The 260,209-nt window shown below is 33.8% G+C and overlaps 4 protein-coding genes, 1 long non-coding RNA gene and 1 pseudogene across 9 annotated transcripts; 1 reads left to right on the top strand and 5 right to left on the bottom strand.

The window, feature by feature from the left end:
• Positions 1 to 10,771: 10,771 nt before the first annotated feature.
• Positions 10,772 to 34,520, bottom strand: LOC143234072 (uncharacterized). 3 transcript variants are annotated; one of them, XM_076471119.1, is made up of 3 exons: positions 34,338 to 34,520; positions 19,109 to 19,338; positions 10,772 to 13,204 (listed from the first exon to the last, which is right to left on the bottom strand). In XM_076471119.1, exons 2-3 carry the CDS (start codon positions 19,172 to 19,174, stop codon positions 11,084 to 11,086), a joined length of 2,187 nt encoding a protein of 728 aa, XP_076327234.1. In that variant the 5' UTR covers positions 19,175 to 19,338; positions 34,338 to 34,520; the 3' UTR covers positions 10,772 to 11,083. The 3 variants fall into 3 exon arrangements, with proteins under 3 accessions (XP_076327234.1, XP_076327235.1, XP_076327233.1); XM_076471120.1 differs by lacking the exon at positions 34,338 to 34,520 and adding an exon at positions 13,570 to 13,646 and having other exon boundaries at positions 19,109 to 19,635; XM_076471118.1 differs by lacking the exon at positions 34,338 to 34,520 and having other exon boundaries at positions 19,109 to 19,635.
• Positions 34,521 to 63,886: 29,366 nt separating this feature from the next.
• LOC143235557 (uncharacterized) lies at positions 63,887 to 64,675 on the bottom strand. Its single transcript, XM_076473802.1, has one exon. It carries the CDS (start codon positions 64,478 to 64,480, stop codon positions 63,887 to 63,889), a length of 594 nt encoding a protein of 197 aa, XP_076329917.1. The 5' UTR covers positions 64,481 to 64,675.
• Positions 64,676 to 75,317: 10,642 nt separating this feature from the next.
• LOC143235556 (uncharacterized) lies at positions 75,318 to 78,542 on the top strand. Of its 2 annotated transcripts, none has more exons than XR_013019286.1 (3): positions 75,318 to 75,652; positions 77,768 to 77,999; positions 78,275 to 78,542. It is a non-coding gene; the product is annotated as an uncharacterized LOC143235556 (long non-coding RNA). The 2 variants fall into 2 exon arrangements; XR_013019285.1 differs by lacking the exon at positions 75,318 to 75,652 and adding an exon at positions 76,738 to 76,836.
• An 11,023-nt stretch (positions 78,543 to 89,565) lies between these two features.
• LOC143234070 (putative G-protein coupled receptor CG31760) lies at positions 89,566 to 202,166 on the bottom strand (annotated as a pseudogene). The gene is made up of 14 exons (XR_013018506.1): positions 201,885 to 202,166; positions 135,957 to 136,131; positions 134,272 to 134,482; positions 115,335 to 115,722; positions 110,161 to 110,311; positions 104,166 to 104,308; positions 103,442 to 103,543; positions 100,598 to 100,751; positions 97,784 to 97,893; positions 92,843 to 93,057; positions 91,927 to 92,065; positions 91,704 to 91,809; positions 91,346 to 91,488; positions 89,566 to 90,139 (listed from the first exon to the last, which is right to left on the bottom strand). The product of XR_013018506.1 is annotated as a putative G-protein coupled receptor CG31760 (transcript).
• A 17,449-nt stretch (positions 202,167 to 219,615) lies between these two features.
• LOC143235699 (general transcription factor II-I repeat domain-containing protein 2-like) lies at positions 219,616 to 220,395 on the bottom strand. The gene has a single exon (XM_076473913.1). The coding sequence runs from the start codon at positions 220,393 to 220,395 to the stop codon at positions 219,616 to 219,618; it is 780 nt and encodes a 259-aa protein (XP_076330028.1).
• A 59-nt stretch (positions 220,396 to 220,454) lies between these two features.
• Positions 220,455 to 221,564, bottom strand: LOC143235698 (general transcription factor II-I repeat domain-containing protein 2A-like). Its single transcript, XM_076473912.1, has one exon. The coding sequence runs from the start codon at positions 221,562 to 221,564 to the stop codon at positions 220,455 to 220,457; it is 1,110 nt and encodes a 369-aa protein (XP_076330027.1).
• Positions 221,565 to 260,209: the final 38,645 nt, after the last annotated feature.

The following is a 260,209-nucleotide window of genomic DNA, read 5'->3' as shown; positions in this document are numbered from 1 at the left end:
CACTTAATAAACTTCAACTTATCTTTAGGTATTACACATGAATTCCATTTTACAATCCAGGTGGATTGTTTGATAAAACAAGACATCTTTCTTATACAGGAGAAATGTGGTTTATTCAGAGCTCAAATTTCAGAAAACAATTTCAAAAAAAAGCAATAGAGAATAAAAAAAATGTGGTTGTTTAAGTAAACAGCACTACAGAATTTCCTAACTACCTTAACTCTGAACAGTGACAGAAACAAAACAAAGGTGATGCTGCAATGCTTCTACTTCATAACAAATATGTCTGGTAGGTTAAAATCTAAAGCATATCAGACCATACAAGACATAGTCAACAAGTGCATAAACCAAACCTGTGAACACCACCACCACACAAACTATAATAACACATTTATGAAAAAAGAGAAAGTGTTTTGAAGCAACAGAAATGTCCCTCTTCACTATATAACAACCATTGTGAATTCACATTTAAGTCATTCATTCTTACAAAAAAAAGCTTTAACTTTGAATTAAATATACAAAACCAACAAAAAAAAAGACAGAAACACCATCTTTAGCACCCAAAAAATGAAAGGTACTTCCTGTAAGGGTAATCATATGCTTGAATGTAGAAGTTTGAAGGATCATGGGCAATCTGGAAATTTCTTAAACACAGGTTAAAACAAGTGAGAGCACCAGACACCGAGAAAAATTATTTAGCAAGGTATCAATAATCGATCAACTAGTCAGAAGAGTAGTGACACAGAAGTTTCAACAACATAAATAATTGCAGGAATCTCAGCAAATTTTCAAGCATTAGTAGAAACATAAATGGAAGAAGTAATTGTTACAAGCACATTTGTAAGAAGGCAAAATGAAATCATGGACAAAATAAAATGATGTGAAAAATGCAATAATTAAGATAGTCACCACAATATCCATTACCCACTGAAAAAACACAAAACAAACTACATAGTAGGGGTTCCAACAGTGAAACTATGATAAAAAAAGAGTGCATTACACAGGTCTCATTCTCAACATATATAAGTACTTTTGGATGAATATATCTTGTAATGGAAGAGATCTTCATTAAACAAAATTAGGTAGACAAGTGACTTGTGTATTTAAAATGAGCCTTCATGTATAAATGATGATTCTTTTTTTACACACACGAGGGTGGTTAGAGATATCTTGGTCTTCAAATGTAGATCCTCGTCAGACCAAAATCTGCAAACATAGTTGAACATGCAACAATTTTGTACCAACAAACTGGTTGGTAATTTTGTTTTTGTTCTTGATCAAACTTTAGGATGGAAAAGTAAAGAATAGTTTTATATTCTTATGACCAATCCTAAATTGACTAACATGCAAAAGAAATGGAGATTACAAAACTATAAATATTTTTTGTCTGCTATTGCTATCAACAAACACTTTCCAGTAATTTTTAGATGTTTTAATAAATATTTACTTTAATGATATTAATGAACCTCAAAAGTATATTTTCTATGTAGTTATAAAATAGTGTCATGCACATTACCTTTCTGTGAAAAAAAATTAAATTTTAAAAACTTTAAAATCATTTAAGGTGTCTAAAATAGCAGATCAAAAACCTTATTTGAGACCTAACCAATGTGAAGTGGATAACATTAATTTGAAATCCTGAATAGACTATAACAGAAAAGAATGTGGTAAAAGTTAATGAAATTTTTAAATAACTAAAAACAATATATTTCATTTAAATTTGCATCTGCATATTGAACACAAGTTAAAACTTTTAGAAACATGTTGAAAAATTGATATCTACACTTACAGAAATAAATTAATACAATAAGGCCATTTGAGAAGGCATATACCATCAGATTATTCATATTAACACTTATTCTTAATGATAAAATGCATATTATGAAAAGGGTTGGTCACATTGTAAATAAGTTCAAGGTTTATAAACCAAAATATTTTAAAGTTTCCAGGTAAAGGTGTGATTATTTTATGAACATTATTATTCATGGTTTAATTTTTGTCAAACTTATAATTAAACTTGTGTTTTGAAGTGGTTCACCAAACTACAAAACAAATTAATCAAGGAACACAATTTACTTCCATACATTATGTGGTATTTGGCAAACGTGTAAAGTCAGATTTTATCAACTTAAACACTCTTAACCAACATCTTGCAGAACTCCCTATATTCTGTTAAACTTGATAATGTTTTATTGGATCATCATATTTTACTTATGCAACACATGATTATAAACTAAACACTTTTAAAATCATTATATTCATTACTGTTTTTGAACCTGCAGAAATTTAATACAATATGCAAACATTCTTGATGTTGTGTTGATGTCTCTGGTACAGGATATACATGCTTTGTCATACAGCTAGTATTAATATTAAAAGGCCTTGTAAGAGGAAAATAATGTCATTTGTTCTATATCTCGTTCAGAAAAACAAAGAACTTTATTAAACAGCTTACATTGCATAAAACCTTTTTACTATTTAATTCAGTAAAATTAAAGAAATACCAGTAGAGACTTTTTTTTCTGAGTTATACAAAAGAACTTTAATTGCAGAAATTGAAAAGTCCACTAATCTTAGGCCTCACATAATTAAGCCTTTAATAAATAAAGCCTACATCAGATAAAGAGATAAATTAAAATGCACATTAATTTGTGTACAGTTTTTGCTTTAGTTTAGTTATGGCTTAGCTTTACCATACTTAATAATACCAGTTAATAAACTTATAATGTTATTCTATGACTTAACATTAGACCTATTCCAAAAGCTTTGATAAACTTTTAATATATTGTTGTACAAAATGTCTACTAAAGTGTATTTACATTTGGCTTTTGTTTACATTCACTGAAATGAAGCATCCATTTATGTGAATTTAGGTAGTTAGGCGAGCATATATTTTCAGGACATACAAAACTGAGTACTGTTATAACAGATTTTACTTTATTCAACATAAAGTGGCAACTACCATATTATTAAAATGTAAGGCTGCAACAAAACATTTTAATGGAGTTTCATTTCAATAAATAATTAAATAAAAAAAGTACAATCTCTTTTCTTACCTACAGGTGGACTGCATATTCTTGCATCCTTTAAAGTGAATGTATGTGCCATGTTTCTGATATGGTCAAGTCCACTTTATGGAATTAAACTACACAAGTAACTGATTCATTAATCTACAAATGCATAAATTATGATTTTCCTATTTGAAAATGTATTTTCCATTGGTATTCACCCATCTCACATGAATAGCTATTCCCATTTAGTGCTACCCTCTATATGCAAAAATTATTTTGCATGCCACAAGCTTTGAGCTCCCATGTACCCTACATTCAACAAGGTTCAACTGTGTCTCGCATATAAATCATCCTATGATACCCTCCACCAATAGTGTGACACATACTTCAGACACGTGACTTCCTCTATTCAAATCTACTGAACTATCACTAATTGAGTTCTGACAGAAAATGGAAGCAACAGATTTCACCGGTGAGGAAGAGTGAAAAGTACAGGAAAATTATAATTTCTAACATAAATAGTTAGAATCCCACATTGAATAGGCAGAGGGATAGGTGCAAGGAAGATAAAAAAGAAAGCATCTGAAGAACATCTTAAAAGATAACATCCTCACATTAGAGGATTACACATAGAAGACCTTATCATTTCTGTATCAGGTGTATTCTTCATCCAGTGTCGAAAGACATAATGTAAACATGGATGGAAAATGAGAGGAACACATCCAAAATGGCAGGAACAGTGGGTTAATAGGGATCTATACCACACAATATCTAAATGGATAGAGCACAATGGACCTTACATGGCAAGTCAACTGAATCCAAAATCCAGTTGCTGGGAACATACATCCATGCAAGGGTAGGTTGAGGATCATACCACTGACAAGTTAACTACAATCAAAAACCCAGCCACTGGGAGTTGACATCCATATAAGAGTAGGAAAGAAGATCATACCAGCAGTAAGTCAAGTGCAATCCAAAATGTAGCCAACTGATGGATGTGGGGAAGAGGGTCATATCAACTTCATGTTTAGCAGAGCAGAGGGAAATCTTGTACTCACCAATCTGTGAATGGGACACATGAAAGCAATATGATAAACTATTTGACAGATCTGGGAACCTAACGTACAGATGATGATATAAGTAAATACTCCCACTCAAAACCAAACTGAAAAGAACCCCCAGCACAAAAACATCCTTGATATATGAGCATCATTGAGGAATAGCGTAAGAAAAAGAATTGTATTAATCTGCAAGTACCACTGCCATAACCCACAACATAGGTGAAGTGAACAAGAAGATAACTGAATGAGGGAACAGAGACATTTGTAATACATGTGTGAGATCTTATGTTCAGTTCAGTACTGAATCCAAAACACAGCCACTGGAAATCACATCTAAGTGGGAGTGAGATGAGGGACCCCATTGAAAAGGGTAAAGCACAATTTTGATGATTTTACTCCAAAACAAAAACATCTCCTTGAATAAACCCCTACAGAGATGGAGCATCAGATTGGAGAACGTTTTGTCATAAACACTAGCAAAACATCACTGCCCAAGTCTTGGCTCAAAACTGTTTTTACTCTACATTGCTATCACATTCAAGATGATGCTTCCATTATGCACTACCAAAGTTGTAAGGACTAACATAATCTACTAGATAAAAAAGGAGGGAAAGAATGCACTGGAGAATCCAGGAGAATATCAATACTGGAGACAGTGCAATGGGTGACCGAAAGAACCCTATTTTAAAAATCACATCATACCTAATTTATTCAATCTAAGGAATAGTAGGAATGGGTAGCTATTCCTCTCTGCTTTATCCATGAAATCCACAGGTGAGTACAGTTTAGAAAGGTGGGTATATCAATGAGGCATGCCAATATCGTGATCTTGTGGAACACTTCTCATCTCAACATGAACATTGAGTGACCATGAAAATTACAAATATGAAGTCAAATATGGCTTGACAGTACAAATTTGACTACATGAAGCATATCTGGCTAAGTTCCACTCACTGCAGAGCAGAATCCATACAGAAAAAAAGGAAATGGCAGTAAACAAGCAGAGGTATTCAAAATATAACTTCCTCAGTCACAGTCTCACTGAAATATGAATAATGGCACTAAGTGGCAAATGATAATCCAACAACGAAAAATCAATGAGAGATGAGTGGATGTGATGTGGTCTACAAACACAATTAAAGAATTTCTTCCAAGGAATGACAGAGAAAAGTATCAGGGAAAAGATATTTTGTGATGAGAAGACATTTGAAACAAATTATGGGAAGAAGGAGACAAAGAAGAAAAGCCAAACCCAACTGGTGAGGATGGAAGGAGAAAGGTCATGAATGGAGGAAATCTCCCATAGAATGAAGAGACAGAAATGGGCACCATGGAAGAAAACCATGTGAATAATATAAAAATGAAAAGGATATATGGGACACAGTAGCTTATTCTAATCAAACTGAGGATATAGGTAGGAATGGAGAATAGGGATATTCATAAGGAGGAGTTACCCTCATGAGCCAAGAATGCTTTGAGAATGAAAGACTGATCTGGATAGAGAAGAACATGTGTGGTATTATAAAGGGTACATGAAATGTCAGTTGCAAGAAAATTCACTTAACAATGTCCACAGGCCAAGAGGATAATGAAATAAGTCTTAAGGGCTTAATGAAAAACTTAACAGAAGGACAGAGGTTCAAATGGATGAAAAGTAAGGCAGTGAAGAATCACACTAATATCTCAATCAAGAAGAACTGTGAACCAAGGAGGAGGATGAATCCAGAAGGAATGCAACAATAGGGATAGAGTAGGAGGTAAAACTTTATAGTACCAGAAAATACAAAAAGTGTGTGACAAGGCAGTCTGATAATCCACAATCGAGGAAGCTATAGATCTCTGATCAAACAGCCAACTAAGGTAATCCATAAAAAAAGGAACAGTGGTTTGAGCATGTGAAAACCCTGACCCAAATATCAATGGCAGAAAACATTCCACTTATGCTAATAAACAGAGGAAGAGCAAATAGAAAGAGCTAAAATGAAGCAACTTGTGGAACAATACAGATCTCTTCACCAAGGACTGGATAAAAACCACACATGGAAACGGAGGATATGAATGGCTAAATTAAATGCTGGTGACCAAGACTGACATAAAAGGGATGGAATAAAAGGAAGAGGTAATGATGGGGCACATTGAGGTTGGAGAAACCACAGTTGTGCTGGCCAGTAAGGAACAATCAGAAGGACCTGACACTGGTAAGAAGACAGATGGAAAATAAAGATATTTGTTGGTTAAGTGCAAGTGGATGATAAAATGGAGACCAAAACAAAGGTACTTTGGTATTCAAATAATGTATAGCCATGGGAAAACAAGAGGATTGAGGACCACTATAGTGGATAAACCTTGTTCTGATGGGAAAAATAATCCATGACAAGACTGAATGCACATGGAGCCTGGCAGGCAAGGAGAAGAATACTGAGTATATGGACCCAACAATAGAGATTCAAGGTTTAACCACAAAGGGAACAAATATGAATGCCACCTTGGTGAGTGACATAAGCCACAACTATAAATTGTCAGAAAGGATCATAACCAGACAACTTCTTACAAGATGAAAAAAAATTATCCAAAGCATTAAGTGCTGCCGGATGTTTTAGAATGTTGATAAGATTTCTTGACTGGAGACAGCACACCTGAAGTTTCCTGCTAATTGAATCACATCCCCAGTCCTGGAGGGAAGCATCAGTGAAGATATGCAAATCAGAACATAGGGGAAGGAAGTGGAACAATTGCCAATATATGATCCCTGTCCAACCACCAATTAAGATTGTTAACAAGGGAAGTAAAAAAGAAAACAGGAGGTTTTACTGGATCCTACACAAGGTTCTACAGGTTGTGTAGAGCTGGCAGAAAATACCTCAGATGTGCCTGACTCTTGGGGATAAGGGTTCCCATAGAAGACCAAATGTGCAAAAGCTGTAGCAGAAAGAATAGTTAGGGCAAGAATAACTGAAAGCTCCATGAAATGAAGTTTAATAGGAGAATAAGTGTTGTAAAAAATCACCAAAGTGGGCAAGATATTGGGTAGGTATAATGAATGACTTCTCCAACTTGATTAACAAATCCACTTGAGCCCCCTCTAAGAGCAGCAGATGAATGTGATGGGCAGGTTCCTGTAACAAAGAAGGAAGGGGTAAATAGATAAATGAAACAGACCTGAGAAATCATATCTAAAACAGCAGTATTAGGCCTAGCTGACCCTACAGCAGGGGCAAAGTAAGACAAAACAAAATCAGGTAGAGGAAAAAAGGCTGTCAAATTTTTTATTGACCCAAACAGGTTTGGCATGTTCAGGAGAAATATGTGCAATATCAGGAGAAGCAAGTTGACTCATGTAACATTCATTGTCAAGGTGAATGAAACCCAATAACTCCATAGCAAAGTTCATCACATTTGAAGCTTGTGTAAACATGTTGGTATACTATATTACTTCCAGTGTTAAAATAAAGAAATGAAATTAGAAAAAATTAAATTTGCAAACTGTTTTAAACATTTACAAGAACAATTCCACTTTGATGAATGGCAAAAAATGCACTAATGTTAAAGAAAAAACAGGATCGAAGAGCACAATAAAAAATGTCTTGTCACAAACAATGCCAAATGAGAAGTGATAGTTTGGTAAAATCGAATAGGAATCACATGTTTCAGGAGGGTGTTGCTACATGATGATTTACTTGTGAGTTGCAACTGATCCATGTTGAACATAGGATACGTGGAAGCTCATAGATTGCAACATGTAAAATTATTCTTGCATATAGAGGGCAGCAAACAAAAAAACTATGGCAGGTATATAGTTTTGAGGAAAGATATTCCACTTTCCCAAATATGGTGTTCAGGGATATAGATTATCCCCCTTCATTCTGCTAACAAATAAATATTTAAAAAAGCTAAAAAGTTTTATATATATAAAAACAGCTCACAGGTGAACCTGATGATGACTGAAGAAGGTCGAAACGTTGTTCGCTCCTCTATGTAAAAAAATTTTCTTAACCCAAACGAACCATTTTTACATATATATTTTTCTCCACAAGTGGGTTTTCTCGATATCACAGCTAAAAAGTTTTATTTTTCAGGTGCTGTAAAAAGTTCTGTTACTATCTATTGTGAGATTTGATGAGATTAAGTAAATGTCTGGAGGACTTCAAGGCAAGAGAAGACTCAGGCTTTCACTGATGACTTCCAAGATATTGATGGAGTTAAAAAGAAAAGAAGCAAGATGGCAGGAACTTGTCAAAACATTAACTCAAATGACTGATGGACCTTTGTCAGGGCCACTTGGTGGCAGTGACAAAGGAATCTAATGCCTAGGCTGGGATGAACCAAATGAGCCAGAGAATTAGTTGTGGGGTGAAACAGGAAATCCCTGAGAAAACCCACTTTCACAGAACAGGCACAGAATATTACCTGTTCTGTGCCCATGCTTGTCAAGGAAATGAACACAGTTATAAACATGTTTAAGGTCACTTCAGTGTGTTTCTGATTGTTTTAATGTTAAGCAATTTGTAAGGGGCACTTGCCATTGCTTTTCAGGTGGCCATGAGGGGGTTTCATTGTTCTACTTGTTTGTTGCAATATTCTTATGAAAGAGAGATTAGCCTATCATTAAGTGTTTAAATGTTGCATGATTTGTATATATAGGCAATCGGAGTGCATTTGGGGAGTCTTAGAGTTAATCTTAGAACTTTCTTTTGTTGTATCTGTATCATGTTTTTTATGCTTTTTGAGCAGTTAAAGGTGATTTGGCATCTCTATGACAAGTTGAATAAATGCCTTGTATATTTTGATTAATGTTTCAGGACTACATACTTTATTCATACCTGCAATTATTTTTAAGTGGGCAACTCGCTTACAGATTTGTTTATGCGTTTGAAATGTGCAGACAATGTTAGAAGTGTACCAAAGGTATTGCCTAGAAATTTGGCCACTGTGATTATTTGTACTTCATTCTCTCTGAGTTGGATTTTCACTTTTTTAACATTCTTAAACTGATTGTTTAAGATGTGGCAGAAAATAACTGCTGTTGTTTTACAAGGGTTGAGGATAACTCTCCACTTGTTGCACCACTCGAAAATGGCATCTAGGGAATTTTGTATTCTTTCTGCAGTGATTAGAGGATTTCTTGAAGTGCTCCAGAGAGCAGTACTGAACAGGAATGGCTATTTATATGAGATGAGGTAATCTTACATACCAGAAAATAGATTTTTCAAGACTTATTAAAGATGTTTATAAAAGTAATTAAATTTCTTGTAACATAAAAATATTGCTGCATAAAAAAGTGTAGTAATCACTACCATCATGCACATATTAATTTAATTAAGGCAGTATGTAAAAAACAACAACTAAACTACTTACAGCATATCTTAAATTAATTAATTGATAACTCATAATGCATTTTCAAAATCATTCTATTAAACACACTAATAAAACTAGTCTGTTTAAAAACAAAACAGGACAATAAGAATCTTAAAAAACAAGAATATAAATTGTTTACTTTTTTCACAAGCATTTCTCATTAACAAATTATTACCAGGTATTGTTCCACACTACAGAACAATTCTATATTTTATGCAAGAAGTAATTATTCTTTTAGGTGTACAATAAATAGCCACCAGATGGATTTCCCTTACTTTTATACCAGAGCAACCAAAAAACTAAGGTCAATTCAACACATACACGATATGTGTAATTCCAGAAAGAAAAAGTCTGATAAACAGTCTTTCTGACCTTTGTGTTAGTCATTCACTATTTTATTTTTTTTCATGTACAGTCACTATGGATTACTTTGTCAAGTTTTTGCTTGTTCAGAAAATATTTTGATTGTTCATAGTTCCAAGTTAAATGCAAGAACAAAACTTTAAAATGTTTACAAGGTTTCTCGCTGTTTTTCAATTTTTATTGCTATAGCAGTCCTGCAGTTCAATCTAAAATGGTGGATGGTTGGTCCCAAACTTTTCAGCCCCACCATCATAAGCACACACCAGTCTTCAGAAAAAAAAGGTAATGTTTGTTTTGTTTTTGAAGTTTGTGCAAAGCTACACAAGGGTATCTGTGCTAAAACCATCTGACATAAAAGGTAATGAACTTGTGTATCAGATCTGATATTCAGTATTTTACTTGTATATTTCTCAATGGGATACTCATGCTATGGCTCATATTTTTGACTAAATGACATTTTATACACTGTTATTTATCAGTTATTTTTCTGAAAATATTTAATCTTTAAAAATACCCTTGATGTTAAATTTCTTTGAAATAGACATAACAAATGTATGTGCATTCAAACTCATCACTATGGCAGGATAACTTGGAAAATCATATCAATATATATTAATAACAATTACCAACAACAAAATGTTTTTTGACTGATAGCACTTAAAGTTCAAGTAAGTGCACCATCAATGATGTCAAAATTAATTTATCACTAAAATTACCAATGGTACCAAACTAAAATGAAAGAAATTGTTCAAAATTACCCAGGTTAATAATATCTAATTTTTTAATGAAATTTAACATGATTTAAATGTTACATACTTTTACATGTTAATAATCTTTTTTTCTAATAATTATGGAACTTTCTTAAAAATGATTTCAATTCTGATTATCTTTAAGCGTATTCATACGCTTAATTTTTTTTAATTTTTTTACAAATTTTTTTTGTAATTTTAGATTTATGTAATTAAAGAAAAACATTGGTTCTTGTAATTTAGGATGAACAATAAATGAAAATAATTTTCATACATAAAACTTTGACTAAGTTCATTTACAATGAAATGTGAGCCAAACAAAAACATAAATACAAAACAATCTCCCAAGATATTTGCTTAGCAAGTGAATTTAAAATTAGTCATGCAAATATATGAAAACATTTGTATTATTCTTTAAAGCAAATATATATTAAGTCATTATCAACAACAGTAATCAATAACAGAATACAAAAACACATCACACTGGAAATCTGTTAATGGTGCTCGAATTATTTTTGCATATCAAAAGATAGAGGCATTAATATCACAGGTGTTCATTTGATTCAGATGCTGAAAGATGATCTAAAAAGATATGAAGATGATTATGCAAATGTTTAGGTTTATTTTCACCAGTTGCCTGAATGACAAACTGTTTTCTAAATTCCACGTCTAGTTTGGAGTCAGTTGCTGTATTTAATTTTTGTTCATATAGGAAGTTGGCAGCACTTTGAGGGAAAGGCAGATTTCTCCTGTAAACCTGAGGTGATTTCACAGGTTTTAACGGTACAGACAAATCTAAGGAATCGACAAACTCCTGTTGCCTCAGTTGGCCTCTCTGAAACATTTTATTGTGTAGGGGATCAAACTCACTACATATACTATTTATCTGCTTTGAATGGATGTTTTTGTTTGAATTATCCACAATATTATAAATAGAAGAAAGATTCTGATTACAAAGTGTATTCTCACACTGAAATGTTGGAGAAGTTTCACTTTTGGATATAAAAAATTTATTTTCTCTTATTGCTGAAACTTGATGCATTTCAAGAGGTTTATGCTGAGTAGGGGATGAATAGGATAAAGTATTTAAACCTGAAAATGAGTGAGAACTGTAAGTATGAGATATAGTTTTAGAAGAGGATGTCTTACAATGAAGTGAAGTTTGATTTTCCATATTTAATGACTGGCTAATAATATTGTGCTGTTTTATATTTTCACATAAAGATTCAGGAAAGTTTCCACCATACAAAAAGTTAAATGCAGTGTCCTTAATGGTTTGCTTGCCTTCTATATTGCCATAAGTCAAGGAAGGGTTTGTAGTTTCTAATGGTAGGAATGGAGGTAGACTCTTTGTGTCAGAATCACCCCTCTCAGAATGTATTTTTAAACTTGGTCTTTGACAATGCTGATATTGATAAGAAATCTGTTTTGAGGAGTTGCAATTCCATTTAAGTTTATGGTTTTCCTGAGTTAAAGCAACAACAGCCTTCTGGAGCATTAACATTTTGGCATTTGTGGATTTTACTTCTAAGATGTTTGATTTCACCATAACTTGGAGTTCTTCCTTTTCACCTTGAAGCTGCTTAATTTGATCACTTAACTTCCTTGCTCTCTCAACACTTGTGAGATCCTGTAATTTTTCCAACTGCTGAACTTTGTTCTGTAAAACTTCATTTTCCATTACATAGCTTATTAGCTGCCTCTGAAGTTCCAAAACATTTGTTTCCTTACGAACAGAGGACACTTTAGAACTAACTATCTCAGCAGAAAAAGAAACTCCTTTTCCTGATTGACTATTTTTAGGTAGGGAACCAAATTCTATCACTCCATTTCTTTGTAACAGATCATCTTCCCTATCATGATTTTTAACATACTGAACATACAACTCATGAATATGAAATTCCAACTGATCTTTTTCAGTTAGTGCCATTTCAAGTCTTTCTTTGAGTTGGCACCTTTCACTTTCTAATTCATGACAAGCAGCCTCCAAGTATGTAATCTTGTCACAAAAAATACTTCTTTCCTTTTCAACTGGTTGCAGCTTGACTTCTGTATTGTTCCTTGTCTGGTGTTTGGATACAAATTGTTCATGAGAGTTTGCATAATATTCTCCATCTTGTGCAGCACATGGTTCATCTTTATTATCTACTTCTTTCCTCAATAAAAGCCCTTTCAGGTTAATAATATCGAGAAGAACTGACAGTTCATCTACAGCTCCAAACGTACAAAGTTCTCTTTGATCCCCTTCTTCTTTGTCAGGTAAGTTAACATTAAAGGTATCACTAACAAGAGTTAAACTGTTACTTTGGCCTTGATATCGACAATCTGAATCTAAACCACTGTCTTGTTTATTATCATTCTCCATAGTCAATCTTCTATTTGACTCACCACTTAAATAGTTAATGTTACTTGTGGGTTTATGCTCTGAAGAAGAACAATGAGATGACTCCAGTTTTAGATCATTGCTTTTAAGATATCCAGAGACTGAGCAAGCTAGTTCAGATAATGGAACTTGGTTAATAAATTCATCATTATAATACCCTGTCCTATTAGTTTGAAATCTCCTACAATTGCAATCACGTACTGACTGTTGCTGGATATCCTGAAATACTGGAGTGACATTATTTTGAAACACCTCAGCAGCTGTCATTCGTTCTCGGAGTTCCTAAAATATTATACAAGAAAGATCTTAAATCATGAAATTTTATTCTGCTTACACAAAATGTTTAAAGAACTCTTAATGCTCAATAAATTTATACATAGGTTTATACATAGGTTTATACATAGGTAAGAAGACAACAAACTAATGGGCATCCCCCGATTGTCTGAATATGAATATGCTGCTTAACAGACTTATGTTCATTATCAATTTTTTATGTTTTTTTTAAGAGACTATATGCAGAGATAATACATTGTCTGAGAATAATGAACATACTTTTAATAAAACATGTTCTAAAGGTACTTTCATTATGCTTAGTCTCAATACATAACACTGCATATAAGCCATTCAGTTCCCTTACCTAGGCTTACCTGGTCAATTATCTTTGTAATCAGTGCAAGTGGGTAACATAGGATAGCATTTCGTGACAAGAATCAGATATTGTAATCTACAAGATTGTAAAACATATGTGATTACAGATAGTCTTAAATTTAAAATCACCTAATTTTTTTTAAAGTGTATCACTATAATTATTTTTTTTAATTGGTTCAAACCAAATATCACAATTTTTAGGTAAGATGTGGTAAATATCAGCTGAGCTCACATAATACAGTGCAAAAGTCTTTCAATGGCACAAAAGAATAAACTAGTTCTAATCTGTCACAAAAAGGTAGCAAGATAAACTGATCCAACAAAACTATTCATCACTCAATTACCATATTCTCTTGATAATTATTATCCACAAGAATGAAATGTAAAAAAAAAATCCCAAACGTACAGTACTCAAATCAATAAATAACCAATTACTAAAACTTTTCAGAAGGTGGGATTCCTTTTTGTATTTAACCCACACTTGTTTATTTTTAGTTGCAAATATTATACTAATAAAACAATCCAGAATGTTAACTGCTTCATTTGCACCCTGGTGGCTCACCTGTGAGTCTCGAGACTTTTGATGATAAAAATTGGATTTCAATACCTATTATGGGCACAGCACAAATAAGCCATTGTATATCTTTATGCACTGGGTCTAACTTGACTTGGTTGTAAGGACGTTTGACTCATAATCTGTGGATTATGGGATTGAACATATAACCATTCAGCAGTGTGGTGTTATAATTCATTGATAAAACAACAGTTCAAGAGTTAACAGTAGGTAATGTTAACTAGATGTTTTCCCTTGAGTAACCTGACACAAAATTCAGCAAACAAACAATGCTTCAAAATTATAAACTGTATACCTAATCTAACTTAGAAAATGCAAATATTAGCATACTTATAGCTATGTTGAATTCAGTAGTGATTAGTATTATGAATAACAGTAAGTTATTAAACACTTTTTAACTTGAAGAAAAAAAAAAGACAAGACTAGGGAATATTTTGTTCATTTGGGGCATAATAGGAAATAATTTAAAAGACACTATTGCCTCCATGTCAAGTAAAGTCAATAAGCATTGCAGAAATAAGTGTCACATGCTAAAGTATGGATAACACAGATAAAGATAGTAGGCATTTTTTAATACTTCACTAGAAATGCACTAGTTTTTTTAAACCTTAACTTATAGGATATAGGTTTATATGATCACAAACAATTTTATGTAGCTTTGTAAAAATTCTAATTTTTTTTTTTGCAACCTTATACATTATGGAAACTTTAAATATAATAATGTTCCTTTTTACAAATCACAGAAAAATTAGTTCTTAATAAAATAAAATTACATACGATAATTGAAGCACCCTAAAAGTTAAAGATTTAATAATACCTGATCAATTTACTTTTGAACTTTTGTATATGTTTTTACAAATGTTAATTTACTGGATGCACTGTGATGTGACATACTTACAAATGTATACATTTTTCACAAGAAAAGCTTATTACCCTGTACTGGTGTATAAAACCAAAGGATAAAATTGACATACTTATGTTTAACTACAGCATCCACTTTTCCACACTACTTGTACACATACAAGAATTTCCCAGTTTGCCCCTGAAGAAGAAAGATCCACCTTTGGAAAGCACTTGGGTTATAGGGTTTTTATTCATTTCTATTAAGACTTCTTAAACCTACGTTTTTCTAAAATCATAAATGTACACATACAAGTATAATGATGTCAAAATAATTCTAATTTTCAACATGTTATTTATGTATTTTAAATTTTTGGTTTTGCTTTCAATTGTTTTTCTTACTGGTTAAAAATAATTTTTAAGTTTACATTAATTAATTATAAATATAGTATTATGAACTACTGCAATAAATTAAAAAAAGATTTAATAATTAAATTGTCCTTCTGCCTTAGAAACAGCAGAGCTAAAATTATAAAAAAACAGGTATGTTTTAAGAATACATTATATTCACCATATACTGTTAATGAATCAATTTCATCAATTCCTAGAGAACTTTCAAACTCAAAACACCAAGTTAAACTCTCACTGAAATAATTTACAAAGGAAAAAATAAACACACCAACAAAACCAGTCTCCCTTAACACTGATACATTCCCTACATCTGTGAAGTGTATTGTATTTCTGATTAGTCACAAAACAATGTGAAAGATCCTGTGACATTCCTTGGTCACTTCAGAGTCAAAGCTTTCTCACACTCCATAGAAAGTTAGAGTAAATAAAAGCCAAGGAGGTCTCTGGGATGTTGTATAGTATTTAATACAAGACTAATTGTTTGCCAACTCAACATCTGTGGTTTATTGTTTATGACACAATAAAATTCATAACGAACCTAGCAATAGAACACAGGGCATTATTCTGTATAAAACGTCATCTTTTTACACCATGAAAGATAATATAACTGATTTAAATACTACATCAATATATATCTTTAAACACTAAATCCACCCTTGGAAGTATAATAAGGTATGTTTAGCCATTAACACTAATGCTTCCGCATACTGTAACACTATCATTTCTCAGATTTTCCAGATGCAAACCCACCAGTGAAGGTCTTAGATGCCCTCAAGATTTCTATTAATTATGATATTCTAAAGAAAAGTCCAAAAAAGATACAGAGTAAATTAGAGGTCAAAAGTGTGCCTTCTAAACACTACCACAGAATCATGAAGTTTGTTGTTTAAACTGATTGTACAGGAAATGAGAGATGCAATAGTCTTTTCAAACCTTCCCACAGGATACACCAAAATGAACTCATACTTGGCACTGTGTTTGGCCAGTTTTTAACATTTTAACAGTTCTGATTATTATTTTGTTCTTCCAAAACATCCACCCATCATCATCATCAGGTAGGATTACCACATAATTATATAGAAGTAATAAGTAATAGTAAAGCAATCATAAACTTAACAAATCCACAGAAGAACAAATATAAAATTGGAATAAATAACCATCTTTCTAATGTAGGTAGAACATGCACAATGTAACAAAACAACTGTATTCTTACAAAAGGATGAGTTAAATGCACACAGTTAATGAGATGTTTATTTCTGAAAAATTATTCAGATGTAATTTTACACATCACATTACACGCTTGTCCATTTAATTTTTAATGGGTATAGTATAGTGTAGTATACAATTTAGTTTTATAAAACCCATCACCACATTCAATCAAAAACAAACATCAAATTCAAATGCAGTTGTAAACAATAAAAAAACAAACTTTCATGAATAATACAATGTTAAATGACAAATACTTTCCATGTCTATCTCTGACAGATGCATAACTTAAACCTGTTCTTATAAACTTTGCACGTCATTAACAGATACAAAGTTATCATTCAAATATTACATCAGCTCAAACCTTAAATTACTAATTTGTTAAAATATATTTTAGAAGAAAAATAAATTTCATTTCTTAAGAGTTCACATAAACTTTATTTACTACAGCACATTTCAACTAATAGTTATAAATCTTGTTGAATATATGTCTTCATAAATATTCTGTTAAAAGAAATATGCACTGAAGTCAATCCATACAGTAAATACACAAGTATTCTAGCAATTTATCCAATTTTATTACAATAAAACAATATTTTATGAGTTTCCTCTTTTTTTCCACTAAAGCTACTGACTATTAGTTCTGTATAGTTTTTAGAAACTTTCTAATTAATGTTTCTCACCAAACATTCAATTTCCTCAATTCTTTCTTTACAAAACTGTTTGAAGAGAAGTACTGATACATGTATAATATTTTTACAGCTAGTAATATGAACAATCTTCAGAGAGAACACCTATGTCATTAAGGAAAGAAAATAAATCCAACAATGTGAGCACTTTCATTAAAATGTTTTTTCCTTCAATCTAACCACTGGAAGTGCTCAAGGTGTTATGTTTTTTTCCTTTCTAATATTACATTTTTCTGTTCATCCTTGTGTTTATGAATATCATGATTGATCAAGTATGTGATACTATTTCTAACTGGAAAGTTACATGGTGACAATTCTTGATAATGGCATAATAAAACCTAATCATTAAATCTATGCTCAGGTAAAGCAGTGTTGTGAATTAAAGATCTATAGTACGCTTTTTATTTAACTGTTGTATGTATAGGTGCTTCAAGCATAAGTACAAGTCAGAAATTAAATGTAGTAAATAATATACATGTTTACACTACAGAATATGTTTTATATTTTTTAAATTTACAATGAAATAGTTATAAATTTTCAATATTAATAAACCAATCTTAAAAAAGGAGACATTTGATGAAGTGTAAAGCATCCTTTTCTGTTAAGAACAATAAATTACTGGCACTTATTACCTGCAAAAGTTATTCTTTGTAGTTCTCTAGTCTACTTCTACAAAATAAGATTATAAAATAATTAGGTACATATAATTCAGCAACAGACTGAAAACATGTATAAAACATGTACACATCCAATTCATTTACTGCATAAGCTAGAAATATGTATATTATAATTTATCAAAAATGTTAAGAAATAGGATTTATCACCCAAAACTGTATTCATGTGCTTGGTGAGAAAAAAAAAGATTTAAACATTAGTGTAAACCTAGTATTTTAATGAAGAACAAAATATATTCATATTTTTTAGTTTTTAGAACATCATCTATTTAAGAAATGTTTTAAAATCACCATGGGGAACTTAATGTGATAAACTCATAATTCTAGCAACTTGTTTTGAATCAAAAACAATAACACACCAAAAATTACTTGCAATGCCAAATTCTCCATATCTGCATGTACATAAAAGTTAAAGAACATTTTATCAAGATACCAACAATTCAAGAAAGCAGTGTTAGTTATAAATATATTTTACAAATTTCAACATGTTTATTGAAGGAAATTATTAATCTTTTGATTCATTTGTACCAACTCAAAATTTAACACATTAACTAACTGATGTTTATCTGTAGAACCACAAACAGATAGATAAACAAAGAGTAGGGAATATTTCAATATTTTAGAACAGTTCATTCCTTTCCCTCAACATGTACAATACTTGAACCAGTTTGTACAACCACCAGAGTTAATACAAGTTTCAGTTTCAAATACCAGTTTGCAATGTAAAAACTTTTGTTAAAATTAGTACAGTTCAAAATAAACAGTACATATTATTTTGCTGAGCTTCAGTTACTACAATAAGTGATTGCTAAGCTGACCTAGTTAAATTATACCAAACTGGCCAAAAACATATGTAATTGACCTCCCCTCTCATGTATGATTATATAACACTGTAAACAATGTTTAAGAAATAATTTGTTTAGTTAATATAAACAGCAAAAATTGCATTTAATATTTTGCTAATTTCTTGGCACAAACTTTACTATTTGAAAAACAGAATACTGTTTTGTTTAAGAATGATATATTGTGTTGCTGAACACAAAATGTAACCTTTGCACAGGACAAAATATAAGAAAAAGATTATATCTAAAATTACAAATTACTATACCATGATGTATGTGCTCAAGAATGCATTTTCACTCACTTTAATGGCAACTAGAGACTTTGCCTGTTCCTTTATAAGAAAATAAATAGGTGCTGAAATAGCCATCTCTGACAGACATCTGCTGGAAGATGAACTAACTGAACACCACACTTCCCTGTTAGGAAACAAAGTGTGTGTTCCTGGACAATCTCAGACATACAGTTTCTTCTGATAGAACTAACATCAGTAGTATCTTCATGGCTTGGTCTCAGAATCACCTCTCTATGGCACTACAAGTGTAACAAAAATACAAGTGTGAATAAATTACCTTGTTCCCTTTTTTCGTCGGTATATTATTTTGTGGTACACTTTCATAATTTGTGTATTTCTTAAAATGCACTATAAACTCCGTCAGAACAATGCAGACCAGATGAGCATTATTTGTATTCTGCATTACAGGAGGCACCAAGTTTAAGATAATACTCTGGTGGCAGACCATCTACTGTCACATTTATCTTTCGTTATACTAATAGGATCTACTCGACCCTTACGTATATACACGTCATCAGTTCAAGGAAGCAATCATCATATTGCTCCCTCTCTCTGCGCAGCTAATACAAACGCTGCACTGCTTACCGTCTTTATGCACACACCAAATTGCAAATAGCGTCACGCCTTCTGCAAAGGACTTACACGAAACGAAATATATGATCGGCTGTAAACACGCCTGACAATGTACAAAAACCTGATCATTGTCTTACTGCACTTACCACGAAATCGCTGTTGCATTGAAAGTATCTCCTGAGCCTTTAAAATCGGTTGTTCGAAATGGAAAGCAAATTGCCATAACATATTACGAATCTATCGTGTTTGAGACATTCTGGTCCAAACACGTGAAAATATATTTCGACTCCCAGTTTTAGATTATGATAAGGTCATTATAAAAATTAGTACAAAAGTCTAATTTAAACACGTTACTGTGATACCTGAATGACGACTTCGTTCTACATGCAGTCATAAGTTTATAAAAACAACAACACATTTCACGATGATTTGATAATAAATATTTACTTAGATATGGTTAATTTTTGTTTCTGGTTCAGTCATAGAAATCCCAAAGTATTTTGTCTAGAAAAGCGACACGTTTGAAAAAAATGTATATAATGTATATTATTATATTTAAAACTTCCAAATATATAAAAGTCTTATTATTATCACATGATATTAAAATTATTCATTAATACAATAAAATTGCTTGCCTCGCATACCCAATGTTATACCAAATAACCGAATAATGAGGAGATGATTTTAAGGTACGGTACAAATAAATAAAAACTGTATAAAATACCGTGTAACAAAAATAATGCACATTTTAATTCGTCTTTTTTTTTTTGGTTGATTTACGATTATGAAATAAAGAAACAACATTAAAATACTTATCAGCTAAGTTGCAGAACTGAAGGAAACAAAAACACGTGTACATTTTACAAATATTTATTATGATCAGTTTCGCCAGTAAAGGCCTTCAGTAAATGAAATATTTGTGAAGCGCACAATTTTCTTTGTTTTCCTTAATTTTCTAATTTTGTAGTTGCACCAAGTACAACGGTTTCAAGTATAAGTTATATCATCTAAATCTTAATTAACTGGTTTGATAAGAGAAGGAAACTATGGCCTAAAATCTAGAAAGTACTTTAAGATCAGACTGAAAACACCAGGAAATAATTTTATATTATTTTGTTACGTATTATAATTTATAACAGACGAGTCTCCTATTTATTACGTCTTACGAATCCAAATAGCTAAAAATTTGAATTCAAATTTATAAATTATTTGAATGTCAGTTTGTATGAAATTTATATTTGCCAGCAAGACTGATACTTACAATTTTCTTCTTTAACATAAATATATTTTCATATGCAAACAACAATACACTTTATAACAGTTACTACAGTCACTTATCACATTAACGATTTAAAAACAAATGTTTTACAAATAATACTGAGTGTTCTCCCTGATCTGGAACTGAATCTTTCAACGATTGTTCACGAAAAGCACATTAATTCTATGTTGATAAAAGATACAGTGATGTTGACGGGAAGCTAGCTAGCAAGCTGCCTCACAGAGTACACTTATGTTTTTTACCGACGAAAATATCTAATGTACTTGTAAAAATACTAACGTCCGAAGGGAATTCACTGTACTTGAATAGTTGGTGATCAAAATCTATAAATGTTTCTGGTCATATATGTGTGATTTTCCGATTAATAAGCGTTTATTACTATTATAGCTTCCGAGGTTTATCGTATACCAACTGTGGCATATCAAGAAAATTCTATTATATCCCCGTATGTTACGATAACTATCTTTTACACTCATTAGGCGAGATTCTCGAAAGTTCAGTTGGCAACAATACCGGTAAACACAAGTATTTTACTCCTAATTAAAGAACTTCTAGTAACATGTGATATTAGCTTAAGCAAATCGGGTAAATAATGACGCTTGACACAGCTGTAACGACTACATGCGGTTGATGACAAGAAACTGTTAATCTAATATCCATAGCGTCACTTTAAATAAAGTTATTAACATTGTTTTAGAGAGGTAAACTACTACCATATATTTTAAAGAATCTAATTGGTTGTTGGTTACTATCGAGTGTCACTTTCTTACTTACTGTGGTTTGTTCGTGTGTCTTGATTAACAAAGACACAATATCTAATAAAAAACACATCAGGTTTGAGAAAAAAAAATGCGGCCAAAAAAGGATTGACTGTGCGACTTAAAGAAATGAAATAAAAATTGGCGGCCAATGTTGTAGCTACACTTAAAATAATTGTACAGCAAATATTAATACAATTTGATAAGTCGCGTATTTTGTTTTACCAACCATCATGCCCGAACTCGAATAAAAAATGTAAAAGCTTAATAATAAATTGTTCTAATAAAAATATTAAATGAACATGTTAAGCCCAGAATAGTTGTGACAGCTAAAGCAAACCTGATCGTAATATATTACATTACCATTCATTATGCGAATTACCTTGATAAAACTCTTAGCAAGCAAACTTTTCTCATAGCTAAAAATGTTAAAAAAGACAACGTTCTTCAAATAATGCAATAAAAATATTCTTTAAACACAAAAACACACGTAACGCTAATTAAGCAAAATATGTGGGTCACAAACAAAAATGCAGATGGTTACATACATCTAGAAGTTTCCAAAAATATATTTAAAAGTGCACATGAAATGTTTCCTCGCCAGGTAAGTAAAAACACTTCTCAACCTCAAAGCCTTTGCAGTAAATCGTTCAAGAGTAAAAACAATGTCACCTGTATATTCCAGGATAAATGTTTGGAACGCTATGGAAAATAACGTAAAAAAACAAAAAAACACGGACTCAAAGATGAAGTACTTTAGCGTGAGGAGACAGAAATGCATGTTACAAAACATTTTATATGCTTTATAAAAAAAATCCCAAAGTGACAGTTTTAAACTAGCATTGATTCTTTTCATTTTTTGTTCACATTTTCAGAATTACTAATTAATAAGAAACCATCTGATGTAACTTCAGAAGGAATGACTTTTTATAGTTTATTTGTTACAGTGTATAGGATCTAGGAAATTAGGTTAGGCACTAATAAACATGTTTTACAATGTTTAATGCAAATTTGTCGCTAATAAGTGTTGTGTTGGTGTTGCCTACTCTTATCAGAAAAGAAATACAAACGTTTCGGGTGGAGTAAAATTATCCATATAGAACCTATAGTCCATAATATATACATATGCACATTTTTGTAATCATATATTTGATGGTTCAGGTGAGAAAAGTCCAGTACTTTAAGTTTTATCTCCAGTTAACGTTTGTATAACTTACGTTATTTGAATTTTACAAATCATACGCGTTTTAATGACACAAAGACGTCAGAAAAGTCAAGTTGAATTTTCATTCTAATGTCCATATCATTCCTTTACGCGTTATAAATTTTTACTATAAACACATCTTGCCAGCAACATACTGTTTCAATTAAACTGGATTTATGATTGCTTTATATATGAATTACACGACATACGAACTTCTTTCTAACCACATACAGAATATCGCTACCGTAACATCAGGGCTTGACATATAAATATTAGAAACCCTTAGGAATAACTACTGTATGCATGATAAATTATTAGCGCTGATACAATACAATAGTAGTCGATACGATGAATATCTGTATATTGATGCCGTGATAAGTATCTAGACACAGAAGTTTTACTGACGGTTTGTTACAAGTTTGACAGTCTTGTCTGTAATATATTAAATATATCACTAACAATGTCCTGCTACAATGTGAAGTAATTCTAGAAAGAAAGAAGGACATTTTTTATTTATTTTTTATTTTTTTTATGCTTACGAGGCTGGTAAAACAAACAAATAACTCTAGAGTATTACGCCAGGAAAACTCTAGAGGGAAAAATTAATAATTAAATTTAAAATGAGCTCAGATAATAAAAAAACACAGGTAACGGCTTCACAATATGTATCGTAACGGTGTATCTCTCCACCCCTAAAAAATGATGCATCCTCAATACTACATTGTTGTCTAATATTCCAACAACTGTTATCTTAAAAGTATGATGTGATAATTAATAGTGAATATAAAAGTTTAGAATGTGAAACTTTTTAAGGTGTTCAAATATTAGAGGAAGTTACACAAACAAGGTGGTATTTCATCTTATAATGACGCTACAAATATGCATAGGAATACAGATATAATCGCTAGTTCTGTGTGTACAGGGTGGCCCGTAAGTCCCTACCCATCCATATGTTGTGTCTTAAAGTTATAATACTAATGATGAGTTGAAGGCAGCTGTTACCGCGGCATTTGCTATGTTGAGGAAAATGTCTCACAGAACATGGCGTCGCATAATATTGTGCAGCGAGAACGAGGGACAGCACACAGATACACTGGATACATAAGATATATGGATGGGTATGAACTTACGTGCCACCCTGTATATCAGCGTATGTAAACAGTATAAAAACGACTTTTCAACAGTTTTTTCGTACAAGTGAAATTACTTTAATTAAATAAATTTCAATAAAATAGGCTTTTTAAACTATCTTATATGGGATCTAAACGACCATGATTCTTTCATTGTATCAGGTAATTGTCAGGTTAGGTCTCAGCAGTCCAGTCTTCAAAACATGCATATATAACCAGCATAAACGTTGCAAAAGAGACGGATCAGTATTCTAACAACAAAAACAAAATACACATTCTGACAGCACACATAATTTCAAAGTAAAATTCAATTTGAACTGAGATATAAAGAAATGGTGAACCTGTACACTCCGATATCAATGTCTTAAAAACAAATCTGTTAGAGAAATCTAACATACGTGAAAACCTATCAAATGAATAGAATAATTGTGAATAACAATAACTACAGAACCAGTTACACGTGAAAGTAGAACGTGTATGTAATAAGGCAGTTAATTAAAAATAAAGGACCACAAAACCGGAAAATTACGTCAGCAACTAAGGTTCAAGTTGTTAGGATGCAAATGAAATAGTTTCGTTTGTTTTGAATTTCGCGCAAAGTTACACGAGGGCTATCTGCGCTAGCCGTCCCTAATTTAACAGTAAGACTAGAGGGAAGGCAGCTAGTCATCACCACCCACCGCCAACTCTTGGGCTACTCTTTTACCAACGAATAGTGGGATTGGCTCTAACATAATAACACCCCCACGGCTGAAAGGACGAGCATTTTTGATGCGACGGGGATTCGAACCCGCGATCCTCAGATTACGAATCAAGTGCCTTAACCGCCTGGCCATTGCACAAGTCAAAGATAAATCTGGATAAATAAAGACAGAAACACGAGAAACACTGCTGAACCTATACATGAAGTTACTGATATCTGAGCTACGTGCAGAACGTAACTGCTTGTAAAACCAATAATAACTGACATTAAAGAAAAGCTGATCGATAAAAGTCTGACCAAACAGATGTTGTCACCATTACTAGCTAAGCATATCATACCCACAAAAGCCTAGTTTGCGATAATTTGATCTTTCCATCTCATTAACAGTCGATAATGTCTAAAACAATCACCGAAAATCAACAAACCAATGAGAAAAAACGGGCAGCCTACACTGGCAAACAATAAATAAGAGACATATCTAAGGTGACATTTATACGTGAGGAAGAACTAAACTCTTAAAAATAAAAGAAATAAAACAAATTATGAAAGATTCTATGACCAATGTTGTGTGTGTGGTCCTTGATACTAAGTACAACAAAGGTATCCTTGCTCTAACAAACTGTTTTGAGCACAACACCTGGGATGCAAATGATACGGTGTTACTTTTCTGTATTTAATTAATTCATCGTTGACAACACCTTCCCCACCTTAGCTGAAACGCTATTTAAATCCCTCTTTGGAAACACGTCTAGGTGAATGGGTGTACCGTATTTTAATTGGCAGAGCATGATAGTTAGTAGTAATATGTGTGATAAACTTTATGCGTCGTAAAACTTTTAATGATACTTCCATGACGTATCTTTTTTACTTTCTCAATACAAGTATCCACAAATAACATTTATCAAACAAAAGAAAAAAGTTAACTCAGCGTATGGAAACAGCCATAAAACTATTTCAATTAGCGAGTACTTATTAGATTACTGAATGGTTAAAACTACACGTATTAAATTTTTCTTCACATGAGTAGAGTGAGTTTTTAAGACTGCTGCACCTTCACATCATTATGATTCAATGGAAAATTTTGAATTGATAGGACTAGAGCAGTAATTATCAAACTTTAATACACTGCAACTGTCTTCTAATAACAGAAATATTAAATGAGCACACTATGTTAGAGTAGAACTGTTATTATTAATAAAGTAAAGATGCATTACACAAAACTAATATTCTGGCAATCAAAAGTAATGTCGTTTTAACATAACACAAGAATTTGTAACCAGACTCTTGAAGACCTCTGAACTAAAGATGAGGCTGCTGGTTCACAGTCCTGACCGTCAGTTTTGGAATCCTATAATCGAATAGCGCGATCTACTTTTAATGCTATAACACGTCTACGGCTCCAGAGTGAGAAACGAGATTTTGCAGTTCGAACCATGAACCCTTAGTTAATCACATACAGCCATTTAATGAAAACGTTTTGTGGTTTGAATGTGTATTACAATAAACTAAATAAACTGCATTTCATTACCTTCTCTATTACCCAAAAATGTATTAGAAAAAAAAAACACTTCAATAATACATTCTGAATAAAATTATTATTAGATACGCAAACACACATGCACAGATATGTAAATACATATCTTCAATACATAGTAAAATCTACAAAATATTGAACTGGAATTCTGGAACGACTACTTTTTCACTATATTCAGCAGAATATGAAATATTTCAACAATGAATTAGAACAGCGCGCTTTCTATGAAAATCCAGTATTTGAAACTTCCGGTATCTTTTTTTTTTTTTTTCCTTGTTCGTCTATTGCGCCGAGTAATTATTCAATAACTAGTTTCAGGAAGTGTGTTGTCCGAAGTGCTTTTGTTGTAGTCTAGCTGTAAGGCATGGCGAGTCAAGCGGCACAATGATGAAGAAGATATTCAACAAGTGCGGGAAATTGTGCACAACACAAAGTTAAACCACAGAATCATCCTGTGTACTGTAAGACAAGTGTGGTAAATCATATCGCATACGCCAAAATAAACAACTTAATATGAATATTTTATTAAAAGACTTAAAACCACGTTTTCTACTGTTTGTCTATGTAAATACATATGTACATACCTAATAAAACACAATATATTAACCAATTCAACTCTTACCCTTTTGTGGTAATGTGCTTCGGAAAAGTCTAATCTCATGTTTAGCAATGAATTTCAAAGTAGTAGTGAGATAAACAGAAACTTTGGGAAAAAGAAATTGTTATACACAATAATTTTTGAAAAAAAATATATTGAAAAGACTGAAAGTTGAGCAAACTGTTTGCCGTTCAATCCTATATACGAGTGCATCTAACACTAACAAAGATTACAGAGTGTGTTATAAACTTAGGTGTTAAACCAGTGATTAAAGACGATGTAATTCACTATTTCTAACGACAGTCAAAAGCTGAGTCATTGTGAGATATTAACACAGTTTGCATATTTGTATTTGGACAGTAAAGCGAAGACGGAACTCATTTTATATTCAAAACTACGACGCTTCCGATAATCATTGTGTGGAAATTTAAGCATAAGTATATGTTTCGGATATTCACGCAAAGCTACTCAAGGGCTATCTGCGCTACCCATTAATAATTTTGAACTGATGAAGAGGAAAGCTTAGACAACCACACCCAGTCAACACTTATGTTAGTCTTTCAGACTGAATATTAAGATCTGACCATCAATTAATTATGTATCAACGGCCACAAAATGTGTAGAACGAATATTTAACGGCGATAACGAGATGCAAACATTGAACCTGCAGATCCGCAGTCCAACACAATAATCATTGGGCTATATTCGGACCTATTAGACATAAAAAAGTACGTCATTATTATTTCGATATATTTGTTATTTTCTTGCTTTGATTATTACTTATAGAACGATCTGATGTACCCGTACGTTAGGGGAAGATGCTATAATAAATAACAAAGAAATCATAGATTTCACACAATTTATTTATAACGCATTATCGTAGTATTTATTATTACTTCACCAAAGTAATTGTATAACCTTAAAGAATCAGTGTGTGTGTGTAAGGTTTATAAGAACTCAACACACACAAACAAAGAAAACACTGTGCGATGGATGGGATAACTTTGTATGAAGAGGTAGCGAACAACATGGTGGCTGTAGGTTGCTTTCTCTTACCCTCTTCTAATACCCAGCTATTAATGTCCTTCTATAGTTTTCACGTGACAATTAACTGACAGTCATTGGCCAGAGAACCATCTTACGGGCCGAAGTTAAAATGTCATAGATAAGTCGGTATTACTCAAGAAACGGCTATGCATATCAGCCTTATGGTGGCTGTTAAGAGTAGAAAATTCAGCTGATTTTATGTAGTACCACAATAGTAGCAGCAGTTTTCTTTATTGTATCCCTCAATATAATGCGCTAGTGTACTCTGCGAAATATACACGAATTTGTGTATATCTCCCCCACACTGTATGTACGGAGTTTATAGAATATTTAATATTATTTTTAATGTAAGGATATAAGAACTGCCAATACAGTTGTGATAAACTTTATTGTCTTTATTATTTCTGTGATAACATTTCGACAATCTTTGACTTTACAGAGCATTTTTTGGTTAGCCTTAGGTAGGTGTGTGGATGACCAGCAAGAAAACAAAGTAGTTCATTACCCTCAGCAGGGCACATAGAGTGACCTTGTAAAATTAGGTTTGCATCTGGTCACAAATGTGGCCGTGCATAAGAAACAAACGAATTTAAACCATCTCCAAAATACTGTAGATAACATATATTTATTTGCGAACATTTGGGGAAAATATATATATATAAAACTCGTTCGTTAATTCTTAAAACACCATGTGTTCACTTCTTGTATCTCACTGTTCTTGTACTTAAACAAACATGTTTGAAAATACAATTCATACAAACCAAATAATATCGTGTCCAATGAATATAAAGATTTATTACGAGACAGTAATTCAATACGATTGTTACTTATGTGAGTGTATATTATTTCAAGCTTCACCGTTTTGAAGATTAACATTTTCAACAAACAACTAAACATTTAATATTTATTGACACTAGTAGCTTTGTATGTTATAGTCACATAGATTTCTAAACATTTACAAAAATTCTGTATAATATTTACCTCTATTTTTCAAGCTTTGTATAAATTTTTATAATAAGCGTTTTGATATCCCTACTATATATTCATATTTTCTGCTCAGTTGTATTTCACAATTTCAGTTAATAATTTGAAAATGTTAGTTTTTATAACATAAATTAATTTTCAGCACATTTTTACTTAATTTGATAATTGAATTTACAATTATAATTAATTTATCCTTGAAAATATTTTTTCGAATCTCAACTACAACTGCTGCATTTAATTCCAAGCAGAAATCCATATTCTGTTATTTTTAGTAAATGCCAGTAAAGATAAGGAAACTATGTGCGAGTTTGTGATTTTATGAAATAATCACTTTATGCTAGGTTTTTATTGATAGCAATAACATGTGATTCACAGATGGTTTAAGAAAATTAATGTATGTAATTTGTTACACGTTACATGAGAGAAAGAACTTAATTATAACACACGCTCGCTTCCATTGATAATTAATAGCATGGTAAATCCAAGATAAAAACAGGCAAATCATTAAAAATAATAGGTTATTTATTTTTAAACCATGATTATGGTCTTATATTAAACCGAATTTAACTTCGATAATGCAGTTCCTTAAAATGATGAAGTCATTGACCGAATCTAAAAAACTTCGAAACTGTTAATACTGTTACTATTATAATTTATCTCTAACGTGTCTCTGATTTATTTTGTTACGTATTACGAATTCAAAGTGGAAGTTTGAATTTAGAAGTCCAAAGTTTTCATTTTGCCTTGGTCGATCAGAGTCGAGTCTCATTTACATTTCTTTCTCGGCTTCCATACAAGTTTGCTCTTTCGCTTTTTCGGCTTTGATATGAACTTGCTCTTTCTTGGCTTCGATACGGATTTGTTTAAGCTTGATTTTATTGAGTTTTAGCTGGATTTTCAACTTATCTTTATCACTCAACTTTACTTGTTTGAAATAAAGCACAAAGATACACAATGGTTTATCTGTGTTCTGCCCACCATGGGTGCTGAAACCTGGTTATTAGTGGTGTAAATCGGCAGACATACAGCTGTGTCCCTAGGATCACACCCAAATTTGATTGGCTAGTGGAAGCATTAAAGTATTCCCCTAATGTTTTCTCTGACAACAACTTATCATCAACTAGTATTACAATAACACACTTTTTAGTTAATTTTCTTTCACTGATTGTTTTTATCCTCTAATTATAAAATTTTGACAATTTCGAGCAATTCACTTTTATCTTTCTAGTTGTCTGAGGGAGGGTGAGTCACGTAAAGCTCGACAATCAGACATGATAATTAGTACCAATAAAATGAATTAATATTTGAATGTAGAACGAATTTTGTCTCTGATTCACATCCTGGACGAGCCCCCAGTTTATTATGTCACGTACTATAATTTATTATGGTATGTATTAGGATTTCAAATAGCTTAAAAATTTAATTTAATTTTTAAAAGTTAATTGAATGTTAATATGTATCAAATTTATATTTACCAACAAGATTAATACATACAATAACAATTTATAATAACAGTTATTCCAAATAAATTTATTTATTAAAGTTTTACAAACTTGTAAACAATACTGAGTCTTCTATCTGGTCTGTAACTGAGTATCTTATCGACGGTTCACGATCAGCGAATTAGTTTTGAGTTTATATCAGCACAGTTCGCTTAAAGATAACTAGCTAGTTCTTTTCTTGGTTGGCTTCAAACCGTTTACAAGCTAACTTTTCACTGGTGAAGATATGTAATGTCCTTGGATAAAAGTTAATTAACAAACAAAAAGACAGACAGATATGTAACACGAAATAAATTTGATACCATTCTAAAAAAATCGCTCAGAATGGATTACACTACGAATTACTGCTACAGGTAGTTTGTTTGTTTGTTTGTTTTTTAATTTCGCACAAAGCTACTAGTGGGCTATCTGTGCTAGCCGTCCCTAATTTAGGAGTGTAAGACTAGAGGGAAGGCAGCTAGTCATCACCACCCACCACCAACTCTTGGGCTACTCTTTTACCAACGAATAGTGGGATTGACCGTCACATTATAAAGCCCCCACGGCTGAAATTTCGAGCATGTTTGGCGCGACGGGGATGCGAACCCACGACCCTCAGATTACGAGTCGCACGCCTTAACACGCTTGGCCATGCCGGGCCTTATAATAAAATACCGATGAGGCCTTTTTGTCAATACCAGGGCTCACTAAGCCAGCTGGAATACGCTACAGTTAGTTTGAACTGCTAAACAAAAGCAAAAAACAGTGACTGAAGACTGAAGCTACTTCAAAGTGTACCTTATTTTCTCTTTTAGCCACCGCATCCACGAAAACTGCTTACTATTAAAGCTGGTTTACTTATTAAATACTTCATTACTTTTGTCTACAATATGTATAGAACAGATCCCTAAATTCTCTTGTCTCGCTTACCACAGTCTCTTCACTGGTAAGAAGCTGGTGCAATCCCTGCGTTAGTATACATGTAGTTTCTAGTCTGTAAGATTTCAACACATTCCTTTATAAGTGCCAGGGTATCAATTTATTAATGTGATATTTTATTTTATCCTTATCCCAACTGGAGGTGATTTTAAATGTAAAACATGCGAACTCAGCATTCGTTATACAATAAGACCCTGTAAGTTAAGAACAGGGAGGGTTGAGTAATTAGAATATTAAAAATGATTCAGAGTTCTTTTCTCTTAACCATTCTACCACGGTACATATATATACATATATACAGGGTGTCCCAAAAATATACACACACTTTGAATAATTATAACTTAAACTTTCTTTTTTACAGGTGCAACTGATTTGAAGTAATGGCATAAGCTTTGTTTGTTTGTTTTGGAATTTCGCACAAAGCTACTCGAGGGCTATCTGTGCTAGCGGTCCCTAATTTAGCAGTGTAAGACTAGAAGGCAGCTAGTCATCACCACCCACTCTTTACCAACTAATAGTGGGATTGACCGTCACATTATAAAGCCCCACGGCTGAAATTGCGAGCATGTTTGGCGCGACGGGGATGCGAACCCGACCCTCAGATTACGCAGCTTAACGCTAGAGAAAATGACTAAGCTTTGAGAAAATGAAACTTATCTTAAAGTGCTACTGGAAGTGCAAAAACGGTTTAGAAAGGAGTTTCAAACAGATCCACCAACGCGACTCACCATTACTCACATCAGTGATAAGTCTGAAACAAATGGAACTGTTCAAGACGTCCATAAAGAGCGTTCTGGAAGGTCGCAGTCGTCCACCAGTCCCACACGAGAAACAGAGCTGTTGGATAGTCTCCACTGATCTCCAAGAAAACCTGTTCGGTAAACAGCCCGTGAGACAGAAATCCTAAAATTGAGCGTCCATCGCACGTTCAAGTGCGTTCATTGGAAACATTTTATTTCTGGCATTAGTCCACGCCCTCAATGAAGATGATCCTGACCGGAGAGTTGAATTTCGTGAGTGGTACCTGGCAAAATATGCAGAGGATGCACAGTTTCCAAACAAGATTGTCTGGAGCGATGAGACCACATTTATGTTAAATGCCTCAGTTAATCGTCACAATTGCACCTACTGGGCACCTCAGAATCCGCATATTATGGTTGAACACCACGTAAACTTACCAGGTGTTACAGTGTGCTGTGGATTATCAGGGTTTGGCGTAATTTGACCATTCTTTTACGAAAACACGGTCACTGGTCTTGTTTATCTGAACTTGCTGCAAGAATCTGTCGTGCCACGCACTCGAGAGCAATTTGGAGATGAGTTATATTTCCAGCACGATGGAGCACTTTCCACTACCATCGTAATGTGAGGGCCTATCTTAACGAAAATTTGTCGAACAGATGGATTAGGCGAAGAGGTAGCACTGAATCTCCCCCACGTTCACCAGACCTCATACCTCTGAACTTTTTTTTCATGGGGATACGTCAAAGACAAGGTTTATAGCACAAAACCTGCAATAATCAATAAGCTTAAAGCAGTAACTGAAAGATAATGCACCCAAATACCAAATGAAATTATTCGTGAAGCTTGCAATTCCATCTATCCGCGTTATCAGCAGTGCCTGGATCAGAACGGTCATCAGTTCGAACACTTGCAATAATTCAAAAGATTCTTCACTTGTCTTCTTAAACTTGGATTATAAAAACTAGATATATCTTAATAAACATTATAAATATAATCAAAGTGTGTATACATTTTTTGGGACACCCTGTGTATATGAAAGAAAGAACGAAAACAAGTAAGACTGGATACTGTGGTTGTCCAGTGTTATAGTTTCTGACATAGGATAGGGAAAATGTTTATCTCTGGTCATTGTTTGAGAGACCTAGGAGAATCAGGAACTGGACCTCTTCCTCCCTTCTTTGTTGTTTGATTGTCTAGTTGTGTTCGATGAAGCATGCATAATCCAGTAGCTAGGAAAATCTATTTTTACAACAAGCGTACGTGTGCTACGATTGTCCGTAGGTTGTTTGCAAACGCGAACAACACTTTTCAGGTGACGTTAATTAGTGTAAAGGAGTTTTTTTGTTTTATTTTTGTTGTTAAATATTTCGATTTTTAACGTTCATTATGAACAAACAGTCTCGTTCTCGCAAACAGTTCCACAATTGCCGATAAAATATACAGTAATAATTTTATTTTTTAGAGAAATACCTCTTTAAAATTAAAAAAAAAACTTAATATATTTAGCTACCGGTTGCCTGGTAGTAACTAGGTGGCTCCAGGTGTAAAAAGTTTACTTTTAGTGAGAAATACTCAGGTCTATGTGTTAGCCTGCATTTTTTGTTTTCGATATTTTCGTTCAATTGTATAAAACGAATATTTTATAAAAGAATAAAATACTACAAATTTAAGAATTGCAGAAATGGATAAGCTTTACTGTTATTAAGAAGGAATTAATTATATGTTATAACATCAGATTTATTTTTTTAGAAATATAAATATACTGATGTTTTATTTACATTAGTTGATATCTCTACAGCATCACAAAGGTAGTCCAGAACTTCTGCGTGTGCGCGATTAATATATACTTTTAAGTTCAACAAAGATAAAAAACCTTGAATTTTAAGCCTATAACATAGATGTCCATTAACAGCTTTTTCTTATTTATAAATAGGAAAAACGTTCTTTATATACATAAAAGTGTATTAACTGCACCAAAAACTTGTTTTATTTATTCTTGTATCACTATGAAACTGATATATCCTTAAAATCCATTTCTTTTAAGTACGCGTATTAAAGAAAATTAATATACACTTTGTATGACATTTAAGGTAAAAGTTAGAGAATAATCCAAAACGTGTCATCTCCCAGAGCTCCTGCAGATGACATATACTCTATTTACACTACAGGTACATCAACACTCCTGTCAAGCTTGTACTAGAACGATATATATATATATATTTTAAGCTCGCGTTACAGCTAAAAAGGTATATAATGCTTGTTACCCTTCTACATCTTCCCATTTCCTCGTTATACACTCCAGTTGAAATGTTCAATCTTGTTCAGTGTGCCGTGTCCACGAACTGTTCGGTGCCTGACTTTGTTAAACAGTGCATACCAAATACACTTCACTGTTTTGTAAGTTCGTCAACAACAACAGTTTTGTTGCTTGGTCACGGGAAATACCTGTGCCTGTTACCAGGCCAACCTTTACAACATCCACGAAGAAAATAAAATATGAACGTTACAGAACAGCACTGACAGTCTTAGTTGCTTTTCTAACTTATCAAGATTTAAGTTCACGCTTAGATGAAGACTAAATTTGGTAATGTTTCATAATTCACGATCATACACGACTTTTATAAAAAAAAAAAAACTTATTTCGGTTTCTCTCGAAAACAATTATAATTTATTGTTCCACACTAAAACTGTAAAATTAAGCATATGCAAGATATAAAATGGTTCCTTAATATGAAATAACGACTAAATAAATAGTTAATCATTAAAATAATTTTAAACAAACTGAAGTCCCACGTACACATAAAAACGGTTTACTTGTACACATAAGAGAAAAAAAAAAGGTTGATTAGGAAAATTCTCTTATGTATATAACATGACTTAAAAACATACACTTGCTAAACTTCTATAATGATTTCTAACACATCTAAAAATTTTCATGTTTTTGTTTTATATATATATACACACGTAACATACACAAAATTTCGTTAAAAACAACGATACCAGAGGAAGAACATGTATTGTGACCAGGGGCGTAGATTTTTTACACCCGTTGGGGAGGATGATTTTTGCAACCACTTATGTGGACTGTTCGATTTGCAAATTGGTAATCTCTGATTACGTGAACCTGAAAGCTGTAAACATACAGTCACAGAGTAATATTGTTGCCACGATACTTGCATGTATACTTAGGCCAACTGACTTACGAACTATCGCTCAGATCGAAAACCTTAGAAGCACGCCTATATTAAAGATGTACATTTCGGCAACTGAAAAAGCCTACATCTAGGCCTAATTATGTAATTCGATTGGTAAGAACAAAAGAACCACAAGAACAAACACACAATTTGTAGGCCTGTGCAATTCAATAGACCAAACTGTAGGGGGATGATTGTGTGCACCATACCCCCCACCTAAAATGAAGGGGGGATGTATACTCTCCATCCCCCCAGGATCTACGCCCCTGATTGTGACTACAGATAATTAAAGAAAATTCATAAACAGTGCATGTACATATAATAAAAATATTTCAATTAGAATCATTTGACTGTTTTTTATGATTTATATTTACGTATAGTTCAGCCACATATATTTCAGATACTTAATTATTAATAAGAGGTTATACACTCAAGGTGACCCACACTTCATGCATAGTATAGATCCAAACATGCTGACAGAAGAGTAGCCTGGATCTGAGGAAAAGTAAAATTAAGTTTGAAGTAAATCTGTTTTAATAACATTACATTCTTATCATGAGTTTACTAAAATATCCTTTTTAAGCTTATATTATAAATAATACGCAGTTATTTTATAATAAAAAGTGAATATCAGATTCTAAAGGCAATTCTGTAAATGTTTCCTTAGTGATTCAAATAAACCATGCAAAAAAACAACACGTTTTTTGTCTTGAATACAATTAAATTGTCACTAACTTTCACCGGTGGAATCAACAGATTACCCAATGTGCCTTTGCTATGAGAAAACACACACAAACTTTCACTACTTAAATTTTCACTATCGAACAGGAAAATATATAGAAATACAAAAGCTTAACTGATAATGATTTTAAAATGGTGTTATGGATGGATGAGTCCAAGTTTGGAATATTAAGACGTGGTTTGTACGTCATCATTAAGTATGAAGGAGTCATTGTGATGGTTTGAAGGTGTTTTTCTGTTGAAACGATGGGAGATATTTGGAAAATACTTTGGATAGTGGACCACAGCAAAAACACTATGAAATATTGAGTTATCGTGATATACTCAGTTGTTTGTGTATTATTGGTAAAGGATTATACTATGAAGAAAATAATGACCAAAAATACTCTTCCAACATATGCAGAAATTACTTAGGTAAGAAAGAAGCGACCAGAGTAATTCAAATGATACAAATGGGATTTGATAGATGAAAAACTTGACAATTCAAAAATTATTTACAAATAAACTTTATGGTAGTGTATTAGAGACATTTGGAGTAAAATCTGAAAGGAAACTTCGATTAAGTATGTTACAACAGTATCTGAAAGAGTGTTTATAGTTATAAAAGCAAAAGGGTGACACAGAATATTAACTGTAACTTGAACTCAAGCACGTTCATTGAGTTTCTGTTGTTGTAAAGATGAAGATTAGTAAATGTTCATGTTTCAAGTTAAATTAAGTACATTGCAATATTTTTTTTTCAGTTATTGAATCTATTTCTTATTTATTACAACTCTGTGATGATTCTAAGCTATATGAGTTAAAACAGAATTTTGGCCTTTTCCTATGATCAATTTTAGGACGATACTAATACTACACACATTGTCTACAATGTTGCGAACGACAGTAGTACAACAAAGTTGTGTGCTCAGATTCCATATCTTTACATAGTTTTTTAAAATCCTCGTCTTCTGAAGCAGAGTTTTTATAAAGTTCATCACTTTCAACACACTTTACAGGACTAGGTTCAGCAGAGAACTCAGGTACTTTGACACAAGGGCTTCCCTGTGGATTATGCATTGCATCAAGAGCTTTGCTTCGTATGAGTGCCTGCAATCCTCCATAACAACCGAACATAGAGCGACCACCATTGGTGATCTTCAGCCATGTGTTGGATGCTACGACTGATAGTATTGTTAGATAAAGGCACCTTTTAAAGCAGTCTTCCCGCAGATTCATCAATCATAATGTTCACTATATCGACTGCAGTCAGTAAAAATCAGTTTTTCTGCGACGGTGTGAGACTTTTTACATTTCGCGACTCTATGTGTCACCTTGTAGGATGCTAGCAAAGCATTACTTGGTATTGATGCTTATTCCAAAAATGTACCTTTTTGTTCTTTCAATTCTTTTAACTTTCTGGTAAAATAGTCTCTGGATTTACTAGCCATGTCAGGATGACTGGTCTCTAAGTGGTGTTTTAGTTTACTTGGAAACATGCAATCTGGAGCCAAAATATTTAGACATAATACACACTGTGGACACTCTTCATGTTTGATATTTACCAAAGTAAAACCAAAATCTTTATAACTATCGTCATATTTCCGATATTTCCGTTTCTTCATAGCTTTGCTACTGGTCTGTGGTTTGCCATTCACTCCCACACTTCTTATTACAAACTCTTTCTATTTTTATACACAAGGACTAAAACTCAACAAAATAATTCACTGAACTTCGCTACACCTCGCAGACACTTAAGCACAACATTCTTCAGTTATTTAGATTACTCATGGACCCGAAGAGAGAGTCAGCAGGATTTATATACAAAATCTAAAAATCAAGAAAGTTCGAGAAGTTACTGGCGTAGCCTAAAGTACAAGTAAACAACAATACATCTCAAACATTCGAGGACGTCTTCGAAAGGAATGTAGCGCGATCTCAATACTAAAACTGTGAATTACCTCGATCTAGTAGTTCGCGCGGTGTCCGATAGATGTCAATATCGCTGTGTTTCCCACGAAACTTTGAAATATCCTGCGGCGCCCTAGGGTCCGCGAAGTACTGTGGGATATTCTGGACCAAAAGCACTACAACAACAACAAATTCTTGCTAGTAGCCGTCATGAAAGCTAGGGATGGAGGAAGAGGTCTTGTGCACCTGACCCTCCTGGGTATTTAAGAAATTAAACATACCAAATACCCACAAAGAAGCGAGCGAGGGCCGCGACGCACAGTTTGGGAACCATTGCCATATTTGGTATTATTTCTCATTTGCTACAACGTGGTATGCTTTTAGGAACAAATATTTATTTTCAAATAAAAAGAAATATGTAACTGCTCATCTAAGTATAAGTAGCTTTAATTTCCTGTTTCATGTCGCTAATACGTGTACAGTCAACTTTGAGAAAGATAAAGTAAGAATCTGGTTTGTGCCTGCTTGGTCCTTTCGTCAAAAGTTGTTAGTCCAGGGTTAGTTATTGCATTTTGTGGATTAACGTTTGGGAGTTGCTTCCCTTAACGGTAGACATTGGTAAAATGCAGGTTATCTTGAAAGGAATTTCTGAAACAGATTTACATCTTTGAAATTCATACTTTGCAAAAGTGTACACACTAAATATTCTTCTTGACTTTTAAAACAATAAGAAAAATTATTGTCTTTTGTCATTGGACAAATACAGATGATATTGATAATGTTATGTAAAACACTTCATGTGTAATCAAAAGCTAGTGAAAGAAATTTTGCAGACATGTTTTAGAGGTGTATAATGTTCTAGATAAAGTAAAATATTATGAAGACCTCGAATAAGCCCATGTTTGTGAATATAATACATAAGAATCAAATTATCCAAACAAAAATATAACAGAAGTTGCTTACTTTTCTTTTGTCTACAAAACTACACTTTCACCTCTATTACTTAATGTCTGATATTGCATCCAGTATTACCATTCACAACCAATCACTGTTAGTGTGATGCTCTTAGATATAGTGTCAGATTCAGTAGAAATGACAGAACCACGATTTAGGACAAGAGGTTAAAAGTGATGAAGACTATAACTGGCAAAAAAAAAAAATTGATATGATATAGATTTGTACGTAGCTTACATATGAATGGTTTTGCAAAAACAACTGCTCAAAAAACTCTACAGAACTTAACTTCAATTAATCCCTTAATCTAGAACATGGTAAGAAATTTGTGTGTATATTAAATTGAAGACATGCCCAACAGTTTCTTCACTACTTTTTAACGAGCTTCTATATTTATAAAAGGGGTTAACAAACTAGCAAGCGTTGATCAAAGACTTTTACTACTGAATTTTCGATTGAACAATTTAATAATTCTGAAACAATCGTAGCAAGCGGTATCCGATTTTGATTTATTAAAATCATATATGATCAAGTACTTAGACTGATACCTTTTGTCACTCCAAATATATCTGAAAACTAATAAGATATTTCATTGGAACATTTGTTTTAGATTTCGTGCAAAGCTACACGAGGACTATCTGCGTTAGCCGTCCCTAATTTAGCATTGTAAGACTTGAGAGAGGACAGGTAGTCATCACCACCCACCGCCAACTCTTGGGCTACTCTTTTACCAACAAATAACGGGATTGAGCGTCACATTTTAACGCCCCCACGGCTGAAAGGGTGAGCATGTTTGGCGCAAAGAGGATGTGAACCCGCGACCCTCAGATTACGAGTCGCACGCCTTAACACGCTTGGCCATGCCGGGCCAAGAAAGATACTTAATATTTCATGTACCCACAGGTTTAATAAAGTAAAAGAAAGTTAATTTACTTGACAGGAGCTCGCATAAAGCTTTCAAGAGCTGAGAAAGGTAGGTGAAAGATTCATAATACAAAGGTATAACATATAGAAAAAAATATCAGATCTTGATAGCTTTTATTAAACTTAGGATTTTGTATTATATTCTCTTTTTCTGAAGAAGTGACAACATTTTCAAAATCTCAAATTACTCATTCCATCAGAAACGGTCTAACCCTTGTTTACGAGAGATGCAAGAAATGAGATCACCAGAAACAGTTGCACAGGGACAAGACAATCTTGAGAGCCATAGATCCCCTCAAGCAAAATAAAGAATCAGAAGAGGAAAGGCAGTTTCAACTGGAAAAAGAAAGCCAAGCAGCCAGCCATAAGAGGGATAAAGCTGAGAACGATGAATATCGGTTGAATAATTTGTGTCAAATATATTAACCGTGCTCATCACATGATTCTCCTTTTTCAAAAGGAAGATCGATCATTTGTTCAACAGATGCAACAGTTCTTGAAGTTAACAGCTGCAGCTAAAATACTAATAATAGTATTAGCGTAACCACAGGCTGTTTTTAATTATGATCTCACCATCTGGCATGCATCGCATCCATTTGTAAACATAAGGTCGAAGCTGTCTGGCAAAAAATGGAAAGGATAAACACCAGTAATGTGTTGCTCCAATGGAAAGGTAAGCTTATTACCACTTGAAGAGCACCCAGAGCCGTTGAAATATCTCAACGAACGAGTTTATGTGGTTATTTGAAGAAAACTGTATGTATGTTAAGATCTGAAGAAAGTACCACGTTTTCATTTCATTTTACTAAGAAGAAAGTCGAACAACCTTAGAAATACGGCAAAAACAGGAATTTTTTTACTTGAATGACACCTTACGCGTAAAATGCATAAACAGAGGAAGAGCAGCCAGCCAGAAACTCCCATCGTTTTATAATGAGATTGACTGCTACCTTTATAGCATGCTCACAGTGGAAAGTTTGGAGCGTTTTCAGTAGCACCATGTCTCGAATCTTGGACCGCCCATTTGGTAACATGGCACGCCAACCACTAAGCTGTGATTAGCCCAAGCTACACAATGGGTTATCTATGTTGTGTTCGTTGAGGGGATAAAACAACGAATTCAAGCGTCATAAAGTCTCCAGTTCAGTGAAGAGCCATCGAGAAACAAAAAATACTATCCGATCTATGCTGAAATATTTATTAGCACAATATAATGATACTATGAGTGGTCTATGAAAACATAAACGATGATATAACAAGCTAAGAAACGTTTTATTCCTTAGTGACGTACATACAAATTACCAATAAATTAAAAATTTCAAAACGAAATCAAAATAAAAAAATAAATAAGTAAAATTTGAAGACAAAATTGCGAAAATAAAACGAAATCAACACTAGTAAACTTATTTTTTAATGTTCAAACTGTAAAGTATAACGCTTATAATAAAGTAAACTATCTAAAGCGGAACGAAGATGCACTATATATCACTCAAGATAGGCTAGGTATGTTATGATCCACTGAAGGATACACCCATTTCTCTCTCTGCTGATCGTGGCACGTCATGGCCAGGTAGGTTAAGGCGTTCGATTCGTCATCTGAGAGTCGCGGGTTCGAATCCCCGTCGCACCAAACATGCTCGCCATTTCAGCCGTAGGGGCGTTATAATGTGACAGTTAGTCCCACTATTCGTTGGTAAAAGAGTAGCCCAACAGTTGGCGGTTGGTAGTGATGAGTAGCTGCCTTCCCTCTGGTCTTACACTGCTGAATTAGGGACGGCTATCGCAATTAGCCCTCGTATAGCTTTGCGCGAAATTCAAAATCAAACGTGGTCGTGGGATTGAAATCTATTCTCAACCAGTATTACGTGGAAGTAATATTACTATTAATTGGTAAAGAATAATTGAAAAGATTACGGCGGGTATTGTTGACTAACTTTCTTCTCTTTAAGCTATCATTTCAAAATTAGGTAAGACTATTGCAAATAATTCTGGAATAACTTTGTGCGAAATTCAACAAAAGAAACAAACAGAAACTGTGTAGTATGCATATATTTTAATGGGTATTGATACATGCTGATTTGGAATCAATGAAAAAAGTTTAAAATTTCAGTAGATATGTTCAGTATGGTTCAATAATTTGCTAGTTGTATAGCCTAGTCGATCAAAAACCTAAATACGCTAAATGAGATTTTAAACAGTAAGCGTAATAAAATGATCATTATGTTGTATTATAGGTTCACCGAAGTACGCATTAGTTGAAATGTGTTTAAACATACTAACAGAACTAGCATTTTCAACATGTAGAACATAAGGTACAAGCATAATTTTAAAAATAAAATATAAATCACCATCTTACTGACTCAGTGAAACAATCGTCAACACAAAGTGAATCACTTCTATTTTCTAGTAATATATAACAAAGATAAGTACGATTGCTGGAGTCAAAATAACCAGCAACTACGTGTTTACCCAACACATTTAATCTCTAATTTGTTTGCATATGTATGTATATTTTCATATGCATAAACGGCTCGTTTGGGTTGAGAAAATATTTTACATAAAAGAGCGAACTACGTTTCGACCTTCTTCAGTCATCGTCAGGTTCACAAAGAAAGAGGTAACTGACCGGAAGCTGACCACATGTTTGAAAGGGGTTGTGTAACTGAGTGTCGAAATGTAGAGGGCGGTATTAGATGTTTGAATATATAATTTTATTTATTTTATTATATTAATATAGGTATAAAGGCGTTCCTTTATATTGGTATATTTTGGGTTTAAGTTGTTGTATAAGTAAGGCTTCTTTAATTTTGCGTTTGTTTATGTTTGTTTCTTTATTTAGCATTTGAGTGTTTTCTATGGTTATGTTGTGTTTATTTGACTTGCAGTGTTCGAAAACGTGTGAAGGTGACTTTTTGTGTTCTTCGAATCTGGTTTCCATTTTTTAACTTGTTTCTCCAATACAGAAGTCCTGGTAGTATACCTGGTAGTATCTTTGACATTTTCTATAATAGAACTAATGTGAAAAAGAACTAAGTTTAACAATGAAGCTCTTTAAACATAGTTTTCATACCACTAATACTTCTAATATCTCATCGTTTAGGCTTACGATGCTAAAAGTCGAGTTTTGATTCCAGTGGTTGTTACTTTGTCCTGAATAAGAACCAAAACCCCTAATAATTTCAAGTCAAATAAATAAATAACATTGGTATAAAAAGTATGAACCGATATTACGTTAACTATGTCAATGAGTAAAATACATCAAGAACCAAAATATTTAGTTTTGTTTGTTGGTATTTTAATTAAAACAACAAAATACAAATTATGTACATTGGCATATCTTTTATAATAGTTATATTTTGTTTGTATTAGTAGAAAGTTTTTGCGCCATTAAAAGTAAATAATATACATTTTATTTACTAGTGTCAAAAATTTAAATTTGGTTTATCTTATACAAATATCGAGCCAATGGCTTGCACGATTCTATTTGGCATGGGTATAAATATATTTCTACCATTTCTTTAAATTAGTGGTTTTTGTATGCCAAAGGTAAAATACAGAAAATTTCCATACCCCAAACATTTTTGGTTTGTAGACCCAGCCAAACAGCGCCCTTTAAATACATATATGTGTATATATACATATATATGAAAACAGGTTTTTTCCTTTCTTCTACTGATTTCGTAATTTTAAAGGTCACTCTTCAGTAAATAGTTTTACTGAGAATCTATAACAGAAAACTTCACAAATATTGCTTTTCAACTAATCATTCGTTATATAAATAAAATACATACACTTTCCAATCGTGCAAACATAAAATGCATTTCATGTATAAATTAAATACATTACAAATATTCAAAAATAAATGAAACAAGTCAACATACTTTTTAAAAATTAAAATCTTATTCTAATTATACTTTTTATTGAAAGAAAAAATAAATAATTTTCTTGATAAATTTATGATGATATTAACAAAAAAAAAGAGAGAGAAAGAAGATGATTCTAAGTAATTCAAAAATTGGATATTTTTGTATCCTTGTTAAAATAAAAATTATTGTTCACAAAAAGATGAATATATTCATATCGGAAAGCCTCCGATATGAAAAAAAGACCTACAATAGCAGGAAATCAAAAATTGCTGAACATTTTAGTGACCTTCTAAAGATATTGTTAAAACCTTTTTATTTCATATTTCTAGTCTTATGTGAAAGAACTTTGAATTTGTAAATAAATTCCTGAGAAATATTAGAAAAAAAACAAATATTTGTTTCTTTAGACGTGATATTTCTCTATCGAATTATAGAACATGACTACGAACTTAAATCTGTGGAAATATTTATAGAAATTTAATTTGCGTAGGAAATAAATAATAAAAGTTTGTCATTTTTAAATGAGTTGATAGATGTTTCACCAGAAAAGGAAATTATACTTGATATTTTTAATAAACCCACAAACTCTTATGAATATGTAGGCGTTTTAGTAATCATTCCAAACATATAGAATTCAATGTTCTTGCAAAATATAAATTATATCGTTTGGTTATAGTTTACTAGAACTAAACATTTTTTTTTAGTTCGGCGTCACTATTCGGAGAAAGATATATCAAAAGGTTTTAAAAATCACTAAAAATAACGGTTTTGATTTAAAACATATAAATATACACATTTATTTGTAAACCTAAAGAGAATAGTATGCCTTTTCTTGTGACTTATTCACCAGATAGAAATATTGATATTTAATTTATTCATACACAATTAAAACAAATAATGGATAAAAATTTGATAGGTGTTTTCAAAAATAATAAAATTATTAAATAAAGAAGACAACCTAAATTTGTATTAATTATTGAATAAACGTAAAAAAAAAGAATTTTTTTTCCAAAATGATATCTTCAGTTAGAAAAGAAAAAAACTGTGCTTCATGAGCCTAGGTTATAAGAAGGTTATCAACACAATAAAGAAAAATAACAAAGAAATTTTATTTCTTGTTATCAGTTCATATGACTGCAATTCTACAAACGTCATATATTTCCAAAATGAGTAAATTGTGATAAATTATATATCGATATAACAGATAATTTAGCAATGAGGATGGTTTTACAAGAATATCATGTCATATGTTCCGATAAAGAGCTCACAATATAACAGTAAACATTTTAATGAATGTTCATTGAGAAAATCGTATTCTAATTATATTTTTCCTTATAATAATAAGAATAATAGAAAGGTAATTTATTTATTCTATAATTTCATACTTTTAATTTGAAAATAAAAATACATTGACCAATTTTATTTATTTTTGAGCATTTATAATGTACTTAATTCGTGCATAATCTGTATTATATATTCGTACATTTGGAAAATGTATGTAATCAATTTATATAATGTTATATAATGTATGTTTAGTTGAAATGCGGTATTTTTGTGTTTTTTGTTGTAGATTCTCAGTACAACTATCTCCTTGAGAGTGATCTTTGAAGTCACGAAACCAAGAACAGAAATAAGTAAAAGTGAGGGAAAAGTCTGATATTCCAGTGTTTTATTATTTGTACCCACAGAGGAATCTTTTTTTATGTTTTGAGTGTATGTGTATATATATATATATGTGTGTGTGTGAATTATTATGAATCATTTATAATACCGTTTACAATTTACCGCATTATTTACAGTAATTGATAATTATTCTGCTCACTGAGTGCCCTTGTATGTATTACACGTTGTAAAGCGTTTCAGGCTTTAAATAGTTCCATTCTTCGCTGAAATTGTTACAACAGAAAAGATATTTAGAATGAATTAAATTAAATAATAATGTATATATATATATATCCGATTCTCACATGTCCAGTGTCAGTTTCTGATGCTTAGAAATGATTGTTTAACTAAACTTAAAACCTACCTTATCTCTTGACATTCTGTCATGACAATTTAAACTTTCCTTTTATGGCAACGAAATCTCTCGTTGACCACACACGCGGTGCAACAAATACGATTGAGGCAAAACATACTCAAAAGGATTAAGACTCTTCAATACCTTAAAGGGAGATAAAGACCACATAAAGAGAGGAGATATAGAGATAAATAAGACACCAACTTGAAGATGTCACTTATCTATGTCACTGTCGTTCGTGTAATCTGACCTTGCTATAACTTCTAAATGGTTCGTGTGGTTTAAACGAAATATTGTCCTTTTTCTGGAAAGAAATGTGATTCTTAACTAGCGAGATGTAAATAAGCAGTAGAAATATGAGATTTGAATGCTTGCAACTCGAAACTTGGAAGGTTCATTGATGATAACAATATTTTGGTTTAGGTTTAAAGCTGTAAATATTTACATCGATAATTTCTATGTAGTGATTTAAACTTGAGTATTAATAGTGAGTTTGAGCTCAATGTAAAATGCACTGCACGTGTTTTAAGACTAATGTAAAATGTACTGCCTTAAACTTATTTGTTATAAGTAAATGTTTTTATTCTTCAACTCAAAACATTGCGTAAATTAGGATGTTACAGAAGACAATAGTTTCTTTTTAATAACACGTTTGTAGACGTCGAGCCCGAGTTCAAACTTTCACATTAGGATGCCTCAGAGGGAAGAGTCTTGTAAATAAAGTGTATTTAACTGTTTTATCAAAACTCAAACCTTCACATTAGAATGTCACAGCAGGCAGTTTTATATTAGTAAAATGTTTGTTTCTGTTAAGCAGAAACTTAATCTTCTCATTAGGATGTTACTACGAGCAGTCTTTTTTTAGTAATGATTTGGAGCTTTTATGCCAAATATATCGTTTTTAGTTATAAATATATATGCTGGGTTAAAAGCAGTTTAATACGGAGGGGTCGTTTCATTTATTGTGTTATTTGACAAACGCTCGTTTAGTTCAGAGAGAGACAATTATCTAGTATTTATTTTCTAAATTGTTTACATTCAATTTCGGTATTTTAAGTTGAGTTATCTAGCACACTTTTAATAAACGAGTAGTTTCAAAGTGGAATATCTAACAACCCGACTAACCACTACGTAACTGTAAAAAGTTTGAGAAACTTCTTTATATTGGTTATCGTCAACAGAAGGCATTGTGTTAACTACTAGGATAAACAACAGAACTAATCAGTAACAAAGAAATAATAATAATTAATAAAAATCAACACATTATTTTATTTCTGGTCTTTAGGTATCGAATCCGGAATTCATTGCTGTGTATGTTAGCTCTTTAATAAACAATTGTTATTTACACAATTTATTCTTATAGTTGTAATTGTTTCTCTTTCATACATCCTTTCTAATATCTTTCCAGTTTGCAGGTTAATGCCCGTAGCTACAGGGCATGACTGAAATATATAACCATTTCGGTAACAATACAGCTTGAGCAAGTGCAATTAGGTGCTTATTAAGAAAACAGTATATTTCTTACGCACCGTTTGTCACTGTATTTCATCACTAATAAACTCTATTAGTACACTTGATGGATTAGCGTTTAATTCTCTAATACATTCTTGAAGTCCATGACTTATTGTGCTTCAAGTAGGCAGCAGTTGATGGTTACTTCAAATCTATATCTTACCTGCTCCATATGCTTTGCTTGAAAATAATGTACGTAGTAGGTCATCAATAAGATGTCTCTGTTTGATAAGAGATGAACTAGCACTCCATCTAGTGTTTAAGAAACAGAATTAACTGTAAATAAAAGTAAACTTCTTCTCTCACTTCTGGTTGCCATGAGTGAAGCTGATATTATTGTCTTGTCGAACTACTTGGAAAACTGCAAGATTAAATCAGTCTTGATGCTCTAGTTGGCTAGGTAGTTACAAGTTGTTCTTTTTAAAGTCGTAGCTTCAAACCTTATTTCCACAAATGTACTTAAAGTATTAAGAATGTTTCTTATTCTGAAATGATGCCATATAGGCTCACAGTAGCTTTACCTTATTGAATCTCGTGGTAATAGGCCAGACACGTACCTGAAAGCACCATGCCGTGTGAAATATGTATATTATCAGTATCAGTTGCTAGACCTACATTAATTCCTTGACATTTGACTTTGAATTCAGTAAATTGCTTGACTTTCTTTAGGTTCATCTACACATTAGAGTCCGTCAACAACTGATTTTCATTTAAGATATTCAACAGCACCCAAAGTTAGACCATCTAGGGTTGGCATAAGGAGTTGTGTATCTTGGTCTCTCATTCGAGTGCTTCAGAATATTATCTCTATAAATTACCTCAAGTAAAAATATAAACTACAGTAGAACATTTGGCTTTAATGGATTGCTGTTTCTTTCTTCTGGAGTGATACGACGTTTCGGCTTTTTTTTTTTTTTAGACCTTCTTCAGTTCGGAAAAGCTGAAATATCGTCTTTTTCTAGAAACAACTAGAACCAGTCCATTAAACTCAAAACCTTAATAGGTATGCAATCCCTGAAACACCGAGTTCTCTATCACACAACCTTTGCATGATAGTAACTTATCCTTTTCCTCTGAATATCCGCTGCTGATGTCAATAGAGAAGACTGATTATCTTTTTACATTGTCAGTTGTACAAGTGTGAGGTGCACTCTAAATACGAAAAGAATACCGCATCACTTGAATATGTGAGCAAATTATCCCAGAAAGTAATTGAACATGTCTTTGAGCTGCTATATTACGCAGTACCTTACTACATAGTTATTATTCGTATTACAGCAATTGTGATTGTAAACTGAATGATCCTATTTCAAGGTCGAGGAAGTAATAAGCTGGAGGTTAAGAGTTAATACTGAGTCTTCTTATGGTTCTCTGGGTTCATAACATCTGCAGCTCATCTTGGTGTTTATGACCTCTTTGTTCTAGCACTTTCAATATGAAACCTTAAGATAAATAAATGGAGTGCTTGCTTAAGAGCAGCCTTGTACCCTAAATCCAATATTGATTCTATCTGATTCCCCATGTTTCTTCCACCTTACAGCTTTTGTCTTTATCCCAGTTATAATTCCTTCTACAGTCAAGATACATAATCTTTAATTACGAAATGAGTTCAAACAGACAAAATATGAAACAAATTATTATGATTAAAACTTCATCCTCTTAGACTCAAATGAATTATTTTAACAACACCAAATGTATTCACTCTGAGCTCTACTGTAGTAATACTTATGATGTTGTGTACTAACACATAGTCAGATGCCTGCAAAAACAAAAATAATGCCAGACCGAGCAGAATGTTTCTAAATGCTTGAAGTGTGTGAGTTTGTGAAATGAAATAAATCACAAAATACAAAACGCGTAACGCAAATACAGATATCAGTTGTGAACATTGTAAATCCAGTTTGAGTTTTAAGCAGTGCTAGAGACGGAACTTAGACTGAAAGACTGGATGGCTAGCATAAAAAAGTGACAGATACAGCACTTTGGGACACTTTTCTAAGGAACAGGAAAGGTAGGTAATAAACTATATTCACCACCAACTCTAAAGCTACTCTTTAAAAAATAATGGTAGAATTGGCCATCATATTATAACGCCGTAACAGCTGAAAAACCAACCATGTTAGGAGACGATTCTGAGTCTTTCTAGTTCACAATAATTGAAATAATTTTAATATTTCTTTGTTTTTATTCTTCGCAGTGAGAAATCGATAGATTTATACCATACTTTTCTTGCTTGAAATGCATTGTATTACATACGATGTTATAAGCTATAGTTTACATAAAAGTTTGAATTAAATATTATTTAGCACTGAGTAAAAGTCATCCGATCCTCAAACAGGGAAAACTATTTTTAATTGTGTCTTTAGCTAGTGTATTTTAACATACTACAGTAACATGCCGAGTCTTACTGCAATAAACCTTCAGTAATGCTACAGTAACATGCCGAGCCTTACTGCAATAAACCTTCAGTAATGCTACAGTAGCATGCCGAGCCTTACTGCAGTAAACCTTCATTAATGCTACAGTAATATGCCGAGCCTTACTGCAGTAAACCTTCAGTAATGCTACAGTAACATGCCGAGCCTTACTGCAATAAACCTTCAGTAATGCTACAGTAACATGCCGAGCCTTACTGCAGTAAACCTTCATTAATGCTACAGTAATATGCCGAGCCTTACTGCAGTAAACCTTCAGTAATGCTACAGTAACATGCTGAGCCTTACTGCAATAAACCTTCAGTAATGCTACAGTAGCATGCCGAGCCTTACTGCAGTAAACCTTCATTAATGCTACAGTAATATGCCGAGCCTTACTGCAGTAAACCTTCAGTAATGCTACAGTAACATGCTGAGCCTTACTGCAATAAACCTTCAGTGATGCTACATTAACATGCCGAGCCTTACTGCAATAAACCTTCAGTAATGCTACAGTAACATGCCGAGCCTTACTGCAATAAACCTTCAGTGATGCTACAGTAACATGCCGAGCCTTACTGCAATAAACCTTCAGTAATGCTACAGTAACATGCCGCAGTAAGCGGCAGTAAGTAGGATAAAAATGAAGTTATTGTAAAGTAAAAGGTAACTTATAAAAATTACTATGCAATAGACGTGTCTTAAAGCTAAAGTGAATTTAAAGTAAAAAAGGCAACAGTAAAATAATAAGAGTGAAGTAAATCTACAGTATAGTTGCAAAAATTTAACATGAAATAATGTGTTTTCTTATAGCAAAGACATGTGGGGCTATCTACTGAGCCCAACCGAAGGAAATCGAACGGCTGATTTTGGGTGTTGTAAATCCGTAGACATACCGCTGTACTAGCGGAAAAGTGAGGTGGAATAAAACTCCAAACTGTGTGAGTGGTAATATAACAGACTTAAATAATAATAAAGAACTTTTGAAGTGAAACAGTGTTAAACATTAATCTTTGAACTGCAGTTAAACTCAAATTACTCCAAATTAATAATACAGTAACACGATACTATATTGGAATGCAACTGCAGTACTTGTTTGTGAAGGGACATATACTATTTATCCGATACGTTCAGGCAAGTTAATTTTTTTTTGATATTACACTGATAATGACCTTTGACTCAATTAAGTAATTATTACAGGTAAGTAAAAAAGAGCTAAAATATGAAAATATGTATAGAGAAACATTTAATTATAGCACCTGGATTTCCCGTCTGTCTAGATTATATATGTAAATATTCAGAAGGTTGAATACGTTATAAGAAAATGATTGCGAGTCTGAAAGTCGGGGAATTACATGACAGCCACAGCTGATATAACCCCTTTTGTTACAGCATGTTTCAGCACCAGTTTTGTCATTGTTTAATTCACAGATAATAGGATGCCAACAAATATTGATAGCTTTAGGAAAATGTACGTAATAGCTCTAAAAAATATTCATAGACTGATATTAGCCGGGGTATCCAATTGCAATGACAAATAAAGGAATAATGATTACTTTGGGATACTATAATCATTCAGAGGAAAATCTGAAGCAACACTGGTAAGCAAAATGTAATGTCTTTTAATAGATGAGCATGTACAAACACAAATAACAGTGACAAAAGCTGTCTAAAAACTCCTAGCAAAATAATTATTTCTATCTAGCTTTTAAAGAAAAATACAAGTCACAATTCCATACAAAAAATGCTTCCATAACGTATTATTATTCAACTGTTGTACCTGAAGCAGCAGAAAGATGAAATGGGTCTACATGCAATTCCATATTAAAATATATCAAAGGATTTGTATGTGATTGGCCAGTTGAAAGAAGCACAAGGAAATCATTGTTCACGTACATTAGACCGATCATAGAAAGCATGCAGTAAAACTTGGAACGATGTGGAAGTGACACTCTTACAGTAGAGCCTTTTCCAATATAAATTACGCTGAAAAGGATATTCTGGGGTTGCATTGTTTTCAGGTAGAATACGAATAGACGTGGTGACATGGTGAGGCTCTGAAGTTATTTTAAAATAATGTACTTAAAAGGTGTGTGCAGGATGTACAAAAATATGTATATATAATTAACTCTTATACTATCACTTACATTAAATGTCAATAGAAGGTTAAATAAACCCTATAAAATATTGATGCACTTAATATAAAACAAACAGAACTACAATTAAACAATTATTTTCCATTTTCGGTACTAATTGTCAACAGTAAACCATAATGGATAATGTATGTGGTCATATCACCCAAACGTATTGGAGATATTCCATCTCTCAGGCAAAGTCCAGACGCTGATGTAAAACAAACCAGTCGCTATGGAAAATCACTTAATGATTGGGAGTTGATTACTTATAACCCACAGCCAGTTATGGGAAGGCAGCTGTCCTTGACACTCAGATATGACTTTAAAATAGAAATAAAACTACCCTAAAAATTCTACAAGGTAAAGCATGTGATATTAACTTTAATGTGATCGTGCAACTGCTTACTTGTGCACATAAACCATAGTATATTGTAGTGTTTTCATACAACATTTATAGAAATCGTTTTACGGCCAGTAACTTTGTTGATATACAATATCTTTGTTAAAAACCTTTCACATTACTACTAGAAGTAAAAACCTTTCACATAACTACTAGATGTAAAAAAAATTCACATGACTACTAAAGAAGATGAGAAGCCCACTTTTCAGGCCCCTCACCCACGGAGAAATTCATGTATTTGTATACAATAGAAAAAAATTAACATTTAATTAAACAAAACTCACAATTTGTGTAAGATAGAATTAGTTCTTATTAGATTCCACGAATATAAGTATTTAAATTTAAAACGTTTAATAATTTAGCTGTAAGATGTTGAATTATGTGAATAAAAATGATGTCATCTTACAAAACTTTTATCTTTCTCAGTCTGTTGAAACTATATTTTTCAAAGGACACAAATTTAACTATTCTGTTTTTATAGTTGTTTATGAAGGCAAATGGTTTAGAAGCCTCATATAATAAACAGGTCTTACTAGCGATAAAAAATAAATGTTAAATAGATGTTTGACCCTTAATTCATCACATAAAAGTAGCAGGTTGTGACGTAAAGATAAATAATGCAAAATAAAACAATTAAAAATAGATATTTAATATTACAGTTCATTTTTCGTTATATGTCAATGAACCAAAAAAGGACATTAAAAGTAATAGTCAGTGTATTAGTAGATCATAATTAGATGTTTTAATGAGTTAAGAGGTTAAATAAAGTATATATATATATATACACACATACACATATACACAACCAATAAGTCATGAAATAAATATTGTGAACTGATAACTTACTCAAATATACAAAAGTGCGGTTAAAGTAGATAACGTATTTCGTTTCCATGTCAACCCTTCGAGTTCAGGATAAAACATTCGCTAGATAAATCTCATCCATTACCGATAATTAGTTCTGAAACTTAATCCAACTGTAAGTTTTCAGTTAAAATACCTGTATGTATATCAAACAATAATAGTTAACTATGCAGCAAATTAGTAACTTCTGTTTAACAATCTGCAAATCTAATGTAACACCATATATAAACATTGAGGCTGCTATAAAATTCAGTGACCATTGAAATTTTGAAATAATTAATATTATTTTTATTCTATCTTTGTACATTTTGTTGATAACAGCACTGAGCAATAGTGAACGTGAGATATGGGCTTAAAGTTTTCAGAAACTTATCGATTTCACGACGGATATTTTCTGCGTGTACAGAGATTTAGGTGACTTTTAGAACAACCTGTGTGTATATGCATACAAATACGTACATCAAAAGTTCTAATACTATACGCTGCATTAATTGGAAATAAGCAATCAAACCAGCACTACATAATAATGATAAAGTTAACACAAGTCGAAGTAAAAAAAAAATTAAAGTGAGACTCAGAAAAACAGCAAAAAAAGTGTTCATTACCAGTTTTTGACATTACCATGAAGTTATAACGGAAAACAACTATTGTCATAACTTCCAAAAGCGTTGGAAGTATTCCGTTTATCAGGCGTAATGAAAACGTAGCTACAGATTCAGTTAGCAACCACGGAGAATCAATTAGGGGTTACAAGTTGGGTGTTTAATTAAAAACCCACAATGTCGCAAGTTCTACTTCCTTTCGTTGTCTATAGCCAGTTGTGGAAAGGAAGTCGACCCCCGTCTTTACACGTATAGATAAAGCAACCAATATTTCTGAAATTCTAAAGCTTGTAACTTCCACCTTTCTCTGTAAGTATTACGTGTTACAAAATGATGTCAAATCTGGCAATCATCCTAATACTTATATATAAAAATAACTTACTTGTAGCAATAAACCATCCTATTTTTACTTTTTATAAGACTCACAGCCCTTTAATTACAAATCATAAAATGGTGTGTCTGTAGCGTTAAGTGGAAATAAATATCCCCACCCTAACAGTTCTGTAATAATCAGTCAAACTTTTGTCTTTCTACCTTTCGTTTAAGAAAAAAAAAAGTTCAAAAATACAGAATAAACCGTATGAGTTGAGACAAGTTGGTCTTTTCGTCCCGATATACTGAACAGATACCCAAAAATATAGTTCATTATTTATTAGTTTCAGTTGATCTTACTTGATGATCTCTATGTACTCGAGAAAATAATTTCAGTAATAAAAATTGATTTTAAATATGTATTCATCATATTTACTACAAATAGTTATTAATGTTTGTGGAGAAATTAGTTCCCTTCTGAATACCCACTGTTTTTTGAATACATTTTATTCACAGGTAATATAACTGTAATATATACATAAATTAAGTGTCTTAATGTTCAGTGAATTTCAATTCAGAAATCATTATATCAGTTTTATAAATGAATGGATTAAATCGTTAAAAACTACAATTAAGTAATAAGTAGTAATAAAATTAGCAGTTTTTAAATAATTTAAATTAGATAAAAAATCCGAAATGTGAATATTAGTTTTAATTATCCGAATATGAATATTTTAATCTTCTAACGACAATAATTTTATTTTTTAAATAAAATTTCTAGAATGTTATTAAGTATAATAGATACTAATTTAGTAATGTCGTTCAAAGAATTTTTTAAATCGTTGTTTGTTTGTTTTTTAATTTCGCGCAAAGCTACGCAAGGACTCTCTGCGACAGCCGTCCCTAATTTAGCAGTGTAAGACTAGAGGAAAGTCAGCTAACTATCACCACCCACCGTCAACTCTTGGGCTACTCTTTTACTAACGAATAATAGGATTGACCGTCACATTGTAACGCCCCCACGCCTGAAAGGGTCAACATATTTGGTGCGACAGGGATTCGAACCCGCAATCCTCGGATTATGAGTCGAACGCCATAACCCACCTGGCCATGCCGAGCTTTGATTAATCTACACTTAATAGATGTTTCTTACAATTTCTAAATTTAATACATAAACGGTAAATTAAAAGAATTAAAATGTATATTTATATTGTATTTTTAATACTTTCTTCAACTAGTGATAACTGTATTTTCATTTAATGTACTTTTTGTTAAGGCTTGAATTGTATTGATTTCATTAAACAAAATTTGTGCATACATTATTTCACACATAAGCCAAAATAACACACCACGTTGGGATGTGAATGCGTTATAAATGTGATGAAAAAAATCCCATTTTTCAATAGGGCTAGCCAAACAGTTGACGGTGGATGCTGTTGAATATCTCACCTTCCGTCTAGTGAGACTAGTCTATGAGATCATAATTACAGATTGCTAGTACAGACAGCCATTGAGTAAATTTGTGTAAGTTTCCGAAAAAAACTAACCATTTTACATTTTTAGAAGTTGTAATAAAAATGATAGTGTGAGTTTTTGAACAATTAACATTCGCAGAATTAAATATTATTCTTTAAGACTTGATATATTGAATTTGTATAACTTGACGTTCGTTTGACGATTCTGAAAGAGCGAACCAATATACTACTATACGTTAAAAGAAAAATTCTTGAAACACTCTTTCATTCTTCAGAAAATGGCACTTTATTACTAAATACAGTTAAATACGGTGCTAGGGATAACCGATTTACTTTATGTATTTATTTTAATATCTGTGTTTGTTTCGGTTTGAAACATATTTAGAAATGCATGCAATTGATATAGCTCCTGCCTATTCTCCAATTTGTAGAAGATTCTCGAGCGTAAGGATCAACACTGTACTATGTGTGTACGTAAAATATTACGCATTGTCAGTATTATTCCTAACGGCCGGGGCCCGGCATGGCCAGGTGGATAAAACACTCGACTCGTAATCCGAGAGTCGCGGGTTCGAATCTCCGTCACACCAAACATGCTTGCCCTTACAGTAAATTGGGCCCGGCATGGCCTAGCGCGTTAAGGCGTGCGCTTCGTAATCTGAGGGTCGCGGGTTCGCGCACGAGTCGCGCCAAACATGCTCGCCCTCCCAGCCGTTGGGGCGTTATAATGTGACGGTCAATCCCACTATTTGTTGGTAAAAGAGTAGCCCAAGAGTTGGCGGTGGGTGGTGATGACTAGCTGCCTTCCCTCTAGTCTTACACTGCTAAATTAGGGACGGCTAACGCAGATAACCCTCGAGTAGCTTTGCGCGAAATTAAAAAAAACAAACAAAACAAACATTATTCCCAACTGAACCTTCGAGAATTTCGTTTTGAAGCTTATAACCTGAAACTTCGAGAGATAGTTTAATATTGTTGGATTACTACAGTTAGTATATTATATACCTCGGAAACTATAACTGTGATAAACTTTTATTACTCGGAAAACTATAGATATTTAACTACGTACGTTTATAGATTTTGAACACTACAAACCGTTTACCTTCAATGAATGAATTGTAGACGTTAATATTTCTACGAGGATATTCGATATCTCATTGAAGAAAATATATATTGTAAACAGTGTTCGAAGGGGAACAATATGAACTCATAATTAATTTGCTTATCGTAAACCATTGATAAAATAATCAGTTTCAGACCAAATAGAAGATTCAGTGTACTTTCTAGGTTTCTAAACCTTTAGTATGTAGATCATTATCTGCAGTAACTATAAGTAGTAATCGTTATTATAAAATGTATTGTTGTTTGTATATTAAAATATATTTGTAGCAAAAAAGTTGTGTGTGTCAATCTTCTTCACAATTGTCATATTGACATTCAATTAACTTCTAAATTAAAATTAAAATTTTCGACTATTTGAAATTGTTATATTAACATAAATCGGAAACTTGTCCGGGATAAATTATAATTCTAATGGGGTTTTAACTCGTGGTCGTCTACCTTATTTTTTATCTTGTACCATACTAAAATGAATGTATACTTTTATACTAGTCGTTTTAGTTATAAGTAACAATCAATAGATACGTTTGAATAAAAACTAATACACTTTTTTAAATTACTTATGCATATAATAAAGTATGTGTATATATACGAGATGTGATCAAAAAGTTCTAATACTTTACTTTTATTCCGGAGAATATCGTACACACATCAGTATTATAATTTATCCACTTCAAAGTAATCTACCCTTGTTGATACGCACTTGTTCCAATGTTTCTGCCATTTTTGGAAGCAATACTGGAAGTCTTCATTTCTTATGCGACTTAGTTCTGCTTTCAAATTATTATGAATGGTTGAAATGTCATCAAATCTTCCCTTCCGACTTAATTTTGATTTTTAGGAAGAGAAAAAAAAACACACACACACATTGACCAGATGGAGAGAATACGGGGTATGTGGTATCACATGAATGTTTTTTCTGCTAACAATTCTTGAACAGACACAGGAGTGTGTGAAGGCACGTTGTCATGGTGATGAAACTAGTGACCATTCTCCCACAGCTCACGGTGGTTTCTTATAACTCTCAAGCGAATTAAGACCTCTTCATAAAAGGCTAAGTTAACTGTCTGGCCATGAGGTTCTATTTCATGATGAACAATACCTCGAACATCAAAAAAACACAATGAACATTGTCTTCACATTTTAAAGAGACTGTCGTGCTTTTTTTTGGACGTGATGATGATAGAGACTTCCACTAGGATGACTGAAGTTTCGTTTCAGGGTCATAACCGTATACCCATGACTCATCACTAGTAATAATGACGTTGATGAAATTAGGATCAATTTCTAGCCTTCTTTTCAGATTCTCGAACACTTGTCGATCGTAAAACTTTTGGTCATCCGTTAACAGCCTTGGAACAAATGTTGCAGACAACTCGACTAATGCACAGTTTTTCAGTTAATATCACCTGATATGTCCAGTTTATCACTGATGTCGTAGATAATTAATCATTGATCAATTCGAATTTTTTTCTTTCTCCTTATCGACTGTTTCATCAGTGAACGATGTCAACGGTCGCCCAGAATGCTGGTCATCTTTTACCGATTCCCGGCCATCTTAGAAGCGTTTTATCCACTGATAAACGACGGCCTTACTTAAGCAGTCATCACCAAAGGCAGTTCTTAACATTTCGAGGATTTCTGTTCCACCTTTACCATTTATCATACAAACCTTAATGCAAACACGTTGCTCCCTCTTTTCTATCAATTTTTATAACGACAGGGGTGAGAGATGCATCTGTCTTTGACCCGGAATGGCCAGGTTGGTTGAGGCGTTCGACTCGTAATCCGAGGGTCGCGGGTTCGAATCCCCGTTGCACCAAACATGCTTGTCCTTTCAGCCGTGGGGGCGTTATAATGTTACGGTCAATCCCACTATTCGTTGGTAAAAGAGTAGCCCAAGAGTTGGCGGTTGGTCTTACACTGCAAAATTAGGGACGGCTAGCGCAGATAGCCCTCGTATAGTTTTGCGCGAAATTCAAAAACAAACAAACAACCATCAGTCTTTGAACACGTTTTTCGCAATACAGGTATAAGGTCTGGAGAAATGGGTTAGAACGTTTTGATCAGACTTCGTATAATTACCTTATTTCGGCTAAAAGTATTTCCCTACTTCGGTGTTCTGTGTGTTGTCGGTGTTTTTCTTAAAAATAACTACTTCTTTATCGAAGAAATATAAACATTGAAGCCCGTTGATGGTATTAGAAAATAGTTCTGTAGCTGCAAAATTATGTTACTTTATTTAAATAGCCCAAATGTTTCTGAGCACAAACTCTAAAGCATGCTGATATATCTGGTATAACACTTGAAGAATATCTATTCGTTAGTTTAGATGTTTTATCTGAGATGTTCAATTGGCTTTGGCATTTTTTTCTATATCGTTTCTCATCTATATGAATGAATGCTTCTCTGTTATATATAAATATAACAATATTTTTCTGCGTGGCGTGAATGGAGATAGGTTTTGATTACAGAAAACGAAGGCTAAGCCTAAAGGTAAGATGCTTTTCTTATTACAATTAAATCTTGATAATACTGAAAAACTTTTCTTTTTATTAAACATTCTTATAGATTTATAGATTTCTCTGTTCTCGTTAAAGTACTTTCGGGTCTCCGATATAGTTAAATTAGTCATTATGAACACAACACTAGTAATTATTATTATGAAATTGGACTGAATTTTATATTTGTTGAACTCTATTTAAACAACGCATTTGTATTAAAGACATAAAATATAAAATAGCATTATTTGGTTTAATGTTCATTTACCAGTTATATAAAAGTGCAGAATTTGTAATTCTAATGTACAAGGATAACTTAAACAAGTGTCAAATTTCAGTCAAAATGTATATAGATCTTACATAATTGTATATGTTATTACAATGGATCGACAGGTTTCTTGTAAACGATTGTAATATATCTAACTTGTTTGAAAAAAGTTGACAACACAGAGACTTAAGCTGTACGCAAGCATAGGCTTCAGTTTTGAAAAGGTTTCAGAAACGATTCTGAACAAACTTATATTGTTTGTCACCTTTAAGTGTTTGTGTGTGAATCAAGGTCCTCAAGAATAATAACCATTAAAGAAAATAAACTACTGAAATCTATTGTCACACAAACAATTTGTGCATCATTAGCATCACTCCACAAATGGAACAGAGGTTGCATCTGAACAGCCACATTCGTTCCATTGGGCATTTGTGATATATTCATCTTGTAATAAAATTTTAATATTTCGTTATATGATAATATAAAGGCAAATTATTATAATAAAAGGAGGAGGAGTCGTGTGACGAGTGCTATGAACTCAGAGTGATAAACGGTTTTATGTTTATTTTATATCAACCATTGATATTCATAAAACATAAAAGTGCGAAAAGTATCGACATTTGAAAAAATATTTAGAAAAGAACGCAAAATGCTTCACGCTAACAAAATATGTGACGTCTATGAAAAAGGCATCCAAAGCTATAGAAACGTGTTATTTTGCAATTAAACATGAATAAATGTTTGATTTTCTTTGTTGGTAAGCAGAAAGCTACAATAAATGGCCATATTGGTCTGCCTTCTATGTTTATCGAAACGCAAATTTCACTGCGTTTGTCCTCGGACTTACCGCTGAACCAACAGAGGGCATGAGTGTATGAAACAACAAACGTCACAACCGCTCAGATTTATCAACGTTATTGCTGAGAGTATCTCAGTGGTTGTAGGCGGAGTTGTGAGCGTTAATGAAAAACAGGATATCTTTCTATCAAGGCAACAAAACAAACAAAATAAGACTTCAGTTTTACATTTTCAACGATATTATAAAAGACGTTCTATATGTGGATTCAAAAATCGGTGATTGTTCGACAGATATCGTTAGATATAATAATAGAATATTCTGATAATTTCTGACGCATTATAATATTGTACAATAGTATAATATTTGCGTATGCAAAGTAAAATAGTGAGAAAAATATCTGATATTTAGGGATGTCTTTGCAGGGAGACATGAAGTTTGGTGCAAAGATTATAATAGTATGAGAATAATTGGAGATAACTGCTTCTTAAAAGCTATTCAAAAGACTGATATATAAAAGAAAACTGTTAAATTCAATAAAACTGTACTTCGATAACTTGAAACGTTTCTCACAGAATTCACACAAACAAAATACAATTACATTAACTGTGTAGTGTTACACTGTAGTGTCAAGATATTATACTGACATGGTAAAATATTGTTCAGTGACAGATGTTTTTTTAATAAAAGTTTTAATGTTATTCGTTTTAAAATATATTTAATGTGGACCACAGTTACTCATCACATGACACAAATATTCATTTAAATTATTAGCAAAGGACTTAATAAGCTTCAGGGCGCTTCTAAGGCTTAAGGTGAGTGTTTTCAATGCAAAATTTACTCAATTTGTGCATTTCTTCTGAAACAGTTATTGTATATTTTATTAACAGTACATAGTCATATAGACAGCGATATTTACGTGTGAGTTAACTTAATCTTTATTGAAAAGACGACATAAAACATGCAGTTTATTTTAACTTTATTACATGAAAATAATCAGTATTTTCCTAGTTAAGAGTGGCCTTTAACCCATTGTCAACCAAAAATCGAGATAGTTTGCCAGAGCTACTTCTCAGAGTTTATAAACTTAGTTTTCAGCTTCATTTTCGTAGTTTAAAACAATTAATTTTATAATTTTTTTTGTTAAGTTACTTTTCGAATGATTTACCCATAACTTAAATTATATTTACGTTGTATTTTTGTTTCAGATACACATATAGGATGAAATATCGCAACTAGAAAACCTGTGAAATAAAAATGATGCGTTACTTGGTTACCAATCAATAGGATAATTATCTGGAAAACACTTCAAGGTTACTGAGTTCTTGCACTACTGTTTTCTGTGTCTTCTCCACAATTAAGTCAAATTTCTTGAACACGATTCGCACGATCTCCCATATATATGTTCTCAATACAAGTGATAAGTTGTTTATTGTTATTTCTTCTTAAGCGTAAATCTACACAATGATACGCGCTACGTCCACCGCGAAGAATGAAATCCTAGATTTTAGTGTTATTAACTCACAATGCATTGTTAGATTCCATCTGGCGTTAAGTGAAACCGGTTCCTTACATGAAGGAGAACCATATAACAGTACACGTGCACGATGTACTTTTTATACCTAGCTACTCATGACTTTCCAACTTATTAACGTAACACAATCGATATTCAGTTTAAAAAGAAATAGACTATTTATACGTTCTCCATCCGAACAAGCCAAGATAGTTTGAAACTGTACGTTATAGGAAATAGTTATTCGGATATACTATATCTAAATGCATCTTATATAGGTCTTTTCAAACGAATGTATTTTCTACATTCATTGTGCTCCAACCTGTACATTGAAGTTATAACCGCATACAATATTCGTCTTTTTTGAATCTCCCAGTTTGTGAAGTTTCTCTTCCAATTTTTCTTCGTACGTATTTATACGATTCAAAAGACGAACTAGTCTTGTAATGTAAGAATTAAGCCTAAAACAAACTATGTTATCTGCACAACCAGCGGTATCAACTTAAAACTTATATACTAGTAATACTGTAGAACATACAAATCTTTCCAGTAAAAAATACTCAACACAACACTAATTATTTGCACCATACACTTTTAAATAAGGCCGGAAAAACGTATGTAATAATTAGTTAACGTAAAAAATTCACATACACGAGGTAATAAGCGATTTTTTTTCTAAATATTCACTTCTCACTTTTTAGTTATCTCAAAATTGGGTTATAGGACCTTATATTTTGTCCCGATTGTAAATAATAAAAGTATTACATCACTACAGTTTTTCTATACCTCAATGTGTGTTAGAAATGTACGGTTTGTCATTGTACATGTTTGGTTTTTTAATTTAACTTGGAGCATTACGTGACAAAGACAAGTTACTCGGAACACCGTTAGGTTTTTTCAGTCTAAACTGCCGCCAAAAAGAAAAGAAAGAAGTAATATTTTTCTTTTGATTAAATTGAAAAAGGTACGCACATTAGTATTATTATTAACTATGTAAACCTTTGGTATATCTTGATAGCGTGATGCAATAAACATTGTATTATTTAGTAACTGGTAAAACTAAGTGTTAGTGTAAGTTAAACTGTGTAAGAATTATCATATTTTGTCACTCCGTAAGGGAAACGTTTGTCGGTTTTTCAGTCCGAAAATCTGGTAAAACTATTTACTTGTTATTTGTGCAAAGATACGTATAGCAAAAACACAACTAATAATGGAATCAAACCTATGTATTTAGGTTTTCTCGTCCTCTATTTTTGTGTAATACAATAAAATACTTTTACATCTAATACTATTATAGATTTAAAATTTTATTAATAGACGACAGATATCAATAGTTCATATCAAAGAAGGAACCAATTTCAAAACTTCAAAATTTAAACTTTTGAAGAACTAAAATAATAAATTATTTCCAGCTATTATATAGACTTAATCTTATTTGAAACTGGAATGCTATACACTTATACGCAGTCAAATTTAAACTCTAGAAATGAGTATTTTTTGTTTATTTAGAGAATGTCTTTATATGTATGCATTATGTTTTATAAACGTGCTCGTTGGGATAATTACTGCTGTATGTACAAACACGGAGAAGAGAAATTAAAGTAGTTTTAAAAAATAAAGTAGTTGGGATAATTACTGTAGTATATACATATATATACATAGATGAGAGAATAAGATATGGTGTTTATTAACAGAATAAACGGGATATTTAACTGCCATATTTATATATATCTGTGTGAAAGTCATAACTAGATCCGTGCGTTTTTGATTTATTTACAATATTCTCTCAGTGGTCCATTAGCCGTATTATTGACACCAATAAAACGAAAGATTATTAAATAATCTAACTCACTATAGAATACGATATATACTGTTTTAAAAGTTTTACTTTATCTGATGAAATGGACCTCCTCAGATTTTTAAATTTTACTTTATCTAATAAAAAGATCGTGTAACTTACAGCTCTTAAGCTACAAAAGTACTGAATTAAATTCACTGATATAGTTTTCTGACTCAAATATTAATATTCTATAATCTGTATAAACGTTCAAATATAAATGCTCAAGTAGAGAAATATTAGTTCTCTTCAAACCAGTATAAGTTGTAATGAATCCCTAAGATAAACACATTTCAAAAGTTATTCTTTCTTTCCGATTTTGCCGATTTCGGATATTTAAGAAAGTGATAACTTAGCTGTTCTCGTGGTTTCGGTATTCCTGAAGTGTAGCTGGAAAGACCAATAATTCGATGAAAATAAAATATTTTCCAAATAATCGATGGAAAATTCGATTTATTTTTCTCGAACATTCTATACAATTATTTGTTGAGCAATTCACTTAAAGCGGTGATGTAACTTTGAGCCATTTGAAGAGTATCATATTTCGATAGTTTTTTGTCGTTTCCGATTGACGGTACAACTTCGCGAAGGCGGTCAAATGCGATATTAAGATTATGCATTCGGCGTCGTTCACGAGCATTGGCGGCTATCCGGCGCTTTCGAGTAACGGTGTGAGAAGCTGGTATACAACCTCTGTTCTTGTTTGGTTTTACGATGTCACGCACGACGGAATCACTGTCACTAGAAATTTTCATACAGTCGTTAGCGTTCAAATTGCTATTTATATGGGAAAAATAGTAAACACAGTCGGAAGAAAGTTTACCCGTAGGATTATCATTGATTTTTTCTTTTTGGTAATCTGTCGAAAAGAGGTCACTCGGAAAGTCGTGTGAGTCAAGACTCTTTGCTGATTTTTCGTCCCCACTGTGTTTCCATACGGGACTGTCCACTGGAGATGATCGACATTTTTCTGGACTTGACATTACGATGGAAAACAGAACAGGAGAAGAAAGCGCGTGACGGAATATCTTAACGTTAGGGGTTTCTACAGCTTTCTTAGGAAAACATTTCATGATCGCTGGTAATCCTAATTAATGGAAGAAGCTAAACCAGTTCATTAGTCACTGATGAGCAACAAAAATGATGAACGCTGTATCAGACACAAATTCTAAATTGCCAGAGAAACAACAAACTTACAGCTTTTTAGTTTTTTAAGGACTGCAGCCGGTCTGAATCAAATATTTCTTCGGCTAGAGATTCTGCTTTCGGACAATTGCTTATTACTGGCGTAGTGACGTCAGCACCTCACGAAGTCGTCCAATCCTACGTCTAGTCAGGTAGTGAAATATATCACAAGGAAAGAAGACTGCTGTTTCTTTCTGAAGGTTAGAAGTGGGAAATAGAAGAAGGCAATGGGTTTAATTTGCCAGCCACCTCTGCCACTGATTTATTCTATATTATGTACAGAAACATTTTGTTTCCTCTGTTTAAATATCATGACATAAATTTAAAAAAAAAAATCATTCAACTCTTTGTAAATGCTGATATATTCTTTACAGAGAACGAAAATTAAAACTTCTTGCTTTGTTTGTTTCTTTCTATTACATCGATTTTGAGGAATACATTATTGAAATGTAAATAAAATAAAAGCTTCGTTCATGGCGTGTGTATGTGTTCCACGTTAGTTTAGTGCGGAATTAACCCTAACGTATAGTAGCACAGAAACTTCTTATTAAGAAAAACAAAAATATGCTCTTGAAAACTGTGATAGTAAATAGTTTTCAAAGTCTTAGTAATTGTAGAATGTTCTGGATTTTTTCATTGTTGGATTTGACATTGTGAACATTTAGTCGTAATCAGTACCACACGAAAAACAGAAGCAGTCAGTAGAGTAAAAATAGAAATTTCTGTGTTAATATAATAAATAAGTTAAAGACACAAAGAATAGTGTTAAATGTGGGTAATTAACAGATGCCACTGTTCAAAATCAAATACATGTGTACATGAAATTACCGCTGAAGTTGTTTAACTGACTACTTCATACTTTTTGTGCGAAATTCCAAAACAAACAAACTTAATACTTTCATTACATTTAAAATAAATTGTTGGAGAAAACAACCTCGTGTTAATTTGTAGTAAATCTACTCTTTCGATAATTTTTGGATATTATTCTTCTGTTTACTGTGATAAAAATACAATAATATAAAAATTAAAACACTATATTATTATTAAAATGCAATATTGTTGTAATAGCCTCTCACGTGTAAAGCAAAGAAATATATTGTTATGTTCAGAACGTAGTACGAAATGAGAATAGTTTAATATCTAGTCACAGAGTCAAGCTGTCGCCTGTTTGTAGGCAGTAAATAAACTTGCCATCTTTGTTGAACTTCCCAGGTTAGTTAAGATATTGTGCGTTTATTAAAGACTGTCTTCTAAATAAAGAAAATTCATCTTCAACACATGTGCAACACTCCTAATTTACAGAACCACATACGTCAAATCAGAGACATGACCTGTGCATGTATTTCATTTAATGTTCTATCAGAAGTAGTTAGTAACGGAGTTGATGTTTAGTAGTTTAACTGCTCAGATATAACTACAATGGTAAAATGTATATAATTAAAAGAGTAACGTGTGTGTGCGTGTAAAGTTTCTAAACTACGTAAAAGGAAACTAGGACTAGAGAAATACGAACGACATCACTATATGCGCAAAGGAGAGATGCTATACGTTGCAAGGGAAAAGATATTTGGGAATACATCTGACTTATTCAGACCCTCATCTCAGACAGAAGTGTTTGTGTGAAGGGTTTTTTTGTGTGAATTGTTTTCATTTGTTTATAAACACTTAGAGTAACGATACATTCATCCTGTTAAGTTAGGAAATGGAAACAATATAATGTGTTTTAATAAATGGCCTCATTCACAAGTTTTGAATGCGTCGATAGTTCTGGTGTTGTTCTCCGTTAGAACAGCAGTAAGTCTTTGATTTACAAGGCTATAATTAGGGGTTTTCGATTTCCCACGGTGTACACAGTTGATAGCCCGATGTGGCTTTGCTATAAGAAAATACAAATATTTGGCGTTTCTTACTGAATAAATTAAATAAATCAGTTATTCATGATTTTATTAGACCACTGAGCTCACAGTAACTTTTGTACAAGAGGCATTTGGTGAGTATCAAGTGTTGTACAATACATGATGTTCTGTATGGCTATTAAAGTCATTCATAACTTATACTTCAACAGCGTAAGCAGATCATTTAAGAAGCACAAATTTTCCTCGTATTACAGTCATGGTCAAAATGTTTACATATTTTATCATAAGTAAGATCTTTATTACTAAGATGGAACGCAAATACACTTATTGGTATCAAACAGAGAAATTCATGGTATATTAAGTATTTACATATGTAATTTACGTAGTGAGAGAGGTTGTACTGGCATTATGAACGATTTATTAAAACAACAAGTAACTTTGTGAGACATCTGTAGAAATGAGTGAATTCATCATTTTACCTGTTACGACAAAATCCTACCAAAACATATATAATGACAAAATATAACATCACGTTATTATAAATATCACCTGTAGCCTTATATCAGCTGACATTAAACATGCGGTACTTGGTTGAGTGGATCCTTGTACTCCAATGACCTTCGTGAGGTGACTGGCATGCTGTTTATGGTGTTAATGATGTAATAAACCGTAATTCCATCCCAACTTGTCACTAGAAGGCAATGCAACTAATCTACAGTGGTTAGTAATTTCCGGTTCAGTTCTGCCTAACGGTTGCTAATGGAATTACATTCCAGTTAATTTGCTAGCCAAACCAATCGTGTAACATGTTCCTGGTACAGATAATCCTATACAATACATACATTGTCATTCTGGAACACAAAGTTATTGCTAAACCTTATCCTAGCATATGATAAAAATATAATATTCATGGCGCCTCTGTAAGTGTGGCTGCCTATGAATAGCTGCCTAAACATGTACTGCACAACCTCTTGTGTATTTCTTGCGTAAAGTACAGTCTCTCATCATTCCACACGTAAATAAAAAACATAAATCCTATCAACAGCTTTAAAAAATCGGAAAAAGGGACTCAGCAGAAAACATCATTTGTCAAAAAGTTCCTAACTGTAAGTTGAAATGTTTTTTTTGCGAAAGTAATGTGATGGCGACAGTGGATTCTGGTTAATATCGGTTTCTAGATAGCTCTCTTTGTTTGGCCAGTCTTCTATTCACTGTTCTGCTGGATTACCCTGGAATGAATGCATTCATGGTAGTTCTGTCGTAACTTCTGGCACGTGACAAGACATGACTCTACATCAAGTATAGAGAAATTTCTTGAACAAAGCATTGATATGTTTTGAAAAGGATTGTACAAAAAGGCCACCTTTTTATATACAACAGGTGTATATGTATGTGTGTACGTACGTTTCGATAAATAAATACTCAAAGCAATTTATACAGCACAGAATAACAGCTCATACATGTTTATCTGGAATGTGTAAAGGAATGAAATCAGAATGGCGGCTAAATTGATAGATACACTTGTAGTGTTTATAAGTATTTTATCGCAAATATTCATTCATGCGATGTTCAGGCCACATTTTTTATTCAACTTTTAGCACGATGATGCGTGAAATATTCCTTTAAGTCGCGCACTGAATCTTTTTTTGGACGAACCTTTTTTCACACCTAAGATGTATTAGATATTATCAATTCTTGTCAATACACATCAACAAATCACAGCAAGAGAAAAAGTGTCACTCAGAAATAACCCACATTACCTTCAAGTTGGCAACCTTATTTTTCTGAAGAGATCTTTACTTTAGAGAACCAAACAGATTCTTCAAAATATACGATGGTAGTTTTTTTCCTGTTTAAATTAGTGTTAATATATCAGCCGCATTTAATCCTAACGAAAAAAACAACAACTAAAAACGGTCAACTAATATTAATACTAAGCTGTAGTAAAAATGTTAGAGTGATACTTCACGTGACTTTTCTGTGACATCTGAGCGGTTTCTGGTTAATAGCTTTGCAAATGTGTTTTATATTTAAAAAAAATGAGACTTATAACTGTGTGTTAAAGAGATCTATCAGTGCGCACAATTTTAGAAAATCAACCCAGTTTAAATATGTTTCTATCAAATACATTTTACGAACTTTTCGTACGAAAAATTGTTTGGGTTTCGCGTAAAGCTACTCGAGGACTATCTGCCCTAGCCGTTCCTAATTTAGCAGTGTAAGACTAGATGGAAGGCAGCTATTCATCACCACCCACCGCCAACTATTGGGCTACTTTTTTACCAACGAATAGTGGGATTGACCGCAACATTATAACGTCTCCACGGCTGAAAGGGCGAACATGTTTGGTGCGACCAGATTCGAACCCGCGACCCTCGGAATAGGAGTCGAACAACTTAACCCACCTGGCCATGCCGGGCCTAAGTACGACGAAAAAAATTGGGATAAATTCAATCAAAAATCGTTGATCTATAACTCAGGTATTTCTGAAAGGCCTGTCTTGAAATTTTTCGTGTGAAATAAGAATTTAGTAGAACACATTCACTGAGCTAGTTTTATTTGTCACAATTTGTGATATTCCTGTTAATAATACACAGTGTGTTCTTCAGCAGGTTGTTTTTGCCACACTACACACTACCCGCGACCCTCAGACTACGAGACGAGTGTCTTAACTACCTGGCCATGCTAGGCCTAGAAACACTTCGAACTAAGATATATATAGTGAAAGAAGGAATATCGTTTATGACGTTTACGTTGAAATTCAGGTATCCATCTCAATACGGTTTACGATAATGTAGCACTTTGTTTCATATATATGTCAGGCGATAACGATTCTTAATCTTCTAAATTTGACCAAAAGCCGAATTTTCAACAGTTTCTTAAATAAAATTGATCATAGACATAAAGATACGCAAATAAAATTCATATTAAACTTCACATAAATTGAAATACAAGCATAGTTTATAGAATACCACTATATATTTACTGCAGTAGCTATTGCAAATAATTGAGTTTTAACGAAACTCACAACACAGAAAATTATACAAATCAAAGATTGTAAATAAAATATTCAACATTTGAGCTTGTTATCCATAGTAACAAAGATATACAGTAATATTATATCAAGTTACAATGCAGAACTGCTGAAGTCTGAATCGGTGTTCACATCGTAGTACACAACCTCAGTAGGTCAGATTTAATCGGTGTTCACATCGTAGTACACAACCTCAGAGAGTCAGATTTAATCGATGTTCACATCGTAGTGGACAACCTCAGTAGGTCAGATTTAATCGGTGTTCACATCGTAGTGCACCCCCAGAGGGTCAGATTTAATCACATCGTCAGAGGGTCACACAACCGGTGTTCAGAGTAGTCAGAATTAATCGATGTTCACATCGTAGTGGACAACCTCAGAGGGTCAGATTTAATCGGTGTTCACATCGTAGTGCACAACCTCAGTAGGTCAGATTTAATCGGTGTTCACATCGTAGTACACAACCTCAGAGAGTCAGATTTATTCGGTGTTCACATCGTAGTGCACAACTTCAGAAGGTCAGATTTAATCGGTGTTCACATCGTAGTACACAACCTCAGAGAGTCAGATTTATTCGGTGTTCACATCGTAGTGCACAACCTCAGATGGTCAGATTTAATCGGTGTTCACATCGTAGTGCACAACCTCAGAGGGACAGATTTAATCCAGACCTCCTCCTTTCTCCTTAAGAAATATTGACAGTAACTTATGATATTAACACACAATTAATAATATTATTTATTACTCTGTTCCTATTACCCTTTCCAAACCACGTCCACGAATTTTAGACTTATAGCCTTTAGTGATATTTATCATTTAACTTGTCTGGCTGAATAACTGTCTACAAACACTTTATTAGATTAATTTCTCATAAACATATTTTACAAAAATACCCTAACAATATGTTTATGATACATCAATATAAGCAAGATTGAAAAATCTGGTTAAGGGTGACTTGTTGAACATTATTAAAGTTGTCGGGTGAGAGTTCATGAATGTGTAAATTATGTATGAAACGATAAGTGTAAGATGATTCTTTGTTATTATGATTAGTTGAATAATGCTGTCTTGGTGGTACTGTTTAAGTTTCTTATTCTTTTCTGATTCACACCCTTTAAACTCCTGTTTGTACTAGGGTTAAAATAGGTGCTTAAACCTGAATTTTTTATGATATTTCTGACTTCACTATATAGAATTCAACAGTATCTTTAATGTTAAATGGACTTGTGTGAAGAAAAAATAACTCAAGTACTTTGCCATTTTGGCCAAATTTCTAGACACGATGTTTTCACTTCCGATCCACTTCCCCTGTCTTATAACAAAATTTTGTGTGTTTTCCGCATTTTAAGTAGAAAAAATGCGAAAAAATCCAGTCTCTTTGAATAACCATCTTAGCTCTGCCTCTAAATTTACGTGAGTAAGCCAAGATCTGTATCTAGACTTTAGAAAATCTAGAGTAGAAAATGTTAACTCGCACATCCATGTGGATCCACGTGGAAAATAATTTTGAAATTGCTGTTTTTAAATTTGGAAGAGTCATTTGTCAGAAGAGTGAGCCACATCTCTCTGACAGAACATTTTTGCTTACCTTTCATGTGTTCTACTCTTTGAAGGGAAAGCATCTTGTCTTTAAATCCACACATATCCAAAGACAAAAATGATGTAACTTCCTTGATGAGATTTATTAAGTCAGATTGAAATGACTCATGCAAAAATTCAAATATCAATTTCAAACTTTTAAATTCGGAGAAATGTAATTCAAATTTTTGGAATAGATTTTTGATTCAGTTTGCTTAGACATCATCTTTAGCATCAGAGAAATAATAGTCTTTTTTTATTTTCTAGAAACTATTCAACTTTGCAAAATGTGTCAAATCATTTTTTTTGTAATTATTCTGCAAGGAGGCTTAGCTTTAATTGAAATTTATGAATAGACTGTGGTTGCTCGCTTATTATTTTACCTCTTCCCTGAAGCTTTGTTTTCAAATTATTCAAGTGAGCCATCATGTCGTACAGAAAATACAAATTAACACTCTGTCATGACAAAGTTTCAATTTCAGGGAGCTTTTCAATATTACCTTTTTTAACAAGATACTCTCTTATTCGACGAAGTAAGGAAGTAAACCGTTCCAAAACATTTCCTCTACTTAACTATCTTACGTTTGCAAAACCAGTAAGATCATCAAAAGTACATTCATTGCTCTTCTTCAAAGATTCAACAAACTGTCAATGGATGAGAGAGCTTCCACTTGTAATATAATTCACAATTTTTGAAACAATGTTCATCAAGTTTTTCATTTCATCACTTTAAACATCTGAGCACATAAATTTTCCTGATGCAAAATGCAATGGAAAGATGGCAGCATGGACTTCGCATTATTTTCAATTAAATGCTGTTTCAAAAAAGAAACAAATCCTAATTTCACCTCCATTCATGGCGGGAGCACCATCTGTTGTGACAAAAACCAGTTTTTTTTTAAATAGATATTGAATTTTTTGATATTTCAAGAAACGTTTCAAAGATATTTTTTTCCACACGTTCGATCTTGTAATCCACAAAGGCCAAGTATTTCTTCCCTCACTTGAAGATCTGAAGTTACATATTGAACCCAAAATATCAACTGTGCAGTGTCACTAACGTCTGTTGACTCATCTGGTACTAAAGACAAATACAGTCTTTTAGTTGTTCAAGCAACTGATTTTCTATATTTTTCCCTAACTCTAGCATTCTGTGGACAATTGCTTTTCGACTTAATTGCAAATTATTTACCTTTTGAAGAATATCATCTTTTAATTTTGGATCATAATTCTCCAGCAGAGTTTCAATGATAGCAATCAATATTTCTTTTACAAGTTCAGCATCAGAAAATGATTTCTTTTTTGAGCTGGAATCCAAGCTATTTTATAGCTAGCTAACGTAATTAGTTCTATCGATGATAAAAATCCTTTTATGCCTCCCTTTGTTCATGAAGTTGTGCTTTCAGACAACTAATTTTATTCATACGATTTTTGCTATGAACTGAAAATTTTACATCAAATTCGTTGCGATTTTTTTTTTGAATTTCACACAAAGCTGCACGAGGGCTATCTGCGCCAGCCGTCCCTGATTTAGCAATGTAAGACTAGAGGGAAGGCAGCTAGTCATCACCACCCACCGCCAACTCTTGGGCTACTCTTTTACCAACGAATAGTGGTATTGACGATAACATTATAACGCCCCCACGATTATGAGTGCAGTTCCTTATCCACCTGGTCATGCCAGGCCGTGAAAATTGTTAAAGTGTTACTTAAGGTTGTATGCTCGTTGTTGTTACACAATATACACACTGGCTTATTATTTGCTTCACTCACTGCAAATTTCAACTCTCAACTTTCATTAAATTCTCCTTTCACGTTTTTCAGACACACGCCATTCTCTTTTCGGCAGTAATGCCAGAATCAATTAAATTGTCTTTATTTTCTGAGTGTTCACCATCATCTGGATTCTTTCGTTTTCGAATTATCCGCTTATCCATATAATGAGATTAAAACAAAATATATTTAAACACTTGATAATTGCACAATAAAATATGTTTGCAAGCGCATGTAAAACAACGCACACTTGATACCAAACATCTAAACCAGACTGACGTTACAAAATGGGCGGAGTCTGTTGCAGTGATGAAGTGCGTAACATTAGCGATAACGTGAGACAGTGCAGTTGTTGATTACCAAATTTGTGATACAAATAAATGATGGAAAATGTTGATTCCTAAACTCGATCTGGCCACAATTGTGCTATCCACTGGCTACGTGCGGCTAGTGGTCATGGAGTTGCCCAATCCTGTTCTAGTCTCATGTGTTTTGTATAAAAAACAGCAGCAGAAGAATATAAGTTGACATCTGAAGTTTGTGTAATATACACCTAGGAAACTATAACTGTGACTAACGTCTGTCAATTGGAAAACTACATAATTTGACCAGAAATGTTTATAGATTTTAAACATTACAAATCGTTCAAATCCAGTGAATAACTTCTCACGTTGGTATTTCTACGAGGACATTAGACGTAGTCATTGGTAAAAATTGAACTGGCATTGGCAAAACTCTACGACAGTTGCACTTGTGAACATAAATGAGTATCAAGGTGAACTGATAAGAAACTGTCAAGCCCACTAGACCCGTAATCTGAGGGTCGAGAATTCTAATCCACGTCCCACCAAACATGCTTGGCCTTTCAACCGTGGGGCGTTACATGTGCGGTGAATTCCACTATTCGTTGAAAAGAGAGTAGCCCAAGAGTTGGCGGTGGGTGGTGGTGACTAGCTGCCTTTCCCTTTATCTTACACTATTAAATTAGAGATGGCTAGTGCAGATAGCCTGGTGTATCATTGCGCGAAATTTAAAACAAACCGAACATTCTGTGTAAAGGCCTAATATTTTTTCTACATTTTGCATTTTATTCGCCTGAGGAATTCTTTTACCAGAATTATTATCGACCATTATTTATATTAGATAAAAATATCATATTATTGCACTTGGAACACGGAAAAATACATAATTGTGATAGTAATACTAATAATATAATATTACAGAACGCTATCAGTTTTGTGTTAATTCAGATTTTCTTCATTTCACTTGATTTTAAAGCCATTAACATTTTACGAAGTTTATTTTCTGTCGATAGAAAGTAATTTTGTGACTGGGTACAGTAATAATTACTACGGTGTGAACTGTTTTTCGAGCCACTTATTCGTTAGTCATCTGTGTTAGTCTTACGCAATTTGGAAAGTAATAAATAGACGGTTTGGTTGGTTTTTGGAATTTCGCACAAAGCTACTCGAGGGCTATCTGTGCTAGCCGTCTCTAATTTAGCAGTGTAAGACTAGAGGGAAGGCAGCTAGTCATCACCACCCACCGCCAACTCTTGGGCTACTCTTTTACCAACGAATAGTGGGATTGACCGTCACATTATAACGCCCCCACGACTTGGAGGGCGAGCATGTTTTAGCGCGACGCGGGCGCGAACCCGCGTCCCTCAGATTACGAAGCGCACGCCTTAACGCGCTAGGCCATGCCGGGCCAATAAATAGACAAGAGGAAATGTAACAAGTATGACGGATTAAGTGAAATATAATAAGTAACGAAATTCGAATCTTAATTGTTATATTGCGATTCAATGCTCGATAAAATACACTAATGAGGTGTAGAAAGGAGTGATGCCGGTTTAATAACATTCAAATTAGCTTTTAGTCTTACTAATTTTAGGATAGTACTTGAATTCAGTTTTCAAACTACTTTTATAAACTTAGTCATGGTTTTAATCATGTTAATAGATTGAAAATAATATTTCTACTCCTAATGATTTAATGTCGCACAAGTACTGTAATGGTGTTCTCAAAATGCTTTTTCTTTTAAATATTGCGACTGTGGTTGGGAGACATTTACTGATAAGCTTATATGATGTCTATGTATTGAGTGGCAGTTTTCAAGGGTTATTAGAATTGCAACAACCCACATTTTGTCATTGATAAATTATAATAATAATGTATAATGACCACGTGATTAACATGTTATTAGATAAGACATTAAAAACAAAAAAATAAAACACTGGCTGCAAATTCATGTTGACATTAAACTCCAATATTAATTTATTAAGTTGCTAGTTTGGAATGGAAATTTCTGTGGTTTTTCTTACAATTTTACTGTAAGTTTTTAGTATTAAATTTGTTTAATAACAAAATGATGTAAGAAGTTATTAGGGGCCCTGTTTTTTATCAGCAGCTAATTCGTGTTCTAATACAGGACATATATGAGTTAATGGCTTTTGTGATAAGAATGTTTGTTAGTTTGTTAACAAGGAAACTTAATGGTGGAGGGTAAAATTTGAAAAAAAAAAAAACTTGTAGTGAAATAATATGTTTAATATATACTTTTTTATTTATGTATATATTTAATATAATTGAACCCGGTAATGAACGACGGTATAAAAGATATAAAATGAATGTTTCAACTATAAGATACTGTTATTGCCTTTAGCAACAAGTGGTGTAACTGCAAAAGATGGACTTCCAATATTTATTTTCCTATAATCGTAATTTTAATTCTGGCTAATCAATATAACAAACTTAAAATAGTACAACCATCCTTTAATTGAAACAAATGATTTCTTCCTTTTCAGCAAATCTTAGGTTTGTATGGCTCTTTTGGTTTGAGCCCTACTACCCCACAGTTGCAGAGGTTTTCTTGTGCCAATGTTATATTAGATTAATGTTTTAAAATACACTAAGATTCTTTCTTTCAGAATAATTACTATTATGATAATGAACAAAGAATGATAAATATGAAAACAATTACCTTATGATTACCTCAGACTATAGGAAATCCAAAGAGTTGGGTTATAACTGGAAAGTTCATATTCAGGTGTTTATAAATCATTGTTTAAGTTACCAGTATGTTGGCATATACATTGAATAAAAAATACCGTTTTACACAAGTATGTGTTAATTATTTCATTGTGTTGTGAATGGCTTGACAATTTAATTAATATATGATAGTTAAGGGTACTACAGCTTTTATACTTGTCTTTTCGTGGTTTTGAAGAATGTTTCAGCATACCATAATTCCTAGTGCAGTGATTATTAAATTTCATTAAAATAAGGATTTGTCTCTAACTTTGAGCTGTATACAAATCACTAGTTAACCCCTACTTAGAATACTGTGTGCCACCTTATCTAAATCAGTATGTTGTTCTACTGGATGGTTTCAGAGAGTGAAAGGTAACCTTACTAAGACATTAAATTTTTATTTTCTCTAAACTGAAGAATTGCAAGAGGTAATTTTAATGAAGTCTATAAGATTATCTGAGGATGTATAGAATGATAGTCTCTGACTTCTTTTATTCTAAAGATGAGAGGTATAACATTTAAGATCTAGAGAGAAAAAAGACACTCAGGGCTCCAGTGAAGACAATTTTATTGGTTTGTAAGTTACCATCTTAAGTAGTGGAAGGTGACAGGCTTTGAAACTTTAAGAGAGAAATCAATGTTTTGGGGAACAATAATGATTGACATTTCTCAAAGGTGAAAGTGTAAGAACAGCCTTAGAGTTTCTTTACTGCATAGTTCAAGGACAGTCATAGAGATTCTTTACTGTGTGTATGTTGATTTATAAGTCTGTAGAAGAGGTTCAGATGTTACAAGTTTCTTTGTCATGATTAGTTTTATTACTCTTTATCCAATATAAATGTGTTCAAGTTATTTCTCCCTGTAATTTATTTAAGGGACTTAAAGGAAGAAACTACACCCATCCTTCTTAAGCTTTTCCTGTCCATCCTCACAACCAACTTTTTGTTAAATGAAGAACAGTATGAGAAGTATGTAACAGAATACAATAACCTTGAATGTAATACCAGTTTTCTTGTCTTTGCATTCAGTTTTTAAAAATTATAGTTGAACAGGTATTATTATCCACAGCATACGTCAGTGATTATGTTTTGTCTTTGTTCTAGAACAAAGTCATATTAGGCTATTTACTGTGTCCACCACAGAGAATCAGACCTAATATTTTAGCATTGCAAGTTTATAAACAAACTGCTGTTCCCACTGGGAGATTTATGTAATAATTACATTTCCTTAATAAACTTTAATTATCTGATACAAGTATCCACCGTGTTGGACTTTTTGTTGTTTACATAACTATTGATCGTGTATATTTAGTTTTCTTACTGTTGGTGCTGCCTTTCAGAGGTTTAGGTGGCCATCAGTTTTATCATTAACTTTCTTCACTGTCCACATGTATAAACTTCTCCCATCATTGTATTTCAAAGCTAACAATGAAGTACCTGTTATGCAACTTGTGACCCAACATTCTATTTAGATTTCTACTAAAGACGAAATGAAATTTAAAATTTTGTATTGTACAAGAAGCATTTGAACAGATAATTAGAAGACTGTAACAAAATCCATGCTGTTACTGGTGTTAGGACTTAATTCCAAGTGTCTAATAAAACTTCAAAAATATGGTAGCAGAGAACATTGTTCTAGAAATTAGTAACAGTGAATTGTACTAAGTTGTTCATTATTTTAAGATTAATTAGTAGATAGAATTTAATAACAAATGTATTAATCTGTTCCAGGTCTAACTGGAAAGTTTAATAAAAATATTAAATTTGTGATTACTTCCCAAATATAATTAAATTGTCTTTAATAACTGGTAAAGTAGGTAAATGTGAACATATCTTACTGTTATATGGACTTTCAACTAGAAGTAAACTCTCATTAATATTCTGTGTTATTGTCATATAGGTAAAACATACAAGCTGTACACTTGGAATAGTGTTTATGTTAGTAATGAAGAAAACGTTCTGGGCTTTGATGTCAGTAGTTTTTATATTCACATGTGGCTTATTTAAAAATTCAAAAAATTCTCCAGTGTTGTCAAAGAACATTGGAGATGGCACTTCAACACCAAACAAACAAACTTCCAGAGAATTGCCAGCATCCTGACCTCGACCCATTTCATCCACAAGTGATAAAGGTAAGCAGAGAATTGTAATTAACATAATTGGCAGTTAATTGACATATGCAAGATAGATGTTTATGTATGTTTCCACATGATGTAAGTGTACCAGTGTTTTTTGTATAACTGTGGTTTGTTCTATTTGTGTGTGAATAACAATTAGTACATACGTCTTCATATGATCTTTAATTAATCAGATTTAATTGTTATTGTTCATAATCTTTTTATAATTATTAGTTTTTAATATTAATTTATATAGAGACACAATGTTTACACTTCTGTTTATTTTTCAGGCACTTGAAAGAGACACCAAAACTGGAATGTAATAATGAAGAACATTGGCTGTTGTTGTCAAGTGGAAAAATTCTTGTAAACCAGAAAATAATTAAGAAACATGGGCATTTTAATTGTAAATTAAGATACCGTGAATGCAAGATTGACTTTGAAAACAAAAATGGAAAGGTTGTGGACTCTGTGTCTGATAATAGTGAGATAGTGCTTAGTTCAGATTTTTTTATGTTTCATGCTCAGCTAAAGGTGGAACAAAGTGGAAAAATGTGATAGCCGGAGGTGTCTCATTCTGAATTAGCTGTTCAGAGACTGAGAACAATAAACCTACACAAGATTTTATAGGTTTAAATGTCCTGATATTTGGGTTGGACTCAATGTCTCATAATCATTATATAAGAAAACTTCCAAAGACATACACTTACCTGACCAGTATTTTAAAAGGTGTAGTTTTGAAGGGACACAATATTGTAGGAGATGGAACATCACAAGCATTGATTCCAATCTTAACTGGATTCACAGAACAAGAGCTACCTGAAACTCTGGAAACGATTGCCAGAAGCTCAGCATGTAAATGTCTGTCCATTTATTTGGAAGAACTTTTCTGAACTTGGATATGTCACTGCTTTTGCAGAAGATGCACCAGAAACAGGTATTTTTACTTATAGACTTAAAGGGTTTAGCGAACAACCAACAGACCATTACATGAGGTCCTTCTTCTTGGAAGCAAGTAAAGTATCACTTGAACACAAGAAATACTGTCTTGGCCACACACCTCGCCATGTGGTAGTGTTCATTACTGTATTTGTTTTCCTTTTGATAGTAGTATTTCAGTGATTTGACAACAGATAGAGTATGATATAAAGAAATATCTGTTAAACTTAGTGGCTTTCATCAAACCAACTTCATATTTTTCTATTCCTGTGTGTCCTTACTACATAATATATTTATATGTGTATTTAATATCTTTGTCATAAGGATTGTTTTCATTATTAACTTGGTACATGGACTGAAGTTATCTGAATTTCATTAAAAAGTGAGTAAATACTGATGAAAGACTGCATATTAATCTTTATATGTAAAAAAGATCTTTAATTAAATAAACTTATCACATGGTTAATTTTTAGTTTTGATCTGTGTATGCATTGAGGTGAAGTTAATATTAATTAAAAATGACTATCTTTCTTCGTTTTTGGGGTACAAAATAATGAAACGTAATTAATTCAGCTTTATAAAAAATGATCTTCACAAAAATATGTGGAAAAATATTTAACAAAACAATATCCAATGTTGGAAATGAAGGTAAAGGAAGATAAAAGATAAATATTATGGAAATACTGTTTTATCATTTGAAAGTGAATGTAGTTTTGTTTACATAACTTATACTGTGACTGATTGTAATACAGTGAATAAGATGATGTCAAACCAGTGAAAAGTCTTAAAAGAGTACAATTCATGATATAGCTATTAGTGGAAGGGAATCAGTTTATGATTTGTTGAACTGAAATACTGCAGACCAGTATCTGGAAATACAAGCTCATGATTTTGAAATGTTTTTGTCTCCTTTCCAGAGGTTTCTCATCTTGTTGCTTATTCAACATTGATTTGTGTGTTGTCACTACTGTTACATGGGTTCTTCAGGTTTTACCAGAAGGATTTATCCTGCTATTTCTTCCCCTTGATTAGTATGTTGTCACTACTGTTACGTTGGTTCTACAGGTTTTACCAGAATGATTTATCCTGCTATTTCTTCCCCTTTTATAGTATGTTGTCACTACTGTTCCGTGATGCCGACCAGTGTCCTCATTCTGACATTTACATCGTCGCATCCACTTGCCACCATCAAGGCAGGTTATCTTAATTGCAAGGTATAGCCATACATTCCAACCCCTTTCGGATGTTTCCAGTGTCAGCTGTCCAGTCACTTGAAGACATCATGTCGTGGTTCCTTGACGTATGCCCATTGCAATGGCAAGGACCATGATGCCAATGAGTGTGAAACAGACCTTCTTTGCATCAATTGCAATGGCTCTCGCCCGTCCTACTTTCATTCTTGTCATAAATGGTTGGAAGAAAAAGAGGTGCAGTATTTGAAAACAATTCAAAACGTTACTTACCCTGAGGGTTGAAAGTTGCTGTCCATCACTTCATCTCGGATGCATGCTACTGCACTTCATTCCACTACTACAGTGGGAATGCAGATGGATCTCTCTCTGCCTCCAAAAGAATCATTCTCAAACCAAAAGAAAAGTTTTTTACTTGTATGGTTAAAAAAGTTGATAAATAAATGTCAACACCTATCTCTGTCTCTAACGTAAAGCAAACATTCCAGCTATGGTTCCAGGTACAGGCATTTCCTTGGGTACATCTTCTTCTTCCACCCCAAGATGCAAAACAATCATTCGTTCATGTCTTCATCATGGAATTCAGTCGACCAGGGCAGGATTCTTGGAGGTCGAAACACCTCACTCGAATAATGAAAGTGAAAAAAAAAAGATGTGGTCATAAACAGTAGAGCTCCCCACCCAATTCTCCTACGCATAAATAAAAATGGCTACAGTGATACTAATGAAACTGTCGAGGTTTACATTCTAATATGGATGACATCAAAGCACTGATTGCTTCCTACCATCCTGTATGTCTTTCCTTACAGAAACATTTCTGAAACCTGCCAATACAGTCACCTTTCGCCAGTTTTCTGCACAGAAATGACAGACTGTCTGATGGACGAGTGCATGGGAGGGGCACTGTTGGTTCATAACATGTGCCCACCCTATCTTTGCCACTCGACACACCCTTGGAGGCCATAGCCATCTGTGTTTCCTTATCATCACTGTTTGTTCTTTCAACCTGTTGCCTGGAGAGACATATGATCAATTAGATCCTGATTCTCTTATTGAACAGTTGTCTTCTCTCTTTAATCCTGGGTGACTTTAATGGACATTATCCTCTGGGGAAGTGCTGATATTGATGGGAGGGGTCGCTCTGTAGAGAGTATGCTCTCTGATCACAACCTTTCTCTTTTCAGTAGTGGTTCTTATATTTATTTTCATGCACCTAGTCATCCTTTACTGCTATTGATCTTTTAGTTTGTTCCCCTTCACTGTTCTCCCAGTTTTCATGGAAAGTTGACAATAACCTAAGAGGCAGTGACCATTTTCCTGTAATTTAAAGAGAAACTGGTTGTGGTCGATGCCACCAGACTTGCGTGCCCCTGTGGAGGCTGGATCATGCAAACTGACCCTCTTTCACTGCTCTTGCAGAACTTGATCCTGCCATTTTCTGTAAGCCATCACTAAATGACTGTGTGACAGCAGTAACTGACTGTATTATACAATCAGCTGCTCAATGTATTCCTAAAATCTCGACACGTTTTCCACGATATCCTCGTCCGTAGTGGAATACTGCCTGTCACATGGCACGGAAAGCTCAAAATGGGTCTTGGATACTTTTCGTAAATATTCCACACTCTGGTATCGCATCATTTTCTAACAGGCCCGTGCACATGCTCAGTGGGTAAGACGTCAAGCCAGAAGGAATCATGGATTAAGTTTACAACCAGCATATCGTCAACCACTAGTTCCAAAGTTATATGGGACAAGATTCAAAAGGTCAGTGGGCAATATAATTCTGTTCCCCTCTCGATCTTGCTGATACCCGAAGCATCTCTGATACTCTCGATGAAAGTTTTGTTGGGTATCTAGCACTTCTGCTTCTTCCACCTTCTTAGCCATCAAGATCCGAGCAGAGTGATTATCTCTTTCCTTTTGTTCTGATTGTCTCTGTGACTATAATCGTCCATTTACACTAGTGGAACTCAAAATGACCCTTCATTGGTTTGGCATTACATCAGTTGGACCTGATGATGTACACTATAAAATGCTGTACCATCCATGTTCTGCTTCTCTTGCTATTCTTCTGATTGTTTTAACCGTGTCTGACAGGAGAATGTTTTTCCTGATGCCTGGCGCCAGGCTTTTGTGCTACTTTTTTCTAAGCCTGGGAAGGATCCCAAGATTCTTTCAAAACAACTGTCCAATTGTTTTGACGAGCTTTCTCTGTAACACCTTAGAAAGGATGGTTAATGCTCGTCTTGTTTGGTTCCTTGAATCAAAAAACCTCCTCTTGCCCACCCAGTGCAGGTTCTGAAGACAGCGTTCTATTGTGGACTACTTGATTCGACTTGAAACGTCAATCAAAGAAGCCTTTCTCAAATAACAACATTTTGTGTCAATATTCTTTGACATTGAGAAGGCTTATGAGACAACATGGAGGTGTGGCATTTTGCGAGACCATATATATATATATATATATATATATGGGTTACGAAGCCATTTGCCCATTTTTATTAAATTTTTTTAATGGACAGGAGATTTCAATAAGTATGGGTTCGACATTTTCCCGTTATTTTCTACAGGAACTTGGAGTCTCTTAGGGCTGTGTTTTGAGTGTCACACTTTTCAGTATAAAGATTAATGCCATCACTTAACAACTCCCTCTTACTGTTGCAAACGGGCCCTATGTGGACGACTTTCACGTCTCATGTCAGTCGTCGAATATGAGGTATATTGAGCAGCAGCTACAGACTGCCCTCAATTGTTTACTGAAGTGGATCACAGCAGATGGCTTTAACTTCTCTCTCTCTCTAAAACCGTCTAAATGCACTTTTGCTGCCAACGGGATATTCATCCTGATCCTGAACTCTGTATCTGTGAAGTTTTGCTGCCTGTAGTCCCTGAGACAAAGTTCTTGGGGCTTATCTTTGACCGTAATCTGACCTTGATACAACACATCAAGCAGATAAGGGCCAAATGTACAAGAGCACTGAACATCCTCCGTGTCCTCTCCACCACCACTTCGGGAGCGGATCGACGTTCTATGCTGAAGATCTATCGTGCTTTTATTCGATTGAAACTTGACTATAGAACACTGGTCTATGGCTCTGCCAGACCATCGGCTTTAAAGATGCTAGGCCCTATTCATCATCAAGGACTTCGTCTCTTCACTAGGACTTTCCGCACTTACTCAGTTCAGAGCTTATACATAGAGTCTCATGAACCTTCATTGCACCTCTGCCGTTTGCAACTGTCTTTTAAATATGTGTTCACTGCTGAACTGTATGCCATTTCTCTTGCCCTGGATCACATAGAAGCTAAGCACGATTTATACTGACTTGCTTAGTTTTCTACTGGCCCTAGAATCGCTTCACATTGATTCACAACCTGTTCTCTCTGATATTCGAAACCGCCTGGCCCATCTCTCTTTAACATCTACTTCTATCCAGTTTCTCTGGATACTGGGCTGCATTGGTATTCGCGGGAACAAGCTCGCTGACATTGCAGCTAAGTCTATCTGCTCTGGCACTATCACCGCTGTGCCTGTCCCATACGTGGACTATGGTCCTGTATTCAAGGCTCGGCTCCGTGTCAGCTGAAACTCGACTTGGAGTGAGCAACGCAAATCAAGCTTTTCCAAATAAAACCCTATATTGGACTTTGTCCGTCTTCCATAAAGATCGGAAGAGGAAGTTGTTCTAACTAGACTACGCATTGGTCACAGTTTTTTAACTCATCGTTTTATTTTATCTGGAACTGATGCACCAGTGTGTAGTTTGTGTAACACTCAGATCACAATAAGCCACATTTTACTTTCTTGTCTTCGTTACGATTCACAACGACGGCACCATTTTCACCATATTCTGTCCCAAGGTTTGGTAGAGTGCACGATTGATGAGAAATTTCTTAAAAACATTAACTCTGTGCTCCTCTCTGACAACTCTGTTTTTTGAAGAATCAAGGATATGTCAGCAACCTGCTTAACGAAGTTAATAAGGCGAATAAAAGCGAGTCCAACGTCTTCACTTGAGATGAATGAATCAACAGATGTCGCAGGTTATGCAATGTTGCCTGGGCTTGTTTGCTGCATTCACGAAGCTAGTTTTGAAGAACACATGCTAATCTGCAAACCTTTGCCTACTCAAACAATAGGCAAAGAAATATTTAAACTGACCGATTTATTTATGGAAAAATATGAGATCCAATAGCAGCTTTGCTCAAGTATTTACACTGATGGCGCTGCAGCTATGACTGGAAAAAGTTCAGGCGCAGTGGCATGCATAAAAAAGAAAAACATGAACATTGAGGTATCCACTGCTGTCTTCGTCGCCATGCAATTGAATGAAACGAATGCCAGAAGACGTAAAAGAGGTATTGGGTGATGTCATAAAACTAGATGGCCTGGCATGGCCAAGCGCGTAAGGCGTGCGACTCGTAATTCGCGGGTTCGCGCCCGCGTCGCGCTAAACATGCTCGCCCTCCCAGCCGTGGGGGTGTATAATGTGACGGTAAATCCCACCATTCGTTGGTAAAAGAGTAGCCCAAGAGTTGGCGGTGGGTGGTGATGACTAGCTGCCTTCCCTCTAGTCTTACACTGCTAAATTAGGGACGGTTAGCACAGATAGCCCTCGGGTAGCTTTGTGCGAAATTCCAAAACAAAGAAACATAAAAGTAGTTAATTTTGTAAAATCAAGACCACTTAATGCGAGGATCTTCTGTTTACTCTATTAGGATATGGAAAGCTTGCATAAAAATATGCTGTTTCATACTGAAGTCCGATGGCTTTCGCGGGGATAAGTGTTTGCTCGGTTTAACGAACTGCGTGACGAAATAGGATACTTTTTATCTGAATGCCATTTTGAATTTGCACACAAATTAAAAGTCAAATGCTGGAAACAGAAAGTGGATTACCTTTCGGACGTATTTACCTATCTAAATGAAGTGAATGCTACAATGCAGGGTACCAGGGTAACGTACTTTGAAGGTCAGAGTAAAACGGAAGCGCTTCAACGTAAGATAAAACTTTGGGGTGAATATATACTTATGGAAGAACTTGATTGCTTTGAAAATTTCAGTGTTTTTTTTTTTTTTTTTTTACTTACGTATGAAATTTCCTTAATTGAAGATGCAAAAGATTCAGTCTTGCAGCACATATCTGATTTGTGCACAACTATTGAGGAGTACTTTCTTCCTCATTTAGAAACATTTCTGTGGTTTCAAAATTCCTTTGTTGACTCTGCAAATACCTACGATTTGCCTTTGAAAGAGAAAGAACAGCATATAAAAATTTCAACTGATTATACACTAAAAACAAAATTTCAGCAGGAAGAAATTACACAGTTTTAAATTCAAATAGCCATGGAATACTCTGAAATAAGAAACAGAGTATTAAGTATTTTACCTTACCCCTTGTTAATGTTGACATTCATGATTTTACACAGGTCTTAAAACATAAATGTCATCGAACAACGTATTTATAGTTATGTGTGTGATATACCATAATTAAATAACGGGTAATTTAAGATCGGTATTTTTGTGGTAAACTCAGATTTTTAAACATAAAGGAAAATGAGAAAGCGACAAGAAATGTCAGTTTGAATTATCTCTAAAGCTACACGAGGGCTATCTGAGATAACCTATTTCAGTAGTAAAAGCCTAGAGGGTTTGTTTGTTTCCAATTTCGCGCATAGCTACATAAGGGCTGTTTGTGCTAGCCATCCCTAATTTAGTAGTGTAAGACTAGAAAGAAGTCAGCTAGTCATCACCACTCACCGTCAACTCTTGGGCTACTATTTTACAAACGAATAGTAGGATTGACCATTACATTATAACGCCTTCATTGCTAAAAGGGCGAGCATGTTTGGTGTGAAGGGGATTCGAACCCGCGACCCTCAGAGTACGGGTCAATCTACTTCACCACCTGACCATGCCGGACAAGACTAGAGAAAAGGCAATTGTCATCACCTCTAGCTGCTAATTCTTTGGCTATTCGTTTACCAACGAACAACGAATTGTGGAATTCACCGTGACATTATAACACCCTCACGATCGACTGGGCGAGTATGGTTGGTGGGACGGGGATATGAATCCACGACCCTTAGATTGTGAAACTAGCACCCTATCCAAAACATTATAGAAATTATCACAGCTCTTTTATATGACGGCAAACAAATACGTAATTCGAAATGTATTTTAGTGTTGATTTTATATATATCGTGGAAAAATACGTTTAATAATAGCATTCAACCAAATCAGTCTTAGTCAGTTCATAGTAGTTTTATTGAATAACATACAATTTTACAAGTAGTAACATTTCATACTTGAACTGACAAGCGACATTACAACATTGATTTCATTTGCGTTCATTAACTGAATGAGAGTAATTTCTATAAGCAAGCTTGAACTCTTCAGATCACTGAAAGTTATTTTGAATAATATAATTATTAACAATATGACCAGAATATAAATTTAAATATATCTTGGGAAGACTTAAAGAATTCGATTAGTTTTTTAATTAATTCAATAGAAATATTAAATCACGCTTTGCTGGGTGAATTACTTAACTTTATAACTTACGCATTTATTTCATTTTTATGTACCTTTATGTTTTAAATTAAGCTTCTATGTTTATCGTGCATTTGGAAGAAAAAAAACGTAAGATATATTGAAAAAAATGTATCACCATATTTTTCTGTTAACTTGTTGTGTCACATTATAAATAGACTTTGTAATGATATTAATAAGGCAATGTAATACCTTACGGTTTTCTTTTCCTTTTATTCTAGTTTGTCTTTTTAGAACTATAAATCAATGTTGAAGTTATGAGATTAACACCTCTGATTTTTTTAAATGTAATAAAAAATCCTTTTCTTTAGTGTATTTATTCTACAATCCTAAAATGTGATTTCTAATATTTTCGTATACCTTTCAAAGTCGAAATTCATAGTTACAATAAATTTATTGTTCATATCTTAATTTAATAACTAATATAAAATAAACGATAAAAATATCTAAGCACGTGATCATTTACAATGTTCTGATTGGATTATTTATATTTTGCACCACACCACTTAAGCTTGAAATCAGTGGACTCCAGCTGATGTGATCTATTAATTAATATATGTTTCAACAAGTAATGTTATGTGAATTGTTAGACAAGTTTTTGTTATTGTTTTCCTGTGCGTGTGTGTTTTATGTTCACTAAAGATACTCCTAAATAAACAGTACAAAAATGACTTCGTAAAGTTTACAATATAACCCAAACTTTGCCCAAAGTGAGATATGTATTTTCGTATTATACATTGTTAATTAAAAAAAACAAACTTACATTCGTGAAATAAAAGAAAATTTACAGCATTAATTAAGTGAAAGATGAAATATCCGCTTTACAAGTTTTGTATCTTTGGTTCTGTTATGTTACCATTATGACCACACTACATAGTACCTTAAGATCATCGCTTTTAATCTATTCAAGCAAGTTTGATAGGTCACTGCAATGCTCATGTTGTATTTATTTGTGGTCAAATTGGTTTACTTCGTCAACTTTCACAACATGCGCATTGCAGTGACTTATCAAACTTGCTTGAATAGATTTAAAGCGATGATCCTAAGGTACTATGTGGTGTGGTCATAATGGTATCATAACATAGTCGTCTTATCAAGCTGAAAAGTGGCTTTTTAAATACCAGACGTACAAGCCCTTAGGACCTCACTATGGCTAAATCTTTGTGGTACGTAACAACAGCACTAAATAAAAAGAAAAGTTTATTTTTTGTGTTAAATGGACACTTCCAAACTGTGTTTATTTAGTTAGCGCTTATTTAATGACAAGTTTATATAAAGTAAAGAAAACGGAAACTGGATTTAAGGTCTTAAAATCCACAAAATTTAATTGTTTCTTTGCTAGTCAAGACAATCATATACTCTACTGAGCTCTTTTTGCATTATGCAATACAACCGTATTCAAAAGTCTCGATATTCATGTAACTATCAGCAACTCCTTTTTTAAAGTACGTCCGTGAGTTAGATTGTAACGTTTAACAACAATAGTCTCTGTATGAGCTGGCTAAGATGTCATCAATTGAAATACATAACAAGTTATTTTCTCAAACTGGAATTATCCCGAGAAAAATACACACTTAACTTACTGTGCATAAAACACCTGTTAGTTTGTATGGAATGAACATTTGATAATTCACTATGTAACACAAATTTTGTTCCTGGATAGTATGTGTTATTTCTTAATTGCTTATGCTATAAAAGTACAGAAAATGTCCATTATTCCCTTCAAACCTTGCTTTTGTAACCTGGATAATGAAATTTAGAAATAAACCTATTTTATATGTAAAAACGGGCACATTTGCACATTTTCATTTAAAAAAGGTTGGAATAAAACAACACAGGAATCAAGATTTACATGTATTTATACTAAAGTTATACAAACATGAACATAAATGTTTAAAAGTGAGTAGTTTTTTCGAGATTTGCGACTGTAATGTGAATCACTTTCATGTATCAGCCCCCCAAATATAGTCGCCCATCATCTCAAAGAAAAGCAAAGTTTAAAGAGAAAAATAGGTCTTTTCCATTTGCTTTCGGCATAAGCAATTAGGAAATAACACTTTCTGCCCTGGAACAAGAAAAAGTAAAAATTTTGTTACATAGGGACATTGAGTTGACAACATCGTACTAAGTTTAACATTACATACCTTTTGTGCCTTTAGTGTGTGTGGAAGATACCCAACCAGTGACTCTTGGAATTAAAGTGTAAGAAATAGATTGTAAAACAAATCCACTATTTACACATGTAAATACAACATAGACATTTACAGAGCTCTAAATTATAATATAAACTCGGTTTTTTCAAATATTTGTCAAATTTAAAATCCTTTGTTACACTATAAACGTTAAGTGGTTTATCTGAAACTTCAGTGCCACCAGCAGTAGTTATCTAAGTGATACAAGAACTTTGGGAGAAAATATCACGTACACGAATATATACATTTATATATATGTTACTTCACAAACAAGTTCTTTAATATTTAAAAAGAAATAACTCATTCACTACTTCTTATAAAACAAAAACAACCTCAACGACTGGTATAATTTTTAAGAACAATAATATTAAATCAACACGAATTTCATTCTTGTTTTTAACTTGTTTACTCAACGAATCGTTCTGTGTCGATTGAGCTGGTGTTCCAATTCACTGAACTTTATTTTGTTATTACCATCACAGGAACTGGCGACTTTACTCACGCCTAAAGTTATACACTGCCTCAACTTACGGCAAGAGGCGGCAGTAAGAAGCTTTTGTCTCTCCATTGGTTAAAAAGGTTTGTTAATTATAGCTTAAAATATTTCAAAATATTACTTTTGATTTAAGTTTTCAAAACATATCTACCGAAACATATTGAATTTCTCCACAGATCCTGTAGTTGTTTTAAAGATTGGTTTGTATATTGATAAAAGTAAATTAGTTTGGGAGAATGTACTGACAGTCTATCCCAAATAATTTACAACTGTCCATTCCTTCAATTTCATCTGTGTACGTGGCAACTACTAAGGCTTAATCGCTTATAGCGACAACAGGTCAAAGACACTTTCCAGTCACTTCGAACTTTAAACTTGATGGTCTGATCTGATGTGGATTTCCGTTTTATTTCAATATCACCTTATTATAAAGCTGCAGACTCAAAAACTCCTTTCCAAACTGAAACGGAGTATTAAACAGCCGAAACCAGATCTTTTTAGATTTACGAGATATACTTTCTTCAGCATGCTTATTTGCTTATTGATCAAGACGTTGCGAAGACTTTCAAACCCTTTCGCTGATTAGTTCTGCCGCTGGACAGATTCTAGTTCCCGGAGAATCCGTGCTATCAAACTTCATATACATTGACTTGACTACGGGACTTTGGGCTGTGTTAGACTGATTGAAAAACTCCCATGTTTTGGTTTCAGGTGGCGATTGTTCATTTCCATGTGTACAATCCGCATAAATTCAACCTGTGCTGCTAGTTTCTGGACTTCCTCCTTGGAAAACAATATTTATTTTAATGTATATTTCTTATCTATCTATGCCATAGTAACAGTATTTGGTAATTACGACATCATTAAAATCGGAATTTTGAATAATTACTTAATAGTTAATGAAAACATTAAAATCTATACATTTTTACAGCTACTCCACGGTAATGCAAAACCTAACTGAATAACAAATGTTTTCATATTTTTATTTAAGAAACAAAATGAGTTTCTCTCGTTAGTTTGCGCATGGTAAATATATATTTATACAAAGATCTAAAGATTGATTTATAATTCATATTTCCAAAAAATTTGCATGATACTTTATTTCAGATTTGAGATATTTTACGATAAAATACTGAAAATACTATTATGAATAATTATTAAAATATTCCGAACACTGAAATCGATTATATTTTTCCTTTACCATACACTCAAGTGTAATATCAAAAAAATAGAGAAAACCTATTTAAAATATATTTTTGATAAAGATGTTGTCATAATGTAAATAGTCTTATATTAGTGTATTTGTTGTTTCACATACATATTTCGAAACTTTGTGATTAAAATTATTATTAATAGAATGTGAAACAAAGAACTTATTTTTATGTGCTAAAATTACATAAAATCTCACCAGATTTACTAAATTCATATTTATTCATGTGAAAACTACCACAGATTTCTCATGTATTATGTGGCTTAATTTTTTATATATATTTGTTTAGCTCGAGATTACGTGGTCAGTGTGCGTGTATGTTTTCTTATAGCAAAGCCACATCAGGCTGTCTGCTGGGTCCACCGAGGGAAATCGAAACCCTGATTTTAGCGCTGTAAATCCGTAGATTTACCGCTGCACCAACGGGGGACTACGTGGTCAGAATGACGCTCATATATAAAAAATACGTTTTTAATTAATTTAAAAACGTAAACAAATATGATTACCAAACAAATGCTATCAAAATGTTTATTTCACAGTTTGAAGTAAAGGTTTATATTGTGTGTTCTTTCGATGGCTCGGTGGTAGATTTTATGGGTTGTAACGCTTTAATTTGGGGTTCGATTCTCTACCTGGGTACAACGCAGATAGCCCATTCTATAGCTTTGTATTTAAACAAATAAACAAAAAAATTGTTTCTCGTTTGCTTCGATGTTTAACTTTAAATAATTACTCGTGTTTATTAATATTATTACTGGTCAATGGATTGTCTACTGTACCTTGAGCTCTTCGTTTTCTTGATACAAATCTGGCGTTTCTTCATGCACTAGTCCTACTCCATTCAGTGAGAAGGATGCTGTTACTCCACGAGCCGGGCACGATTGTCCCACATATCTCCTTGACCTTTAACTACCCGGTAAAACTAGATGGTTAAAATTTAAAATATAATTAACGTCTTTAGGTCAGGCAGTGTTTAGTATTTCTGAAGTCATAAGAGCGTTTTTTATGCAAAATTAACAAATGTTATTTCAACTTAAATACCATATCAGTTTTGTGATCTGTTCGTTTTCATTTTATGTTAATTAATATATCACGTATCACTTCAGTATAATATATCAAATCATAATATCATATTACCTTAGGGCCGAAGATAAAAATGATGGTGACTGTTGTACTCAGCTGAATTCTAATAAATCCGAAGAGATATTTTACATCTGGATCAGCATTTGGTAGAATCACTAAACTGGAGGGAATAAAAAAAAACAATTATTCAACGAACTTCATAAACAAGAAATGTCAACTACGTTGTGTTTGAAATATCTTTAAAATATGACGTAACATGAACTAACGGTTTACGTACTGTATCATAACCATGATAATATTGACGCAGGTAATACTGTAGATGGCCCAACTGATGTGTTTCGCCTCATTGAAGAAGGACTCAGCGTTTCGAACGGAGTAACAAACACGGATCCCCCAAAGCAGAAAAAGGAATTCTCCTTAAAAAAATAAAAAAAGAAGCATAATTTGAAATGTTACAGGAGAACAGAAGATAAAAAAACTTAGATATTCACTGCAATTCATAGCATTTTTATGTAACTGCCGCCACCAGTTACTTTCGTCTGTTTCAGTTTCTATTAATATAGATTTACAAAAGAATTTAGAAGATAACTCAGAAAAAATCATTCGTGTACACTTTAGAAACCATCATGACTATTTTGTCATTTCTATTTTGTTTCTAAATTTCGCGCACAGCCACACGAGGGCTATCTGCGCTAGCCGTCCCTAATTTAGCAGTGTAAGACTAAAGGGAAGGCAGCTAGTCATCACCACCCACCGTCAACACGTGGGTTACTATTTTACCAACGAATAGTGGGATTGATCGTTACATTATAACGCCTCCACAGATGAAAGGGCGAGTATGTTTGGTGTGACGGAGATTCGAACAGGCGACCCTCAGATTACGAGTCGAATGCCTTAACCACCTGGCCATGCCGGGCCTTTGTCATTTTAACAAAGCATAAATTTTACAACTTCAGCTTCTGGAAGAGATTTGAATACAAATAATTGCCTTTAATTACTGTGAAGAAAAAAAAATCGTGGTCGTTATGTGTTTAACTGAATTTATTAATTTACGTAGATCCCTGACAACATAAATATTTTTCTCTTATATTTATTTGTTACTTGTGGAATAGATTGAAGATATTTATTTTTCACAAGCCTTTAAAGAAATATTTTATATAAATGTTAACATATTTCCGTATCATCAAACCCACCTATGGCTAAACTGTGGTCCCACCAGTTATAGTCACACTGGCGAAATTTTAAGTTGAACCAGTCATGGATGTAAATGGCCTCAGAGGGTGAAGAGATAGTCCACGAACCCAGGTAGATTCCCATATTGAAAAGGATAGGGAATAGCCACTGAAGAAGTTGTCTATCTGTTAGTTTCAACTTGTGGGCGGACTTCACACGGTACGTTAAGGATACCCTATAGTAGAAGACATACATTGTTTTACAGAAGTACTAACATACACTGACTGGCCATATCATTATGATCCTCGCCTGACATCAGTATGATAAACTTTGACAGCAAAAAGTAGACAAACTTTGTCTTATTTTATTGTAACCCACTCGTCGAATAGTGTGGCCTGCAATTTGTTCAAAGATGCCAGCGAAAGATGGTAACGTCTAGTATCTTTTTAAATGTACTCATTCGTATTGAAATTCAATTACAATGTTGGTCTATGAAGGTAACTGAAGTCTATATCGTGCTCTTTCTAATTCTACAGAACACAAACTAAAATAGCATACCTATCCCTGTGTACTTTTAGTTAATGAAAACTGAAACGAAAACGTCCAAACCAAAAACTAAAACATTTTGTTATAAAAAAAGCTTGTAACTGAGACTGTCTATGGTTTGTATTTGGAAGGCGTTTTTCAATATTTTATCCACTGTTACTATTGCAAGAATAATAAATTGATTACACTGTAAGGTAGGTGTGTGTTTCGAAGGTGTAAATAGTAATAACTCAATGCAATTCGGGTGTAAAAGAATAAAAAATGAAGTTTGAAATTTCGTCTTGATTTTCGCGCAATGTTACACGAAGGCAACCTGTGCTAACTGACCATAAATTAGCAGCGTACGTCCAGAGGGTAGGCAGCTAGTTATGGCTCTTGAGCTACACTTTTATCAACGAATAGTGGAAATGATCGTGACATTATAACGCCCCCACGGCTGAAAGGCCGATGATAGTTTAGTGTGACAGGGATTCGAACGCGTACCCCTCAAAATGGGAGTTGAGCGCCCTAACAACATGGCCATGAAAAAAATGGTTCATATAAAATAATAGGATATTTGTTCGTTTCATATTTTGTGTTTACTGAGCCTAAAGTGAAATGTAAATTAAATCGGTCCTATGGAAAGTGTTACTTACACACACACAATACATTGTCAGAATGACTTGATGCTTCATTGCGTTTTACGCTCAGATAGCATGAGTTTACTGCTACAACATCTCAGAACGAGGCGACACCGAAATGGCGATAATCTTGGATATATTTTCACATGTTTGTGGCCAAATTCGAGAAAAGTTTGCTCTAAAATTTTTTATAACAAAAAAAAATCCAGAAAAGTGCCGAAACGACGTTCAAGTCGTTCTGCTACGAATCGCGTGTTGCCAGTCAAATAATTTTGCTCTAAGCATTTAAGAAACAATTATTTCCTGTTTACATCCAGGATAAGCAGTTTTTATTATGCGGTTTGTGTGGTATTGTTTAAGATAAATATATATGTAAAACTGGCTGGTTTGGATTGAAAAAACTTTTAGATAGAGGGGCAAACAACGTTTCGACCTTCTTCGGTCATTGTCAGGTTCACAAAGAAAGAAAGAGGTAACTGACCGATAGCTGACCACATGTTTGAAGGGGGTTGTGTAATTGAGTGTAGGAATGTAGAGGGCGTGCTTAAATGTTGGATTATGTTTGTTAATATAGGTATAAAAGTGTTCCTTTGTATTGATTTATTTTGGTTTCAGTTGTTGTTTAAGTAAGGCTAATGTTTTCATGACACAAGCTGAAACACAAGCAATTAACACAGCATTATATTCACCACTATACTGGTACAGATATGTAGATAACACGATTGCGGGATTCACATGTACATAACACACATTTAAATTTTCAATCATATTAACTCTATACATCCCAACATTAACTTCACATGTGAACAGGAAGAAAACAATCAAATATCATTTCTTAACCTCAAAATTACAAGAACCGATACACAAGTTAAAATAGGAATCCACCGAAATATTACTCATACCGAAATGGACTCAGCACGTGAAACAAAACAAAAACTCAACATACTAAAAAACCAAATAAACAGAGCCATAAAACTATGTTCACCAGATAAGATTAATGACGAATTAGACAAAATAAAACAATACTTCATCAACATCAACATGTTTCCTCCACAAACTGTAGAAAACAGTATACGCACACACCTAGACAAAAAGCAAAATCAACTAACAAAAGTAAATATATCTCACGAATTAAAAATTTACAAAACCATATACTGCTGCATACCATATATTCCCGACATCCGCAGAAAAAAAACAACCAACACTTAGAAAAACTAGTAACAAATTATGACATTCCAGTTAATACCAAATTTATTCAAAAACCAGGCACAAAACTAAGGTTTATACTATGTAAAAACTACACTGACAAACACCACGCCAACATTATTTATAAAATACAATGTTATAACTGTCACGACTTCTATATTGGAGAAACAAGTAGAAAAATGGAAATTAGATTAAAAGAACACAGAAAGTCACCTTCACACGTTTTCGAACACTGCAAATCAAATAACCACAACATATCCGTAGGAAGCACCCAAATACTAAATAATGAAAGAAACATAAACAAACGCAAAATTAAAGAAGCTTTAATTATACAACAACTCAAGCCTATAATAAACCAATACAAAGGAACACCTTCATACCTATATTAATAATCCAACATCTACGCACGCTCTCTACATTTCTACACTCAATTACACAACAACCTTCAAACATGTGGTCAGCTATCGGTCAGTTATCTCTTTCTTTCTTTGTGAACCTGATGATGACCGAAGAAGGTCGAAACATTGTTCGCTCCTCTACATAAAAATTTTCTCAACCCAAACCAGCCGTTTTTACATATATATTTTTCTCTACAAGAGGGTTTTCTCGTCATCACTGATTATTGTTTAAGATAGTCGAAATTTTACTATATTTGGAAAAGCCTGTCAACTGATATACCGTGTGCTGTCTATTTCACAATAGTATTTTAACTTCTACCAGTTAATAATAATTAAAAGGCATAATTTTCGAAATGCATAAATGTTTTCTTCGGATTCCAAATGTATTTTTTACTCTGATAATGGTCCCCACTGGCACATACCGCTAAAAAACTGCGTTTAAATACCCGTGATGGGCAGAGCATAGATAACCCATTATATAGCCTTGCGCTTAATTATAAACAAACTCTAAGAATGAATATTTTCGAATATTTGTAGAATATTTTCCTGTTTTGAAATGCGGAGATATTCTTGTTCTTATCAATTAAATGCCTTTGAAATTATAGAACTTAATCAATTTCCGGAAAACTACATTATGTTATGTAATTGCAAACAATTATTTCTTAGAAGCCCTAATAAATTGACCAGTCAGTGTACAGCCGAATAATGAATAGTTTAATAGTTTAAACAGTTTCAAACTAAGAAGTTAAAAATAAGTCATTAAGGTATATATTTATTCACAATTCTTGAATCAGTGTATTAGGATTACGTTTAAAGGACAATATTTTTTGAGCTTTTGGTGACAGTAGTTTTGAAAAAAAACATATACTGTACAACTTTATATTATATCTTCATAACCCCTAACGTATGGTATATCCAGTCCGTAAGTAAAGAGGTAAATGTGAAGTCTTATGGTTATTTTCATGTCTGTTATGTAAAGTCTTTATTAAGAAACTTATTATTATGGACTATTATCCAGGCCTGACTTGGTTTTATTGTCATGAAATGTTTTCATGTTCTACAGTAATTCCTGTACGCTAAATCCGAAATGATATACATTTTTCTCCATCACGTACATATTTTTCACAAAACGTCTTATGTACCTTTACATAAGAGAATGATTTTCATTTTGTTAAGCTTGAAATGTTGAAAACTTCTGGCTACATATTTCTCTAGGCCAATAACAACGTGAGAGTCTTGTCGTTCTAGAACCCACAAGAAGTATACCGTTACTTTATAATAGCTTAACAAGCCGTATGAGGTGTCATTTCTGGATAGTATTTGTTTCTGTGTGCACTTTGACATTGTTTTCTTTTCAGTACTGTCCATTCGTTTCAATGGGAACAAGAAGTTGTGAAAATGACCCAAACATATTTTGTTATATTTGTAGTAAATTTGTGTTGGGCTTCATAATAGGAAATTAACATCGAATAAACAGTTCAAAAGGAAAATGAGAAAAATTGAAAAAGTGTGGATTGCCTTTGAAGATGTTACTGACAGTTGTTTAGATAACAACAAGGACTCAAATCATGAACATATTGTCTATAACATGCATGATAACTTCAGAGTTCAATTGTAATATGAGCTTGAAAGCTAATTTCTTATATTCACATATTGTCTATTTCTCTGAAAATCTCGTCAGCAAAGACCATGGGGACGGTTTCATCAAGACATCAGGGAAGTGGAAATGAGATATTAGAAAAGGTGGAACATTAACATGATAGTTTATTATTGCTTGCTATTGAAAGAAGATGATTCAGACACAATACACAAAATGAAATACCACAACTAGTAGTTTTGAAATTGAAAGACTTAGATTTCACTCTTTAAAAAAAACAAACAAAACAGGATGCATATTTGATTGTCATCAGTGTTCTTCCCTTTTCTTCTCTTTGTATTTTTGTTTATTGTGGTAAACGAAATAATATTTTAAACTATGCAGTAGTTTTCGTTTTCTTCAGATTTGTAAAAAATATTTATGTGATAGAAAACAATGAATATTAATTTCAAAATCTGCGTAGCTGAATTATAGAGAATCCGTTATTGAAATCAAAACAGACCTGTGTGATTTCCAAACTTTCAATATACGACATCAACTTTGGACCTATAAAAGATGGATTCTCTTAACAAAAATATTTTGCTTTATTTTTACCTCCAAGTTTTCAATAACAAAGCACTATATGTAAGACAGAATCCCATATGACGTGTCCACTTGGTGGCTACACAACTGTAAACGTCAAGGACAGGAAATATGGCCGCCATCTAATAAGGATAACATCAAAAGTATTAAATCATAGAATGCCATAGAGTCCCACTTTAGTAATTAATGTATACTTTCTATTGAAGTAATTCGTAGGTCATTGTGAATGTGGAGTCTTTAACGAATAAAGTTTCATTAAGATTTAATTTAAAAAAAAAAGGCAGAACGTTTATAATTCTTGCCCTAACTTCATTTCGAAATTCTATTTCGTACATTGTCGAACATAAGAATAAAAAGTCATTACTTCTAGATGAAAGACAGCCATATTTGTTTGAAACAGAAAACATTGTTTTTTTCTTTATGTGAATTAATTTCACTTTTAAGATTTTCTTTCGGTTCCTTAAAACAACAACAACAACAAATATTATGCGACAGTAAACATACCTAGTGATATAACTAATTGAATATCTCCAGATAACTCGGATTAGCTCATTTTTAATAGCAACTGAACCTCTTTGTGAGATCATTTTTTTGTGTTTCCATTATGACTAGGTCATATTAATTAGTGTATCGGATTGAGACTTAGTAAATAAATTTATATTTTGAGTTGAATAGCCTAATTTGTCTTAATTACGTTGATTTCATGTTTAGTAAATTTTTAATGTAATTTTATTTTAGAATCTAATGTAGTAATGTTACATATTGGTTAAGAACGAAGAAGCTCTGGTACTATTGTCGTATTTCGTTTCACCATTATAAATGTGTTATCTAAACTCGTACCTTATTCACTGTCAAATACATCGAATTGTCTAATTAACATTTAAAATTATTTTAATTAAGTAACGTATTACAATTGTCTTTCGAAACGCTCTAGCTGTAAACAAGTGCAAAAAGAAAATTGAATTGAGTTAACCCCTTATGTCTGTCCCTCGGTGGCAGACGTTATAAAACAAATAAACAAAACCTTATGTCCAATAACTTTCTGTAGCAGCTATTAACGCCACTTGCATAATTCAATTAGTATTATTTATTTCGAGACTGCTTTCTCTTAGTACCAACACGAATTTTAAAGCAATGTCTTTAATGGTGCTATCAGGACCTAAAATATTAAACAAAACTGTACAAATTCCAGCGATTCCAAATCATTTTAAATCAAATATTTTTTATTAATGGATGCTAAAATTATGCTGGACATTTATAAACAAAACTGCACATTTAAAACGACTGGCTTAAAAACGATTTGTCTTGCAAGACAATAATTTCAGCAGGAGACATTGAGCACTACATGTGTTGTAATAAGGAACTCTTAGATACGACACAATATGCTCCAACATCACACATAAATCGCTTTTTCTATAAGTTAATAACGATTTTATTTTTTTTTTATTTTTTTTCAACGACACGAGATCAGTTATCTTGTTTGTTTGTTTGTTTTTTTGAATTTCGCACACAGCTACTGAGGGCAATCTGTGCTAGCCGTCCCTAATTTAGCAGTGTAAGACTAGAGGGAAGGCAGCTAGTCATCACCACCCACCGCCAACTCTTGGGCTACTCTTTTACCAAAAAATAGTGGGATTGATCGTCACAATATAATAACCCCACGGCTGAAAGGGCGAGCATCTTTAGCGCGACGGGGATTCGAACCCGTGACCCTCAGATTACGAGTCACACGCCTTAACACGCTTGTTCATGCCGGGCCATCAGTTATCTGAGTAACATGCGTGTCAATGTGCAGGTGCAGGATATTACAGAGATTAATAAACGTCACACAGAATAGATTTTCCTAACTGCAGCTTCAATTAGGAATAAGTTTTATATTCTGATTAATATAGAAAAAAGTTTAACGGTTATCGTCCGTTTTGTTTTTCATACATCCTGTGGTATAACCAGACTTTACTGAATGTGAATAAGGTGAAACTTTATTTCACAAGATTATAAAAATTGCTAATTTGAAAAGGGAGAATGGGGATCTTCAAGAAATACAGAAACAAGATAGGTAGTTTAAAGTGAAAATGCAGTCACCAAAAAGCAAGCAAACTGTGGTTCATAACTAGAATAGAGTGTGTGTGTTTTCTTATAGCAAAGCCACAATGGGCTATCTGCTGAACCCACCGAAGGGAATCGAACCCCTGATTTTAGCGTTGTAAATCCGTAGACTTCCCGCTGTACTAGCGGGGCAAATAGAGTAAAACATGTTAGAACATAACAACTTTAAACCTATCTTTTTATAATAGTATTATATATCAATGGTGTAGCTTTGGTTTAAAAGCAAGGGGCGTTTCTGTAGATAGAACATAAGGTTTATTCTACTTAAAATTAAAAAATGAAAATGTAGTCACCAAAAAGTAAGCAAACCGTAGTTCATAACTAAGATAGAACATATTAGAATATCACAACTTTAAACCTATCTTTTTTATAATAGTATTATATATCAGTGGTGTAGGTTCGGTTTAAAAGCAAGGGGGCGCTTGTGTAGACAGAACATGAGGTTTATTCTACTTAAAATAAAAAAAAATCACTATAATTACATCTAGTAGTTATACAAGTAAATTATTAAGAAATAAAAGTTTTTATTATTGCTGAATTGCGAGAAGTCATTTTTCAGATGTTGGAAAGCAAAAACGGATGTGTCTCCGCGTCCTACGGGAAAAAAAACATTCTTACATTATCCTGATAACAAAAGGATTATACAGTTATAAACTGCAATAACAAGTTCTTAGAAGTTTTTTATTTATTACTAAACTGTGACGTGAACTAAAGAAATACCTCAGTGTACATAATGGCGCAGCCCAATAGAGTGATACACAGGAACACAGGACTAGCCACTTTGATGACTTTCAGTTTTCTGTACCGATGGACATAGTAGGCTAAGGTGATAGTCAAAACAACACACAGCATGGATATCACAAGGAGAGATATTCTGGAAGTAGAAGAAGATAAACAACTTAGTTTAACATGTATTATTTACTAGTTAATAGATGTGTTGCAAATTGCTGTATAAAAAAACACTTTAATTTTAGAAATAAATTACTTTAAAACCAAAAGCTGATGAAGGTATTCTTCAAAACTGTTAAAACTTTGTGTATCAGTTACACAATGACGAGAAACCCACTTGAAATAAAAATGTATCTCATGATAAGCAGAGAACAACGTTTCGACCTTCCAAGGTCATCTTCAGGTAACAAAAACGTTGTTCTCTGCTTATCAGTAAAAGTATTAATACCCATACTAGACGTTCTGATATACATTTTGTAATATGAAGCACTGAGTATTCAGTTGAAGAAAAATAACAAGTTTTGCTCTTAACGTCGTTTATTTCTACTATAAGGAAGCCATATTTGGTTACATGTAGCGCATTTAGATCATGTTGTATATATCCATTAAGAGAAAATATTAATAAAACAACACGGTACGCGAATGAAACATATTACGAATCAATGGCAGGTATGTAAAAGTTAATACTAAACGCTTATCTAATCTCAAACAAAAATACCCATAATGACGTCAGAATTTTGGAGTTACATTTAAAGTCATTTGCTTGTTACGTTGTCTGTACTTCAATAATACTGATTTTAGTAACTCAGGGTTTGAGGATTTTTTATTTATCTCAAATTAGTTAATGAAGAAAACATTACAGGAGTACACCTGATTAATAAACACACCTCTAACGTATTAGATACAGAATGACAACTAATGGCAAAATATGCTTCAAATTATATGAATTCCTTAACACTCCTGTAGAAAACATGTAAACAAGAGGGAGTAATGAACGTAAAATAATTGTTCTTTATAAAAGTAAAATAAACTCTTGTCTTAAGCTTGACCAGTCCGTTAAAAAATGATATCTATATATTCATTTGGAATATTTTTTTCCAATACTCATAATATTTCGCAACAGATTATGAGTAATTCGTTCACACATTTAAAATTTTTTGTTCATACTTGTTTTTATTTATAACATCGTTTAAATGAACTAAAATCGCCAACAACTACTTAAACACTTTCAAGTTCGAAAAATAATTTCAGTTTCTACTGGCTCGTACTAATCAACTTTCATTTGAACTGTACGTTAGAATACTCAGTTGTAATTGTCTGATACTTGTCAGTTGTAAATAGTGACAGCATGACAGTAATAAGCGGTGTTTTAATTAAATCGTTAACACAGTGTTCACTGTTAACCTTTGAGATTTAGCTCATCTTTTAGAGAACACTTCTCAGTCTCAAGAAAAGAATAAGTAAAACACAACATTAAAAATAGCAACACAATTAAAAACACTTTGAGTTGGATCATTATCTGATCGCTGAAATGTTAATTATACATGTTTCGACGGTGCACCGTCATCCCGCCAGGCGTGGCCAGGTGGTTAAGGCAATCGACTAGTAATCCGAGGGTTGCAGATTCGAATCTCCGTCACGTTAAATTTGTTCACCCTTTCAGCTGTGGAGCATCATCATTGTAAAGATCATTTCTATTTTTCGTTGGTAAAAGAGTAGCCCAAGAGTTGGCGGTAGGTGGTGATGACTAGCTGCCTTCCCTCTAGTATTAAAGACGCCTAACACAGATAGCCCTCGTGTAGCTTTCCGCGAAATTCAATGAAACAAAGAAAGCAACGTCATCTTCAGGAGTAAGTTGCAAGACAAACCGTGTCGTATTTAAACGTTTTTTTTTCCCCCGTTAACTAGGTCACGTGACCTACATGCACATTTACAATCTCTGAGGTTTTATCGCGAAAATGTGGGTGGCCTTCTCTTAAAAGCTCACGCAGAAATTGTAAACCTGAACATAGTTCACAAGACCTATTTAACAACAGCAAAAAGAAGCACAAATAAGACACAATTACGTCTTGGAACTCGATCATGAAGATGACATCGAAACAGGAAGAGTCAACTTTTTAGTAGTCACATACCTACCGTACTTAAAATGATTTTAATTGCATACCCATTTTAACGCTGTCAATTATTTGTTTTTTTAACATCATACGCAAGTGCCAAAAAAGTCCACTGACTCACCTGATATGTGATAATATGTTTATCTTTAAAATAAGGACTAACAAGAGCGGTATAGTTTTGTTTGTTTCTGTTTTTAATTTCGCGTAAACCTTCATGAGGGTTGTCTGCGCCAGATGTCCCTAATTTAGCAATGTAAGACCACAGGGAAGACAACTGGTCATCGCCACCCACCTCCAACTCTTGGGCTACTCTTTTACTAACGAATAGTGGGATTGACCATCACATTATAACGCCTCCACAGCTAAAAGTAAGAGCATGTTTGGTGTGACAGGTATTCAAACCCGCGACCCTCAAATTACGAGTCCAGTGTTTTAACCACTTGGCCATCCCAGGCCAAGAAGAAAAGAATCAGATAAATACGATTTGTAAATTAGAAGTTATACAAGCACTAGGAAACTAAATAAAACCTGTCAAAAAATTATACACCTCTTGAAAGATAACCTACTTATCAAATTTGAAACAAGTGAGAAAATATTTTTATTAATATGTTGTTTGATTTCACAGGAAACTTGGCCAGTTCATTTACAATATACAAAGTAATATATTTTACATGTTCAGAGTATGTTTGTTTTTTTCTATGAAGATAATTAAAAGGCTCACCGGAAAGCCCAGTTGTAAGGAGACAAACAAGGTGAATCATCTACACAAGTTTCACATCCTGGTGGACATGGTTTACACACGTACAAGAGGTCATAGTTTGGGCTAAATGGTAGGACATAAAATATGAGTCAGGTTCCTTCTCACTGAATTATACATGTTTTGAGACTCGTAATTAATGCGAATACAGATAAATTTGACAACTTGGAAATATCGTGACTAATTAGTTAGAGCCAGTGAACTACACATTTACAAACAATCTAGTTTAAACTAAATAGTTTCTATAGCTGTTGGTTTTAACTCAGGCAACTAAGTAGAAACAACAACACTCATTAATAACAGCTATGTTTACTCAGTAAAAAGAAGGATCATTAATAACAGCTATGTTTACTCAGTAAAAAGAAGGATCATTAATAACAGCTATATTTACTCAGTAAAAGCAGCATTCGTTAATAATCTATTAAACATCTATTAATGGCTTACTATTAAATGAACTAAGTGGTGTTTTAAAAAGATGTATTAGTTTTCAAACTAGGATATTACATTAAGAACTACCTATTCATGTAAAACACGCATAAGAAATTTGATTTCTTATGAAATTTAGCAGACGTAGTCAATTTTTTTGTTTGATATAAAATAATGTTCTATTCGGACAAGTTGAACCAATAGATAAAGTGATTAAATTTTTCTTATAAATAAAACTATTAAATAGCAAAACAAAAACCACCTGCGGATAGCTTGTTTTTCTCTCCAAGCAGACTCGACCAACGTCCCATTGAATTCAGGCCTTCTTAAAGACGAATAGAAACCCTTTCTGCAGTGGCATTTGTAAGCACCACTGGTCCAGCCGTAATTGGGGGAAAAAATACACTGATAAAAGAAAAACAAAGGAATAAAAGAAATTTACTTGATTAGTAGATTCAAAATTTAAAAAAATAAAACATAGGAATTTAGATTGAAGCAAATCGATATTAAAATGTCGCTGGTGAAAATCAAACATCTGAAATATATTTATCTTCCTTTGCCTCGTAAGAAGAAGTTGTTTAGTTAGAGATTAAGCGTATCAGCTATCGAGGAAGGGTAATTTTAGATGTCATGAGTGTACAATTTTGATGAATGAGATAGGTGAGATAGACATGACGTGAGATAAAGTTTTCGGGAAGGTTGCTCGGATGAAAAGACAAACGTGCGATAGGGATAAACCGTTCAACAAACAGGTCTTATCCGAATGCTATGACTGGGATCTACAAATCCAAATCCTAGAAAATTTATGGGAGGGAAAGTAACCCGAAAAAAATCGACTTTCACAAAACGAGACCGTGTACTACTTAACTATCAGAACAATTTTATGCTTGGGATGAGGTCTTCTAACGTTAGTAACAAATTCACTACGCTGTACATTAAAACTCAAATTCATTTTTACGCCCTTGATCTGCATCTACAAATTGAGTTGTTTTATAGCATCTATGAGTTTTAATTCTCTTTGAATAAAGGGCTTGTACGATCAATAAAGAAAGAAATCTGAGTCGTACAGGATTAATTTAGCTTTGTTTTGTAATCTGATAAGAAGAAAATTTTACGCGTCAAAAACAGGAAATAAAATTGTCTTGTGCTGTTATCGTACTGAAGGCTTATAACGCTAAAAATCGAGTTTTAATACCCGCAGTGGGTAGAGCACGGATATCTCACTGTGCTGTTGCGGCGTGGCTTTGCTCTTAATAACAAACAAACAAACCGTTATTTTTTTATTTGATGATCAACTCATTTTCTTCTAATAGACTTAAGTGTAGCGAAACGCTAATTTAATCACCAGTAGCACAAGTTATAACTTTAAATTGTGAGGATAAGAAGTAAAACTTCAATTGGATAAAGAACAACACTTTTTACGCGGTAATACTATCATTTCCAGTGTTATAGCAGACTTACCTATAGAAAGAACTATAGTTGTAGTCTAAATTAGTAAAGTAAATATTAATTCAACTGTTTATAAAGTTGCAGAAAATTTATTGTAATCGATATTACTTATTGCGATGCTATCGTTCATTGGGATATTACAGAAACAACTGTAAATGCTATTGTTTACCAAGATATTATAGAAACAGACAGTTGTTACTATTTATGGAATTATTATAGAGTACATCCAAATGTGAATCAATGGTATTGTAATCGTGTCTCTAATATCTCTTATACAGGAATGGGGGTTCTCAAATAGCAATTTCTATGAAACATTTCTAGTCAGGCCAGATTAACACATGTACGCAAATGGAACCACAGTGTGGGGTCCTAGCTGAACTTAGGGCCCACGCGAATTCAGCCTTCTTTGCTCTTTAAGTCTTTTGTGAAATGACGTTCCAGCTCTTACCATCAGCTGAAAACTCACTGACCTCATAAATACTGCTGTTTTACAATAACATAACAGTGATTTGATTTATTTTAAATTATAATTACGACAGCCGTATTAAATAACTAGCTTGATAAATAGCTGTTCTAACGAGGATTAAAATATATCGTGGCGACCTCTACATTTAGCAGTATATCACTGAAAAATATAAAAGTGATATCACATTACAATATGACTGATAATAATTTATATCTGTTTCTTACGGTTTTTTTTATCTGTTGTATGCCATTAACCAATGAGTTTTGCCTCTTAATATCACAACTAATCAGGCTGGCGAGGTTACAACATGTAAAGCTTCGGTCACTCATGCAATATCAAAAATTAGAGCGTGTAACAATTAAGATGGCGGAGACTGACCAACTACTTGGTAGTATAGAGGGATGAGTACATTGTAATTAAAACAACTATGAAGTCTCATAACTTTGTTACAATCTATGAAGTCTCGTGCGATCACGATCTATGCGATGACTATGTATTCTAACAATAGCCTTGCAGTGTAGTTTCCACTGCAAAAGGCTCCGTCATAAAAATGTCATGGCGAAATTACATTAACCTTTCCTGACTACTCTCCATAATTCATCTGGTGTATGAGAATGACAGTTTCCCAACACCCGTTTCAACAGTCCGATCGCACAGAAGTCCACAAGCGGGAATATACGTATCATTTTCCAACTTTTGATATATTTGACGATTGAACAATATTTTGTGGAAGTAACTTGAGTGCACGTGGTTGTGTGTGTCCTTTTCCAAACGGAGACCTTTATTGATTTTGTTAGGTACTTTTTGCTTCATTTACAAATATCAATAGCTGCAAGAGATACCTCTTCTTGGAAATTCTAAATCCATGGTTTGAACATAACTTTATGTTTGTTTCTCTCTCTCGGATTTGGGTATTATACGTACCCTTGAAGGTCAGGTGCTCTTTGACCTTATGTTTGTTTGTTTGGTTGTTTTTTTTTCAATTTCACGCAAGGCTACACGAAGGCTCTCTCCGCTAACCGTTCCCAATTTAGTAGTGTAAGACTAGAGGGAAGGAAGTTAGTCTTCTCCACCCACCGCCAACTTTTGGGGTACTTTTTTACCAACGAATAGTGGGATTGCCCGTAACATTATAACGCCTCCACGGCTGAAAGGGTAAGCATGTTTGGTGTGACGGGGATTCGAACCCGCAACCCTTGGATTACGAGTCGAGTGCCTTAACCACCTGGCCATGCCAGGCACATAACTTTATGATATCAATGTATGAATATTTTGCGTGAGAGATGAATGTTACACGGCTTTCTGGAAAGCAATACATTTTCGTGTCATCACACTACTTACGATATGCGAACAGTGCCAAAATATATTTTAGTTGCACGTTACTCAACCAGTCTTCAAATCAGCTATGGTTGTTACGTGACTTGCTGATTTACATACTTTTAAAATCGTTTTATTTCAAGGTACTCAATCCTCTCTAGATGTGATATTACATCTTCATAAGTCTATTATTAACGAATCTACTCAGCAGTGGAATAAGCTGCATGTAATTTTTTCTGGTGAATGTTGACTCTTAGGTCGTGGAAAAGTCAGAATAGAGATTTGTATTGCAGTGTATTACCAGTTAGTGTCGACTATGAATATTTCTTACATCAGTATCTTAACCATGCCTAATAATAAGCAAGTAGTTGAAATACTGTTATACCCTTCCCTATACAAAAACATATGCATAAGGATAAGATTGATATATATGCAAAAACGGCTCGTTTGGGTTGAGAAAATATTTTACGTAAAAGAGCGAACAACGTTTCGACCTTCTTTGGTCATCGTCAGGTTCACAAAGAAAGAAAGTCAAATATTAGCCAATATTTTTATGACACAAGTTAAAACATATGCAATTAACACAGCATTACATCCGCCACTATACTGGTACAGATATGTAGATAACACGGTTGCGGGATTCAGATCTACAGAACACACACTTAATTTTTTTCAATCACATTAACTCCATACATCTCAACATTAACTTCACAAGTAAACAGGAAGAAAGCAATCAAATATCATTTCTTAACCTCAAAATTACATGAACCGATATACAATTTAAAACAGAAATCCACTGAAAAATCACTCATACTGGACTATACATTGTTTGGGACTCAGCACATGAAACAAAACAAAACTCAACATACTAAGAAACCAAATAAACACAGCCATATAACTATGCTCACCAGATAAAATTAACGATGAATTAGACAAAATAAAACAATACTTCATCAACATCAATACGTTTCCTCCACAAACCATAGAAAACATTATACACACACACCTAAACAGAAAGCAAAATCAACCAACAAAAGTAAATATATCTCACGAATCAAAAAATCACGAAACCATATACTGCTGCATACCATATATTCCCGACATCAGCAGACAAATAACCAACACTTGGAAAAAAACTAGTAACAAAATATGACATTCCAGTTAATACCAAATTTATTCAAAAACCAGGCACAAAACTGAGGTCTATACAATGTAAAAACTACACTGACAAACACCACACCAACATTATTTATAAAATACAATGTGATAACTGCCACGACTTCTATATTGGAGAAACAAGTAGAAAAATGGAAACCAGATTCAAAGAACATAAAAAGTCACCTTCACACGTTTTCGAACAATGCAAGTCAAATAAACACAACATGACCTTAGAAAACACTCAAATACTAAATAAAGAAACAAACATAAACAAACGCAAAATTAAAGAAGCCTTACTTATACAACAATTTAAACCCAAAATAAACCAATATGAAGGAACGCCTTTATACCTATATTAAATATAATAAAATAAAATTATATATTCAAACATCTAACACCGCCCTCTAAATTCCGACACTCAGTTACACAACCCCTTCCAAACATGTGGTCAGCTTCCGATCAGTTATCTCTTTCTTTCTTTGCGAACCTGACGATGACCGAAGGAGGTCGAAACGTTGTTCGCTCTTCTACGTAAAATATTTTCTCAACCCAAACGAGCCGTTTTTGCATATATATTTCTCTACAAGTGGGTTTTCTCGACATCACTGAAGGACAAGATTGGATTTAATATCAGTTTTACTGTAATGTAATAACCAACTATTACAAGCGCCAACTCAGGTATTATAAACCTGATGATCTTAGGAACTTACAACACAAAAATATGTGGTTCCATTCTCGGCGGTAGTCACAGTAGAAAGAATAATTTGGTGTTACCGGCCGAACAGACATACGCCGGTCTTTCGTATTATCTTTGGTGCCGAAGAGCAACTGCATTCCCAACTGTACAGCTTGTAATTCAAGTTGTCTTCACTTTGGTGCACTATTCTTGTTTATAATGTCTTTGTTTCTTTAAAGTCTTCTTCTATGTTAACTAATAGTTACACTATTTAACATTTCGCCTGAAATTTAAAACTATACGCTATTCTAGTAAATATATGTGCATTTTTGATGGTGCAACATTTAATCCTATTGAACAATTTGTTGGTGTTTTGTCAGTTGTAAATATACTTTTATATATGCTACTTAAGGGGTAGTATTTATAATATCATTATGTACTGTTCTATGTAGGCATATAATTCTAGTTGGAATAATTAAGATATGCTAAACTCGTGTGAATAAACAAGTTTCCTGCCCTCAGTGTCAGCTCTTTCTAACTCTTACTTAAAGTGACACAAAAAGATTTGAACGATGACCCATTATTTACGTCTATCACAGATTAGTCCCCAGATAACAGCTGGTACTCATCAAATACACAGGTAGACTAGAACAAGTGAGGTAAATTGTCTTGTTCAAGTGCACAACAGAGTGGTGCGGGCCACTCTCGAACTCACAACCATCCGACTAGGAGTCAAAAAGCGTGAAGCTACTATCCCACTCTGTCTTGTGAATAAACCAACATTGTATATAATACTAAATCAACATGCACAAAACTATATCCTTACTAGTTAATGTTAAATGTGTAGTTTAACAGTAGCATTCCTAAAAAGTAAGCTTTCAGATCCGTTATACTGGATTTACTGTTTGATAGTGGAGCTACCAAACGGATAAAAAAAAACATATGGTTAGAAAAAGCCCTCACATTGGTGATGCTCAATATGTAGTTTAACAAACGAGCTTCTAATTTAGCGTTATGCAGAACTAAGAATTTCAAATCCACCAAATTTAGTCTCAATGCGTTTTACTGAATTTCCCTTTAAAGTTAGTTATTTAAATAACCAATTAAACCAATTATTTTTCACGCAACTCCACTATTAATATAGTTATAATAATAAAATTACTCTATCAATAAAAAGCTTGTGCATCTTACTTTGCTAGTTTTGTTATGACATTTGTGAGATCCTAAAAATGTATTCATCTGCCAATAGGTGATGCTGGAGTTGTCAGGTTTCCAAGGGCTATCACACTGGTTTACATCCATATTGGTTACGTCAATATCAGCACTCAGCACTCCAATCCAACTGTGGGAAGATCAATATGAAAACCAAAATGAATATAATTTTATCATTAATTAAGGTTTTATAAATTAAACTCTTAAATGCTTCCATTTTAGATTTGTTACAACATAGCACAATGACAATAGAACGAATACGTTAATTACTAACGTGTTTAATCAACATTTCAGCTTTATATATGTATCTGTTTTTTGGTTAATAAACAATATTATATGAAAGCATGAATTACAAGCAAAGGATAACCAGAATTTGAAAGAGCATATTTATGACAAATCAAAAAGTAATCAAAAAATTCATCTTTATGCAAGTCAGTCATCTGATAGTCATTTATTTTATATGAAGTGCAAAGTATTTACTATTCAGCCTACCCGATTCTCCTTGTTGTTTATTTAAAGTGTAAATGGGCGAGTTACACTTCGTCTACTGTGGAGAAGCAAACTCAGATTTTAACGATACAAATCCACCAATTTACTGCTGACATAGCTCTTTTCTACGCTGTCACTTTAAAATGAACCACAAAATTAAAAAAAAAAAATGATTCAAAATGTTCACACTTAGCTCTCGAAGAAGACATCTGAATGATTCGTTCACTTACAGGACCATTGGAATAAATGAAGTCTAACAATCAAGCAAACAGTTGCTAAGTTGCGGTACAGTGTCCTAAACTTTACTAACCATAATATGGAACAGCTTCCGACCCTAGGGTATAAGTGCTTGGACATCTATATAAGGTAAACCATTATATACACCACTAGCAAATGACCCCTATCTGTGGTTTCCTGGGGGGACGATGGGAACTATATTGGCTTACAGCATTAAAATTAGTGGTTTGGTTCCTTGGACACTGCAGATAATCCAAAGTGGCTTTGCCCTTTAAAAAAAATCAACATAAAAAGAACAAAGAACTGCTATCCACCGATCATCTCCCGATTACAGAATACTTACCTCAAGAATTACTCAAATATCCGTAGCTTCAATTAATGTCTCAAAACATATAGACAATTAGAACTAGGCTTAACAATCCAAGCCTTAATGTAAAACACCTAATTAGGGTTTGTTTTGAATTTCGTGCGAAGCTACACGAGGGCTATCTGCGTTATCCGTCCCTAATTTAGCAGTGTAAGATCAGAATGAAAGCAGTCAGTCATCGCAACCCACCGCAAACTCTTGGGCTACTCTTTTACCAATGAATAGTGGGATTGACCGCCACATTATAACGCCCCACTGCTAAAAGGTCGAGCATGTTTGGCGTGACGGGAATTGAAACCCGTGACCCTCTGATTATGAGTCGAGTGCCTTAACTACCTGGCCATGCCGGGCCCCTAATTAAGGACACTCCACCCCCAAGTAAACAGAAACAGCTCGTCTGCAGTGGTTCCAAGAATATGCCAAGTGTACCAATAACACGTGTGAAAATATATGTTTCGAATTTGCCATTAAGGAAAATACTAGGTATATTCATAATTAGAAAGAATCTAAACCGGATCTAACTCTATTTTCTTAAAATAACGTGACACCAACTTTGTGATGGTGGACATATTTTGTGAGCAGAAATGATCAATGGTGAAAGCTGCAACATTAATGTTTTTCATATCCAGCAACCTTCTTGTTGTTATATAAAACTGTCCCACCTTCTTGTTGTTATATAAAACTGTCCCACCTTCTTGTTGTTATATAAAACTGTTATAAAACCAATGAAACATATACACCTAAAGTACTCAACATCAGATTAGTGGATCAAAATGCCTTTCCCATCTTGCTTAACTGGTAAACAGATTCCTTGAAGAAGAGGAAGGACAGACCTCAATCCTCTTAATCACGAATTGGGCACTCTCTTAGGATGCGTCACATTTTTTGAACTGACTCCATAAACTTATGATGCCCTATAAACAGTTATTTCAGAAGTGTTGTCGAGGATGCTTAGTAATCTGATTCCAAGCATGCAAGGTTGGTTACAGGATGTCTTTTATGCTTGCGGGACATCGTATTCAAGTGAAATATCATAAACTGTAAAGATGTAAAGCCACCTCCATTAAATGCTCGTTTACGAGTGTAAGTTGAAGAGTCAAGCATCCGGGAGTGGGTTCACTTATTATTTTTATATTCTGAATAAATGTATATTTAGATTTATAACATCAAAAAATAAAACCAAGGGGTTTACTGCTTCTAATATAAAACCCTTGTAAACCAATTTGCCAAATAAATGCAAAGTTTAATCACATAGATTAAAACTTCAAATTACGTGAAGAATTAGCACAGTAATAATAATTAAACAACAACAACAACAAAACAAGAACTGGAAAGATCCTCATAATTATTGTCAGAGAAAACAAAATTATGTATACACTAATTGTATCATAGACAGTTCCTCATCCAAACACGTACATGAAAAGGATTTCATTTTTACTTCTGTTATGTGGATTTTCTACGAGACAATCCTAGAATTTCACTTTTACAACATTGTACTAACTATCTATGCTTCTTCATTAGTTCTGTTTATTCACATTTGATAAATATATTTCAGATTGGTTTGCTAACAATGAGACGTTAAGGTGGCAATATATATGTCGTACCGCCCCCCAGTGGCATGGCAGTATGTCTGCGGACTTACAATGCTAGAAACCGGGTTTCAATATCCGTGATGGGCAGAGCACAGATAGCTCATTGTGTAGCTTTGTGCTCAATGTGTGTCGTGCCTAGCAATTAATCTGAACAAAATATTTAAAAACTATTAATATTTTTCCTGGATGTTAGTCAATCAAACATAATAATATCGACAGTCTTTCAGAACCAGTGCTTTGAAACTACTCTTGGGAAGTTTATGTACATTGTTTTCTTAAACCTTCTTAATACTTTTCTTCAATTTAAGGAGCAACACTTTAAAACTGTCCTTTAGAACTTTTTGTGTGCTGTTTATTGAATGTTTTTAATATTCCCTTTTTATTCTCAGGTGGTCATGATTTTAATATGTTTTAGAACTTTTCAACGTCGATTAGATTATTTTCTTAGGCCAATCCGTTGACACCACATAGTTTTCTAACAGTTACTTGCTTTCAGGCCTTGCATGGTCTAATTGTTAGAACGCTTGACTCGCAATCTGAGGGTAGAAATAAATCTCTGTAGTTAACAAGCAGCCTAAGACCATGGTTCCCAGATTGGAGATACCACCCCCTGTTTAAAAGCAAAAGTTAAACCAGCGAGAAAAAAAATGGGGAAATGAAACAGGAGTTAATATTACAAATGAGGAAAGGATTTTATTTCCTTTCTAGAGACCTCCGTTGATATTTCACTCAGCATTTTCATGATTTAAAAAAGAATTAACCCTGTCTTCTATTAGCGACGGACTTCTTCATTAGCCAATAGTATCTGCCATTTGTCTTTAAATTCTGCCTTACATTCTATCTTCAAAGTCTCCAAAAGAAAACATAAGTAGTGCAATGTATACAGTAGATAATATGTAATATTCAGCTACTCGGTGGCTCAGCGGAAGATTAATGGGATTATAATGCTAAAGACAATGTTTCAATACCTGCAGTTGGCAGAACAAAGAGAGTCCATTGTGTAACTTTGCACTTTAGTACAAATAAACAAACTTAATAGACAGAGATAACATAGAATTTGATTTACAAGATTTGTTTGTTTGTTTTTTAATTTTGCTCAAAGCTACTTGAGAGCTATCTGCGCTAGCCATCCCTAATTTAGCAGTGTAAGACTAGAGGGAAGGTATTTAGTTGTTACCACCCACAGCCAACTCTTGGACTTCTCTTTTACCAACGAATAATGGAAATAACCGTCACATTATAACGCCTCCACGGCTGAAATGGCGAGCATATTTGGTGTGATGGAGATTCGAACCCGCGACCCTCGAATTACGGGTCGAGTGCCTTAACCACCTGGCCATGCCGGGCCTTTTATTAAAGATCATCACTATTTTATGCAGTGTAATAATAATAACCGTCATCATCAGTAGTTCAGAGGTCTGGCATGACCAAATGGTTAGGACGCTTGACTCGCAATCTAAAGGTCGAGGGTTCGAATCTCCCGTCCTGCCAAACATGTTCGCCCTTTTAGCTGTGAGGGGAGCAATATAACGTGACAATCAATCCTACCATTCATTGGAAAAAGAGTAACACAAGAATTGGCGGTGGGTGATGATGGTTAGCTGTCCTTAACAGTCTTTTATTACTAAATTAGGGACGGCTATTCAAACCAAACCATAAATTCAAACTGAAACAAGATATGAAGAAACATACGTCAGGTGACTTATATATTATTCATGGCTTAGTAATTCCTCAAACATAACGTTTATTCGACATAAAACTACTATCATTATATACAGTTTAAAGGCTTTCTTCAGTGTTATCTACGTTCTCAAAGTTTGCAGTCTGCGGGATATAAACATATTAAACCCCCTCTTCAATTATTACTCACCCAAATTGTCATCACTCCAAGTTGTACACTGAAAACTGGCGTAACAGAGCAATATTATTCATATCACTCCCTGTTATCCTAATATAAATGCATATTTTTAAGACATTAAAAACCCCCAGAGACTGTGTTACAGCATATCACCAGACATATAAGTGTTTGAGTCATTAGAGTGTAAGAAAAACAGTTACTGAATCACTTGTGATATTTCGCGAGACAGATGCATGATCGGTAAAACATCCTTTTATTACAGTTACTTTAGCAAATAATTTAGTATTTCATCAATTTAACACAAGTTAGTGTTGAATTTAAGATTTGTTTCAAAAGCAAAGCAAAATTGTTGATAATTTGCAACTACTCCCCCTCTCCTGTGTGGGTATTTTGTATGCAGAGGGTGAAAGGGAGAATTTGTCAAGATAATATCTGGTAATATTGCTTAAGACGTTTTTGTTTGTTGTTAAGCGCAAAGTTTGCACATTGGGCTACATATGATGTTCTCATCTTAAGCTTACGACTGATGTACTAGGTGAGGAAGGGTTTATAGCTTCATCAAATAACATTTGTTAAGAGTTAAATTTATAATGAATTACCAAACACATACCGTTCGTTGACTTTATTCGCTCGAACTGTCTTTCGTTTTGCGTGTAATAGTGTTGTATACGACAGCAACCATTTTCTTTCGTCGCACATGTAATATGGTTTAGTCCAATGAGCAGCTTCGAAACCATTTTTCCTGGGAGACTTGCTATCTGTTTTAGATCTTTCCAGAAAGAGGGCGCTTTTATAGTCTATCCAAGGCCTGTTTTCATTCAGTGAATAATTACGACGCTCTTCCAACTTCGAATTAAATTCACTAGAGCTTGAAGTTCGTCTGATTTGAAAGTAATAAATTGGTTGCCATATTGTTCCATTTTCTGTCCACGCAATTCGAGAGGTAAAAATCATGTCGCTTGACTGAAAAATTTCCTTCACAAATGTCTTAAGCACTCCTAAACGAAAATGAAAAAAAAATATATATATATAAATGAAAAAGCAAAGTTCGATTCAATAAGTATTAACTATATTAACAAACTCTTTAAGTACAGTTAATTTATCAGTTATCAAGCTTTGAGTAATACATTCAAAATACTATCGCATCTCACACCGTAAATGTATAATGTATTAAGTGTATAATCTAGTCAAAGTGAAATTATTTACTGATTTATTGTTAGCTGCAAAAATTCGCAAATATAAAGATATCGTGATAAACTATAGAAACAGACACTTACACAAGATAACAATTTGAATTTTCAAACAGAAATGTCGTCTGAAAATATCTTTATTTCTATTATCCTATAGTCTAAAATTTATCTTTACGCTTTGTTTAGAGAAATAGCACCATTGTTTAAGGCGTGCATTCGACGACTTACATCTTGCTATCTGTTTTCTTAAGTTAATGGACAAATGTGAAGAGAGGCAGTTAATTTATCAGTAATGCGTTTTCGTAAAATGAACAACAGTAGCAACGAAAACATAACTCTGATTCACATACTTTTTATGTTTGGAAAATCCTTACGAAACAAAACTTTATATAAACAAAACAAGTGTATAAAATTAATGAAAATATATATTGTGGCCGGCAATCCATAAGAACCATGTGCAGCAACTTATAAGCAAGCAGTCACTTGATAGTGGCTTAATAGTAGCTTAATAAAACAACCTTCCAAATGCAGGTTTACACTACATGGCCAAAAATATGTGGACACCCCTTCTAATCAGTGGGATCGGCTATTTCAGCTACACCCATTGTTAACAGGTGCATAAAATCGAGCATACAGCCATTTAATTTCCATAGACAAACATTGGCAGTAGAATGGGTCATACTGAAGCGCTCAATGACTTTCAATGTGACACTGTCATAGGATGCCACCTTTCCAACAAGTCAGTTCGTCAAATTTCTGCTCTGCTAGAGCTGCTCCGTTTAACTGTAAGTGTTATTATTGTGTAGTGGAAAAGTCTAGGAGAAACAACAGCTCAGCCACGAAGCGGTAGGCCACATAAACTCATAGAATGGGACCGCCAAGTGCTGAAGCACGTAGCGCGTAAAAATCGTCTGTTCACTGTTGCAACACTCACTATAGAGTTCCAAACTGCCTACGGGAGCAACTTCAGCACAAGAACTGTTCGTTGGGAGCTTCATGAAATGGGTTTCCCTGGCTGTGCAGCCGCACACAAGCTTGAGATCACTATGCGCAATGCCAAGCAACGGCTGAAGTGGTGTAAAGCACACCGCCATTGGACTCTGGAGTGACGAATCACGCTTCACTATGTGGCAGTCTGACGGACAAATACGAGGTCTGTTAAAAAAATACGCGAACTTACGTCATAAAACAAAATGTACTTTATTTAGAAGTTACAGGTCTGAGACCCCTTCAAAGTACTCTCCTCCCCAACGCACAAACTTATCCCAACGGTGTTTCTACTTGTTGAAACAGTCCTGGTACGCTTCTTTTGTAATGTCCTCCAGCTCCTTCGTCGCATTTGTTTTAATCTTGGGAATCGTCTCAAATCTTTTTCCTTTCAAGGGTCTTTTGAGTTTGGGGAACAAGAAAAGTCGCAAGGAGCAAGGTCAGGTGAGTAGGGGTTGGGGAAGAACAGTGATCGAGTGTTTGGCCAAAAACTTACGAGTTCTGAGGGCTGAATTTCGCAGCAACGCGGTGCATCTTCAATTTTTCGGTCAAAATCTCATAACAAGATCCAACTGATATCCCACACTCTTCAGCAAGCTCCCTGACAGTCAGACGTCGATTTGTCCGCACCAGGGTGTTGATTTTGTCGACGTGTGGGTCGTCAGTTGACGTGGAAGGACGTCCAGGACGCTCATCATCTTCAATGGACTGTCGACCATCCTTAAAACGTTCATGCCACTTGAAACATGCCGTACGCTTCATAGCAACATCACCATAAGCCGTGTTAAGCATAGCAAAAGTTTCAGTCGCAGATTTTCTAAGTTTAACACAAAATTTCACAGCAAGTCGTTGCTCCTTCAGGTCATTCATTCTGAAATCCGCCAAACGAAAAAATCGCACTTCACTTAAAACCGCGTAGCTAATACACAAATGAAGATATCTGCAATCGGGAAATGGCGTCGTAATCAGCTGATCTGTGCGAACCTAGCGACACCAAGCGGATTCCCCTGGAACCAACTGGAGCCGCGCAATTTAAACAGTCCGCGTATTTTTTGAACAGCCCTCGTATAGGTTTGGTGGATGCCAGGAGAACACTACTCGTATGAATGCAAAGTGCCAACTGTAAAGTTTTGTGGAGGAGGAATAATGGTCTGAGGTTGTTTTTTCATGGTTTGGGCGAAGCTCTTTAGTTCCAGTGAAGGGGAATCTTAATGCTACAGCACGTAATAACATTCTAGAGAATTGTGTGCTTCCAACTTTATGGCAACAGTTTTGGGAAGGTCCTCTTTTGTTTCAGCATAACAATGCCTTCGTGCATAAAGCGAGGTCCATAAAGACAGGGTTTGACGAGGTTGTTGTGGAAGAACTTGATTTGCCTGCACAAAGCCCTTACCTCAACTCCATTGAATACCTTTTGGGATGAACTGGAACGCCGATTACGAGCCAGGCCTTCTCGCCCAACATCAGTGCCCGACCTCACTAATGCTCTTGTGACTGAATAGGAGCGAATCGCACAGCCATGTTCCAAAATCTAGTGAAACGTCTTCGCAGAAGAGTGCTGTTATAGAGGTAAAGGAGGTAGCAACTTTATATTAATGTCCATGGTTTTGGAAGGAGATCTTCAACAAGCACATATAAGTGTGATGGTCGGGTGTCCACATACATTTGGCCATGTAGTGTATCTCTGTAAAGAACAAAGTATTCAAATAACCAAGCTATAAGTGAAAGTATCCAAAGGGATTAGACTGTATTTCATGATTTCTAAATTCGGTTGGATGATGGAAGAGCGTCCAAAGTAACCGAGAAATATCTGAGTTATTTCAATAAGTCTATCCACAATGAAAAATGTGGCAAAGCAGTTTCAGTCACTTTGATGTATTACACTTTCTGCATGGTCAACACAACAAAAATCTACAGCATGGACAGTGTAGGAAGTATGGAAAATGTTTCATGTCAAAGGACCGCAGGACAGGTGACTTTTACTACCATTAAATGTCTTCTTCATCGCATAGACTATAATGGGCAGAGTAGCTGGACTCATGCCATTGGACTCACTGAAATAAGCTCACAGATACTATCATCTCTGTCTTTCTTTTGGGTACTATAGTTATTTCTGACGAGTTCAGAATTGTACAGATTTCAGATAGTAGACGCCCCTGGGTTTGATAACTATCCTATGAGAATCTTTCTTTAAATCGACAGTTAGTATATTTTTTCTATGGTGAGGGTTACGTTTGAGAAACTGAAGTGATCGTAATTGGTGGTATGCATACATGTACGAGTCTCACTTATACTCAGTACATCGCAGTTCTTGAGTATAGCCTTCTACCTGTTTACAGAAGTCACCAGCTCACCAGACAAGGCAGTGTTTTTTTCAAAATGGGGCTTCTGCTTATTCAGCGCCAGTAACAAATTAAGACTTGATGGTCAGTACATTACCATTCCCCAGTTACCGTACAAATTATTCCAATTTGTTTATTTTGAATTTCACGCCAAACTACACAAAGACAACCTGCGGTAACTGTACTGAATTTAGCACTCTAAGACGAAAGGAAAGGCAACTAGTCACCACCACCCACCACCAACCCTTTGGCTACGCTTTAACTAACGAATAGTGGGATTGTCACATTATAACTCTCTCACGGCTGAAAGAGCAAGCTTGTTTAGTGTGACAGGGATTCGAACCTGCGACCCTTAGATTACGAGTCGGGCTCCATATCCATTTGATTAGTCCTGGCCTCAATAACCTGATATGAATTTTATAAAGAATGTATGGTCGATCCTAGACTAAAAGTGTTATAAATGACAAACGTCTTTGGAGATTTTCGTTCAACTTCTACGCTAGCAGAGAGGTGCAATCATACAGGCCCTGGTTTAAGATCACAGTCTTAAGTTAGTTTGATTACAGCTTAAGCCTAATTCTTTAACATTATTTGCATACAATTACACATAAATATTTATGGTTTTCATGTATGTGTCGTGTATACAATAAAGCAGTCTAATAGTACAAGTTGATCTACCTGAAAACACTACTTAGTTTCCAATAACCGCCTCGGGTGGCAGATGGCTAGTTATTCCACCACACTTTTAAATAAAGAGAAACATACATGGATAATGTATGTTCAAAATATTATTGGGAATTATACGTTATTGTTCAACTACAACTGTGTTTTATTCGTTGATTTTATTTTATTATCATTTTGTCTTTGACATTTTGCTTAAAACGGTAACTGTATTAAACAATAATATTACACCCAAACATTAATCAAATATCATATATGTATCGGTTACGGAATATTCGCGTTTTCTTTTGCTTTCTCAAACGTGCCTTTGAAAAAGCTTCTCGTAGCATATCGTTGGAAACACCTGTGATATCAAAAACTTCTAGATGGCAGCAGCGTAGGGTTAGAATACCAGTTGATAACCTGGAGCAATAACAAACCATTACTGATAATTAACAGTTTTTGTTTTGGAATTTCGCACAAAGCTACTCGAGGGCTATCTGTGCTAGCCGTCCCTAATTTAGCAATGTAAGACTAGAGGGAAGGCAGCTAGTCATCATCACCCACCGCCAACTTTTGGCTACTCTTTTACCAACGAATAGTGGGATTGACCGTGACATTATACACCCCCACGGCTGGGAGGGCGAGCATGTTTAGCGCGACGCGGGCGCGAACCCGCGACCCTCGGATTACGAGTCGCACGCCTTACGCGCTTGGCCATGCCAGGCTTATAATTAACAGAAATTCTATGAAATTATTAATATAAGTCTAGAAATTTGTCACTTAAATTGAAACAAGAAACTCTAATGTCAGAATACATTGTTACAAGTTACTACGATTTTTTTTTAATTTTATCCGCGTTGATTATTTTCGACAATAGTCAACATACGAAAATAAAATGAAATTAATTGTTGATTCTTTTTATCCTTGCGGGAAATTTCAAAATTAAAAATAAAATGAAGGCAAAAATAATAGAGAGTAAATACAATAATCCAAAAATATATAACCGAAGTTGCTACGCGGATTAAAAAATTATCGATGTTGGGTAGTAATTTCAAATATAAGTCATTACTAATACAGATCAATATATTACGTTAATAAGGACTTTTTTATTTAAAAAAGGCGACATTTCATGAATTGTATCTCTCATTAGTAAACTTTTTCTGAGCTGTATCGCAAGGATTAAGCCGTGTGTATGTTGTGAAGTCCTGGGTTTTTGTAAATGTTAATTCATATCACCCAAATGACAACATTTAAACATAAACATACACAAAGAGTCTTATTTTAATATCAAGGTAACGAAACGTTAGCAATACAAAATAATCCTAATAAGTATTGCTTCAGCAGCCATCTAGCAAGTATTGCATGGACTGGAAAAATACATCATTGTTTCACATTAGGCCTACATTTGTGATAAAAATCATTAAATACAGTTGTTTTCTTTACTATATTTCTTTCTTAATTTGCCAATTACGGATTCACAAGCAGAAATTTTCGAGTCACCATTCTATCAAAAAGATGGATCTTAAATGCTCACTGAAACGCCTTTCATTTTGAAACAGTAATGGGCATGTTAAGATAAGACATATAAATCATATTCTGAACTTTACATTAGTGAATTTAGTTCCATCATATTGACCGCAAGTTGTTCTCAAGTCTCTTCATACTACACAACTTTTTAAAGTTTAAGACAATTGTTTATGCAAGAATTAAAAGAAAGCAAGTTTACTACAAAATATCACATTAAAGACTCTTCTATCACTAACAAGGACAAATTCAATTTTTTATTAAATCTTAAAACTGTTTTCAAGTGATAAGTCTTAACACCCTTTTGTCAACAGTGTTTTGTTTATTAGTTTATTATGTGAATAAGTTCTTATCCTACACAGTAAGTTATATTTAATTATATATTCACTGGGGTTAAAACTTGTGCTTCGTGTACAAAACTTCTTTCATTGTTGTTGTTTTTCTGGCAACATTGATCGCGATAGTGGTTCATAATGAGGATCGTGAGAAGTAGCATTAAAACCTGATAGAACTTTCAGGTGAAACAAGTACTACCTTAGACAGTAAATATTCAGCTCAAGCAACACTTTAACAACTTTACCATTAATTGTTAAACCTGTATAAAAATGCACAAAAAATTACGCATGCTAGACTTACAAGTTACAACTTACAAGCTTAAAACGGTTTGTAGTTAAGTTCTTTTTTTTATTATATATACACACTGCTGGCCAAATTCTTAAGGGCAATGAACATAAAGAAAAAATATGCATTTTGTGTTGTTAGACTCAACCACTTATTTGAGTAGAGCTTCGAAAGATGAAAATAAGAAAAGGGAAAATAAAAATAAAAAACATTTTGAGCATTTAATAGGGAAAATATGAACACTATGAAATTAGCCTAAATACTAATTAGTTAAAGGTTTAATACCATATTGAAACGAAGCGTTAATCGGTAAACACGTAACAAAATTTAATCATTTGTGTTCAAGCATTAGCGTTGTCAACATCTCCCACTGACATCTCCTGTATTACATTGTGTAAAAACATGGCAAAGGCTAAAAAGTTGACAGAGTTTGAATGTGACAGAATTGTCGAGCTGCAAAAGCAAGGTCTCTCTCAACGTGCCATCGCTGGTGAGATTGGGCGTAGTAAAACTGCTGTTGCAAATTTCTTAAAAGATCCTAAGGGATACGGAACGAGAATTTCAAGTGGTCGGTCCAAGACAATTTCGCCGGCGTTGAGCAGGAGGATTCGACAGGTTGTCCGGCAAGACACCAGCCGATCGTCGAACAAGATTAAAAACCGAACGGATGCAGAATGCAGCTCAAGAACAATGAGACGGCATCTACGAGAGAAAGGCATTAAAAACCGTAAACGTCTTCAAAGACCACGCCTCCTTTCACACCACGAAACAGCTCGGTTAAACTTTGCTGAAAAGCACCAAACATGGGACGCAGTAAAGTGGAAGAAGGTTTTGTTGTTTGATGAGAAAACAATTAACCTGGATGGCCCAGATGGCTTCCAACGTTACTGGCACGAAAAGGATATTCCACCGGAGACATTTTCTACACGACACAGTGAAGGAGGTTCCATCATGATCTGGGGTACTTTTTCCTTCCATGGAACAATGGAGCTTAAGGTTATACAGCAGCTGGCTACATTGGCATGTTGGAGAGAGCATTCTTATTGACTGAAGGCTCTCGCTTATGTGGAAATATTTGGATCTTTCAGCAGGACAACGCTGCAATCTACAATGCCCGCATGACAAAAAACGTTTTCGTGGCAAATAACATGATTCTTTTGGACCATCCAACTGACTTAACCCCATTGAAAATGTGTGGGGTGGATAGCAAGGGAAGTCTATAGAAATGGACGTCAATTCCAAATAGTGCATGATCTTCGTGAAGCCGTCTTCACCACTTGGAATAACATTCTAGCCAGTCTTCTGCAAACGCTTATATCGACCATGTCAAAGCGAATGTTTCAAGTTATTCACAATGATGGCCGTGTAACTCACTACTGAGATGTCTTGTTTGGCATTTCCTACCCTGTTTAGGACTTCTTTTTGGTATGATCTTAAACTTTTGACCACCTAGTATTTAGGTTAATTTCATAGTGTTCACATTTTCCCTATTAAATGCTAAAAAGGTTTTTTATTTTTATTTTTCCTTTTCTTATTTTCGTCTTTCGAAGCTCTACTCAAACAACGCAAAATGTATATTTTTTCTTTATGTTCATTGGCCTTAAGATTTTGGCCAGCAGTGTATTATTCTCTTGCTAGACTACAACACAAACGGCTTGGTACATTGCACTCCAGAGTTTTGTGGAATATTAACACCAACAATATCCCACCAAATGTTTAACAAGATTATCCTATTTCGGGGTGTGCCTTAGCTATTTTATTTGTACTGAGCCATTGTCTGTAGTACTTAACATTTTTATAAAATGTGACATTCGTAGGGGTACTGGGAAGTCGATTTACTTCTTCTATATTTTATATAAGCTAAATAAAAATCATAATTCTAGTGCAAAGAATGTTATCATTACCCTTTACAGTTAGCTTTTTTTTACAAGTATATGGTGTTCCTTTGAAAAAGCTTAAGTACATGATGAAACAGAAATTACAAGCCAATAAAATATAAATATTAGATGATTGTAACACGTAGATAGATACTCAATGCTTTGTACAATATGCTATCGGTGTCCTTAGTGACCCAATCTGTATATTATGTATAGTGTCAAGAAGTAATAAAAGAAAAATGAGTATGTGTAATATTGAATTTAATTACACACAATCGTAAAATTATTACTTCGATGACACTAAGGTTTATTTAAAGCGATGCTTTAGATGTATATGTTTTATTTGAAAAGGATGTTTTTGTTCTCGTACTTTCTGGTTTCGTGTTTATTTACATTGATCTTAATGTAGGCATATGTTTTCCTATTGTTCTGCATTATATATAGAGAGAATTTAGTTACATAGAATCAATAAATGCTCATGATATTCTTAAACACATCTCCAGCTGCAGTTTAACATTTTACATCTCAAACTAATGCGATCAAATGGTTAACAGCTATCGTAAATGATCATGCACCACTTCAAGTAAATACTAGCTATGTTTATTACTATATCAACGTATGAAGTGAACTATCGTATTAAGTAATCCTTGGCTCATTGTTGTGCATAAAACACCTGCAAACAAGATGAGAAACAAATTGGAAATTTAAACTTATAAATGTACATCGTAATAAAAAGTACGAAAATAAGGCTGAAAATACTGTAAACATTATTTACTCAAACTATCAATATCAATTTTGACTCTGCTAAATGTGATTCTAGGTAACACCATGGAGCCAAATAGGGATTTATTGTTCCTTACTTTTTAGATCCCTAGTTGCAAGATTAAATGCCAATTTTTTTATTTATCTTGTTTTATATTTGATTGTACAAGATTTATAAACTGTAAAGGTAGTTCCGTGTGATTAAAGCAATTAAAATGGCTAAGTAATCTGTCTAGACTACTTAAGTATGGGGTTAGAACGAATCTGATGGCCGTGCGGGGCGTCTCAATTACTGTGAGATTAATCCTATTTCATTGTTATACCCACTAAACACCTTTAGTACAAAAGACACTTTGAGCCGAATGGTATGATCAAAAATGATACACCGATCGACTTATCTAACAACGCTTTTAAAAACCTGGTTGTCGGGGTCAAGTTTTAAACCTCAAAGGAGTGACGGCACCGATACATTAAATGCATTTAAGCAAATGAAACATTTCACACACAGAAGCTTAACACAAAACAATTTTGTCTGAGAGGAAGCTTTGAGAAATGACAGATTCGTTCATTATTACCTTTTCAATGTATTATACTATCCACACCCACATTCATATCTTACGCATATGGTGACGTCATCCATACTTACCTGTTACTAATTGTTTTTAAAAAGCTTCTCATGCACGCATACTCGTTACTCTTTTAATTATACAGATAACAGTTACGTCCAGTTTTTCACTTGTTATCTTCGTGTTTAAAGTTTTTCTCCAACCAAACGCTTTATATTATACCATTAAACACTGGTAGAAACATTCTGCATTGATCATTTCAGTTTTGATTTTTTTTTATAATTCAAGATAAAGAAGTTACAATATTTAACTTAAATATTACATTTTCATGATTCACTTTTTTCTTATAGTTAACAAAAGTACAATCCTATAATCAGCTTGAAATTAATTTTTCCAGAAGTCGCAGATAAAGTGTTCTATATTTTGTTATCTTTATGTGATATAAGCAATGTTTTTAGGCTTAACAGTGTGACAGTGTTAGCAGACGAGGAAGGATCGTTCGGTTGTTTCATATTATAAAATTTCCAGTATGACCTATCATTGCGATGCTTTGTGTTTCTAACACAGTAAAACCTGTCTAAGGTGGAATCGCACGGGACTGAGTAAAATTTCCGGTTTAAACAGGTTTTCCGGCTTAGATATAATGAACATGCATTTCCTTAAATATATATAATTTTTGAGCGAAACGTTATACTTGCTTGAATCAAAGAAAGTAAGACGTTTGTGAATAAAGTTCTTATACTGTGTTTATTAGAAAATAATAATAATACACATTCAAAATATACATAAGTGCACAAAATTTTAATCAAATTTATTTGAAGAAAGTGTCCAATTTCAACTGTTTCTTTTTTTTAATGGGCTTTCTAATGCGGTTAAAAGATAACTCCAATTCTACGGCCTTTCGTGAAGTTCATTTTTCAGCTTTATTTTTACATACAATTTGATAGCGTTAATATAACTTAACACTTGCGATGAAGTAGAAATTTGTTTCCTCACTACCTTTTTCCATTTTGTTCGTCTTCTGAATCTCTCACACTGTTACCATCTTGCGGTTCTATTATAGATTTTAAATCATTTTCATCAGTTGCTATTAAAATATTCTTGTCAACGTTCACAAAACTTTCCGCGTTCATAGAATCGTCTGCATCAGTCTTCTAAATCAGTGTTTGGATTTCACTCGAATCGTCATAACAAAATTTTTTTTTGATAAAATGAGGTATTTAGTAGCTTTTTTTTTAAAATGAGGGTATTAAGTAAATTTTCCCTAAATTTTAAAATTAGGGAAGGTAGGAATTTATTTTTTGTGAGAATTATTTAAAGAGTAGAATTTTGTACTAAAAAGACAAATATATTTCTACAAATCATGAATCTAATTTAACTGCAAAAATAATGACGTCAGAAAAAAGAACAGAATATATTTAACCAATACTTACTGTAACAAAATGTCTGAAAATTTATTAATATTTAAAGAAATTAGTAATTAAAAATAATTTATTGATATTTAAAGAAATTATTAATTAAATAAGAAACTAATATTTAATCAAAAACATTTTTCCGCTTTACTTGCCGATAGATAAGGTAGGTGAAAGACAGTTTTCCGTCTGCGTTGCGCAGGTTCCGGCATATAGAAGGCCTTTTTAGGAGAAATCTTAAGATAATGCTACAAAATTTTGATATTTCCGGCTTGTACTGGTTTTCGACCTGTGCAGTTTCCGGCTTAGAGAGGTTTTACTGTAATATGAACTAATTTCCTCAATTGTATCTATTTTTTTAGTATTTCAAAGAAATAAGCATTAGTTGATTTGTTTTTGTTTGTTTTTATTTATAAAATACAAATTAAATATTTATTATTTGTTTGGTTTGTTTTGAATTTCGCGCAAAACTACTCGAGAGCTATTTATGTCAGCCGTCCCTTATTTAGCAATGTAAGACTGGAAGGAAGGCAACTAGTGATCACCACCCACTGCCAACTCTTGGGCTACTCTTTTACCAACGAATAGTGGGATTCACCCTCACCGCTCAAAGAGCAAGTATGTTTGGTGTGACGGGGATTAGAACCCACGACCCTCAGAGTACGAGTAGGCTCTCTGTACTATGCCCACCACAGGAATCGAAACTTGATTTTGGCGTAACAAGTCTTCAGATTTATGCAGCTACCGGGGTAGAAAGTTCTTATTGTCACGTGCTATTTTTCATACAGAAACGTATACATCTTGTTTTGGTTTTTTTTTATGTGTAGCTTTAGTTGAATCCACGAGGAAGTTTCCATGCGACAATCGGGATTTTGATTTAACAAAGAATGCGATTTCTGAGAGCACAATAAACAACATACCTTCAAAGTATTATCCATCCTCTTACATTCATAAAACGTTTTACAACGTCACACGAGCTTAAGTTAGCTTCACAAGCGTGTCGAATGCAAGAGAAAAGTAACTCACAGTGTTACGAAATTCCATTCTTATCATTGGGAAAAGTTGTTTTACTTCTTTAGGTGATCTACGTCGTTCATTAATAGTTTCTCAGCATGTCCGATATATGAACCACACTTTCAAGCCAGTGACATGAAAACATATCACATGGTCAGTAACCTAATTTTATCGCAAAAAATTTCCCTAAGAGCAAAAGACAATTCTATTCCTCTTTTATACTCAGATTGTCAGATTGCTCAGAGTGTGTATGTTCGCTAATGATTCAACTGAAAGTCTGAGTTTTTTTTTCACTCTGAAGACACGCTTTGTAGTTATAAATAACGCATACACCGAGGACTTGGGTGTTGTAAACCCAACTCACTTGGTCAGCTCTAGGAATAAACGAAAGGATAATGTAATGCGTACAGTTAAAATGCTGTCTGTATCCTTCTTACTATTTATAGCCAGTAAAAGTAATTTGACGACATCTGTTATCAGTTTTATTGTGTTTTTTTTTAATTTCGCACAAAGGTACTCGAGGGCTATCTGTGCTAGCCGTCCCTAATTTAGTAGTGTAAGACTAGAGGGAAGGCAGCTAGTCATCACCACCCACCGCTAAATCTTGGGCTACTCTTTTACCAACAAATAGTGGGATTGACCGTCACATTATAACGCCCCCACGGCTGAAAGGGCAAGCATGTTTGGCGCGACGGGGATGCGAACCCGCGACCCTCAGATTACGAATCGCACGCCTTAACCCGCTTGGCCATGCCGGGCCGTTATCAGTTTTAATGTGATGTGTTGTTACACAAATACTGAAGTGTCATATTTCTTTTGTCATGAAACTAATCGAATAATTTACATCTAACAATATGAACGGAAAATTAATATAAAAGAAATGTTATCATTTTACACCAATTTAAACCAACTTATTAAACCGAAGATCGTTTGGTTTTCAAAAGTCCACTGATAACCGTTTGGTCGAAAACTTCTTAAAAATTAACTTAATTTTTTTATTAACAAATATACGTAAGTAAATATCAAGTTTCATTCAAATGGTTTGATACCGAACCATTTATTTTAATAAACTTATATCAGTCTATCTTGGAAACATTTCTTTAAAACTTCATCTATTTAGCCGAAGATATTTATGGAAATCAGTGTATGAAGATTGCCAGTAAGTGCTCTTGGTAAACAGTTAACTTTTACCACTGCAATTTACTAACGGCTGTCCCCTAACGACTTAGCGGTAAACTTGAAGCCTTACACGCTATAAATCGGGTTTCGATACCAGTGGTTGGCAACGCCAAGGTAGCACATTGTAAAATTTTGTTCTTAGACACCAGCAAAAATAATGGGTTTAATAATTTGTTACCGGATGTGATTCGTAGAATGTTTGCGAAGAGTCTTCACAGTATTGACAGGGGTCTGAACATAAATCAATACTTGTATTCTGTGCAGTAAGGCAGCTGTTCTATCAAAACAAGGCCAAACTGAAAACTAAAACTAAACAATCTTTTGATTCATTTTCATTAAAAAACACACACACACATTTGTACCAAACAACTGGAAAGACTTACAGTAAAGACTCGTGTACCTGGCACATTGATTGTAATTTCATTTTAATACAGATGATATTGTGAAAACAAAATGACCTGTTTCGGTTTAGAATTGATAACAGCGTGTAATGCTATATTAGCATAGACGTTAGTTTATGGAAAGTTGAGCTCAGCACTTCACAATATACTTGGTCTCAAAATACGATGACGTAAAATGCTTGTAGAAATGGCGAAGCACATTGGAGAATATTCAATATTGAGTGTCTATATACTGAGAGAGATGCAGTGTTTCGATTATAAAAGGCTCATCGATGTCATTCAGTATTTTTCCTAGTGACATCTGAAAAGTCTTCGTTCACCTTGTGTATCACAAGGATAGCTACAGCCATTCTTTGTACGGCTAAAGAAAGGTTTCGGTACTGTTTTTCATTGGCTTTGAGGCTGAGACAGTCCATAGAATATTGGACTCAACACTCGTCTTAGGTATAAAAACAGTTTAAATAAACTGCTGCACTAAATCAGTAATAATAATGCCTCGGTTTTATATGTAAAATCGACTGGTATGAATAGAGAAAACTCTAAGTAGAGGAGCGAACTCGGTTAGTCCCAAGGCGTGCTAGTCCATTTACGTTGTCATATACATATCAAGGTTGCACTTTCGTTTGATATAGTTGGCTGTTGCACGCTACGAAGTAGACTGCGGAACAATAAGAAATTGGTGTTGTAGGAGATTTATACCTGAGAAATAGATAAAGAAAAGTAAAATGCTAGAAGCCTGCGATATATGAGGGTGAAACAGTCATATCAAGCTTACATTTTGCTAGTCTTGCAGCTTCAAATAACGGTAGGTGTTACAACGCGATTGGAATTACCTTAGATCAATTCCAACACGTGTCACGAGCATACAAGTTACAAATAACTGCACAATTCTAATGATAACAAATCCTTATGAACAGACATGTCTGTGAGAGCAACAAGAAATATATTCTACGGTGGATAGGCCATCTTGTTTCCATATGCAGTCAGGGAATCTGAAATACCCTTAAGAATAATTTTATAGCACAATATCTTGGGACGTATTAAGAGAAGAGCTTTCATATCAAACCGCAAGGTCACTTGATAAAAAGTTATTTAAGAAGAGTCAAGACGTAGCTGTCCTACCAATGATAAGATGTCTAAATATGACAAAAACAGCAATTACATTTTCCAGTTAAGAAAATTCAGCAACCCAGCACAACAAAAGTCTCTGGCAAAGACTGTGAGCTGATGGCAAGAATAATAATGAACACACTTTGGAAAGCATTATGTAGCCAAACACAGAACAGTTTAAGTAATTACTTAAAAAGTACGAGCCGTTTATAAAAGATCTAGATTTCTAAACTGAAACAGTAAGTTTCTTAATGAGGGGGCGACAGCGTCATTGAGGAAACAGTAATCAACATTGATAACCAAGATCAAAAGAATCGGTGATCCCGTGAATGGGATGTTTAAACTTGGAAAAAACATTAGGACAAGTCATACAAAACTAGCAGTTTCCTTACATACGTCATATGTGCGTATCTCATAATGAATACTGGTCAACACATGACGAAAAAAGAAAGACTATAATATTCCAGTCAAATGAGTTGCATGAAGGGTTTGTTAATAGAGTTTGAGTTTTGTAGAAAGCTGCTAGAGGGCTATCAGTGTCAACCATCCCTAATTTTGAAGTAACAAACTAGAGAGTTAGCAGCTAGTCAACACAATTCACCGTCAACTCGTGGACTACTTAATTGAATAGTTGGATATGATTATCATACTTATGATATCACCAGCAGTAAGGTTCGGAGCGACAGTTTGCGGCAGTAATTGGGCTCGAATTTCTCGAAATTGCGAAAGCACAGTCAGGCACGATAGTCATTGAGCCGTGTTGAGCAAGACAGACTGGCCTCACAGTGCGGCATATAACTGAATACGAGTTCTGCTTCATGGTCTGACCTTTTTGTCCGTTCACATTGCTTTCAGTCCGCTGTATTGAAATATAATAGCATAAATTTATCACCACACGAAATGGCGCGTAAATGTTGCAGTTGTTGAAAAATATAAAAGTTTTTTATATAATTATGAGCTATCTGCACATTGTCGATCGAGAAGAATGGAATCCCAGATTTTGACGTTATAAGTTCTAAATTTTAACCCTGGATCACCGACAAGCCAAAGTACTGATTCTGATTATTAAAATGTAGTATTCATACGCTCCACGTGCGGTTCACCACTTTCTCCCTAACTTCATAAATGTTATAATATAATTTAAGTGATAAATATTTTGCAGAATGTATTAATTAAAAATATTAAATGTAAAGTAACTCTGTTTCTGTGGGTTTGATTATTGTTTTTATACTTCTGTATCGTTAAAACTTTTTATGTCACTAAGAAATAATGACTAGATAAGTCAGGTTATGTGTTATCATTCCCTATCTAGTCAGATTATGTGTTATAATTCCCTACTTTTGTTTATTTATAAACTAAATCTACTTATATGCGCTATATACACATACAAACACACACACACACACACACACACATATATATATATATACACACATATATATATTAGTATCCTTTCCAATACAAGAAAGGAATCATTACGACTTCAAATGGAAGAGATTTGTGAAATAATTAGAGCGATAAGTTTCGTCATTCTTTTCTGTACGCTTGTCTGAAAAAGTCACTTACATTCTTACTTAGGAGATAATTCGTTAAAATAGTGAAATTTTAATTCACTATATATAGTGACTTAGGTGTCTTTGTAAGTACAAAAGGTCGTTGTTAATATTCAGACATTTTAAAGGTGGTTTCAAACAGGCAGTTTTTATGGCCGCCATTTTGTTTCACCACGATTTCTACTATTACGTTCTGCTATTACACATAATGACGTCTATTAAATTATATTTACATTCTCTTTTTGTTCAGATCCGTTGAAGTGAAGTGCGCGCGCATGTGTATTTTCAGGACAGACATAATTGAGTATTATTATTATAGATTGTAAACAACTAGTTAGAGTACCTTTCACCTGGACGGAAATTATGTAAATTCATGATTAATGAAAGGTTACATGAGGGGCATAAAAGGTTACTTCATTTATATGTAGTCATCCAGTGGTACAGCGGTATGTCTGCTGACTTACAACGCTTGATACCAGGATTCGATATCTCTGGTGGGCAGAGCGTAAACATCCCTTTGTGTAGCTTCGTGCTTAATTATAACTAACCAGCTCTTGTGTGTAATTGTAAAAAAAAAGTCCATAAGTAAAATGTAAAATGCGTACTGAAAATTTGTATGTACCCCTGAATGAGAATTAATGAGCTTCCATACCAATTTTGGTGAAGACCCATCCACACCCTGCAAGTTAGTTACATAGACATGCAAAAGACAGGACTCTAATATTTATATAAATTCGAGAAATTATCAGGTCATCCCTTAAGTAATGTCCGATTTTAGATTTAGAAAAAGAGAAAGGATTTCAAACGCTTTTAATGTTAATTAATCATTAATGTATGTCTCATTATTATTAATTACTTCTTGCCAATGATTCACAAGCTTCTGAATTCCAATTCTATAAAATTATTGGGGTTTGGAGGAAAAGAATGTGGAGAGGGTAGTTTTGACATCTTCATGTGTTTCAAGCTCTTATCCATCGAGATAGTTCTGCAAACTAGTCTAGCTCTTCAATCTTTGTAAATATGATCCTTGCTGTATGGGGTTGTGCATTATCTTGGTGTAACACAACACCTTTACGATTGATCAAAGCAGGCCTCTTTTCTTTCAGTGCAACATTCAAACACTTTAACTGTTAACAATAGAAGTCTGATGTAATCGTTACATTGAGTGGTAGCAACTCAAAGTGGATCACACCAACAATATTCCACCAAACGCTCAACAAAACTTTCCTGGTGTAGAGGTCCATTTTAGGATTTGCTTTAGCCAGGTTACTTCCACTGAGTCATTGTCTGCGGCACTTAATATTTTATAAAATATCCATTTTTTTTATCTCGAGTCACTAACGTGTTCGATAAAAGGTGAGTTACGTTTACGAGAGTGCAGAGAAGTGCAAATATTCACTCTTACTCTAAGGTTGGCTTCTATCAAATCATGGGGACCCACTTTCCAAGGTGTTGCAGACAGTGGTAGACTGTATAATGGGTTAAATTAAGTTTCTGTGATAGTTCTTCAACTGTTGCAGCACAATCTTCATCAAGTGCAGCCAGCAGCAAGTCATCATTAAACTAAACAAGACAACCTGAACGTGGTGCATCACTTAAGCTGTAGTCACCTGAACTTCTGAAACCACCTTAGACATTTTCTTTCATTGAGAGACTCTGCACCATAAACACCTTGAATGTTTCGTGTAGTTTCTGCTGCACTATTGCCTTTGTTAAACTCATAAAGCATTATATGCTTAATGTGCTCCTCAGACACATCCATCTTCATAAGGGTTTATTTGATTAATGATCCGAAAAAGTGAAGTTGGATTAGTTTCTTTTATTTGTCTGAACATTTTTATACACGTTCTGCTACACATTTTAGTCATTAAGGCCTTCTACAAAGAGAGAAATGATGATGCACTTTCTGTATTAAATTTTCGGACAGTACTTATGGGATGACCTGATATTTGCTGCCACGTTACTACCTGTTTTCTCATTACCTATATTGGTTGATCACAAACCGAAAATAATGTAATTGTGTATATTCGGCAGCAAAAAAGTGATAATAGAGTTAATTTATTCAAAGAAATAGTAAGAAAAGGAAGCTTATCATTTGATCTTACATTTAATTATTAATAAAACGTTTGTTCATTTTAATTTAATTAGAATATTATGAGGTGATTTCTAACGCAATTAAAATAACTCAGGTTTGCAATCATCGTTGAAAAATGTTTTGCCTTGCTATTAGAATAGGTTACTTGGAACTTTGCCCTTAGCATTTGCCTCAAATGTTATTTGTCAGAAGATCATGTACAAACACATACATATGTGCTTTAAGTATTGTAATATGTAATTATTTCCTACCTTCATTTTTATGTGGGAAATACCCTTCCAAAACCCTAGCAACTAAATCCACCTTCTGACGAACAATATCAAACAAATTTGTCGGCATCTCTAAAGGAAGAGAACGATATTTCTTGTTGTTTTCACAATAGTTTGAATTAGCTACTTCGTCGACCATCTGAAGCACTCTGTCCAAATTATTCATTGTTCCTTTTACTGCTTCTCTGTTATTCTAAACCAATGGAAAAAACGTTGTTTATAGTTATTTAAACTATATAACAGTGTATTTTAGAACGTTACACTCCGCAAAAGTCTACAAACAATATGGCAACAACTCATCAAATTATATGTACAAAATTTACTCTAATTAGCGTTTAAATAATTTTCTAATAAATCTTCGTATCAGCTCACCTGTTATTCGAACCACAAATTTATGACAGACATATTTATGAGAAAGTGCGATCTTACAGCATCATTAACCTGTCATCCACGGGTAGCAGTTTGAAATGTTTCAGACTGCTATAACAACTTCACTTAATTATAGTTCATTTAAGCTTCTTAACTTTAAATTACCGATGGGTAATTTTAAAAGACCTAAAATGATTCAGGTTCTTAATCATATACAAAGCAATATATAACCTGATTTGTTATACTTCAATTGTTGTACGCTTGTAAACACTAGGAAGAAAACAAATTTAGAGAGGAAAAGTAAGTCGAACTAAGCCTCACTGAAAACTCAAACCGAGCATGCGTAAAAATATATATGACTTATATGATACATATAAAAAATATATAAAATGACTTGTTTGTTTTATTAATTCTGTGGCTAAGCTACTCAATGGTTATCTGTGCGAATCGTCCCTAGTTTAAAAGTGATAGACTAGACGGAAAGCAATTAGAAAACATCAAGCAATGCCAACTCTTGGGATACTTTTTACCTACTAAACGTGGAAAATACTGCCACCCACTGAAAAGGTGAGCATTTTCCAGACCGTGATTCAAACCTGCAACAGGTTGTGAGTGGAGCTATCTAACTATCCGGCCCCAATTCCAGGAGGTTTTGATTGAGTGAAGTGTAATAACATTTATATATAAATATACAAAATTGCATTAGAGTAACCAAGTTTATAAATATTTATTATTAAAGTTTTTTTTAATGTCATCAGTCCTGGTATTCCGTTAAAAGTAGCTACTGCTGCAGATGTCCAGTCCGCAGTTGAAAGTTTGGGAGAGATGTGCATGAACCATGGTGACCTGTGATCTGGCTTTTCAGCACATTATGTGTAAACAAATAAAATCTATATATGTGATACAAACACATTTAAAACTGTCCACGTAGCAAATTATTGCCTAATTTATTGTTATGTTTAAGTTTGTTTGTATTATGCACAAAGCTACACGATGGACTATTTGTGCTATGCTCACCACTGGTATAGAAACGCGGGTTCTAGCGTTTTAAGTCTGCAGACATACCACTGTGCCACTAGGAAGACTTATGTTCAAGTAATAATAATAGTCACTAAATATTTAATCAATAACCAACATGAATTTTTATGTGAAGTTAGATTTGAACTATGTGTGTATGAACTTTAAGAATGGAATTATCAAACTTTAGCAGTTTAATAATAATTTAACTTCAAACTATTCAATGATCGTACTAATAAGTGCGATAAATTAAGTTACTGCAAAGAAAAAGCAAATCTTACCGGAAATGTATCGTTTCTCTTGCGTATTGGCTTATGTTTACACTGTAAACAGCCTTCAGCCACAAGCGGCGCCACTGCTGTCCACAATACTGCCATAGCAACGACTGCTAGAGGTGCCGAAACCAGCCGAGTACAGAACTCTTGTTTCATCCTTTGGAATGTTTTCATTATTCCACTACATTCGGAAATGTACCATTTACAAAAAAAAGCAAATTAAATAAATTGGAAAGACGCTATTGATTTAATTAAATGTTCTTTATTTATTATAAAATCAATAATCTAATTTAAAGACAGAATAACGCAAGGCGTGAGCTGTGTATCTTCAACATTTTTTTTACCTTAATCATCTTATATAAATTTTAATTTACCTTTGAAATTGTTAATAACCTTTTATTGATGATATTTAAATCTCCAGATTATTCGGTTCAACAACATAGCACAGATAAGGGAGAAGTTGATACAGTATGGGTGCTATAATATTCGGCTTGTTTGGTCTGGTTTCTAATCTAACAGTAATAGATTAGAGGGAAGGCAGCTAGGCGACTCTACATACCGCTATCCTAAGAATAATGGGATTGACTGTAACATGGTAACGCATCCTTGTCTGAAAAGCAATCATGTTAGGTGAAGGATAATCGAATCTGCAGCCGGCATATTGCAAGTAGAACGTTCTAATTACATGTACTTGGCTAAGTCAAATTTTGGAAAATACAACAGCAATCAAGAGCCTAACATGTTTTGGTAGTTAGGACAGTCAACTCGTAAAGCGAGGGTCACGAGATCGAATCCCTGTTGCCGTACATGCTTGTCCTATATGATTACTGGTTGGGCCAGCCACTCTAATGTAAAAAAAAAAAAAAAGACATTCTTGGATTACAAAAATTCCGGCTGACTTCATACTAATTGGGAGAGTTCTGAGATAGTTTGACTAGGTAATAAAATGTTTTCGTCAAATCATTTCACACTGTTAGTTGGTATTAAGGTCGTAAGGAAAAAAAGAGAAAAATATAAAACCAATTAACTCATATTCACTTATATTATAGTTCGCTGTATATTAATTCATCAATCATATAACAATGCATTATATAATCAAACGTTTTAACAAATACAGTTTCTCCGATTTGTTTGTTTTTAATAATTACTTTATTTGCATTTTCATAGACTTTTATATCAGTTTGGAATCTGAATCTGGAAGTGGGGGATGCACAGGGTGTAATCTGAACAGATAGGATATCTAAGGCGCCCTCTAGCGTATTTGTTTTGCATTGGTCTTCATATCTTCTTGTTTCCCTGTGGGACAGCAGCAAGTCTTTGAATTTACAATTATAAAGGCAAGGGTTCTTTCCTCTTAGTGGACACAGCAGATAGTCTGATGTCATTTTGCTATAAGAAAATACACACATGTCTTTAAATTTAAACAATTTGAATATCAATTTATGTATTATATTTTTACTTTTTAACGTTGCTTCAATGAGGTTGTACAATGTACTCTGTAACATGTGTCTGAAACTGAGAATTTATGTGTTATTTAGCTAAGATACATGTTCGATTGGTGGGGGCTTTGAGATGACGACAATAAAGTATAAGTGGTTATTGTTTCTAGTATACAGAGCAAATAAGCCGCAAATGTATCAGATTTATTAACCTTTGTAGCAATCAGTTCATAACTAATACAATGGTGTTTTTATACTGGATATTTAATGAAAGTCCCCCCCACATTTCAATATTAAGAAAAGAAAAATAAAACAAATGTATGACAGGAACTAGTAACAAAAAACAAGATCAGTGGAGGTACAGGACAGACAGATACCATATGCTTATTGAATTAAAATAAGTGCATTGAGAAGATAAAAGAAGAGAAGGAAACTGATTTGTATCTATCTGTGTGCGATCATTAGGGCTATCTGCGCTTACTGTCCCTAATTTAGTAGTGATACACCGCTAACTCTTGAGTACTTTTTCTTTTGCCACCAACGCATTAGAAGTTGGTATTAGATTATTTAGTATTTAACGTTGTAACTTTAAATATTTATAGAGTGCTAACTTTTCCTTATGATGATGAATATATATCAAGAAGTTTTTATTTCATAAGTCTATGTGTGAAGGTTATGTGAAACTGAATGTAAAACAGCAGAATAAAATATTTAAAAATATAGTGATTCAATTTAATAAAATTGCTACTTTAAGCTTGAACGAGTAGAACCTAATATGATGGAAAGTTAGAGTGTGGGTGTTTTCTTATGGCAAAACCACATCGGGCTATTTATTGAGCTCACCGAGGGAAATCGAACGCTTGATTTTAGCGTTGTAAATCCGAAGTAATACCGCTGTACTAGCGGGGTGGGACAAGGAAAGTTAGAGAAGTAGGACGCACGAAGAAAATATGTTCACAGGTATAACTTTTTTTTCTCAGTTTGGCACTTTGGTTATGAGGAAGTTCAATAAACTTGGAATTTTCAGCCTGAACAACACTTTATAGGGACTTTGGCTAAAGATAAGTGCTCAGAGTCTTATATAAATTTTCTATTCTGCCCATGCGTGAAACTATTATTATTATTAAAGAGACGCATGATCTAGCTCATAAATCAAATGACTTTCCAACTCAGTTCTGTGATTTGTTTTTAAAAAATATAACTGACTATTCCAATAATTTCCAACCTTGATATTGATGCTCGTTGCAGTAATAGTTGTATTTGTAACCTTTTTGTTAACTATTTATCCGTAGCTAACCCCTGATTTACTGTCATGTAATTTCGTCAGCAATACCAAACTATATTCTATGATAACTACTAAGGGAACTGAAGGAGAGATCACATTTCTCCTAACTTGTTCCGTTTGGATTAAAATCGGAGGTAATTAAAATAATATTTTAGATTTGATTTTATTCCTTCAACCGTGTAGACTGTATAATGTGACGGTCAATCCCACTATTCGTTGGTAAAAGAGTAGCGTAAGAGTTGGTGGTGGGTGGTGATGACTAGCCGCCTTCCCTCTAGTCTTACACTTCTAAATTAGGGACGGCTAGCGCAGATAGCTCTCGAGTAGCTTTGCGCGACATTCAGAACACACAATAAATAAGACGACACCAATGTTTCCATGTGACCAGTAACAATATAAATATATGACATCTAGACGTAAATTGTTATTAAAATTAATAATTTTATTTTCAATAATTCCTAATAACTATCTGACATTTAATTCGCTCTTTGATTTCACACGTTTAAATAATTTCATTCTGTTCTAACTATATTTTAATGTTTTCTTGTTTTAAATTTCAAGTTGCTGTACGTTTGACCAATATCATTTAAACCACAAATACATAAAATATTCCACATTTATCCTTTAGACAATTTTATCATTCAATCCATTAAAAATATTAATCAACTTTAAATGAGGTGTATATATACATTATTTGAAAACATTATCTATTTGTGTTGACCATGATATAACACATAGCAAACAAGTTTTATTCTTTTTTCTAGTTTGATTGTTTGTCTGTAGCTTGGTAAACTCTAAAATTCCTGGCTCGAAAGGAGCAACAGCTAAATCAACTCTTTCATTTAATTTAACAGTAGAGGATAAATGTTCTGGGCGATTAGAAACAAACATTTCCAAGAGTATCGACTGACTGTTGCACTTTTATACGATTAATAATTTCTCCCCAAGAAAAGCTATACTACGAAAGGCTTTTAGCACTACAGTACAATTCTTTCTTTTCTTTTTATTTCCCCCACCAGAAACCATGGAGCTAGTGGCTAAACACTTGACTCGCAGTGCCTTATAAATCAATGGAATCACAAAATAATTCACTTATTGACATGTTCTATTAATGAAAAAACAAAGTTTTTTACTTTTTCTATGTAAAGAGAAGGATGTTGTTATGTAGTTTTATTGACTAACTTTCTAATCATCAGTTCCTTCAAATACATATATATAGCACTAATAAAGGTCTGCTGTTTGTAAGTAATGCATGAGAAATATTAGTTCTTTGCTTGACAATATACACTGCTGGAATCTAAATAATATATATATTATATTTAATATCCTCCTTAGATAAATTTTAAAAACGAGTTATTAATACATATAATCATACAGTAGTTTGCAGTTTCGGTTTTATTTGTAAAGAACTACATCCACAACTCTTAATTAACGAAATTAATACAGCTAAAATATTTTTATAAGGTACACTAAATAAAAACACGGCTATTATTAAGCTAAAAAAAAGCCAAGAAAGTATGGGATATAAACATAGTTTCTACGTGTTCTAATTTACCTTTTCTGTTCGAAATTGCATAAAACACCTATTAACTTTGTTGTTTTCTTAATTCCGTGCAAGGCTACAAGAGGGCTATCTGCGCTAGCCGTCCCTAATTTAAAAGTATAAGACTATATGAAAGGCAGCCAGTCATCACCACCTTGTTCTACTCTTTTACCAACGAATAGTTGGATTGACCGTCACGTCATAACGCCCCCACAGCTGTAAGAGCGAGCATGTTTGGTGTGACGAGGATTCGATGCCGCGACCCTCAGATTACGAGTCGAGCTCCTTAGCTATCTCGCCATGCCGAGCCCCTGTTAACTTTGGATTCGTTACAAACTACTCATTTATAGTTCCTAAATACCAAATAACATTAATAAAATTCTAGTTCTTTTATTTACGAAAATGAAATTATTGCCACAAAATAACTTGGATCACTATTTTAGAACTATTAAAAGCAATATCCCGTTTTGGAATGTTTAACAAATTTGTATTGGTTTAAATCACCCTCTTCTTTTCTCACACATAATTTTCTACGTTACATGATAAAGATATAAAATATTCCATTCTCGTTCTTTATTATTTAGTCGGTCAGTGTTTAAACGTAGACATAGTTATTTTTAAATACAAATTCACTGAGAATTAGTGCAAAAATATACTTAATATTTGTACCTCAGTACAATTTGAGAAGTTTCTTTGTTTCTCCTCTAATTTCATCTAGACTTTTGCATTCGAACCTAATAATTATGGTTTAATAAACTAGGGGTGATTATTTTTTGTTTTAAAATGCAGAGAATTTATAGATCCAATCTCCCGCTGGTGCAGCAGTAAGTCTACGGTTTACAACGATAAAATCAAGGGTTCAATTTCCCTTGGTCGACTCATCAGATAATCCGATGTGGCTTTGCCATAAGAAAAAACAAAAACACACACACATAGCTCCAGGGACAAATAAATAAAGATCAATCACTATAGGTGAACAATCGGGATACTGATAGGATTTCTCCAGTTTCCTCATTCATTACATGGGCTATACATACTGTATATGCATTTTTAATCATTACTGGCATATACTGAATAAAAACAGTATTTATATTACTAACGACTAAAACAGTTATACAATTGAATTTCGTTTTCAAATCCATTCAATTATTTCTCACGCATTGTTCAGATATAACTAATGAGTGACATGTTTTAACTCACATGTTACTGTTTGGTTTTAGATTCTAAAAAAAAAACCACTAAAATAGAGCATAAGACTTTATTTAAATAATCAAGCCACGTGAGCATGGATAATTTCATTCTTCTATGATTTCGACCATTGTATTTTTATTGACATATTTCGGAAAATCAATATTCATAAACCTCTCAATATGTATCGCACGGGTACACCTGGTTGTTATATAAAAATTACACTGTGTTGATGTACGGGTACATCTGATTGTTATATGATAACTACATTGAGTTGATGCACATCTGATTGTTATATGATAATTACATTGAGTTGATGCACATCTGATTGTTATATGATAATTACATTGAGTTGATGCACAGATACGTCTGCTAGTTATATAATAATTACATTGTGTTGGTGCACGGGTACATCTGCTTGTTATATGATAATTACATTATGTTGATGCACAGGTACATCTGATTGTAATATGATAATTACATTGTGTTGATGCACGGGTACATCTGATTGTTATATGATAATTACATTGTGTTGATGCACGGGTACATCTGATTGTTATATGATAATTTCATTGAGTCGATGCACGGGTACATCTGATTGTTATATGATAATTACATTGTGTTGGTGCACGGGTACATCTGATTGTTATATGATAATTACATTGAGTTGATGCACGGGTATGTCTGCTAGTTATATAATAATTATACTGTGTTTAGTGAACAAGTATTTATCCGATTGGAGCTAATTTCTCTTCAATCACGGTAAACTTATATCTGCACTTTTATAAATATATATTTTGAAACAAATAATAAATCCTAATTTATACAATTATACTTTTCGACATACTGATGATTTAATTCCTAACAATAAATCAAACTTTGATCCTACTATAATATATTCAAAATAACTTATATTATAAAGAAGTAACAATTCTATTCGTTATTTTGATTTAGATATTACTTTCGTTGAAAGCTTAAGTGCAACTGATCACTGATTTGTTTTTTGTGAAATAAAATATTTTAGTTTTTCTATTTTCGGTCTACATAGTCTGAGTATTGTAGTCCTGTATATCCTATTAATATATTTACCTCATAATGAAAGGTAAATGACTATTTGAAATATCGGTATTTCTTTTATATATAATGTTTAATTAATAGCAAATAAAATAAAAATTATGGTTATAAAGATTGAGAAATACAAAATTACACCTTTTATAATATTTATTTAAGCGTATCAAAAACTAATTTTATAAAGACAAAATTATTACATTTTTAAGATCATAAAGAAGGTATTAATTATGCAAAGGCTGCCAAAGTTATTTCTCCGAAAGGGGACTTGAAGGCCGCCTGGAAAGGTCACCTGTTTTAAACATTCCCACCACTAACAGTCGTATATTGATGGTCAATCAGTTAGGAGACACTAAAATTACGTCACATAAAGGACGCTTAACGTTGCGATTTATACTGTCATGACGTCAGTAAAACGTGCACATGCCACGGATAACGAGGAGAATTACTCACTCTGTAGGCTACAACACAAAGTGAAATATAAACTTTAAAAGTAAGAAATGAGAGTATTTGTTAATCTTAATTTTGATTTTATTTGCTCTCGAAAAAGAACACTTCATGGAACCCTGCGCAAGGATATCTAGTAAATAACTAACTTTAAACCATTATTTTGTGGCTTGTTCAGTATATCGGGCCTGAGAGATAAACCTTAAGGTATCTGGATTTATCAAGTATCTCAGCTTATCCGTTATGTTCGTTTTGGGAGATTAAATGTATAATTAATTATTACCGAACTATTAAAGTAAGGGTTTATAGTTCCAACTACCATCACCTTGTAATAGCTATTTGTATAGGTTAAGAGTCGTACAAATATAGAAATGTAGGGTGATTTATTTCTACTATATTGTTATTTTAACAGCTCTTTTCATGTCAAAATATTAAGTATGACTGCCTTCCCACAACTGACTGTAGAAAACAACCTTTTGTTGGAGTTGAAACGTTGTGGTTCACAGCACTCAACTCGTAACCTCTAATATTTCTAGTTTGACATATGAGTTTGGATTATATCTGATAGGAATGTCTCCGACGATTATGAGTGATACGATCACTGACATTTTCTGTTATGAGTTAATAAATAACGACAAGGACTGGCAGTGAACAATTTCTTTTTTTTTTTTTTTCCCTAAGTTAGAATTTTATAACACATATATCGGCTTTGGTGACTACTGTGGAAAATAGGAACAGTAGAATGAAAAAGTCCTACCATCTAGAGTAGTGAGAAAAATTATCTTATCTCCTGAAGGTGGCAATGCACAACTTATAATGATAGTAAACGTTCAAATTAATAAGGTGATAGATATAAAAACTGTTGCAAAACAAGCCTAAATCACTATCACAAAACAAAGAGACTACAATGCAACTGTAGATCAACTTTAAAATTCTGAGTTCGATTCCCACGATGTACACAATAAAAGTAGCCCATTGTGTAACTTTCCACAAATAATAACAACAAGCGAAGACGACCGAAAAACAAAACTTTATACCAATACTAAAAATAAACGAGCTTATAACACCAAAATGTTATTTTATTGAATTATTTGTTTGTTTGTTTTTGAATTTCGCACAAAGCTACTGAGGGATACGACTCGGAAATTTCAACATATAACGCCTGACTCCAACTGTGCATTGACCGTTCACAGTCACTTGTAGGCATGAAAGCTATTCTTTAATAGTACAAAATAATAAAAGTGCCTAGTTCTGCTTTTTTGAAATCAAAATGTTAAAAGTGCCTCCTCTTCACACACTTATAATCACAATGAAAAGACTTAACTTTCACCATTGTAAGTAGATGAGAGATAACTCATGCACCGAGATAGTTTTATATCCTACCTCCACCTGTATGTATAGGAACTAAGAAAAAGAGTTTTATGAAATTTTCCTTGTTTGCGTATTTTAACGCGAATTAACACAACTGTAAAGTACTACTTATATTTCGATATATAATTTATATATGTTCGATGTTTTATGGTTTAGATTGTTTGTTTTGTCCAAAGATACACGAGAGATATTTGTGCTAGCCGTCTCTAATTTAGCAGTGTAAGACTAGAGGGAAGGCAGCTAGTCATCACCACCCACCGTCAAACCTTGGGCTATTCTTTTATCAACGGATAGTGGAATTGATCGTAACCTTATAAGGCCCCCACGGCTGAAAGAGCAAGCATGTTTGATGTAATGGGGATTCGAACCTGCCACCTTAACATCACGAGTCAAGCTCCTTAACCACCTAAAAATATCAGGCCTATGCTTTAGTTGTTATGTCTTCAGCCAAGACTACCAGTAAACCAGCAATACATTCTTATAAGGAAGAACCGGTGAATTTTGAAGAATAGCAGCGACAATTTTCACAGCAAAAACTTTTCTTTTTTCACTAAATTTAATAAGAAAATCAACATAAACATCAAAATAAATATAAATTATTTTCAAAAAATGTCACTCATATTTTATCCTTTCTTTTTATGTCAAAAAAAATACTGAAACTTGTGAAATATCTATAAATAATATTCATGGTCTGGGGTTTTACGATACGGATTTTTCGTACTATAAAATTAAACAACACGACGTTAAAACAGATGATCCCTCCAAGCGGTCTTTGTTCGGCCCCATTTCCAAGAAATAAGTTGAAACCAGACTGGACGGAAACAAATCTTTCCACAATTTTTCTGTCTAGTGAGTAACAGAATAAGGCGTAGTAAATATAGTTAAAATATTGTAATAACTGTACGTAGGTATTCGTACATTGCCTAAATGAACACAGACATTTAACGTACTGACTATATTTAATGCGAATTGATCAAAATACATTCGAATTATTTTTCCGATAAGAAGTAATCACACATACATAATTTATTTGACAAATCACGAACAAAAGTAAATGCTGAAAAACGTCCATCGAGTATAACGTTTTGCAAGAAATAGACACTGACGCTGCATTGCAGTATTTCCATAGCAACCCTACTCTCTGTTTGATTAAAAGACTTAGCACGAGTAAACACGCTCAGACGTTCGGTGACCCTCTGTTTTTTTGGACAGTTATCTTATGCTGTCAATTTTTCATTCACACAGAACATTACCCAGACTTCCATGTACGTGTACCTCATTTTTATAATGTGAGAAAAGTTCATTATTTGGTCACACCTTTCGCAAATAGACTCTATAAACACACGCAAAAAATAAAAACAGAACCAAAACAAAATACAATTTATTGCATTTGAGAAAACAGAGTATGTGTATATCTTTACGTCTTGTTTGCTATATGTATATATATATACACACACATATGTATATACACACACACATATGTATATATATTATAACCATAAAACACTCAAGCAATAGACCAAACACATTAACATGAATTTGTTTTTTAAATACGCTTCACAAGTAAAAAAAATATATCTAATTGAAGTTAAATGAATAAACTTTATGGCTTGAATATTTTATGGTTATAATATAATTAACCAGAGGTTGGGATTTGCTGTTGTTTATGTTTATTAATTTAACTTCATTTAGATATAAATTATTTAATTTCACTAGCATAATTTCACCAAGAATAAAATCGTATACACGTAGTCTAATATTTAATTTGTTACGAAAAATAAATAGGTTGTATAGCTGGTTACGTAAATTTTATACACGGATAAGTCACTTAAATTATGTTGGTTATTAAACACACAAGCTAGTGTGGATAAATAATTACGTTCTGCATTACTAATGTAAAGAAACGGCCACATCTGAAAGTATTACATATTTTCTCGGGTTACTGAAAAATAACTTATAAATCAAGACGCTTCCTCATCAAAAGTATTCAAAATAATATCATAATTCTAAACATGGATAAGTGTAGTAACGTAATACTTAATTTGGATACTTCATGTTTTAAGATTCAAGTTTATTTAGATAGGAGTGAAACATTTCAGAGAATACGACACTTCTGTGAGGCTTACGTTGACATTATCTTGTATAAAGTTTATTTAAGAGTTGATTTACGTATATGTTTATACGTTTATTTTCGAGTATTTTGATAGCCATCCGCTAGGACTGGGCTGATAGGTATCATGTTGCCTTCTTGATGACGAGAAATCTACTTGAAATAAAAATATATGTCAGATCGGCTGGTATGGATATTAACACTTTTATTGACAAGGAGGTCGAAGCGTTGTTCTCTACTTATAAATAAAAGTATTAATACCCATACCAGCCGTTCTGAGATACATTATCATGTCACATTGTTTCATAATGTAAACTTTCAATTAGCTATTATGTTTCTCGCTCTGAGCTGATAGGTGTCTGTTGCATCGTTTGATGATGCAAACATTCAGAAATGCATGATGCTTCTTGCACGTGTCTAGACTTATAGCTTAACCCGAAAAGGAAAAGCTATGTTAACCAACCGTTTAAGGTTGGGAAATGACCTTATGGTTTTGGCGATCGGACATAAGTTGCTATATTATTTAGAAGCTTACATGAGCTCCTGAACCTAATGTTTAATTTGTTACCAATTTTTTTGTTATTTTGAGATACTGATAAGTTTATTTCCTATGTTTCAGCTGTTTTGTATATATGGTCGTTTGTAAAGGTTTAATGGCACTACAGCGTGTTTTTTTTTTCTTTTATAAATGTCAATACAAACGAAACATTTAAAAGACGATGTTTGTTTATTCTTAAGTTCAAAGCTACACAAATGTGGTGTACTGATTGCAAGTATCGAAACCCAATTTGTAGTAATATAAGCTATCATACTCAACGCTAAGCCGCTGATGAGTAAAAGTTATCATTCTTTTAGCGTAAAAATACACAATTAGCTATCTGCGTCCTTTACACCGTTATATATATATAAAACAAATTAATATTACCAGTCTGGGGAATATCCATATTCCCCAATGACTCTGTTCAATGCGAAAGAAATACCACGACTAACAAAATCACTAAAATAGTGTCGTCATGAAAGTAATATATGGAACTACTATTTAAGCTGCTTTATGTGATGAACGAAAGCCAACTAAAAAACTTCTCTCAGTCAATAAAGATGAAGTTTACTATCAGAGATCAAAACACATAGGCGACAGAAATTTAATCAAATAAGTTCTCTTCTAATAATTGTAGTTAAAGTTGGACAAAAGGTCACATAAACCATAGTAATGGAGGTCCCAAAATATACTGAACGTCTATTTGATGCCATAAACCTTCTAAAGATAAAAAATACATACAACAAAGCGCCCCCTCTTAAAAATAGTTTCCGTGATTGGCATCTCACCGTGCAGCAAGATGGTCCATAGTGGATTGTTGTCTGCAGAAACTACAATAATTATTGGAGAAATGGTAGTTGGTGTATAATTATAAATTATTTCAGAATAATTTCATTACTTACAGAAATACAATAGACTTGAACCGAATCCTGTTATGTTTCCTACCGCCAAATCTGGATAAAATAAATCCAAGAAAGACTGAAAAATAGCACATAATCAGGCTTAACCAATGAACTGCTAGATCAATATAGAGAAGATCCACTAAAGCAAATACTTGGTGTTACGTATTATACTTTATCTCGGACGAAAGATTTGTTTCTGAATTTCGCACAAAGCTAATTTAGCAGTGTAAGACAAGAGGGAAGGTAGCTAGTCATTATCAACCACCGCCAACTCTTGGGCTACTCTTTTACCACCGAATAGCGGGATTGACCGTCACATTAGAACACCCTCAAGGCTGACAGGGCGAGCATGTTTGGCGCGACGGGGATGCGAACCCGCGACCCTCAGATTACGAGTCGCACGCCTTAACACGCTGGGCCATCTCGGACGAGCTTCCAGTTTATTATGTTACGTATTATGATTGCAAATAACCTGAAACTGGGTTTATTCTTGTAATTTAAATTTAGAAGTTAATAATTAAATGTAGAGATGTATCAACTTTATTTTATAAAGTTTATCAATAAGATTGACATGCAAAGTTTTCTTTTTTAATACAAATATATTTTAATGTACAAATGATAATACAATTTATAGAAATGTTTATTAAAAATAATGATATATAGACAAAAGTTTTACCATCTTACAAACAATATTGAGTCTTCTATCCGATACGGAACTTCCTTGATATCTTATCGAGAGTTCACGACGAACAACTTAACCATCAATTGGTATAGGTACAAGTCACTTAACGGGAAGTTAACCAGCTCTTTGCTGATCACACGTGAATTTTTCTTCGCTGAAGTTATACAATGTCTTCTTAAAAATACTAAACTCCTGTGTTAATCCACTGATTGTTTTTGTTTGTTTTTGAATTTCACGCAAAGCTACACGAGGGCTATCTGCGCTAGCCGTCCGTAATTTTGCAGTGTAAGACTAGAGGGAAGGCAGCTAGTTATCACCACCCACCGCCAACTAATCCACTGAAGTTAAACGGTTTGTAATGTTTGAAATATATAAACGTCACTGGTTAAATATCTGTAGTTTCCCGATTGATAAGCGTTAATTACAGTTATTGTATACCAGCTGTAGCAAACCAACAAGATATACTTTATTTTGCTGCGTCGGTTTACAAACGTTAAGTGAGCGAGATTCTAGAAATCTCATTTGGCCAAACAATACTGATAATCACTTGCAACTACATAAACACAGAGTACGTTGTTAATTCTTACGCTCAAAAATGGTCTACAACTTTAGCGAATAGACGGGAATTTCGTAAAACAGATTTAACAGTATAAGTTACCTGATTTCGAAATATATATTTAACCGAAACGAACATCGATATTGAAATAAATATATGATAGTTAATTCATTATGTTGATTATAGCGTATCTTAAATCTAATAACGAAAAAAGAGGGTAGAATTCTGAACACCAGATAAAGGTGTTTTAGTAGTGAAAAAGTCATTATCTAAAGGTTTGGCACTACGTTGTAAATCAATCGATAGTTCTCCAGTATTGAAGAGAGAAAGACTATGATGTAACACTTTATCCACTAACTTAGACAGAGAAAACTGTGTGACTTTATCAAGATGGTTAGATAAGATAGCTTGTTTTGTTTGTTTGTTTTTGTATTTGTAATAATAAGAATGATAATAATTATGATACTGTACTTCACTGTGGAGACAAGAAAAATATTCTTGAACTTGATATTACAGCTCCCAATATGATGTTTAGAAAAAATATCCAAATGTTAAGGTACTACCATAGTTAGCCCAGCCTTCTATGTTTCTATCTCGTTTGTTTGTTGTTGTTCTCTTATTTTGCGCAAAGCTATACGAAGACAACCTGCGCTAACCGTCCCTAATTTAGCAGCGTAAGACTAGAAGAAAGGCAGCTAGTCATCACCACCCATAGCCAACTTTTGGGCTATTCTTTTACCAACGAATAGTGGGATTGGTCAGTACATTATAACACATCTATGGCTGTAAGGGCAAGCATGTTTAGTGTGACGTGGATTTGAACTTGCAACCCCCAAATTACGAGTCGAGTGCCCTAACCACTTCGTCATGGAGATAACAACTGTTGAGTAAGATCACCACTGTCTTTAGGATCTCTTGCTGACAAGTAGCCCCCACTAGTACAGTAGTAAGTATACGAATTTACAGTTCGATTCCCTTCGGTGGGTTCAGCAGATAGCCTGATGTGGCTTTGCTATAAGAAAAACACAAACACACACGCTGACAAGTAAATAGAACATAATGCGATAGTAATATCAATGGACACACAAATGAAAATGACTTAAAAGGTCGCAGTAAGAGGTTCAGTCGTGGAGGGAATGTATTAGTCAATCAACAGTTATTCCTCTATGGACTCATCTGTTACCCAACCTGTTCTTTCTGAGTAATAAAAACTGCTGATTGATAAGAGCACAAGTAGTCTTCAGAAATCTCCTATAAGTAGAGAGGATTATAAGAATCAATTCATGCCTTGAATACCATCTAAGTGCAAAAATCTTAAGAGTTCTACTGTAGTGATGTAGCACTAGTCAACTGCACTCATTGGAAACTAGCGACCAACTCTAATCGAATATAATGCACCCACAGCTTTCAAGTGCGGAACGCGATTTTATGGGAACAAAACGAGATAGCTGGAACTGCGGATTCACAGTCCGGCACGTTAACACTCGATCACACTTAGGTACACAGAAACAACTATTAATTTTGGGCCATTTCAGTTTATGTATATAGCTTAGAAAATCTATAACGTTTGGTAACGTAATTCGATTATACATATGACTTATTTCTATGAGCATATTATATTAGACATATTAAAATTGCATACGTTTAGGGTCGAGGACGACTAACCAAGATAAAACAAGTCTTAAAGAGCTGTTACTTACCCTGGCATGAAATGTAAAAAATAAAATAATTGTTTAAGTATGGAACGAGATGTTCTGAATTATCTCCATTTGTCTTTTACATAAGTGACGGCAAAAAATATATCTCGTTAAGTAAAATGTACATATATCAGGCTACATGGCTTTATCTTGTACTCTATTTATACTTGTACAAAAAAAATTCTCACCAGTGACTCAACCTAAAGTGTGAATCTGGGTTTAAGTACCAGTGGCTAGCACGACGCGGGCAGTCCATTGTGCAGCTTTGTGTTTAACAACAAAGCTACAAATCGTAAAGAACATTCCATATTTTAAATACGTTACATGTTTTGTAAAAACCGAAACTGTATCTTTATATACCTTGGAAATCAATAAGAATGGGATGCATATAACTATATATTATTTATGATTTATTTTATATTCTACTGGTGGCATTGCTGGTGTAGGGTGTGCCTGATGTTAATCGGTTAATACGTTACTGTGGTCATTCATACATTCATGGAAGTGTTAAAAATCTCTCACTTTTTACACTACTTCTATATGCTTACACGATTAGATGAAGGTTTATATACACTTATGCAAAGCAGAATTTGGTTGATCATTAATTTTATGGACAGTTTCTTCTTTTATCATTATTTCAAAAATTGCAGCCGTTGCTTGATATATATGGTTTCTTAAGTCTTAGAAATTCAAAACAGTTACAGATGTGAGAACAATCATTACAGTGTTTTCAGTAATCAGAATCAGAATAATTTATATTAAAAGTTGGGTTGGACTTCGAAAGACAAGGCAACGGAACAGAGATAGCATCTGTAATGAGACCATTTAACCATGACGAATATTTCTTATTAGGACAGTAAAGGACTGTTAATATGAGTGTTACGAATTTCACTTTATATTATGTAAACAGGTTGAGAAATAATTAGGTTCGTTCCGTGATCATCAGAGCTTTGACGAAACTCATATAACTTGACCATGTTAAAAGAAAATAAAACGACCTTCTGTCTAATTACTTTCGATGTTTGACCCGTGTTATTCTTTAAGCACAAGAGAGACACGAGGCAACGAATAAAAGTTTAACATAAAATTGGAAATGAATAAACAAATATCGCGATGTGTATTTGACCTCGTTAAGCATAAGTAGTACTAGTTAGCATATTTGGCCATATTTAGCAGAAAAGGAGTAATGAGCGATTTTGTCTCCTCGAAAATTGACTTTGGTTATTTTTCCTTTTAATTTCCTGATTTATTTAACCGAGAAAGTAGAACAACAAAAGTAATAACATCAAAACGTTTTTCTTCTTGTGATTTCATTATTCATGTAGGAATATCACTGCCCTTTACGTAACATATAAGCGTAAAAACTAATAACTTACTTCTTTAGTATCCATCTTGACCCTCATGACAAACTAGGTTTGGTTTGAATTTCGCATAAAGCTACTCGAGGACTATCTGCGCTAGCCGTCCGTAATTTAGCAGTGTAAGACTAGAAGAAAGGCAGCCAGTCATCACTACCCACTGCAAACTCTTGGGCAACGAATAGTGAAATTGACCATCACATTATAACGCCCCCACGGCTGAAAGGGCAAGCATGTTTGGTGCGACTGGAATTCGAACCTGCGACCCTCAGATAACGAGTCGAGTGCCTTAACCACCGGGCCATGGCGGGCCAAACTAACACGCCACCATCGTCAACTTTGCATTATGTCTCTTTTAAAGTTTCTAATATATAAATGGTTAAATATAGAAGATTGAGTTTCTTATTATGTGACGGACTTACTATTATATATTTATTTTAATATCGATATCTGTCACAGTTAAATATATATTAAAAAATGCACGTAATCTATACTTACATCATCCTGAACTCTTGATAAGATAATAAAGTTCCGGATCAGATAGAAGACTCAATATTGTTTGTAGAACTATTGTTTATAAATCTTTATTTATAATAACTCTTTGTAAGAACCGTAATTATAAATTGTATTATTGGGTGTATAGTAATATATATATATATTGAGAAAGAAAACTGTATGTATTAATCTTATTGGTAAATATAATTAATTTGATACACGTTGCCGTTTAATTAACTTCTAAATTTAAATTATCACTTAACTCCGATTCAAGCTATTACAAACTGTAATATGTAACAATTAAAATGATTTTAAGTATGCAAATCAGACAGCCACAATCGATATAATGTCGCGGTAGAAATGAATTTATCAGAACTACATTTTGTCATTGCTTAGTCGTTTAATGGATAAGGTTATGTTACAAAACATTTTTCGCTTTTGGGAACAGCAAGTAACAACACTGACATTTAAATATTCAGATCATAAATATATGTTTCGGTAAGAGATTTATAATTTCCAAAAGCGATTTTATCGCTGAAACTTAATGACGTTTAAAAAATAATTCAAATCGACTGGAGAAACTAAGATCATCAGAAAGAGAGGTGAAATAAGTCATACCTCAGTCGCGATAAACAGCGTCCTGTAACAGGTGAGAAGCTGTCCATGTGCCTTAAGCAACAGTTACGCAATATAATCAAGATGTATTTCGCTCTAAAAATTTGGACAAGGTGGTAAAGTTTCACGAAGATAAGACATCCAGCTCTCTTTTCTGATCAATCGTCGAATACCTCAAGCAACTGGAGAATAATATGGATATTCATGCCCTTTCGTAAAATTACCCTAAGTACTGCTTATGAATTTCTGTGTAATTGGACAATTAAAATTTGAGCTGGAAAACCATCGTCCTCGTACGCTAGATGGATTATAGAAAGCAAGCAGGATACAATAGTGTGGTTTGTAAGTGACAGTCTTATGAGTGAGAATTTTGTAAGGCTGTAGGGCTATTACTAAGAACCAAGGTCATCAGATAGAGTATGACAGGACGTGGCGACATGGACTGTGCGCACTATTTAAGCTCCAAACTCCATACAATAGAATCTTCGCGTGTACAACAAAGTAGGTAAGGTCAAGTGTGCTTGTAGGAATTCCTTGAAACAAAAGAAGGGAATTGTACGGAACAGCCACAAGGTGATTAAAAAACGCCTAGGATCGAATGACGTTAGCCTTGACGAAAGAAAAAGTGAAGTCTTTCTCGGTCTATACGCTAGTTCATCATTCAAGAGTCACACTAGAAGATCTGTTGAAATTTCATTGGGAATTATATGAATATTTGGTTGCTCATTATACAATATTGATTCTCTTAGGAAAGAATAAGACAGTAAATATTATCATACACTGAATACTTTAATGCATTTCATTCACTGTAATTTTTCTTTTAAGTATTACTTAATTTATGCAGATCTGTAAGTGTCTAATAGCAACTAATTTAGACTTTATGTACATACATCATATCCACTATTACAGATAGTTCATTATTTGAATAACGTGTATTATTATGTAAAGTGTATTGGTGAGTTAATCTGGAGTCAATGAGATAACCACTATCTTGATTATTGGTAATCTTCTCGCAAAGCTTAACATTACAGCTAAACAATATAGGAGGTTTTTACATCTAAACAATATAGGAGGTTTTTACAGCTAAACAATACAGGAGATTTTAATAGCTAGACGATATAGAAAGTTCTTACAGAGACTATGTAGGAGGTTTTTACAACTAGACCACATACTAGGTCTTAAAGCTAGACTATATAGGAGGTTTTTACAGCTAGACAATATAGAAGATTCTTATAGGCAAAAAAAAAATTAGGAGGTTCTTTTACAGCGTTTCAGTGTTGGGGGGGGGGGTAGTGTAGAACAATAACGAATACGACTTCTTGAAACTCTTCTTTACAGAGCATTTCTAACAAAGATGTCCCTTCAGTACTTTACAGTCAGTACCGGTGGAAAGTTTGCCTTTTTTTAGGCTATCACAAGAAAGTACATGCAATATTTTAAAAAAGGCAAAAATTATATACCAAGAAAAAGTTAAAATTGAATTATAGAAGATATTTTAATTTAACGTGACAACGAAACAGTAAACCTACCAAACCTTTTAATTTAAAGAGGAAAAAAAAGTGTTATATAGTTAGTAGTATTCAATAGATTATTTTACTGAAGGACTTAATAAGTCGTTTTGGTTTCGTTCTGAAACGAATGCTTTAGCTACAAATCACTGTTAACCAAACTCAGACACATACAATCTTTTTTTATATGATATTTTAAAATCATAACATAGATTTTACAAGACGCATTTTACTAACTTAACTAGACTTAAAAAAACAACCATAAAATCTACAATTATTTTTTCTACTAGAAAGAAATAACGTGTTTTAGAAGCTACTTAAAGATCTTTGTGTGGGTGTTTTTCTTAGAGCAAAACCATATCAGGCTTTCTGCTGTGTTCACAGAGAGGAATCGAACCACCAGATTTACTTTTATAAATATGTAAAGATTTCTACAACAGCGAAACGTACCTTTTTTACGTGATTTTCTCAGCTGAGACTATTACTACTTATTATATCTTCTTAGAAATGTCGTAAACTCTTTAGTGAATTACCTTTCTCAAAGATATAAGTGTATTTTAGGTATGTTTTATAATACGAAAAACATGCTATTTACCCGCAATTATTTTGTCTCTGTTAACACTTATGCACCTGTAAGTTCACGTTTGAAGGTTAGTACTTTCACTCCATGAAATTTAATTTCAGAAGAAAGTACAATTGTATAATACAAAAATATATTGTATGACGCACAACTCATGTCAGTCAGTGCGAGTGCAGACTTTCTTTTCAGTTAGTTATATAAGTGTTGAATTTAACTTTTCTTACCAATTCAAGCCGTTTTAAAAGAGAATCATCATATATGTTTTGATAAAAAAAACTGTCAGTTAAAGCTTATAAAAACACTTTCTTTAAATCTTAATTTTAAATCGACATGCTATTAATGCAAAATTATGAAAAATATATATCAGAAAAATAGTCATAATATTAACAGAGAACTTCTAATGTTCTAGTTATATTAAGTGGCTTGAAATATATTATATAGAAAGTAATATGCAGTTACAGGTAGCATAGCTTGTTTAACAGTGTATGTGAATACTTTATTGAAAGTACAACACTATGACCCTACTAATTTTGTCGAATGTAAATGTACAAAAATAAACACACAGCAAAAAGGTGAATAGAATCTGAATCTTAAGACTATGCAGTTTGGTTTTCTTGGTTGCTTAATCTACTTAGATATTGAAGTAGTTGTTGTCTTAGTTACGTGTGACATGGAAAAATTTTCGAATAATAAAACGAACTACAGATGGCGCTTAAGCGAGACCACAAATCAAAATCTGACAGAAGGATTAATTCTTAAGTTTGTAACTTACTACAAGCACAAGAAAACTGACGTAAAAGACTGGAAAGAAAGATTGAGTTAGAAACGTGTAGAATAGCTTCAGGATGTCATAAAATATTAACATAAAGGAAGATGCTTTACAATGTAATTACAAAATATAAAAAAAGGAAAGCTAGGGAACTTAAATATCAGCCAAAAATGAGCTTAATGAATAAATGTTGCATTAAAAATTATAATTCTAATGTATAAACGAAAAGATTTTATTATTCGAACTAATATGCACAACCATCATGGTCCAACCAACCTAGTAATAACATCTACTAGTTTAGGTTTTTCTAATTTCGTTTGCCAGTTGTACTGCCATCGGCAAATCGCTTCTCAAACAGTTCCTCTTTTAGATGTAAAATAACTCTGTGCTTGCAAAGGGATACATCCGTTGGTTTGAAACTTTAAAATAACAAAATGCAATTCTCTGTTGTCGAGTAAAACATCCAATGATGCGACAACAACAAAATTCCAGATGAAAACGTTTATCTTATATACCTACACGCAACAAAGGACATAATTCCTAGTCAAATTAGTGACATTTATAACAAAATAAAGGTATACGCAAACGATTTTAAATAAAAAGAAACTACTGCATTAGGAGTATTTCCTTAGATCGAGAACTGTGACAATAACATTGCTGAACGTAACAAACCCAATTTCCTTCTTCCGAAACATATAAATAAGTTTACTTTATGAACACAGCAAGTTGAAAAGCAGCAAGTTCTTTTTTTTATTGTTAAACACAAAGATACACAGTGGCTTCTTTGTGCTGTGCCCACCACGAGTATCAAAACCCTGTTTCTAGCGGTTAAAATCAGTCACAAAGCTTTCTCTCTTTATATCATATTTTACTGCTTGTTAGTCAGTCCTGGATCATGTTCAAGATAACGGGTGGATTTTATATGCCCATGTACGAATATGTTAGTGTAACGCTAAGTAACAAAAGTAAAGGTGGACATTTTTTTTTTTATCAGGGGGCAAACTGTACAATGCCAATATGTGAGAGAGAATGTTATGACGAGGGTTTTTTAATTCTATTTAGAGTCTATGTACGTGTTTATATCAGAGTTTATGATGTGTATCTTTAGGGTGGAATTTAGTTATATACAGACAGTATTGGTATAACATGAAACCATGAAAATTTAGTTGCGTTATTTATTACTGTGTGGTCACAAAAACGGCCATCGAACTGCACATATTTTTTATTGTTTAAAATTACCATAACTGAACAATGCTGGGTATAAAGACTTGCAGGATACACTGTGTATCAAGACACAACGCGGTGTATCGTACGATCAATGACAACATATAGAACACATTGTATTATTAACAGTATGTGTGCATGTATGTTTTTGAATTTCGCGCAAAGCTACTCGAGGGCTACCTGTGCTAGCCGTCCCTAATTTAGCAGTGTAAGACTAGAGGGGAGGCAGCTAGTCCTCATCACCCACCGCCAACTCTTGGGCTACTCTTTTACCAACGAATAGTGGGATTGACTATCACATTATAACGCCCCCACGGCTGAAAGGGCGGGCATATTTGGTGTGACCGAGATTCGAATCCGCGACCCTCGGATTACGAGTCGAACGCCTTAACGCACTTGGCCATGCCGGGCCTATTATTAACAGAAGTAACAATTTTACAGTTTTCCACTTTCTGCTGTTCAGACTCTGGTATTCCAAACTATTCCATATTTTTAGAGGGTGTACACTATTAGATTAGTACCTCACTTACCAAATTTCGAGGCAATCCATTTAGAAACACTTGAGATATAAAATCTCCAATTTTGATTGAGTTCCTTCCCTTTTTTATTCGCACCAAAAGTATGGGTACTTTATTTGATAGAAAAACATTCTTACCTTTTACGTACAGAAATTTGGTACACTAATAGATCACTTATAACCTGTACTTATTTGGTTTAAGTACAAGCCAAGTATATAAAGTTATTTAGCAAAAACCGCTCGAATTTTACGAAATTTTTGTGCACGCCTATGCAAAAAGTCACGTGAACTAGCGGTCTAACATTTTTTTTATCATTTACGTTAAAGATGGCTGATGAAGAGTAGAAAATTATAACATGAAAAAACGTGAAAACGATTTTGTATTGGTTAGGTTAATGAAACTGGATTAGCAGTTTCTAGCTCCAGTTGTCAAAACCATCATACTGGTGGACGGTTATTATTGATTGCCAACTTTTAAGCACTAATTTACTTAATTAAAGAGTGTTTATCACCATGTATTTTATTTTACCCATCATCATGCCTGAAGCTGAACACCAGCTAACTAATGGAAGAATTCTACAGCAAGTGTTCATATCAGTACTATGGATGTAACTACTAGTTTGGCTACCAATTTTAATTCTATTCCTTTAAGTCACACGCTAAATTCGTTTTTTTTGCCGCATCTTTTTTTTGATTGACTATTAACTTACTGCTTAACTGTTAATGGGAAATTATAATGAATATGTATATTCACTTACCAAAATAAATATCAGTTCCTCTTCTAAATCAGTATGTAATTTCATACGTCTTTCACTACGAATCTTGTATGAACGTAGAGATGTTGAGATGAAACGATAACATAAATATTTGAATATGAAATTGATATTAAGCGAACATTAAAGCTCCACATAGCGAAGTAGAATATTTTCCTTTCGTGCTCTAAATTGAACGGAAATAGCGTTTAACAAAACACCGGCTTGAGAACGCCAGATGTATAAAAAAATGTTAACACAGCTTGCATGACGTCATAATAACAATGATATTGTTAGGAATAGCGAGTCAGTTTTAGAAAAATACTTTTAACATACGTCATATTGTAGCTCTAACCTTGAACCGTATGGTACAAATCCAGCATACTAGCCAATAAACTATACACATTCAATAGCATAACTTGAAAATGCTTTCACACCGTCTAATTATAACTAGGGAAGGGAAAAACGATTATTTATTTGTACTATACAAAAAATAAAATAATTATTTTGAATCCCATTTTTCTACTAAACTAGAATGATAAATGTTTAATGTTCTTGAATAATCTACAGATTCGCATAAAAGAGAAGCTATGTTAAAAAGTTTAATTTTCATAACAAAACAATTAAACCGACATTTTACATCAAACGTGCACGTCCTTTCAACCGTGGAGGCGTTATAATGTGACGGTCAATCCCACTATTCGTTGGTAAAAGAATATCCCAAGAGTTGGCGGTGAGTGGTGATGACTAGCTGCTTTTCCTCTAGTCTTACACTTCTAAATTAGGGACGGCTAGCGCAGATAGCCCTCGAGTAGCTTTGCGCGAAATTCAAAACAAACCAAACCAACCTTCTACAAGCAATTGTAGTTATATAAAGAAAGTATTATAGCAACTAATCAGGTACATTTGGTGCTCTGTAAAAAAGAAAACATTATTGAAACAGTACTACTGAACTAGTTTTCTTTCGTACATTTATAATTCATACTGATATATATCTCCTAAGAAACGCTTTACATAATGTTAGGCAATAGACACTATTTCACTGAATAATCACAGGTAGTGGTTTGTAGGAAAATCTGTTAATAAACGAACAATCACATACATTAAAACCCTGAGATCTAATTCCTAGAAAGGAAGCAAAAATTACACACTGCTTATTTGAAATATTTGTGTAACTACAGATTGGCTGTCTGCACTAGGGACTTCTAATGTTAAAGTGATAGACTAGAGTCACTAGACGAAAAGCAGTTTATAATTTGTTTGTAACTCTACATAACGCTATACTATGGGCTGGCTATTTGTGCTCTGCCTACAACGGTATCGAAACCCGGATTATAGAGGTGTGAATCCCAAGATAAGCCGCTATGCCACTGAAGAGGGAGGAAGGAGCTGATGAAAAACAGATAGTCAACAGCACTCGCCGCCATTTATAAAAAAAATGGGACTTGGTTGTCACTCTTATAACACAAGCACAGTCCTAAAGCGCCGAGTGCAATTTTGCGACTACAGGGTATAAACCTTGGGCCACTGGATTCATGGTCTAGCATGCTAACCACTAGACTACGTCGGACTCATATTTGACGCAAAAAATAAAGTTGTTTATATTAATTTTAGAACAAGAATGGATGTACCGATGGTAAGGATCCAGCATGGCCAGGTGGGTTAAGGCGTTCGACTCGTAATCCGAGGGTTGCGGGTTCGAATCCCCGTAGCACCAAACATGCTCGCCCTTTCAGCCGTGGGGGCATTATAACGTGACGTTCAATCCCACTATTCATTGATAAAAGAGTAGCCCAAGAGTTTGCTGTGGGTGGCGATGACTAACTGCCTTCCTTCTACTCTTACACTGCTAAATTAGGGACGTCTAGCGCAGATAGCTCTCGAGTAGTTTTGCGCAAAATTAAAAAACAAACAAGCCAACCGAGGGTAACATACGTTAAATACATAGTATCAGTTATCATTATTTTTCATATGTGTTGTGATTAAACACAGGAGACAAACCTATGAAGTATTAGTATTATCTTTTGCCTGACACATAGTCATGGAAGAAACTTCACCATAAACACTGTCTGACCAAGTTCATGTGTTGTACGTACTCCATTAGAAACTCACGAAATATCTCAAATGAAGTAGATTCTTCCACTCGTTAGTAAAGGATTTATTACAACGAAGACCGACTGTTTCAAGAAATTAAACTAACAAATATTGTATGTGTAGAAACGTAAATTTGAGAGGAAAAGTTGCTTACGTTTGTTCTAACTTTCAAACAAGTCCGAACACATTATTTCTGATCCAATTCGATTCCAAACAAGTTTGGAACTTAGAACAAATTATGCACTACTTAACACTTGTAAGGTATTATAAGACGTAAGACGATTATCACAACATTTTTGAATTGGATCAAAAATTAAGATATATTAAGTCACGTACATTTCCTTTATTTTATAACGTTTGTTAAATGTTGTTTAAATCTAAAATCATTCGGGATGAAAATCACAATGTTCTGCTAGGCAACACATATATTCAGGAACAATATTTAACACAGAATGTATTTTGCAATTAAAGCACCACAAAAAGTTTTTGTTCTGTTTTTTTCTTTAATAAGGGTTAAAATCAAAATCATCTACAACAGCCTCATTAGACGGAAATCAAAATTTGCTACAGAATTGTTTGTTTTGGAATTTCGCACAAAGCTACTCGAGGGCTATTTCTGCTAGCCGTCCCTAATTTAGCAGTGTAAGATTAGAGGGAAGGCAGCTAGTCATCACCACCCACCGCCAACTCTTGGGCTACTCTTTTACCAAAAAATAGTGGGATTGACCGTCAAAATATAATGCCCCCACGGCTAAAAGGGCGAGCATGTTTGGCGTGACCGGGATGCGAACCCACGACCCTCAGATGACGAGTCACACGCCTTAACACGCTTAGCCATGCCGACTGAATGCAAGAAGAGCAGCAAACGGCAAAAAGTATTTGACGTCGTTGATACGAGGAGATACATTTAGAACTTGAACATTTTGGAATATAAAATGTTCCACTCTCAACAAATCTTATAAAAATATCAATTTTATGATGTTATATATTTTATAAGAAATCAAAATACATTTATTTATTGAATTCTAGTAATTTAAAAGACATTTAATTAAAAAGTCTTTTTACTAAAACAGCACGTAATGTTTTTTTTCCCGATCAATATTATTGACTAATTTAGCCAGTAAGTTAACCATTGTTGTCCTTCCAGAAGCACGTGATATCAAGCTTAACCTCAATTTTCTGTTCAACAAGCAGATGAGAATGGTGGCACATTTTTCTGGATAGAAAGCCAGTCTACCGTAGACAAACATTTCTATGTTGGAATCCATATACAGCTGGATAAACTTTAACGACTAGAATTAAGTACCTTGCTTAAGAAAAACTACAATTTTACAACACTAATCATTTGACCACGCCACCTACGCTGTTACTAAATCTTAAATAATCAGTCTTACACATAGTATACAAGCAATTAGTTCTTTGTTTCAAAGATTTGATTCCCAAATATGGTAGCTCTCTGTTATGAACCGAAGTCATTGACATCACCGTAATGCATGTATTCTTTAATAACCAAGGCTGGGTGTGCCCAGTGGTTGGCTTATCTAGCTGTGAACCAGAAAATTCCTGGTTCGCTACCTATTAAAGCGAAAACACACTTTGCGTTTTGAACTATAGGTGCATTACAAGAATGAAAGTCAGTCTCAGCTATTTGATTAGAGAAGCCCAAGAGTTGTTGCTCTTAAGTGATATTATACAAAATTCTGTCACACAAACTTTAAGACCTGATACAGACAGAGATAAAATAAACACCAAAATTCATTATAATAACAACTAGAACAATCTTCCAAAAATATTTAGATTTTTTATTTAAAATTCAATAGATATCTAAGAAAAACTTCTATATCTAATAATTTATAATATACATTTTATAAGAGTGGTATTTGATTAATTACTAAATATATTTATACTATAAAAGTTACATAACATAGTCTGATACTTTTGACTAAGCCAAATGAGGTCGTAGTTGGGTAAATTTAAAGAAACATTATTTAGTCTATAAATTACTATGACATTAAACTGTTTCATAAGAAAAATTGTATAGAATACTACTACTTACAACTAGAACAAACCTGACACCTATAAAGCAGTGGAATTGTAATTAACGTAATTGCAATGCCTTGCGAAGGTAACTTTATCAAAGAAATCCAAGAAAAGAATACCCATGACTTTCTACGAAACGCGTTCAACGATCAGGCAATGAAACGCACGTTATATGTTGTTTAATGCGACTTTCACTTCTGTCAGCATTAGTTATCACTGGCTGAAGTAATCGATTGGTCGATAAAAGCATGCACTGAGAATACACCATGAATGTTGAAAGAGCCATGATATTTATTATAGGAATGACTTTGCCAACACACACATAAGCAGTATGGCCTGTTGTTGTTGTTTTTTTTTCTAACTTAGCCAGTTTTTGTTCACGCATATTTGGAACGTAACTGCAATTTTCTGCAGTCAAAGGGTCAGAAATGCTACATTTTCAAATGAGATAAAATGTATATAACTATGCATTCGAAATATAGGTTGGTATGAAAGAGTTTCAGATAATACTAAAGATTCGTATGAGGGTAAATGTTCACATATATTCATCTATACATCTGGTTGAATAAAACATCATTTTTGTTATTCCATGGCCCATTCAAAAGATAAGGTAGCTTTACCACATGACATACAAGCAAATAACTAGCATGCAATTGTTAAATGAAAAATAAAAAATAAGGTAAAACAGGTTATTGATTCGAAAACAAAAATTGGTTTGCTACTCACTACGTAGAGAGAAATAGCATAACAAAATTACGCTTTCAAATGCAGTCTTTTATAATATGATATATTACCACCATTGTAAATTTTATACATTTTCACCTGAAATTATACAAACAATGGAATATTAGTATGGGTTGTTTGTTTCGTTTTGAAATTTGATAGAAGAAAGGGAGCTAGTCAGCACCACCCACCGCCAACTCTTGGTTTACTCTTTTACCAACGAATAGTGGGATTGATCGTTACTTTATAACGCCCCCACGGCTGAAAGCGCGGGCATGATTGGTAGGGTGTGGTTCGACCCCGCGACCCTCTGATTACGCGTCGAGCACCATAGCCAACCGGCCATGCTGAGCCTATATATACAGTCATATGAAAAAGTTAGGACACCCTATGAAAGCCTGTGTATTTTTGTAACATTTTTGGATATATAGATATTTAATCTCCATTTCAACAATACTGAGAGATTTTAGAAATAACTAAACAATTAAAACTGAAGAAAAGACTTTTCAAGATCTTCTGTAAATGTAATTCTACAAAAATGCATATTCTAACTGAGGAAAAAGTTAGGACACCCTCTCCCCTAATAGCTAGTGTTACCCCCCTTTGACTGAAATAACTGCAGTGAGACGCTCCTTGTAGCCATCTACCAGTCCTTGACATCGGTCTGAAGAAAGTTTGCCCCATTCCTCAATGCAGAATTATTTCAGCTGTGAGATGTTTGAGGGGTTTCTTGCATGTACAGCCCGTTTCAAGTCACACCACAGCATCTCAATGGGATTAAGATCTGGGCTTTGGCTCGGCCATTCCAGGACTCTCCATTTCTTAGTTTCAGCCAGTCCTTGGTGGATTTACTGGTATGTTTTGGGTCATTGTCGTGTTGCAGGGTCCAGTTCCGCTTCAGCTTTAATTTTCGTACACAGTCTTACATGATCCTCAAGCACCCTCTGATACACAGTAGAATTCATGGTTGATTCTATGATTGTGACCTGTCCAGGTTCTGCTGCAGCAAAGCAGCCCCAAACCATGATACTTCCACCTCCAAGCTTCACAGTTGGTATGAAGATCTTTTCCTGGAATGCTGTAATTGGTTTACACCAAACATGTCCTCTGTTCTGGTGTCCAAATAATTCAATTTTGGACTCATCTGTCCATAGAACATTATTCCAGAAGTCCTGTTTTTTGTCTACATTCTCTCTGGCAAACTTCAATCTGGCCTTGATGTTTCTCTTAGAGAGCAAAGGTTTTCTTCTTGCAACCTCCATGCAAGTTAAGATTGTGCAGTCTCTTTCTGATTGTAAAGGCATGCACTTTCACATCAACAGTAGCCAGAGCCTGCTGTAGGTCCCGTGATGACATGTTAGGGTGTTTGGAGACCTCTTTTAGCATCTTGCGGTCTGCTCTCGGCATGAACTTGCTTGGACGACCAGACCTGGGCATGTTGGCAGTTGTTTTGAAAGCCCTACACTTGTTGACTATTTTCCGGACAGTGAAATGGCTGATTTCAAAATATTTTGGGATCTTTTTAAATTCCTTACCAGACTCATAAGCTGCTACAATTTTCTTTCTGAAGGCCTCAGACAGCTCTTTTGCTCTCACCATGGTGTTCACTCTCACTTCAACAGTCAGGAGCATACCAAATTAAATGTCTGAAGTTTAAATAGGACAAGCCTCATTCAAAATGCTGAGTAACGATCTTCTAATCATGTACACCTGGTGTGATACACCTGTGTGTGAGTTGAGCCATTTTAAGTGAGAACAAATGTGAAGGTGTACTAACTTTTTCACATGACTCTCTCTATATATAACAGCAATAATCGTAAAATTCCAAAATTGTTAAGAACTTACCGAAACGTAAGTATGTTTGGTTGTTGAATTTCACGAAAAGCTGCACGAGGCCTATCTATGATAGCGGGTCCTACTTATGAAGTTAGAGACTGGAGAAGAGAAAGTTAATCAACATCACCTACCGTCAACACTATGAGCACTTTTATCAGATCAAATATTTCGGTTTGAGTGTTACTCTTTTAATATGCCTACAACCTCAAAGTGCAAAGCACGGATTTTTTACGTATTTATATTTTTCGTTAACCACTGGATCTCCTTTGGCCTATTACTGTAAGACTTATGATGCTATAGATTATGTGATAATTTACTTTGAAAAGTAATATGTATGAGATTTTAGTGAAAATAGTAAGATATGTTCAATGCTTGTCCTAGTGATAACATAATGGTAACACTTGTGAGACTGTGGGTCCACATGTTAATTTATTTATAATAATAACGTACGTCAAACTCTGAGTTGTGCAACAGTTTATCTATAATAATAACACAGAGGGTCTATGTTATACTTTACCCACAAAGTTACAGCGTTATTTATATGTGAGTTTTATGACAGTTTATTTTTATGACAGCGCAGGACTGTTGTCATACAGTACCTTTTAACCTTCTCCTGGGATGGACTGGTGATTAGGGCATTCGATTCCCATTCTCACGGCGTGGGTTCGAATCACGTCTCTAACGCGTTATTTTCATCCATGGGAGTGTAATAACGGGAGCATTAAATAATTGTGGTGGATAGTGTTTATTACTTGAAAATTAGGAATAATTATCGCAGATAATCCTCAACCAGTTTTGCACAGAATTTAAACAAATTCTTTGCCCGTAAATTTAGAACTATTTGACTTTGAATACTTTATTAAGAATAGATAACAACTACCAGACCCTTACTTGAAATGATGACATCTACAAGTTGTTGTTGTTGTACAGATATTATCTGGACCGAAGTAGCAATGGTTATCTTCGTCAAATCAGTTTCTGAAAGAAGAAAAGAAAATTAATTCGAAGTGAAGGATAAAATATGTGTTTAAAAGACAAAAGTGGCGAATACTCCTTGAAAAATAAAGCGTTAAAAATGAACAAATATAAAACAAAGGCCACTGTTTGTCAGTATCTGAGAAAAAAAAAGTATAAGATTAGTGGTTTTGCCAAGTGTGTAAAGATGACTAAAAAGTTTCAGCAAACAGCAAATCAAGTTCAGCAGTGCTATCCAGTTCGGACTCACTTGCCTGATTAAAAAGGTCAAAGAAAACAATAGCAGGTTGCCTATTTAAGATTAATTGGTTGTTTTTGAACAAGCAAAGCTACACGAGGGTTATCTGCGCTCGCCGTCCATAATTTAGCAGTGTAAGATTAGAGGGAAGGCAGCTAGTCATCACCACCCATCGCCAACTCTTGGGCTACACGGCTGAAAGGGCGAGCATGTTTATGCCTATTTAAAATCACATAAAAGCATGAAGATACGTTGCCACGTGCAATACTATGGTAGTAAGAAGAGGTTTGCGTTGTACCACCTAAGAAGATCCAAATTTTAATGTGTTCATGGGATTACGTGTAAAAGCTCTGAACTGGAAAAGAGTGGAAACCCCTTGGAAAAGCCCCAACTGGCCATGCCGGGCCAATACAAAGATAAGGCAATAAATTAAGCATTTGAAACCTGATAACTGAAACGTAGTAAAACAGAATGTAAAGAGCTACTTTATACATTAACAATAATTATGTGCTTTATTACAAGTGAATCATATGCGCAAGCTTAAGCTATTTATATATACTCTTCAAAAAAAGAAACGCAAAAGGGATATTTTTGTTATTTTAAAGAGAAATATATGTAATAACGTTACAAGCTCAGAGTATGTGATGTTACACGTGTTAGGGCACTGATTGTCAGACCAAAATGACAATAAAAGTTGTGCACATTGAAAACGGAGGAAAACATCGGATTTTTCGCCAAAACGCATTCGTGTCCAATAAATTTGTTTGACAGATCTGCATGTTCTGCAAGTGCAACATGTGCAAAATCCCTATAAAAGTGACGGGTTCTCGGTTTCCATAGCTCAGTGTTAAGCCACCGACACGCAAAACAATTACGCCAACACTGACTAAAGCACAACGCAACAACGCCATTGGTCGCTGGGAAGCAGGCGAATCTCGATCAGATGTTGCCAGAGCTGTGAATGTCCACCCAAGCACCATCACAAGGCTATGGAATCGTCACAAACAACATGGATCAACTTGTGACCGTCCATGATTTGGCGGGCGTGGTCACACGAGGTCTGCCTCGTTATTAATAATTTTATTATTAAACAAAAATAATTAATATATACACCATTATACACAAAAATAATTAATATATACACCATTATAAACAAAACTAAATTATATATACATTATGATAAACAAATATAAATAACATATACACCATTATAAACAAATATAATTAATATATACATCATTATAAACAAATATAAATAATATATACACCATTATAAACAAAAATAAATAATATATACCCCACTATAAACAAAATAATAGATCGCAACATCCGGTTACGTTACCTTCGTGATAGGACCACCACTGCGACGTCTACTGCCTCAACCATACCAGGACTTCGTAGGATTTCCCATCAGACCGTACGCAACCGTCGACAAGATTCTTAGGCCCCATGTGCAACCCATCATGGTGAACGTCAACGACATTTTTCAACATGACAACGTCCGTCCTCACACAGCCCGACTCACCACTGTCTTATTGAGACACCACAACATCAACGTTCTTCCCTGGCCCTCCAGATCACCAGATTTAAACTCCAACGAACAATTTTGGGACGAGTTGGACCGACGTCTACGACGGCAACAACCTCAACCGTAGACTCTACCTCAGCTTGCAACAGCTTTGCAGGCTGAGTGGATAGCCATACCACAGGATGTGATTCGCCATCTCATCGCTTCCATGGGCAGGAGATGCCAAGCAGTTATTGATGCTCACGGGCATACTTGTTATTGACGTTAAACTTCAACTAGTGAGCGTGGGCTTCGCCTTTGCAGACTTTGGATGTTCAGCAGTGAATGTGCAAAGTTACACACATGTCATACAGAACTACCCGGAATAAACTTGTTAACAATATGTCTCAAATTTTGCCTTTTGCGTTTCTTTTTTTGAAGAGTATATATAATTCAAGCTTAGCATATATCAACTAACGAATATTCTATAAACAATCATTCAACTACATTCAGCGTTTTTTTATAATATATTCGTATTCTTTCACTTTTCTGTGACGATAAATTTATGTTTTTAGAGGTTTCAGTTGTTTATTTGTAGTTAAACATAAAGCTGTACAATGGGCTACTTGTGTTGTACCAATCACAGGTATCAAAACCCGGTTTTTAGCACTGTATTTTCACAGACTTACCACGGTACCCGTGACGGGCAAGTTACAGTTGTAATTATTTTACATATATTTAAAGTTTTGCAATTGTGTTACGTGTACTTTTGTGGAACATCTATGTATAGTTAGACTTAATTCTATACTGAATAAAATACATGAATGAAAAAATTAAAATCGCAGTCACAAATAAATTTCCAAAACGAGAGCACACATTATACGGTTGTTCATTATGTAACTTGTTCTGGAGTTTTGAGGTACCAACGGAAAGAAGACTCAAATTGCATTGGGGCATACTGTCTATCCGATTTTACTTCAGTTTCGCTTGGTTTACGTGCTTGATCCATTTACTGTGGATGGTACGATATAGGTTCAAATGCACTCCTTGTTTTCGTCTTCAGTGTTACAACTCATGAGAGTCAATAATATCTAGTAAATGTATAAAATAAAATCTGGATTTTTTTTTTACCATGCTGTCATGGTAGATAGATGTCGTCGTACCGGGCTCTCAAGCATCTGAATGGATGCTGACAGATAGAATGCAAAATTAATTCACAATAATTTATGGCAACGTATAACGGAACATGCTCACCCTTTCAACCGTGGAGGCGTAATAATGTGACGGTCAATCCCAGTATTCGTTGGTAAAAGAGTAGTCCAAGAGTTGGTGGTGGGTGGTGGTGACTAGCTGCCTTCCCTCTAGTCTTACACTGCTAAATTAGGGACGGCTAGCGCAGATAGCCCTCATGTAGCTTTGCGCGAAAGTGAAAAACAAATCAAACCAATCATAGCTTTCAGACGTAGTCTGTTTGCAAAATATAAAATAAATGAAGCTTATTTAAATAATTATATATAGATATAATTTTAGTTTATATTTTTCCTGTTGAAGTCGAAGAAGTATGTACACATGCAATAAAAATAAGAAAAGCTTATTCAACATGAAGGTTTAATGCTGGTGTAACCAAACACTACTTCAATGACATTCATTACTTTTATTACGGACTAATTTTACGATCCTTTGTTAATGATGTAATCTAACAACCTGTTGGTAAAACTAGCGTAATCATAGTTGACATACTTGTTGGTTACAAGGTTGTTTATGTATTCTTACTAGCCAGTACTGCAGTCCTCGAACGTATAAATGTATTTACGTTTATATATATACATCATTTTGTAATATAAAGGGAATCAACACAGGGTGTTCTTTTAAACTAACGTTCTTAAGAAATAATTTATATATGTCTATAATTGTATAGAAGGGTGATATAGATATGGGTCGTTGTGGGTTTAAACGTGTGTGTGTGTGTTTTCTTATTACAAAGCCACATCGGGCTATCTGCTGAGCCCACTGAGGGGAATCGAACCCCTGATTTTAGCGTTGTAAATCCGTAGATATACCGCTGTACTAGCGAGGGGCGTGGGTTTAAACACCCACCCCTCGCTCTCCTAATTTCTATTTCTTTTGATTATTTTAATAAATTTATTCGTGTAATACTTCCACAGTTACCTCCGAAACCTATTATACATTTTATATACCACATTGTAGTCTGTACCCAGGATATCCTTTTGATTCGTGCAACGTCTTTAATTTGGCTTTTGTTTGGGCTTTTTATTGTTTATTATATATATGTTTGTATGTAGGTATATTCAACACTTGAATTACTTAAATAAAATAAAGTCTACGTGAAGTTCTGATAAAAGATAAACATGAATTTATTGGGGCTGCTGATAATTAGCAACGGTTTTATTTTTCATTTTCACACTCATAGTACAGTTATATTGAGTTTTGTATTAGGGAAGAATAATTATTGTGTAATTGGTTTGCATCTTTACTCCTGCACTATTTTTTCTCAACTGCTGCTATTTTCAGCTAATTATTTATTTAAGATTATAATGCAGACAAATAATTATTCAATGAGTTGTGACAGAAGTTGGAAATTGATTCGTTTCTGTTTTTAAAGTAGACATACCACCTGTTGATTATCTCAGCGTTCTGTAAGACAATACACCAGAAACTTAATGTAAATCAGTTTTAGCAAACGTTTTTTTCAGTGTAATGTATGCATTTTTCTTATAGTTTAGCCACATCGGGCTATCTGCTATATCTAACGAGGGGAATCAAACCTCTGATTTTATGGTTGTAAATTTGTAGACTATGTACTGTCCAAACGGGATACTTGTTCAGCCTAAAACGTAAAGGAGGATACAACACCTATAGTTTCTGCACGCACGACTAAGTTGCGTTTCTAGTTCAAATACTTTGTTGTTCTTTACTGAATTTTACTTGTATGAAGAAATTCATAAGCTGACAAACTAAACGCAGAAGTAAACCTATTTAAGACTTTCATAAGCAAGACTCTCAATACTTTGTTGTAGTTTACCTTATTGTACCAGCGACTACAAATACCACTGCATTCATTTCTCTCTCTTACACCACTAGGTCGACCACACAAGTTAATCTCATCATTGAAAACAATACTATAGGTACTTTGAGGTGGAACGGTTTGAGAATTGAGTGCTAATAACATTTATATTGCGAAGAGTTATTATATAGACGATGAGCTAAGTTGCTCATTATGCTGCGTTTTTTTAACAAGCCAAACTTAGCAATATTTTCGGAGACAACAGTTCTGAGGTTAATAGTAGAGAAAAGAAAACTTAATGGATGGTTATCATTCACAAACGCATTAAAATTAAAAATTCATAAACCTAAATTTTTTGTGAATTTATATATTGAACTGTTCTGTAGCTAACGCTCATAAAGAAAGTGTCACTATATTTTACCTGTTTTGATTTATATTTTCACGAAAATACTGAAGGATAATAAAGAAACAAACTTACAACTCCTCCGATGAGTCAGCGGTAATGTAACTAACTGACATATAATAATAAAATCTGTTTCATTTTCCCGCGGTTAAAAGAGATCAATCAGTCCACTGTTTATAGTTTTGTAATGAAACACTAACATTTTAAGAAAAATACAAATACTGATAATAGCTTTGTATAAAAACGGTTGTAGAATGTTACAAAAACAATGCCATCAATTTCCCAGCTAACTACAGACATCGAAACCAGGTTTTAGTGTTGTAAACCTTCCGTTTACCGCTGAGCCACCAGGGACTGATTTCGGTACTAGCTGTTGTTCTAGCTACTTAACTGGCGGTTCGTGTATTAAAACTTAAAATCATTGAGTTCCTGAGTCGGATGTAAGTATATGTCAAGAAATTCATTTTAACCTTACTAATAATTTCATTTTCAGCATCCTTAACATGAGTTATCGAAAATATTAAATGTCCTGATCACCCTCTGCCTTTGGAGGGATCAGCAGAAATACGATCAATTCCCACTAGTCGTTTTGTTTGTTTCTTTATTTTTTTAATTTCGCGCAAAGCAACACGAGGGCTATCTGCGCTAGCCGTCCTTAATTTAACAGTGTAAAACCAGAGAGAAGACAGCCAGTAATCACCACCCACCGCCAATTCTTCGGCTATTCTTTTACCAACGAACAGTAAGATTGACCGTCACATTATAACACCCCCACAGCTAAAAGGGTGAGCATGTTTGGTAAGACGGCGATTCGAACCCGCGACCCTCAGATTACGAGTCGAGTTCTTAACCACTTGGCCACACCGGGCCTAATTACTAATGCATAAGTGCTTTCTCAGTTCTTGACTATCTATAAAAATAATTTCAAGATCACTTAATCAAGAAAACTATTTTCTAACAATGTGAGGTAATCAGAGAAAAGATCGTGGTTTACACAGATAGTTTTAATTCCTTGTTTGTACCATACACGGGAATAGTTTTATTTCTGGTAATAAATACCATGATTTCATACGTACATTTTTTTTCAAGTACAGTGGTACCTCGGTTCTCGAACTTAATCCGATTTGTTCGAAAACCGAATAAATTTTTCCCATAAGAAATACTGTAAATTAAATTAATCCGTTAGACTTCCAAAAGTTATGCATTATGAAGCATTTAAAGTAAACATATTGCTTATTTATACTTGTATAATAATACTTACATGCATAAAGTCAACCACAAAAACTATAAACACAATAAAAAACAATAAATGAAAATTTAACTGCACTTTACCTGTGCTGAGGAGAGCTGATGGCGTAAGTAAAAGGTGGTGAGGAACGTGGAGAGTAGGAGGGTTATTATTGTTTGGAAGGGGAGTCACCTTTCATAAAAACGTCAGGTAACTCTCCTCCTGGGGTTCTTTCTCTTTTCTGTCTCTTTGCACCGCTTCAACCTGCTTGAGACTCACTGGACCCATTTCTCACTAAAAACTTATCTAATGAGGTTTGTTTCTGCCTGGCACTCTCCCCAAGTCTCACCACACTATGTGTGCCACTTCTCTTACTAAATTTTTCAAATCACCCCCTACTAGCCTTAACCTGTTCAGTGCCGAAGACGAGTTATAACTCGTCCAAGCTGATCGGTAACACAGTGCCACGGACGAGTTAATTCGTTCTCAATACTGTGTTCTCAATGTGCTTTTAAAGACATGCATTTGACCTACTTACAAATTGTTTCACTTTCGATCCAAAATGGCATCACGAGAAAAGTTACAAAATGAAGAAGCATTAGAGTTGTATTTTGAACTTGGTTCGGAGTTGCCGTAGCAGCTGAAATACTTGGCAGTCAACAGGTTAAAGGCATTACTTGTATCAGCACTCGTTCCAGGGGTGTTCTTCAGGAGGTCAGCATGCAACTGCTTTGCTTTCTCACAAATGATGGTCTCAGAAATGCTATCACCAGCTAACTGTTTTTCGTTTACCCAAATCAACAACAATTTTCTACCTCTTCCATTGTTTGTAATCTTTGTTTGGTAAGCACTGCCACTCCTTTTGCAACATCAGCTCCTTTAATGACCTCTTTATTTTTCAGTATGGTGCAGACTGTAGACTTCGCCATACCAAACTGTGTAGGAAGGTCAGACACGCGAACACCACTTTCATATTTCACTATGAGATCTTTCTTCACCTCTATTGTGGCTCTAACAACTTTTCTTTTTGGTTTACTGCTTTCATTATCCTTCCTTGACCCCATGGTGGCTTATTTAATCAGAATATTTAGAAAAACAACAAAAACAAACAAAAACGAAAACGTTCACAGCAGATTTTAGCGGGAGTGCGGACTGAGCGACAGGTGCAGGTAAAATGTTTTGGGGAAGCTTGGCGTGGGCCGAAAATGGTCAAAGTGTCGTTCGGGTCATCAGTCAGGTTATTTCGGGGTTTGGGTCACGACAGCTTGGTTCGGGAACTGAGTTTATGTTCGATAACAGAGACATTTTTTTCTCAAACAATATGTTCGAAAACCGAATTGTTCGAGGAGAGAGTCGTTCAAGAACCGAAGTACCACTGTATCGGGGTGAATTCCATACTGATATTGTGTTGACAAACCTGTGACCCAACAAAACGTAAAACCAAGTCTGTTAGGAAAGCTGATTACATTCCGTGTTTACGATATGGAAAATCAATTCTTGGTTTTCAGTTGCTCGGGGTGTAGTTGGCTCAAAGTGTTATACGTTTTGAAGATAAACAAACCTTCTTTCCTTATGCAAAAAGTAAAATAATAAGTAAACTACGTTTAATTTTCTCGCTATATCGTAAACAGAAATAGTCTGATGTTCCGCAACTGCAGGTATAAATATTTAACATACTACTTATTGTGTATAGTTTAAAATGAAAACAACAACTCATATATATTCCTTTGCCAAAAAAAAAAAAAAATTGCTATGTTATCAGAAGTTCACATGCAATTATTACCATAGTAACATATTTGACATTCTTATAGTGTACAGTTGAAGATAAAGGTTATGTTCTACTTATCTTATCTATTTCCTGAATTATCCAGGAACAAAATATAACCGTGTGTTTGATATCAGTTACGTTTTTCATTTAATTTTGTAATTAAAATCATGGTTCTAGAAACAGTCACACTAAACTATCTTAAACACTTCAAATATTATAATATTACATGCTTGAATACAATAATCTCAGATAAAACTTTGAAACACTTTCACCAAAATATTAACTATCAATATGAGGATTAGTAACAACTTACTATTGTATGAGACTATATTTGATAATATTTCTTAAAGGCTGTTTGTTTTTGTTGTTTTTTGAATTAAGCACAAAGCTACACAATGAGCTATCTGTGCTCTGCCCACCACGGGTATCGCAACCCGGATTTTAGCGTTGTAAGTCCGCAGACCTCCCGCTGAGCCACTGGGGGGGGTCTCTCTTAAAGGCAGACAAATTCCTGTGCTTGTGTTGATCCAAAAGCTATCTTATTTCATTAAATTATTAAGATCTTTCTGGAAACTTTGGTCATGTTATAAAATTGCTTTAATTTCTTTTCTTTTCCTCTAACCTTCTCGAATTCTCTTCTTTGTTTTTGCTTTCTATAAACAAATGTCTTATGAGAAGATAAACACAAGCTCTCAACTAGCACAGCGGAATTTCTGCCGGCTCACACAGCTAGAAACCGGTTATCGATACCCGTGGTGGACATTGCAAAAATAACCTATTATGTGGCTTAATTATAAACAAATAAATAGACAAACACACGTCAGAGAAGGATTGGTCATGTAGTAGGGCCTGTGGATTTTGGACTTTGCCAGCCAGGTTCACACCCGTGCATAAACGCGAAGTATTTTACCCATTGTAAAATGTGAGTGCATTATAATAATGACACTCAATTTCTTAACGTAGATGGTAGAAGGATTTTGATCTGCATCTCTGGTCAATAGTTCAAAATTAGAGACTGCTTTATCATGAATACAAATCTAGCTACTTCGATATGAAAAACAAACAAATATATAGAATTATTTATTGTTCATAATTTTGTAAGATATAATCATGTTTGAAACCATTCAGCCATGTCACTACTCTTAAAACTTTCATCTTTTAGTAACAGTTTTTCTTCCTAGGGGAAAATTATATCTAGTTAGCACTTCCAAGATATTCGTATGAAGTCGTTTTGACATTTCTAACTGAAAGTTTATGTCATATTGACTATTCATAGATGCACTTTTGTACATTACAAATGATATACTTTTGAATATGATCTCGTTGAGAAATTATGATGAAAACTGTGATACCGATTTCATCAAAAAATGCCAAAATATTTTGTATTAAAAAAAAACATACAGCACTGACTTGGGACAGTGGTGTTCAGGTGTTTTTTCGCACATTTTGTTATTATTTAAAAGTGTTTTTGTTGGGATTTTTTTATACAAACTCCTCTGTATTTATGCTTATTTTAATTTGTTTGGTTTTTGAATTTCGCGCAAACTACACGAAGGCTATCTGCTCTAGCCGTCCCTAATTTATCAGTGTAATACTAGAGGGAAGGCAGCTAGTTCTTACCACACACAACCAACTCTTGGGCTACTCTTTTACCAACGAATAGTGGGATTGACCGTCACATCATGACACTTCCATGGCTGAAATGGCGAACATGTTTGGTGTGACGGGTATTCGAACCCGTGACCCTCGGATTACGAGTCGAGTGCCTTAACCACCTGGCCATGTTGGGCTTATGTATTTATAAAGCAATGAACAAACAGCATATTGTCATCTTTATTTGAGAAACGTATTCTCTGCTAACTAGTTTTTGGAGGTGGTAAGGGGGGTTCATGAAGAGGGAGTAGATGCATTTTGTGATCTTAATACTTAATAGTGTATACGCTTATTTGTTTTTAGTTACGCACAAAGTTACGGCTTTCTGGGCTGTGCTTATCACAGAATCAAAATACTGTTTCTAGCAATATTCGCAGACTTACACATGTGCCACTGGAGAGAGGAAGGGGTATTCATGTAAACGGTATATGCCCTGCATGGCCAGGTGGTTAGGACGCTCGACTCGTAATCTAAAGGACGCGGATTTGAAACCCCGTCACACCAAACATGCTCGTCCTTTCAGTTGTAGAGGCGTTATTATGTGACGGTCAATCTCACTGTTCGTTGGTGGTGGGTGGTGATGACTAGCTGCCTTCTCTCTAGTCTTATACTGTTAAATTAGGGACGACTAGTTCGGATAGCCCTTGTATAGCTTTGCGCGAAATCCAAAGCAAAAGAATTAACTGTAAGGAAAAGCACGCGTTATAGTGTAAGAGGAAGTTGTTCTAATATCGATGGTACAAAAAGATTTGTTGATCTTCGTCACAATGGTCTACCGAGTAAGTGGGGATTTTTTAGCATAACCACAGTTGTCACTCTGCGAATGAACTTTGAATGAACTTGCTACGGAAGGTTTAAACACTGGAGACTAATTTCTTTAAAATATTATGTCATTTGGCTCCACTCTGTTTTACAGCCTCACTGCATTAGTATTTCTGAAAGACCGGGTTCTTTAATCCTTATAGGGACATTTTGCAAGATCGGTCAGCAAGGTTTGCTTTTTCACATGAAATACATATACAGCCATAGAACCACATGACATTTTGAAAGACACTTTTACTAATCTACGTGAATTTTCATAATCTGGAAATAACGATCTGTGCTAGCCGAAAGATGAATAGGAATACTTAAAAATATTTTAAAAACCGAAGGGAATAATTGTAGAAATGGAAAATCACCATTTCTGGTAATTTCAGAGAAATGGAACATAATGTAATCAGATTCTTAGAACACATTAAATATCGATATTATGTCATTTTTTTCTCACCATCTTCATGGCCATCTTTGTATAAATCTTCTCAACCTGTCCATTAAGTGTGGCAATTATCGTGACATACAATAAGCATCAACCTTACAGAAGTTTCTGGTTGAATGTTCACGTTGTTGCACGCTATCTGTCTCCTTTGCAATCAGACCCTGTGAGATAGAACGTCTCTGTTAGAAGAGTTATCTACCTAGGTAAATCCTATTTTCTCTCCGGATACAACTACCTTATCCTCTTCTGATGAGCTATCACCAACGAATCAGTTTCCATGGCAACGTCAAGTCTGACTAATGACTGCTAGTAGTGGTCGTTATACCAACAGGAATAATAATAAGAAGAAAAAAACGGCCGACTGGCATCATGTATTTTATGTCAATTTAGTTTTCTGTATAACTATCGAAAGTCCATGGGTTTAAATCTTATGGTTCATACACAGTTGATTGCTCAATGGTAATTATGCCAAATACAATAGTAGTAAGCATGTACTCCAGTCACTCTAACAAACCATTATTCGAGTTGTTGAAGTCTGATTATGCGTCTCCCGATTCAGATACTCCTTTCTAAGGTGATTCTAACAATATTTGAGAATCATTTTTGCACAAAAATCGTGATCGTCAGTTCGTACGCCATCTTATGTCTTGCACCAATTTTAAAAGCGAAGATATGACTTAAATCTCTGATCTTAACAAAATACGTATTAACATTTTTCCATTTACTGATAAGTTAACTTAATGTGTAGAAACATAAAATCCTCATCAGTCCAGCGTAACATATCCTCAAGATAAAAACTTGTTAAAACGATGCAAATTATTTCTTTAAATATGCTACCAAATGTTAAGTAAAACAAAACTTTATATAAATAAATAAATATAAATATATATAAATAAACGTCAGTATGTGTGTATATGTTTGTTCCATATATGTTACTATATTTTTAAAAATCCATTCCACATTTCCTACCGTGATATAGGAACGACAAGACGAAAGTCATGGGGGATTGGACTCCCCTCTAGTTTTATATTTAATTTCTGAAAACCTGCCAATGTTGTATATCTCTGAACGTTTAAAAACAGTATGCCTTTATTTTCAGTATTGGTACCTTTATGTGTTCTCTTCTAGATAAATAAACGTCAATATATGTGTTATTTATACGTTTCCACACTTCTTGATTAATCGACAACAAACTCAATACAGTGATACTGCATGATATAAGGAAAAGTTGAGAGATTGGATCCTCCTTTTCATTTAAATTTTTACACCTAATTTGAGGAAAGCTATCAATGTTGTACATCTCATAGCATTAGAATAAACCATGTAACCACTGTTGTTAAAAATATTGAAAACAGTATGGATTTATTTTAAATATTAGAATTTTTATGTATTTTATTGTATTTTCAATATTTATTATTTAAGAAACCAAAAGAGAAGCAAAAATGCTTGTCCATTGTGACAAACAAGTTTTTATTTCCAACGGACGGGTATTCCACCTAGTATACTATAAACGAAAAACAAGGATCATGAGAAAACTGTTGACATAGCTTTACTGATTATCAGTGTAAATGAATCAGGGTGTTGACAAATTCTAACGCTTAACAAGAATAAGTATATGTAAATAGTCTACCAACTAAACCCATAGCAAAACTTTCCTATGTATCTGAAACTAGTGCATTTTGTGGTTCTTGCTAAGTCACGATACAGATTTTAATTTTGAAATTTTAGAAGTATGTAAACTGAAGTAAAAATAAGTCAAAGTGATATGTAGCTCATAAATCTGAAATATTTATATAAGAATTAGATGGGCCAGAATATTATGTATTCAAGTCTATGAAATTTCATGTGTTTGTTAGTTTTTTTAATTTCGCGCAAAGCTACTCTAGGGCTATCGAGCTAGCTGTCCCTAATTTAGCAGTATAAGTCTAGAGGGAAGGTAGCTAGTCATCACCTACCACCGCTAACTCTTGGGCTACTCTTTTACCAATGAATAGTGGGATTGACCATCACATTATAACGCACCCACGACTGAAAGGGCGATTATGTTTGGTACGACGGGATTCGAACCCACGACCCTCCGATTACAAGTCAAACGCCTTAACGCACTTGGCCATGCCGGGTCTTAAGTTAACATAACATAACGCTTAGAAACGCCAAGGGAGCTGTTGGTCCATCTTGGCTGTTTCATCCTCTTAGCCAAACTGAAACTATTAAAATAATTAAAGCTAGCCCTTATTGTTTATATATTTATCAAGATGTTTTTAAGCTCACTCCAATTTACTGCTTCCACAACAGTCGAAAACAACTCACTCCATTGGCCAACCATCCTATTTGAAAAATAAAATTTTCTCAGCTGAAGATGGCTTCTATGTTACCTAAATCTATATTTGTGTCCCCTAGTTCTATAATTCTTGCTGTTAAATATAAAAATGTTGATGCATCAACTTGTCATTTCTCTTTACAGTCTTAAACACTTCAATCAAATTCCTTGTAACTGAAAAGAAGACAATTTTAAGGATCGTAATCTCTCCTTTATAACAACCCCTTCATCTCAGATACCAATTTGGAAACCCTCCTCTGAACCCTTTCCAACAATTCAATGTCTTTCGCAAGTTAAGGAGTCCGAAACTGAACATAATACTTCAAATGTGTCTTAACAATTAAAAATAAAGAAATGGTATGCTGGTGAGATTAATGTTTCGTTCATTCATTATTTTAAAGCTAGAAATAAATTAATATACACTTACGTCTAAAAGTAAAAGTATTACTTAAATATTTCTTGGCTTAAGAACAAATTTCTTGGTAATTTTTGTCTATTTATTTAAGGATTTTCATGAGTTTTGATTACGTTTATTTAAGCTGTTTATTTCTTCTTTTTTAAAAGGAAAAAGGAAATGAAAAGATCCATTTTAACTGTTCTCTTAAGATACATTTGCTTAAATTTGTAGCGAAGGTGTTGCTGTGTTTTGAGATGCGAGTATTTTTAAAATATGTCTATTGTCTGTAAATATTACATACTACCTGGAATAACCGACCCCTAGAGGGAAGTTATGTAAATTCATGATTAATGAAAGGTTATCTTAGGGTAAGAAAGTTGCTTCCCTCATACGTGCCCCGCGCTAGTACAAAGGTAAGTCTCCAGGTTTGCGACGCTAAAATCAGGGATTCGATTCATTTCGGTGAACACAGCAGGTGGCCCGATGTGGCTTTGATTTAAGAAAAACACTCTTATACGTAATTGTAAAAAAACAACAAAAAAAAAAAACGCTTACAAAACGCAAAACTAAACTTCTGTATTTATCTCTGCATGAAGCTTATAAATCTTCATACCAAATTTTGGTGAAGATCCATTAATCATTTACACTCTGCGAAGTAATTACATGGACATATATTACTAATGAATGGAACTGTCACTGTAGCTGTGACATTTGTCATGTTTCTTGTTGAAATAGGTGTTTCTTATGTACTGTTGTACTGAATTCATGAGAAGTGTTTTGAATGGACGATAAAAATTTTATGGTGGAGTTTTGTGTGGTACCGTTTCAGTGTATTCCCTTAGCTATTATACAACCAATATTTTATTTGGTCAGAAGAGTGTGTATTACAAAATAGGGTTTTAAGTTGATTTTCAGTACGTAAACTTTTGGATTTTGTTGATTGTTGACGAAAATAGACCCTCTTTGTTCCTCTCATACAACATGAACGTAATTCAAGAAAAAATGTGTTCAGGAATAAATGAAAGTTTGGAAGGTTTCACAAGTTCATGGTTTCACATTACAAAAATATCATTAATATATCTACTTCGCACCTTTTGTGGCCCAAATAAACTGTTATTAGCGTCCAGATGCGGATAGCTTTTGTTTCAAAAGCATGCATAAACACAAGTGTAGAAACAAAGACAATTCTCTCCTCTTTTCAAGACACTATTGTACAAATTACTGATGAGCTCAGCTTATGATAAAAGAGGCGATAAGTAAGTTCTTATTTCCTTATCATTATGTCTTATCTTCATTACATTGTATACAGTACTTTTTCATGACTAACGAAAAACTATGAGCAATATTTGTTAAAGCAAAATAGTATGGCAAGTACAACCATAAAATACTGGTACATCCATTATTATAGTATGGCAAGTACAACCATAAAATACTGGTACATCCATTATTATAGTATGGCAAGTACAACCGTAAAATACTGGTACATCCATTATTATAGTATGGCAAGTACAACCATAAAATACTGGTACATCCATTATTATAGTATGGCAAGTAACCAAAAATACTGGTACATCCATTATTATATACAAGTACAACCGTAAAATACTGGTACATCCATTATTATAGTATGGCAAGTACAACCGTAAAATACTGGTACATCCATTATTATAGTATGGCAAGTACAACCATAAAATACTGGTACATCCATTATTATAGTATGGCAAGTACAACCGTAAAATACTGGTACATCCATTATTACAGTATGGCAAGTACAACCATAAAATACTGGTACATCCATTATTATAGTATGGCAAGTACAACCATAAAATACTGGTACATCCATTATTATAGTATGGCAAGTACAACCGTAAAATACTGGTACATCCATTATTATAGTATGGCAAGTACAACCGTAAAATACTGGTACATCCATTATTACAGTATGGCAAGTACAACCATAAAATACTGGTACATCCATTATTATAGTATGGCAAGTACAACCATAAAATACTGGTACATCCATTATTATAGTATGGCAAGTACAACCGTAAAATACTGGTACATCCATTATTATAGTATGGCAAGTACAACCATAAGATACTGGTACATCCATTATTATAGTATGGCAAGTACAACCATAAAATATTGGTGCATCCATTATTATAGTATGGCAAGTACAACCATAAAATACTGGTACATCCATTATTATAGTATGGCAAGTACAACCATAAAACACTGGTACATTCATTATTATAGTATGGCAAGAAACATCATGAAATACTGGTACATCGATTATCAAGAGTTTTGAACTTGATAATAATTTGTTTTATATAAAAAACTAAAATAACTGTACCTTACACTTTTCAACTATTTTTTCTTATTAACAACACGTAGGCCTTGCATGAACTAATGACTAGAACGTCAAACTCGTATTCTGCGGATCGCATGTTCGAAATCCGTCACTGAAAATGTTCGCTTTCAGCCATAGGAGTATTATAATTTACGGTTAATCCTATTATACTTTGGTAATAAGTAGTCCAAGGGTTGTCGATGCGAGATATTGACTAAATGGCTTCTCTTCATTTTACCATTTCAAAATTACAGTTACTAATGCAGAGAACTCTTGAGTAGCTTTGCGTAAAATTTAACAGAAACAGCAATGTAAAAGTGCATTTCTTACAGAGATGTAAATGATCATAGCAAAGGTTAGAAACAAGCTTGAAGCTTGAATTAAGTGGCGTTGCTTATATTATTACGAATAGTTCCATTAAATATAATTCACAACGCCACTTAATTCATTTCCATTTGTGCTGTGCCACTAGTTTATTAGTGGTGCAAACCCTCATACTTACCAGACGGCGATTTCTAGAGATATAAAACAATACAACAGTTATGTATGGTCTCTTACAGTGGGTTGAAAAATACTTTACTCACAAAACACATATTATGTACGTCTAGTATTTTTGCGATTCTCGATTAAGCTGGATTCGAGAAACCACTACTTACAAAAATAAAGTTAAATTACTATCTAATGAAAACTAAATTAAACAAAAACAATATTAAGAGTTTATCACTATGAAAGTGTTTATATAATTTGATATGTCATATGGTGTGGTATAGTGTAATACTCTTAAATGTTTTATGTAACGTTTTTATTTAATTTGAAGTGTGTATCGTATATGTAACACATATAGCAAATCCAACTGTTCTTTAAAAATAAATAACTTTTGGTTTTATTCAAAACGTAACCAAAAATACATTTAATCTATAAACAAAGCTATCGACTTCGTCTTAGGATTCTAGTCTCAAAATTTAGTTCAATATGACTTTAGTTTTATAAACTAAATCTATTGTTCCCTAGAGTCGAATGCAGAGCTACTCTTTAATCTCCCAAATGAAAAAAGTCTGAAGACGAGATGTACTTTAAAGTAAAAGGTTTACAATTACGTTTAAGTGTTACATAAACTGGGCAGAGAAACTTTATTATACACACCTAGAATAGAACAGTATGGCGTTCTGTCTTTTTAAATAATGAAGGGTTTTACTCTTCTTTCGATAAAAATTGCTCTAACTCACTTGACCTATTTCAACTCTTAAAAATAGGTCAAATGTATTCAAAACCTAAATTCTAGTTACAGATACCATCAAGTTGCTATAGCATGCAACTATTGCTTTCCACTCCCACAGCCGTAATCATGGACATCCATTATTAAACAATGCCATTTTTAACATTCATTGGTTAGTTATTTCTTCACGTTGGCCTGGCATGGCCAGACGGTTAAGGCACTCGACTCGTGATTTGAGGGCCATTGGTTTGAATCCCAGCAACACCAAACATGCTTGCCCTCCAAGCCGTGGGGGCGTTATAATGTGACGGTCAATCCTACTATTCGTTGGTAAAAGAGTAGTTCAAGAGTTGGCGGTGAGTGGTGATGACCAGCTGCATTCCCTCTAATCTTATACTGCAAAATTAAGGACGGCTAGCGCAGATAGCCCTCGTGTAGCTTTGCACGAAATTCGAAACAAACTGAACCAATCCTTTATGTTATCTGTATATGACGCAAAACCAATCCTTATATGCAGGTAAATGATTAATGACAAAATATATATGGCAAATGTGTTTATTACTATCATTTATTGGCTGTTAATATAAAACCACTTGGACGCACTTTATTTGGTAGAAAAACGTGGGTTTGGTAATGACACCAATCTGGATTAACCACGAAAAGAGAAACTTTAATGCAGTGCGGTTGACGAACACCAAATTCACTTACTGGTGTTTCATAGTGAACGCTTGTAAATATAAACCAGTAAGCGTTAATATATATATTTAACGAGAACCTTTGATTATGGTATTACGTTTCAAACATTTTATCATCACATATAGTGTAAAGAATAGTTACACCTACACGACTGGTTAAGATAAAATTATTTGGCTGAAATATCCTCTTTATTCTAAGCTTTGAAACCGTAAAACGTTTCTCGATAAGGCAAAAATATCTCTTGTTAAGATGGCTCAACGTGACAACATAGAATGTTTGATATAAACAGAACATGCCATGAAAACATTATTTCTAAATCAATCTACAAATAAACAAAACGAAATATTTTAAATTTTGCATTGAATGTTTTACGATAAACGTAAAATCAAATCAAATGGTGTGGTTTATTTTTGTATAATTGCTTGTTTTTGAATTTCGAGAGAAGCTACACGAGGGCTATCTGTGCTAGCCGTCCCTAATTTAGTAATGTAAGACTGGAGGGAAGGCAGCTAGTCATCACTACCCACCGCCAATTCCTGGGCTACTCTTTTACCAACGAATGGTGGGATTGACCGTCACATTATAACATCCCCACGGCTGAAAGGGCGAACATGTTTGGTGCGACGAAGATTCGAATACATGACCCTCAGATCGCAAGTAAAGCTCTCTAATCACCTGGCCATGCCGAGCCAACTACTTCGTTTTGAAAATGAAAAGCAAAGCTACTGTTCCCCCTTTGGCACAATGTATGTCAATGGACTCAAAACCTTTGAAGCGATGTTTTTTATAGCTCCGGAGATTAGCGCACAGACAGCCGTTTGTGTAAATATGTGCTTAACGAAATTGGTATGAACTATATTCGAACCCGCAACTCTCGGATTACAAGTCGAGGACACTAAACACCTGGCCATACTGGGCCGCAAATGGTGTGATACTATTACTTACTTCTATTTACTTTTTAGTAAAGATAAATGATTTTTTACAGGGACTTACTGGTTTGAAAGTTGTTGTTTTGTACTAATAAGGTGAGTAACAACTGTTCTGCCCCTAATTTTAAACATTCGGCTAAAAGGTAGGCAACCGTCAGGTAGCGCCATACTCAAGCTTTGGGTTACTCTTTTACTTATAAATAGTGTGATTGGGTCACATTATAACGTTTCCACGACTGAAATATCAATTTTTTTATCACCAGATTTCGACACATGTTTTTGTTGTTGTTTACTATATTATTTTGTATTTGATAGTCGACAAAATCTAAAGTATATATATTTAAAACATGAATGTTAATATGTTTCGTATGCAAATAAATTATTAATTATTGCCTATCTTATTTTGAAAGCTTCTGTGTTACACAATTTTACGAGACGATTTTTTATTTGTTGTACATCTCGAATAAAACAATTTAGTAAACAGTGATTCATAAGCGTAATGAAGTCTCTTTTTGGGAGGTCCGGCATGGCCAAGCGTGTTAAGGCGTGCGGCTCGTAATCTCAGGGTCGCGGTTCGCCCTTTCAGCCGTGGGGGCGTTATAATGTTACAGTCAATCCCACTATTCATTGGTAAAAGAGTAGCCCAAGAGTTAGCGGTGGGTGGTGATGACTAGCTGCCTTCCCTCTGGTCTTACACTACTAAATTCGGGGCAGCTAGCACAGATAACCCTCGAGTAGCTTCGTGCGAAATTAAAAAAACAAACAAAGAAACATTTTTGAGGGGGCGGCATACTACATGTTTAGACAAAACAATATTTCCTAAAAAATAAGTAACTTTTATTATTTTAAGACATCGTTGTTTGTGTACTTATTATTATATTAACATGACGTGATTTCTTAATAAAGTCCCTCGGAGAGAAAATAAGTATGAAGCACGAACCAGAATTATAGCTTATTTAATTAATTGTATATATTATTATTTTAATAATCTTAAGGGTAAAATTACAGTTAAATTAATAAAATCAAACGCAGGATTATTTTTGTAATATTAAACCTTATAAAGCCGTAGTTGGTCGAAAGAACCAACTATTATTATTTGGAGATTAAAACTCATGTTTTAATTTTTATGTACACTTCTGAAGATTCTGGCCCAGTATGGTCAATTGGTTCAGGCGCTTGACACATAATTTTAGGGTCCCGCGTTAAAATCCCCGTCGCACCAATCAAGCTCACCCTTTTAGCCGTGGGGGCGTTATAAATATACGGTCAATCCCACTATTTGTTGGCAAAAGAGTAGTCCAAGAGGGGGCTGTGGGTGGTGATGACTAGCTTCCTTCTCTCTAGTCTTATACTGCTTAGTTATGGACGGATAGCGCAGAAATTTGCGTGAAAGTCAAAACAAACAAGCAAACTCGAAGATTCTAAATATCTCCAGTATACACGACATATTCTGAAAACGAAACGTGGGCTGCTAATTGTGTGTGCTATTATAATTGTTATGTATTTAATTAGGTAAAGGGTGTTCGGGATTAGTTTTTGAAATTACAACATGCACGATGTAAATTATATAAGGAGCCGTATAATAGAAAAATGTTCAACTATTTTGCATTTATCGTCCCTTTACTTAATGAAAGTGAGAATATTATTTGCTAGTGAAATAACCACAATATAAACGATAATATCAATATATTTTTGTGCGGTTTACATTAGCTTTAGGCGAATTGAAAGTACGTGATGAACTGCTGCTGTTAACAAGTATTCTTTGGACATTTTTAGCTATTTACGTCTGTTCAGAAAGTGATATAGAAATGTCCATTTTTACAAACGTTTGTTAGGATATCTGAGTGACTAATTTATGGAAAAGAGTTACGTACTTATACATACATGTATGTTTGACATCGAAAACAAAGAACCTCCGACAATAAAATATGACAGAAATACTTATAAACTGGTCTCGCAGAAAGACTGTTAATTTAAATTACCAAAAGACAAAGAATTAGCAGTACGTTGTTTCTAGCATAGAAAGGGGTATGGCGGACAATATAAAAGTCCTAACAGAGAATTAACAGCGCGTTGCTTTTAACGTAGAAAGGGTCACGAGGGACAACAATGTAAAAGTCATAACAGAGAATTAGCAGTGCGTTGTTTCTAACATAGAAAGGGGTACGATGGACAATATAAAAGTCCTAACAGAGAATTTAACAGCGCGTTGCTTTTAACCTAGAAAGGGTCACGAGGAACAACAATGTAAAAGTCCTAACAGAGAATTAGCAGTGCGTTGTTTCTAACATAGAAAGGGGTACGATGGACAATATAAAAGTCCTAACAGAGAATTTAACAGCGCGTTGCTTTTAACCTAGAAAGGGTCACGAGGAACAACAATGTAAAAGTCCTAACAGAGAATTAGCAGTACGTTGTTTCTAACATAGAAAGGGGTATGGCGGACAATATAAAAGTCCTAACAGAGAATTAACAGCGCGTTGCTTTTAACGTAGAAAGGGTCACGAGGGACAACAATGTAAAAGTCATAACAGAGAATTAGCAGTGCGTTGTTTCTAACATAGAAAGGGGTACGATGGACAATATAAAAGTCCTAACAGAGAATTTAACAGCGCGTTGCTTTTAACGTAGAAAGGGTCACGAGGGACAACAATGTAAAAGTCATAACAGAGAATTAGCAGTGCGTTGTTTCTAACATAGAAAGGGGTACGATGGACAATATAAAAGTCCTAACAGAGAATTTAACAGCGCGTTGCTTTTAACGTAGAAAGGGTCACGAGGGACAACAATGTAAAAGTTTTAACAGAGAATGAGTACTGCGTTTTTTCTAACGTAGAAAGGGGTACGACGAACAATATAAATGTCATATTTTAACAACGAAAATAAACAAAAATTCCCATGACTAATTATTACAGTCAAGTTACAAGAAAGCAAACGCACGTGAACAGATACATTACGAAATCCGACCAAGTATGCATGAAACAGAATATGCAATCACACGGTACATGAGAATTTGATACTGAAGTCAGAAGTTTAAAACTCAGAACAGGTATAGATGGGAAAATGATAAAATATATTATACTGACGATATAATATTTAAATAAAATTCAAATTGAATCATATTATTATTCTAAGATATTGCTAAATTCAAACTACTGTAAACAATTAGACGGTGAACTGCAACCTTTTAACTGGTTTGTTAAAGTTAAGTAGACGTAGCCGGGGCGTTTACACAGTACAAACTTTGATGTCATTTTTAGTAATTATTTAATTTTTGATTTACATTAATTTTTATCATCATATACAATCCCTTTCTTGTTTAAGTTATGTTTATTTTCATTTCGATTAATGTCTGTGTAGAAATAATAACTAAAAAAATTATCTTGTGAGAAGTTTATCCATAAACGCTATGACAGTTCGTCAGAGACACCCCCCTTAACCCCAGTGGCAAAGCGGTATTTCTGCAGATTTGCAACGCTAGAAACAGGACTACGGTACCCATGATGGGCAGTGCACACATAGCCCACTGTGTAGCTTTATGTTTAACTTTAAAAGAAACAATTCGTCTGAAATAAAAAATCAAATGATTGAAACGCACAAATAAGTATATTATTGAGTTGACGAATTTAAATGAATGATTCTACAGTTAGATACCTGTTTCTCATGTTGGAAGAAAATATCATCTCACGATCACTCAACATGAGGGTTAGCTGTATTTACTATTGATTAATGCCAAATACTCAGGATGAATGATATACCTATTTGTTATTAATCTACGATATTCCTGCAATAATTATCCAACTTGAGCTATATTGTTACTCGTTAATTTATGATAATCCTTTAATAGTAATCCAATAAAAGTATTAGCCGTATTTACAGTTAATCTACAATATTGTTTCAAAAATAATTCAATTAGATAGAAAATTAAGTTTATGGCACCTATATATTTTTTCATAAAAATCTATTTATATTTTATTGCATCCTGTAAGAAGATTTCCTTTATACGACTCGTTGGTTAGAAGGATAATTACACGAAGTCGACAAACCCTTGCAAAGCTGAATATTCAGAATTTAGATTTGTATTTTATGTAATATTTCATTTACAGTTAAAACTATAGCAATGTCTGCATTGAACTGTATTGTTGTTATCCATGAATAGAATGATATAATCTATAGCAAGTGATAATCATGATATATTAGCATACCATCATAGTTAAGTTTATTCAAGTTATATAGGAGCTTTATTGAAGCAGTTGGACATACTTAAATGAAATTAACGATTCAGTTTGGTAATTCTCCTGTGACACATATAAAGTAAAATTCAGGCAGATTTGTTGTTTAGCTCAGACTAAGATAAATTAAGTTAAGGTTGCTGAGATCTATACATATCCCTTGTGACCTGGCTCGTTTCTTTGTTGCTGTCTTGAATAAGTCATAAATAAGTTTCCGGTTTCATTCCTTCTGTTTAAATTTTTTCTTTGCAATAAGCAACTTTGTCGTATGCATTTACTTTTCTAGCAGGTTGCTTCAGAAAGGCTGCAAAGAGATAATTCAGTCTGTATGTATAGTGCACTTACTGTAAAACTTACTTATTTGATCAGCGAAACATATACACACATATATACGAACCCATCGCAAACCTGGTTAAGTTTGTGTTTAAAATAACGCAATCTCTGCACACATTTATTCTCACAAATCATAACAATAGAACTTACACATTTTACCCACTTTTACTTATAAATACATTAAAACGTTTGCGTTTTAATTGATGTTTCTAGGTTATAAGACACCTCAAATACATTATCCACAAATACATTATCCACAAATACAAACCCATCTGACTTCAGACATATATTTCAACTACAATTTCCATTACACGTTTTTGCTTACTTGTCAAGAAAATAGAAGTGAAGTATCTTTGAATGCAACACAAGATTGAATGACCTCAAGTGTTTGTAGAAGTATCTTTGAATGCAACACAAGATTGAATGACCTCAAGTGTTTGCAGAAATATCTTTGAACGCAACACAAGATTGAATAACCTCAAGTGTTTGTAGAAGTATCTTTGAATGTAACACAAGATTGAATGACCTCAAGTGTTTGTAGAAGTATCTTTGAATGTAACACAAGATTGAATGACCTCAAGTGTTTGTAGAAGTATCTTTGAATACAACACAAGATTGAATGACATCAAGTGTTTGTAGAAGTATCTTTGAATACAACACAAGATTGAATGACTTCAAGGGTTATAGAAGTATCTTTGAATGCAACACAATACTGAATAACTTCAAGTGTTTATAACTGGTTTGTTAAAGTTAAGTAGACGTAGCCGGGGCGTTTATACAGTACAAACTTTGATGTCATTTTTAGTAATTATGATAATTACTAATCATAAGTTTGTTTACATACTTAAACAAAGTATGTTTATAAATGATTCTACAGTTAGGTACCTGTTTCTCATGTTGGAAGAAAATATCATCTCACGATCACTCATGACACTCAATTAGTGTCAAGCTCAACAGGGTCTTCTTTCCCCCCTGATTTCTCCAAGCCCGTTCCCTTGGCTGTGGTTTCGCTAGATAGTAGATAGGGACAGTGGGAATCTCGTTAATCCATTTATGCGCGTCACTAATTAGATGACAAGGCATTTGGTACCTTAGAATCTTGTGATTCTAAGATATGTTTAACTTAGAAAGTTTAGATTCGTCTATGCCTCTTGTCTTCTACAGAGCATATTTGATATTTCCAATCTGAATAACATAACTCCATAAAGCTCAGGTATAAACATCCCTAATTAAGAACTGTTGAGAAGATAGCTAGTCATTAACATTAAATACCTACAAGGCTACTCTTATCTAAATACCAGAAATACCACAGCCAGGAACGCTAACCATTAAATCTAGTTCAGCCCGAGACGTTTAATACATATATAATCAAGGTGATGTACTGTCGTATTATGTTGAACAGAGAATGAAACATAAAATCAAAAAGCTTTAATATTCTGGGCAATCTTAAGAAGTTTGCAGAGGGTGATACTGTTACTTCGTAACCTTATAATGAGAACAACAAAAGTTAACTAGTACCATTAATTCAAAACGTAGGAACAACATATCATTCATGACTGCAAACAATATAATTAATTCCGTATTGTAAATTAAAAGATATAAGGAAACTGAGCTGAATGGTTAACATAGTGGAAGAATAAACAATTTGTGAAGTAGAGTTATAAGGTTAAGATAAGTTATGTAATTTGTTGGTGCTTGCGGCCGGAAAGTTGCTTTATATGCACAACAAGACCACCGAGGATTTAACTATAATCGTGCCTGATTTCGAGTTACTGATTAAAAGAACATGCAAATCGCTAGCACTCGCTAGAACTGTTTATTTGTTTGTTTCAAAATCCCCCGAAACGCCACTCTAATACTTTCTACGCATGTTATCCTAAATTTTTGAATTGATATATACATTAGAGAGAAGACAAGCAATCAACAGACCCAGCCACCAAGTGCAGAACGTGAGTTAATAGTCACGAGGCATTAATTCTTAGGTTCACAGTCCGAGCGTCAGAAACTTAATCAAGGAAATGACTGCCACTTCTATAGCGCGCCGACAATTAAAAGTATGAAGCGAGTTCAGAAACATCAATACTTGAGCATTAGACTTTCTGATCTGTTATTAGCCATTCTAACCACTAGACCATGCCGAGATTCCTGCTATGTATAATTTAATTAGAAACACATACTTTGACTTCATAAGATGTAAGTTTCATAAAAATAAAACTAATAAGCATTTAAAAAATTCTTATTCTATTTAAAAAATCATTAGAAAACTTAAGTATATTGTACATAAAACTAAATATTCAGATAATTGTGAAGAATATTATAACACTGTAAATTAATTTTAAACTGCTGTAAATAACATTTATTTTATGTTTATCCTTATATTTGTTTTTAAATAAAGCATAATAGTATAAAATTAAAAACGTAATAAACTTAATAAACACACATTTTTACATGAAAGTATTGGAATAATAATACCCTAAAATCACTTTCAGAATTGGATAGAACTAACAACTTATTAATATTATTTATCTTAATAAAACTTAAATAATATCAAGTGATGGAAGCATTCAAATATAACACTACAAAAGCAGATATAAAAATATCTACTTTCGACTAAGCTTTGTTCATAATACAAACTTACAGGGTAAACATGATTTAATAATTACAATGTGGTTTTAATTTCTCACATATTTTACTTAATGTATTTTGCCAGATTTTATCTCTTCTTTTACTAATGATACAAACATGGAAATAACGTAATTTAGTTACCATCTTTAGACCAGCATTTTGTAATAATTGACAACTTTTGTAGTTTAATTATTCGTATTATATCAATATATTCTATTAAATAAAGAACAGAAATTTGTTGAGTGAAACGTTTTTATTTGCAGTTTTTCTTTCCCATTATTTTACAAAAAGATAATATAGGTAACCTATTTAAATATTTTAAATTGAGGTGAAAAAGAAAAACTTTGTGGTGGTACTTTTTGTTACTTATATAAATTAGTTTAGTTTTTCTTTTAATTTCAATTACTGTTTGTTCATATATTGAAAATTTATCTTCACTTGTTAAGTGCGGTTTGAATTTCACGTAAAGCTACACGAGGGCTATCTGCGCTAGCCGTCCTTAATTTAGTAGTATAAGACTAGAGGGAAGACAGCTTGTCATCACCACCAAACTCTTGGGCTTTTATCAACGAATAGTAGGATTGACCGTAACATTATAACACCCCTACGACTGAAAGGGTAAGCATATTTATGTGACAGGGATTCGAACCAACGACCTTAGCCACCTGGCCATGCCAAGCCTACTTGTTAAATCTTTGGTAATTAGTTTTTCTGCTTTATGCATAACGTAAATATTAAACGCTACCATTAAAAAACAGATTTATAAAAAGCATTATGTGTTTTTAAAGACAGATATTGAGAAGAAACTGAACGTCTTTTATAGATCTCACTAGAGACGAAATACAAGACAAGAAACGGATAAACAAACTTTATATAATTTTTATATATATTGTATATAATATTGACAAACGTTGTTCTATATGCAATACAACGAGACTATAACTGAAAATATTAAAAATACTCAACACCAGATTTACAAAACGATCTATCAAAAGAGTAGCAAACAACTATTGTCAGTTCTTGTGCTATGTATTAACACAGGAGAAGGAGAAATGAAATCAAGAAATTATTTTACAAAAACAACGCAATAAATAAAACTTAAACATAAATGAAGATAACCTCTCCTTGACTGAACCGAGTGTGATCCATTGATTTCCATGTTAGACTGTGGATCCGAAAATATATGGTTCACGTCCCGTTACCTCCAGTAAAAAAAGTGCTATACACTTTAATTACCACACTTCACTGTTCGATTAAAGAACACTACGAGTTTCCGGTTGGTGATGCTGATTAGGTTTTCACTTTTAAGCTTCTCACTTCAAAATTAGCAAAATTAATCCTTGGGTGGTTTTGTGTGAAAGTTTACAAACAACCTCCATAAATCAAATCTACCGCCAGGACTTTGCGTAGAGAAAATTCCTTCATTTATGTCTAAAATTGTTTAAAACTTTATCTAATACAGAGATCGTTGGTTTAATATAAAATAGTTCTCATGTTATCTATTGTCAATAAGGTTACTTACAAAACATGTTTTATCTGATTGTTTCTTACGCTCTTTAAGATAATTATTTGTAAATATTTATTTTTACACACAATAACTTGAGGTGTGATTCCGTTTCATTAATGTTATACTCATCTCAGTCTGAATAAATTAATTTATTATTCAATCATTTTTAATGATTTCCCCTAACAATCTAATGGCTTTTTTAGATTAAACTAAAAAAGTTCATGTTTTGAAAGTAAATGAAGTATACTTAAACACGTATTTATGAACATGAATAATACTGTAATTAATAATTTCCATCCCCGTCGCACCAAACATGCTCGCCTTTTTAGCCGTGGGGGCGTTAGAATGTGACGGTCAATCCCACTATTCGTTGATAAAAGAGTAGCCCAACAGTTGGCAGTGGATGGTGATGACTAGCTGCCTTCCCTCTAGTCTTACACTGCTAAATTAGGGACGGCTAGCGCAGACAGCCCTCGAGTAGCTTTGTGCGAAATTCAAAAATAAACAAATTATACTGTACTAATGAAACATAATGAAGCTACAATGAAACTAAACCAGTTTGGTGACCACATATCAAGTTCAGTGTAAAATATATGTGCTTTGAGGACTGAATAGTACATACTTTGATATAAATCCCTTATAATATAGTGCAGCGTTCCATTAAACCTTTTTTTACATTTAACTGTTGCTGACGTTATGCAACCTTTACTCAAAATGTTACTTTAATAGTTTACACTTTTAATTGTTTACTTGCATTAATTTTAAATTTTAGTCATGCACATCTATACAATAATAAATGTGATTGAGCTGCGCGACTAAATTATAAAAAAAACCTGTTAAAAAGGTTGTTTACGGAAGCCATCTTCAGATTAAGGTTAGTTTATAATCTCTACTCGGTTAAACATGTTATTGAAAACAACATTAATAAAATGTGTATCCACTTATGTTGTAAATAAACACCCACCCACGCCCACGCAAACACTCCCACGTCCCCACAAATACACCTTATACACCAAAACTGCTTTTATTATTTTTGATCAGTGTCGTAAATATGCTAAACACACCCGTGGAAAATAACGCCACCTCTATGGCATATTCGTGCTTCTTTACAGGTGATAAATAAAACAAAAAAACGTATTTTCATCTAGTCATGAAGTACGCCAATTTTAAGACGTATAATCTATGTGTAGTTGTATCGGTGGATATTATAAACTTACTTGTGTGAAATATCCTCCTTAATTGTAAAAGGAAAAACTATAGAATGTTCGACATGAGTGATTAATAGAGTAAAGTACACACTGTGTTTCTGGGAAACGCCATTTTGGGATATTCTTTACTCGGGTAACCATATTTTGTTTTAACGATAAAATGTTATTTTTGTAACTGATTTGTTTTTGATAAAATGACAAAATCGCCATAATTGTATATGTTGATATTTGTAGGACCAAAATATTAATCAATTATGATGAATCAATAAGGAAATGTGATGACATCACGCTTGTAAAACCTTTTGGTAACCCTATAACCCTAGTTATAATGTGTTTTTTCAATAAATTATAATATATACGAAAGAAAAAATTTGTTAAACTGGTCAGTGTGAAAGTAAAACAAAAACCATTTATAACTTTTCTGAAAAATAATCCGAAACCTAATGGGACTCCTGTTGGTTCCTCTGTATTGGGAAGATTTCTTAACTATATGTATATCTTCACTTTGGTACTACAGTCCTATCACTACAACGATTTATTAAGACCGATATTCAAAATATTCTGTATGAAGCTAAACAAGCTTATGATTGAATATCAATCGGTGCCACAATAACTGCGAACAAAACGTGCCTTTGTTCTCAGTTTTTTCTAGGTTAAAAAGGTATGACAATGACATTTTTTTCGCAACTACATGTGCACGTAGAATGTATAAAATGCTTTGATACACTAGTTAACACAAACATGCAACGTCAATGTTCGATATTTTCTCTTATTCATTTCTTTCACTGTCGTGTAGAGTGACTGTACACTAATCACGTTACAACAAAATCATTAATGGCATACGTTCTAGTTTAAGAAATTCGTTATCATTAGCTTGTTTTGTTTCTTTGGAATAAAGCACAAAGCTACACAATGAGCTATATGCACTTTATCATCATGAGTATCGAAACCCGGTTTGTAGCGGTGTGATTCGGCAGACATACGGCTGTGCCATTGAGGGTGGATTGGTCATTACCAGAAAATTAACATTTTTTATGTTCTCAGCACTCCTAGTGTCAAGCTAATGAACTGTTAATCTTTGGCGACCGGGATTCGATCGTATTTCTGGCAGTTTATTCCAGTGAAATTTAAATACGCATCTAATAAGATATTTCTACCTTTTAACGATTGAACTTAAAATGTAAAATATTAAGCATATCATCTGACGTGTAATAGAGGTACTGTACGAATTTTAGAAAATATAAGACTACTACTAATAATTAAGTTAGACACCAAAACGTATGCTAACCAAACATTTACATTACAAATATATAACTTATTTAAACAAAAATAAACTGGCATTTAAAAATACTTTATAAAAAAGTCTTAAAGTAATGTTGAAGAAAAATACAATTATAAGTTACGCCTAATGAATACTATTTGGGTTTATTTGGTTAACGATTATTTCAAAGTATTATATATATATTTAAAAACAAATAACGTTGTATTTATAGAAGAGTTTCATATGTCTTGAAGGTTATGTAAAAGGTCTTTTGGAATATATCCCCAAGTTTAAATACATCATGTGGTTTCTTATAAGTTACCTATGACACACAGTCGCCACAAAAAGCTTCTCACTATTTCTGAAGAATAAATAGTTATCGTGAACAGTACGTATTTGTACAGTTATACACGCACGCACACGCGCGCTAATATAGTGTTATTCGTGTTTTAGTGTCAATTAAGATCTCATAAAGAACCCAATGATTGATAGGTGTTTGATTTGAATTTCACAGGAGTCTCATTAATCTCTGGAGAATTTCATTGGGAACAAGTGCCAATGAAAGCGAGTGATCCATAGAAAAAGATGACGCTTTTTACCGAAACGTTAAGAAACTTGCTAAGATCCTGAATTTACTTCAGTGAATAGAAATAAATTGGATCATTGGAGTTCTTAAAGGAGAAGCGACGTAAAAACAAAAGCAATACAGTCGATTCACATAAGTGTGGATATTCAACAGAGTTTCTACATGTTATACTAAACTGTAATGGTTCCGATCTTAAAGGTTCTAAGGTCATTTTAAAGCAAATATTGACAAAGAATAAATGAATAAATCACACTTTAGCTTTCCTTTCTATGCGCATGTGCAGTTATTTGAGGTATAACTCATATTTTGCCACTAGCTATGTTTGTTTGTTGAATTTCGCGCAAAACTACTCATGGGTTATCTGCAGGCTTAATTTTGCAGTAATAAAATAAACTAGAGGGAAAGCAGCTAGTAAACAATACTCACTAACTATTTTAGCTTAGTCAAAACATTTTTTTTTCCATTGATGAAAGCTTGAAAGGATTAATATCTCCGTTTCTCATACAAAAGTTAAAATGTGAATGCATAAAGTAATTATTTCATTATTCTTACTACTTAACTCTCTCTGAAAATAAAAACTGAAACTGAATTGTAGAATCCTCCCCTAAGAAAAGAAACATTGTTAAGCCATTGCATACATTGAATTTAAATAAATAAACGCATTTGTTTTTGCAACATTTGATGCACAAAATCATCGTATTTATTTATGCTTCTATTGATTTCTTAATTTAATGTTTTGCATTATTTATCATTAATGCCTGGCTAATTCCACGACAATTACTTGCAATATATTGTCTCCTATATTTATTGTCCTTGTAGTGTTTGTTTGATTTGTCATACAGCTCTTAGGCCCGGCATGGCCAGGTGGTTAAGGTACGCGACTTATAATCCGAAGGTCAAGGGTTCGAATCCCATCAAACCAAACATACTCGCCCTTTCAGCAGTGAGGAGCATTATAATGCGACGATCAATCCCACTATTTTTTGATAAAAGAGTAGCCCAAGAGTTGGCGGTGGGTGGTGATGACTAGCTGCCTTCCCTCTAGTCTTGTACTGCTAAATTATTGACAGCTAGCGCAGATAGCCCTTGAACAGCTTTGCGCGAAATTCAAAACAAAACAAACCATACAATTCTTTACGTTCAGCTACAGACAATAGATGCATTTTTAAACACGTACTGAGTAATTAACAACAGAAACTGTAACAATCCACGTGTCTTCCAAAGTTATTATCATTTGTCATTATAATTTATAACGCGCATTAAATTGGATCAGTTCGAACTTGTTTATGTTAGAAAATTAATGCATGATCATCTTACGTCAGTTATGGATTTGCTATATAAGATTAAAAACGTGAATGTAGATTATGTTAAATTATTTGTCTCATGATAATCACGCAAGTTAAAATTGGACGAAGGATTGAATCAAGTGCACCAAGAATGGCGTTTATTCTAAAATTTGAATCATATATAACATATTTTTAAGTTCCATAAAAACTTAGTCTCAATTTGACAATTTAATTATTTTTATGTGCATTGCCCACAGAAACTGTATTTCATTTTAACAATTGTTACGCATTGTACTTCATCCCGGACGATACTCCAGTTCATTATGTTACATATCATAATTTATTTGGGAAAAGACTCCGATTTATTATGTTACGTATTATTATTACGTAATAGTATGAAACCAAGTTAACTTGTAATTCAAATTCAGAAATTAATTGAATATCTATCAAATTTATTATAATTGGCATCAATATTGATACACACTTTTTTCTTAACAGAAGCATATTTTAATACACAAACAACAATAAAATAATATAATATTAATAATAGTGGTTATTACAAATAATAATAATTTATATACAAAAATTGTACAAAGAATATTGAGTCTTCTATTTAGTCTGGAACTGAATGTTTTACTGACTGTTCACGATAAGCGAATTAATTTCGATTTTATACTGATACAGTACACTTAATAAGTAGCTAATAGCTCCGTTCTCGGCCCGGCATGGCCAAGCGTGTTAAGGCGTGCGACTCGTAATTTGAGGGTCGCGGGTTCGCATCCCGGTCGCGCCAAACATGCACGCCCTTTCAGCCGTGGGGGCGTTATAATGTGACGGTCAATCCCAGTATTCGTTGGTAAAAGAGTAGATCAAGAGTTGGCGGTGGGTGGTGATGACTAGCTGCCTTCCTTCTAGTCTTACACTGCTAAATTAGGGACGGCTAGCACAGATAGCCCTCGAGTAGCTTTGTGCGAAATTCCAAAACAAACAAACAAACAAAAGCTCCGTTCTCGGCTGGCATCACACTGTTTTCAAAGTGACTATTCACTGACGAAGACATCTTATGTCCTCGTAGAAGTACAAACGTCCAAAGTTAATTCTCTGAAGTTAAACGGTTTATAATGTTCGATATCTATAACTGTTTTTTGGCCAAATATCTGTAGTTTCTCGATTTATTATCGTTTATCACAGTTAATGCTTCTGAAGTTTGTAGTATACTAACTATAGCAAACCAACAATATTAAACTTTCACTTGGTGAGTCAATTTTATAATATTCAGTCGGGAAGAATATTCGAAGATACACTAGTGCTTTAGTAAAATATATGTTGTTGCTTCTTACACAAGAGAATCTTTCACAAATTTAGAGAATATGCGGGACTTTTGCAATACACAGATAACAGCATAAGTTACATGCATTTCTAAATATAAGTTAAATTAAAACAAAATATAGATATTAAAATAAATATATAATAGTAAATCCTTTACACAAGTTAATTAATCTGCTACTAAGTTGTCACAATTTCTATTTTATTAGGCCAGCATGGCCAGAAGAATGGGGTGCTTGCCTCGTAATCTGCGAGTCGCGAGTTCAAAAGAAAATCCCACCAAGCACACTCGTTCTTTCAAACGTGGATACGTTATAATGTGATGGTCAATTCCACTATTCATTGGCAAAAGAGTAGATGTTAGGTGATGACTAGCTGCCTTCCCTCTAATCTTACACTCCTAAATTAAGGACGGCTAACGCAAATAGTCCTCGTGGAGCTTTGCGCGAAATTAAAAAATACAGTACTACTTTTTTTCTTGTTAGAACGTTTTTTTCAGCATAGGAATTTTACTCCTGTAACACAATATGCAAGTGTCTATTGTTGTAATTTTACTCCTGTAACACAATATGCAAGTGTCTGTTGTTGTAATTTCCCTCAATATTTTAATCCTATTTCAACAATCCTGTAAACTATTTCAAGTATCATAATGCATTAAATACCAGAATAATATTTTGTTACGGAAATATTTTCAACACTTCATCCTCATTTTGATAAAATAAAAGAAACACCATTATTACCACAAAACTATAGAACACCTGAAACTTGTCAACATCTTTTTTTGTAATTCGATCACCAAAACCATTTTATAGCTGTATCGGTTTTCCTCTGGGTGTCTAGGACAATGATAAAGAATGAAATCAATGAATCTGTATATAGTTGTCTTTATTTCTGTATATTCATATTACGTTAGAGGATCTCTTGAGACTGCTTATTAAGTCTTATTAATTCTGTTTTCCTTCAAATGTTGGTGCTGCATGTTGCAGTAAAAACTAACTTACTGCTATTTTTAAAACAATTGTATTGTTTATAAAGTTGATGTGAACTAGAATGCTAATGACTAAAAAGCTAAACGTATTCGAAATAGCAAAATATTAATTAATGTGTAATTACTTGTTTAGTCCTTGTGAACTGTATGATTTCTGCATATATATCACGAGACCTACATACTACGTTACGTAAGTAAACTGTGATTTAAGTAAAGTATTATCAGATCCGACTAAAAGAACATAATTTTACGACCCAAAACTAAGACATTTGTTCTCACATGTTTTTGGAACAAACAACGTTTTATTAATAAGCGAGTCTACTTTGCTAATAACCATTTGTTTTTACATACTCTTTGTAAATCTTTGATTATTAATTACTTGAACTTTCAGTTTATACGCTCATGTCACAACAAATTATTATGTAACATATATATATATTTAGTGTTTAATGTATTAAAAAATAAAAATAATTCTTATATCTCAGGGATAACTTTATAAAATATTGTAATGCCTTTATGTGTTATTGTTTGTTTGTCTGTTTTTGAATTTCGCGCAAAGCTACTCGAGGGCTGTCTGCGCTAGCGGTCACTAATTTAGCAATGTAAAATGTAAAACTAGAGGGAAGGCAGCTAGTCATCACCGCCCACTTGGGCTGCTCTTTTACCAGTGAACAGTGGGATTGACTGTCACATTATAATGCCCCCACGGCTGAAAAAGCGAGCACGTATGGTGCGACGGGGATGCTAACCTTCGACCCTCAGATAACTAGTCGCACGCCTTAACCCATCTGGCTATGCCGGGCCCCTTTATGTGTCTTGTTTCACTGGAACACCCAAAAAGGAACATTGAAATTTTTTTTTTATTGTAATGACTTCAAAACTATCTTTTGTTCTGATTAACACCATTGAAATAAATAACTATCTTGCGCATGCGAAATAATATATATTAATTGAAAGTTGATATCAGCAGCATACCTTTTTAAAGTTTATTTTATTTTATTTACTTATTTAATATGAATAAATATTACTGGTACATAGAAAAACTTGACAACCACATGATAAGGGTAGTTTCCTTTCGGGAATAATGATTCTATAATATACTTTTAACTGATTGAACAGAAATATCACATTCATTTTACAAATACCAAAACAGTTTTCGTTGTGAAATTCACTTTAAAATAAAATCCGTTTTCATTCTTTATGTTACTTTCTAAACACATAGACTATGTCAACCTGACGTTTCAAGTTCTTTACAAGATCGTTTAGATGAAACTTGTGTACGTACCCTAAATTAACTTCACTTCTCCTGGTATCGACGACGCAAAGGTCAGAATTCACTTGGTTTTGGTTCGGTCCTTGAAATTTTCCAAATATCAAAGTAAACATTTATATCAGCCATTGGTCTTTCAAACAAGTCATATAGCGTCACATGATTTTGGTAGTTGCAGAAGAGCTCGATGGTGACTATTTAGAAGAAGGAACCAGTCTAGCGTCAGGATGCGCTTGCTCAGCTCGTTCGAATCTTCGAAACAAATCAGATCGATAAATGTTTGGGCAGGTCGACTGAAGCATTCTTCATGGGGGTGTGAAGAAAACATGAAAGAAGAACGTTTTGAACACTTATTTCAGTTACGACAAACAGCAAAAGACAAAATCACTAAAATATTAACAATCTGTATATAGCTGTTGTTAAAGTTAAATTATTACAGAGCACAGATAGCCCATTGTGCAGCTTTGTGCTTACTAAAAAACAACAATTATCACCTTGACAAGTATCTGTCAGTGTAAGTTAGACTACGCAAGGTACTACAACTCCGGGGGTGGGAGCACTCATCCGATACTTCTTTAATATTGTTTTAAGCTTTACAAAATATACACTGTCGTATGAGGAATGTAAAGGTTTTGGTCAACCTAAGAATTGAGATAACTGAAGGTAGACAATGATTTTGTTTATTTGGGGGTAGATAGAGAAACTTCACTACTTAACTTTTTTGAGGTCATAGTGTTATTATAACACCATATCTATACGAATTATTTGGAAGAATAAGAACGGCCAGCAGATTTTATGTCAAGGCCGTGCATATCTTAGAAGACAACTGTCAGAGGCATTAGGTTCGAAGCTCACTTGTAAATGTGGAAAAGTAAAATTCTCGATGTGGATGCGATCATGACATTATATACACTTTGAAGAGGAAGCAAGTATAAAATATGTCTTAGGATGGCTGGTATGGGTATTATCACTTCTGCTAATAAAGCAGAAAACAGCGTTTTAATGTATCTCATAACGGCTGATATGGGTATTAACACTTCTACTGATTAAGCAGTGAACAGCGTTTTGACCTTTTAGGCCATCTTAAGGTTAACAAAGAAGAAGTTTGCAACTGACCGTTGCCGGGTACATGTTTTTTTTAAACTGAAGATGACCTAAGAAGGTCGAAACGTTGCTCTCTGCTTTATTAGTAGAAGTGTTAATACCCATACCAGCCATCTTGAGATACATTTTTACTTCAAGTGGGTTTCTCGTCGTCACGAAGTCGTAAAACGTGTGGAAAAATAATTTATGCTAGTGCCAACAAAAAAACTTTGTGGAAATAAAAAAACTACTACGATCACTATATCCGTACGAATACTTACTGCATAAAGATATTTTTTTTAAATCACGCTACACATGTTTACGGATCTCATGTAGATCCTTCTTCGTTACAAATAATAATAATAATCACACAATTGGTCCGCTTGACTCAAAATGTTGTTGTTAAATATAATACAGTCACACATTTATTATAGTAACTCTAAAGATAGCTAGGTATATGAACAAAAATCTAGTTTCGAAAGCCATGGTGGGCACAACAAAGATAGCTCATAGTGTAACTTCTTGCTAGATAACATACAAACGAAATATATATGGACACATGATTTGTTTGTTTGTTCTTTTCTCAATTATTCTATTCTACTCTGGTTTAAAGAGGCCCGGCATGGCCAAGCGTGTCAAGGCGTGCGACTCGTAATCTGAGGGGCGCGGGTTCGCATCCTCGTCGCGCCAAACATGCTCGCCCTTTCAGCCCTGGGGGCGTTATAATGTGACGCTCAATCTCACTATTCGTTGGTAAAAGAATAGCCCAAGAGTTAGCGGTGGGTGGTGATGACTAGCTGCCTTCCTTCTAGTCTTTACACTGCTAAATTAGGGACGGCTAGCACAAATAGCCCTCGAGTAGCTCTGAACGAAATTCTAAAAAACAAAACAAACAAACAAACTGGTTTAAAGAACCGGACGCAGCTCATCTGTTAGCATGCCCGAGCTGTGAATATAAGGATTTATGGCTCGAGCCTCGATGCAAAAAAAAACAACAACTAGTTCCGTTCTTTGAGGATGTGAGCGCTCTATAAAAGTGGCAGTCACATCCCACTATTAGACAAAAAAAATGTAGCCCAAGAGCTAACTGTGGGCGCGAGTGACTAAGCTACCTTCCCTTTAGTCTATTAGTTCAAAATTGAAGATAACTGTATGCAAATAGGTCTTGTACTTCTTGTGCGAACGTTTTAAATACAAATACAAAAATTCTACAACAGTCGATCTGATAACTTACGATATTGCTCTAAAATCCTTTGGCCAATGACCATATGACTTATGGATTATAGATATCCATTGAAATCTCGTTTTTACACACATCTAATTTCACATTCATGAAGAATGAAATAAGAGGAACGTGAATTTAAACGATTGTTTGTTTTTCAATTCCGCGCGAAGCTATACGAGGGCTATCTGCGCTAGCCGTCCCTAATTTAGCAGTGTTAGACTAGAGGGAAGGCAGCTAGTGATCAGCACCCACCGCCAACTCTTGGGCTACTCTTTTACCAACGAGCAGTGGGATTGACCGACCATCATAACGCTCTAAGGATTCAAACCCACGACCCTCAGATTACGAGCTGACTGCCTTAACCACCTGGTCATGCTGGGTTTCTGTAACAAATGTAAGGATTTTTTACTACACAATTTCAAAGTAACTGTATTAGTAAAAACGTATCAGTAAGTTTGTCAGCCTTACACAGCTAAAATTCTGGGTTCGATAATCTGCAATGGACAGAACTTCAATATCTTTGCACTAAAACACAAATATTCAAGCTAAAAACGTATATATTGAATAATTGAAAATTGTCTAATATTTATACAATAAGTGTTAAAACCAACTTCTTCTATTTCCTTTGTGAAACGACATGTGTTATATATCAACAATTAGGTTTTAATTTGCTTTTTTTTTCTAAATTTAGTAACATATATTAAGAAAAGCAAGAAACCAAACATTTTATTAAAACATTAAAACAAAATTTTTTATATGCATAGCTGGGACTTGACCCTATAAAAATGTATTCAGAAAAAAAATAATTTTCGATTCTCACTTGAAACAATATTTCTAAAGAACGGCAAATTCTAAAAACTAGACTAAAACATTCGAGTAAGATTTTGCCCATCCACTCTCGGTAACTTTGGTTTGGTTTGAATTTCGCGTAAAGCTACACCAGGGCTATCTGCGTTAACCATCCCTAATTTAGCATTGTAAAACTAGAGAAAAGGCAGCTTGTCTTAACCATCCACCACCAACTCTTGAGCTAGTCTTTTGCCAACGAATAGTAGGATTTACCATCACTTTATAACGCCCCCACGGTTGAAAGGGTGAGCATGTTTGGTGGTGTGCCGGGCCGAAATTCAAACGAATATTCATGAAAAGTATATCATTTCTTATAACCAGTCGTTAAACTATTGAACCTGAAATCAATAACGTAATCTTCTTCATTAGACATTTCATGAAACGTTAAATGCTGCTTTATTTACTTTCTCTGTTTAACGTTTTGAGGGTAATGAAGACCATATATATGTCCTAGGATTTTTTTTATTTAGCCAGAGTTATATATTCGTGTCTGTCTTCTTCCTGAAAGTGTGGCAGCAAGAGCAACATAAAAGTTTTGGTTTGTTTTGATCTGCATTATTCACTCAGTTAAACATTTAGTTCAAAATGTTCATCGTAAACCAATAAAGGTCTAAGATAAATTCTTATCAACATCAAGTAGTACACAGTATACCTTCTTTGACCTAGTAGATAGTGTATTGGACTGTGGAGCAGAAGGTCCAAGATTTGATCAGAAACGCTGTTGAACATGTTCCGTGATTTCAGTTATAAAAGCAACAATACTTTCAATATTCGGTTCAAAGGCCTTGTAGCGAACTCTTTTCTCGACTACATGATGTCCGAAAAGTTTGGAACTTCAGGTACTTCAACGAATCTTACAGAATGTAATCCTCAACTGTCCTTGTAATTCGAAAAAATGTTGGAGACGCTATTTCCATTCTCTTTGAACACTGCGAAGCAGGTCATTGTTAATAACCTGACATTCGTCGCGATGTCTTTGCATCAGATATTCAGTGTCCATTATCTTTTCAGTACACACGTATCTCAGGCAGTCCTCAGGAAAAGACCTCGTCTGCCAATCTCCAATATGTTGAGAAAGTGTTATTAAACCAAGCTATGAAATTAATAAAAGCTTCAAGTCTCCTATGGTTCCATACCCTGTAGACGATCTCCCTTCTTTGTTTAACGTTTTGAAGGTAATGAAAACCATATCTATATCCTAGGATTTTTTTATTTAGCCAGAGTTATTTTGGTAGCCTTTACTTTGTGTTTCTTATGTATTTCTAAATTAACAATAGGTGATGGGCTCGTGAAAAGAAGTGATGAGTACTTGGTATGGAATTAATTATTATTCGGTGTTTTTATAATTCACACATTTTATCTAGCTTTGAAGAACAGTTTTCAAGCAATCACTCTAACATCACGTGTCTGTCTCCTTCCTGAAAGTGTGGCAGCAAGAGCAACATAAAGTTTTGGTTTGTTTTGTTTTGGAATTTCGCGCAAAGCTACTCGAGGGCTATCTCTGCTAGCCGTCCCAAATTTAGCAGTGTAAAACTAGAGGGAAGGCAGCTAGTAATCACCAGTTACCGCCAACTCTCGGGCTACTCTTTTACCAAAAAATAGTAGTATTGATCGTCACATTATATCGCCCCCACGGCTGAAAGGGCGAGCATGCTTGGTCTAACGGGGATTCGAATTCGTTACCCTCAGATTACGAGTCGAGTGCCTTAATCACTTGGTCATGTCGGGCCAACCTAAAGTTATAAGGAAGTATATATGTAGTGCCACATGTGTGTGTGACAAGGAACTTTTTGGTAAATAAAATTACCGAAGATATATCTCTTCCCTTTTCTCTTTTTTCTGATGTCAACCCATCTGTATCCGTATTAACTGTAACTAGTGTGACGTTTCATTCAGTAGGAAATAAAGTGTGTCTAACCTTCACACTGCTTGCTTACTTTTAATTATTTTTAACAAAATTAACCTGTTCACTATTCTAATAACAGGTTAAAATGGCTTCTCTTGAAAAAAGTTAATAGATTTCTAGAAATTCATTTGGATTTAGAAGAAATCGGAATTCTATTGAAAAATTGAAATTGAAATAAGAGGTAAGTTATTCATGGCGCCAAGGAGCCCACTTGAAGCAAATATATATATAAGGACGGGCTGTTGTGAGTAATAAAAATACCACATAAAACAAGTAACAATGTCTGCATTCTACTTTTTTGGGTCATCATCAGTTTTGATGTTTTTTTAACAAGTTAAGTTAATTTTATAATATTTCACTATTAATGTCACTACTTTGTAATCTGTAAATCACAAAAGAAACTTTATTTTATTTGCTTGTTTGGTGAACATTTTTGCATATTTTGATACAAGTTTAAGACTTATTTTTAATGCTAAAAATACTTCGCTAACCGAGCTTATAAACAAAACTTACTACGCTGAAATCTCCATCACACCAAGCAAGCTCGCTCTTTTACCTGTGGGAGCGTTATAATGTTACGATCAATCCCACTATTTGTTGGTAAAAGAGTAGTCCAAGAGTTGACGGTGGGCGATGGTGACTAACTGCCCTCTCTCTAGACTTACACTGGTAAATTAGGGAGCTTAGCGCAAATAGCCCTCGAGTAGCTCTGCACAAAATTCAAACCAAACCAAAACAAACCAATTAAGCTCGGCATGGCTAAGCGTGTTAAGGCGTGCGACTCGCAATCTAAGGGTCGCGGGTTCGCATCCCCGTCGCGCCAAACATGCTTTCCCTTTCAGCCGTGTGGGCGTTATAATGTTAGGGTCAATACCACTATTCGTTGGTAAAAGAGTAGCCTAAGAGTTGGCGGTGAGTGGTGATGACTAGCTGCCTTCTCTCTAGTCTTACACTGCTAAATTAGGGACGGCTAGCACAGATAGCCCTCGAGTAGCTTTGTGCGAAATTAAAAAAAACAAACAAAGAAACCAAACCAATTACGCTGGAAAGTATACAGTTTAAAAAGTTATTGCGACATCACTAGTAACATAATCACTGACATGCAAAAAGATTCATTTTAGAAGTTGTATCTGTTTAAAGTAAGTTATTAATTTGAACTCTCAAAAAGAAACTCAATAAAAACCAGAAAAATCTGAAGTTTGTAAACCAAATTAAACATTACTTTTTACGAGCCTAAATCATCTCAAACAAGATTTAAGCTAAAGTATTTGATCAACTGTCAAATTATCGTGTTAAGAGAAAATTCGTCTTACGATGTACCTGGAACTTAATCATCCCTGCTCCGAAATCAAAATATAATCGTTCTTTTGCAAATACCTCATATTGTGTTATGAAACTGCGCACTTAATTATATACCTATCTGTTTGTGTCATTGAGTATATAGGAAAACTGAAGTTAACACTCAATTAGAAATAAACACACGTTATTCTTGGAAAGTGTTTACTTTTCCGCAATATACTCTTAGCGTTGGTGCGTCACAATGAATTATGTAGGTGTACCGGTAATTACGTTGTAGAGACAGCTAAACTACTCCTATAAACACAGAGCTGCTCATTTCCTCAGAGATAAGCTAGATGATCGATTTCCAGTTGATATTATTTAAGTAAAGTCACCTGAACAAGTCATTAAAATTAAAATCTGTAAGTGAGTAAAGTTTCCATATTTCAAAAGAACTATTGATAACAGCATATAATTCTGCAAGCGTATTTTGGTCTAGTTTGATGACATATATACAAATTGTTCATTCAAATGTTGACCGCAAAATTCGTGCTTCTGTGAATGAAGATAAGAGCCAACGGTAATTTGAGGACTTATAACACTAAATATCAGATTTCGATATAAAAGACGAGCACAGTACAGATGGACCACTGTGTAGCGTCGTGCATTGATTAATTTAAAACAAATACGTGGAGAACAAGGTGTATACATAATACGCCACTACAAATAAAAACGGAAGTGTTTCCTTATTCGTTATACATAAATAAAGTCAAAATACAGGATAAAACCCAGCACTTATTCTTATTTCAATGTCAGCATATGCGCATTAGGTTTTCAATCATTTAAAAACACTAGATTTACTTAACCATAAGCAACCAGCAACCTTAACCAACCCATGGAGGTCGTATTTGTTGCTCAATTTTTATTATTCGCGTGACGTCATTCTTCTTATGCGCATGCCAAACTTTGAGTTTCGTCATGCTGGGAAAAGCATTATTGATTTTCTGTACGCTCTGTGGTGAGTAGGCGTTATAGGACATTGCTTCCATCATACTATCAGTTAGATCTGCAAAGTTTTTGACAGAAGATACTTATAATGTGTGTATCGGTGTACTGTCAATCCGTAATATTTTTAAATATGCACAATTAATGCTACTTACAGCTAATTTAGAGACTATTTTACTTGATTTCACCACTCATTTGGTTTTGTAATTTTTGCCTTCATTTCTTTTTGGTTCAGTAATGAGTTATTGTATGAACAAGCATGATAATGAATTAGTTTGAGAGAAACATCGCATTTGTGATTAATACAAACAGTATTTATCCATTAATTGTTTTACTTGGTTATAATACTGAACAAAACATTTCTAGCTAGTTGTTGTTTAGTTTTAATTTTCATGCAACCCATACATTTGTTTATATTGATTGGTGTTTAAATTATTAATGTTCGTCGTTTTGAAGCCTTACTGGTTGACTGCCCTTGCGTTTTAGCTGCGACATAGTGGCTCATAGAATGGCTCTGAGTTTTTCCAGTTTTGAATATAGGAGGACAACCTTCTCCACTGACGTATTTCACCATGCCCGACCTCCCTTATATTAATTTACTCTAAGACCGCATAAAAGAATTTCAATTTGAGGGTAGACTGTTAAAATTCCTATTGAATAACAAAATTGAATCGGGTATAACGCGCACTCCACGCTTGGTATACTCGATTTGATTTCAGGTGTTTTAGATTCATTTACTCTAATCCTGTCTAAAGTAATTTCAAATGACGCAACTATTGAGAGTTTCCTCTTGTTATTGAATTCACTTTTGTGTAATTACAAAATGTATTTCATTCTGTTTACGTAATATTAAATTTTAGGTTTTTTTGCATTTATTTAAGTGTTTTTAATTTTGTAAAAAGCTACAAGAATTTTGTCTGTGCCAGCCATCCCCAATTTTAAAGTATTAGACCACAGGAAAGGCTAGTCGATACCATCCACCGCCAACTTCTGAGCTACTCCTTTGCCAACGAATACTAAGATTAACAATCACATTATAATGCCCTCGTGGCTGAGAGTAGACCAAGAGTTGGCGGTGGGTGGTGATGACTAACTGCTTTCTCTCTGGTCTTACACTGCAAAATTAGAGACGACTAGCGAAGATAGTTATCGTGCAGCTTTGCGCGAAATTCAAAAACAAATGTTTTATTCAATAGATAACTTGTGTGGTAAGAGGTGTGTTTGTATCAGACTAAAGCCACATTGGACTATCTGCTGTAGCCACTGTAGGAATCGAACTCCGGATTTTAGCGTAGTAAGTCCTCTGACTTACCGATGTACCATCGGCTTGATGCGAGAACATTGACCTTATCACAACTTCTATCATTTTAATTGATCCTAAATGTAAAGCTATTGAGCATTCAGGACTTCTATAATTTCAAAATATATAAATATATCTTACACTTGTTTGTTTATCTTTTTGACTCAGTTTACATGTATTTATGTAATTTGAAAATAATATAAATGAGAAGAAATAACAAATATGGAAAAAGATTGCTGTAATTGTTTCGTTAGTGTATTTTCAAAATTTACTTGTACGATTTTCATGGCCCGGCATGGCCAAGTGGGTTAAGGCATGCGACTCGTAATCTGAGGGTCGCGAGTTCGAATCTCCGTCGCACCCAACATGCTCGTCTTTTCAGCCGTGGAGGCGTTATAATGTGACGGTCAACCTCACTATTCGTTGGTAAAAGAGTAGCCCAAGAGTTGGCGGTGGATGGTGATAACTAGCTGCCCTTCCTCTAGTCTTACACTGCTAAATTATTTGTTATCGATTTACTCAAAGCAGACTGGCATGGCCAGGTAGTTAGGGCGCTTGACTCGTAATATGAGGATAGTAGGTTCGAATCCCAGTCATACTAAGCATACCCGCCCTTTCAACCGTGGGGGCGTTAAAGTGTGCGATCAATTGCACTATTCGTTGGTAATTTTGTTTGTTTTGAATTTCGCACAAAACTACCCGAGCGCTGTCTCCGCTAGCTGTCCCTAATTTTCAGTTATGGATATATATTTTTCTACAAATGTGGATTTTATTCAAAGGCCAGGTGACTAAGGATCTCCACTTGTAATCCGATGGTCGCGGGTTTGCATTCCCCGTCACATTAAACATCTCTTTTCAGCCGTGGTGGCCTTATAATGTGACGAACAATCCTACTATACGTTGTTAAAAGAGTAGCCCAAGTAGAGTAGCTAAATTAGGGGCAGATAGCCATCGGTTAGCTTTGCGCGAAATTGAAAAAACAAACAAACAATAACTTTTAAAATTGTCCAGTGGCCTGGCATGGCCAAGTGTGTTAAGGCGTTCGACTCGTAATCCGAGGGTCGCTGGTTCGAATCCCAGTGGCACGCTTGCCCTTTGAGCCGTACGGGCGTTAAAATGTGTCTGTCAATCCCACTATTCGTGGGTAAAAGAGTAGTCCAAGAGTTACCGGTGGGTAGTGAGGACAAGCTGCCTTCCCTCTTGTCTTACACTGCTACATAACGGACGGCTAGCGCAGATATCCCTTGAGTAGTTTTGCGCGAAATTCAAAACAAACCAAAACTTATAAAACTTATTCACGCTTCCACTTAAAAACGTTTGTTTCGTTTTCACGCGAAAAAATAAAGTAAAATAAAAAATTAAACCTGAACAAATTTAGTAACAATTGGATACAATGATGCCAGCCTTTTTGTTTCAAACCTGAATAGAAAAAATGATAGTTATGCAAAGAAAAATACTGTTTTCTTGTGCTCTTTTATGAGTGCTTTAAATGACACATCGTTCGAGCTAAAACGAACTCAGTTCATACCTCGTAGTATCTATTACCAGCGGTGATTTGGTCTGTCCTCCTGATCATAGACTGATCAGATTGTGAACCCGAGAGTCCGTGGTTCGGTTTCGGTTGACGCAAGAGAAACACGTTCCTCAGTTTGGGACCTTCCGTTCGTTAAAGAGTAAGAGTTCAGTCCTATTTCGTGATCAGATAAGAGTGGCTCAAGAGTTGACAATAGGCACTTGACGAGGTATCTAGTATATCAGTTCTAAACTTTTACCCGTTAGGTGCAGATAGCTCCGAAAAAAACTGTCGATTTGATAAAGACATAATTTATTACATTATTTTCAATTTACACCTTATAAGTTACAGATTATTTCTGTTTTCTGAGAAGTGATTTGATCATAGAATTTAAAGTTATATATATTCATTTGTTACAATTTTAAAAAACTTAAAACAACAAGCCGAAACAAAAATGAGTGAAACAAAAAACACTATACTAATTGAAAAATCTTAGGGCACAAGCTATATTGTGGGATTATGAAATGCAGGATTATAAATGTGACGTTTCGTGCTGATATAGCTCGTTTTCTGTGCTGTCAGTTAGTGTCTTTCTACCATATTGGGGGCTTGAATGCTGACATCAAGAGGTAAGTTTTCATCTTAATGGTAGTATTCTATTTCTTTTTCTTATTTTTATATAAATTATTATTATTTTTATTTTACTTGGGAGAGCAGTCATCTTCCCACAACGGTCTGCAGGCATAGAAGAGTAATATAGATGTGGGACGTTGTGGGCTTGAGCATCCACATGCTCTCCTAATTTGTATTACTATATCTACTGCTACTCTTTTATTTCTTATGTGAGACTGATGAATGGAGGTTAATACTGACAGACGGTGTATCCCCACCGCAATGTGGGTTCTTTTTCTCAGTCACCTCCAAAACCTATGGTACATTTTATAATCCCACATTATAAGCTTGTTACCTGAGATCTTTTCAATTAGTGCAGCGATTTTTTAAAATTATTTTTGTTTCGGTTTGTTTTTACGTTAGAGCTGATATAATTAGTCAGAGGTTTGGATTTGCTGTTTTTAACGCAGTTCTTCTTTATGATTTTGCTTATTTAACTTCATTAAAATGTATTCACTTTCACTAATATATATATATATATATATATATACATCACTGAAGGCTCTGCTAAAAGGATCTATAGCTCGCAATAAAACTATTTGCACTTAAGGAAAAGTCTGTTCATAATTGTACATACTAAGTTATCTACGTTAGAAGTTTAAGTAACAATAACATGTAATTGTTATGCAGAACAGCTCTTTTTCAACTAGAACGTTACAATGGAAACTGTAGTAACTCTTTTATGTATATACAAACAGAATGCAAAGAATATTATGGTGGTTTTTATTATTACTTATCTATAGATGCTCTAATAGGTTCAAATAGTTACATAAGTATAAAACTGCCAGAGCAATTGGCTTAAAGTATATATTGAAATGTTATAAATGTTATTGTACTTACTTTTGTTACGAAAATTTTCAATATTTTTATTGTGTTTTAAAATTTCTTTCACTCACACATTGATAGTATATTTATGGAGGAATTTCAAGAATATGCGGCATTGACGCTACTAATTTATTTTTGTGAACTGTTCAACCAACAATCTGCTTACCTATCAAAATCTAAATTGAACCCTGATGTATCGTTAGATTTACCATCCATCACTTAACTATACAGATTTCGGGTATTTCCACTGATTGTCAGTAATCTTGGACAAGAACACATCATAAGACTAAAATTAGGTTTCATATGGTAGTGGAGCGTATATTATATTGTATGCTTGGTGGTTTGAAATGGCTTTTGTTCACAACAGTAAACCTAGGAATATAACTTTAAACTATAAGAAACAACTTATAAATCACAATACCGACACATTACACTGGCCCGGCATGGCCAAGCGTGTTAAGGCGTGCGACTCGTAATCTGAGGGTCGCGGGTTCGCATCCCCGTCGCGCCAAACATGCTAGCCCTCCCAGCCGTGGGGGCGTTATAATGTGACGGTCAATCCCACTATTCGTTGGTAAAAAAGTAGCTCAAGAGTTGGCGGTGGGGGTGATGACTAGCTGCCTTCCCTCTAGTCTTACACTACTAAATTAGGGACGGCTAGCACAGATAGCCCTCGAGTACCTTTGTGCGAAATTAAAAAAAAAACAATAAAACTGATAACAGATGTCGTCAAATTACTTTTACTGGCTATAAATAGTAACAAATATATATATTTTTATATATATATTTAAAATATATATTTTAACAAAGAAACAGAAATACTCTAGTAGATACGAGCACACACAAAAGGAAAGAAAAAGACAAAGATACAGTAAAACTTTTAACAGTGAATGTTTAATAAAATGAACCACAAAACACAGAATAAAACACGTTAAGAAAGGAGACATCTCAATTATAACTATCAGTGATTACTTTCAATCTTTGGAATAAGTCAGTCAAACATGTCAATATTAGAACCAGATGAACTAAAAATCCGTGTTCGTTTGAATTTAAAATTACAACATGGAACGATACATATTGATATGATAAATATAATACTCTTTTATTATAGTCGAAAATTAAGTATAGGTTTGGTTTTTGAATTTCGCCCACATCTACGCGGAGGCTATTTGCGTTAGCCGTCTCAAATTTAGCAGTGTAAAACAACTTTATCTTCAAATAGTGGGATTGACCCTCACTTTATAATGTCCCCACGACTGAATGTGAGAGGTTATTTGGTGTAATGGGGGGATTCGAACCCGCGAGCCTCGGATTAGGAGTCGAGTGCCGTAACCACTCGACCATGCCGGGCCGTTATATATATAACAATAGCCACATAAACAAGATACAAATAAACCCTGACTTTTAGTAAAAATCAAATTATCTGTTAATGAGTAAAATAAACCAACACCAGGATATGAAACCGACTGTAACTTTTTCTAGCTAACGCAAGAGGGAGAGTGCGTGTTAATCATATATAAAATGAAAGGAAAAGAATATGTCCGAAACATTTTAAATCACATGTGAAAGATTTGTTTGTTTTTGAATTTCGCGCAAAGCTACTCGAGGGCTATCTGCCCTAGCCGTCCATAATTTAGCAGTATAAGACTAGATGGAAGGCAGCTAGTCATCACCACCCACCGCCAACTCTTGGGTTACTCTTTAACCAAGGAATAGTGGAATTGACTGTAACATTATAACGCCACCACGGCTGAAAGGGCGAGCATTTTTGGTGTGACCGAGATTCGAGCCCGCAACACTCGGATTACGAGTCGAACGCCTGACCATGCCGGGCCACGTGTGAAAGAGCTAAGACGCTTCATTACAAAGTACTTAAAGAAATTCAATTAACACTTATATTAGAAAAAAAACACACTTTAATTTCATCACACCATTTCGCACATGTGAAAGAGCGAAAGCGTAGTTAATACAACAAAAAATATCAAATTAATATAAACATGCAAATTATACCATAAATATGTATACACACACATACATAAACTCACGCCTTAAATTATAATTAATTAATAATATGATAAAAGCCTACAAGATATGCAGGCCTGGCATGGCCGAGCGCGTAAGGCGTGCGACTCGTAATCCGAGGGTCGCGGGTTCGCGCTAAACATGCTCGCCCTCCCAGCCGTGAGGGCGTATAATGTGACAGTCAATCCCACTATTCGTTGGTAAAAGAGTAGCCCAAGAGTTGGCGGTGGGTGGTGATGACTAGCTGCCTTCCCTCTAGTCTTACACTGCTAAATTAGGTACGGCTAGCACAGATAGCCCTCGAGTAGCTTTGTGCGAAATTCTAAAACAAACAAACAAAATACAAGATATGCACTCATTCCACAGTCCATCCAATTCATATCTACCCTATCAGAAGAGTTTTCAGGGTCGTCGTTGTTTTGCATTTGGTCACAGTGGATACTCATAAGTTGTTTAGTGTCTTCTCAAGGGCCTCTTCGGCTTTGACTATCCTGACTACTCGGTGCTTGGCCTCTTATTTGTATTTAAGTGGTGAAGTAGTCTTTCGATACATCTAATCTTACTTAATGTAATATTAATCCAGCCTTAGCACGAAAATCAAATCACTTGTCTCCATCCTCTCTTTTCTTTCGTGTTTTCTGTTTATTTTTACTTCACTCTAATTTGGTTTTAAAAATTCTTATGAGTGACACTGTATAATCTTTGTAATATGTGTGTTAGACCACACATGTATTTTTTTACACCTGTGTATTGTCACATACAAATTCTGCCATTGCACTACATCAACTACTCCAGTAGTTTATACATCTCGCCTTCTGCTTATACATGAACACTTCAGTAACATTCCTTTAACCTGCTAAAGCTACTACAGTCATTCATAAAGAAGATAGCGACATCAAGAAGATAAAAACTATACTTATTTATTTTTAAGGCTTCATAACATAAATATTCACTAGCAATACTGAGATTTATTAAGAACCTTTATCTATTTATCAGGATTAAAATTTGTGCTGTTACAATTTTACTCCAATATAATCTCAAAGAAAGCTGGACCCCTTGTGGATTATAAATTCAACCTATTTTTCAGGAAAAGCAGTGACAAATCAATCACGCATTAGGTGGCATGGTTATTCACCGCTCACCAAGATTGTTGAAATGATTTTTTAGAAATATCAAAACGTCATTCTAATTAGAAAATTCACCATCGACAAAGAAAGCAAATAGTTACAAAGTCCTTTCCATCGTTGAGTTTTCAATCAAATGATCAACCCAAAGGAGAGATAGTTCTACAATGTAGTTCATACATTACATCTCATTATCACTCAGTAGCTTGAATATCAAGGAACGCCATTTCCTTTCAGTTTATTATAGAACTGATCAGTAGCTGCCCTAACTGTCAATGATCAAGTAGCAGTAACCAAATATAGTTCATGCATACTGCCAGACGTTACTTCCAGAAGAATCTGAGAAAATGAACGATGCTTCTTTTTAACCATTGTTTGCTAAAGCCAGTGACTGTCGTAGTTTTCAAACAGGTGTTAAATGCACAATGAAACACGTGCACTGTGTCTCATGTCATCACCCAGGGGCTTAAAAAGCAAGACAAGAGACACCTTTCCATTTCAGCAATCTTCAACTGCCTGACCATCTTAGCTTTAAATCAAGTAGAAATCACACACTGTTTTGCATATATTACTGTGTAAATCACTTGATAACTTGGAAAAAAGAGCATTGCTCCTTATTTGGTTCACCACAGAGTAACAGGTAGGTCTTTTAGCCTATTATCCCTTTTAAGGTAGGTCTACATGACTGAAGACAAGGTTTTCATTCTCCTCTCATTTACTTGTTTCTCTTAGTGACTCCCTGTCAATCCTGGGTATCCAAAGCTCATCTTTGACACATGGGCACAACTTATGTGCCTTGAATCTGCTTTAATTCGTACATTAGAGGACAACTTGACAGAGTATCAGATATGGCCCCATCCTTCCATATCCAACTTGCGTTCTTGTCATTGGCACACACCACAACCACACCCAGTACCCACGTTGGAATATCCATTATTTTATTATCTGATCATAGCACTTCCGTAAATGTGTCATCTTCCTGAATTGTTGTCAAGCAAACTTGTGTACGTGCCAACTAATGGCAATCTCATACATTTTAAATATTCTTGGAGAAGATTGAGAACTTCTCCTTGTGGTTGAAGAACATAAATTACATAGATTCATGTGTTAGCAGGTTCAGTGAACAGCCTCTGGATCACTGCTCTACTGCTTTATATGTTATTATCACATTTGGAATGTGTTCATTTTAGTTGGTTCTGTTGGAATTAACAAACTTCCAAGGAATCTGTTTGGTAATCTGTATTATTCATTCTGCTATGCTATTAAACTAGGGTTGATAGAGTGAAGCATAAGACTTTATCCCACTTAAGGCTCTACACAACCTAGTAAACAGCTTACTGTTAAAATTACCTCCCTGATTTATTAATATTTCTTCTGGTGCTCCACGTAATTTTACCCATTTCTTGGTTAAATCATCAGCTACTCTCCTGGTAGGATATCGACAAAGGATAAACTATGATTCACTTTGTAAAATAGTCAATGAAATTGAGTAACTATGTAGCAATGACTTTTAGTAGTACCAGGGTGTGAGTCAATAAAAATGAGTATGTGGCAATGACTTCTCGTAGTATCGGGAAGAAAACTAGAAATATCGAGAACTACCTTCTATAGAGGATACTTAACAGTTCTCTATTAGAATTTACCATGTCTCAGGCAGTTCTTTCTCTGGTTTGACAAATAGTATAAACTGTCAATGTTAGTACTTAATATCTCGACTCACTCATACCAGAAAAACTACTGTTGAATTAACAAACGTGGATTATACTTTGGTACATTCAGATATTGTATTGTGGAAGGTTTGAAGAATATTTGGCCCCAGATCTCTGAAAGCTGCAGTACTATTGGATTGATAGTACTGACACTGCACCTTCTTCACTTTCAACTGATTGTACAAGTGTCACTTGTTATATGCATCCATACTATGCTCCTCTAATGATGTCGGTGAGTGGTAATCTTGCAGTACAACAATGAGTAACCAATCTTCATCTAGGGTTTCTCAGAGATGAGCAACTAAATTATGAACATTGGCATCACTCTGATACTAGAATATGTCTGTTCAGTGGTTTGTATTTCCTATAGCATAAACTTCCATACTTTCAACATTCACTTGTTCTCCAGGGTCATGATGTCACCATACAGTGAGATAGTTAATCCACGTTTATGTTTTTATGTCTGGTCAATAAACTATGAAAAATTTATATTCTTGCAAAAGTAATTATCCACCATGCTATTATTCTGTCTGCTTACCAACAGTTTCCAAAAGAATGATTCACTCAGATGGTAAAGTTTCTACCATACAATTAGTGGCAATAGTTTTTCAAGAACACAACTAATGAAAGCAGCTCCTTCATTATGTAAAACACTTGCGTTCAAGAGGAAAAAGCATATAACTAGCACACATGATTACATGTTATATTCCACCCTGCAATTCCAATCACACTGATTCAGCTCCATTGTCCATTCGTGTTGGTGTCCATTAGAAATTCAGTCTTTGTGTGAATAGGTTAGAACTAGAGAATCTACTAAATCAAGCTTTAAAGATCGAAGTGTTTTATCACATTTTCCACATCATCTAAAGCAGGGGTGGCCAACCTTTTGTTTCCTATGCACCAATTTTTTTCACTTCTAATTCAGATGCGCCACACAAACTTTAACAGCCTTTCAATCCTTTAAGTATGGTAATTTGGAGATATTTGGCAGTTATACATATAATCATTTGTTATATATATATATGTTAATGTGGAGTGTGGACACATGTAGAAGTTGTAAAAAGAATTCAACATGAATATAAGGTAAACTTTGTTTATTTTATTAACACTTTGCATTTGCATTGATATATTTCATTAGTTATTTATGAAAGAATATCTAATAAAAATTTATCAACACAATTAGCAGTTTTAATGAAAAATAATTTTACATGGAGGAAAAATAAACATAACTAGGTTTAATGAGACTTTTGACTTTGCTTCGCTTTCACCAAATCTGTAATATTAGGAGTTAAATTAGTAACTGACAGCAACAGACAGTTTTTCAGACTTGAATCGGATAGTCGCGACCTCAGTTTGTTCTTGATCATTTTCATGAATGAAAATGCTTGCTCGCATCTGTATGTTGTTCCGAAGCGGCAGGCATAACTTTGGGCAAATTTTCTCAGTTCTGGAAAATGTTCACATGGTAATGATCGCCAAAAATTAAGCATTCCAGATTCACTTGAGAGTGAGGGAAGTTCATTAAATTTACTCTTCAGTACTGAATTTGCTTTTAGATCAATAAGTTCCATCTGTATATTACTAGGCATCTTCAGAATGTTTTGTTCAGTAAGTGAAAATGGATTTATAAATGCAAGCATGCAATCTTCTTCTTTAGCAAAATCACTAAAACGAGTATCAAAGACCTCTTGTAGTAGTATGATTTTTTCAATGTATTTTGTAAATTTGGTATTATCTTGAACACATTCACTTTGTTCCTTTAAATGTGGAAATTGGCTAAAATCCTTGTTTTTTAGCTGAGAGATGAACAGTTTTAACTTCATTTTGAATGCACTGATATCATTTACTAAACTAGGAAACAATTTGTCCTTGCCCTGCAGTTTTGAATTTAGGTCATTGAGATGGCTGGTAATATCAACTAAAAAAGTTGAATCAAACATCCACCATTGAGATTGAATCAAACATCCACCATTGAGATGGCTGGTGATATCAACTAAAAAAGCTGAATCAAACATCCACCATTGCTAAATCAAACATCCACCATTGAGATGGCTGGTGATATCAACTAAAAAAGCTAAATCAAACATCCACCATTGAGATGGCTGGTAATATCAACTGAAAAAGCTAAATCAAACATCCACTTTTCATTACACAAAAGGGTCCTTTCCTCAGGCAGCTCTTCTTTTTCTTCCAGAAAATCATGTACAATATTTTTCAGTTTCCAAAATCTTTTGAGAACTTGTCCTCCAGAAAGCCAACACACTTCGCAATGAAGGATGAGATCACCATATTCCATATCTAACACTTCACAATATTCTCTGAATTCTCTTCTATTTAATCCTTTAGCTCTAATTTTATTCACACATTTTACAACTGGTATCATAACATGCTGCAAATTCAAAATTTTTACACACAGAGACTCTTGGTGTATTATGCAATGATATTTTAGAAGAGAACAACCTAAAAACTTTTCGAGCAAGGCTACAGTTCCAGCAACTCTACCAATCATTGACGGTGCTCCATCAGTACAGACACTTAAGAGTTTACTAAAGTTTAAATGCTGATTTTCTAAACATGACTTTACTTTCTCAAATATGTCTGACCCTCTAGTTTTTCCATGGAGTGATTCAAGGCCAATAAGTTCTTCAAATATGTTAAAATTATCATCAATTCCTCTTATAAAAATACTTAACTGGGCTACATCACATTTGTTAGCAGATTTGTCCAAAGCTAATGAAAAGAAAGAGCATGTATGGACACGTTCCTTCAGTAGCTCAAATACATCATGAGAAAGTTCCTCAATGCATCTTGTAATTGTCTGCTTTGAAAGAGCGATTTCGTTTACCTTTCTTTCAATACTTTTATCACCAAGACATTTTGAAAATTTTTGGAGGCAGGGTTTAACAATATATTCACCGTCAGAGAAAGACTTATGCTTTTTAGCCAACACAAAGGCGATTTCGTAGGATGCTTCGAGCATTGCCAAACTTTCACAACTTCTCTTTACAAAGAGATTTCGCCTCTTTTTCATATCCTCTCTTTTCTTGACCACATATTCTTTCCGTAACTCAGAGCCAGGCATTAACTTTTGTTTTTCTTCTACTTCAACTTGGTGTTTCTTATAGTGTCTGCTAAGATCATGTCTTCTGTTTTCTGAGAGGGTGCTTTCACAAACAATACACATTGGTTTTCATGAAGGACTCGCAATAAATAAGAACTCATTTTCCCACAGTTCATTAAACTGACGTTTGCTATCGCTTTCTGCTTTTCTTTTGCTCATGTTCTTTTTCACTGTAATGGGACTATAAAAAATCGAAAAATTATTATTATTATTGTTATTATTATTATTATTATTGTTATTATTATTATTGTTATTATTATTATTATTGTTATTATTATTATTATTGTTATTATTATTATTATTGTTATTATTATTATTATTATTGTTATTATTATTATTGTTATTATTATTATTACTAGTACATCCCACAGGATCATTGATCCTGTTTAATCCATGAGAGTATTGAATTTTTTTAGATTTCATTAATATATTCGTAATCAGCTTGAAAAACTGCAACAGATAATGTATAAAATTTTATCGTTTTCAAACATTTGAACTTATACAAAATGTTTGAAAAAACTAATCATATTAAATTAAAAAAAACATTATTTATTACTTTTTATCTAGAAAATTTATATAAAAATGATTATAAGCAGTCTTTTTTGTGATACTATTCTCTAACAATGATTATAGGAAATCTTTCATGTCCTTTCAGCCTTCCAATACACCAAGTCATAATAACTAAAAAATTTGAAAATTAAAAAACTAAAAACAAAATTTTGATTTAATTTATATATTCGTAATCAGAGTGAAATTCTACAAAAAAACTGCATCAAATGATGTATAAAACATTGAGATTTTCAGATATTTGAACTTTTACAAAATATTTTATAAAAATTTCAATATTGATACAAAACTTACTATTTAATTTTAAAAGAATTAACTCAATTCAATTTTAAAAAAGAATAAATATTTGCTTATTATGAATATGTTTTCATTTATGTATGTGTTCGTATGTGTAAGGAGGAAAACTTTTACTCACGTCAATGCGAAAAATGAAATACTTCCACTGAGCTGCACTTTTTGTTACAATATTTTACATCCGGTTTGTAACGTACAGTTAATATGACCCTTAAATTTATGTTTGTTTCAATGTATCTATATCTTCTTGTGTATTCACGTATGCGTTTTAGGTTGCTGTTTCTGTATCTAAGTTTCTATTTCTCTTCTTTCTATTATGTCTTGATATAAAGATATATACTGAATTACATAATAAATCATTGCACCAAACGTCTTCATACACAAACACAAATGACAAACACACACACATCAACTTCAAACTGTTAATAAATGGACTCACACTTATATACCCGCAAACGTACATTCTTATCTCTGGGGTATAGTGCGCCACTTGTAATCGTGCAATGCGCCATAGGTTGGCCACCCCTGATCTAAAGTATGCAACCACATTTGCAAAAGCTAACAATGATGCTCCATTTTTCAAGAGTGTTTATTAATTAGTAATATGATGCAAAAACCAAGGAAACTGTGAAATTCTTGCTTTGTAAAGAGTGTAGGCCAATTTCTCATCAAAGCTTACTAAGCAAGGATATTTGAAACTTTATCTTTCCCAACAATGAGTAGAATTGTATTGGTTTCAGTTTCAAACCTGCATTTCATATGCATTCGTATACCATCTTCAAGTTCTCAGATACAGACTTGAAAGTTCAACTAAAAACTAAAATATTATTAACATTTCTCTTGAATTTAAGCTTCATTAACTTTTTAAAATTTGCTAGTACATTACACAGTATGAATGGCATGCTGCAAAATTCATACAAGCTGCTTGTTGTGCTAAAAACCTTTCTGGTAGTCATCATTAGAGATGACCATGCATTTACCTAAATATTATGATTCTATTCTATAGCAACTGATGTGTTTCAAGTACTCTCAATCTCTTTATTGCTTAGAGAACGCTGGTGCAATAGTTGCCTTATTGTACGTGCATTGACTGTGTCTATGAAGTGATGCTTCGTCATTGAATGACCAACTCACCCATCTTGTGCAACAAAAAGCATCGAAATATTCACACAACAAGTCACCAGATTGCTTTTCCTGCAATGAGTTCAAATTCATAGCGTAATCCTTAAACAACAACCTCACATGTGTCAGGAGTCTCATATTTGCTTTCAGTTACAGTGTGATAATAGCAGCAATAGTCTTAATTTTGGCTACTTCCACTTTGCTTATGTGCCTACAACTATCCCAAACCTACTGGATATCCATTCATTCATAGTTACAAAGAAACATTGCGACATTTATCTTTGTGGAAAGACAACAGTCTATGCTAATACTGCCTTATTTCTGGACAGGAAAAATTTTACTCTAAACTATTATTTTGTGCAGTCTAAATATTTGAAGAGTCAAATAATTTCTTGATATATAACGATTATGCTAATTAATACATGAGTGTTATGCAAGTGCGTGTTAATAAATTGGTCAGCCAATGGTGTTACAGAAGATTATTTTAGATTTAGTGTAATAGACAAGTTTTGAGTGCAGTTCAAACTATTAGATCATATTTTAAAAGTAACTTAGAAATTTAGTAAACAATGGTGAGAAGTTACTTGAAGAGACTTACGTAGTACAGATGAATACATACAAGAGTATTGGACAATGTGTAATGAATAACGTAATTATTTCAATTTTTGTACGGTAAAATTTAATGTCTTTTTCCATTAAACACCTGTTATTTTTCTCCTGTTAATTCTGTTCCTCGAGTCTTCCGGTGTGACAGCCGTAAGCTTTTGGATTTACAACATTAATATCAGGGGCTCGATTCCTCTTGATGGACACGGCAGATAACCAGATGTGACTTTGCTGTAAGAAAAACATATACCCTGTTATTTCTGGTTTATATTACAGTAACACCTTTTGCATATCATCCTACTTGCGGCTTCCATATTAATCTGATAGAAGCGTCACTACAAATCTTTACTATTAAGCAAAATCTTCAAGAGAGAGTCAACAAAATTCATAAGACATACACTGTTATAAAGAATCATTTGCAAAATAAATAACATAGATATACATATATAATTTGTTTACTATCGTACAAACTGCTTCATTCATTCACCATTAGATTCCATCAAGGAACATAGGTCCGCAATCGATTGCGGATTCTTCAACAGGTATTTAAGTGAGTAGGTTGTTAGCCCACTGCACCGAGCCATCCCTAATTTAGTAGTGTAAGACTAGAGAGAAGGCAGTTAGTCATCACCACCTACCGCCAACTCTTGGGCTACTCTTTTACCAACGAATAGTGGGATTTACCTCACATTATAACGCCCCCATGGCTGGGAGGGCGAGCATGTTTGGCGCGACGCGGGCGCGAACCCGCAACCCTCGGATTACGAGTCGCACGCCTTACGCGCTTGGCCATGCCGGGCCTACAAACTGCTTGACTGTTTGTATTGGAATGAGATAGAATTAGTTCGTGCATTTTTTTTTGCAGAAGAATTTCTTAATAGAACGCTTTTTTTTCTTTCAAGGATTTAAATATAGAAATCGTAGTATGCTTGTAGTTTTGTTTTGGTAAATTAAATACTGATGCCAAATGTCGTCTCTTTCACATTCTTACATTTAACTCAGTGAAAATATTAAATGCACAACATGAGACATTATCCAGGAATTTCCCGAAATGTTTAATAAAATATTAGTGTGTTTGTGTTTAGCTGCGGCTCGTAAAATGGCTTTAACATTTTTCATGTACAAATTTTAGTTCATAGCTTCATCACTTGACCGATTTGAAATCTAATTACAAACATGGCTATTGAGGATTCCTTCTTGCTTGATTTGCCTACGGTAAAAGTTTTAATATATTTGTAGAACAACAACCTCTTGACTATATTAACAAGACATACCTTTTATTTTATCTGTGTAAATATTTATAGAGTTCGCACAAGAAATGCATTAAACATACGTTAAGCAAGATTATAAAACCAAAAAATTGGACAACACGGAAACAGCGATCCTAAAAATTCGTTTTGGTATTGTTTCAGTTTCTCGAATAAATAACACGATGACATTTCGAAGATGAAAGCAGAATCTTGTTATCGTATGAAAAATTGAGCGTTTTTTTATATATTATGTAGGATTTTATCCTAAGGCGAAAGTAAATAAGTTCTTGAGAACAGAATACTTTTTGTTGAAAATGAAATGATATCTTCCTAGTTCCTTCTTTTTTCACTCTTTATCTTTTACTTGTATGCTTAATACAACAATAAACATGCTTGTTAGGTTTCAACATTTCCACGAGAGACAAAGACATGATATTCTACTTAATTAATCCTGAATAAGTCGTTAATAACATTTATCCTTCAGGCTTGAAACAAGTGAGGAACGTGTATTTGGTTTACGTCATACTAGGCTTTCGGAAGTAAACTAAAGTAAGTATTAATCCAATAAAAAAAAATGGATTCATATACAAACTTTCCGCCGCCATGAAACGGACAAATGTAAATAAGAGCATATTTCAGACTATAGATTTTCACAGGAACAATGTAGACTACAAGTTAAATTGAAAAACAAAAGAGGAAATAATTAAAGAAGAAACAGAAAAGTGTAAAAACTGAATTCTAGGGTTAATGAGAGAAACAACTATTAGATGAACGACAAGGCTGATCATTTGATTGTTAGGTTAAAGTCAATTCATTAAAGTAGTTACAAACTTTAAGTAACAAATTACAAGTTTGGACCGAAAATAAAAAAGTATAAAAAAACGAATGTTATGAAATGTATTGAGTTTAGTTATGGAATTTATAGTAAGCAAGTTGCTATAAACATTGGTCATTGAATAATGGTGATAATACAACGCGGTTTATTTAAATATCAGCCACTGAATAATGGTGATAACACAATGCGGTTTATTTAAATATCAGCCACTGAATAATGGTGATAATACAGTGTGCTTTATTTAAGTATCGGCCACTGAATAATGGTGATAATACAGTGTGCTTTATTTAAATATCGGCCACTGAATAATGGCGATAACACAATGTGGTTTATTTAAATATCTGCCACTGAATAATGGTGATAATACAGTGTGCTTTATTTAAATATCGGCCACTGAATAATGGTGATAATACAGTGTGCTTTATTTAAATATCGGCCAATGAATAATGGCGATAACACAATGTGGTTTATTTAAATATCTGCCACTGAATAATGGTGATAATACAGTGTGCTTTATTTAAATATCGACCACTGAATAATGGTGATAATACAGTGTGCTTTATTTAAATATCGGCCACTGAATAATGGTGATAATACAGTGTGCTTTATTTAAATATCTGCCACTGAATAATGGTGACAATACATTGTGCTTTATTTAAATATCGGCTACTGAATAATGGTGAGAATACAGTGTGCTTTATTTAAATATCTGCCACTGAATAATGGTGACAATACAGTGTGCTTTATTTAAATATCGGCTACTGAATAATGGTGAGAATACAGTGTGCTTTATTTAAATATAGGCCACTGAATAATGGTGATAATACAATGTGCTTTATTTAAACATCGGCCACTGAATAATGGTGATAATACAGTGTGCTTTATTTAAATATCGGCCACTGAATAATGGTAATAATACAGTGTGCTTTATTTAAATATCTGCTACTGAATAATGGTGATAATACAGTGTGCTTTATTTAAATATCGGCCACTGAATAATGGTGATAATACAGTGTGCTTTATTTAAATATCGGCCACTGAATAATGGTGATAATACAGGGTGCTTTATTTTGAGTAATAACGTTTCTGTTTTGCTCTAATCAAAAAAACTTTATTTGTTAAAACACATCAGCTTAAGTCCACAGCGTGAGATAGAAACCTCATAAAGTTAGATTTTCAGATGACTGTGATATTTATTGGTTTTAGTTTCCATGTAATGAAGTATGCTTTTATTACGGTAGAAGAACTGGGAACAAAGACCAACTGTGTAATGGAGGACTCATTACGTACTAAAAACGGCAGGTATTTATGCGTATAAAATACGGCCCGGCATGGCCCAGCGTATTAAGGCGTGCGACTCGTAATCTGAGGGTCGCGGGTTCGCATCCCTGTCGCGCCAAACATGCTCGCCCTTTCAGCCGTGGGGGCGTTATAATGTTACAGTCAATTCCACTATTCCTTGGTAAAAGAGTAGCCCATGAGTTGGCGGTGGTTGGTGATGACTAGAGGGAAGGCAGCTGGAAGGCACAGATAGCCCTCGAGTAGCTTTGTGCGAAATTTCAAAAAACAAAACAAACAAACAAGCGTATAAAATCGTATAAATGTTTATCGAAACAAAGGTCAGTGTGCTATCACTGTAGAATCAAGTGCACCGTCATTGAGAAATATTCTTAAAGGTGTCTAAAGAAATTAGAACGCACCTAATGATGTTTAAGAATATTCATTTCAACAAAAGTGTATTTTCCGCTCAACGCAATAAATATAAAATGCAAGTTAACATAATAAATATATACAGTTACGACAGAAAGTGTTCGTACCCCTGCGTCCCGAGTGGTTTTTTGCTCATAACTTAAAAAGTATCACAAGTAGGCTAATAGAAGTATATTATGTAATAAATATACTATACTATCACATATCTGCATACATTTTTATGTAAATTAAACGACAAGTAAACTGTTTATAAACAAATAACCAAAAATAGGAGGAGCAGAAACTGCTAATCTCCCTCGTTCCAGACGCCCCACCAAAATTCCAGAGAGAACCAAGGTTCTCAGAGAAGGAAGGTTCTCAGAGACGTTAGTAAAAACACTCGTTTAACACGTAATGACATACAGAAACTAGTAAGGGAAACTGGGGTTGAAGTAAGCACCTCTACAGTTACGAACATGTTACGCTCTTCTGGGTTCAAAGCATACCGTCCTCGTAGAACTCCATATTTAAAGCCTGTTCATTTAAAAGCATGATTTAGGTAAGCAAGAAAGCATGTGGATAAATCCTTTACCTATTGGAAGAGTATTCTTTGGTCAGACGAGACTAAAATCGAGCTTTTCGGTCACAATGTTGTTCGCTATATTTTCCGTAAGAAGGGGGAATGAAATCTTCCAAAGAACATCGTCTCTCCAGTTAAACACGGAGGTGGCTCGATCATGCTATGGGGTTCCTTCAGTTCTTCTAGTTTAGGCAGCCTTCACCGCCTCAACGGAATCATGAAAAAAGAAGATTACGTTGATATATTAGGCACTTATATCAAGAATGATGCTCGGAACATGCGGTTTGGGCATCGTTGAATCTTTCAGCACGACAATGTCCCTAAGCACACATCAAAACATGTGCAATGCTGTTTGCAGAGGAACCATATAAGCGTTCTGGAGTGACCATCGCAGTCACCTGATCTCAACCCAATTGAAAACGTTTGGCATGGGTTGAAGACCAGGGTTCATCAGCGTCATCCGAAAAACTTGCAAGAGTTGGAGGCCTTCTGTAAAGAAGAATGGAAGAAAATACCAGTTGAGTACTGTCAAACTATCATAAAGGGCTATGAGGAGAGATTGCCCAAGTAATTCACCTGAAAGGCTACACAACTGACCATTAAATTAGACGTACAAAACTTTTGCCCCTCCTACGTTTGGTTATTTGTTTATAAACAGTTTATTTGTCGTTGAATTTACATACAAATTTATATAGGTGTGTGCTAGTATAATATTTATAATATATTGTACTTTCATTATCCTAATCATGATACTTTTTAAGTTACAAGGAAAATATTACTCACGACGCAGGGTTCGAACACTTTCTGTCGTAACTGTACTTTTTACCCCAAAATGATCCATATTCTTTCGTTTCTATTGTTATCATGTACAAGAGATATCCCAATATTGCAATTTAGAATTGTGATCTTAACACGTTCTTACGACTGAGTTCAGAATATTTCACGTTAGGATGAACTATTACTTTTCCTTTCCAAAAGTGATCAATCTTACTGGCATCACGCTACTTATGAAACATCAAACAATTTCAAAACGTCAAATTGCCGGAAGTACATTTGGGCTGGCTAAATTCCAATATTTATGAACCCAGTGTCTAGTTCTGGAATGGTATAATGTAGTTTATTAGCTAAACTATACAAAATTTTTACGGGAATATCAGTTTTTTCACACGTTCTGAACTGTACGAACACTTTCTGCTCCTCCTATTTTTGGTTATTTGTTTATAAACAGTTTATTTGACGTCTAATTTAAATAAAATTTATGTAGATGTATGTTAGTATAATATTTATAATACGTTATACTTCTATTAGCCTAATCATGATACTTTTTAAGTTATGAGCAAAAAAACACTCGGGACGCAGGTGTAAGAATACTTTCTGTCGTAACTGTAATGTAAGTAAACACAATAAATATAAAATGTAAGTAAACTCTAAATGAATGCAGATCCTGCAAGAATTAACTTGACTCATAGATTTTTTTCAATTTTTGTGTTTTAAATAATTATGAATTACAGTGAGTACTGCAGTGAAATCATAAGCTATGAAAGTTTTTGAACAAATCATTTCATGATAAAATATTTACAACTAAAATATACGAGTAGCGTTATCTGATTTTACGTATGCACTATATGAATTTTGGCTATATTTTTAAGTTGTTTTTTTCACGATAGTCTGTTGATGATGTTGGTTTAAGTTCGTATCTCGTAATTACAAACGTGATTTCATACGACTTAGCGATTTTTCTTTATATACATAAAAATAATTTTTAATACTGTCCTTTCTCCCTATAAAATCATCGCTCTATAAGTCAATACCGAAAAAAACTTACGTTAACTAAATGTTAGGTATGCGATTTGACTCGTCCAACAATTTGTGATTACAGTTTATAACAAGTTGGATGTGATTGGTTGAGTATCATTAGATAGTTTAAGGCGAAAAACGAATTACATTTTAAGACTCACAGTTTTTGTTATTACTTAAAGTATTAACATGGAAGGATATTTCATGTTCTTAGTAGATATACTTCATAAAGTAATAATATTGACTATATTATTTTAACTCACTGTCAAAGTTATCTTTACCCTGACAAGTACATTTTCATCTGGTACTAAGCTTTTTGATTCAAAACCAGACATACTACTTGGATTTACACATTACCCCTGTTAAACAAACATTTAAGTTAAAGTTTTCTGTCAAACATACACTTTTAATTTTAAAGTTTTAAACGGTTCTTCTAGCGCATACTGTATTTCACATATTCGCGTAAAACTACACAAGGGCTATTTGCATTAACCAACTCTGATTTTGAACTAGTGGACTAGTGAAAAGGTCAGTAGCACTCACCAACATCTTTTGAGTTGCCTTAGTCAAATAATGGGACTTATAACGCACCCATGAACCAAAAGTAAAATGTGTAATTTCTGTAATACTCAACACTAACTACTGTGATAAGACTGACTGTTGTGGGAAATCGTGTTTTTCTCCAGCATACTTCGATAAGGTATTGTAAAGCACTACATACCAAAAATGACAGGTGTGTTTTGTGAATAAAATTGTAAAATTTGTTATTAAGACAAAAATAGTGTTTTTCGATGTAACACAAGAGAGCAACATGCATCATTTGCAAAATGAAGTGTTCTCAAAGGTGTTACGTCATACTTCACTGCCCCCTGTTGACAACTGAATGTGCCAGAGTGAGAATACTTATTGTCTAGAATTTACACCACTAACATTTCATAAAGGTTCTACCTGAATTAACATGTTCATAAAATTTATGGTCTGAAGTAAGTCTCATGATACTCCAGTGTTGAACATATGCGTTATTTTTTCAAAAGCACTGTCTCGCTCAGCATACCTAATTTGTGAAATGTGTGTTTGTGTGTGTTTTCTGATAGCAAAGCCACATCGGGCAATCTGCTGAGTCCATCGAAAGGAATAGAACCTGTGATTTGAGCGTTGTAAATCCGTAGACTTACGCTGTACCAGAGGGAGACAATATGTGAAACAGCATAGTTCTATCGAAACGCCCTTTATCATTCAAAACACATTCCATTTTAAAAAAAAAAATTAGTACATTGCTTTTTATACGCTTGTCTCTTACTTTTAACGTAAAACCAAAATATTAAACCTCAAACATAAACTGTTTTTTTTTATAATCGCTTATCATACAATTATTAAATAGTAATGGAATAAGGTGTGCGTTCCACATATGATAGTCCACAATAGGTTAGCAATAAGTTTACGGACTTATAATGTTATATTCCGAGGCTTGTTTTCCCGTGGTGGACAGAGTACAAATAACTTACTGTGTAGCTTTTCGCTCAAACAAACTAACTCATATGACATTTCGGTAAGTTAATTTTTACACGTGCATTTTCAGTTTTCCTCTTATTACATACAGGACAAAGCATAAAGAACGTGACTTCAGTAGGTTCAAAAATACAAATAGTTTAGTGTACCTCACTAATTTTTTTATTCTTATCCGACCCTCTTTATGTTGATCATAACAATGAACAGCAGCCAATGACAAAAGGTATTTTTAGTGCAATCATTACAGGTGTTGATGTTGTTTTTAGTTATAGTTAGATTAAACCTACATTTATTATGTTATCTAAGTAATGAGAGCTTTTTTAAATAAACACTATCAGCAAATCTATGCTTTACAAAATATATTGTTTATGTTAAATCAAAGGAAATATTTTATTGACATATTTGGAATGATTAGTGTAATAATCCATACAATTATGAGAGTTTATGAATTTATAACACGTACAAGTCTCAAACTCTTGACAATTCACAGTTCTATCAACACAACTAGAAACCACAAAATATCTTTACTTCTTTTAAAAGTGTTTTGGAGAAATTATTCCATCCAAAACGTTAATAAAAACAACCACATAAAAATAAAAAGAATCATTCTAAGTTAATTATTTAAAAAATCCTTTACCGGATTTAAACGTTAATACGAGCTATTTTCGAAATATGTGAAGAAACATTTCTGTTAAGATGAAACATAACTAGTGAATTTCAACATGAAATAAGTTTTTGTCCATGAAAAAAGATAAAAGGAAAACACTTCTGAAGAGATAACATAAAGTGCCCGTTCTTCGTGATTTATAAAATAATAATTTTCTAAGCTGAAACAAATATAATAAATACACATAAATTAAACATCATATCAAATCCAAATTATTAACCATAATAAAAAAATATTTATAATACTTTGAATATAAGTGAAAAAATAAAATAAAAGACAGTAAAATCTTACGTTTTCATCTAGATTGGTTCCAAGTACAATACTATCTTTATTCAATATTTTAAAGTTCTTCTGGTTTAGTATTTCTAAATTTTCTCCATACTCTGAAACATATCGAATAGATTCTCTCATTGAATAGTTTATAAATTTATCTGATCACTCTCCTATTCCTGATGAAAAGGTTTTTTGAATTCATCTGAACATTCCTGCACTTCTGATGAAATAGTTTTATAAATTTATCTGATCACTCTCCTATTCCTGATGAAAAAGTTTTTTGAATTCATCTGAACACTCCTGCACTTCTGATGAAATAGTTTTATAAATTTATATCCGTGTCTGTGTGTGTGTGTTTTCTTTTATTAAAGCTCCAGTGGGCTATCTGCTGAGTCCACATAGGGTAATCGAACCCCTGATTATAAATTTATATGATAACTCTTCCATTTCTAGTGAAATAGTTTTATAAATTTATCTGATAACTTTTCCACTGCTGGTGGTAAATTTAAACTTTTTGTTGAGGTCTAAAGATTTCATTTGTTCCTCTTTCGATTTATTCCTTTTTACGATTTATATTCCGCTTCTGGTGGAAATACTTTCTTTTTTCTATATATCTTCCTTAAGCTCTTGTTCTTTGCCAGATTGATGATGATTCATAAGTGTCATAATTTTTACTTAGCTGAGAAATATGGTTTTATACATTCATGAAGTCGTTTTGGATTTCAAAAATTGTGAAGTATATAAATGGAAGTTCTTTTATACACACTATCTAGTTTTCCTATCAATTCTCTATAGGAAAGAAAAAACTAGTTTTCCTTTATGTAGATTATTTATTCGGTAAAATACACTTTATACTATTCTCAGAAGTACAAGCCAGGCCTCCCGGTGTATTAACACTTCTCTGTTTTTCACAGTTTTTGTATTTTAACATACTAGTGCATAATTACAACATTTTATATTCCCTTGTTAAAGCGATTCCAGTGATAAACTAAGCTTCTTTAAAACATAAGTTATAACTGTTTAAAATTTTGTCAAATTTCCTTTAATCTAGAAAAATAGTTCCTTTTAGTTTTTATCAAGAATCTCGAGAGAATTTAGTGGTGTCAATAATTAAAGCGGATGAGTAACCATGGAAACTACATAAACTATCACGTAAAAGTTCTGACAGACTACATCAATTTTAATTTCTATTATTTAACAGTACCATTGAACTTAATCTGGTTTGTTTTGTAGATAAATATATTTCACTCTTAACTGGAAATATATTAAAGATATAATGTTACAGTAATATAAGAATAATTTAGGGATAACTCTTTCTTTTAACCAAATAATATGTACTAAAGGTAAGTTAAGAAGAGAAGATTCAAATTTATATTTCTTTTCAGAAGATATGTCTGATCGATCAATTAATTTTAATTATAGGTGTCTCTCTCTAAAAGAATATAAATATATACTCTGAAACCTCATCAAACAAATAAACCAGAATTACATTCTGAGGACAATATAACTTGAATATCGGCTAATAAGAATTGTGTATTAATTATTTTTAGATAATTAAATTTAAAAACATTTTCTTTCCGTTGCGCTAAAGAGATATATTATGCTAAATATGTCATGTTAATATTGACAGAAATGTACTACTTTTCTATTATCACTTTGTGAAAACACTCTATGTGTGTTATGTGCATATATTTGTGAATGCACGTTTTTGTGTATGTGGGTGTATTGTATACATACATCCACTATTGCGTTTGTAGTACTTACTGTTGGTGAAGTTATATAAGTTAAATTACTTAACGTAATTACATTAGAGTTGATTCAAATATTAGTTCACTGTAACTTAGGTACTTACAAAATACTCTTGTCTTAATACGTGATTTTCTTCAAGGACATAAAGCTGTTTTAGTCAGTTGTTGAATTACTCTTAGAAACATAATAATGCTTTTTTATAATCTCGATTAAATGGATAACATCTAATAACATTTGAATCATGTGTCCAAGGCTTATGTGTTAGCGTTGTTTCAGTAAACGAGTTTTGATATAGTGAACATTTGGTTTGCTGTGGAACAATGCTACATTGAGCTCTCTGGTGTTTCCACCTTGGGGAATCGAAAGGTGGATTTTAGCGTTGTAACGAATAAATCACATAAGAAACCACATGAGCATAGAGCCAGTGAGTGATTCAGACACTATTGCGTGAATTAAAGGATATAGATTTAAAAAATTATACTTAAAACTATTAGGGCTTTTAATAATTTTTACAAGCGATAATTTATTTCGTGATCAAGTAACAAAATGAAATGTGCTGCACAATTAAAATTAAAAATAAATTACTCGTGAATTTTAATTAACTTACGCAATAATAATGTTTGTAAGTATGTATATGTACAAAATTTAAAATGTTAATGAAGAAATTTGCAAGAAAAACATCATAAGAACCACTTGTAAATTATGTTTCCAATTATAGATTTCACTAAATCATTTGTTGTGACGATGTTTCAGTAATTATAACAAAACAAATCAAAACAATGATAAGTCATTTGCTTCACCACACTAAACAGACGCTTATTTAAAACAGTGGAGTGTTATTTCTTATTGGAATGGCAGTAACATTCAATTTCCGGTTATACGATTAAACAACTGTGTTGATGTATTAGATATATTTGTTGAAATAGTTTGATATGTTGCAAGTTATTGGTTAAAATTTTCTAATCACCGAGTTATGTGTTAAGCATGTTCAATTTGGCACTTCTAGCATTGTGTGAATGAGAAAATTTAGGTTGTTGTCCTTAAGCCAAAAGCAACACAATGGTGCATCTGTACTCTGCCTAACGAGGGTATCAAATCTTAGCTTTTAGTGTTACACACCCTACAATTTATTACTGAGACACAAGAGGGAGTTAAGAAGACAATAAACAAACTGTTGTTGGGTTTTTAAAGAGCAACTATTGTAGTAAAGGTTTACTAAAATTACAACAAAGTTAGGAGAAGAACACCAATTTCATTGCGAATGACGCTGGAGTTGCATTAATTTTTCCTGAAAACAAACTCTTCAGAGCAAACACAATACTGGCCCTCATTCATAACGTTGGTAAAGACTTAGTGAATCGCTTTTTTTTTCTTTAGATGTCTATGATGGTTGCAAATTTCGTCAAGAATTATATTAAAATGTCAACTGTAGTTTAGATAACGTGGGTCTTTGTTCTAATATAGACTCTGTAAGTGTTAGACATGTATTAATTAACCAATTCATTGACCACCTGATACGAAGAACAGCCTACTGTAGGAACGTAAAAATAAAACCTCTTTTATTTACAAAGCAGTATTCCTTTGTTTCTGTGTTAATGTGTCTTGCTACGGACCGAAGATTTTGGGTTTGAGACACGGCACCTCTCGGTACATCAGCGATTATAGTTTCCAGCACACTTTATGTTCTCATGTGTTAATTATAATAATAAATTTTGTATTTTACAAGTTGTAAAAAGTATAAAATTTGTTTATCAATAGTAAGCAACATTACTAGAAAATTTCATTTTAACAGCCATTCATGACAGTAAACCTGCATGATACGTTAATGCTTCATTTAATTATTTCGTAGTGTTTTGTTTTTTATTTCGCGCAAAGCTACACAATAAATATCTGCAATAGTCTCTCTTAATTTAGTTGTGTAAAACTAGTCATCATTACCCACCGCCAACTCTTAGGTTTCTCTTTTAACAATGAATAGTGGGATTGAATGTGACATTATAACGTCCCCACAGCTGAAAGAGCGAACATGTTTGGTGCGACGGGGATTCGAACTCGTGACCCTCAAATTACGAGTCAACCGTCCCAATCACGTTTCTATGCCTGGCAGAAGTAATAATACTATTCAAGTATTCGTCCCTTACAGTCGCTACCCTGAAGGACGTCTCTATTTACGATATTTTTTGAAACTTTCTCATACGAATTTTCTTATTCTATTTTCAAACATATATCTTGAACTTTATCGATTCGATTTGTTTGCGTTGCTGCCGGACGTGGCCTAATATTAATATATCGTGCTCGAATCGAAATGTTTGGGTTTGAAACATGATGCTAATCAATACCCTTCAGACGTTTTGTCATGGATACGTTATACAAGTGGCAGTCAGTCTCTTCCTTCGGTTCAAGGATCCTAAAACCCTTTTCGCTCACTGCCTTCCTATTTCTCACCTCCTTGTATTTACATGTCTGGGGATATATATGCGTATATAACTGAATATCTGTTTATCCTTCACAACGAATTCTGCGATAATAACTTTTAAAAAGAGCAGAAACCATCAACAAGTTTTTTCATAGAACATTCTTCTTTGATAAAATACTTTTCTTCTTAAATTTCAAGCTGTTTTCTCTACAATCTTCTTTGTATAAAGGTCCGAATACCAGCTGGAATAATTCTTACTTGTGGAAATGTTGCCATGGTGACCGCTGTCGTCAGAAGATAAGAAAAAGAGAAAAGGAAAGTAATTAATTTAAACAAAAGGTAAAAACGTGTAAAGCTATGAAAAGGTCACCTACGTAACACTATCGTTTTATCATAGTAAGAATTGTTTATAATACTTGCTGCTAGTAAATGATTTTCTACTTCCAAGAAGAAAAACGGAAATACATGTTTGTTAAAGATGACAAATAAATAGCTAAGGCTTCCTCCTAATCAGTCATTTTAATATTATAAAAGAGATAATCCATTTTTTTTTCCAGCAAGGTGAAAACTTGTATGATTTCACGTGTTATTGTTAGTATAATCATCTTTTATTGGTTAATTGTATAAACATAGCTTAGTCTTTGTTTTGTTTTCTACGCATGCGTTCAGCGTCTTTTGGTGTTGTACTGGGAGAGCTATTTCAGACTTAATCACGGAGGAAGAAATACAACTTTAATACATATAAAGAGAAACTTATAAATCACTAATACTAAAAGCAGATGTTAAACAAATTGAAAATATTATCGATGAAGAAGATTGATTTGATGAACTGGGAAAACGAATTTAGAATAATTAAGATGCAATACTGCAATGTTCCTTTGTTTTAGCGTAAAACTATGGGAATCAAGCCAGGTTTCTAGCGTTGTAAGCTCGTAAATCTACCGCTGATTCATTGTAAAGTTTGATATCGGCGACTCAATATTGTATGATAGCTGGAATGTCTCCAATGGGTTTGAGTGCTATGGTTTGTTTTGAATTTCGCGCAAAGCTACACGAAGTCTATCTGCGCTAGCCGTCCCTACTTTAGCAGTGGTATGGGGTATTTTCCTGGAATGCTGTATTTGGTTTACGCCAAACATGTCCCCTGTTCTGGTGTCCAAATAATTCAATTTTGGACTCATCTTTCCAAAGAACATTATTCCAGAAGTTCTGGTCTTTGTCTACATTCTCTCTGGCAAATTTCAGTCTGGCCTTGATGTTTCTCTTAGAGAGCAAAGGTTTCCTCCTTACACATCTCCCATGCAAGTTAAACTTGTGCAGTCTCTTTCTGATTGTAGAGACATGCACTTTCACATCAACAGTAGCCAGAGTCTGCTGTAGGTTTCGTGATGACATATTAGGGTGTTTGGAGACTTTTTTTATCATCTTGCGACCTGCTCTCGGAGTGAACTTGCTTGGACGACCAGACCTGGGCATGTTGGCAGTTGTTTTGGAAACCCTCTACTGAAGGCCTCAGACAGCTCTTTTGCTCTCACTATGGTGCTCACTCTCACTTCAACAGTCAGGAGCACACCAAACTAAATGTCTGAGGTTTAAATAGGGCAAGCCTCATTCAAAATGCTAAGCAACAATCTTCTAATCCTATGCACATGATGTGATACACCTGTGTGTGAGTTGAGCCATATTTAGTGGGAATAAATGTGGGTGTGTCCTAACTTTTTCCTCAGTTAGAATATGCATTTTTGTAGAATTACATTTATAAAAGGTCTTGAAAAGTCTCTTCTTCAGTTTTAATTGTTTAGTTATATTCCTATAGTCTCTCAGTATTGTTAAAATTGAGATTAAATATCTATCCAAAATGTTACAAAAATGCACAAGCTTTCATAGAGTGTCCTAACTTTTTCACATGACTGTATAAATATATATATATATGCTTACACATATAGACTTGAAGACTCGTAAACGACTTCATATATATTAATAAATAGCAATAAAAGTCTTGATGACGCAGTTGGTTGAATGAATACACGTTAAAACCGTAAGTGCTGAAGTTTTTGTAGTCAATGGCAAGGACTGATATGTTTAAAAATCTTGAGACATAACAGAGATGGTATGTATGTGTGTATTGTCATAGAAACATCCGTTGTGGCTACGTGTAGCAACAAGCATGATCTGGTTGGTCAGCTACTGGTGCATTTGGGATATCAAAACGTCACAGGATTAAAAAATCAAGTGAAAATTATCATTCATGAACGTGCAGAGCTAAGTAACTAAAAACGTTTTACATGGTAAATCGTTATACACTACAAATAATAACAGGAACTATTTTCGAGGAATTTCAACAATTTAAAAGTTAGAACGACTTTTTGTGCTACATATATATCTATGAATATTCGCACTTGAAAGTGATATTAGCTTTGAAAACAGGAGTTTAAGAAAGTTCGATTTTAGCATGCGAGATTTTTTTCCTAATTAATCACTAAAAGAAAAATACACATACATTAAAAGTATGTATTTAGTAAAACTTTTTTCTTGACATGTATTAACGAAGAAACCTTTAACATAGATTAACAACCCTATTAAAAATTCAATGGTAAGTACATACTCCAAAGCATTAGAATGGAAAGAATAACATCAAATTGTCATACTCAACATTTTGTTATCAGTCTGAAGTGAATGATTTTAATTATATTGCAATTATATAGGGTGACTAGTATGTTAAACTCTTATGAATTTATATAATAATAATTTGTCTGATTTACAAGAGTTTATATTCATAAGATATTTAAGCCAAACTAACTAGTATTATCCTAAATTCAAATGAGCTTTGTGTTTGGTGTTAATAGTTTAGTGTATTTCATAAGTTTGTACAGAGTTAACACCTCAGTTTTATCATTATTTCTGGTTTCTCTGGCGTTATCGATTGCTACTGCGAATCAACTACTAAAGTAGTTTTTGACTCGCAATATTAAAAAGCACAATACATTCAAATCATTATAACAAATATAAATACTAAAAACATTATTAATGTTTTGTGCTATCGATTAACATTAAAAATAAGGAAAGCAATAACACGTATCTTCTTAAGTTTTCGTCAGTAACGGAAAGATAACACTATTTTATAAAGGTAGAATTACTAATAGTTAGAGCAACTTTTAGCTCGCTCGTTTTTGGTTTTGTAGCAGAGAAAAATTGCTGCTTCAGAGGAAATTGCTTATCTGTCGCACTGTAAAAAAATGTTAGTTTTTTTTTTACAGAATTTCGTATAAAACTACATAAAGACTACCTTCAAATAGTTATCCCTAATTCTGAACTGATGGATATAGGAAAGAGGACTACTCGACACCGCCTGCCGACAACTCTTGGAATATTCTTGTAAGCACCGAATAAAATGGTTTGATCCTCACATTTGGAGCGTGCTCACGTACAAAAAATACAGAACATCTTTTTGTGAGTAACGATTTGCGAACTATGAATTCTCGAATTCTTCATTGAAAGGGAATAACGACTTTTGTAATGAGATATAAATAAATGTAGTGAACTTTTAATATAATAATAATAGAATATAAATATTTGAAGTTAAATTATTGCTTAGTTGATTTCATTCTCGTCCTTCTATTCAAAATTGGGATTGCTATGCTTAAAAATCGAATCCAGTTTTCTAGCGTTGTACATAACGCAGTACCACTGGAGGCTTACGAATTTTTTCGCGTGAGAATGGTAAACTTAAGTTAAGACTGATAAACGGTGTATCCCCACCGCAATGTGGGTCCTATTTCTCCAGTCACCTCCAAAACCCAGGCACATTTTATATCACACATTATAGCCTGGGGATCCTTTTGACGTATGCAGCATCTTTAATTTAATTGTTCTTTGGGATTGTTTTTAACTTGATTAACTTTATCATTTAAATATTAATATTCTATACGTATATATATAAAATATGAAAAATGGAATGCCAGTGTAAAAGAAATGTATAATATTTGGGACATAATAGGTTACTATTGCTTATCTTTTACAGTTTTCTCAAAAAAATATAATCAGGACTCTAGAACAGATGCTTATGGTATGTGTCTAATTTTGGCAAAACCATGTTTGGCTGTATGCTAATCTTACCGCAGAGAATCGGGTCTCTGATTTTAACGTTGTAAATCCGAAAACAACTTTCTCCTATCGTGTGGGACGATGCGTAATAAAGAAAGTAACAAAAATATATATACAATATTCTGAATAAGTTGTATTTTATAATACATGCGATGCTTTTCGTGTTTAAGAAGCCTGCATTTTCAGTTTTTATTTTCTTTCTTCTTTCCACGAGAAGCAGGAGATCCAATTCGTGTCAATAGCTGATATACCAGACCCCGATATTTCCGTAGAACAAAATAATTTATCACATCTTATACAATCCTTTACAAATAAATTATTGAATGTCTATTTTACTGTAGATTCTTATATCGTTTTCCAAAGTATTCAACAGTTAAATCATGAAAGGAAAGCTTTCCAGTGCCATATTCTCTGAAAATATTGACAGAATTTTATTCATGCCACGACTCACTACCTCTTGTGCTCGAGCTACTAAATAAATTTAAAATAAAGATAGCTATTCAATAAATAAATAAGCCATTATCTATTTTCGAAGTTTATTCGTGACCCCTTCATACATTTTGACGACCCAATTCTAGGTGGAAACCCACGATTTGAAAAAATAAGCTGGTTTATAGCATTTTCCCCCTAAACGTCTGTATATAATACACTCTCTTTTATATGAGATCTGTTCTTTAACAAGTAAGCGCCCATAGCATTTTCTAAACACAACACAAGCAGTGAATGATGCAATGTTTCACATATAAAGACAAAATCACATACCGGAACCACGGGAATACATTTAGAGACCACCGATTCTTTTATATGTGACCGAATATAGGTCTGTTTATGCTTGATAAGCGAATAATATACCCAGATTTGAAGTGAATAAATTATAATTTTACATTCAATGTCTCAAACCACAGAGCATCAGTCTGATCCACCTTCACATCTGACTCATGGAGGTTTATCTATATAGTGTGTCACAATCCGGTTGTTTGTGTCTTTCCTATACTATTACCAGACGATCCGCGTAGACACGATGGTTAGAAACAAATTAACGTCTATTGTATTTCAAATAATCACAATTATTGTTAGTATTAAGGGTAATACTTTACCAGTAAACAAGACTAATAACACACGACATCAAACAAGGGATAAATTCGAAAACATTTTATTAATACGCTATGAAAGAAGAATGCATATAACCCACTATACTACCACGTTGAAAGAATCGTAATGTGTAAAATTATAAGATGGATATCATACCTTTACATTACTTCAACTTTTGTAGTTGCTTGTTGCCTGCGAAAAATTCTTAAAGTGAAAATGAATAACTGTATATGGAAATATTCATGACAAAATTAACTTAGATAAAAACCAAAAGTAAATCGTTGAAGACGAAAATATTCAGCACGAAGAAGGCGAAACATGAAAGGTGTTTATTAACAGTTGAGGAAACAGAACATTTGATTTGACTTTCAGTTAAACACACGTAACATTTTAAAAATCTAACGTATTGATGTATGATGATTAGACATGATTGTTCAACATTTAAAGAACTACTTAGAAAACAAAAAAGTCATCGAAACAAGCCTAGGCATGTATTTAAAAAAATCTAGATTCCAAAGAAATTTGTTAGATTAATCAACAACGTAAGTATTAGATATAATATATTACAACGAGTAAACTAACTGGTTATTTAATATGCAAAATCACGGTTTCTTTTTTCTCATTTTATTGTTTTATGGAAGCCATAGGACGTACAAAGTTAAGTACGTGTCTCAGGTCTTTTACGATAAGAAAACAGTAGTTCCTTTCTATTTGTATACAATCGCTGTGTCGGAAAACAACCAACAAGCGAAACGTTTTATGGTTATATCATAAACAATCTTATAATATCAATAAAATATAGAATTATGTAGCCGCATATATTGGTCAACAAAAAATTATTATTATAGAAGATTAAGGAAAATTATTTTTTAAACTCAATAGATTCTTCAATGATTTAAACCTATTTTATATATAAAACAGCTTATGATTTCTGTTTATGTATGCATAATTTTCAGTAATTCTAATACAAAATACGTGATTTAAATATGTTTATAACTCTTGTTAATGGAACCGTTACTGCACGTTTTACGAAATAAAACAATATTTTCTGTAAACATTTATAAAAACAATTCAATAGTTTCTTTGCTTATTTTTATCTAACCCTCCAATGACTCAGCGGTAAGTCTGCAAGCTTTCGAAACTAAAATTTCGGTTTCGATAGCCGTAGTGGGTTGGGCACAGATAACTCATTTGTACAAGTTTGAACTTAACCACAACCAAATTAATTTTTGAGGGAGAAAGTAACCGTTTTCCAATGGCACAGCTGTATTTCTGCGGGACTTAACAACTCTAAAAACCAGATTTCGATACCCATGAAGGGCAGAGCACAGATGGCTCATTATGTATCTTTGTGCTAAACTTCAAACAAACAGAAAATAACTCTGTAAGTTACGATAAATTATTAGAGCCACGTAACTAATATATGAAGAGATACTATAATTTTTGCTGGTTTTTTTTCATAATTTGTACTGCATACTGAAAAGTTAGAAAAAGAAGACCTTTACTCTCTATATGATAATGAAAAGCTACAAAAAGTTATTATATTGGCGAATTATGTTTTTTGTCAACAGTAACGTAATTCATTTATAGAATTAATTTTATTTACTGAGCGAGTAGATAATGGTGTTATGTGTTTATTGAATCCGTTGTGTGGGCATAAAAAATAAAGTATATGTGCTGGTATCGACCCGTAAATAATATTTCATAAAGCATTTAATTTGTTATTTTCTAACTGTGAGGCAAAAATCTAATACAATAATAAAGTTATAGATATAGTTGATATCTAATACAATAATAAAGTTATAGATATAGTTGATATCTAATACAATAATAAAGTTATAGATATAGTTGATATCTAATACGATAATAAAGTTATAGATATAGTTGATATCTAATACAATAATAAAGTTATAGATATAGTTGATATCTAATACGATAATAAAGTTATAGATATAGTTGATATCTAATACAATAATAAAGTTATAGATATAGTTGATATCTTTATCAGTTAAAAAATTAATCTTGCTTTTTTCATACGAACATGAACTGTTGTTTTAATTTTTTATAGGTCTTAAGACTTGATAAGTTTTTAAAATTTTCTAAATAATTATTTTATAAAAAAACAAAATTAGTTTACTGACTCTGCCGCGGAGAATGAACTATGAATTTGAGTATTATAAATCCTCAAAAGTACAGCCGATTCTATGATTTACAATTCTTTCAGTATAAAATATTTTTAACTTTACTTAGCAAATAGAACATTTGTAACATAGCAGTTATTATTAGTTTACAAACGTTTATTCCTTTTATTTCATAATATTAACATACAAATAGACTCCCAGTCACACCAAACATCTTCGTCCTTTCAGCCGTGTGGACGTTATAATGTTACAGTCAATCCCACTATTCGTTGGTAAAAAAGTAGCCTAAGAATTGGCGGTGGGTAGTGATGACTAGCTGCCTTACCTCTAGTCTTACACTGCAAAAGTGCCGATAGCTCTCGTGTAATTTTGCGCGAAATTAAAAAACAAACAAACAAACACAAATGGACTTTACCGTCTTCCGTTGTCCAAATGCAGAACCCTTTAGCCCAATCTTGTATATTTTAGAAGTTAAACAAAAGTTTAACAATATTGCTGCAACTTACAACCAGTTCGTGACATCAACTGACGACCAGTTATACCAAAAAGCAATTCAGCAATATCTTTCAAACCTCGGACGTCACTTTGAAACTCGAGATTGTTGAAGAAAAAACAAGGTTATACAAAGTATTCTCAGCTGAATATTTCACTGCAGAAGGTTATCAACGGTTTAGTAAACAACTATATAGCAAATATATATATATATATATATATATTGAGAATTTTTAAATATATTTGTGTTAGTTAAAGCTTTATAATCTTATGAATAAAAACCAATAAGATAATGTGTGTATGTGTAAATAGTATAACATATAGATATAGCTTTTTATACATACAGAGTGAAAAACATGTATTTGATTGTCTTCCTGTCTTATTTTGAACAGTTCCTGGCACAGTTATGATCTAAATATGCCCGTTATTTCACAATTTTGTAATCACAGACTAGGTTAGTAAAAATATCAAGTTTTACAGGAAATAAAGCGTTTTCAATTTGTTTCCAAATTTCCAGTTCTACTTGTGTTTCTTTTCGAACGTTTAAAACCTTTCGAGATATTTCATCTATTAAATGATACAAACAAAAAACAGGAATTATTCTTTTTATCACATGGTCAAGCGATGTACAATTCAAAGTTGAGTTGTATGGTAACTGTTGTTTCACTAGTTTAGGTTATAAATACAATGGGAAACCATAGAAGGTTACACGGTTTATTTAACACGTGCCTCGGGTTTTCTCGAATACAATAAACAATTGCTCGATCTTTTAGTGCACATTTGCTGTGTTGCAACATAAACAACTTTTTAAAAACTGCTCTTAATGTATATTACTTCAAACAATGAAAACAAACGTAGAATTATTCTTCCAACACTAGGTTTTGACGAGATATGTAACGTTCTATACAAGTCATACTTTATGAACACCAAAATAGGAATTATTAAAAGCTTTCCTTTTTCACTACATAAAATGTAAAAATAAATAAATATGATATACAAAGCAACGGCTTCCGCATAGGTTTGATTCGAATTTCGTGTAAAGCTACACGAGTGCTTTCTGCTCTAGCAGTTACTAATTTAACAGGTTAAGACGAGAGAGAAGATAGCTACTCAACACCACTCACTACCAGCTCCTGGGTTACTCTTTTACTAACATTATAACGCCCCCCCCCACACACACACACACTTGAAAGGATGAGCATGTTTTGGGGGACGGGCATTCGGACCCGCGACCATCGGATTACTAGTCAAGTACCTTAACCATGCCGAACTGCTGTAGGGTGAAAATAACAGAACTTATTTTGCATTAAATATCCAGTTAAAAAGTACAAGTGAACGTATGTACAGAAGGTAGTTTTCATACTATGGAAATCTATGTAACTTCAGTAGCTATAAATTCCCTACCAACATTAGGCTACAATTAGATCTGTGCTCACGAAACTGCGCTTAACTGATTTGTAAAATGTTTCCAGATTTGAACTGTGGCAGGAGATATGTGTTATTGGTCGAGATTGTTAATATAAAATAGTTAAATTCTGTAAAAATTACCAAAAAAACAGAAGCATTATTGATTTGTTTCACATGTACGTTGATATTAATCATCTAAGGATCAGTTGCGCATCGTCTTCTGACATTTTCTGTAGTTTAAAATTCATATCACATTGATCTCCAGTAGTCAAGCTGATGCCTGCGGACTTACAATGCTAAAATCAGGGTTTCGATATCCGTGGTGGGTATAGCACAGATATCTCATTGTGTAGCTTTGTGCTTAATTACAAAAAAAAACAACATATATTTCAGGAATGTCGTAAAGTTGCTTCAAACGTGCCATAACATTTGTCGCAGGAACGTGTCTTACGCATATGTTCATTCATTTATAATTTATTTTCTGGATGATAAACACGATTGCATTTTAATATGCTCAAAATTGCGAAGCCTTTAGACAAACGCTTTGTATAATTCAAACGAGATTATTTGTTTCGCGTAACACAACAATATAACTTTTCATATTATTTCACAAATACACTAGTGACAAAAATGTAACTTTCCATGTTATTTCACAAATACGGTAGTGACAAAAAATTTACCTTTTCGTATTATTTTACAAATATAGTAGTGACGAAAGTTTACTTTTTCATATTATTTCATAAATACAGTAGTGACAAAAATGTACTTTTTCGTATTATTTTACAAATATAGTAGTGACGAAAGTTTACTTTTTCATATTATTTCATAAATACAGTAGTGACAAAAATGTACTTTTTCGTATTATTTCACAAATATAACACTGCCAGCCTTCAAGCATATAATATGAAGGCTACTTTTCAGACCCATAGTAGAAATACTTACTGAATTGTTTAGTAGATCAGTTAGTGTCTTAATTAATTTAGCTTTAGTAGCCTACACAAATCTTTTGTACATTTTTTACATGTCTAATATCAGACAGCTAGGTGTACTCGTCTGTTCTTGGTTATACAGAATGTATTCATAAATTATCGTAGCAACACTGTATCTCTACATTTAAAGTACTATGTTTATCAACATAAAAATGCATTAAAATAAATTGATTTTATGTGCAGTAGATACTAAGAATAAAACTAGCCTCTCTATGTTATTGAACTTTGACCTTTGTAGTTGGTGAAATGAGTTTATTAAGTTTCAAAAGACAATACTTAGGCTAAAACTTTAGTACATGTACATCAGATTCTCCTCACATAACAACAGTTTGAAGATTTGTAGTTAAAGGTCAATGAAGTTGTTTTAAGACTTTCGTAAATATGTGATGCTCATTTTAGTACCAACAATAGAATAAGGTCATAACATGGTGGATTATATTTCACTCTAATCACTCCAAAGTTTTAGAATAACCACCTCGAATATCTTCAATTCAAGCTAGTCAGCAAAAGTTCCAAAGCATTAAACTTATTAGCCCACCAAGGAATTAAATAATCAATCCTGCACTATTAACATTACACGAGAAATAATATCCTATTGATCGAATTTAAATCTAACTTTCAAGTCTAATCTTTTTACTTTAATATTTGCCCCATCTTTTCTACACATTATCATGGTTCTACACAAATATACCCCATGAACTAATAATCCCTTTTCCTAACAATTTTTTTTTACACATATAATTGAAGTCCTTCCTATATTTTCTATTAGGTTGAGGAATAATTCGTGAGCGTTTTTAAATAATTTCATTCAAGCATTACATGCAAGACTATACACTACTTCAATGAATGAACACATTACACCCAAAACATTTATTATGATACTTTATTTCATGTAATACCTAGGTATATAGTATGTATTGTTTTAAACGAAATTGCAAGAAATTAAATGCGAAAAGCAGATGGTGTCGAAAATGCTCGATTTTGTCCACTTGACATTCCATTTAATGAGCTGAAAATGAAAGCAAAAATTAAAGACATATGAAAATCAAACACACCATCTATTAGAGCAAAAATGTATCTACCAAATGACATGAAATATTTTGCGAAAGCGTTTCATTTATGAATATATTTTTTAACTTGAAAAAACGCTCACGAATTATTCCTCAACCCAATACATTACTGTGTAAAAACCCGTGTTTTAATATTTGCTCCATAGCTGAGACTGATTTAAGTTGTTCCAGATACGATAAATAACACGGAATGAATAACTGGTGTCACATATATTGATACGTTAGTTGAGATAAAACACAAAGTTTTAGATAGAGAAATTGTCTTTGGATCATTTGTTAAAAATCATAGTAAACATGAAAAATGTGGAAAAATAAAAGTATCTTCTTTGTTTGTTTGTTTTGAAGTTAGCGCAAAGCTACACGAGGGCTGGGCTATCTGCGTTAAACGTCTCTAATTTAACAGTGTAAGACTAGATAGTCATCACCACTTACCGCCAACTCTTGGGCTACTCTTTTACTAACAAATAGTGGGATTGACCGTCACATTATAACGCCCCCACGATTGAAAGGGCGAGCATGTTTGGTGCGACCGGGTTTTGACCCCGCGCCCCTCGGATTAGGAGTCGAACGCCTTAACCCACATGGCCCTGCCAGACCTCGAAAAGTATCCAAACCAACAGCTACCAAAGACAAACGAGACAGACAAACAATTTACGACTATGATATATGTTAATGTTAAATCACACGTTTTTCCAATACAGAACTACTAAAAACAACACAACTGTGCTATACAGAGAGACATTCTTAATTTCAGTTACCTATGAAACTTATATTTCATCTTATAGTATACAGTCATGTAAATAAGTTAGGACACCCTATGTAAGCCTGTGTATTTGTGTAACATTTTTGGATATATAGATATTTAATCTCAATTTCAACAATACTGAGAGATTATAGGAATATAATTAAACAATTAAAATTGAAGAAAATACTTTTCAAGATCTTCTGCAAATGTAATTCTACTTTCTCATAGGTCGTAAAGACGCTTCGCCTCTTGACGATCGAGATGCTTTTAATATGTAGGCAGAATCAAAACTGATTTAGTGTTTAAGGCGCTCAACTCGCAATATAAGAGTCGCGGGTTCGAATTCCCGTTCCACAAAACATGCTCGCCCTTTCAACCGTGGGAACGTAATGACTGGCGCTCAACTCCACTATTTGTTGATAAAAAAGTAGTTCAAAACTTGGCGGAGGGTTGTGATGACTAGCTGCCTTTCCTCGCAAATTTGGTAATCAACAACTGCACTGCCTCATGTCATCGCTAATGTCGCACACTTCATCACTGCTACAGACTCCGCCCATTTTGTAACTTCGGTCTGGTTTAGATGTTTGTTATCGAGTGTGCGTTGTTTTGCATGTGCTTGCAAACATAATTTTATTGTGCAACTTCAAGTGTTTAAATATATTTCGTTTTTAATCCTATAATATGAGTAAGTGGATAATTCGAAAACGAAAGAATCCAGATGATGATGAACACTAAGAAAATAAAGACAATTTAATTGATTCTGGAATTACTGACGAAAAGAAAATGGCACGTGACTGGATAAACGTGAAACGATAATTTAATGAAAGTTGGAAGTTGAAATTTGCAGTGATTGAAACGAATAGTAGCCAGTGTGTCTTTTGTGTAACAAAGTTTTTAAGAATAATAAAATATACAATCTTAAGCAACATTTTAACAATTTTCACAACGAATTTGATGTAAAATTTCCAGTTGAGAGAAAATTCGTAAGAATGAAATTAGCCATCTGAAAGTACAAATTCATGAACAAAAGGAGGCCTAAAAAATTTTTTATCATCGATAGAACTAATTACGTTAGCTACCTATAAAGTAGCTTGAATTCCAGCTCAAAAAAGAAATCATTTTCTGATGCTGAACTTGTAAAGGAAATATTGATTGTTATCATTGAAACTCTGTTGGAGAATTGTGATTCAAAATTAAAAGATGATATTCTTTAAAAGGTAAATAATTTGCAATTAAGTCGAAGAACAATTGTCTGCAGAACACTAGAGTTAATAAAAGGCATAGAAAATCAGTTGGTTGAGCAACTGAAAGACTGTTTGTATTTTTTAGCACTAGATGAGTCAGCAGATGTTAGTAACACTGCATAGTTGATAATTTGGGCTCGATATGTAACTTCAGATCTTCAACTGAGGGAAGAAAGAAATGCTTGGCCTTTGTGGATTACGAGATCGAACGTGCGGAAAAAAATATCTTTGACAAATTTTTTGAAATGTTAAAAAATTCAATCTGGATTTAAAAAAAAAAAACTGGTTTCTGTCACAACAGACGATAATCCCGCCATAACTGAGGCGAAATTAGGATTTGTTTCTTTTTTGAAATAGCATTTAACTGAAAATAATGTGAAATCCACACTGCCATCTTTCCATTGTATTTTGCATCAGAAAAATTAACGTGCTCAGATATCTAAAAGTGATAAATTGAAAAATTTGATGGACATTGTTGTAAAAATTGTGAATTATATTAGAAGTGAAAGCTCTTTCATCCATCGACTGTTTGTTGAGTCTTTGAAAAAAAACAGTGATTGTACTTTTGATGATCTTACTGATTTTGCAAATTAAACATGGTTAAGTAGAGGAATTATCTTGAAACGATTTACTTTCTTATTTCCTCAAATAAAAGAGTATCTTGTTGAAAGAGTAAGGTCGAAAAATTCCCTAACATTGAAACTTTGTCATGGCAGTGTGATTCAGTAAGAAAATTATATCGTTTTATATCTTTGGATAAGTGTATATTTGAAACGAGATTCTTACCCTGCCGAGTGTAGAACACATAAAAGGTAAACAAAAATTTTCTATCAGAAAGATGTGGCTCACTATTTTAATAAATGAGAGTCAACATTTGTGTGAGTCAACATTTTCTACGCTAAATTTTCTCAAGTCTAGATACAGATCTCAGCTTACTGACATAAATTTAGAGGCAGTGTTAAGATATTAAACCAAATTTCACGAAAGTTGTTGATGGAAACTCCCATCAATTTTCACATTGAAGGTTAGTTGAAATGCAATTATTTTGATTAAACTAACATATTTCATTTTTTAATAGTGTGGCCAGCGTTTTTTCATTAGCCACATTTGTGACCACTATGAAAAATAAGTTGCCCACCCCTGTTCTAGTCTTTCAATGCTAAATTAAGGACGGCTAGTACAGATAGCCTTCGTGTAGATTTGCACAATATTCGAAAGAAACCAAACTATGTCAATTTATCTTTGGACCGATAAATACCGTGAGTATCCTGCCAGGCATTCAATTATAACTGCTTTTAATGTTCCTGACTTAAATTTATATTTTGAATTTGCCAAATCTAAGGAAACTCTATCATTCAGTTCTCCCTTTAAAGAGTCGCGGAAAAATTACTTTTCCTCTAAGTAAATTCAGTGTAGAAGAAAGGTTACCATCACTGTGTCAGCACTCAGAGGAGAAACGAGTTAGTATAGTTACTTCATAATGGGTATTTATGAAATTTGTCATATTCCTTGATACCCATGGTCGGCAGAGCACAGATATCCCATTACGTAATGGAATGAAAATGTAAAGACGTATATGCAAGACAAACGAAAATGTTGATTGGAAATGTTGCTGTTTAGTTTTGTAACTGGAACATTTGTTGTTTTTGACGTAAGCTGCGTCCGCAACGGACACAAACGGAGGTGCACAGCATCTGTCCACGCCAGGCGTAAATTGAAAGCAATCCAAACTACCACAACAAATCGAATGATTTGGCCCATATATTTCCGTGTGTTCAATGCATTCCGAGTTCCAACTCCAACTGAGATGAGGAATACAGTTTTATTATTGAATTACCTTAGTATAGTTTCAACTATATTTTAAAACGAGCCATCCATTACAAATTAGTTATGATAGGCTCTCATTTATTAATTTTTTGTTAATTATTATTATTGTTGCTCACGGTAATTAGATAATCATTTTAATGAGATAATGCTTATTTTACATGTTAATGTCCCTCGGTCGAAGGGTAACTTTAAGACCATGTTTGCACCCCCAGTAGCACAGCGGAATGTCTGTAGACTTACAAAGCTAAAATCCGCGTTTAGATACCCTTGGTGAGCAGAACACAGATAGCCCATTGTGTAGCTTTGTGCTTAACTTCAAATGAAAAAGACCATGTTTATAGTGTTGCAGTGACAATGATCATCGTATTTATTTATCGTTCTGAAATAGATTCTTTACTCATCAATTACTCCAATGTTCACTCAAGCATTATCCGTTTCGTAAATGCCTCTAAATTGTTTAATTTGTAGTCGTACAGCAGAGGATACCGTTACACTTCATTAATCAAGTTTTTATCGTCTATGTTTCACGTGCTTCCGTGTTTTGAGCTGTGTCAAGATTGTTGCTTTACTTGTAATTAATAAGTTTCATACGAGCCGCGCGGCAACAAAAAATAAACACAGACAGGTTCAAATCTAGACACGAGAAAAAATCCTCCTGGCAGGTATGTTGAGCATAATTGCTTCTATTATTTCCAGTTATTTTGAAGACAGTTTCCCCCCCCCCTAGTACAGCGGTAAGTCTACGGATTTACAACGCTAAAATCAGGTGTTCGATTACCCTCGGTGCGCTCAGCAGATAGTCCCGTGTGGCTTTGTTATAAGTTTGTTTTGTTTGTTTGGAAATTTCGCACAAAGCTACTCGAGGGCTATCTGTGCTAGCCGTCCCTAATTTAGCAGTGTAAGACTAGAGGGAAGGCAGCTAGTCATCACCACCCACCGCCAACTCTTGGGCTACTCTTTTACCAACGAATAGTGGGATTGACCGTCACATTATACACCCCCACGGCTGGGAGGGCGAGCATGTTTAGCGCGACGCGGGTTTGTTATAAGAAAACACACATTTTGAAGAGAAAAAATACACGTTCACATCTTAGCTGTATATAAAAATGAAAATAAATAAAAACTTACTAAGTATTTATTACTTAAGTTAAATTTGTAATATGGCATTTATTGAGAAATGAAACAGACGTTTTTAGGCCACATGCTGCCTCGTGTTATCTCTTTGAGAATATGTTAAAAAAAATTAGCATTGACAGTTTTCTTTCGATATCTGTATATCATTATGACACATCATTGTCAAAACATTATATATATATTATTTAAACATTTTAAACCTGTTACTCGTTTAAACCGCGTCTAAATTGTATTAAATGTAACTATTGTTTTCCATGAGAAAACATATATCAAAATAGAGTAAAATCACCGTTATATTCTTCGTCTACACACTCGTCAAACCCACATTTATAACCCTAACGAGCTTTTGTGTATTTGGCCTGCATGAACACGCACGAGGAAATAATAAGCCTAAAACATTAGTAAATTTATGAAAAGATAAACAAGAGGAGACAAACCCGCAACATTGGTATTCGAATGGAACAAAATCACTGAAGAGCTATTGTTAAGAAGCAGGGTTAACAGAAAGAGCACGATATCCAGGAAAATACGAGATACAATACAACTTGTCGAACTAAGTCACAGCTTCCAAAAAAAGCGCAAGCCACTTCAACTAACATTACAAATTATGTACTTAACAAAATCCAAAGACTTATTACTTGTATAAAGTATACATAAATATAATATACATTACAAGAGTTTTATTTTTTTAAAAAATTAATACAAAAATCAGTCCGAACATGATCTAGTGGTTAGGACGACTAGGAACATTATAAACAATCGTGGGGGCGTTATACTGTGATGTTTAATCGCATTATTCGTTGGTAAAAGAGTAGCCAAAGAATTCGCGGTGGGTGATGTTGACTAGCTGCCTTCCATGTAATCAAAATGTAAGTTTTTTACGAGTCTCGTCATAACCTTCTTTTAGTTACATATACATGTAGCTCTAGCACTCTTGCTTGATAGAAAAATACTTATTCCATACGTATTTCTAAAATACAGAATAAATATATACATTAAATATATTTACGTGTGCACAACACATTACGGATGAATCCTGATCGTTTAAATTAATATTAATATTACTTCTACGAAATAATGTTTAAGTATCGTTAAATAGCGTATTTTGTTTGCTTGCTTAGAGTAAGGCCACATTAGGTTATCTGTTTTGTCCATCGCGGGGATCGAAACCCAGATTTTAACGTTGTAAGTCCGTAAACGTAACGCTGTTTCACCGGGGGTACTGAAAAGAGTAATGAATGATAACTAAGTGAAGCATTGTTTGACAGTTGACTATAAAGTAATCTAAGAAAATATGTTATATATGTATATTTGCTTTATTATAAATGGGAAGGATTTATTAATTATAACTACTGAACATGATACCACCAGGAGAAAAACCAAAGTAACTTAAATATCTTCAGAAATTGGACTTTTCTTCATTAATGTTGTATGGTAAATGACCGTTGTACACATGTTGGGCAGTTATGTAGTCAAAGGGTTGAATCTGGAGAGAGAATAAACAACATAGTAAATGGAACCAGCTATCATGAAAATTGAACGTAGATAAACTAGTTTTGACATTTGTGCTTTCTCTTACAACGTGACGCTGAAGATAGTCAGTTCTGTTATGTAATAGTTGTTATCAGAAGTGAGACGTGACATGTTTCTAAGATAACCTAAGCTGTGAAATATGAAAAATATTAAAAATGAACGTACTCTGCTAAATTAGAGAGGGCTAGCGCAGATAGCCCTCGAGTAACTTTGTTCGAAATTTCAAACAAACGAGCAAAGCTACCCGAGAGCTATCTGCTCTAGCCGTCCCTAATTTAGCAGAGTAAGACTAGAAGGAAGGCAGCTAGTCATCACTACCCACCTCCAATTCTTGGGCTAATCTTTTATCAACGAACAGTGGTACTGACTGTCACATTATAACGCTTCCACGGCTGAAAAGAGAGCATGTTTGGTGTGATGGGGATTCGAACTTGCGACCCTTAGATTATAAATCGAGTGCTTTAACCACCTGGCCATACCGGGCTTAAATGTTGCTCGATAAATTGGTTGCATTACAAACAAGGAACAGCACTAAAAATTAATTTAAGGAACACAAAGTTATATCCGGTGAGCAAATGCAATGTGAATGAATCAGCTTAAGCACGCTCCCCCCCCCCAGTGACACAGCGGTGTGTCTGCGGATTTACAACGTTAGAAATCGGGTTTCGATAACCCATTGTGTTGCTTTGTGTTTACTTTCAAACAAACAAAGAAAAGCTTTAGAAGAACAAAGGGCAAGCGCAACTTATCTCATAAATTTCAAATATTTTAAATTGATGGATCTATTTAAATTTAATTAGAAGATAAACATCAGAGAATAATAATATTATTATACCATTATAAGAACAATGTTATTTTATAATATTATTCTGAACAAAAATAGTGGTACAAATATGGAAGAAATGAAATACCGGAAATCAGCTTTGTAAGATCTTCGGGGAAGATTACATTCGAAGTTAAGATGGCAGAGGGTGTGTAAGATTTAGTAAATTAAAAAGATGTACATTCAATGTCAGTATATGACTCACAGCCGTTGATTAAGAGATTCAGAGCTAGGACACATAGGAGCGAGAATTTTTGACGTTTTAGTATGATGTTGATCATGATTTTTCAAGACACCACCTGTGGATTTGTAGCTCTAATAAATAGAATTAGGAGGCGGGCTTCCTGTGCTTGTGCCTAGCGACACCTATGATCTAACTTTTACTCCAGTTGATGATGAGTACAACGCCACCAAAACATGTAGAAATTTTCTGTCCTGTTTTTAATAAAGCTTATAGTTTGTGCAAAAATTCAATTCGTTTTAATTATGTTTAAAATCTTACTTATGTACAGGTGTTAGTTTAATTGACGTTACGTATGCATCTGCGTGTTTGATACGTAAGTGATGGGAAATAAAGAAAAATAGTTTTCAAATAAGAACATCTTAGAACAAAGTACGTCTGCCCGAGAAGTAGTGGCCTGAACTATTGGAAAATTTATTAATAAAAGCATTTAATATTAAAGAAACTGAAGATTTTGGTTGTTTGTTTATCGTTAAACACAAAGCTGGTTTTGGGCGTTATTAGCCTTCAGATTTATCATTGACCCACTAGAAGGCGAAACTAGAAAACTAATAAGAACAAATTTAAGAAATTAATTCCAATATATATTATATTAAATTAAACCAAAATGATAATGCAGAGATAAAAATAATTCTAATCATAGAATAACAGTCAAAACATTATTAATGTAATAACAACATTTTCGTTTGAAAAGAGAACTTTATAATATTTTTCAGAAAGACTTTAAGTAAAAGTCTCACAGTAAATAAAGCAACAGTATTTGAAATACTGATCCAGTTTTGTGTTTCTGGATTATGATTGTTGACTGAGTAAGGCGTACCTGCTCTCTTCTATGAGAAAAATCGTTAAAGCTCTACTTCAACTGGACATCAATAGGCAAATGATACCAAACGACAGTGAAGCGATGGCTCGTGAAGAAATCGCCTTAGCGGTTAAGTCGAGTCTTTTTTTTTTTCAATTTAATTAAAACACGTCGACAAGCAGATACTTCTGCAACCTACAAGCAACCTCGAAATACTGAAATCGTGTAAATGCAATATAACTTTGATTTCGCACCAAAGGCCTTTTCCTCAAAACAGAAACAACAGTTCGATATGAGTGACTTTGAAAACTGTCTAAAGTATAGTTGCCAACCAAATTATTTCATAATATTGGTTAAAAAGAGACTAATCATGAAACACGCAAACAAACAATATCACCCTGGACACTAAAACCCGCACACAAACAATATCACCCTGGACACTAAAACCCGCACACAAACAGTATCACTCTGGACACTAAAACCCGCACACAAACAGTATCACTCCGGACACTAAAACCCGCACACAAACAGTATCACCTTGAACAATAAAGCACGCACACAAACAGTATCACATTGGACACTAAAACACGCACACAAACAGTATCACCCTGGATACTAAAACACGCACACAAATTAAACCTTTTGATGATAACGAGCAACTACAACAAAAATAAGAACACCCTAAATCTGCTAACGCACACATATGTGAAAATCATAGTGATTTGTTTGTGGGTGGAGGTGTCTCAAGGAATGACCTCAGGATGCCTTCAAAACAGAACATATGAAGAACAAAGTCAAATGTCAAAGTTCCGTTGCAAAGAATTCACGACACTACTGGAATAGAACACATTAAAAAAGAACTAACACAAAATACTGTTTCGCATACAAAAGCAGTAAAAATGATTTTCAATTGAAAACAAAAACAACTCAGTACAAGTACGTACAGGTACACCAGAAACCCATGGTATCCAGAGTGTAATATCACACGGTAATGTTCTTTAGTATCAGATATTTCACCCACTGATATGCTGAAACACCCACTGTAACGAAATGTTACAATTGCGAATATTACGGGAACGTTGTGGCTGTAAATCTTTCCCACGATATGTGGGATGTAGTGGACATCAAACAAAGAATTTAAACTACACATCACAATATGAAACACACAGAAACGAACATAGAACTTAAGGAAATAAACCAGACACAAAAGCTAGTTATAATGACTCCACTATTACTTACACCAATATCACAACCAGCAACTTCATCCAACCACATCACACAGTCACATAACTATCCATCTAGAGTTCCTTCGTCACATGAAAAGCAAATAAATTCGAATAAATAAAGACGACAGAAAAAAACTGAACAATATTTGAACAAAATCACATTCTAAACTAATAATCAGAGTACAAATATCTATTACTCAGACACAATAAATATAGGAATCAACCTTATTATAGTGACAGTCAAGAATGCATTTGCAGAGTTCATCCGAGAATATCAAAATACATAAAAAAACATTACCCTACTCTTTGAAGTAGTCAAGAAACTTTTTAATTCAGTAATTCCATATACAGTTCAAATATTCGTGGATACACTACCGATAGAAAATCTGACATAAAACACAACAATTATCCAGGGTGTTATATTAAATAAATCACCTATTACCAGATCTTAACCAATTAACTTATTAAACGTGTACTTAGTTAAATATGTACTTTATAAATTGTTCTGGTGAAAAATGATTATTTACCAGTGAACTCTTTGCGAAGTGTTTTCACAATTTAATGAAGCGAAGTGGTAATGAAGTATTCAATGCTACTGTAAATATTTGTAAGCATTGTCCATGAGAGGGAGAAGAAACAGTGCTTTAAACATAGTGTGTGTTTAGACCCGTTGTCATGAATTTATCACGAGTCTTAGTCAGTTTAAAAGAACCATAAGAAAAGAAAGATTAGGTCTAAATTTCACCTGACCCTTCCAGGTTGCAATTAACAACAATACGACCAAAATACTGGCCCAGACCAAAAGCTTTATCTTTCTGTCGGTTTTTGATTTAAACCTAATTTCAGTACCAATAATAAGCATGCTACTGATCGAGTGGTCAAGATGGCTAAATAACAGGGCAATATGGTGGTCTTTTTCTATTCTTGACAGAGAGAAAATATCTCGTTACTGACTTGTCCTGTAAACTGAGTTGGAGATTTTCAGTATAATGATGTATTTTGTAAAATATATTACGTTTTTATCTCGATAGAAGAAACTTGGTTTTATTATGCACAGTTTTCTTCATATCAGTTAGTTTAGGTATTGGTGATATTATAAATTAACAAATCTGATACTGAATTTTGTTACATTCTGTGGCGTGGAATTCCACGGATGTTTTGCTTCAGACGTTGACTGAAGTATATTTTGGTTTGGTTTGAATTTCGTACAGCTACACGAGGGTTATCTGCGCTAGTCGTTCCTAATTTAGCAGTGTAAGACATCCAAAGAACCGTATCCCTCGCTACCACGAGGGAAGTCAGCTAGTCATCATCTTCTACCATTAACTCTTGGGCAACGCTTTTAAAAACGAATAGTGGCATTGACCGTACTATTATAACGCCCTCACGGCTGAAAGGGCAAGCATGTTTGGTGTCACGGGATTCCAACCTGTGACCCTCGGATTACGAGTCAAACGTCTTAACCTCCTGGCCAGAGTGAGGTGTAAAAGATGTAAATGTTATTTTAATTATTCTTGAAGCATTGTTCGTGTTTTAAATAACGTGATAAACGGAGAAACTCTTACATTACTTGAGCATCAGAATAAGTATGTGTGTGTGTGTGTTTTCTTATAGCAAAGCCACATCGGGCTATTTGCTGAGTCCACCGAAGGAAATCGAACCCCTGATTTCAGCGTTGTAAACCTGTAGACTTTCCGCTGCACCAGTGGAGAGTATCAGAATGGAGTTAGGTAACAACACGCGAAATTTGTTAGCTTTTTAGATTTTGTTATTTCGAAAACTTTATACCGTCTTTCTTTCATGGATATTTTGAACGTGTCAGCGTGTGTTTTCTAAACATTAGTAAAAACAGATATTTTCCACGCTAAGATGTTTACTTTAAATAATATTTTTTTTTATATGGGCTGGATGATTGCTTTAGTGATGGAAAACATTTGTTGTTGTTTTCTTTTTTTAATATCGAGCAATGCCGTCCATAATTTAGCAGTGTCAGACCAGTGGAAAGGCAGCTAGTCATCAGCACCTACCGCCAACATTTTTACCAACGAATAGTGGGATTGGCACTAGCAGTTTGAGAATCACTGCTATATGCCATAATATATACGAAATTTCGTTAAGTTTCAATATTTTTTATTTGAAACTGCATGAATTTTTGTTGATATTTTGTATATATAACAGTTGAGAGCCTCATTGTTCGATTCTGTATTTCACATTTCTTCAGGTAATTCCGAAGAACTCTATATTATATATAATACAGTTTATTCACACTTTCAGGTATTTAGTTTACGACCTCTTCGGAGTATTGTGAGTTAGGTTTTCCACATTGCAATCAATGTTCTGGTTACTTTTCGTGACTACAATATGGATTCTCTATTTTTTTGACAACTATTGTTAAAGTTAATAAAAATGATTGCTTAACGCAACAAGATTTTTACGCTGTTTTTTCGGTAGCATTTCGAGTCTATATTATGATTTAGTCAAATT

The sequence above is a fragment of the Tachypleus tridentatus genome, chromosome 12 (assembly GCF_004210375.1).
Source record: "Tachypleus tridentatus isolate NWPU-2018 chromosome 12, ASM421037v1, whole genome shotgun sequence".
Classification (NCBI taxonomy): domain Eukaryota; kingdom Metazoa; phylum Arthropoda; class Merostomata; order Xiphosura; family Limulidae; genus Tachypleus; species Tachypleus tridentatus.
Note: the sequence above shows the minus strand (reverse complement) of the source record. Positions and strands in the feature narration are given on the sequence as shown.

Excerpts from the sequence above, each read along its gene's own strand:
- LOC143234072 (XM_076471119.1), bottom strand. The coding sequence starts at position 19,174 with ATGGCTATTTCAGCACCTATTTATTTTCTTATAAAGGAACAGGCAAAG. Across the intron at positions 13,205-19,108 it reads AGTCTCTAGTTGCCATTAAA|GAACTCCGAGAACGAATGAC; the intron begins GTGAGTGAAAAT and ends ATAATATTTTAG.
- LOC143235557 (XM_076473802.1), bottom strand. The coding sequence starts at position 64,480 with ATGAAATGTTTTCCTAAGAAAGCTGTAGAAACCCCTAACGTTAAGATA.
- LOC143235699 (XM_076473913.1), bottom strand. The coding sequence starts at position 220,395 with ATGTTTGATTCAGCTTTTTTAGTTGATATCACCAGCCATCTCAATGGT.
- LOC143235698 (XM_076473912.1), bottom strand. The coding sequence starts at position 221,564 with ATGTGTATTGTTTGTGAAAGCACCCTCTCAGAAAACAGAAGACATGAT.